Source organism: Schistocerca americana, chromosome 1 (assembly GCF_021461395.2).
Source record: "Schistocerca americana isolate TAMUIC-IGC-003095 chromosome 1, iqSchAmer2.1, whole genome shotgun sequence".
NCBI lineage: Eukaryota > Metazoa > Arthropoda > Insecta > Orthoptera > Acrididae > Schistocerca > Schistocerca americana.
In genome coordinates this window covers 77,858,026-78,146,383 of record NC_060119.1, presented here as the reverse complement: position 1 = coordinate 78,146,383, position 288,358 = coordinate 77,858,026, and the positions used below count along the sequence as shown (strand labels likewise).

The 288,358-nt window shown below is 43.0% G+C and overlaps 1 protein-coding gene across 2 annotated transcripts; it reads right to left on the bottom strand.

Annotated features, from left to right (window-relative positions):
- Positions 1 to 103,429: 103,429 nt before the first annotated feature.
- On the bottom strand, positions 103,430 to 216,035 carry LOC124620392 (probable cytochrome P450 6a13). Of its 2 annotated transcripts, none has more exons than XM_047147065.1 (7): positions 215,952 to 216,035; positions 176,769 to 177,115; positions 167,816 to 168,166; positions 140,944 to 141,169; positions 131,292 to 131,513; positions 118,218 to 118,469; positions 103,430 to 103,767 (listed from the first exon to the last, which is right to left on the bottom strand). In XM_047147065.1, exons 2-7 carry the CDS (start codon positions 177,102 to 177,104, stop codon positions 103,601 to 103,603), a joined length of 1,554 nt encoding a protein of 517 aa, XP_047003021.1. In that variant the 5' UTR covers positions 177,105 to 177,115; positions 215,952 to 216,035; the 3' UTR covers positions 103,430 to 103,600. The 2 variants fall into 2 exon arrangements, with proteins under 2 accessions (XP_047003021.1, XP_047003022.1); XM_047147066.1 differs by lacking the exon at positions 215,952 to 216,035 and adding an exon at positions 198,695 to 198,841.
- Positions 216,036 to 288,358: the final 72,323 nt, after the last annotated feature.

The following is a 288,358-nucleotide window of genomic DNA, read 5'->3' as shown; positions in this document are numbered from 1 at the left end:
TCCGTCGTCATTCTAACGCAGACGATACTGCCGGTGATAGAGAAATGAATACTTATCACTTCTTAGGATTCCTGACATAGCTCTTCCCGAATTAATTTTTTGATTTCATAACCGCGTGGTCGTGTATGTTCGGCTTGGAATGCTACTTTCAGTGTCGCTCGACAGTACGAGTGCGCCATGGGGTACAATATTGATGTATTGTACACAACTCCGTTAGCGGAACGCTGCCCGTAGCGTCCGAAAGCCGACTGCGTGGCCAGGACAAGACCCAAACTACAGTATGTCATCTACAAGCAGCACTCGTACATCCATTACGTATATTCCGGAACAGGCGATTCATTTTACTTGAAACTCGCTTGCCCCGTGTCGGCGGATAAATACGATATTGCAGTACCTGTGTTGTTCTTAATTATGATGCAATGTCCCTTACAGGCACTGCAGTGACTACAGCTGTTTTCATTGTCACCATTCCATTCTACAACTGATGGTTGTCCAGATTCACAATTGCAAATACATTTAATGTATTTCATAACAGCTGTAGTCGCCGCAGTGCCTGTTCCTCTGCACATGCATCCATGTGCAAAGGTACACGGCACTGCAAACCGGAATAACAGAGACACTCCACATCTTCGTGGGTATATGTTACCAGCTTTTCTGCTACATGTTCTCGTGGAATTTCCGCACAGAACTTTATGTTTACAGCTTTTGCAAACGAGTAGCCATTAAGTGTTGTTATTTCTTTGGCTTAAACTCTGTAAACGGTTATTCAGTTGCTAGGAGCACGATATGCAGCCCAGTGCATTTAGATACCATATAACCATCTTTGTAAACACATTCAGGTAGGAATGGAGCTTTGTTAACAGATTTTTCGTGTGTCCTTTAATGTAGTAAACGTGCACCACTCCATAATTTTCAGCCGGGACTCCTACTTATGACCACTTTCCAATGCTATCAATAGTAAATGCAGGTATTTTATATACACCAGTTGTAGGCAGATTTCGCCATGCGTAAGCCTTACCCGTACATCTGTAATTGGTTTCTATTTTTCCAGTAGCAGTTTAGATTCTTGATTTATAGCAGAGGTCTTCGCCATGTACACCAGTTTTCTTTTTTTGACTTCGATCTCCTCTATTCCCTTTTCTTTTTCGTACACACACCGTAGTAAATACACTTAAGAGCGTAATTTCTGTAATGGGGTATGGTTTAAGTCTGTGCGATACGTTTACTCTTAGGATTTGTGACATAACGTTATCTGTGGGCACCAGTCCTTGTTTGGCGATATCTACTGTATATCTGACGGTATTGTGGAAACTAGCGTCCAACATCGAGAGAAAAATATTTGCCGTTTGTTTAACATAGTACTTCTGCAGAACATAATTTATAAGCTTGTCTCTGTCTTGAGTGTCAAGAGGGCTACTCGCACACGAGTCAGTTTTCGTGTTTTCTTACTACCCCTATTGGCAAAGTGTAGAACGTTGTTAAGCAGCACACAGCAGCTTGTTTTCAAGTTACTTGCGATTGGCCCAGAATACAGTGGAACATATCGTAAATACTGAGTTTTGGTGTTCCGAACACTGCACAGGGACAAACATTCGATCCATTCTGTAGCTGTATATTGTAGAAAATGCATTACACTGTGCTGTCTGTGATAATGATATTTATTCTGCTACCGGTTTCGGTCTTAAACCATCTTCAACGGCAGCTGTGCAACGTACAAATTATGCCGTTGAAGATGGTTTAAGACCGAAACTGGTAGCAGAATAAATACTCTCACAGACATCACAGTTTAATGCATTTTGTAAAATTCGTACGTGCCGTTGACCAGCTACTAAACAAGTTGTTCTGTATATTGTAGCTTCCAGCCTGGTAATACTATGTTATTTCGCCAAGGTGGACGTAAATGTTTCTCGTAGTCGCTTGCAGTCTCGTAGTCGCTTATAGAAAGGTGGTTACCGACAACTTTTTTCACTCCTGGGCTTCTGATGTGACATATCAGTTTATCATATATCTTTTCTCTACAACTAGAGGTCATCCAAATTAAATGACAATGCCAAATATTATATTATCGTCCACAATCACACTACTGTTTCCCTGACAGTCTCCTTCCATGCAGAAGTGGTGATTTTTTATATCAGTTTGCTGACATCTCCATTTGATTAAAAATTCCAGCAACACCTTGCGTTATGTACAAAATCCAGAAAGGAAACAGATCACACAAGGCTGCTGCAATATTTCAAGCAACTAGTTCAGTAGAACATACAGTTTAACGTAGGCTAATTCCGCTTTATATGGTATAGCCATGGATTGTTTGTATTTCCTCTAAACGGTTTCCAGTGCTTCCTTCACGATTTTTTTTTCAGTATTCTTCTTGCTGTGACATTGTTGTTCGCCTTGACACTTGTAGAATCTTCTATCCATACATCTCCTTCTTTAACTTTGCAGACCACACCATTTCTGTCATTGCTCCTGACAGTCCATCTCATCACTGATTTTAACAACCATAATGTAATGGGTGTAAGCATTGATGCCACACATCATACAAAATCCGGTATCAATACTGTCCAGGTTCTCCAGCAGAACCGCAATCCAAAGCGTTCATCGGTTTGCTCTCTTCATCCTCCCTAAATGCTGAGGGATATTTAGCACATTGGAGGAAGACATGTTAATACTTTCCGTTACCACAGAAGACTGCTCGGCTGCGATTATGAAGCCTCTTTTCACACTCTAAAGATCAAAGATGGAGGTACTTCTGATCATATGATTTTCCACTCATTGCTTCTAAATTAGCTTGTACTTGCAGTCTTATTGTAAACTCCTAGTTCAATTGTACTACATTGCGAACACTATCTTGGTTTGTTATAATCACCAGGCCTGACATGTATATACTTAATTCATCTAAAGGTTTTGAGGAGTGCCACTGCGAGCATCAAAATATCTCACATATATGACCGTATCATTTGATTTCATTGACTCAGATGCGGAAAAAATTAAAACCCCTTAGGGAATGTGGATCTTAATGTTTGACGCAGATTAAGGACACATGCCAGATGATAAGTGGAGTATTTACCAGCTTACTAAAAAACGAAAAAGGTATAAATTGAGATATCGTCATAATATCCTCTCTCCAGACGGGAATGAAATGTTGGCAGCCAAGGGATAAGAGATGACTTCCAAAGGCTGTTTGGAGAACAACCATATGTTGATGCAAAAACATAACAGCTGCTACGAAGAAATAGGAATAATACAGTTCACGAAAAACACATGACACCCGGAGTATACGGTATCTCGAAAGAATTTTATAAACTTCTTGGTCATTAACACAGGCAGACTTCACACAAATTGCGAGGGAGAAACAACGATGCGGGTTTATAGTACGTACTTCGAAAAAACATAAAGTAACTCGTAAGTAAGCGCACTCGTTGCCAGGAAAAAGAAATCACAAACAAAAGTGAATTTCAGGCGGTCAATATTGTTACGCGCAGACCCTAAAATCACATCTCGTATCATAACGGCAAGAATAAACAAACCTTTCCAGACACCCTCGGGCGAGAACAGTCGTGTAGCGTAGCCAAAAATGCATCATAAATTCAGTTTGTTGCTTAAAAGGCATGTTCTTCCTCTCGTGACAACATCAGGCCACTGAACGCAGAGTTTTACAGAATTCCTTCCACAAAGTCAGTAGTCAGTAGAGGAGAACGGGGTTAGTTGGCGCTGAATTTGGTTTTCGATTTTTTTATCTTTTTGTGCTATACTTGGAGAGATTCTACTGAATGCGGCGGGTAGCTTAACGTTTTGGCTGTAAAATCGTGAAGGATCGGGTAATTAAATACGTATATATGTAACACAAAAAACACTTTCCCTGAAAGCATGCAACTATGCCAACTAACCCTAGGTGCGGGGACAGACTGGATACACGTGGCGGTTATTTGGCTTAATTTGATGAGGGTTGCTATGATTACGCAGAGCAAAGCAATTTTCGAGGAACATCAGTTCATTTTACAAAAATTTAATGTTAGTTCGTTTCAATGAATAAATTCTTCAAAAGTAAATTTCTCGGGAAAAAATAACTCTTGAAAAAATTATTTCTGCTTAAATGTACACCAAGCAACAGTCTTCTTCTTCTTCTTCTCCTTCTTCTTTATCGTCGCCTTTTCCCACGTCATGTAGGGTCGGCGTTGCTCCTCTGGATCCTTCTTCTCCGCAGTACTCTATCCATTGCCTCTTCCTTCTTCCATTCTTTCTCCCTTAGGTACCCAGATATCTTATCCTCCCACCTCATACCTCATCTTCGGTCTTCCTCCCCTTCCTGCTCCTTCAATCCTTATATCTTCACCTCTGTTTCCGATATACTCTTCCCCTTTTCTCTGTAAGTGTCCGTACCACTCTAGTCTGCTGTCTTGTATCTTTTCCACCATGGGTCCCACTTTCACAGCTTCTCTAACAAATTCATTTCTAATCCTGTCCTTCCTTGTTACCCCACACATCCACTTCAGTATCCTCATTTCCACCACTTGCATCTTTCTTCCCTGGGCTGCTGTGATTGGCCATGTCTCTGCCCCGTATATCATATGATGAAACCAGAAACATAATTAAAGATGAAACAAGGAATTCTTAAAAAAAAAAGATAAGTACCGCTTATTATTACAGGTACCTGCGCTTAATCAGATAGAATCACTTCAATTGTTTAGGTCAGCCACGGATGTTTGATTTGAGCGTTCGTTTATTTGAAAACGTGGACTGAACTTTTCAACCAATTTTACATTGGTCCGGCCAAACTCAATCGTCCTTATCTGATGATCTGCAGATTTCCCCTTTTAATCCATGGTGGACACGGAATTTTGTTGCGTCTAGGTTATAAGAGGGCTATTCGGAAGGTAAGGTCCATCGGTTGCGAAATGGAAATCACTGTGAAAATCAAAAATGTGTTATTTGCAACAGTTAGCTTACACTTTCCACCTGCTTTTCTACGTTATCGCTACTCCGACTTAGACATTTATTGTAGCGTTTAACGACTTTCCAATACCCTCGTCATAGAATCAAGCCGTCTGTGCTTCCTGCCAATTGTCTATTCTGGTCTAAAGCTCGTTTTTGTGCCAGAAAGTTGTCTTCATGGGTGCTGTAACTGCGACCGGGACGGTCGCGGGATCGAAATGACGGAAAGTGCAGCGGGACCCACTGAGAGGCCAGAGAACAACAACACAACGGGACAGAACGAACAACAACAAGATCGAACAGCGGAGTCACAAGGAAACCTAACAAACATGTCCACTCGTACACAGAACGAGAAACTAAGTAAGCTGTCTAACGTGAGGCGATGTGTCCACATACGTACGCGAGATTAGACTGGCTGGCTGAGCGAGAGGCAGGCGCTTAAGTACTCTATCGGGGGCGCCGCTATTGGCCGCTGGGACCACGTGTTCCACTGTGGCGCCCCCACACTAAAAGCGCGCCGAAACAGCTTAAGGTGCGATGGTGCAGAGACCTCTAGGGGTCTTCGGCGTCCATGACGTCTGGCGCGGATTCAAATTCTGCGGCGCTCGGTACCATAATAGGCAGCGGTTCATGTGAGCAGAGATGAAACTCAGGAGGAGACAATAACGGGCTAACGGGCTCTATTGTGGATAATCAAACACTTCCCATCGATAGCGCTGCAGCGGCAATTCATTACCCCTCCAGAGCGTGGCCGAGAACTGTCGTGGTGATGGAAAAGCACGACATTTATGCTATGTAGGCTGCACGACATCAGGCAAAATCTCTCACCAGGCCACCATATTTGGCGGCTGCTCATTGTGGGCTCAAAACTGTAAAAAGCAACGTTGCGCGATCGACGGGCATACTCGCAGAAACTGCCCAACACATCTGTGCAAAGCTTCATCGAAATTTCGCTGTGGTTTCCATTTCACTCCCGATCAGTTCTTACTTTCCAAGCAGCCCTCGTATAATTTTTCCACAGCACTGTGCATGGTATTCACCAGATCAAACTCCTTTTAATATATTCAGGTTGATCAGAGGGCCTTTGAGATTGTTAGGCATTCGTTGTTGCTCTTTTTCGAAATGATCTGTTCGTATCTTATTGGCGTTCTCCAGAGTTCGGGGGAACTGCCGAATGAGGATCATAACTATCGACTTGGCTGAAAGACCGAAAGCCCTTCGCCATGGAGAGGTGCTTCTGCCTCTGAACTACCATCAAGGAAGGCTAAAGTGTCGTTACTTTCGGCATAGCTAATGTCCAAGACTCCGACATCAGAATCCGTAGAAGAAAATTCAGATCGAACCTGTTCTCCTGGGAAGTTTTCCCTTCTTCGACTGTCAGACTTAACCGTTTCGCCCTTCTCGGTTGTACATAGCTTTTTCTTCTGATCTCTTAAGTTACGATTTCATCTTACATGGAGCTGTGTGCTGGGAGTTGCCATAGCTATGCCAAGGGACCACATAACATACTATGCCAGCATGCCCAAAGGGATATTAAAAATCTGATGGATACCACACTGACACATACATTATGTCATCAAAAGTATCCGGACACCTGGCTGAGAATAATTTAGAAGTTCGTTGCACCCTCCATCTGTAATGCTGGATTTCAATATGGTGTTGGCTCACCCTTAGTCTTGACGACAGCTTCCTCTCTCACAGGCATACATTCAATCAGGTGCTGGAATGTTCTTGGGGAATGACAGCCCATTTTTCATGGAGTGCTGCTATGAGGAAAGGTATTGATGTCAGTCAGTGATGCCCCGCATGAAGTCGAACACCTCAAAGGTGTTTTATAGGATTCATGTCAGGACTCTGTGCAGATCAGTCCATTACACGGTGTTATTGTCGTGTAACCACTTCACCACAGACCGTAGTCAATCGTGTTGAAAGATGCAATCGCCATCCCTGAATTACTCTTCACCAGTGGGAAGAAAGAAGGTGCTTAAAACATCAATGTAGGTCCGTGCCACGCAAAACAAGAAGGGGTGCAAGCGCCCCCCCTCCCCCCCCCCCCATGGACAAGCATACCATAATACCACCGCCTCCGAATTTTACAGTTGGCACTAGACACACTGCAAGATGACGTTCACTGGGCATTCACTATACCCACACCCTGCCATCTGATGGCCACATTGTGTACATGATTCGTCACACCACACAACTTTTTTTCCACTGTTCAATTGTCCAATGTTTATGTTCCTCACACCAAGTGAGGCGTTGTTGGCATTTACCGGCGTGATGTGTGGCTTATGAACAGCTGCTCGACCATGAAATACAAGTTTTCTCACTTCCCGCCTAACTAGCATAGCACTTGCAGTGGGCCCTGATGCAGTTTGGAATTCCTGTGTGATGGTGTGGATATATGTCTGCCTATTACAAGGTCGGCCTGTATCTTTTGTACTGTACGTGTCCCTTCACATTTACACTTCACTATCACATTAGAAACAGTAGACCTAAGGATGTTTAGGACTGTGTAAATCTCGCATAAAAATGTATGACACAAGTTACACCAAATGTGGCCAGGTGTGACCACATTCGAAGTCTGTGAGTTCCGCGGAGCGCCCCATTCTGCTTTCTCACGATGTTTAATGACTACTGAGGACGCTGATTTAGAGTACCGGTACCTGGCAGTAGGTGGCAGCATAATGCACCTAATATGAAAAATGTAAGTTTCTGGGGGTGTCCGGCTACTTTTGATCACATAGTGTACATCAGAAACAAAAGACTATTACACATGTACGGAACCTCAATTAACAACTCTTTCGAAAACCTCCATTAGTAATGCCCCACTTCGACCTACTGTGTTTCACGGACTATAAGATGCTACCGATTAAACGACGCCTCTTAATATTTAAGCAATGTTTTTGAAAAAAACAATATTTGTACCATTTATATAATTAGACTGCAAAGCCAAACTAAAAAAAGACCGAACTGAGCTTTCATATCCCTGAAAATCGTCATCTGAACTTCCTTCTCTTTCTCCTTCTACTTCTTCCCTTTTTCGCCATCATAGTTGCCCTCTTCGTATATAAGATGGTCTTCACAGTCATCAGGAGCGTTACGTATGCAGCACGTCTTGCAATATTTAACGATACTGTCTTCCCTCACTCTGGACCGCGACTGCTTTATCCACTGAGACACTTGTCTGACTGTAGGTCGTTTTAAAGTTCCCTTCAAAAAAATGGTTCTAATGGCTCTGAGCACTATGGGACTTAACATCAGGGGTCATCAGTCCCCTAGAACTTAGAACTACTTAAACTTAACTAACCTAAGGACATCACACACATCCATGCCCCAGGCAGGATTCGAACCTACGACCGTAGCGGTCGCGCGGTTCCAGACTGAAGCGCCTAGAACCGCTCGGCCACACTGGCCGGCAAAGCTCCCTTCGGCGTGAACTCATGTTGGGTTTCATCCATGAACCATTGGTTCCATTCCTCTCTCAACTTATTGGTAATACAGCTCCTTTATAAATTGCTCTCAGTGTCTCAGCGGACTGAACTCAGTTGAGTTTAGCTGATCTTGAGAGGACATTAATAAAAGCCGTTCATCTGTTTGTTGTGTGTTGAAGGTGTTTCTTGAATGTGTAAACTTACTGTCCATTATGACGTCCAGGTGTTTTAGATGAGGTACCTTATTCTTCGTTCTTAAGATATATGTTAATTTTTGATGATTGGCATCGTCTTCTCCATTTGATGAGCACAACTCTTGATTATTGTTCGTGGAATCGAAGATTTTTGATAACGGAACAAGTCGCAATATAATCGTGTTACATATCTGTGTTGCGGATGTACAAAGATTTCGTTTCATTTTCTCTTTTCAACTGCTTTGTTCCCTTACCCTGAATGGATCCTAAACCGAAATTTGCTGTATTTCGTAAGTGTGTTACACACCACGTAATGTATCACATTCCGGCAAACTGTATCGTCCACTAGAACGTGATCGATCATGGATGGCGTACTATCAGTCTTAACCGCTGCATTTCTTGAAGCTGCATGCAACCATGTTGCGTTCCGATTTCAAAGTCAATGACTTCACTTACACTTCCAAGTGATACAATTTTTCGTCGATCTGTCTAGGATTAATCGGCACCATTTCTTTTACTTTTGTTCTCAAACACTTCAGGGTTGTCAATGAGTTTGAAGAGAATTTGTATGAAGACTATAATACTGGGAAAAAGTCCAGAGCCCTCATGGACTAGATCATTTTGTCGACAGTTAAGGTGACAGGTAGCTCATCATTGCAAGAGAATATGAAGGGCTTATTTCAATAGTGGTACAAGTCCATTTTTGTTCATTCTGAGATACAGAGTCGTAAAGATAAATGAGCGCTGAAAAATCTGCAGTTGAGATACCATAAATATGTTTCTGGTATTTCTGGTATCTCAACTGCATATTTTTCAGCGCTCATATAAGTTTAGGAGTCTGTATCTCAGAACGAACAAAAATGGACTTGTACTACCATTGAAATAAGCCCTTCATATGATAACAAATTCAGGCCAGCTGAAACACACACGCCACAGTTAATGATGTCCAAACAGTCGCAACACTACACAGTTAATCCCCCTCTGACAACACCGCAAGCATATATCCTCGCATGTAAACTATCATGCAGGTGCCGAATGATTTCCTGCGGTACATTCTGCCAAGCATCTTACGCCTTTTGTTGCAATTCGGCAGTGGTTCTCACAGGCTCTGGAGAACGAGTAACTTCGCGCTTCATCGTATCCCACAAATTTTCAGTTGGCGACCGATCTTCCTGGCCACGGCAGTTGTTGGACACTACGAAGAACACGTTGTGCTGTAGCAGACATGTGTAAGTGCGTTATCCCGCTGAAAAAGCGCACCGGCTTACTGCAAATTGATAACAGCATGTGCAAAGTAGTGAGCACTGGTTACTTTACCATGCATAAACACAAGTGTGACCGTGATGGACCCCTCACTACGCAGACTAGAGTAGGGACCTATGTGTGGCAGGTGAATGCACTGTGGAACCAGCTGCACACCAGGCCTACGCCTTACACGTGCACATCCGTCACTCCCACACAGACAGAATGTACTCCAAGCACTGAAGACAATGGAGCGTCTTTCCACTTAAATCTTTCACGACACTAGGGTTGCCATGATTGGCGGTGTTGTTGTGTCAGTGCTAGCCTGGGCAGATTCATACATTTTCTTAGTCCTGCTGCAAGCGAACTGTTCCCATTGGTCCTCGATGACACAGCACGTTCAACGGATGCCGATATTTCTTGCCTGGACTAAGGTCAGTCGTTCAATGCTGCTCGCAAGATATGTTGATCATAACGTGCATCTATACTTCGCGGACGCCCGGAAACTGTCTACAGGTGTGGGAATATTCCACAGACAAATGTTGAAGGCACCGACGCATCATCGATACACTATGCCCACCACGGGAAGCAGTCCGTCTACACATCCATTGAGCTTCCCGTAGGTCCACAATGCCATACCGTTAAGATGGCTGAAGCTGTCCAGCAGGTGTATGAAATTCCTGGACTAGCAGACAGAGCACATGCGGTTATCTTTGTGGGAAGGGGCCAAAATAAGTTACTGTCAGTTGCACTCAACATATAAACTTTATTTCTTAAAACAAACAATCACACAAGCAAGAATCAAAACTCTCAAGGTTTTATCGAAAGACCTTTGATGTAATTTAGATCTGCTGAAGGCCACATCGAAAATCCAAGGCACAAGGCCTAAGCAAGGAACTGAGATACAGGAGTTCCTCTGGAGGTTTCGATTCTTTAGAAAAAAAATTTTTATCTTCAATATAAATGGTCTGAAAGCCTTAGCTCAAATTTTTCCCATAGAATTCGGCTGAAGACCTCACATTCATCAAGAACAGTGTTGCGGCTCAAGGCTGAGACAAAGGTTTTCAAAGTTTAATCTAAACAGTGTGAAAACTCGGCTGAAGGCCGCATATCAACAAAACAATTTAACGGTTCAAGGTCTTGGAAGAAGAGCTTACAATTTGTAAAGATTGAAGGCCTTACCTTAAAATATTTCATGTAAAACTCGGCTGAAAGACTCATGCTAAAGAATAACAATCTTATAACTTAAGGGCAAGACAAGGATTTTTAATTTTTAATTTAAGAGAGATTAAAACTCGGCTGAAGGCCACTCCATGCAGAAAACAATTTCACGCCTTAAGGCCTAAAGGGAAGAGCTTCTAAATTTCAAATAAAATAGGCTAAAGGCTTTATCCTAAAATGCTTCACATAACTCTCGGCTGCAGGCCACATACGAAACCCAAACAATCTCATGGCTTAAAGCCTAGTCAACGAAATTTCCAATTTTTAATTTAAGCTGGAAAACTCGGCTGAAGGCCACATAAAAACTAGAAAATATTTCTTATGGCTTAAGGATTAGACAAAATTTTTCTACTTTTCATTTGAAAAGCCTAAAAACTCGACTGAGGGACGTATACCAACCTGAAACCAATTTATGGCTTAAGGCCTAGGCACAAGGAATTTTCAATTTTAATTTTGAAAGGCTGAAACTCGACTGAAGGCCACATACCAAACAAGAAACAATTTTTTTTACGGCTTAAGGCCTAAGAAGAAAAGTCTTGCAATTTTAATAAGCTAAAAACTCGGCTGTAGGCCACACAGAGGACTTAAGACTAAAAAGGAAGGTTCCAAGGATCGGCCTGCGAAGGTAACAGTAACGCACGTTTAGGTGAGACAGGCAACCTCTTAATCGGAAGGCACCTCAACCGAAAGCCAGCCAATGAAGCAACCAACAAGATTAATTCTGCTCCACCCGACCAGCAAAACGACAACATGATATCAACAGCACAACGTTCTGGCTAATGGTGCCCAATCCAGCCACATCAGAATAAACGTCCAAAACTACCAACAACATCTCAGCTGTCGAACTACACGCTGTGCTGGACAGCATCAACACAAAGAGGAAAATACACTGCCGAAAACTACGTCAGTGACCAGGGCAGGTAACCGGAACGCCAACGGCCACAAGGCATTAATGAAGGAATGAATTAAATTAAGTTAAACTCCAAACATGAAGACGGCTGCAATTCTAGCTGACTTCAATCCACACACGTTGTTGCTCACGAGAATCTCCCAGAAGGATCAAACGGAAAGATGTGATAACACTCGAGGCTTGGCAGTAGGTTAGGTGAGCACTCAACTTTAGTGTCCAGGGTCGGTGGGCGACGAACTTCTTAACCCTCGCAAGAAGCGTCCCACAACTCCAATCACGGGTGCACGAAGCCAGCAGCTCCGGCCTGACTGCGCGCCAAGGAGACATCCTCGCTGCTCTGCCCCAACCGACCGACTGCCTAAGCCCGGAAACGGCCACAGCACCAAATACACGTCGGCCGATGAGACGAGCAACCGAACGACCAACCAACGGTCGTCCCGCTCCGGTCTCCTTCCGTCGGACAGTTTATGTATGTCGCCAGCGGTCGGCGAGCACTGGCTGTCCGCGCCTCACCGGCGCTCAGTCCCCGACTTCACTGTTGCTGGATCGCAACTGCACTCTTGGCCCGTTTCCAACTCACTTCCCGACTCACCACGACTTGGAAATACTATCGGTCGCTCCAGAGATGGTACGACAGTGCACTATCGGTACGCGCTGCTGCTGCCGCTCACAGGCAAATAACACAGGAAGTTAGTGACGCCAGTAAGTGGAATAAGAAAACGAGGCGACATTACTGTAGTAGAAGATGACAAACAATAAATGGCATGAACACGAGCCTTGCACGGCTCATTGTACATACTTGTCGGTGAGGCAATGTTGGGCCCTAGAATGAATCTTGCAAATACTATTCACCTCTAAACTCAGAACAGCTGCTCCCTGCACAGTCAAACTGAGGGTGCCTAGAGGCACCTCCTGAGAACTTCTGATCACCGATGAGCGTGACGAATGAACCACTAGAACTTTAAGCACCTTAGATCTTTTCTATCTTGCTGTACCCTTCTGCTTCCAAACGGCTACGATTAATGCATTTCGTTGTACTGAGGTTACCCGCCTTAACTTATTTGCACAGAAGCACATAACATATTTCCCTGTTTACTCATTTCTCTTAATTTTTTCCTCAGTTCTTCAATATTTCTCACATTTTACACCTTGTGTTATCTGTTCTGTTTGTTTAGTTAACACAGCATAATACACATTACGGGTCAACAGTTTCTATTACGCCAAGGTAAACTAACCGCCACAGCCCTTAGTTCACGGTTAGCGAGCGTAACTGGAAGAGAAAGCTGTCCCAGTCCGCTGTTCGTATTACGCTGCTGAACCGTGAATTTACTTTCAAAACCATTTCTTAAAGAATTTATTTTATTTACTAGCGATCCATCAAGAACATTAACACATTTAATTGCACTATGTGAGCGTAAAAGTAGTTGCTGGTGGGTAACTGATGAAAACAAATTTCTTTCAACAAATAGAAATTTTATTCCTAAAAACCCTTTCCTTTTTTTTAAAAAAAAAAAACAGATTTAAAAATTGTAATTAGAAAGCACCGTCTAAATATCAAGTTACAATTTATTCAGAGACAGAAATAACAATTCTTTCTTTATTTGATAGTATGAGCTTTCAGGCTGAGAACCTTACCGCTCCCTTTTAACACGGCCGTAGTCACGACCGCTCACTACAACCTCTGAAAGACTACACTGGTGGAAATCTGCAACACACTAGATAACTTTAAACTAAAAATTTTAACAACTCACACAATCACATAAACTATGCACCCCCTAGGAGGGATGGAAATGGTATAAAAACTCACATTAAAAAAAAATTACTTGCCACAGGAAATGCAAGTTATTTTTAAAAAGAAAACTCTTACGGTAGAAGGGTGGCAACTTGATATATTAAAATGACCATTTAAGTAAAAACCCATGAAATGTAGTCCTACATAAAATGTACAAACATTCTCTACATTACAGTCGGCTGGGGTAGCCGAGTGGTTCTAGGCGCTACAGTCTGGAAACGCGCAACCGCTACGGTCGCAGTTTCGAATCCTGCCTCGGGCATGGTTGTGTGTGACGTCCTTAGGTTAGTTAGGTTTAAGTAGTTCTAAGTTCTAAGCGGCTGATGACCTCAGAAGTTAAGTACCATAGTGCTCAGAGCCATTTGAACCTCTACATTACACATATACCGCCTCTCAAGATGATAGGCAAGATAAAAACATATTTCAGGAATTCGGCCTTTACACCTTAAGCAATACATTCGTTAACGCCGAATCCTAGAAACATGACAGATGCAGCTATTAACGTACGGCAGACCGACAGACAGACAGACAGACACTAACTGCCTGACCAATGCGGACGAGAGACAGACGAGCAAGCTGGGGACGACCAAGAAAACAAGTAGAATTTAACAATCAAATGAAACAACATATCACGAATCACTGAACTTCTAATAAACTGCGATGTCTGGCGAAGACCTGGCGCAGCACCCCCAAAACGCTCTTCCGAACCGTCTGCTGCCAGCCGCTTCAACGGACGCAGGAAGGCCCGCCGATCTCCCGTCTCACGGCATCGCAGCACGCGCCGGCCAGACCGATGTCGTGGGTTGGCACCTGTTGCTCTCGTGTCGGCCACGAAGCCACCGTCCCTCGCTATAGGGCGTGGGCCACTGGCCTGACGTGGCGACCTCACATGTGCCGACGCTCAAGACGGACCAGTCATCTTGTGTCCCAGTGCGCGACCGACCAACCGATCGATCGGTCCAACCGCCATTGCCTGAACAAAATCGAGCAGACTGGCGGCCTAACCCATACTAGCACTCTGGACGACAGACAGACACTGACTGCTCCACACTGACCCGGCTGACAAACTGACCAGACTCGCCCAGACTGCCCCGACCAACTGCTGAGCTCATAGGCCCCTTAAATGCACGTGAACAGGGAACCTCTTCCCTTTCCCACCAAAGGGAGATACCAAACTTGCGAATGCCACAGTGGCGCCACCGCAATAAACGGAGGGCAACTGCTTCACACAACGCGCTGCGGCGCGCTCTTCAAAACAGCAATTTTTTACCACGGCTCAGCTGCCTCAAAGCAAATATCATTGGTGGCTTAAAGTTAAACCGCTAAGTATAATATTAAGAAGAGCTGCATCAAACCAGTCTCAGCACTGAAGACCACAACAACAACAAAAACAGCATAACATTATACGACTGCAGACAAAAACGTTTCTAACTGAAAGTTGTTGTTGTTGTTGTTGTGGTCTTCAGTCCTGAGACTTTGATGCAGCTCTCCATGCTACTCTATCCTGTGCAAGCTTCTTCATCTCCCAGTACCTACTCCAACCTACATCCTTCTGAATTTGCTTAGTGTATTGATCTCTTGGTCTCCCTCTACGATTTTTACCCTCCATGGTGCCCTCCAATACTAAACTGGTGATCCCTTGACGCCTCAGAACATGTCCTACCAACCGATCCCTTCTTCTAGCCAAGTTGTGCGACAAACGTCTCTTCTCCCCAATCCTATTCAATACCTCCTCATTAGTTACGTGATCTACCCACCTTATCTTCAGCATTCTTCTGTAGCACCACATTTCGAAAGCTTCTATTCTCTTCTTGTCCATACTAGTTATCGTCCATGTTTCACTTCCATACATGGCTACACTCCATACAAATACTTTCAGAAACGACTTCCTGACACTTAAATCTATACTCGATGGTAACAAATTTCTCTTCTTCAGAAACGCTTTCCTTGCCATTCATTGCCAGTCTAGATTTTATATCCACTCTGCTTCAACCATCACCAGTTATTTTACTCCCTAAATAGCAAAACCCCTTTACTACTTTAAGTGTCTCATTTCCTAATCTAATTTCCTCAGCATCACCCGATTTAATTTGACTACATTCCATTATCCTCGTTTTACTTTGGTTGATGTTCATCTTACATCCTCCTTTCAAGACACTGTCCATTCCGTTCAACTGCTCTTCCAAGTCCTTCGGTGTCTCTGACAGAATTACAATGTCATCGGCGAACCTCAAAGTTTTTACTACTTCTCCATGAATTTTAATACCTACTCCGAATTTTTCTTTTGTTTCCTTTACTGCTTGACCAATATACAGATTGAATAGCATCGGGGAGAGGCTGCAACCCTGTCTCACTCCTTTCCCAACCACTGCTTCCCTTTCATGCCCCTCGACTCTTATAACTGCCATCTGTTTTCTGTACAAATTGTAATAGCCTTTCGCTCCCTGTATTTTACCCCTGCCACCTTCAGAATTTGAAAAAGAGTATTCAATTTAACATTGTCAAAAGCTTTCTCTATGTCTACAAATGCTAGAACCGTAGGTTAGGCTTTTCTTAATCTTCCTTCTAAGATAAGTCGTAAGGTTAGTATTGCCTCACGTGTTCCAACATTTCTACGGAATCCAAACTGATCTTCCCCGAGGTCCGCTTCTACCAGTTTTTCCATTCGTCTATAAAGAATTCGCGTTAGTATTTTGCAGCTCTGACTTATTAAACTGATAGTTCGGTAATTTTCACATCTGTCAACATCTGCTTTCTTTGGGATTGGAATTATTATATTCTTCTTGAAGTCTGAGGGTGTTTCGCCTGTCTCATACATCTTGCTCACCAGATGGTAGAGTTTTGTCATGACTGGCTCTCCCAAGGCCTTCAGTAGTTCTAATGGAATATTGTCTACTCGCGGGGCCTTGTTTCGGCTCAGGTCTTTCAGTGCTCTGTCAAACTCTTCACGCAGTACCTTATCTCCCATTTCGTGTTCATCTACATCCTCTTCCATTTCCATAATATTGTCCTCAAGTACATCGCCCTTGTATAAACCCTCTATATACTCCTTCCAACTTTCTGCCTTCCTTTCTTTGCTTAGAACTGGGTTGCCATCTGAGCTCTTGATATTCGTACAAGTGGATCTCTTCTCTCCAAAGGTCTCTTTAATTTTCCTGTAGGCAGTATCTATCTTACCCCGAGTGAGACAAGTCTCTACATCCTTACATTTGTTTTCTAGCCATCCCTGCTTAACCATCTTGCACTTCCTGTCGATCTCATTTTTGAGACGTTTGTATTCCTTTTTGCCTGCTTAAAGTTACATAGTTAAATATTCATTTTTTTATTTAGTGCTTGTTCCGCATATTGATGTACTCACTTTCGTACGTTTACTTGCAAACGGTGGTGTTAATGACATGCCAGGTGCTACTGTTACCGGTATGAGTTGCAGTGGAGCCTATTAGGGATCTGACGCACCAAACAAAGAAAACTGCATGTTTTCTCCTGTCTGTTGCTCAGCCATCTGGACCTCGAACTTTTGCCTGAACGATGTGCTTAGAGTTCCTTGCATAATTGTTAGCGTTACGAGGTGACAGCCCGTGACCTAAGCTGGAGGCACAAAATGCAATTTGTAGAATAAAAAATTTAAAAAACTCCTGGAAACTGAACGGGTGTGGAAAAGATTATTTGTCATCCTAAATGCCGGAATTGCAGTCAAACAGCGACAGAAAGGCTTAGTTAGCAAACGCATCTCCTGTGGGTGACTCAGCGACTGTTAGAGACTGATATAAGGAGAAACCGACACACGTCGTGTAGCATTTGATTTAGCACTAGTTTCGCTCATTAGTCACGAAGGTAATAGTTTAAAGGCTAAAACTCTCCAGTGTCATCATAGAATAAACTTCAAACATTTACCGTGTTCCCATCAACGCAATGAATGTTTGAAAATGCTCATGACTAAGGAGTGAAATTAGTAAAAAATCAAATTACACATGACCTTATCTGTGTATTAACAAAGACTATATTGTAGTATGTTTACATCAGCATTTCAGTTCATTACAGTAAATCACTCCGATTTTAGAGGAAATATTATTTTTACAATTGCTTTATTTCAAGAGCAAATCCTGATTCGAGTTTTATATCAATTAGTTCATAATGAGTACTGCTGCAATTAAAGATAACGAGCGCGTTTCGATATCTTACATTGTGGCTCTGGTGCATCCATGTTGACAGTTGAACTCGTTAAATAAATTACCAAAGTGTAAATTCTATACAAGTATATGGCTCTTCCACTCCTGATTATTGAATTTCAAAGAGATCGGGACGTTTAATTATGGACAGTACTGTGCTAACATCAGTGAGCTTATTAATTTTTAACACAGCTTACTTCCGCAGAAACCTATTTCAATTACGTTTTAAAAGAAATGTAGCCTCAAACAACATGTAAAACATAAAAATCAGTTTTCCCGTATGTTCTCTGAACTGGAACAACCTTCCACAAAAGCTTTGGTTCCGCCATAACATGCTAAGATGAAAAGTTTCAGTTTTTATGTTAAGCTCCATCTTTTCATCGGAGAACTGGGTGTATGTTCCATTTATGTACAATAATATTTACATGCATTGTCAACTTTAAGGACGAAGAGTTCTTCGGAGTTGTAATTAATCAACTGTGTATATCACATTCTCTGCTAATGTAGAATTCCTTGTCAGGGCAGACCATCAGAACAATTGAAGATAAATCCACTGTCACCGAGACAGCTTGAGACATAAGTGTGAAATGAGAGACATAAAGTGAATTATCGTGGTGCAATATTTTAGTTTATGGCACCGTATAATACTCGTGGAGCCTTTTGTAGACAAGAAGAGTTTTGGCAATCCTAGTAATACATACGGAGGTTGTTATGAAAGCAGTTTCGGATTCCACACTTAACTTACTAAGGTTTTGTCTGTGATCTCTTCCGTCAGAGCCGGAGCGCATTAGATGGGTATGTTTCATAAATTATAGAGTGCAGCAATAAGTCGCCCTTTTCGGATTTTATTATGCAAATCCAGATTTCGGCTAGTAGCTAGCCATTCCCAGTGCGCTATTTTCAATGCATGTAAGTCCCTGTTGTTCGGGCGTGCCACAGTTCTAGTATTCAAAGAACTGTGACACGCAAGAACAGCAGGGACATACAAGCATTGAAAACAGCGCATTGACAATGGCTAGCAACTAGCCGAAATCTGGATTTGCATACTAAAATCTGAAAAGGACGACTGATTGCTGCACTGTATAATTTATGAGTCGTGTTGTGACTGAAAATTTGCAATTTTTCACAAACACAACTTTTATTGATGTAAGTTCACAAGGTTGATGACTGAACATACAAACGAAAGGTAACTAAAAAAATGTCTCCTAATTGAGGCAAACAAAAGTTCACTTCTAATTTTTCACAAAGTTTCGTGGTAACACACGCACACACTAGTAACAGTCCAATTCCGAGATGAAGACGTAATCTTCAACGGTCGCAGTACACGAGGTCGTCATCCGGCATGAACTGAACTTCGGCCTGGTTCTAGCTCCAAAAAAACTCCTCTCCAGCCAATCAGGTTTAGGCGTAGTGATACTTCCTGCAGGCCGTGGTTCGAGCTCCCCCTGCAGGAAGTAGTGCTCGGAATGTCTGTTACCATTACCTTGTATGTAAATAGTTGGTGTTTACCACGGTGCTTGTGGATACGCCTTGGGCATAGACACCCCTATCCTCTGTGGTGTTATATGGGTTACCGACCCTCAGGGGCTACCTTGGCTCCGGTATAACAAGTCACATACAGTCGCTGAGTGCATCCATTTTCCGAATGGAAGGTAACGTGTTGTAGATGGGTATGTGTTTCTCAGATTCAAGGCAGCCTAAACTGAACAGAACGGGAAAGACTGAGCATACGGTTCGTGGTAAGTCTGACTTGGTCTCTATATACTGGACGTGCGTTGTCGGCGGTAAGAACAAACAGTTTTCCGGAGTACACTGTACATCCAAATGCCTCATATAACTACTCCAACAGCCCGTTCGGGAAATACATATTTCAGACGCGATCTTTTCAATAACAGTCAGAGCGAGATCGAGGTTAGCGACTAGGACGCTTTTACAAGAACATACTCACTAGAGGCGTACTGATAATCGAGAAATCTAGAAGAGCAGCCGTGTCTAGCCGAATTGACAGATACCCCCAGCAAACTACGTAAAAGACGGACGGGCAACATTTAGTTCATATCCGATAAACACAGAACATAAAACGTGGCATGATATGTGACAAATGAAGAAATAAAATTTACCAAATAGTGACATTGTGTTAATGGTACGATGCGGAGAATGCGCTGCGAACATTTTAACTGCAAACGGGAGTCCTGAGGAAGTGATAGAGAGCAACTTGTGCAGTCACGAAAAGTGCTGAGCATTAGTCTGCAGTAACTGACGCAGTCAGGTCGTGGTATAAGCTCCACCATAAAACAGTTGGAGATCCTGATCGTACAGGTGGGCAAGAGAAACTGCCTCAGGAAACATGTCATCCATCTTAACGCAAGAAACCTAACTTACGTCACCTGCGCCAGATGGCGATGACATAACCTTGGTTGCCCATCTCAAGGCGCATAAAATATTTTCCGGTGCAGTTTTATTTTGCCTACAGTTGGGGCGGTGTGGTTCCTTTCGTCCATTACCTTCACCTACCTGTGAACTTGTTGCAGAAGATCGCCGGTAGGAAAGCCGAGCAGAAACCTAACGTACTGCAACTTGCACCAGCCTGCATACAACGTTCGCTATTTCAAATGTCGGGAAAAAGTTTTAATTTTGAATGAAAAGAGGAAATACTGCAAAAATTCTGTATATTCTGAGCCTTGAGATTTACACATCCAATGCCAACAGCGTGATAATATTAACAAAGTCATGCACAAACCCTTTCATACACGTTTGCAAGTTTATGGTAACGTATTTCCTGAAATCTGAACAGCTACTAAACACGGATTGTTCTTAAACGAAAATGCTCGCCTTACTATCAAGTTTATCGGTGTCAAATGTACTCAAGTTTTTGTCACTGATCTGCTTAATACGCCATGCAGAATTACTGAATTACTTAAGAAATCAGTACTTTCTAAAAAACACACCAGAATAATTGTGCATTCATTATAAAACACTTCTGAAATATGTAGCGTAACGAAAACCGGCGAATTATGACTTTCTTCGGAGCTCATGGTACACAGGACAGTACCATTGAACGGCTTTTTTTTTTTTTCCCCTGATTCAGTTTCGATTCCCCCAGGGGGACGCGTTGGCAGCAGCTTAGTACCTCGCTCTTCCGCCTACAGAATTTGTAAAACATAAGAAGAAAATATTAAACAATAACAGCAGGCGATGAAACGCTGACTTAAATTGTAAAATGGCGGAAAATTGTGGAAGTTAAAACATAAAACAAAGGGTTGGCGATTCTAATAAAATATACAGGAAGCAGATTGGTAAAATAGTAGACAGACAATAAAAAAACATGGCAACAGTCTGATTTCTGTTCGCAAGAGATATAAAAAATCACACCCAGCGACAGTATGATTTCCGTTCACAACATTTCGGAAAAGACGCACAACACTTAACACTCACTTGAAATACTGCACTAAAAAGTTGGCACGAAGATGATACACCAAAGCCAAGGGCAGATGGGTGGGGGGGGGGGCATGGACACATGAGGGGAAAAGAATTGGGGAGGAGAGGGAAAACGAAGTGGGGGGAGGGAAGTGATGGTCAGAGAGGACTCAGAAGGGGGGGCAGGGCAGAGACGAGAGGGTGAAGAAAAGCAGAAGAGGGGAATGCAAAAGGACTTGGGGTAGAGAAGGGAGGCAGACATAGGGTAGACAGGAAAAAACGGGATGGAAGTGGATGAGAGGGAGCCTGGAAAAAGGACAGAGGAAGGGAGGGAGAGGTGGGGATCAGAGTTGATGGGAGGGATAAATGGAGGGGGAGAGGGCATGATCCGGGAGGGGGAGTCGATGGCAGCCATCTTGGGAAAGGAGATTAACGGTGCAGAGGTGGAAGGTAGGGGGGGGCACAACGGTGTAGGTGTGGCAGAGAGCTGGGATTAGGGAGTAGAGGAGCAACCAGGGGATTTGGGGGGGGGGGGATAACGGCGGTGGAAAGTGTAGAGTACTTGGATATGTTTGAGGAATAGGAGCAGATGGGGTAAAGGAATCAGGTAGAAGAGGATTTGCGTGGGGGACAGGAGGCGTATACAGAAAGCGTATACAGAAGGCGAGGCGGAGTGCATGGAGCTTGAGGATCTGGAGGGACTTATAGAATTTGAGGAAGGGTGGGAAGGGGAGCGGATATCCAAGCAGGCATTGAAAGGCTGGTCTCTGAATGCTTTAGACTGCTGTAATCATTCAATACCTCCAAGAGAAACGACACCAAAAGAATACTCCATAGTCACACATCATTCACAGTACTAAAAGCATGTACAAAACTGTGCAAACGTAAATAAACAAAAAGGGCTTCAAGAAATAAATATAACAATTCACGAAAACATTCTTTTGACCTGTTTCTTGAATGTCTCTGTGCACTGCTGTCCTCTAGGAGATGAAAATTAGAACTGCGTCCTCGACTGGACCCGTTTCAGACCACCTGTCACAATGCACACATGAGTTATTCTCCCGATGCACTGGCTCTAGACAGGAGCGATATAAGGCGCCACGCCTCAGAGTGAATGAACGTATGCTAACCATTTATTACACCTCCTAATAGACCAACCAATGTTCAAGCTGAATACAATATACATCAGGCCAAAATTTCAAATTCTACATTTAAAAATGAAAGAACACAGTGTGATCACATTAATGCGGCCACTGTGTATGTTCGAGGTCGATGTGCAAAGACCAGTTACACACAGCAGAAGGCAGCACCAGCAGTGGACTGAATGTAAAGCGTGTGGTAAGTGAGGGAAAGCTGTGCAATCGTTGTTGTAATGCGGAAACGGACGTCGAAAATGGGGATGATCATTCGGTTTATAAAAAATTCGTGTTCCGCCGTGGTTGAAGTACACCGACTATGGCTAAAAGACGCTAACCGAAACTGGCGCCGAGACAACTGTGGTACACCTCGGTCCATAGATTACGGGGTTAACGGTCGCTGCGGATATGTATACGGGCGAACAGATATGTAACCATTGAGTAACTGAGCGTCCAGATGAACAAAGAACTACTGGACTGAATGTAAAGCGTGTGGTAAGTGAGGGAAAGCTGTGCAATCGTTGTTGTAATGCGGAAACGGACGTCGAAAATGGGGATGATCATTCGGTTTATAAAAAATTCGTGTTCCGCCGTGGTTGAAGTACACCGACTATGGCTAAAAGACGCTAACCGAAACTGGCGCCGAGACAACTGTGGTACACCTCGGTCCATAGATTACAGGGTTAACGGTCGCTGCGGATATGTATACGGGCGAACAGATATGTAACCATTGAGTAACTGAGCGTCCAGATGAACAAAGAACTACCAACAGTGGCTCCTCATAGACCGTTCAGCAAATGTTCATGTGTACAGACCTACGCAGCAAGGACCTGGGTCACTGATCCGTGCTGACAGCTGTTCAACAGAGTAGAAGGATGAAATTTGCACGCCACTACTGTAGCTGGACAACCTCTGAGTGGTGGAAAGTGGTTTGTTAAGATGAATTACATTTCAGACTCCACCATACATATAGATTTTAGACGCGTATGGCACTGCAACAACGCAACAATCATCTGGAGTGTCCAGGCCTCAGGAGGAAGAGTTGTCACCTGGGTGGGCTTGTCATTTTGGACGACACAGTGGATCAACACAACTATGCACCTATCCTTGGGGACCACGTTCACCTCTATATGCTGTTTGTTTTTCTTCGGCAAGATTGTATCTACCAGCAGGACGATGCAATGTGTCACACACCTCTCAGTGTACATGCAGGGCTCGAAGAGCACCAGGACAACTTCACCGTAATCCCCTAGCCATCAAACACTCCGGATTTAAACCAAATCGAGAATCTGTGTAGACCGTTTCGATCGGGCTGTTCGCACCATGAATCCTCAAGTGTGAAACCTAGCGCATCTGGCTGCAGCATAGTATTCCGCATGGCTCCATATCCCTTTCGATACTTCCAGGAACGCACTGACCCTCTTTCTGCACGTGCAAGCTACAAGTGGTGGTAATAAAGACTTTCGACAGATTTGACTGACTGTCTGTCACACAGACTTACAAATGAGAGAAGCAATAAAGTGTGCTCGAAGCGAATAATGTTGTTATTCTAGTGGTCTTCAGTCCAGAGACTGGTTTGATGCAGCTCTACATGCTACTCTATCCTGTGCAAGATTCTTCATATCCAAGTAACTACTTAACACCACATCCTTCTGAATCTGCTTAGTGCATTCATCTCTTGGTCTCCCTCTACGATTCTTATCCTCAACGCTGCCCTCCAATACTAAATTAGTGATCCCTTGACGCCTCAGAACCTGTTCTACCAACCGATCCCTTCTTCTAGACAAGACTTCCTGATGCTTAAATCTGCACTGAACGTTAACAAATTTCTCTTCTTCAGAAAAGCTTTTATTGTCGTTGACAGTCTGCATGTTCTATCCTCCCTACTTCGACCATCTTCAGTTATTTTGCTCCCCAAATAGCAAAACTCCTTTACTACTTTAAGTGTCTCATTTCCTAATTTAATTCCCTCAGCAACACCTAATTCGCCTACATTCCATTACCCTCGTTTTTTTTGTTGATATTCATCTTATATCCTCCTTTCAAGTCACTGTCAATTCCGTTCAATTGCTCTTACAGGTCCTTTGCCGTCTCTGACAGAATTACAATATCATCGCGAAACCTCAAAGTTTCTATTTCTTCTCCATAGGTTTTAATTCCTACTCCAAATTGTTCTTTTGTTTTCTTTACTGGTTGCTCAATGTATAGATTGAATAACATCGGGGATAGGCTACAATCCTGTCTCACTCCCTTCCTAACCACTGCTACCCTTTGATCCCGCTCAACTCTTATTACTGCCATCTGATCCCTGCACAAGTTGTAAATTGCCTTCCGCTCCCTGTATTTTACTCCTGCCACCTTCAGAATTATAAAGAGAGTATTTCAGTCAACATTGTCAAAAGCCTACTCTAAATCTGCAAATGCTAGAAACGTAGGTTTCCCTTTCCTTAATCTGTCTTCTAAGATAAGTCGTAGGATCTGTATTGCTTCGCGTGTTCCAACATTTCTACGTAATCCAAACTGATCTTTCCCAAGGTCAGCTCCTACCAGTTTTTCCATTCGTCTGTAAGGAATTCGTGTCAGTATTTTTCAGCCATGACTTATTAAACTGATAGTTCGGTAATTTTCACACCTGTCAACTCCCGCTTTCTTTCGGATTGCAATTATACACTACCGAAATTGTATTTGATTTCTGACGGAATGCGATAAGAAATCAGCACCATCCATCGATCACAATTATGTAGAATCTGTTGTGCGGTGATAATTTTAATATGATTGGAAAAGGACGCATTCAATGCCCATCTGCAAAAATGGTATGGAAATGTGTGCTCTTAATTACAAACCAATATCGTGCCCGTTCGTCTGTTGCGATATCCTAGAGCACATTCTCACCTCAAACGTTCTGATGTTCCTGAAGGAAAACAAGTTTCTCTCAGAGATTGAATGTGCATTTGAGTTGAATTATTATACATTACTCTTGGTGGACTGAATTAAGTTGATAGTGTGAGATTAATGCAAATGGAAGTGACGACATTGTTAAAACCACTAAGTAAAAAATAGAGGCGTTCGATTATTTAATATTTAATATTTGACATAATCACACAAACTGAATTAAACATTTTATACAGACCGGACGTATGGATAAGATAAAACAAAATCGTAAACCAATACCCTAATGCAAGCACTAATACAACACACTGTGCTCTCGTATGTAGAGCTGCAGTGGAAACAGGTGAGGCAAAATAAGCCGAAGGGCATCACCTGTAATGAGCAGGACCACACGACTAATATATTCCGCTAGTGCCAGAAACAGTTGCATGGATAGTCGTTTTACGTAAAAGTGATGGTTATTCATGCATGCAAAGAGAAGTAATACAATCCATTTGGCACGTGCGTGAGCAGCACTTTGAAACTAAGCGTATGGCTACGACTAACTGGTCTGCAGTCAATTTGCGGAGTAAAGATAAAGAAAATAGCGAAACGATGCAATCTAATTTGAATCACATATGCATCTCGAAACTGTTATGTCTGAATCAACTAAGCGTAACTGAACTCAACAATTCCTCCTGCAAGGCATTGCTTACACAACGATGTGGAATCAGCGACGTGACCCATCAGAAGCTGATCTCCTCTGAAGAGAACGCCAGAAGTTGGAAGACTTCTAACACCGGAACACCGCCGTTGCTCCCCACGCAGCGTGGTGCTAGAATTAACATCTGCTTCTCTCAGAGCCTGACACTGGAATGTTTATTTATACTCCGCTTCTGAGGTTTTCTCGGGCTCTGCATAAGTAAACTTCTTTTAGCGAATGAAGTTCAAGTAACTATTGCTCCAACAGGGCGATGAGAGAGAGTCTATGACTTAAATCCGTTATACAGTAGGTTTTGGAAAGTGGCCACTGGGTGAGAGGGAGGCTGTGTAGCGCCTGCCCAAAGAAAATGCCATGACAACACTATTGCAGTCACCACTTCACGCTATGATATGTTTCAAATAAGAGCAAAAGCATTTGTTTCCTAACTGATTGAAACATGTTTTCCTCGAACTCTGAATAGGGCCTCCGTATTTTTTCTTTCTTTCCTTTGCCCTTTTTTTGCCATTCATAGTCTTACCGATGATTTCTAAAAGTCCCTCTCGCTTCTCAGCAATACATGTTACTGTGTGGACACAAATAAATTGTTTACATTACGTTTTAGGAGTCTATCTCCTCAGTCATATTACACTGAGACTGCCACGTAATTAGAATTAAGCACGATTTGCATCTTTAACATTTAAGAAGAGAAGAAGTGTCAGTGCATTCAGATATTGAATAACTACAAAAGAATTGTAGAAAGAAAGTGTTTTACCTTAGTTTTAATGTCTTCCAATATATGGTGCTCTCCATATTATGTTTCACATCAGTGTCTGTGTTCCTGATCTATCACTGTAGGATTTATGCAGATTCATGTACAATTAAAAGGCATACAGGGCAATGCCAGATATTTTGCTGTTCGTTCCAATGTCCACGTCATAAGAAAGTGAAGAAGAACACAGACAAAGCTGAACATCATCTAATACAACAGGCGATGAACGTGAGGCCTTTGAATCGATGTTGACTTCTTGCCATTCTAGTCCAACAAAATCTTAAAATATTCCAGTGGAATTCCCTATTTTGAAAGATCTGTAAAGGCATCAGGGAACAAATTCCACGATACTAGAGGGAAATGTATAGGGTAAGAACTGTAGGGGAAGGCAGAGATTTTAGTACATACAGGATGTAATTGAGGACTAGGTTGCAGTTGCTAGACTGTGATGAACAGGTTGGCACGGGAGAGGAATTCGTGGCCGACTGACTGAACGCTTCAAACCAGCCAGAAAAATAATGACTCAAAAAATAAAATGTCTTGTCCACTCCCTTCCTATCAGAGATGCGGAGATTACTGAAGAAACAGGGGTGGGGATTGATCTCAATACAACAATCCATCCATCAATTGGTGCTTCCGTTTCCTCATTCAAGTGAAGCACAGTCTTTTTTTATGGTACACCTTATACTTGCAAACACTACATACAGGTCGACAGGTAGTTTCCATATCCCCAGATTTAGGAAATACGTTCGAAATACAACCATAGGGTCGGTTTTAACAGAAACGCAAATGTATAATAGAAACAAAGTTGACATCAGTTATGCCTCTAGATATCTTAAAATAACCTTTAACATTCATCGTTCAAAGGCCATGTTATTGTGTATAGAAAAGTGTCGGAGTAGGATGGTTGTGTGAAACTTCAGAAAATCTTGAAAAAAATATCCATTTGATGTAACGAGTGACGGCTCTCTTTAAATGAGGTCTACTGCAACACAACAAAGAGAAAAAAATGGGTTAAGACAGGCTAATGCCTGCATCAAAGATACATATCATTAAACGACTGATAGTACCGCAGTACGTCACAAAGTTTTTATATTGGGGGTTACCACTGTCAGGCGATATCACTATTAGGATATTTAAAAGGATGACTAAGAAATGTCGGGGTGACTGTAGGAAAGTGCAGTGCATCTGTAAGGGAAATACACGCCACGTAAATGATACACAGTGTGGGGTATTGCTCCACCTATAGGAGTCCTTATCAAGCAGTCAAGGCAGCAGCGAGACGGGGTACTTGGATCTGACAGGTCGGTGTAATTTGTTCAATAGTGTAACACTAATGCTCAGGTGCCTTCGATGTCAGCCTTTGGATGAAACGTGACGATGTTCTCGCGAAATCACACTAGGTAACGATACAAGACGCTAGTGTCCTTCTGGAAAATATAAATAGCACGAGGGTTGCCCAGAACGTAATGCACCGCATTTTTTTTCTGAGCCGAAAACAATTTTACGAATGCCAAACGTTACGTATGTATTATCTGAAGTGAGTGCGCCAAGTTTCCGTCACTTCCGACAAATAGCATTACTGCCGGACAGTTTCAATATTGCGCCTATAGGTAATCAATGTGCCGTCATTGAATTTCTCACTGCAGAGGAAAAACTGTGGGGAATATTTATAAACGCTTGTGCAAATTCTGTGGAGCATATGCTGTCGAAAGAAGTACAGTTAGTCGCTGGCCACGGAGGGTGAGGTCATGAGAATGCGTTTCGGTGGAACACGATTTGCAGCGGTCTGGGAGACCATCTACCCTACAGCCCTGACCTAGCCCCCTCGGATTTCCACTTGTTTGATACATTAACCCATTACTGCCCAAAACTCTATCGAATCATTTTTTGCAAACTTTTGTACATAAATACGTTACATTGAGTGATTAATTGAATAAAGAGTTGTTTTGAAAACATTCAGTTCATTAGAACAAAAACTACAGTCCGTCCCATTTTTGGGACATTGGTCACATGCACTATCCAAATTCACAACCTTATTCTCCATGCATCATATTGTAAGAAACAACACAAACAATAAATAAAGACTGTTTTAATATTATTGAATCTCTATTCAGAATGAAATGAAGCAAAGCACTTGTCATGTACACCAACATTGCACCTATCAAAAAAAATTTTTTTTTTCCTTGCAGTAAGCACATCTCTTCTGTGTTTTACTTGGCACAATGAAATGATTTCCTGGATCTAGTCGTACATCTGTGCTCACCTGTCTTCCCATCAATTTGCTTCCTTGTGGTCCTCTGCATTTTGGTACTGATCCTGATTTCTTTGATAGGTAAAACATCACTATTCTCCGTCGGACATCCAAATGTGAGAGCTTCTCATTAGAGTTAGCAATTTGGTATGCATGCTATGTGTTTACTATGCAGATACCTATCATCTGTGTGAATAATGGAGACCACCATTTCTGTGACCTTATCCTAGACCTATAAAGTGATATCTGCTTGTCCAGTAGATCTACGCCACCCATATGGGCATTGTATCCTTCAATGAGATGTGGCATTGTAACAGATATTTCCTTTTTCTTTGCCCTTGACTATCTTTTAGCAGAACTCAGAGGAGTAATAGTACTGTATTTTGTCGCAACACACGCTGCTTTGTTGTCACTCCATTTCACAACCACAACTTCGTTCTCTATGTCAAAATGTAGTCATAGAATCCTCGTTCCTTCTCTTTTGCCATTCTTTTCGAGTCAATCAAAGGACATGCATTAGTTCGGATCTCTCTTATTGTTTCTGTAGCTTTCATTTTACTCATTCCGAGTGTGATCAGTGTGTCAACACTGGTGAAAAAGTTGTCAAGGAAAAGCTTGTAATATGGATACTCTGGTTCTGGAATCATGCTGGTTAGTTCATTTCTTACCCTTGCACCGAAAGGCTCCTGCTTGTTGTCAGACTTGCCACAGTATGGCGAAAAATTATAAAGAAAGCCATTGGAACTTGTAATACACCGGTCCCAGTGGAGGTTCGAGTCCTCCTTCGGGCATGGGTGTGTTTTTGTCCTGAGGATAATTTAGGTTAAGTAGTGTGTAAGCTTAGGGACTGATGACCTTAGCAGTTAAGTCCAATCAGATTTCACACACATTTGAACATTTTGTAAGACACCAAATTTTATATCCAAATTTGATAGGTTTTCCCCTCAGAAACATTTTAGCTGAATGTTTGCCATAATAACGTACCATCATTTCGTCAATTGAGTGCTCTGAATGAAATACGCCAAATTTACCAAATTCCTTTTTTAGGATTTCAAAGTACAACCTCAGTTTGCACATCATGTCGTTTCTGTCTATTTTGGATTTATCATTGAGATGAATGAGTCTCTTTATTTCCCGAAACCTATTTGTTGACATGGAGTTGAAGACTAAAGCAACACCGACATCAGGAGCCTATCCCCAGTACCGGTACATATTCTCATGGGGAACCTTATGACAACCACTCAGAAGTAGTATGCCAATAAATGATTTTGGTTAACAGAAAATTTATTTTGTTATGTTGGCAAGCATAGATTTCGCTTTATTCAATAATAGTATCCATTAGTTTCTCACCAAAATAGATCCTCAAACACCTGGGGCCCTGTCTTATTTGCTAGACATTCTGCAACATAATGTTCGTTGCTCTTCCCTGGTTCACTAGTGTCTGTGTACGTTGGTTGACATTTATGCCACTTACATTTATAGTTTCTTGTAGATAACAAACCATTTCCTGCTCCATCTCCAAACGCTTTCCTTCTTTTGGCTTATGGAGGTACATCTGTAGCATTAGCTTCATCTCGGCTGGTTATGATCCCGGAAGTGCCGGCTACATCTAGTACAACAGACTCATTGTTCAGTACATTATCGTCAATGTCTTCTTCATCTGTTATTACATCTGCATCGGGTGGAATCATCGCCAATTCTACGTCATCATTTCATCGTCACTCTCTTGATGGTTCTCTAGTTATGCTAGAATTTTTCCACGTGTAAGTCCACTTGACATGTTTTTATCCTGTTGGAATCGTAAAGTTCCAATAGAATATGAAAAAAGCAGATATAAAGAACGGAAAATGCAATTCTTCCCTGTATAATACGTGTATACAAGAATAGATCACATCAACAATAAATGATAGTGTAAAATGGCATTGTCCCATTATTGGGATGCATAAAATATATCGATATTGCACTTACTTGAAAAAATCTGAAGTATACTTAATCTTACACGGACATCCATATGTTCCCAGACAACTAAATCACAGCTCATTGTCGTCCAGGAACTACCAGCAGACATACAGTGCTGCTAATTGCGAGAACAAAAAATCGGCAAGTTTATAATTTTCCTGACGTGAAGTACTTAGAAAAAATTTATATATTTTACATTTAGAGGCATTGTAGCAGTTAGTTGAACTTACAGGTGCAACAATAAAGGCTAAAGGCTCCATTGCTTGCGTAGAAATAAGTAAAATATAAGCATCCCAAAACAGCGAAAATGAACAGTAATGGGTTAAAGGATGTCATTCGTTGAAGACATTTGAAAGACGATGAGGTAGTGATTCGCACAGTGAAGCACTGGCTCCGTGATCAAAACAAGGACTGGCACCAACAGGGCATGGAGGAAGGCCGTGGAACTGATTGTAGATTACGTGGAAAAGTAGGGTGCGTAGATAAAACACCGTTCCCATTATGTTCGATAAAGAATTGTTGAAGCGAATTACTACAGTGGGTTTTGAAGTGAACATGTAGATGTAAATAACATTTGTCTGTGAAAGATAATAGACAAGGGCCTTACGTTAAGAATAGCTCAGTGCCAGTCACTACAACAGGAGAGGAAGCCGACTTTGTTAGAGACCCGGTAGCAGGATTTCAATCAGAAGGAATACACAGAACTGCTACTCGGAGAACGAGAAGAAATTGCGCCCGTGAAGGAGTCGTCAACTCGACTGGAAAACCGATCATACTCCATCATGAGGGAAAAACATTTAATAGTACTTGCCTAATATGCTTTATACAAATTGTAGACGAGGGAATTTGATGAATCTCAAATAAAGATCGTCTTCTACTGTTATTTGTCTTCAAACACTTTCAACAATTTCCATTGATGTCAGCGTATTAGATGAGTCAGAAGGCGCCAGTAACATTTTCTGGTTAGATGGAGGAACGACACTCTCTGAACTTTGAAGATAACTGTTTTTTTCTTATCTTCACACAAAGGGAATTTAATTTTTTTAAATGATAAAAATGTTTGCTAACTATATTCAGAAATATGTAGCACAGACATATGTTTCTAATCCGTACCTACCTTCTGGACCTCAGAATAGCCTGTCTGACCTGTGTTGATACAATGTGTAGCAAAACTAAATGTTGTACCACAAGAAGGTACGCTTTTATAGGAGGTAGAGCGGGTGGGTGGGGGAGATGGTACGCTATAAAAAATTATTTCGTAGAATGAGAAGGGCGTAACGACCTACTTTTTTAGCCTATTATTCCTTGAGAGGAAAGCTCTACAGTAATTAGTTTGCTAAGAATGTAGTAAAATCGTTGTTTATGTTCACTAAGAGTGAATACTGTTTATAGTAATCACGAGTACTTAATACATTCAATGTTATCTGTGCCGTAACACAACATAGGTTGCGACATACTTACTTTAGGAGCTCAGTCTCAGATGAGAGGTGACGTGGAATTTAAAGTCAACCGTTTCTTGGCACACGAGTTGCTGTGTACAGGGTCAAGCTGAGATCTTTCAGGTCCCTGTAGATGGACGCAATACAGAAAGACTCTGATGTAACGCTAAGATGGAGGATAAGGAGATGATGGGGTAAACGAGACTCTGAGTAAGTTTACTAGACAGCGTTTTATTGCTTCTTCATGTGTTCGCAGTTAATATGTATTTATAGAAGTACAGAGACGCTAGTTTATAAATATATATCTATGGCTTACTAGATTCTCTAGGAAATTACAAGAAAGAAAGACCACCTCAGCTGCAGGTTTGTTAAGATCCGGGTATGTACAGTAATGTATGACACTAAATATCACGATCCATGAATGTGTCAGATTCTATTGCTTTAACCCTTAGGTTCAAGTTCTCGTCACACTGAATATGTCATGCAGACAGAGGTGCATGTAGACAAACGTAACATGGCAACGAACACCCCCTCAAAATTGTTCAAATGGCTCTAAGCACTATGGGACTTAACATCAGAGGTCATCAGTCCCCTAGACGTAGAACTACCAAACTAACCTAAGGACATCAGACACATCCATGCCCGAGGGAGGATACGAACCTGGGACCGTAGCAGCCACGTGGTTCCGGACTGAAGTGCCTAGAACCGCACGACTACAGCGGCCGGCCAACACCCCATAGCCCAGAGTTACCTTCGCAAGACCATGTTAGTGGACAAGATCAAGATAATGCTCTCTCATATGTATTCCCGTTGTAGGCTGTCGGGTCATCCGAGACTGGAACGCTTCTTATCGCTTGACGCTTGAACTCTACCTTTCTTGGCGTTTGAGATCACCTTTACGCGACGTCTGGGGCAATTTGCTTACAAGGGATAAGTGACTCCGTCGATTGCGGTGTACGCATCTACTTAAGTCACAAGGATTACAGCTAATTATCATACTTAGATGATTTTCTTTTTTCTGGCAACCTTTCACGATTTGGTCATGGCATATGGAACGATGCGAGGAACGAGATAGGCAGCTGCAGCGGAGGAGGTATCTGTTGGGCAATACTATGAAGTAACCAGCCACTTTACCTCCAGAGAGCAACTGACGTTAATCAGGATATTAAATAAATAATAAAAACTAACTTGTCCGCAGCTGACATATTATTAGAATGATATACCCTTTTAATAACGAAATGTATATTGTCAGGTGGTCGAAGAGTTGTTAAATTTGCACAAACTTGGAGTTGTCATAGATGCCTATCGTCTGACATCTATAGAATTATTACATCCAGTGAAGAGCTACATAGTCGTAGCATTTTGCGATAATGTATGCGAAAACTACGACACTTCGTCTACCCCAAGTCCGAGTGGATAGCGTTTAAGCTGATTAATCATACTACTGGATATCTGAAATGAGATTGTAGTAAAAATATCGCACGTCAAGTTGGATAGTAATTTTTTTAGGTAAGGGTAATGTGGCGCTTTCAATCAGAGATAATTTTTGTCATTTTATTTCGTAGGTCACCAGCGACAAGAGGGGAATATGTACAACTGGAGATATAATTAATTTATCGTTCAGACTGCTTCATCACAACTGTGAGTGAAACAAGTGGTGAATATGTTTCTCTTTTTGTTTAAAGTAGGAAAGCAATAAGAGGATAAGAACCCTAAATGTTTATATCCCTGATTTATTAAGAATTTTGGGCCAGTGATTATCTGCTCAGCTCAATCTGAACTTCTGAGCGAAATAAAAAGTATTTGTACTACGAGCCTAGGTAGAAATACGAATCAAAATACTGAATTACGTTTGCGCTCTATAAACTGTGGCAAACTGATTTCGTGCCACTTCACTCTCACCTCTAAGCTGTGTTGACTTCGGTTCGACAGCTTGGAGTTGCAGTTCATTGACATCGCTGTTGTGGGTCGGCTGTGGGGATCCAACGGACGTCCATCACGACCCACGAGTTCGTCGACTGGTCCGCGTCGGTCGCCAGTCCAGTTACTGCTGGTACTGAGCTTCATCGCTCACCTTTGGCCCAGGGGAAGGGCGCCTCGGGGTTGGCAGGCGGCAAAAGGCTTCCCAGGGGGCTGAAGGTAAAACCTGCAAGGTTAGTCTGATAAACAGGTTCCAGGTGCTGTGTTGCAGACGCTGTCCCTCAGCATGAAGCAGTCATTTGTCCTGTTTCAGAGGGAACCTGTCAGCCTGCAAGATCCAGACAGTCACAGAGTGTGGTATTATTTTTAGTTGGGAGTTCCAATGTTAGATGCATCGCGGGGATCTTTAGGAACCTGGCTGCTAAAGAGGGGAAGAAAGGCAGTGTGCACTCCTGTGCGTACCGGGTGGTGTCATTTCAGGCGTGGAACTGGTCCTTCGGGATGCCATGAAGAGCACAGGGTCCAGCAACAGCGATGGTCGCTCACATCAGTACCAAGATTTTGTCTCGCTTTGGATTGGAAGCCTCTCCCCATTAACCATGGACCTTGCCGTTGGTGGGGAGGCTTGCGTGCCTCAACGATACAGATAGCCGTACCGTAGGTGCAACCACAACGGAGGGGTATCTGTTGAGAGGCCAGACAAACGTGTGGTTCCTGAAGAGGGGCAGCAGCCTTTTCAGTAGTTGCAGGGGTAACAGTCTGGATGATTGACTGATCTCGCCTTGTAACACTAACCAAAACGGCCTTGCTGTTTTGGTACTGAGAACGGCTAAAAGCAAGGGCAAACTACAGCAGTAATTTTTCCCGAGGGCATGCAGCTTTACTGTATGGTTAAATGATGATGGCGTCCTCTTGGGTAAAATATTCCGGAGGTAAAACAGTCCCCCATTCGGATCTCCGGACGGGGACTACTCAAGACGACGTCGTTATCAGGAGAAAGAAAACTGGCATTCTACGGATCGGAGTGTGGAATGTCAGATACCTTAATGGGGCAGGTAGGTTAGAAAATTTAAAAAGGGAAATGGATAGGTTAAAGTTAGATATAGTGGGAATTAGTGAAGTTCGGTGACAGGAGGAACAAGACTTCTGGTCAGGTGAATACAGGGTTATAAATACAAAATCAAATAGGGGTAATGCAGGAGTAGGTTTAATAATGCATAAAAAATAGGAGTATGGGTAAGCTACTAAAAACAGCATAGTGAACGTATTATAGCGGCCAAGATAGACACGAAGCCCATGCCTACTACAGTAGTACAAGTTTATATGCCAACTAGCTCTGCAGATGACGAAGAAATTGAAGAAATGTTTGATGAGATAAAAGAAATTATTCAGGTAGTGAATGGAGATGAAAATTAATAGTCATGGGTGACTGGAATTCGACAGTAGGAAAAGGGAGAGAAGGAAACATAGTAGGTGAATATGGATTGGGGCTAATAAATGAAAGAACAAGCCGTCTGGTAGAATTTTGCACAGAGCATAACTTAATCATAGTTAACACTTGGTTCAAGAATCATAAAAGAAGGTAGTATACATGGAAGAATCCTGGAGATACTAAAAGGTATCAGATAGATTATATAATGGTAAGACAGAGATTTAGGAACCAGGTTTTAAATTGTAGGACATTTCCAGGGGCAGATGTGGATTCTGACCACAATCTATTGGTTATAAACTGTAGATTAAAAGTGAAGAAATTCCAAAAAGGTGGGAATTTAAGGAGATGGTACCTGGATAAACTGACTAAACCAGAGGTTGTACAGAGTTTCAGGGAGAGCATAAGAGAACAATTGACAGGAATGAGGGAAAGAAATACAGTAGAAGACGAATGGGTAGCTTTGAGGGATGTAGTAGTGAATGCAGCAGAGGATCAAGTAGGTAAAAAGACGAGGGCTAGTAGAAATCCTTGGGTAACAGAAGAAATATTGAATTTAATCGATGAAAGGAGAAAATATAAAAATGCAGTAAATGAAGCTGGCAAAAAGGAATACAAACGTCTCAAAAATGAGATCGACAGGAAGTGCAAAATGGCTAAGCAGGCATGGCTAGAGGACAAATGTAAGGATGTAGAGGCATATCTCACTAGGGGTAAGATAGATACTGCCTACAGGAAAATTAAAGAGACCTTTGGAGAAAAGAGAGCCACTTGCATGAATATCATGAGCTCAGATGGAAACCCAGTTCTAAGCAAAGAGGGGAAAGCAGAGAGGTGGAAGGAGTATATAGAGGGTCTATACAAGGGCGATGTACTTGATTACAATATTATGCAAATGGAAGAGAGTATAGATGAAGATGAAATCGGAGATAAGATACTGCGTGAAGAGTTTGATAGAGCACTGAAAGACCTAAGTCAAAACAAAACAAGGCCCTGTGAGTTAACAACATTCCATTACAACTACTGACGGCCTTGGGAGAGCCAGTCCTGACAAACCTCTACCGCCTGGTGAGCAAGATGTACGAGACAGGCGAAATACCCTCAGACTTCAAGAAGAAAATAATAATTCCAATCCCAAAGAAAGCAGGTGTTGACAGATGTGAAAATTACCGAACTATCGGTTTAATAAGCCACAGCTGCAAAATACTAACACGAATTATTTACAGACGAATGGAAAAACTGGTAGAAGCCGACCTCGGGGAAGATCAGTTTGGATTCCGTAGAAATGTTGGAACACGTGAGGCAATACTGACCTTACGACTTATCTTAGAAGAAAGAATAAGGAAAGGCAAACCTACGTTTCTAGCATTTGTAGACTTAGAGAAAGCTTTTGACAATGGTGACTGGAATACTCCCTTTCAAATTCCAAATGTGGCAGGGGTCAAATACAGGGAGCGAAAGGCTATTTACAATTTGTACAGAAACCAGATGGCAGTTATAAGAGTCGAGGGGCATGAAAGGGAAGCAGTGGTTGGGAAGGGAGTGAGACAGGGTTGTAGCCTCTCCCCGATGTTATTCAATCTGTATATTGAGCAAGCAGTAAAGGAAACTAAAGTAAAATTTGGAGTAGGTATTAAAATCCAGGGAGAAGAAATAAAAACTTTGAGGTTCGCCGATGACATTGTAATTCTGTCAGAGACAGCAAAGGACTTGGAAGAGGAGTTGAACGGAATGGACAGTGTCTTGAAAGGAGGATGTAAGATGAACACCAACAAAAGTAAAACGAGGATAATGGAATGCAGTCTAATTAAATCGGGTGATGCTGAGGGAATTAGATTAGGAAATGAGACACTTGAAGTAGTAAAGGAGTTTTGCTATTTGGGAAGCAAAATAACTGATGATGGTCGAAGTAGAGTGGATATAAAATCTAGACTGGCAATGAATGTCAAGGAAAGCGTTTCTGAAGAAGAGAAATTTGTTAACATCGAGTATAGATTTAAGTGACAGGAAGTCGTTTCTGAAAGTATTTGTATGGAGTGTATGGAAGTGAAACATGGACAATAAATAGTTTTGGCAAGAAGAGAATCGAAGCTTTCGAAATGTGGTGCTACAGAAGAATGTTGAAGATTAGGTGGGTAGATCACGTAACTAATGAGGAGGTATTGAATTGGATTGGGGAGAAGAGAAGTTTGTGGCACAACTTGACTAGAAGAAGGGATCGATTGGTAGGACATGTCCTGAGGCATCGAGGCATCACAAATTTAGCATTGGAGGGCAGCGTGGAGGGTAAAAATCGTAGCGGGAGACCAAGAGATGAATACACTAAGCAGATTCGGAAGGATGCTCGTAGGTTGCAGTAGGTACTGGGAGATGAAGGAGCTTGCACAGGATAGATTAGCATGGAGAGCTGCATCAAACCAGTCTCAGGACTGAAGAACACAACAACAACAACAACATGGATTGTAAGAGATTCTCACTAGCTTCGAGCCTCTTTTAGAAGTAGTAAAGATTGCCGCTCTTGTGAGATGAAAGCAGAGCTCACCATTTGCAGCATATTCGCCAGGTTCGATGGGTTACCACTGGTACAGAACCCAGTAGAGGGTCTAAATTAGAGGCTCGGATGGTTCTGCGACTGTGTAGGCTGCAGATTCCTCGACTTGCACCATAGGGTGGCTTCGTTTCAAGTTCCGCTAAATAGGACAGGAGGCTATTATACGCTGGAGGCGGATACATGTGTAGCAGGGGCTGTGTGCCCTGGACTGGCCGGTTTTTTAGGTTAGGGGGTCACAGGGAAACACAAAAAAGGCATCAGTCAGAAAGGATGCAGAATGAAAGCTGGAAGAATGTAGATCTAGGAACCATCCGTATAACAGTTGTAAACTGTCGTAGCTGTGTTGGGACAGTACCAGAGCTCCAAGCGACAGCAGGATGGTCAAATCGTTATAGGCACTGAAAGCTAGCTAAAGCAGTAGATGAGTTCAGCAGAAATTTTTTGAAGAACTTAACGATCTTCAGAAAGGATAGGGTAAATACAATTGGCGATTGCTGTTACAAGTAGTTTATCTAGTAGAGAAATTGAAGTAGATAGTTACTGTAAGTTTATATCGGAAGAGAACATTCTTGGCAACCGGAATAAAATAATAATTGGATACATGGGTATCTCTCAACTCACATGATACAATTACTGAAATGTTCAAAGAAAACTTGAGTCTAACTTCAAACACGTACCAGAACATCACAATTATAATAGGTGCTGACTTTACAATGTTACTTATAAACCGCCTTGATTGCAAAATTTTTGGTATTCATATGACCGGTTTCGGCTCACCTAGAGCCATCTTCAGATCTGATATTTCGGTTACGGGAGTAACCCGTCCAAATCCAGCAAGTTTCACATGCTGCGTCACATCAGCAGCATATGAAATTTGCTGGATTTGGACGGGTTACTCCTGTCTCTGAAATATCCGATCTGAAGATGGTTCTAGATGAACCGAAACCGGTCATATGAATAATAAAAATTTTGCAATCAAGACGGATTATAAGTAACATTGTAAAATCACTGATTGCTGCTGTCCTATCAGACATTATGTCTGTTTTTGCAAAGGGGCTGACTTTAATTGGCCCTCAATATGTTGGCGAAAATACATGTTTAAATCCGGAAGTACGCATGAAACATCATCCCAAATCGTGCTAAACGCGTTCTTTGATTTTATTTTGAGCAATTAGTTCATGATCCCATTCGAATAGTAAACGTTTGGGAAAACATACTTGAACTCTTAGCAGCAAATAATCTTGAGCTAAATATGAGCATTAAAACTTATAAAATATTAGTACCCACAGTGTTGTAGTAACGAGACTGAATACCGTAACTCTCAATCCTCCAAATGTAACGAACATTTTGTCTATACAAAAAAGCAGATAAAAATTCGCTTGACGTTTTCCTGTGAGACACTCTCCACTCTTTCCAAATTAAGAATGTACGTGTCGACCAGATGTGGTTTGAATGCAGTGAAATAGTATCGAAAAAAATTGTGAGATTTATTCCAAGTAAGTTAACCTACGACGGAGCTCACCCCGCTTTTATACAAAACGGGTCAGAACACTGTTGCAGAAACAACGAAAAAAGCATACCAAATTCAGACGAACGCAAAGTCTCCAAGATTGGCGACCTTTTACAAAAGCTCGTAATTTAGGACGGACATCAATGCGAGATGCTTAAAGTACTTTCCACAACGAAACTTTATTTCAAAACCTGACGAAAATCCAAAGACCTTCTGTAATGTATGGCAGCGGCAAGACGCAACCAATGCCTTCTGTGAGTGATGGCAACTGAAATACTGTTGATCACAGAGATGTTAAAGCAGAGTTACTAAATGCAGCCTTCCAAAATTCCTTCACCAAAGAAGACGAGATAAATATTGCAGAATTCGAAACAAGAAGAACTGCTAACATGAGCAACTTTTAATGTAGATATCCTCGGAGTAGTGAAGCAACTTAAATCACTTAGTAAAAGCAAGTCTTCCGGCGTATACTGTATATAAATTAGGTTCCTTTCAGAGTATGCGGATGTAATAGCTCCATACTTAACAATCATACAAGATCGCTCGCTCAATGAAACATCTGAACCTAAAGAGTGGAAAGTTGCACAGGTCCCACCAATAGGAAAGACAGGAGGAATAATCGACTTTTTTTTTTCTTCAGTCGTCAGTTTTCTGATTGGTTTGATGTGGCCCGCCACGAATTCCTCTCCTGTGCCAACCTCTTCATCTCAGAGTAGCGCTTGTGACCTGCGATTCAATTATTTGCTGGATGTATTGCAATCTGTCTACCTCTACGGTGTGACCCTCTACAGCTACCTCTAGTACCATAGAAGTTATTCCAAGATGTCTTAACAGATATCCTATCATCCTGTCCCTTCTTTTCAGTGTTTTCCTTACATTCATTTCCTCTCCCATTCTGCGCAGAACCTCCTTATTTGTTATCCTCTCAGTCCATCTCATTTTCAACATTCTTCTCTAGCACCACATCACAAACGCATCGTTTCTCTTCTTTTCTGGTTTTTGCACAGTCCATGTATCACTACCATCCAATGCTGCATTCCAGACGCACATTCTCAGAATTTCTTCCTCATATTAAGACTTATGTTTGATACTAGCAAACTTCTTTTGGGCAGGAATTCTCTTTATGTTTCTGACGTCCCCATTTCTCCGTCTGTCACTGGTTATTTTGTTCCCTAGGTAGCAGAATTCTTTAACTTCATTTACTTCATGCCCGTCATTCGTAACTTTAAGTCTTTAGCTGTTCTCATTTCTGATACTCCTCATTACTTTCATAATTCTTTGATTTAGTCTCAATCCATGTACTGTACTCATTAGACTGTTCATTATATTCAACAAATGTAGTAATTCTTCTTCATTTTCACTGAGGATAGCAATGTCATCAACGAATCTTATCACTGACATCCTTCCACCATCAATTTTAATTCCACTCTTGTACCTTTCTTTTATTTCCATAATTGATTCTTCGTTCTACAGATTTAACAATAGGGATGATAGACAACATTCCTGTCTTACACCATTTTTATTGCAAGAACCTTGTTAATGGTCTCCTACTCTTTCTACTCTCTCTGGGCTCTTATACATGTTGTATATTTCCTATTTACCCCTACACCTTACTCATATCTTCCTAAGAATTTCTTGCACCATTTTACATTATGGAACCCTTTTTCCGGGTCGACAAATTCTATGAGCGTATCTTGATTTTTGTTTACTCTTGCTTTTATTATTAACCCCAACGTCAGAACTGCGTGTCTGGTGTCTTTTACGTTCTCCTGTATATTATTCATGCCAGTAACATGAATGCATAAGTTGTTAAGCGCATTGTGCAATAATTCCCGAAGGTGTCAGTTCGCGCAGTCTTCGAAATTGTGTGGATGATGTTATTCAGAAAGTCATATGGTATATCGCCAGACATGCATTCTACACAAAAACGTGAATAGTCGTTTAGTTGCCACTTACCCCAATGATTTTAGAAATTCTGTAGGAATGTTATCCTTCCCTACTGCCTTTTTAGATCTCAATTCTTCCAAAGCTCTTTTAAATTCTGATGCTAATACTGTATTCTCTTTCTCTTCAGTATTGACTCCTGTTTCTGCTATCACGTCAGACAATATTTCTCCCTCTTAGAGGCCTTCACTATACTTTTTCCACCTATCTGCCCTCTCCCCAGCATTTACCAATGCAATTCCCATTGCACTCTTAGTGTTACCACCCTTGGTTTTAACTTCACTGAAGGTTGTTTACACTTTCCTGTATGCTAACTCAGTCCATCAGATACTTGTTTCTTTCTCGATATCTTCAAATTTTTCATGTCGCCCTTTCGTCTTGGCTTCCCAGCACATCCTATTTATTTCGTTCCCCAGCGACGTATATTTCTGTATTCGTGAATTTCCCTGAACATTTTTGTACATTCCTCTTTCTTCGACCAACTGAAGTATTTCCCCTGTTTCCCATGGCTTCTTTGCAGTTACTTTCTTTGTAACTATGTTTTTCTTTCCTACTGAGGTGTTTACTATTTTAGACATGCCCATTCTTCTCCTGCTGAAATGCCTTCTGAGCTATGCCTTATCACATTTTCTGCAGCCTTAAAGAACTTCATGCGTATCTCTTCATTCGTCAGTACTTCTCTATCCCTATTCTTTGCATATTGGTTCTTTGTGACTAATCTCTTAAACTTCAGCCTACTGTTCATCTTTACTGAATTGTGATCGGAATCTATATCTGCTCCTGAGTACGCCTTGCATTCCAGTGTCTGATTTCGGAATCTCTCTGCCTGACCATCTTATAATATAAATGAAATTATTCAGTATCTCCCGGCCTTTTAAAAGTATACCTCCTCCTCTTGTGATTCTTGAACGGAGTATTCGCTTTTACTAGATGAAATTTACTGCAGAACACCGTTAATATTTCTCCTCTCTCATTCCTACTACCCAGCTCATATTCTCCCCTAACCGTAAACTGTCGAAGTTACTTTCAGACGATTATTCGCACAAACAGAGCAGAGTTCTGGAACTCAAAGACAGTCTTCTGGCGACTAGGAGAAAGCAGCTAGAGATGCAAACTTCTTTGGCATATTCAGTTTCTGTTTGCGAGACATCTTCTTGTCTGCAGGGTGAATTCGTGAATGTTTGATCCATTTATGTAGATTTAAAATTTCAACCTTTGATTTTCCATACGCATGCGAAAGTAAACAGGTGGCTAGGAACGGCACGCAATGTGCAAGGCACTTGATATAACATTTAAATCTGAGGAATTTGCGGAAAAGCTACATCATTTATGACCAATTCGTGCGCCTTCAGCCGGAACAACATTATTAACGTTTCGAGGGTTTTTTTCTCGTTGCGATTGTAAATTTTAGTTGCATTTTCCGTTTCCACAAATATTGAAATATTCAACGCATTTCACGTTGCGTTCTGATGAATTTTGCTCTGTATTCCTAGTCCGTGTGCGGCATCAAACTGCGGGGAGTATGTCTATGAACAGAGTGGTAAATTTACTCACTCGCAGGGATAACTTTCGAAGAATTTATTCACCACTAGCACACTCATCATGGTTTGTTCAGTAACTTTCTGGGACTGTCTATGGAGCAATACGGTATGCCAATTCATCTACTGCTTGCAAAACTTATTTGCTTAAAGTTAAAAAATAATATTGTTGAATTTTGTAGTCCTGGGAGAGGACATGATGATACTCCATTTTTAATTTATGGCAGATGTCAACACTTATTAATTCTGTTAGATAAGTGGCACGTAAGTCAATCCAACAAGAGTGAAAATACATTAATCTTAAAGAGGTGGAAACGTATGTAATGTATTGAGCAAAAAGACAGGATTGCGTCGGTTGCCTAAAGAGACTCGTATGTATTAAAAACTATGTTTTAATTTTTACCTTTAGCTCAGTTACTATAAATAATGTACAAATCCTAATAAGAACAATTCTTAAAACAGTCAGTAAAAACAGAAATAATGAAAGGACACTGAATTAATTTATCTCGTGTCTATTCGTATAGTAGCAGATAACGGGTGAGTAGTTCTAGATCCCCACACTGCATTTAACTGAAAAATCCTACATTCGTAAAAAAAAAAAAAATTGATAAGCATGACTGATTCATAATATTTTTGAAGGCGTAACTGTTTATTAATGATGAATCGAAAATCGTTTGTTAATGTAGGTTTCTATCCATATAGTTCAACAGGATTTCACGCTGACGAGAGTATAATGGTAACTAAGCAATATATGTAGTGCAAAGCATTTCTTGCGGAATGCGCGTATTTCTTTAACAGTTACATCAAATATATCGTTGTTATATTGCGGTTGTCAAGTGTAAATGAAATATTCCTTATTACGTTGCTTACGGTTACTGACGGTTAGGAATTAAGTCTATGTTTCTCTAACTAATGCTGTTATGATTACTAGATGTTTTTCTTATGACCCCAGACATGAAAAAGAACATTTTCTCGGTGACTTGAGAATGTACCTGTGAAACATTTGTTCTTTATTTTCTAGATGTTGGAATATACCGATAGAGAATGCCTCGCCCTTTTCTGGATCTAACCATACGTCGTCCCACAGCCGCGCAAGAAAATTAAGGTACTTTCTGTTACTATTAGTTATTCGTCTTGAACTGAATGCAATTTAATTAAAAATATTTACAACAGATGCGTTTCGATTTTATTTGTAAATCATCTCCCGTGGTTAATGGTGTTTCCTTACGTATTCTGCCCCTTACCTCGTAGCTAGCTGTGGTTGACGTAGAAAGACTTCGATTTACTTTTGCGCTTGGCAGTTTTTGCCATTCTGCAGTATTTTTTATCGCTGCATTATTCACACTTCATTCTTGTAAACTGTTTCTTACTGCAGTTACCTTAAGACGAATAACCACTAGTAATAGATTTTAACAACTGCTGTGGAAGATGGGAACGCAAACAAACGTATCAACATACTTTCTACTGCTAATTCATATTTCGCCGTTCTGTATCTTCGGCGTCTAATGGTTTTAGGTAGAATTTTTTCGATTATCGTAATACTACCTTCAGGCATAGTATTTCAGATTTATATTTAAATGTCACATTTCTGGAAACCACAACTTCACGTTGAAAGAATACATTTACGTATTTCAGTATTAATTCTGCGTTAGTTTATCATCTTCGCTCACCTACAAAGTAGGCTGCTGATATTTAAATCAGTAAAAAGTATGCTCTTTTTCACTTAGCACTACAAACGCTACACATGTCGTATGGGCCTCAGCCTTTGAAAACGAATTACATTCATTGCGGCCAGTAGCAAGACCGAAACACACCACTCAATGCGGGTGTGTCAGGTCTTTCTTTTCAGATGAGGCTCCGTAAGGCATTGGGTGTTCAGAAAGTCATCCAAATTTACTTCATTCATCTGGAAAAAGTAACAGATCAATGCTTTACTACTTCTAGCACTCGTCCAGGAAATCATCTAAAACTAGAACATACCCAGCTACCACTCTATCATCTCATTCAAATACTGTTTTCCCGTAACCAATCGTGCTGCGAAGATATGCTTAATCTGCTCACAATACTTGTAAAACCTTTAAGAGACGTAATTTTTTGTGTGGCTTTATTTATGAGATTAAAGTTATACGATCAGGTGTTGCTTTCAGAGCAGATGCTGGCTACTCATACATGAATGTATGGTGTAGATATTCAGACATAATTGGTTCTTCATGTGGATTTTCCCGAGTTATCTGTGCCTGACGATCTCTGACGCGATCATGGCCTTAGAGGCAGAAACCACCCGATAGAGTAGTTTTGAATTAATTTCATTTGCATTTGGTGTGCACTTCCTGCAGCCGGCACAATATTATACTTGAAGTACAGCGCGCTTTCTAATACGGCAGTTGGAAGGGTAAGGGAGATCACACATGAGCATTTCCCATTTAGCTGATATTGCAGAATTTCCTGTGATATCACTAAAATATACTCAATAGGTTCTTGTGGTTTATACAATGAAGTATCAGCGATAGATCGTGGGATATATTGGTAGCCCATTATTAAATAATTACGTACGGCCTTGCTGAACGTCTCAACAGACTTTTCTGTATCATAACACATAAGAAAGCCTAACTGTACCATCAAAAAATTGGTATTTGGACTCGGATGCTCAGCAAGTCCCTTATAATGCTGTTCTGCAAGTTGACAAAAATAAAATGTGGCGGAAGTCTGAGAGCATTTATTTATCTCCTTTCTTTACATTGGATTACCTTTGCCTTATTTCAGTATTCTTACAATGTTCCACTGATAAACCAATGGATTCTGAAAATAAATTAACATATTACTTAACTCAGAAGAGGTCTCTTTAATTTACATATTCCACGATTTATTATAACTTCAAAAAATGTTTAAATGTGTGTGAAATCTTATGGGACTTAACTGCTAAGGTCATCAGTCCCTAAGCTTACACACTACTTAATCTAAATGTTCCTAAGGACAAACGCACACATCCATGCCCGATGGAGGACTCGAACCTCCGCCGGAACAAGCCGAACAGTCCATGACTGCAGCGCCTTAGACCGCTCGGCTAATCCCACGCGGCTATTATTACTGGCAGAAATTTTGATTTTAAGTGTTTCATAGTGGTCTTCTATTCTTCAGGTGCCTTGAGAGTCACATTACTGTTGCGGAAGCTATTTTTGTCGACTGATCTAAGGTATTTTTTGTCAGCCATCAGTTTTTGACTGGTTTGATGCAGCCCGCTACGAATCCCTCTCCTGCAACAATCTTTTCATGACAGAGTAGCAATTGCACTCTTCGCCCTCAATTCTTTGCTGGATGCCATCCAATCTCGGTCTTACTCTACAGTTTTCCCCTCTATAGCTCCCTGGAATTCTTAACAGATATCCTACCAGCCTGTCCGATCCTGTTCTCAGTGTTTTACTGTATGTTCCTTTTCTCACTAATTCTGTGGAGAACTCTCTCATTCCTTACCTTATCAGTCCACTTAATTTCCAACATTTTTCTCTAAGACATCTCAAAGGCTTCGAATCTCTTCTGTTCCGGTTTTCCCACAGTCCATGTCTCACTTCCATGGAATGCTGTGCTCCAAACGTACATTCTCAGAAATTTCTTTCTCACGATAAGACCTATATTTGATACTAGCAGACTTTTCTTGTCCTGGAATGAATTTTTCGCCAGTGCTAGTCTGTTTTTTATGTACTCCTTGCTCCGTCCGTCATAGTTTACTTTACTGCCAAAATAGCACAATTCTTAACTTCATCTACTTCGTGATTCCCAATTCTAATCGTAAGTTTTCCACTGATCTAGATCCTGCTCTATCTCATTAGCTCGGCCTTTCTTATATTTACTCTCATATTCTGTACTCATGAGACTGTTCATTCCATTCAACACGTCCTGTAATTCTTCTTCACTTTAACTGCCATCATTGCATATTCACAAATAACAGATACGTCGTTCACACTAAAATGTAAGTTAATAGTTTTAGATCCAGATTCTGTGAGTCACAGTAGACAGTGTTTATTTATTTCAAAATTGTACTGCGTTTCTCGCCTACAAGTTATCCTATAGCGATTACTCACACCATCATACTAGAAGATGACACTTGATGAGAGGGAAGATTAGGGGGTAGACCCTCAAGAAATATTTTCCAAATGTGGTTACAATACCTAAAATTATTACATTTCCTTTGTTCTACCGTATAGACCAGACACAAATCGTGTGTAACTGAGCCTACACCACATTAGATTCTACCGAGCGAGGTGGCCCAGTAGTTAGAAGCCTGAACTAGCTTTCAGGAGGATGATAGTTCACGTCTAGCCATCTTTATTTAGGTTTTCCATGATTTACCAAAATCGCTTTTTACTAGACGATGGAGATTACGTATCTGTGTCATAAGCTATTCTGAAGTGTAAAAACACTGCAGCTACCAGGCGTAACAGTCCTGGTTTAATTATATCGATGACTCTAGATTTGGGCATTGTCTTAGAGAACTATGTGATCGTAGCGAGAGGCAGTTCTCATGTTAATGAGAAGAAATGTTACAAGCTAACATATGTGTCAGTGAACACCCGGAGTATGGGCGCCAAAGAGTAATAATATTACGTATAAATATAAATCATACCTGACGACTGGAAGACCGCACTCATCCACCCGCTACACAAGAAAGGTGACAGGACAGACACAAACAATTATAGAGGAATTTCCCTGCTACCGGTCATCTACAAAATTATATCAACCTGCCTTCTCACCAGAACGCAAGGACAACTGGAACCCGCCATCTCGGAATACCAAGCGGGTTTCAGACCCAACAGAGCCTGCCCCGAACAAATCTTCAACCTGAAATCAATCATAAAATCCCACATGACAAGCCCCAAAAAAATCATCTGCACTTTCGTCGACTTCAAAAAGGCTTACGACTCGATCGACAGAAAGTCCCTCATCCAAATCCTCAGAGAAAAAGGCCTAGACCAAAAGACCCGAAGACTAATCGAACAGACACTAACCAATACAAAATCCAAAGTCAAATTCATGGGCGAACTCTCGGACCCCTTTGAAATCCACACTGGCCTAAGACAAGGAGATGGACTATCCCCACTATTGTTCAACATCGTCCTGGACAAAGTAATGAGCGAATGGGAAGCTGAAGTCAGGAGACAAAACACCTGGAGACCAGTCACATTAGGAAGGAAAAGACTGGAAATCCCTTACCTAGCATTCGCAGACGGCCTAGCGATACTGACCTATGACCCAACATCAGCAAAAACACAGATCGAAATCCTGAAAGAATGCGCCGAGAAAGTCGGCCTACAAATCTCTTTTGAAAAAACGCAAGTCCTAACAAGAGAAGGCGACGACATCACAACCAAGTACGGCAAAATTAAAGGGGTCACACACTTCAGATACCTAGGCGAAATCATCGAACCGACCGGAACAGAGAAACTGGCTTACGAAGACAGACAACAGAAGACACGGAAATCACTAGGCATGGTACGAAACGTCTACAACAAACAATGCATTTCCAGAAACACCAAGATCAGACACTATAACACAGTGATCAAACCCGCCGTACTGTATGCCAGCGAAACACTAGCACTCAACAGGAAAATCAAAATTGAAGAAATCAAAAAAGAAGAACGCGAAATCATGAGGAAAATTTTAGGAGGAAGACCCACACCAGATGGCTACAGACTACAGAAGAACTCGACAGTAGAAGCATATTCGAACATCGAGAACGATATGAGAAAAAGGCGCCTTAAATTCTACGGACATTTAGATAGACTCCCTGAAACAAGACTCACCAAGAAAATTCTAGAACACATCAAGACACTTAAAGTCTCGACACCCTGGATGGAAGGAGTCCGAAAAGACCTACAAGCAATTGGCACCACAAACACCACAGACAGAAGCACCTTCCTAAAACACATAGACAATTGGGAAGTAAAGTCAGAAGCGCTAAAACAGCGGACCAAACAAGAATGGTCTGAGGAGAGAAAAGAGGCCCTCTCCAAGAGAATGAAGGAGTACTGGAAGGACAAGAAGAACAAGCCTTCAAAGTCATAAGCTTAACGATTTCCTTTTAGGGAAAATTCGCCAACAATAATAATAATAATAAATAAGAATAAATCATATTTTTATAGAAGATAAAAGAGGGAATCTGTCAGTCATTGGCTCTAATTCTTGCAACATTATTATGCAATAAATTTCAGGTTTTGCTAGGTAAATGACAGGGAGAGTCACTCGATAATGTACGAAGAAGTAAAAACCGGTACAGTCCTTTGCAATACATTTTGTAGCTTGAGAAGTCAGTCAATGGGCCCTTAGGCATGGTCTAGTCGAGGTCTCTACCCAGGCCTTGACCTTCAAATTTTCCTTTTTCTACTCAATTAAATTAGTTATTATCAGTACAGTATTTCTCTAAAGCACATTGTTTTTAAGTGACTCTCGGTGATGGTACCCCCATTTTTCATTTATTGGTGCTAGCTGCCTGAACTCCTATCAGAAGCTACACTTCATCATTTCACAACACAATAACTGCGGGAACATCACCGGAAGGACTGCAGGATTTAGGAGAAGATGTAAATACTTGCTCAAGAGGTTTATTCAGGGACGAATTAATCTCACCCTGCCTCACTCAATGTCGCGGTTTTGACTGTCACATCCGTAGAGTACCAATGTTACTGATCACGGGAGAAGTGTCAGCTACAATTTCAATGACAGGGGCAAAGGGTAAGAGGTATGTCGCATAGGGATCGGCAGTTTAAATCCACCTGGATTCAGTGAACAACCAGAGTAAAATTATGTTTTGATGTTCGCTGTTCGAATTTGGTGAGACCGGGTAATGTTTTATGCATTAGGAGGGAGATGAGAAGCAAGGAGCAATGAAGTGTTGAAAGGAGACGAGAAGGTAAAAGGAGAAGAGCACAGGGAAGGAGTCACAGAAGGATTCTGACTGATTTCAGTTTCAGTTGGAGGGAGGCAGCACGTGTCAGTCGCGACACTGTAAAAATGAATGTTGGTACGCAACGTCAGTGTGTTTAAGATTCCACTGAGTGATGAAAACTAGCACATTGAAACTGAAATTATCAGGCAAATAGCTATATTCAGTGCAAAAAATCAGTCTCTTTGAGACTATCTATCCAGCAAAATAAAAAATAATGTGGGAGATGGGAATAAAAATAAAAATAAGTAAAATAATGTCCCCATAATACGCATACCACATCCAGGAAACATTTCTCAAAAAATTGTCGATATGTTAAAATTACGTATCACGAAACATTTTTCTCCACTAAAAATGGGTACTTTTCCAAGTTACGCACAATCGCGACTTTCAGTCAAGCGCTGCTGTCTACAAAATTGTTAGTTCTAAATGTCATGATTAGTATATAGGCAGAACTATGGTTAATTTCAGTGTCCATTGTGGAGAACACATGAACGCATTCCGATACAGTACGCGTGTTAGTTCGACAGTAACAATGTACATCAAAGACGCAGGATTCACATTCGAAAACAGTAACTTAAAAATGCTGCACCAGTTACAGAAAATCCATAAGATGAATGTGTATGAGGCACTTGTCATTCACAAACAAATCAGACAATAATAATGAAATGATAAAACTGAATTCAACTAAATCAATATCTTTGCAAGATTTTCATATACATTAATGTGACCCCATTAATATGCAACAACTAGTTTACTGCCAACTTCTGTTTATGTTTTTACGAAATAACAAATACTATATGGAATACTACAAATCTGCCCAGCTCAACAGACTAAAATGGTGATTCTCATTTATTTTCGTATTTTGTTCAAGTAAACTCCATGACTTTTGTATATCTCCACATATTTTAAACCATCCTTGCCATATGTCCACAATCATAGTGACAATGAATATACGCTCTAAGGCAAAGGAGGAAAAATAAAAGAAAAACAGATGACACGCCACGAAGGATTATTCGTTGGTAGGTGTAATCAATATGTAGAGACAAGCAAATGATTATCATCTCAGAAAAATTGTATGATTTATTCAAGGGAAATAGCATCATAGGTTCTGCACATCAATAACACGACGGTCTACCTCTGGCCCTTATGCAGGTAGTTATTCGGCTTTGCGTTGTTTGATACCTTTGTTGGTTGTCCTGAGTGATATCGTACCAAATTCTGTCCAGTTGACGCGTTAGATGGTCAACATCGCGAGCTGGTTGGAGGACCTTTCTCATAATGCTCCAAACATTATCAGTTGGGGAGCGAGCTGGTGACCTCACTGGTCAAGCTAGGCTTTCGCAAGCACGAAGACATGCAGTAAAAAGCCCTGCCGTGTGCAGATTGGAATGTAAGCACAGGATGGCTTGCCATGAAGGACAACAAAATTGGACGAAGAATTTCGTTGGCGTACCGTGGTGGTATAAGGGGGTGCCACGGATGACAGCATAGGGGCCGTGCCGTAAAGTAAATGATGCCCGAACTATTACTCATGGTTGTCGGGCCGTATGGCGGGTTGGTATCGCTCCCCTGCTTTGGACGTCTGCTAACACTGCTTCACTGGTCATCGGAGCTCAGTTCGAACTCATTACTGAAGACCACTCCAGTCCGTGAGATAACTGGGTGGAATACCAACCTGAATGTCGCTCACCATATGGCCCGATAACCAGGAGTGATGATCTTGGGTGCCATTTCGGTTCATAGCAAGAGCCCTTTCGTTGTCAGCCGCTGCAATCTTACAGCACAGCGGTTCGTCAACGACATGTCACCGCCCTATTTTGTTGCCCTTCAAGGCAAGCGTTTCAGCAAGATATTACCCGCCCGCACAGGGCGAGGTTTCTACTGTTTGTATTCGTGATTGTCAATTCGTTGGAACTCTTTCTAATCGATAATTTTTGGAGCACTATTAGCAGAGACTTTCAACAATCACAGATTTTGACGATCCAATTCGCCAATCGTCAGAACTTGACATGTTATCCCTCGGTAGAACATCCTACGAGCCTATCAATTAATGCAAAGCCGAAAAACTGCTTGCGTAAGGTCCACAGGTGGACCAGCGCCTGATTTACTTGCTGAACTTGTGAAGCTCTTTCTCTTGAATAAATCTTCCAATTTTTATGAAGATGTAGTTATTTGTTTGTCTGCACATTTACATCACATCTGATGAAGTTCGTCCGTATCAGACAGTCACTTCGAGATGGGTTTTTTTTTTTTTTTTGCTTTTTGTTCTTAGTGTGAATATCACTTGTAAGTATTGCAAAATATTGTAATAAAGAATTGGTGGAGTGATAAATGTGGGATTCGATACTGCAGTGTACGGCAAATACATTCGGCCATATATGTGCTATATACAGCCTCTATATACATGTAGAAAGGTCTGTAGATCCTTTCAGTGGTGCAAACAACTCACGTGTATGTCACAAGACAAAGCAACACTGTAAAAGTACCTTGACCAAACTGATGATGATGCCGTAACTATCGAAACACGTACTAGTGTTAAAATTGTATACAGGGCGGTCCATTGATAGTGACTGGGCCAAATATCTCACGAAATAAGCATGAAACGAAGAAAACAACAAAGAAAGAAACTCGTCTAGTTTGAAGGGGGAAACCAGATGGCGCTATGGTTGGCTAGCTGCATTCCTGGAAATGGAAAAAAGAACACATTGACACCGGTGTGTCAGACCCACCATACTTGCTCCGGACACTGCGAGAGGGCTGTACAAGCAATGATCACACGCACGGCACAGCGGACACACCAGGAACCGCGGTGTTGGCCGTCGAATGGCGCTAGCTGCGCAGCATTTGTGCACCGCCGCCGTCAGTGTCAGCCAGTTTGCCGTGGCATACGGAGCTCCATCGCAGTCTTTAACACTGGTAGCATGCCGCGACAGCGTGGACGTGAACCGTATGTGCAGTTGACGGACTTTGAGCGAGGGCGTATAGTGGGCATGCGGGAGGTCGGGTGGACGCACCGCCGAATTGCTCAACACGTGGGGCGTGAGGTCTCCACAGTACATCGATGTTGTCGCCAGTGGTCGGCGGAAGGTGCACGTGCCCGTCGATCTGGGACCGGACCGCAGCGACGCACGGATGCACGCCAAGACCGTAGGATCCTACGCAGTGCCGTAGGGGAGCGCACCGCCACTTCCCAGCAAATTAGGGACACTGTTGCTCCTGGGGTATCGGCGAGGACCATTCGCAGCCGTCTCCATGAAGCTGGACTACGGTCCAGCACACCGTTAGGCCGTCTTCCGCTCACGCCCCAACATCGTGCAGCCCGCCTCCAGTGGTGTCGCTACAGGCGTGAATGGAGGGACGAATGGAGACGTGTCGTCTTCAGCGATGAGAGTCGCTTCTGCCTTGGTGCCAATGATGGTCGTATGCGTGTTTGGCGCCGTGCAGGTGAGCGCCACAATCAGGACTGCATACGACCGAGGCACACAGGGCCAACACCCGGCATCATGGTGTGGGGAGCGATCTCCTACACTGGCCGTACACCACTGGTGATCGTCGAGGGGACACTGAATAGTGCACGGTACATCCAAACCGTCATCGAACCTATCGTTCTACCATTCCTAGACCGGCAAGGGAACTTGCTGTTCCAACAGGACAATGCACGTCTGCATGTATCCCGTGCCACCCAACGTGCTCTAGAAGGTGTAAGTCAACTACCCTGGCCAGCAAGATCTCCGGATCTGTCCCCCATTGAGCATGTTTGGGACTGGATGAAGCGTCGTCTCACGCGGTCTGCACGTCCAGCACGAACGCTGGTCCAACTGAGGCGCCAGGTGGAAATGGCATGGCAAGCCGTTCCACAGGACTACATCCAGCATCTCTACGATCGTCTCCATGGGAGAATAGCAGCCTGCATTGCTGCGAAAGGTGGATATGCACTGTACTAGTGCCGACATTGTGCATGCTCTGTTGCCTGTGTCTATGTGCCTGTGGTTCTGTCAGTGTGATCATGTGATGTATCTGACCCCAGGAATGTGTCAATAAAGTTTCTCCTTCCTGGGACAATGAATTCACGGTGTTCTTATTTCAATTTCCAGGAGTGTATGTGGCGCTGGCAAGGTCAAACGGATATCAACTGCGTTTTTTTTTTAAATAGGAACCCCCTGTTTTTATTACACATTCGTGTAATATGTAAAGAAATATGAACGTTTTAGTAGAACCACTTCTTTCGCTTTGTGATAGATGGCGCTGTAATGGACGCAAACGTATAAGTACGTGGTATCACGTAACATTCCGCCAGTGTGGACGGTATTCGCTTCGTGATACATTACCCGTGTTAAAATGGACCCTTTACCAATTGCGGAAAAGGTCGATATCGTGTTGATGTATGGCTATTGTGATCAAAATGCCCAATGGGCGTGTGCTATGTGTGCTCCTCGGTATCCTGGACGACATCATCCAAGTGCCGCCGGATAGTTACGTTACTTAAGGAAACAGGAAGTGTTCAGCCACATGTGTAACGTCAACCACGACCTGCAACAAATGATGATTCCCAAGTAAGTGTTTTAGCCGCTGTCGAGGCTAATCCGCACATAAGTAGAGGACAAATTGCGTGAGAATCGGGAATCTCAAAAACGTCGGTGTTGAGAATGCTACATCAACATCGATGGCGCCTGTACCGTATTTCTATGCACCAGGAATTGCATGGCGACGACTTTGATCGCCGTATACAGTTCTGCCAGTCGGCACAAGAGCAATTACTGGACGATGACAGATTTTTTGCACGAATTCTGTTTAGCGACGAAGCGTCATTCACCAACAGCGGTAACGTAAACCGGCATAATATACACTACTGGGCAACGGAAAGTCCACAATGGGGGTGAGCACATCAGCAACCTTGGCAGGTTAATGTATAGTGCGGCATTATGGAAGGAAGGATAATTGGCCCCCATTTTATTGATGCCAGTCTAAATGGTGCAATGTATGATGGTTTCCTACGTAATGTTCTACCCATGTTAGCCTACTACAAGATGTTCTACCGATGTCACTACAAGATGTTTCACTGCATGACAGAATGGCGATGTACTTCCAATATGATGGATGTCAGACACATAGCTCGCGTGCGGTTGAAGCGGTATTGAATATCATATTTCAAGCATATTTCATGACATGTGGACTGGTCGTCAGAGCGCCATACCATGGCCTCCACGTTCACCAGATCTGACGTCATCGCATTTCTTTCTGTGGGGAAAGTTGAAGGGTATTTGCTGTCGTGATCCACCGACAACGCCTGACAACATGCGTCAGCGCATTGTCAATTCATGTGCGAACATTACTGAAGGCGAACTACTCGCAGTTGAGAGGAATGTCGTTAAACGTATTGCCAAATGCAATGAGGTTGACGGACATCGTTTTGACCATTTTTGCAATAATGTGGTATTTACAGGTAATCACGCTGCAACAGCATGCATTCTCAGAAATTATAAGTTCACAAAGGTACATGTATCACATTGGACAACCGAAACAAAATGTTCAAACGTACCTACGTTCTGTATTTTAATTTAAAAAACCTACCTGTTACCAACTGTTCGTCTAAAATACTGAGCTATATGTTTGTGCCTATTACAGCGCCATCTATCACAAAGCGAAAAAAGTGGTCTAACTAAAACATACATATTTCCTTATGTGCTATACGAATATGTAATAAAAATGGGGGTTCCTATTTAAAAAAACAGTTGATATCCGTTTAACCCATGGCAGCGCCATCTAGCGGGCCAACCATAGCGCCACCTGGTTTCCCCCTTCAAGCTAGACAGGTTTCGTTCCTTGTAGATTTTTCGTTTGATGCTTATTTGGTGAGATATTTGGCCCGGTTACGATCAATGGACCACCCTATATATGAAAAATGTGACTGAAGCAATGTACCAACAATTTTTTGTATACTATCAAATGAGTGGCAGTACTTAATAAGAAGACCATTATGGACGACATTTAATCAGAATACTGCTTCAGAAGGCAAACTGCGCACAGCAAGAGGAACCTAAGACACAGAAGTCTGCTTTCGACTGTCGGCAGCGAGAGACCGTGTGTAGTGGGGCGTTAACGTTTACGGGCTGGCAGTCTGCTGGGTCTCCGGATGCAGGTGCTGTGCTCTGGCGACCACGGCGTCGTTTATGTAAACGACCTGGCGTACCTCAGGCAGGCTGAAGGGACTCTACTGTGCACAGTCCCGTCCCGACCCACTCTTCAGCGCCACCCCATCCGCAATGTCAGCTGTTCCCCACCCAGCATGTGTGGAAGGGCAGCTCCACCCCATGTCCAAATGACACACCTGTTACTGGACAAGCAACGTACTGCATCTAAGTGCTATGAAAGGTGAAGTCCACAGACGGGAGCAGTACACGAACTGAAACTTCATGAAAAGAGAGAGAATTTATTTATTTATTCTTCATAATTAGACACTGTTACCGGAAAAACTAAAATAGACAATAGACCATAAAGGCCACAACTACTAAATACTTACAATAAATCCTTAATCATTTACCCAGCTACTAATGTGCTACAAACACTACAGAATTTGTCCTCTGTTTTGTCATGTATTTTCGTGCATGTAACTCATAAATGGTCATTTCTGATAGTGGACCCACCCTCATACTAACTCGGTCAGCAACCATAACCTGCTGGTTTCCTTGGGTATCAGGCAGCACATCAGCAGCATTTCTACTATTGGAAGTAATTTTACACATCACTGTTAGTTCTTAAGGTCTGAATTTCCATGATCACTTGCTCCAACGCATTGTAGACTCTATAGACCGTATTCCACCCAGTAGTCGCTGAACTCAAATATCTGCTCTCAATCTTCAGAGTATGTTGTCTTGCCTGGATGGCAGCATGATGGCTTATATGGTTGAATGTCCTGAAAGGTCATCCTTGGCTTCCTGGGTACTGCGGCTGCAGTATCGTCGAAGATGTGCCAGCTCGATTCACTCTTTAGTGGTGCTTTGGGATCCAATATCCTTAATACCTGATGTCTATTACCCACAGCGTTTTCATAGAGTGTGCAGTCCCACTATATGTGTTGTGGTGGGTCTACCCTGCGGCAGGCGCAGTTATCATTCATCTGTCTCCTCATTTTGTATACATACATGGCATATGGGCCACGGCCAGTGAGGTAATGTATCAATCCATTTGACGGGTTAAGAAATCTCAATTTTAATCTCTCCCTGATGTTACGGAGAAATTCATCTGTTCTCCTGCCTGTGCCTGAAGTGACCCATTCAAGTATGTAAAATAATTTCTTGATTACAAAATCGAGTTCAATTACAAAGATCTTGGCAGTAAGTGTTCACTTATCAGTATGAGATTGAATGCCATCTGGCCGTGATGCATGTTGTGTTAGAGAAGGTGAATTAAAGCTGCTGATCGGTCCTTAATATCATAGACTCATAGACACTGGCACTGCGATGGAGTTGACGTTGAGAAGGTCCCACACGTTCCATGGCGGGGGGGTGGGGGGGGGGGGGTGGCTAGATCTAGGTACCTTTATACACACGGAAATACCTCGCTGTCATGCAGACAGTTCATATGAGATGCGCCAAGCATAGAAGATCATTGCCCTGTTAGTAAAATAGCACACGGAACAGTGAATGAGAGGTCTCACTTGAGGACAAAGGATGTCCAAGACGTACTGTTGCGCCATCAGTCACTAGCAGCCTTGACTTGAAACTCTTTCCCGTTGGCTTTCAACTGCACGATGGCAGGAATAACACCACCACGCCTCCCCAAAACATTGGAAAAAGGAGTTCATCGCTGAACACAGTGAGATACCATTCATTAACGATCCATGTTTCCCAGTCAGGACACAATTCTAAGTGCAGGCGTTTGCACTGTGGTGTTAACGGCAGCCTATGAATGGAACAGTAATTCCCTAGTTCAACTGATGCTAGTCTCAGACACGGGCATAGCACAGAATGTTGCATGGAGTCCATTACTTTTTCTCAGATGGCAGGTGCAGACATGAGGGGTTGCGATATGCTTGGTGCGCAATACAGCTAGCTGGCTTCTCGTGATCAGTGGTCATCGAGCAGAATCTTGAAGGTGATTATGCCTGACCTTACGTTTCCGTGCAGTCCTACTTCAGGCGATTGCCACGTCCAAATGCCCCACAGATCCCGATACTCCTCGATTCGACCCGCCTTCCAAATAAAGATCCACAATAAATATCGTCTGTAACTCTCTCAGGTGCTGATAACGTTTTCACACACGAGTACTTGCAATCTCCATGTCCTTCACAATGATCACCCAATATCTGACTGTTCAAGCCCCTTACATACCATATTAGGTCTGGTAACGACACTGACCATTAACAACACCAGTGCAGTCTGGTGGTCGTACTGCCTTTCACGGAGAACTGGGTTTACATACCCGCCAATCGTGTGTACATGCACCGAGTTATGTTAATATCCGACCACGTCTTTTGAGTGCTTCATTTACTTCGTCACTTAGTGAACTTGCAAGGGAAGCTCCCCATCACACCCGTCTCACCAGATTTGCTGGTCAAATGCCCCTGTGGACAGTCCATCAAAAACAAAACACAGACAAAGCATGAAAACAGGAAGAAGGTGTACTAAACTGTGAAAAAAGAAGAAAACTAGAAACAGTGAACGGTACAAGCAAAAGATCTGCAAAGTCGAGCAAAATCCAAAGACAGCTTAGTCGTGGTTGTATTTTCATGGTCTCACAGTGCAAAGTGGGAGATCCATGTTAATATCTTCCTCACCCCCATATTTTTCCACAACATTATGAGCTTTCTGTCCATTCATTGACGTGACTGTTCTCCTTCTGTAGTCTTGGTGATTGTCATACTGTACACTGGTTGTAGAACATGAATCATGTGGTAAGAATATATTACCATTTCAAGTAAATGTGATGAATAGTGACAGCAGGTGAGATCCCGCACAGACCTCTCACAGGAATGAAAACAACAAACAAACGGGTGTGAACTGTGTTACAACAAAGGAATTGAAGAGTCAAAACTTCCAAAACGGAGGGCAAGAATCGTAACATGTGGTACATGTGTAGAACAAATAGGAGGTACGTACGTCTGGAGGTCCCTTACTTACACCTCGCTGTTGCAAAAGACACGTCATTGTCCGGACCGCTAGTACACAAATTTGTGGGGAAAAAACGGACATTAGGGAGATTTGAGTACAGGTGTCCCACATCACGGTCAATCACCGTGGCCACATAACCACGACCCCGCACAATTGAATGAACACGATGTGGCAAACATTAATTGTGGACTGATGACCGTTTCTATATTGCTTATGTTCTGTAGACCTTCCTTTTCTCATGCTTCATTTGTGTTCAGTTTTTAACGGGCTATCTACGGGGCCATCTTACCACTGAACCTGAAGGGAGGGTGGAGGGGGGGGGGGGGAGTTTCTATTGCCAGTAAGGCACTGTGTCAGGACTGGTAGCCGCTAGCTTAGGGAACTGATCTGATGAGTGGTTGAATGTTTAGAGACTAACAATGCTCATTAAGAAAGAAACCCTTCATTTAATTTTAAAATTAATGATGTCCATTAAAATTCATTACAGAAGGAAATATAACCTAATTTTGTAATGTGTTTCTTACGGTGTTCTTTGCTTTGGGCTATCACTTGTTTGAAATATGAATGGTACCTGCTGGGTGTAATTTTTGCGAATTTTATTAAATATTCATCAGTTAGTTCAGAAAGTCATTTAGAGGTCATATAATACTTGTGGAGAGACTCAGCCAAAGTTTCGGTTGAATCGCTCAATAGCTGAACAACCGGTCCGTTTAAGCCCCTTTAGTCCATCCCCTCTTACAATTCTGGTAGCTCCAATTCTAAAGCTGAAAATAATTGATAGTGAAACAGGACAGCCATCCCCACAGTGTAATCAGCAACTGAATTTTCCAAGTACGAAAATGAAGGTTCAAGTGTCTTAATGCCATCAGACCTGCGATGTATCTCTTCAGCGAGGCCATTCGTTTTACATAAATAATGTTGCTTTCCCATCTGAACGTCTGAAAGAATTTCAGTGCTATTTTCCAGATATTTAAAATGAGTGAATGTTTCATTCTCAGCATCTTCCCGATGTTATACACTGTACTAAATCAGAAATACGTTACCCACTCCCTTGTGTTGATACGTTTAGCGTTTATAAATGCTGAACAATATTTATGCAAATAAAAACGTAACTCTTCGTTTGTTCAAAATCGTGTATCTGCGAAAGTTCTTGACCGATTGCATTGAAATTTTGACACAACGTTGAATTCTAATAAAAATGGTTCAAATGGCTCTGAGCACTATGGGACTTAACTTCTGAGGTCATCAGTCCCCTAGAACTTTGAACTACTTAAACCTAACTACCTAAGGACATCACACACATCAATGTCCGAGGCTGGATTCGAACCTGCGACCGTATCGGTCGCGAGGTTCCAGACTGTAGCACCTAGAACCGCTCGGCCACTCTGGCAGGCTGCATTCTAATACAGGAATGTTTTTAGATACTTGTTTCTATATACATATTTACATAACTTTTTGAATTTCTTTTTGTAGCAACACTCCCCTATTAATGAATTTATAATAAATTATATAATACACATGTTAAAAAGTACGCATATAATAACAACAAAGCAACGTTGAGTCAAAATTTCAAGTCATTTGGTCATGTTGAAAAGTACGCATATAATAACAACAAAGCAACGTTGAGTCAAAATTTCAAGTCATTTGGTCACATATATTAAGAGATATGTGATTAGTAACATTTTCAGTTCCTATATAAGTACAAACGTAGATGTTCGTTTCGTCGAATTCTAAAATCACCGAAAAATTCTTCACTGATTTCTTTTAAATTTTAATATAACATTGCATTCGTGTATTCACGTGTTTTTATAACACCTACTGGAAAGGCATCTGGTATGTGCATAATCTATATGTAAAAAAAATGGGACACGATTTAAAAATGTAAACGTTGGATAGTTTAAAGGCGTTAATCTCCAAATGTTCTTTAGCAACTCCTTTGAAATTTTGACACAACGTTCCATTTGTATACACTAGTGTTTTTATATACCTGTTTTTTTAAATACATGTAATACACAGATTTATATAAATTTAATTACAGTGAAACGTTGTTAGCAAAACAGAAATGTATTTTTGGCTTATTCGTGTATGAGTAGAATACTCTACAGAATCTGAATTTGCAGTAACGGTAAAAAAGGCTCAAGCCTGGAGAGAGGAGGCAAGAGGAGATAGACAGGAGAGAGGGAGGAAATGGACGTATAAAATGGGAGGGAGGAGATGGACAGCGAGAGAGGGCAGAAAGAAGCGGTGAGAGAGGGGTCGGGGGTAAAAGATGAACAGAAAAACGTGGGAGGCAGTGATGGACTGAGGGAGGGAGAGATAGGGGGGAGAAAGAGGAGATACAGAAGAGGGGAGGAAAGGTGGACAGAAAAAGGGGTGGAGGTGATGGACGGAGAGAGGGTAAGGAGAAAGATGTGGAGATGGAAACGGGGAACCGGAGATGGAGAGGGACAGGGGAGAGAACGAGATTAGGACGTATTTCCAATTCTAATACATATTAGAAAGGTGTGATTTTCTGTTTCGTCTTTCTGTTTAAACAGACCACGCCACCACGAAGCGTGACCGGATACAGCTAGTATCTAGTGATCTGCCCCACTTTTGATGACGAAACTGAAAGTATGGTTTTCCTGTTTGTTGCTCAAATAATTTGATTGTATCCAGTGACTAAGTAACGCCAACATACATCAGAAAGCTCATCAGTGTCCGTTTTATTTATGAAGAATCTGAAATGTTGTTGTGTTTTTCCGTTTAAGAGGACGTAGTTGACAGTGTTTAGAGGTACCTTCACAAAATTTGGCTACTGAAAATACCTGCCGTGTACGTCCTATAATGATGCCAAAAAGGTGAATCCTTAAGCGAAACATGTATCGCGAGCTGCGTGTTACCATCCCCCTGTCTAGCGAGAATTACATTTATACTTCCACTATAGAAGCAAAGAGCCTCTGATCGTCCGGAAAAGTATCTTGTTACACTACCTTTCATTTAAAACAGATTGGACACAGTTATGAAAGACCAAGACCGATATTCACTCTCTCATCAAAAGTATCCTGACTCCATTAGTGAACATTAAGATGGAACGAATCCACCCTTCCCGTTTATGAATGCCTGAACTCTTCTGGGGAGATGGCTCACGAGGTGCGTGTATATATGTGAATGAGTGGCAACCATACAAGAATATGTCAGCTTCTCAGACGGCTATTTCTCCAAAATGTAGAATCCATAGCTGTTGAACAGGCAAATATAATGGCTAAAGTAACAAATATGACCACCATTATGAGCAATTTAGTTGCAGAACAGGCAGAGTTAATCGAGAAAGTAAAGGGTATAATCAATGAAGTGATCGAACTGCCCACAAGGAAAGATTTTCTTAAAGTACGAGCTGATGTGAGTGCTTTGACAAATGAAGAGACAGAAATCAGGAAATAAAGAAATAGTATGAAGCAAACCCATGAACGATCTCCGATTGAAATAAACAGAGTAAACAGTGAAATTGAAACTGCGCGGGGGAGACAACAAACGGTAGAAGTAGAGGTACAAAACCTGGCCTCAACAGTAAAGGAATTGGCGTTGAACACAAGAGGAATTACCACCTGGGTCACACGGATAAATTGGTCACAGCGGAACATGTTTACCAGGAAAGTGATCATGAAATAAAATTCAGCGATAGTCATATCTAAAACCTCGCGTTATTATGCACGCATGTATAAAGGGGCTATCGAGATTGCTAAGCAGACTAATAATTTTAACAGGAAAGACGAAGGTGTTAAACTGGATGAAATTAGCATGTCAACGTTGCATTGCAAACGTGACGACCGATTACTTTCAATCGAGAATGTTGGCACCACCAGAGACAATCTCATAGCCGACGCCACGTGATCGACAGTGGTGCCCTCTGTACTGCCTATATAATCAGCGCTTCCTCGAGTTCTCATCGCAGTTCGCCGCTTTACCTCGGAGGGTGTCTCCCGCAGTCGGTGACGAAACGTCAGGGTTGAGTTTTATATATCGACCTCGGCCTATCAGCCCCGAAGCTTTAAGTGAAGACAATACCGACTTTGAAAGTCTACACTGTATGATCAAACGCCTCTACGGGGAGGATATGTCAGCATCGGTTCGACGATTTGAAGGAATGCGCCAGAAGAAAGCACAACAACTGTGTACCCTCACCTTCCTGTTACGCTGCAGGGACACTTCGACGGTTCCGAAATTTCTGAAGGTGAAGAGGATGTTTCGCTCTTCTCAGGCTCATCGTATTTACAATCGTATGGAATCTGCAGTGCTATGTGAGAGGTTCATCAGACGCGGCGAGCACTGGCGGAAACCAGGAGTAAGCTTTTTCGTATCCACTTGGTTGTCAGTAATGCTGTGCAGTGTGGCGATTGGAATAAGACTGACAATATAACACTCAAAACTATGGTATTTAGTGCAGAAATATCAGTAAATAGATAGAAGAAGAAGTTCGATAACTTACAGAAGAACATTTCGGAAGGTTCAGTTGGGGACAATTCTCGAACTGTTATTAACCTGTCTGATAAAGAATTGTCAATAGTTGAAATTTCTGTACTAGCGAAAGGAGGCAATTTTGCTGTGACGCCTCAAAACGTACCCGCAGAGAGCATTGTAGCAAATATTGAGGCTGGTATCCGTCAGCTTCCACAGCAGTCCGCTGACGTAATTACGATGGAAACGGCTAGAATTTTGAGTACACGTAAGCCACCTAACAGTAATTTGACGCAGGCACAAAGGAAAGCGCTGAAGAATATAAATGCAGATGTAAACATTATTGTTCCTAATGCAGATAAGGGTAATGCCACCGTCGTAATTAACAGTGAGGACTATCATGGAAAGATCTCTCCTATTACAAAAAACTCCAGAAGAATCCGACTACGAAGAATGACCAGTCGACTGGTGAAAGCGTCTTCATTCGCCTCCGACGATAAGAAGCTGCTTTGTAAAACAGAAGCGTACCCACCTAGACTTTATAAATTACCCAAAGTGCATAAACCTGAGGTTCCGTCGAGGCCAATTGTCAGCGCTATAGGCGGACAAACACACGAGTTAGCTAGACACCTTGCCTCATTGCTGCAACCTTATTTTGGTAGGAAGGACAGTCATTTTAAAAATTCAGCTCATTTCATTGACAAGTTAAATGAGCGTAGGCCCGTACGATATCCTCGTCAGTTCTGATATTGTGTCGTTATTTACCATGATTCTGGCTAACGAAGCTATCTTATGCATAGCGGATGTTTTTCCTACCGACATTGTCGCACTTTTCTGACACTGTCTCATCAAAACCTACCTGCAGTACAATAGTGACTTTTATGAACAGATTGACGGGTTGGCTATGGGCAGTCCTCTTAGTCCTGCTGTGGTTAACATTTTTATGGAGACTTTTGAACAACGGGCGTTGCAGAGTGGCATTGAAAGACCAACAAGATGGTATCGCTATGTCGATGACACCTTCGTAGTATGGACACACGGAGCGTGGGAGTTGGCTGCCTTCCTGACACATTTAAACAGTATTAATCCGAAAATCAAATTTAGTGTGGAGACGGAGAGTAATGGGCAATTGGATTTCCTGGATGTTTCTATGATTAAACGACCGGACGAAACATCGCGCCATAAAGTGTATAGAAAGGCCACACATACTCATCCTTACCTGCATAAAGATTAGAACCACCACCCGAGACAAAAAAAAAGAGGTTTAATGAAAACCTTGGTAGACAGGGCGTACAAAATTTGTGAAGCTGTTTATTTAAAAGATGAGACTGAACATCTACGGTCAACTATTCTGGCAAGGTTATAGATCGAGCACGCCGCTTTAGTCAGAGAACCAGGAGCAACGGCGAACAACAGTGGCCCAAAGTCAAGGTTTTTCTTCCGTTCATTAGTAAGGTCACAGATCGCATTGGGAAAGTTTTAAGCAACTACGGGGTGGTAACTCTTTTCAGACCCACCAGTAAAATAAAAGAATGTTTAAGATCGACAAAAGATGCACGACACCCTTTGGCTACAACGGGGGTATATACAATTCCTTGTAGTTATGGACAGTAGTTATCGGTACCACAAAGAGAAGTGTGAATACCCGTCTTGTTGAACATAAGAGGATTTGCCGCCTGGGTCACACCGATAACCGGCCATAGCGGGACATGTTTACCAGGAAGGTGTTCATGAAATAAAATTCAGCGAGACGATCGTCATATCTAAAACCTCGCATTATTATGCGCGCATGTGTAGAGAGGCTATCGAGACTGATAAACACTGTAGTAATTTTAACAAGAAAGACGAAGGTGTTAAACTGGATAAAAATTGGATGTCACCGTTGCACCGCAAGCATGACGATCGATTACTTTCAATCGAGAATGTTGGCATTACCAGCCGACGCCACGTGATGGACAGTGGCGCCCTCTGTACTGCGTATATAATGAGCGCTTCCTCGAGTTCTCTTCGCAGATCCCTATCAGCCAGCAAGTGTTAAGAGAAGACAATACCGGCCGTGAAAGCCTACATTGTATGAATTGGCGTCTGGCTGTGAAGGGCGAATGGATCGAAAGTTCCAAGAAAAAAAAAAAAAGTTTAAGCATCACTTAGACGACTGGGTAGTGGATAATGATCAGCAGGTGATACTGTCTGTTAATAAAGGTATCAAGGAAGCGGTACAGAATATAGAGAGTGAAGGCCTTCCATTACCTCGCCAAATAGACCAAGAGTTGAAGGAGGTTCGCGAGCGGATAGGAACCAAGTTCCAAAGATGGAAAGGAGAAGTTACACAGAATTTGCAAATATGCACTCAAAGGATATAAGAACGGCGGGGGGCGGCTACGGAAGAAAGAAAGGAAGCCAACCCAAAGTGGATATCTAAAGGCAGAAATCAGGGCTCTATGTATAATTACGGGGGTGATAAGCTGTACCGAGATACAAGCCCAAACGAACAGATGTATGAAAATATATCACCTATGAGTGATTATACCAGAACTATCAAGGAAGAGAAAATGTTAAAACATAGGCAATTACAAATATTTTTTCCGGAAAAGAAGTCAGTAAATTCTGTCGTATTTATCAGACGGTTTAGAGGAATGTTGCCACGAGCTTGATCTGATCGATGGTAATTTGTGGATGACTGACGTAGTAGAGAAGTGTCACACCTACGAAGAAGTTGAAAGGCATTCCTCAATAGATGTTGGTCAAGAGGCATTCAGCAACCCTTCTCTTACCGAAACGGGAACTTTAGGAGATACTTCGAAAAATATTTGAACAGATCAAGATATTGGGATCAACCAATAGCTCACAAAAGTGTGATAATTATAATCAAAGCTCAGCTTCCGATGGAGATCAGGGAAAAACTGCTGCTTGTTTCAGAAGATAATCGGCAAGGATTCATGTTTGCAGTAGTTTCAACCGATTTCGTACAGGAGGAATAAAGAAATAATTACAATAAATCCTGTCAAATAGAAAATGGCAGATAGGTTATGACAGTAATAACGGAATAATAAATGGAAGACAAATGGATAATTTTCATCGAACCAATATGGGCAATGGTTACAACAATGAAGCAAACTGTATGGAACAGCAGAATAACGGAAGAAATTATTTGCAGAACAGAAACAAAGAGGAGCTATTTGATAGGGGGTACAACCCTGTATATAATGAGCGTAGAAACCGAGGTCGTAGTAATCGAACCATATACGAGGCGAGGCCAAGTCCTACAAATAATCAAGCCTGCCGAGAACAACCACCGGTCATAGTCGAAGCAACCGATGACAGCAACGGACCGACTATACCGGGCAATTTAAATTGAATCCCACCGGATTACGCCCAGAGGTTCGGTCCATAAAGGTTAGATGAGGGGCAAGCAGTCACCTATAAACTGTTTTAGATACAATGATGGAATGAGGATCATTTATGAGTTAACGGAAGACGTAAATCCTAGGGAACAGGTTTTTAATAAAGTGCCAATATCAGCGATCCGTGCTGAAGTGTTAGACATCAGAGTAATCTTGGATACCGGAACTTCGATAAATGAGATCTCCAACAATTTATTTAAACGGCTATCCCTGGAGCCAGAGTTACTGAAGTTGCCGAATCGAAACTGTAAGATCACTGGAGGCTTAGGTACCCACTCGCAACCAGTCTGGACAGAAACTTTTCTAGATATAAGAACAGGAAATACAGCGATAAGATGCGTGTTCCAAGTAACTCAAAAATTAATAGATGATTGTATCATCGGATTAGAGACTATGGGGGATAAGGACTAAAAAACCTCATCTGGTATAGTCAGTTTTCGTGATAATGGGGAAATGGCACAAGTTGATCTGATCAGGAAAGAAAGGAGCATTGGAAATTACTGTCCTGGGCATGGTATTAAGCTCATTAGAAAAGAAAGGAGATGTAAGCGCACAAACGAGGTAAAGGAAAGCAAAATACTTGAGATAACATAACAAGTGGAAGAAAAGGCAAAGGAAGCTGACGGATTGGTAAATGAACAAAATGGTCAGTTGGTAGATCTTTTGGAGGAATATATGCAGGTTTTGAAGAGAGGCCATAAATTATTAAGGGATTTACGTGTCATTTGGAGGTGTTCCCTCATGAGACGTGTTGTAATACCTCATACAGAATTCTCAGTCAGTCCATATTGTAGTCCGTGATTAGTTGTACCTGCACCAGAGGAAGAAAAGAATGAGTGGGTGAACAGTCTACCAAAGGTGCCACAAGATAAGCCACTTGGGAAGAAAAGATTAAGTTGGCTTTTGTGAACATGGCTGAGAAGACCAGAAAGAGAACGGTAAACTATGACAATAGGTTAAAGAAAGTAGAAAGGTTTGCTGTAGGGGATAGTGTGTTGTTGTGCACTCATCCACAGGTCTCTTTATTGAAGAAGAGGAACAACAAATGGCAATTGTTATTTGTTAGATCGTTTGAAATAATAAGGCTCCCACATGCTGGGATATATCTATCGGCTTACGCAGTGACAGGAAACGTAAAGGGACTCTATCCTCATCATTATGTTAAAAAGTACTAAGCGAAGTGAAAATTAGAATTAGTCCAGTCCCTAGTAAAGATTGCGTATATTAAGGAGATTTAATTTCATCATGTTTTTAGGTGTGGGTAGGTTTAATTAGATCAGTAAGTGTATTGATGTTTGTTTTTAGCAGTACCACACAAGAAGAGCTGATACTGATTGTATACTGTTATGTGTATATCATTAACTTTTGTGTTTATTTCCAGAATTAATTTTAATTTCTATGTATTAATGTTCTCAATTAAGCATAAAGAGTAATGTTGTTTATGAGTGATAGTGTCAGTACTTACTGGAAGCAAATATTTTGACAGGAAATGATTGCAAGTAGCTCTGGACAGTGAACTTCACGCACTTGTCTGAGAAGTATGCTAAGGTAAAATAATATTTTTGGGGGATACAAAAAGCAGGGGTGTGCATGTCATCTTCTGGTTGGCTTTACTACAGTTAGTTGTACCTTTCGTATTTAAACACGCTTTCAGTGTCATGTAAAAGTAAACTAACAGTGGCTGAGCTGAGTTAAGTTAGAATCGGGTGCTAGCGAGAAATTGCCGTTTTATTAGTGGTTAAATGTTTGTATACTTGAGCAAAATGAACTTCCAGCGAAACATGTTAGCATGCCAATTTACTAACAATCTCAGGGCCAAGAATGTATTTACAGTAGCGGGTTAAGAAGGCTTAGACTTTTCATTCTGTTTCATGTCCACCACATCCCACTCCTGATCCTGATGCGAGCCTTTATGTACCTGGTCCACCACGAGAGACAATCGGATCCCAATCCATCGACAATACATCCCGGTAGCAGTCGTGGGGGAGAGAGTCATCATTCGAGACCAGGCCGCCCTGCAGCGCTAAGCTTCACTGCGAGATCGACTGACGTCACCCAGCTTCTCTGCAACAACTAATTGTGAAAAAAACTGAACGAGAAGATTGTGATTAAAATTTGTGAATTTGAATAACAAGTACCAAAATGCGAAATGGGATCGGGAAGTCAGGTTGGCTGGCCTCCCTGACGGTTTTCCATGGTTTCCCGTGGAGGCTTTGCCCAGATGGGGGGGTTTGATCCCTCCTGGAATAATGACGGTTTTCCATGGTTTCCCGTGGAGGCTTTGCCCAGATTGGGGCAGGGGGGGGGGGGTTGATCCCTCCTGGAATAAGGATGGTTGCATGCGGCTGGTGCTAGCTGCTGGAAGCGAGTTGATTGCTTCAACGACCTACCTATCTGATCGTTATTGGTTTAAAGTTACTACATTCCGCGAAGTGGTGCGTTTCGCCTGCGCGAGCGAAATATCAACTCTGTGACTTACTGTTGCTCCATGGCGAGCGAAGGAAAGAGAGAAAATTGGAATGTGATTGGACTTTGTTACGAGACAGGATAACGAGAGGACGTGTCTGAAGTATACGCAATGAAACAGTCATTGTTCGTCGCCATATTGTATAATTTGTGTTTTTTGAGAATAACAAGCGATATATAATGTTAATGTGGAGTTTAGTAACGGCCAGAATACAGTCTGTTGCATTTCAAGGTAATTGTCCGTATTTAATTTTGATCAAAGGATTCTGTGGTGAACTATTACGTACTACAAGCTTGTGTAAGACTTCAAACATTTGGTGGTCGATGTTTTCTGTAGAACCTGCTTCAATAACGCTGCCAAAAGCATAGAGAAAGTTGTCTCTGCTAAAAGGAACTCATTTCACTCAAAGACAATCTTCAAGTGACCAAATGCGAATGGCAGTGTTCCAATCCGAGAAGATGCTATAGACGTTTTCTTAGTCTCATATTTCAGGAATTTTACATGCAACCGTCGGAGTCGGTAGCCGCTTCAACACCACGAGAGTAACGTGTCTACGTGAACGAAATAACGTACGCTGTGGGGAAAGTCTACACCGTTCGGGATATTGTCCTTCACATAGTTGCAAACAGAGACATTACACACACTAGTCCAATAACAATGAGTTTAATATTACCAGCTTGAAAAACATTAATTCTTCTTTCGAGCTGTAATTTTATAAGCTAAAACTCGTTAGCATGACATTTTATGTGTTAAAAATGTTATTAAAATACGCAGTTTAGCATAAAAGAGTAACTATACAATAGAAAGACATTCTTTATTACCATGGACATCTTATCTCATTAAGTTTTAAAAAGGCTTGGATCAAAGACCGAATACCACTTTTGTCTCTGATGTGAAAGAATGAAGTCACTTAGCTGCTCTAAAGCAGTAAGTATTTTATGTACGTATTTTATGTTAGAATATTTGGTAAGAAGTGAATTTCTCTTGTTCTTATCCAGAACCTCTCCCTCTCTGTGGAAATATTTAAGTGAAAACAATTATTTAAAGTGAGTTGAGTAGAAGTCTGCCAATTTGGATTTCTTTAATCGTAACGGCGTAACAGGCTGCCATTAGGAGGAATCTTACGAAAATATTAAATGTTGGACTTCACCTTCAGGTTAACATAATACATACTTTGAATAATGATGATAATTTTCAAGCATTAATGTCTGTAAAGCTCATTTCATCAGAATTTTTACGGGATCGCATCGATAGATTTAACTGCAGTAGGCAACAAGTCTTAGATATGCTTCACGATATCTTTGAGTTTTCAACTTAACTTTTTTCTGTCAAAGAAACAGTTAAGCTAAAATAACGCCAGTATGATATCAATGGAATTGTTTATCGCGAGTACAAATCTTTGCGCTGCACAGGTGGTTATACCGGCTCTCTCTTCGCAACACATAATTTAACGGGCTATAACAGTAAACGTTTCACGATACTTCTCATTATCTTTGAGCTGGCCGCCAGTTTGGATATCGTAATCAAACAATTACAAGCTATCTATACCAATTTTTTCTTATTTTTGTGCCTGCGTAGCAACCTTAATTATAGTCGGCGTGTATGTGAGCCGCATTTACGTGCGTGCAGAATATAGGCGCGTCGCCAGTGCGTTAATTATCCTTTACCTTTTCCTCAGCGGCCCCGACCACACTTACATTAAAATCGAAACACTTTAATACCGAAGCAGAGAGAGGAACGATATAATCACTTAAAGTTACGAATTATGACAACAGATTTTGGCTTCTCGATAGGAACTATTAAAAGTACGGCGAGTGTTCATTAGCGACAGGGTTATCGTCAGGATTTTCCGTATTCATAAACGTTATGTCGGACAGGGTGTGAGCAATCTGTGATTGTTTGCTGATGACGCTGTAGTGTACGAGGAAGCGTCGTTGGTGAGTGAATGTAGGGGGATATACGATGACTTACACAACGTTTCTATTACGTGCGATTAACGGCAGCTTATTCTAAAAGCAGAGATATTTATTTAAGTAAATTCAAATAAGAGAGAAATAAAAACCTCTGATGTTCAGTTACAGTACTAATGGTGTGCTGCTTCAAACAGTCACGTCGATTAAATATCTAGGATTAATGTTTGAAAGCGATATGAGATGAAATAAGCAGGTAAGTTTGGTAGTGGGGTACGTGAATGGTCGACGTCGATAAATAGCACGAATTCGAGGGAAATCATCTATAAAGCATACCCTGTACAGAACCCTGTTGCGGCTCATTCTTAATTACTGGTTGAGTGTTTCGGAAACCCACCAAGTCACATGAAAGAAACATGTAGAAGTAATTCGGAGGCGAGCTGCTGGGTTGGTAACCAGTGGCTCGAACCGACATGAGAATGCTACAGACATTCTGTGTGAATACAAATTGAAGTCCCTGAAGGGATGACAACGTAATTTTCGTGAAACACTATTGAGAAAATTTAGAGACCCAGCAATTTGAAGCGGTCAGTAGAACGATTCTACTGCAGCCAACTTATATTTCGCATAAGATCCGGGAAGACAAGATAAGAGAAACTGGACCTTATACACTTGCCTACACACAGCTCTTTTTCCCGCTCTCCACTTGCGTGTCGAATAGGAAATATAGTTTCTATTAGACGTAGAAGGCACTCCTCCCCCATCCACGCACCATATGGCGCCTTGCGCAGTATGTATGTAGATGTGGATGTAGAAAGTTTCGTGAACGGTTGTTTGCCAAATTCTGTCGCGTGTGAGTCACATTTTTTGGAATTCATCTGTGGGCAAGTGCATTGCTTTCAACCGCAATGTTTGTGTTATTTTTATTGATGGCACGGCATGGAATGAAGCATAGAATAATTTAGTTTTGCGGCTGTAGCTGTACAGGAATGGAATGTGATTCATCATTTCAACTGAATACTATCAGGCACCTGGATATATCATGCAAAACTAACATAAACACAGAATAATCTAACGTAGAACATACACTGATGCGTCAAAGAAACTGGTATAGACATGCGTATTCAAATTGAAACAGGCAGAATACGACGCTGCGGTTCGAATACGACGCGGCGGTTCGCAACGCCTATATAAGACAACAAGTGTTCAAATGGCTGTGAGCACTATGGGACTCAGCGTCTGAGATCATCAGTCCCCTAGAACTTAAAACTACCTTACTAACCTAAGGACATCACACACATGCATGCCTGAGGCAGGATTCGAACCTGGGACCGTAGCAGCAGCGTGGTTCCGGACAGAAGCTCCTAGAACCGCTCGGCCACACCGAGCGGCGCAACATGTGTCTGGCGCAGTTGTCAGACCACTTACTGCTGCTGCAATGGCTAGTTGTCAACATTTAAGTGAATCTGAATGGTTCAAATGGCTCTGAGCACCATGGGACTCAACTGCTGTGGTCATAAGTCCCCTAGAACTTAGAACTACTTAAACCTAACTAACCTAAGGACAGCACACAACACCCAGCCATCACGAGGCAGAGAAGATCCCTAACCCCGCCGGGAATCGAACCCGGGAACCCGGGCGTGGGAAGCGAGAACGCTACCGCACGACCACGAGATGCGGGCAAGTGAATCTGAAGTTGGTGTTATAGTCAGCGCACGAGCGATGGAACACGACTAAGATTTCTTGTTGGAGGCGTTCAGCCGTGAAAGGTTATTAAATTACAATAAATGACAATTAGAAGCAGAAACTGACCTCAACCCTAGGTCCTTTCCACGAGCCTATTACCTGTTATGCCCAGCACGTTTAGGAGGCGTTGCTGTGTGCAACTGTGTCTGCTACGAATGAGCTAAAGGTTGTTATTACCTGTAGCGACCAATAACTGCCTTAAAAAACTTCCTTCCTAAACAGTACCGCATGTTAGTCCCGGCGAAATCTCTCCGTAAGTACTTTGTACTCGGTTGAGTTAGCTAGAAATTCTACACTCAAAATGCGTATCTTTTGCTAGACGACATAGGCAGTTACTTTGTTTCCTAGGCGTATCGCTCAAATGTGTCGGAATCCATTCAGAAGGCGAGAAAAACTGCAGCTACGAGGCGTGACACTCCTGGTTTAATTATTACGAAGACTCTAGTGTTACGGCGTTGACTTAGAGAGCCACATGACCGTAGCGAGAGGCTGGATGTAGCTAGATCAGCATGTACGTCACGACATATGGTGCTTGGCGGCAGTCGATTGTGTGACGACATGAGAAGTCTTCATGAGAAGTCCTACAAGATAACATATGCGTCGGCGAAGACCTGGGGGATCGGCGCCAAAGAGTAGTAACGTTATGTATGAGTATTGTTAAATCCATCCTCGTCGTCAATTATTACGTCTCCCCGCTAGTCGTCAAATATGGGGCGTCTAGGAAACCTGCTTATTCGTACCGCTAAACAACATTCAAACAAATCGTATTAATGGGTGTTATTACGAAATGGAAAAAGACTATTCTTAACTTTACAATCACATAAGTGAGTCGCAAGCAAAGGGCGACATACAGAATAATGAATCTTCTTTTGCTTAATCACAAGTATAATCAGTTACTGTTGCTGGCGTGATTACCTTTTCATTATTCCTTATAATGGCCCCTATATAGTCAGCTTAGGCTCTTATAACTGTTTTATTTCCCGCTAATGTTAAGCCTTTTAATCTAGCACGGATGTTATAGAAAAGGTTCCAGCGAAATGGCGAAGAGCGACATGGACAGAGGACTTCCTTGAGGAACACCTCATTTTATTTGTGTCGGCCTGTATTGTTGACAATTCACCGCTATTTTTGCATTTATCCCAGTTGCTATGTTCTTTATCAACTGTATGACCCTATCGTTCAAACCTATTTTCTTCAACGTCTGGAGAAGATATTCATGATTTACAGTATCGTAAGCTTCATAAAAATCTAAAAAACAATAAAGCGAATTTTTTTTGTTACAGAAATTATTGCAATGATATCCCTGAATTCTGTTCACTTTGAAAAATGGTTCTGCCTTGCGTGCAGTTCTGATGTTTACTAATAATTTTATCTGTAAGGAATGAAATTTTATTGTTTACTATTCTAGCTACTAATTTACAAACAGAACTGAGCAGTGAAATTGGACGAAAAGTATTTAAATATTTGTTTCCATTATTTTTTGGCACAAAAATATTTTTACTCTCCTTAAACTCAGCCGGAATGATTATTCCCTGAATAATCTCATTTACACTGTCCATTACTTTCGCTCCCACTATTGGCCAGTAGCGCATGTAATACTGTGCTGGAAGACCATCCGGTCCTGGGGATTTATTTGGTGGTGAGTCGCACAGGGTCTCATACACATCCTCTTCACTGACTACCTCGAGAAAATTTTCGTTGTCAGCTTCTGTCAAGAAATTCTTCCAAGGATGCATCACTACTTTGATTTGCAGAACATAGCTCGCGATAATAGCGATAAATCTCGTCCATGATATCCTTCTGGGTTCTGAGAATCGTACGATTTTTTGTTCGAATCTCATCAATAAAAGTCCTCCCTTCTTCCGTTTTTCGTATACTTCACTAAATGATACAGGGAAGTAGTTTCGTCTTCTGACACCAAATTTTCCTTCGATTTTATTTTCAACCCTTCCATTTCATTTCTCTTAATATTAAGTAACTTGGCTTTGACTTTTTTTGATGTCTGTTATCCGAGGTGAGGAACCTGGTGAGACCCTGATCATATAGATCTTTCAAAACGGAATAATAGTATTCTACAGTGCATTTCATTTCTCTTGCGCTCTTGGCACTCTATCGAATAAGAAACTTCCTCAGCTTTGGCTGCGCCATTTTAACCCACCAGTCGATAGCAGTGGCGTATCTAGAACGAGCATGCAGGCATATTGCCCATGCTTCTTTTATCAGGTGTTCTAAATCGTGATTTACTAACAAGGAAATGTTCAAATTCCATTGAATCTTGATTCGAGGTACTGGCTGTCTTATTAGACTGATGCACGCTAAGACACTTGAATGGTCTGAAAAGTACGTGGGAATGGTTTCTACTTTTGTCACGGATGTTTCAAGATTTTTAGAAACATATAATCTATCAATCCTGCTACGAGAGGCTGCCGTTACATAAGTGAACTCAACAATGGGGGTATTTGATTTCCCACATATCCTTTAATTCTAAACCAGTAAATACTTGTTTTGGTTCACCTGAGAAATTAAAATTAGGTAACTGATCTTTTCGATTTAAAACACAATTAAAATGACCTCCAAGTAATAACTGTCTTGGATTTTTCCTTAACAAGTACATCAGTTCATTTTTGAAGAAACGTGCCCTGTCAGCTCGGTGAGAACTTTTTGAAGGGGCATACAAGTTGATGACAGTCACATTATAGATATTTAGACCTATTCCCCTTTCGGATTACAGTCGTTTCACCTCACTTACTGGAATCGATTCCCTCACCAAAACAGCTGTTCCAACACTTGTTCCGTGAGACACATTTATGTAACTGGCATAACCGGTAATTACTAAATCCGACATTAGATCTTCTTGTAACAAGGCAGTATCAATCGCAGATTCGTACAGAAATTCCTTAAGTGCCGATAATTTCAAATCGGACGTAATTATATTTATGATTGTAGTGGTGACTGTTGCGTCATTGCGCTGTCACTATGTAGTAGTTTTGGGTTGAGTTAAACTATTAAAAGTTTTCTCAGAAGGCTGAACATGGAATAACACTTCAATTGGTTTATTAGTTGCTGTCCGTGAGGTTTTCTCTTGTTCCGCTAGCAGATTAATTTCCTTGTAAACTTTCTGATTTTTCCTCCAGTGACTCGAGTAGGACCGTTTCGTACCGATCATTCTTTGGGCTTGGGTCGCCCTTTCCGGATTTTCCCTTCCCTTGGTTACGAGCTACATTTACATTTGGTTGCGTTTTTATTTTGCTTCGCGGCTCATCTGGAGCAGCAGCAGACGCTTTCGCAATTTCTGTTGCTAGCGCCTGACCTGCGGTGTTGACAGTGATTTCATTTTGGTCACCTCTTCCTTGTTCTTAATAAATACCACTTACATTCTGATCGAGGAAAACAAATGGAGACGGAAGTTTTGCAGCCACTTCCTAAATTTGTAGGTAGCTGCTGATCTTTGCAATCAGCTACTTCACCTGTTGCTTCTTGTAAATTAATACTGACTACAATCCCTTCATTTTCTGATACAGTATGTTTATTACCTTTCTGTGCATCAGTTTCGATTCGCATTCTGCCTTCCGGTTCTTCTGCCTCCTTCAGACTGTTTGTGCTTACGAACTGAGGAAGTTGTACAGGACAGATCGTCCTCTGAATAACTATCAGTAGTCTCCAAAGGTAGTTTTTTCGGTTGCATTTCAGTTTCACGAGTATTAGCAGGATTTCCCTTTGTTGTTGACGGGGGAAATTGACTCTCATCGTGAAGGGGGACATCAGCTTGTCCCGCTGCGTTAACATCCTCAACAACTTGATCCCGGCTATTCTTTGGTAACAGATCATTTAAGATAAGTTTCTGGCCCCTAGTGACAGAGCACACACGATCAAGATAAAACGAGAACTCAGGAATCTGAGGAATAAGGCGACAGAAACTGAATACGCTCTCCCTTTCTCACTCGAAGAAATAGAAACAGCACTCAAAGAGGTCAAGCCAGGGAAAGCACCAGGACTCGACAGCATTAACCCAGAACTCCTGATACACTGCGGTAAATACACAAAACTCTGGCTGGCGAGATTCTTCACCGACATCATCCAAACCGGTAATGTGCCTAGTGACCTCAAAAGATCGAAAATAATAGCCATCTTAAAACCAGGGAAACCAACAAACTCACCGAAGAGCTACAGGCCCATAGCACTACTGTCAGTAATATATAAATTGTTAGAAAGGCTCATCTACAATAGAATCTGCCTGAAAATACTCAATGCTATACCAATCGAACAAGCAGGTTTCAGACCAAACCGCAGCTGTGTCGATCAAGTTCTCTCACTCACGACGTACATTGAAGCTGGGTTCCAAAGAAAGCTTAAAACCTCTGCAGCATTCATAGACCTGTCAGCTGCCTACGACACAGTCTGGAGAGAAGGCATGATTTATAAGTTCCTCCGCATAATCCCATGTAAACTAACAGCTCGCCTACTAAACAACATGCTGAATGACAGAACGATCCAAGTCACCATGGGTTCAGATATTAGTTCACCGAGGAAATTAAAAAATGGCCTACCTCAAGGATCGGTGCTTGCACCACTCCTCTTCAATCTCTACATTGCAGACATACCGGAAACAAGATCAAAGAAGTTTGGCTACGCCGATGACTGGGTCCTTGCAACGAGAAGTCAGTCATTTGAAGGGGCAGAGGAGACCCTAACAGCTGGCTTGGAGAAGATGGGAGAATATTTCCGAAAATGGCACCTGCAACCTAACGCCAACAAAACAGAAGTATCATGTTTTCACCTAAACAATAAAGCGGCTAAGAGGGAGCTCAGAATAAAATTCGAGACCACATGGCTTACCCACAATAAAACCCCAAAGTACCGAGGTGTGACCCTCGATAGAACACTCTCTTTCAAAGGTCACCTAATGAAAACAGCAGAGAAACTAAAAACAAGGAATAACATTATACAGAAGCTCTGTGGAACGACATGGGGAGCGGCAGCTACTACGTTACGGACATCAGCCTTAAGTCTCGTCTTCTCAGCTGCCGAATATTGTGCGCCGGTATGGCTAAACAGCCCCCACACCCATAGAATCGATGCACAGCTCAATAACACAATGAGAATGATCGCTGGTGTAATCAAGACTACACCCGTGGAATGGCTCCCAGTACTAAGCCACATACCACCCCCTAACCTACGCCGCACAAACGCTCTTATAAGAGAGTACAAAAAGATAATGAGCAATCGGAATCTACCCATCCATGAGAATTTTGAAGACGCCACCCAAAGCCGTCTCCGCTCCAGAAGGTCACCCATCAGAACCGCAATAGCCACATCTGCAACAGAGGAAGAATTCAACATAACCAGCGCCTGGCACCAAGAATGGTCTTTAAAGAACATCAACAAACTTCCATGTATCTCCCAGAAGCCTCCAGGTTTTGACTTATCACGCAAAACCTGGGCAACTTTAAACAGAATTAGAACTAAACATGGCAGATGCGCCTATTCCCTCTACCAGTGGGGCATGACAGAATCGCCGCTATGTCAATGTGGAGAAAATCAAACTATCCAGCACATAATAGAAGACTGCCCCAGGACAGCCTATGATGGGACTCCAGAAGATTTCCTGATGGCGACTCCAGAATCAATTGCATATATTAACTCATTAGATGTTTGTTTGTAATTACTTCCAAACTACTATAACTTTGTATAACTACTGTAACATGTGTATTATGTGTGATTTTGTATAATTTTGTATAATTCTGTATAACTATTGTAATAACTGTAAGAATATCTAATGCCAAATTATTACAATTTTGCATATTGATTGTAATAACAATTGTGTCTAAATGCCATACGCTAAATAAATCTGGCGTTGTATCAAATTACTTTCAAGAACAACAATTCGCCGCAGACATTCCTGTCTGAGGTGGCCTGTTTCGTTACAGATATGACATGTAGCTACCTGATCCGTATAAACAATTTGTGCCTTATATCCACAAATAGTTATGTGGTAATGGGGATGACTTGAAGCTGAAGACGAATGCTGGGGACCATATTGGCATATCTGCAGATGAGTGCCAAAAGGTTGAGAGCACTGACTGCGATTGGGAACAGTTCAGGACATGATTTCAGTACAGTCCTGAAGAGGAAATATTATATGTCTAAAAAAAGGGTCGAGTCGGTCTGGAGTAACCCCTGGAAATTTACGAAGTGAAATGTTGAGGCAAGCTCATGATCCTGTCATGTCAGGAGGCTGATGAGCTGGAGTTCGACGCATTACGGAAAATTATTGGTGGATAAGAGCTCTGGTCCGTGGCTGCAAATCTTTTAACCCCACAGCAACCTCTCTAAACCAACACTTAAGATCACTTGGAGAATGTTGTCAACCAGTTAACCTTCACGCAGCTCCTTCAAAAGATCGCCGAGATTATCACTGACGCGCGCACTGAGACCTCAGAACAGGAAGTGCTTGTCCATATTAGCCATAATCACCTGACCCTGATACTCTTACCCCACAGCAAGTTCCCTGAAGGCTTACAGGCTGTTGTCCAAGACCTACTGGCACCCCTAAAATTCTTAACAGCTGTAGTGGATGAACGACTGTATTACCATATGGGCACCGTCACTGACACTCAGAGGGGAGCCAGACTGCAGGTGGTGTAGGGACCAATGAGGTACTTTTGATAGCAGCAGACAGCATGTACAAAGCAGTGCTGCCCCGTCTGGAGCTGTTGCAAACCTGGACCGAGTGGATTATCATCGGCCCCACAAAACTAATACACACATAACAAAAATTTTTTTTGCGTCACCTCGATTACGAGAGTTCCGGAAACTGTACAGAAAAGTGGAATAGATATCGACATAAACATATTTTCTATCCTTTTTGCTGCTCATGAAAACGACACATTGCATGTTGTACTACCATACAGCGAGACCTTCAGAGGTGGTGATCCAGATCGCTGTACACACTGGTACCTCCAATACCCTGTAGGACGTCCTATTGCATTGGTGCATGTCTGTATTCGTCGTGGCATATTATCCTCAAGTTCATCAAGGTCTAGATTGTCCTACCCCTCAATGGCGATTCGGCGTAGATCCCTCGGAGTGGTTGGTAGGTCACTTTCATACACATCACTTCTCAATCCATCCCAGGCATGTTCGATAGGGTTCATGTTGGCCACTTCTAGTCGAGCGATGTCGTTGTGCTGAAGAAAGTCATTCACAAGGTGTGCACGATGGGGCGTCCATGAAGAATGCCTCAACAATATGCTGCCGACATCGTTGCACTGCCGGTTGGAGGATGGCATTCACGTATTTTACAGCCGTTACGGCGGCTTCCATGACCACCAGCGGCGTACGTCGGCCCCACATAATTCCACCCCAAAACAGCAGGGAATCTCCACCTTGATACACTCGCTGGATAGTGTGTCCAGGGCGTTCAGCCCTACGGGGTTGCCTGCAAACGCGTCTGCGACGATTGTCTGGTTGAAGGCATATGCGACACTCATCAGTGGAGAGAACGTGATGCCAATCCTGAGCGGTCCATTCGGAATGTTGTTGTGCCCATCTGTACTACGCTGCATGGTGTCGTGGTTGCAAAGATGGATCTCCGCATGGATGAAGGGAGTGAGGTTGTGCATCATGCCGCCCATTGCGCATAGTTTGAGTCGTAAAAAAGACAAAAAACATTATTCAACATGGTGGTGTTACTGTCTGGGTTCCTCAGAGCCATAATACATAGGTAGTGGTCATCCACTGCACTAGAAGCACTCGAGAGGCCTGAGCGAGGCATGTAATCGACAGCTCCTGTCCCTCTGTACCTCCTCCATGTCCGAACATCGCTTTGGTTCACTCCGAGACGCTTGGGCACTTCCTTTTTGAGAACCCTTCCTGGCACAAAGTAACATTCGGACGCGATTGAACCGCGATATTGACCGTCTAGGCTCGAGCTGTGTACTTCCTTCCTGGTGGAATGACTGGAAATGATCGGCTTTCGAACACCGTCCGTCTAATAGGCGTTGCTCATCCATGGTTGTTTACATCTTTGGCCGGGTTTAGTGACATCTGTAAACAGTCAAAGGGACTGTGTCTGTGACAGTCAACGTCAATCTTCAGGAATTCTGGGAAGTGGGGTGATGCAAAACTTTTTTTGATGTGCTTGTATATAGTACCACATTCATGCGAGTTCAACCCGTTACCCGCCGAGAAATCTGTGATGTCCTACGAAGGTATTGGCAAGTAAAACATGCGTTCTTCCCGAAAGGCGGGTCACATTGGCCCATTCCAGTAGCAGATCCATAGTCATCATCTGTACTTCTTACGCCCTCGGTAGTACACAGCGTTTAGAACTGAATCAGCAAGGGATTTAGATCAATGGCACTAATTGCGACTTTTATGGACCTACCTTCGGGTTACTGAACACCATCTGTGAAGCCACAACTCTGAAAGTCACATACTTGCCGCTACTTTGCTTGCTGACACTTCAGTTCGGATGCTATCTGAAGTTGACGTTGCGGCGAGTGGGTCTGCTCCTGTGATCTGCAAAATAGGCCGAATGAAGGAAGCGAGTACAAGTAGGTGAGGTAAAGCACTTCGGTACTGTCTGTAAAATTAAAGAGGTTTACTATAGGCAAAAACAAGTTAGTAAATAGTTAGATAACTTTGAGATGATGAGCACGTGGGTGCGAAGCCGTATTCTTCTAGGTAGTCGAAGCGATGTTTCGAGGCCGTTTGTTCTTGATGAAATGGGCGAAAGTAGAGATGCGCTCGTTGAGCTCCACAGCGTCGGCCAGGGGGCGCTGTGGTCGGCGTAGCTCGTCCGCTCTCGTTGTGCCAACCTTAGAGTGTGCACCTACTCTGTGGCATCGGAACTATCGATAACACAGACTTTTATAGCCTGCCTGAACTACATGCTGACGTTCCAGAATGAACATGTATTTTGCAGTATATGCTTGGACACGTGAAGGATAACGATACCAAAGAGCAGCACAGGATCATTGTGGTAAGAAACCACCACATCTGTCACTATCAACATTTTGATGAGAGCAGGCATAGTTTACTGCCACCACAAGTGCAGAGTTGCCCTGGTCCCATCTTACCACTCTCGAGCCTGCAGGTTCACGCTAACAGTATCAGCATGAGATAAGAAATTATCCTGTCTTTGGGAAACAAAGTGAGGCAATGCAAACCAAGAATCAAAAACACAGTGGCTGATCCTCTAGAATTTGGAATGCTCTAAAAATTTAAATATAAAGCATGCAATAAAGAGTATACACATATGGCAGCAAACTAGAATTTGTGTTCCACACTTGTGTTTTGATCAGTTGCAAAGTGGAAATTGTAAAGGTAGTAGCACTTGAGTTTCACGTATAATTTATACAGACAGGAATTCAGTGGGTCTAATTACTCCAAGAAGTGAGGAGTTCAGTCATGCAGGTATGAGTCAGTCCTCGATGGCATATTCTGGGCGCTTGTCAACACTCGCTATGTCAGCACTTATGCTGTGCCACGGTTTCAGCAACTACAGGCCGGGCACTCGGGGAATAATCAAAGTTTTGGGACGTTTCAGCAGTGTCCGCAGGATGTGTACATGACCTCAGTGTAACATGCCTTGAAACATCCCCTTAGAAAAATTAAAAAATGACTGTGCTGGGAAACCTCTTACATTATTTCATTTTCAAACAGAATCACTTATTTCACAAAAATCTTCGTTACTCGAACTACTGCAACACAGCGAGCACCAATACTGCCAACTAAATAAAAGATTTAACTACTGAAGGCACTAACTACTGATAGGCATGGTTAGCAAATGAAAGATTTTGATATAGAACAAACAATATATTTACTTAACAACGTTCAAACGTCATCATATATATCTATCAATTCATGACATCCATCTTTACAAATTTCCTTTATCTGGCGGACACACGTCCAGGTCGTCCGCTTATGGCAACCTCTCAAAACTCTGGCATCTCTCTCTCCACATCGACCACTGCTAGCGGATCACCTCCAACTACCCAACGCTATGCGCTGTTCATATCCAGCTGCCCAACACTACAACAGTGAATATTCCAACAATGCCAACCAGCCACACACTGCACACAGCACAGTCAGTGATTTTCATACAGAGCGCTACGTGGCGTTATCAACATAAAAACCTAAACAGCCTACTTACAACCTGCCTTGACGTGTATAAAACCTGACAATCTGGCCAGGCTGTGGGTGTTGCGACTGCTGAGGTTCGAAACGACATCTTCTGTTTATTGGTTGCCCCTGTAAGGCCACCAAAGTCGTTCCATCATCCAGGAACGACCAATAATCGGGAATCCAGTTGCAGCCTGGAAATGGGTCGAGCTAATGGCCTCTCAACTTGGAGCCACGGGGGTCCGGATGCACCAACCTCTACACTCCAGTCATTAGTCACACGTCCAGACTCAGGACCACCACTGCTACCACTGAGGTTCGTTCCGCTGGTTCGTTCCGACGGCCGTTACGTGAGCAAAGTCGCCGCCCTCTGACGCAGCACAAAGGCACAACAATACGCTGTTAGCAAGGCGCCACTAAGCATTGTTGACCGAGAGAACTGACACTAGTACGCCTCAGTCCGACCACCGCACAATGCATGTACCGCTACAAACTCAGAAGTCAATAAAGTAGTGGTCACCACTGGCTGCTTTCATCTTCTGCATCTACTCTCCACCTGTACCACTCGTGTGCACCCGAGAGCACCGTTTCCATTAATACAGATATTATGCCTATATCTCTCAAAGGCTGCAAATAAAGAGTTCGAAGTATACTCTGAGTTGACAAAAGTCATGGGATGCCTCCTGACATCATGTCGGAACTCCTTTTGCATAGTATAACGCAGCAACTCGACGGGGCATGGACTCAAGTAGTCGTTCGCTGCAGAAAAATTGATTTCTGCTGCCTCTGTAGCCTCCCATAATTGCGAAATTGTTGCCGGTCCAGGATTCTGCGCACTTACTGATCTCTCGGTTGCGTCACATAAATGTTCGTGCTGGGTGAACTGGGTGGCCCAAATAGTCACTCAAATTGTCCAGAATGTTTTTCACACCAACTGCGAACAATTTTGGCCTGGTGACATGGCGTATTGTTATCCATAAAAATTCCATCGTTGTTTGGGAACATGACATTTATAAATGGCTGAAAATGGTCTCCAAGTCATCAAATATCGAGACGAACGAGTCCATTTCCTGTAAACAAAGACCACACAATTACGGAAGGCACCTGCTGCTTGCACACTGCCTTATTGACAACTTGGTTCCATGGCTTCGTGAGGTCTGCCCCGAGCTCGAACCCTTAGCAACTGAAATCGGGACTCATCAGAGCAGACCACGGTTTCCCAGTCGTGTATGGTTCAGCCGACATGGTCACGAACCCAGGTGAGACGCTACAGGTGATGTCGTGCTGTTGTCAAAGGCGCTTGCGTTATTTGTCTGCTGCCATAGCCTATTAACGCCAAATTTCGCGGCACTGTCCAAACAGAAACGTTTCTTATACGTCCCACAGTGATTTCTGCGGTTTTAATTTTAAATTTAATTTTAATAATGAACAGCTTCAGTTGCACCGTTTACCTAGAATTTATCTAGGTTTCATTCGGAATAACCCATCCTTCTTCAGAAAAACAGTGACTACCGTTTGCCCATAGTGGACATCGTCAAGCTAAAACTACACATCCATAAATTAACGTCAGACTGTAAAAACTTATCTGGAACTGCCTCGGCCCCTCTTCGCGACCACGATGCGGTAGCCACGAGTGCTGTACTGGAACTGACTGTAGCGTCATGAGGACCGCCTAGGCGGACACAATACCTAGCGCCTGCGCGTAAACTGTATGATAGTTACTTCTTGGGACAAGATGTGAACTTAATTCTTGCCCTAGAATTTACTAGTAAAGGGAAATATAAGGTATAGGTGAGGAAAAGGGCATATTTGTTAACCTGTACAGAACGTACTTAGATGGACTGTCTTAACATTCATGAAGTATCACGCCTCAGTTCCTGTACAGCACTCGTGGCTGCCGCATTGCGGTCGCGAAGTGGGACCGTGGCAGTTTCAGTTACGTTTTTACAGTCTGACGGTAATTTATGGATTTGGAAAAAAAAATGGCTCTGAGCACTATGGGACTTAACTTCTATGGTCATCAGTCCCTTAGAACTACTTAAACCTAAGTACATCACACACATCCATTCCCACGGCAGGATTCGAACCTGCGACCGTAGCGGTCGCGCGGTTACAGACCGTAACGCCTAGAACCTCTCGGCTACTATGGCCGGCATGCATTTGTAGTTTTAGCTTGACGATGTCCACTACGGACAAACGATAGATACTGTTAGTTTGAAGAAGGCTGGGTTATCCCGACCTATGTTAAATCTAGGTAAACGGTGCAACTGAGGCTGTTCATTATTAAAATTAATACAGTTGCTGACAGGGCCGCGAAATGTTGAAGATATTTAATTTCTGCGGTTATTTCACGCAGTGTCGCTTGTCTGTTAGTACAGACAATTCTACGCTAACGCCTCGGCTCTCGGTCGTCAAGTGAAAGCCATCGGACACTGTGTTGTCGGTGGTGAGAGGCAATGCCTGAAATTTGACATTCTTGGCACGTTCTTGACAATGTGGATCTCGGAATATTGAATTCTCTAACGATTTCCGAAATGGGAGATCCATGCTTCTCGCTCCAACTACCATTCCGCGTTCATAGTGTGTTAATGCGGCCATAATCATGCCGGATAATGTTTCACATGATTCATCTGAATACAAATGACGGCTCCAACAATGCATTGCCCTTTTATACCTTTCTTTGCGCGATAGTGTCTTCATCTGTATACGTGCACATCGCTATTCCATGATTTTTGCCACCTCAGTATATAAATATTCCTGCATTAATTTTAAGGATTTACTGAATGATCAGCCGCCACTGAACAACAAATTGTTTTACGATTTTATAGCACATTTTTAAATGACATAAGTTAACCTGTTTTATGTCGAACTGATGTTCGGCGGGGTCAGGAATTTTTCCTGTCTCGAGATGACTGGGTGTTGTTGTGTCGTCTTCATCATCATCATTGATTCCCATTACGGTCGGAGGAAGGCAACGGCAAACCTCCTCCATTAGGACCTTGCCTAGTAAGGCGGTGCGGGTCTCCCGCATCGTTCCCCTACCCTCTGTAAAGAAGCATGGGACTTCATTTCATTTCAATGTTGTAATACATTAGTGTAGTGCCTGTATTTTACAATATCTGTAAAGTTCAGTGCAATGTTCCTTCAGACATGAATGTATGTCTGAAGGAAACATGCATCGAACTATACCTACACTGTAAAATACAGTCACTATACCAATATATTACATGCAAAGGCGAAGCCAACGTGACGAGAAATCTACTAAAGTTGTCTGAAAAGTAATGCATCGCAGTTTTGTTTTCAACAGTTCTTTATTGAACATAACGAGAACTACACACACACACGAAAGAATGGTGTTTTATCTATACACCATGTTTTTCCCTGTAATCTCTATCCCGTTCTATGGCCTTCATCTAGCGCGAAACCAACCCTTGTCCTGGTGGCGAAGCCAGTGCTTCACAGTGTGAATCATGTCCTCATCGTTCTCAAAAGGTCGTCCACTGTCCAGTCGTACTGAGTATGTCCTCGCGAATGACAACATCAGCTTGCTGTAACATGTCATGCGTGACAGCCGGGGATGGTCTCCCCGACCGCTGCAAATCGTGGAGCTCCTCCGCGTTTTTATGAAACAGATCTGATGATGGTCATTTTAGACTGAAACCGGTAACGTGTAAACAAAAAGTTTGTTATCATAGACGTAAAGTAAAGGAAACTTATTGCATATACGGGTCACTGTTTTATACGCGACAGTGTCGCAGCTTGTGAGACTAACTGCTCTTCTGTCGACAGCAGATGCTCCATCGACTTTGCACAAGCGTCTCTGAAAATTTCCTACAGTTTCTTTCCCTGCCGTTAAAAATTCAATCAGGGCACTTTGCTTGTAACCTGCATCACCTACAGACGCCATGTTGAAATTGTTCTGCAGCTACGCCATCTGTCGGAAATGACGGAAACTTGGAGCGCTCTCAGGAGACTTCAAATAACACTTACGTAACGTTTCGAATTTGTAGCATTGTTTGCGGCTGAGAAAAAAAAATGCGATGCATTCATTTCTTGGTAACCCTCATAAATAAGTCTGCCCTGTGTGGAAATCACAAATCGTGCGAGCAGCGTGGGATATGGACACTGGGACATATGGAGTTATGAGTCGTTCACGGAAGAGGCTTCGGATAGCCGAAGTGTTTAGGGTACCCACTTGCGACAGTTCGAAAATCTGGGTTCGAGTCCCACTCTGACACTAATTTGCATAGGTTCCTGGCAGACTGCGTATCTGTTGCGTAATCGTATACAAAATTTGCGAATACGTTTCATAATAAAATGTTGCAATAGATAGAAATTAGCAAGTGGCTAGTGCGCATATGCTTAGGTAACTCCTGAGAAATTTTTTATCTCTCAATTACGTATGTACTAGCGCCTTTTAATGTAGCAAGTATCTTTTATTGTAGCTGCTCTTTCAACTCATGGCTTTGGGCTACAGTTTTGTAAAGTGTGTAACTATGTTATGATTGCTTGTTAAACTGTATACATGAAGGTAATGTTTTGTCGTTGTACTAGCTTTGAAATATGTTTACAACTAGGCTTTAATCAGTATTTATAAGAGTTTTGGGTGTTGCATACCATTTCAACTTGTAAACATAAACTTCGCCCCTCAGATGCTTTTGGGTCGGCAGTCTCCCCTCCCTGGGATTTTGATTTGAGCCCAGACAACTTACCTGGCGATATGACTAACTCGAATCCGGCTGCTGGCTTCGTCTCCAGGATACTGGAAAGTCTGGTGAATTGTGGCTGATACATCGTAACGTGGCGCGCTCCATCAGCTGTTAATGGAATACAGTTCGTCACCCAGATTTACTAGCTACATTTTCGTGCGTAAATTATTTTAGTTCTGTTCTTGGTTGGTCTTCGAGTATTCAATTCAATTTTCACTTGTCTTCGTTTGTGATAAACTGTTTACTTTGTTTCATAAGATTCTGTGGATACTGGCGCTCCTGATTCATATACTTTTATTAAGGTTCTATGGGTTCTAGCGTACCTGTTTGTATATATAAGGCAACCTCCCGACTAACTGACCCCCTTACCCAATGTGGCTTCCGACCCTCCTTCTCTGCTGAAGACCAACTCCTTAACCTCGTTCACCTGCTGTCCCTCCAGCTCAACTCCCGTCGCTCCGCCATTTTTGTCTCCCTTGACCTCCAAAATGCCTATGACCGTGTATGGCATCCCGGACTTCTCTTTAAACTCCAAACCTACGCCGTGCCTATCAATTTTGTCCATCTGGTCGTCTCCTACCTCTCGCACCATCCTTATTATGTCACCCTCCACAATACGAACTCCTGTATCTTTTGTCTCACTGCTGGCGTCCCCCAGGGCTCTGTCCTCTCCCCCCTGCTTTATCTCTTGTATACAGCTGATATGCCCAAGTCACCCCCACCTGTCCACCTTCTCCAGTATGCTGATGACACTGCCTTCCTGGATATCATACCCTTCAACGGTCCCAACGTACCCTCCAAACCCACCGCTTGGTGTAACCAGTGGTTCCCCTCCAAAACCCAGGCAATCATCATAGGCCGCACCACACGCTCCTTTCATCTCCATGATATCTACCTCATCCTTTATGGTCGTCCCATCCAGCTCACCCCCAGCCTGAGATACCTTGGCCACACCCTCGAGCAACACCTCACCTGGACACCTCACCTCCAGACAATCCAGCAGAAAGCCCATTCCCGCATCTGCCTTCTAAAACTTCTGTCTGGCCGGACATGGGCATTGCATCCTTCTACCATCCTCCACACCTACAAACCCCTCATCTGTCCTATGCTCTGTTATGCCAGTGTTGCCTGGAGCTCTGCTACCACCCACATTTACAAGGCCCTCCAAATCCTCGAACGCCATGCACTCAGCCTTGCCTTCCGTATGCGCCTTTCTTCCCCCGCATGGCTCCTGTATGAAATCATCCCCTTCCCCCACCTCCTCCTGTTCCCCCAACATCTCCTCACTCTTTACATTGTCCTCAGGTTTGATCCCTCCACCCTCTGGTTTCCTCCTTCCTCTCCATCTCCTGCGTGTTGCCGCACCTCTATCGCTGTATCCCTCCCTCTCTCCACTTCCACACCCTCCATCTCCTTCATCAGTGCTATTTTCAGCACCCCACCCTCCAGGATGATGAACTTTGCCGTGACATCTACCCTGCCAACTCTAATCTGGTCTTGTTTCCCTCCTCCCCAGAGCCCCCTTTTTCGTCTCCCCTCCTTCTCCCAGAAACGATTTTCCTCCTTCCTCCCCCCCACCCTGAGACCTTGCACCTCATCCTTGCATCTTTCCTTCCCCCATCCCTCCCTACCTGGCCCTCTTCAGCGCGCCCCCCAACCATCTCTCCCCTCTCTTCCCCTCCCTCCCACCCTTCTTCCAGTCTCCCTCATCTCCTTGCACCTGGCAGATCCTCCGTTTTGATCCTCATCAGTGTGCCACATCAGTGTTGTGTTTAGTGCTGTTCCTCCTGTGCATCAAGAGGTGTGATTTTAATTATGTGCTGCCTTGAGGTTCGCTGTCAGTGTTTGTTATGTGCTACGCCATCTGTCGCTGCTTTATGCTCCAGTTATACTGTGCCTTGTGTTCTTTTAATTGTACAAGTGTGTGGTTTTTTGTATCCGCTACTTTTCTACGGTTTTTATCTCCATTTCACAGTCGCCCCTTTTTTTGTCTACTGCATTTCATGATGTTCCGCCTTTTCTTATATCTATCCTCGCCATATTCTCTCCTTTGAATATTTTTAAATGTCTTCTATTGTTTGTTCTATGTCTTTCGGCTGAAGAACAGTGACTCATCGTCAGCGATCTCAAATCACTATGGGTAGAAACTTTATATTTGTAAAAGTTGTTTGTCTTATACTGCAGGCGTCGTTTACGAAGACATTTGCCGAAATATCACCCCTAACGTCATGAAATAGGGGATGAGAAGTTTCTTGAAAAAATGTTATTAAGGTAGTTTTGAAGCTAGACTTTCGAAAACTAGCATCTTGTTTATCGGTCAGAAATAGAGAAATACATGTTTCAGCATTTTTGAAAATGAGGGTGAAATAATGGGGGGAAGTTTGTTTTGTTAAAGAATTACTGAAGTATTTTTGAAGCTACATTATGAGAACAGGTATTTCGCTTCTCTGTTCAAACGAAGGAGATGAAGTGTATTATGATAATGAAAGAGTTTTAAACCTAAATCTATGAAAATTAGAATCTGACTTCGCAGCTAGAATAAATAGAAGAGGTTTTGTAAATTCAACCCATATGGGGGTGAAAGAGTAGATGAAAGATTTTATGGAAGTACTTGAAGCTAAATCTCAGAAAATTTGTATTTGGCATCTCTGCCAGTAATAAAAAAATTATCATGCTACTGATTTTGGAAATTTAACCCCTAAGGGAGTGAATTAGGTGCTCAAATATCTTATGAAGATCTGTAATTGTGAAAGCATTTAGAAAGCTAAATTTCTGAAAATTATTTTTGGCTCCTCGGTTAGAAATTAAAAAACGGATCTTTCACTGCTGTTTTTGTTAATTCAACTCTTATAGGGGGTGAAATAGGGCCAGACAGATTCATTGACTCATAATTGCCTAGCCTAAACCGCTAGGGAGAGAAACTTGAAATTCTGGGAGATGTGGATCTCATACTGTAGGCATCGTTTAAGAAGCGTTTGTCCGAAATTCCACACCTAAGGGGATGAAATAGGAGATGAAAGGCTTTTCGAAAATATAATCTTTATTAAGGCAATTTTCGAGCTGGAACTATGAAAATTGGTATTCGATTTCTCAGTCAGAAACAAAAACAATTGTTTCAGTATTAGTAGAAAATCAACCATGAAGGGGGTAAAATAATGGGTGAAATTCTTTTGAAAACAAATCATTGTTAAGGAAACTCTTAAAACATTTTGAAAGCTACAACTGACCTCTCTGTTAGAAAGAAAGAAATTAGTGTTGGGGATGAAAGTTTCTTCGGCAATATCTCCACAAGAACACAAAGGACATGATGAATTGGACTCCAGCTACTAGAATCACTTTTTGGTCAGAAGTACATTCGGAAAACACCACGCTTCTATTAAAATTATTTAGCCTGCAAAAGTTTAGAAGGTGCTGCAATGTGCGAACAACAAAAAAAATTAAAGAAAAGGAAAAAAAAAAATCTTTGCAGGCCATACAGTCTACCCGACCAAACCAGCGGGCGTTAAGCTAGTTTTGTATATAGACCCGATCAGCTTACTTCGCATCGTCAGTCTGTTGATTACTATTTTTCGCATATATTACGTATTATTTGCGATCTGTTAATATTAATTATTTCAATAAAGGAAGTATTTTCTCCTTCCGAATGCTGAACAGCTGTACATCCATTTTAGAAAACCTGTTACACTTTTCTGATTTGTTTTAACGAACTTTTCGTATTATTTACTGACTCTTCGTAGCATATCTTTATTGTCCGATCCTTATGTGACGTTGGCTTACCTGTGATTTAAGTCTGTACAAACTTCTGAAGATGGCAGATTAATCTATGAAACAGGTAACATGAAATTCATAAAACTTTTGTACAGATTACGATTGATTTTGGGTGAAATGAATCTACACTACAGCTGCTGAGAAGTAGCTATGCACAACATCAATAACCATTAATTAGGTTTCATCTAGAAATGTTTACTTCATGTTATCTGAAAGTCGTTTCTTACCAGTTTGCGAATTCTTAACAATTTTTTCCTTATTTCACGCGATGTAAGGACTGAGCTGTTCTATCTCTGCACGCATTTGGCGTTCTGGTTTAGCTGTGCGTATGTTCTTTATTGAGTCAGATTTACCTGCAAGTACCGTTGTATTTAGCGTAGTAGGCAGTTCTAGGAATGACACCGCAGTAATAATCACATGAACGAACTTATAGCCTAGACGCTTCATAAGTGCGAAAGAAAATGGATATAAACTACGAATGAAATGTGCCATTTGTGAGGAGGTGCCTAGAAACTCCTTCCATCACTAATCTAGTTGAACCTCTTCCTCTTATTTAGGGCCCTGCTTTCCTCAGGGTGTCTCGTTCACAAGGCGTTTCTGGTTTTATTGACAAAACATCAGTTACAGTAGAACCATTACGAGTAAACCATGCATTCATTTCCTTTGAATTTTATGAACTGAATGACGTATTTTCATGAGGGCGACATATTCGAGATATTACTTCCATAGTTCTGTATTCCATATTCTCCATTCTGAGCACGACTGTTTTCCCTTTCTTATTATTAGAAGCTGGAATGAATTTCCAGTGCTCTCGTTCACTAGTTTCACAGCATTCTGAATCCGTCTTTTCGGTCATTCCGTAAGATTTCATTCCACTGATTTAATTTGACTACATTCCATTATCCTCGTTTTGCTTTTGTAGATGTTCATCTTATATCCTCCTTTCAAGACACTGCCCATTCCGTTCAACTGCTCTTCAAAGTCCTTTGCTGTCTCTGACAGATTTACAATGTGATCGGCGAACCTCAAAGTTTTTAGTTCTTCTCCATGGATTTTAATTCATACTCCGAATTTTTCTTTTGTTTCCTTTACTGGTTGCACCATATACCGATTGAATAACATCGTGAATGGGCTACAACCCTGTCTCACTCCCTTCCCAACCACAGCTCCTTTCATAGCCCTCGCCTCTTATAACTGCCATCTGGTTTCTGTACAAATTGTAAATAGCCTTTCTCTCCCTGTATTTTAAACCTACCACCTTCAGAATTTGAAAGAGGGTATTCTAGTCAGCATTGTTAAAATTTTTCTCTAAGTCTACTAATGAAAGAAAAGTAGATTTGCCTTTCCTTAATCTATCTTCTAAGATAAGTCGTACAGTCAGTATTGCCTCAAGTCTTCCAATATTTCTACGGAATCAAAACTGATCTTACCCTAGATCGGCTTCTACCAGTTTTTCCATTCGACTGTAAAGAATTCGTGTTAGAATTTTGCAGCCGTGACTTATAAAGCTGATTGTTCGGTAATTTTCACATCTGTCAACACCTGCTTTCTTTGGTATTGGAATTATTATATACTTCTTGAAATCTGAGGGTGTTTCGCCTATCTCATACATCTTGCTCACCAGATGGTAGAGTTTTGTCAGGGCTGGCTCTCCCAAGGTGGAATGTTGTCTACTCCCGGGGCCTTGTTTCGACTTGGGTCCTTCAGCGCTGTGTCAAACTCTTCACGCAGTATCATATCTCCCATTTCATCTAGATTTGCATCCTCTTCCATTTACATAATATTGTCCTCAAGTACATGGTCCTTGTATAGATCCTCTATATACTCCTTCCACCTTTCTGATTTCCCTTGTCTGCTTAGAACTGGGTTTCCATCTGAGCTCTTGATATTCATACAAGTGGATTTCCTCCCAAGGTCTCTTTAATTTTCCTGTAGGCAGTATCTATCTTACCCCTAGTGATATATACCTCTACATCCTTACATTTGTCCTCTAGCAATCCCTGCCTAACAATTTTGCACTTCCTGTCGATCTCATTTTTGAGACGTTTGTATTCCTTTTTGCCTGCTTCATTTACTGCACTTTTATATTTTCTCCTTTCATCAATTAAATTCAATATATCTTCTGTTACCCAAAGATTTCTACTAGCCCTCGTCTTTCTACGTACTTGAACCACTGCTGCCTTCACTATTCAAAGCTAGCCATTCTTCATCTAGTGTATTTCTTTTCCCCAACCTTGTCAATCGTTCCCTATGCTCTCCCTCAAACTCTCTACAACCTCTGGTTTTGTCAGTTTAGCCAGGTCCCATCTCCTTAAATTTTCACTTTTTTGCAGTCTCTTTAGTTTTAATCTACAGTTGAAAACCAATAGATTGTGGTCAGAGTCCACATCTGCCCTGGAAATGTCTTACAATTTAAAACTTGGTTCCTAAATCTCTATCTGAAACCTTCCAGTATCTCCAGGCCTCTTCCATGTATACAGTCTCCTTTCTTGATTCTTGGACCAAGTGTTAGCTATGATTAAGTTATGCTGTGTGGAAAATTCTACCAGGCAGCTTCCTCTTTCATTTCTTACCCCCATATTCACCTACTGCGTTTCCTTCTCTTAATTTTCATACTATCGAATTCCATTCACCCACGACATTTAAATTTCGTCTCCCTTCACTACCTCAATAATTTCTTTTTTCTCATCATACATTTCATCAATCTCTTCGTCATCTGCGGAGCTAGTTGGCATATAAACTTGTACTACTATGGTAGTCGTGGGCTTCGTGTCTATCTTGGCCACAATAATGCGTTCAGTATGCTGTTTCTTGTAGCTGAACTGCATTCCTATTTTTTTATTCATTATTAAACCTACTCCTGCATAACACCTACTTGATTTGTTCCTCCTGCCACCAATCGTCACTAGTTCCCACTACATCTAAGTTTAACCTATCCATTTCCCTTTTTAAATTTTCTGACCTACCCGCCCGATTAAGGGATCTGACTTTCCACGTTGCAATCCTTCGAATGCCAATTTTCTTTCTCCTGAAAACGACGTCCTCCTGATTAGTCCCCGCCCAGAGATCCGAATGGGGGACTATTTTACCTCCGGAATATTTTACACAAGAGGACGCCATCATCATTTAACCATACAGTAAAGCTGCATGCCCTCGGGAAAAATTACGGCTGTAGTTTCCCCTTGCTTTCACCCTTTCGCAGTACCAGCACAGCAAGGCCGTTTTGGTTAGTGCTACAAGGCCAGATCAGTCAATCATCCAGACTGTTGCCCCTGCAACTACTGAAAAGGCTGCTGCCCCTCTTCAGGAACCACACGCTTGTCTGGCCTCTCAACACATACCCCTCTGTTGTGGTTGCACCTACGGTACGGCTATCTGTATCGCTGAGGCACGCAAGCCTCCTCACCAACGGCAAAGTCCATGGTTCATGGGGGGAGGAGACTCATATTATGGATAGTTTATGTTTCGTTAAAGTCTGGATACAACTCTCTTGGTAACTCTAATGTCCAGGGTTTCTTTCGCATGTATTTTCCAGATCCAGATTAGCGGGAATTGAAAAGAAATTCCTTGCTGAACGATGGAATGCGTTTGTTTATCAGATCTACCAATTATCTCAGCGATTTCACAGTTTTCTGTGCATCATCAAGTTGACGCTTTCGGCTTCCAATCCTGTATCACTGTTTTAGTTATACAACTATACACTGCTTCCCTTTAAATCACTGTAACCTACATCGTGAGCAGTTTGATGTGCGTAACGTAATAGGTCACTATCACACTAATCGTACACCCTGTACAGACCATCCTTGAAACTCGCTAACATCAGTTTTTGTAACAAGTGTGCCATGTCCTCCCATGAGTATCCGTCATTCTTCTTATACACTGCACGGTCATATTGCTGCGGATTTATTCGAAATTTGTTCAAATTTTTTTTTCTTATACTGCAGATAACCTTTCATGTACGTAATTACGTTTAGTATCCGCTCTATGAACCACGTTTGTCCTTTACTACGTTGCACTAGAGACGAGAATTGTAGATTCCTGTCTGACAAGGCTGATGACTACAATGTTCGGCACTTGTTTCAACATCACTTTCACTTGTTAAGCCTGTATCGTCATCATTGTGCTCCTCATGTACATTGTCCTCACAGTCGTGCAAAATACGACACGACGCATTCCACTGACTCATCCGGCAGAAACGCTAGTATTTCATCTTCACTTTTTTCCCTCAGAATTCCTTGGTTTCCTTTCTGAAGAAATGTTATCCATATGTTTGCACTGTTTGCTTTATTTAGCGTTGCCATAAAATGGTTCAAATGGCTCTGAGCACTATAGGACTTAACAGCTATGGTCATCAGTCCCCTAGAACTTAGAACTACTTAAACCTAACTAACCTATGGACAGCACACAACACCCATCCATCACGAGGCAGAGAAAATCCCTGACCCCGCCGGGAATCGAACCCGGGAGCCCGGTAGCGTTGCCATAGCTCTGCTTTCTATCGACACCACTAGCACTGTAACACTGTTCTGAACTACTCGTCGAGTAAGCAGTTGAACTACGTTCCGTAGCCTCATGCTGTTCTTACCACTGGATACGTCCAACCCTGCCCCCGTTGCATTAGCTCAAATGGTTCAAATGGCTCTGAGCACTATGGGACTATACTGCTGAGGTCATCAGTCCCCTAGAACTTAGAACTACTTAAACCTAACTAACCTAAGGACATCACACACACCCATGCCCGAGGCAGGATTCGAACCTGTGTCCGTAGCGGTCGCGCGGTTCCAGACTGTAGCGCCTAGAACCGCTCGGCCACCCCGGCCGGCGTTGCACTAGCAGCCAATATTGTGGTTACATAGTAGGCAACATTTGGGGCTACCCTTTTTTTGGCAACCCTTTGCTTGAGGATATATTTTGCTTACGCATTAGTATCGTTTTGTGTATTTGATGTATAGGCACTTAATTCAGCAGCAGTAACGATACGGAAAATGAATTCTCTGTGGTGCTACAATGATCAACAAAAACGTAGCTCTGATCATCTGTTTCATTTACATTGCTATGAATCATAGCATGCAGTATCTCCCTACCCAAATTTGGACCTTAGCCCACTGCATGCAACTTTCGGACTACCGTGAACCACAGTGATAACTCTGAAGATGCTCTTCATTAAAACGCATTGTGTTTAGAAACTACGAATAGTTTACGCCGGAATGATCGTACTTGAAAGAGGAAAACAATATTTTGGGATGACTTCCTCGATGGCACTCATCGCATTATGCGACAAATGTTTCGACCTATGGGCCATAAATTGAAATGAGTTACTTTGAGTCTCCATTAGAGCTATTCTTTTGGCAGACAGACGAAGCATAAGTAATCTCAACCCATCAACTTCGCGCTTACAATGCTTGGTTTAACAACAATGCTACTAATATACTGACGGGAAAAAAATCAAAACATCAAGAAGGATTTGTGCGACATAAAAGAAAGTTGGTAGGCGTGTTTATGCGTCTGAAAGATGATGTCGACTCAAATTTCGCATCAGTTCTATAATAGTGGCGCTAGTTCCACCACTATGAGGATAAAAAAATAGAGTTGCTTTAAATACGCGCTGTAACTGTCGTGAGAGACAGTTGCCTCTGAGACTGGGCGTCTTGATGTTAGTCGAGAATACTTTATGGTGACAAACGCACGGTTATCAATATAACTAAACTAATCTCTGTCCAAACAGGTCTTGGAAGGCATAACGGTACTGACGGGCCGCCGTGTCATCCTCAGACCGCAGGCGTTACTGGATGCGCATATGGAGATGCATGTGGTCAGCACACCGTCTCCCGGCTGTATGTCAGTTTGAGAGACCGGAGCCGCTACTTCTGGATCAAGGGCTGAGTGCATTCCGGTTACCAGCAGCACTCGCCAGACTGGATGGTCACCCATCCCAGCCCGACAGCGCTCAACTGCGGTGATCTGACGGGAACTAGTGTTTCCACTGCTGCACCTATCTGATTTTGAACGAGGTCGTGTAATAGGGCTACGAGAAGCTAGACGTTCCTCCTGCGATACTGCAGATATATTTGGCGGTAATGTAGCCGCTGTTCTTGATTGCTGGCAGCAGTGGTCACGGGAATGTACGGTCGGAAAAAGACCGGACTCTGGTTGCGCACGTGGCGTTACCGAGAGGGAAGACTATCGTGTTCGGCGTATGGCTCTTGCACTTCGTACTGCAACTGCAGCAGCAATTTGAGCAGCTGTTGGCGCCACAGTGACTCAACGAACTGCTACAAATCGCTTACTTCAAGGACAGCTCCGATCCAGACACCGTGAAACGTGTATTCTACTGACCCCGAAGCACCACCATTTGCGCCTTCAGTGGTGTCAAGCGAGAGCTCATTGGAGGGCAGTGGACAGGTCTGTTGTGTTTTTGACATGAAAGCTATTTCTGCCTCGATGCCAATAATGGCCTTGTGTTGGTCAGAAGGAGACCAGTTGATGGCCTGCAACTAACCTCTGCATGCTAGGCACACTGGTCTAGGATGCGAGTTTGTATGACAGCATGAGCACTCCCGTGGTTTCCCACGTGCCTTGACTCCAAAATTGTACGTCAGTCCGTTGACTCGAACTGTTGATATGCCATTCATGAAAACCATTCCAGGGGGTGATTTCCAACAGGATAACGCTCAACTGTATATTGATTTTGTAACTCAACATGCTCTACAGAGTGTTGACGTGTTGCCTTGCCCTGCTCCATCACATAATTTGTCACCTGTCGAGCACATATGGGACCTCATCGGACAAAAAATTCAGTATGACCCGCAAACAACATTAACCATCCTGTATTAACTGACCAAGTGCAATGGGCAGGGAACTCCATCCCACAAACTCATATCCGGCACCTGTACCATACAATGCATGCACGTCTACATACTTTCATTCAACATTCTGGCTGATCCACCGGTTATTAATGGACCAGCATTTCACAATTCCCATGGCTTGTCTCACGATAACATTAACCTGTTAATCACTTAAATATTATACCCAAAATTTCTTTAATATGAATTACCTTTTAGTGTTTAGATTTTTTCCCGTCAGTGGGTATGCAGTACCACAGCAGCTCAAGTGGAAAACAATACTGCCAATAGAAATTTCCTCATTACACAGTGTGAGCAGTTTGTGCAAAGGGCCACAGTGACTACAAAGTCAAACCGAAAGAAAGCTTTGCTTAACCGTGGCCGCGTATGAACGGCGGTGCGGTCGAAGAAGGAAATGAATGTACTGAACAGGCTGTACTCGACCTGAGGGAGTTCGATCTCTGATCCAGCGTGGCACATTACTCGTCACGCCAATATCTCGAGCTACATGAATGTGAAATTAGGTAGTCTATTGGAATGTAAAGTTTTAGTTCGATTCATATTCCAGGCAAACAGTTTTAACTGCCACAAACACATCCACTTCACCTTTGGTAAAGCCAATTGAACAGCGTAGGGTTGCACAATGAATCCAAATCATCATCAAACTTGATACGAGTATTCATTCACTACCAACTGGAGCAGAGTCGCTTCAGAATGAGCCATGGCAGAGGAGTGAGTCGGGGAAGTAGAAACTCGGTGACTAATAAGCATTCTTGAGTTAGAAAGACTCGTATGTTTTTGGGTTTGAAATTTTGATGTTGAAAATATTACTGTTGGATTGGGATCCGGGCGCAGAATTCGACATTGACGGCATTTAACCCCTTCGGGATGATACAGTTCCACCATTCCGCTGTTTCCCAGAAATTCCAGTTTCATCAAGATCTCCACGAAATGTACACCAACACGGATTCAGAAAATGTAGTTCTTTATTCACACGAAGTGGTAAGCACTGTTGTCAGGCGATGTGTGATTGATTCTATATTTCTGATTTCCAGAAGGTGTTTGATACCGTACATCACAAGCGACTTCTAATCAAATTGCGTGCTTACAGACTATTATCTCAGTTGTGCGACCTGTCACACAGGTTACAGTTCGTAGTAACTGGCAAAAAGTAATATCTGATGCTTCCCAAGGAAATGTTATAGGCCGTCTGTTGTTCCTACCTACATCTGAGTAGCACTCTTAGATTATTTGCAGGTGATGCTGTCACATACTGTGTTATAAAGTCATCAGATGATCAAAACAAATTGGAGAACGATTTAGACGAGATGTCGATATGGTGGGAAAGTGGCAGTTCATTGTAAATAATGAAATGTGTGCAGTCATCCATATGAGTACCAAAAGGAATCCGCTAATTTACGTCACACAAATTTAAAGGCTGTAAATTCAACTAAATACTCAGGGATTACAACTGCAAGTAACTTGAGCTGGAATGGGTAACGCAAGCCAGAATCTACGATTTATTAGTAGAACGCTGAAAAAATTCAACAGATGCACTAAAGGGAGTGCCCACACTACGCTTCTACGTCCACTTCTGGAGTATTGCTGTGCGGTGTGGATCCGCATCAGATTCAATGGACAGAGGACATCGAAAACGTTCAAAGAAGAGCAGCTCGTTTTGTATTGTCGCAAAATAAGGGAAAGAGCGACTTGGAAATTAGGATAGCAACGTTTTTCGATGCTGTAGGGTCTTCTCACGAAATCTCAACTATCAACTTACTCCTCAGTTGCATCCATCTACATAAGGGAGGAATGATCATCATAGTAAAATAAAAATATAAGGACGCACAGAAAGACTGTGTTTGTTTTTCATGCGCGCTATTCGAGAGTGGAACGGTAGAGAAACAGCCAGAAGATGGTTCGATGAAGCCTCTGCCAGGTACTTAATTGCGTGTTGCAGAGTAATCACGTCGATGCAGATGTAGGTGTAGATGTAGATGTGTGTCTGGTTTCGAGTCCTCGTCTGTTACAAAAATGTTCGTCAGATCGTATGCAGCTGTAGTATAGGCACTCAAAATTACCGCTGAAAAATTATTACGATTTTTTAACATGTATTGCCAACAATATTGATAGGCGCCGGTTTCAGCTCCCAGTGAGACACGGAATTTATTGTCGTGCTTTTTATTCTACTCGTGAAACCCATATGTACCTTGTATTTGTGGCTAGAAAATAACGGCGCTAGGGCCCGGTTAGAATACCGGTAAATCAATCGTGCTCGCCTCGTCATTTTAGTTAAATCATCTGGCTACTGTTGAAAAATTTCGATATCGGATGTTTGATTGTGCTTAGTTAACAACATGATTAGGGGCTAGATTCGCATCGCCGTCTAATACAAAACTTTATGTCACGTCGTTGTAAGTTTAAACATGCACTCACTTTGTTAGTTTTCATATTTACCATTTTTCCTAGTTAGTGTACAAAAATTGTAGTAGATGGTTACGAGTCCAGGGTCTCGACCAAGAAAATATTTTCGTCATGTAGTTTGGAAGGAAGAGTGGAAGTACATATATATCCAGTTTATAAGGCGATGCGTAAAGTAAGACTTGACTGGAGAGACAGCCGATTTTCTTTTGAGTATATACAAAAAGCACAGAACTGAACTAAATATTTTTGGTGACAAGTAAGAAGCGTACGTCACAATGGCAGTAAGACAGGGTTGCCTTCTTCACATTAGTCATTTAACACGTTCATCGAGGGGCCAATAACATCAATGAAAGAAAAGACCACTGGGATTAAAATTAATCGTATTCATGTCGACGGCATCAGAACATCAGAACTGCTGATGACGCTGCAATAGTGGCAGACTCAGAGGAAGAATCTGCATAAGTACTCCGCACGTCACCTTATGGCGTTTGATGAACAGTTATTTGTGCACCACTGTCACTTACCCTTTTTCCGTTTCAGTTTTGCATGGTTAGTGGAAAGAATGGTAGGTGATACCTTTACTGGCTTTCGCGAGATGTAAGCATAGGATGCAGTATGTTGATTGACACCTCTAGGAAAACACTCTCATCGAACCTTAACAACAAACTATACTGTGTTTCATGGCGTCTCTCTTGCATCGTCTTCCCCTTTCTTGAGCACGTTAGAAAGGCACCGGTCAGAGACTTCGACACCCACTCAGCTGAGTGGTGCCTCGTGGCACAGACATTCCTTTTTGTACCCCTTAGTTGAGGTTGCATGCCCTCAGGCGCTAGAGCAGCCACGAGGCACCACTCAGCTGAGTGAGTGTCGAAATCTCTGACCGGTGCCTTTCTAACGAGCTCAAGAAAGGTTTGTGGGTCGCACTGAAGATGTTGATAAAACTGGAGATCTTAGAGAGACCCTTAGCCGCTTTATTCGCACACATTTCAATGTTGAACTCCTGCTGATCACACCGCAGGTGAGCCAGAGGGCTGCTTCGGATCACTTTCATATTTCGTCGAATGGTTTTTGAACCGTCCCTATAGGATCCACCCTGTATGCCAGAGCAAAATTTGTAGTGAGATCACGTTCAGTGGGTATGCTGACCCGTGAAGTCGTTAGCGTAGTGTTGAATCGTTTGGAGGATGTCGACATTGTGACAAAACCAAAACAAAAAATAAATATAAAGAAGAAAAAAGTCATGGTTATAGACAAAAAAGTCGGTGAAGTTAAGGACGACATGAAAATAGACAGTGAGCAACTCGAGCAAGAAACCGAATTTCAGCCTCTTTGTAGCACTGTGGATAAAACTGATAGATGTCTGAATGAAATCAAGAGTAGAATAACAGGCCTAGAGTGTCATCCAAAATAGGAAGAAACTTCAATGAAATAAACACATCAGCGTCCACACCAATAAATGATAGGTAAAGACCTTAAAGTGGAGGTCCTGGAATACAGATGTGAACTCTGGACGTTAGAAAAGCAGAAGAAAGCTGACCTCGAAGCTGTGTAAATGTGGTTCTGAAAGAATTGCTTGAACTAGCTGGACCGATAGAGAAGGGAGATGTAGTCAACGATGTGAGCTAACACAAAGTAAAACTCATTGGACACATAATTAGACATGGTATTCTTCTAGAAAGCGTTTTCGAAGACAACATCGCAGGGGAGGGAACACATAGATTATCGAGAACATCCTATTTAAAAGAAATATGATCAGTGATATGGAGTGTCCTTCATACACGGAAATGAAGAGAACTGCTGAAGAGAGGAAGCTGTGGCTACAGAGACAAGGCTTAGCTTTTGCAATAAAAAGAGGTAATTTTTTTTGTGTTTTTTTGAAATGTCACTTCCTCTAATATCTTTGAGTGGACAAACATTAAAATAAGTGCCACGTCCAATGACCTGTCGTGCGACATTTGCTCTATCGGAGTACTAATTTGTATCTGGAGTGACTAAATTACAATGCTGTATTCTCTAGTGATGTGTTGTGGTGACTATTTTATATATTCATATGACTGTATCAAAATGTGACTAAGGACTAACAAGGATGTTACGTTATGCGCGCTGCCCGAAAATCAGGCCGAACGCAGTTCATGGCGGTCGGATACTTTTGGACATGATAGAACATAGGCGAATAAAATACGTCACCGAAAAGGCAATAGAAAGGCTTTATTACTATATTTTCCATCGTTCAAGTTTATTTTGGAGGTGCATGGCTCACTGATGTTAGTAATCAAAATTTTATGTGTGTTTGCTATAGTAAGTATAGGTGAAGAATGGGTCAGATCATACACTTTCAAACCCATACGTGTCAGCTCCTTCTGTAGACAGCCCTGCTTGTGGGCGTATCAAGTTCTCGCGGTGATACGCACGTTGATGCCTCCGACAGCAGACGCCACAGTTGCCTTGGGATCCATCTGGAGCTTTGCAGGTGTTTTGCTCGTGGCGCTGAAGATAAACTTGGAGACCAATGAAGCGATGCCGAGCTTGGTCTGTATTAGGCCGAAACGCATACCTGCAAAGAGAAAGCAAGGGCTGCTCTTGTACGTGGCATTTGTTTTCCTGTAACATGTTACAATCTTAATGCAAACGTGTCTCTGTTTAGTAGGAAACCTTCAGAGGACAAGAAAAATTTATGAAACCTTTTACATACCCTACATTTTACGAATCACTGGAATATATGTGGCAAGGGGTTGTTTCTACTGCGAATATATTGGCGTTTTCACACGTTCCACATGTGTAGGACCAAAAAAATGGCAACTTTGTGTGAGCTATTAGTATACCATTTTCCTTTCTGTGTGAACAATGCGGAGCAGATATGATGAAACTTTAAGACATTCATAACAACTGCCATGAACGACTGTTCTTGAAGTAATCTAGGCCTTGCAACACTTTTTTACAAAAATGGCTCTGAGCACTATGGGACTCAACTGCTGAGGTCATTAGTCCCCTAGAACTTAGAACTAGTTAAACCTAACTAACCTAAGGACATCACAAACATCCATGCCCGAGGCAGGATTCGAACCTGCGACCGTAGCGGTCTTGCGGTTCCAGACTGCAACTTTGTTACACTCTCGCTTGCCACAGAAGCGTTGTTACCGTTCGATGGGCTCCCTTCTTTTTGTACACTTTATGTCTTCTGATACTTCGACCTGATGTGTGTCCCACACGCTTGAGCAATATTCAAGCATCTGCGACATAAAATTTTTGTAAGCAGTCACTTTTGTAGACACAAAGGAACTTTCCCATAACTTTCCGTTTGCTTTAACCACATCCGCGCCTATATGATAGTTCAACTTCATCTCACCACATGTTATTACGCAACAATAATTGATATAACGCACTGCACTAGTGACCAATACATTCAGTGGTTTGATATTAGCACATTAGACTATCAGATGCCCGTGTGGAGAAACAACCGACACAATAAGAGGAAATCTGCATCCAGTCATTCATTTCTCCCCGTTTTCCACCCACCACCTGAATACAACCTTGAACTTGGCATGAAGGTAGCAAGACAACGCTGAAATTACCTGAGCCCCGAGATGAAAACAGCAGAGGATGACGTATTCAAAAAATGGTTCAAATGGCTCTGAGCACTATGGGACTTAAATTCTGAGGTCATCAGTCCCCTAGAACTTAGAACTATTTAAACCTAACTAACCTAAGGACATCACACACATCCATGCCCGAGGCAGGATTCGAACCTGCGACCGTAGCGGTCGCGCGGTTCCAGACTGTAGCGCCTAGAACCGCTCGACGCTGACTTATTCATTTCGAATGCGAGCAACCAATCAGGCCACGATGCAAGCGATAATCAGAACTTCCCAAAACTTCTCAAACCACAGGAAACAAAACTTTTTGTTATCCTCAACGAAAGTCGACAATCAAACGAGGGAAACTTGGCGGACGACTTTTTTGACAGATGCTGAATTTTCAAGTTTCAAATTCACTACAAGAAACAAATTTTGTAGTTAAGCTCACAAACAGAAATTTACACCTATCGGACACTGCTTCCAGGTACATACTGGTTACATTGTTGTAACGTCATCTCACAGTTAAATGCATCAATAAGGCCTTCAGACAGATGAAAATGGCTCTGAGCACTATGGGACTCAACTGCTGTGCTCATCAGTCCCCTAGTACTTAGAACTACTTAAACCTAACTAACCTAAGGACATCACACACATCCATGCCCGAGGCAGGATTCGAACCTGCGACCGTAGCAGTCGCACGGTTCCGGACTGCGCACCTAGAACCGCGAGACCACCGCCGCCGGGCATCGAAATTCATCGTCATGGAGTTCCTGATGAAGTTATATGTGGTATAGATGAAATTTGTTGAAATTTAATATTCATAGAACAGTTTATCGGCTGATCCCACACTCTCGTTAAAGCTTTCTTGTGGATTACGTGTTACAGCTGCTAAGATGACAATTGCACATTTCCCGTCGGTTGCTGATTTGAGCTATCAACGTTTTTCGTTATCGACATTTCTTGTTTCCTGAAATGTTTGAACTACATCTGCAAAGGTAGATAGCGAAGGTGTTGCAAAATCAGGCCATCTCCCACCATTGCCGTCGTCATACTCGGCACCATTCACCCTATATAAAGATCATATCGTTTCTCACATCACTTGCGTAGAACATTGTGAAGATCTCATAATGACATTTTTACTCTGTAGTGGAGTGTGCACTGATATGAAACTTCCCTGCAGATTAAATCACTGAGCCGGACCGAGACTCGAACTAGGGCCTTTGCCTTTCACTGGCAAGTAATATCGGCGGGGTATGTTCCAGCGAAATACAAACGTCCCGAATTTGAGTCTCAATCCGCCAGGAAGTTTCAAGATCTAATAACGTCGTCTACTCGCTACTATAGCAAACTATATTCTAATGGTCTTCATGCAACAAATAAACCCCGGAACTTACAGTGATTGGAACGCTGTTTATATTCGATGGTCTTCATTCAGTAGTAAACACAGGAAACCTGCAGTGAGTGGAACATTGTTTACATTTGATGTAACCTGTACGCTAAAGTAACCACCGTGTGTACTTTTTCTTAGTCGTTGATACTTTATGATTCATGGACGCACGTACATAACCAAACGTAACAGCATCTAATACACTATACGTGTTTTCAAACGCGTGGCGGCGGTGTTCCACGCTCTGCCACCAGTGAGCTGTGGAAGGGAAACAAGGGGGAAACGAATGGTAGCACAAAAATTTTCTTTTAACAGTGTGGCTTTATTGGAGTGAGCAGTTACACTGATTCTCAATCTTTCAAAGTCAACTTTAGTTCTTTAAGGCAAGCAGCTGCGATTAATCAGAACAACAAACACTTTTAATACAGTAGCAAAGGGCAAGCTGGGAAGACAATGAAATTTAAATCATAACTCTCCACCAATATCTTCACAGGTAAGATTCAATTTATGATTGTTAATTTTAAAGAAAAACTTTCAACAAATATCCCTTAATGGATTTAGTGAAACAATAAGTGATTGACCTAACGAGAAAACTAGACTGCCGCCGCACAGGCCACCGGGCAGAGACGGCGCCACCGGCCGCTAGGAGGCGCCCCGCAACGGAGAAAGAAACACCAATCGGAGGCCCAACGATCGAGAATCGATCGGGAATACCGCCGCCACGGCACAGTAAACAATATAACTCGCCAATACATTTAAAAGAACAAAGTTGACTATATCTCTTCTACCCTTCGACACACGAAAAAATGACGATCAGCTCAATATGTCCCTCTTCAAGCTAAACAGCTTCTGTTAGACAGACTTTCTTGTATCAGTAGAAGTGACTGAGGTATTTACGTGACCTACGTGACGTATATTCAAATGCCTCAATACTCCGCAAACCGTTACGTAGTGTGTCACGGAGGGAACTAGTTACTAATATTAGTGATCGCCTAACCTGTTCCATTTATGTTACGAGCAACGGTAAAACGACAGTATGCGGCCCTATCTCTCCTATCTTCTCACAATTCCTAAGCGAGGTGTAGCCCGCTCTGGTGACAGCAGAAGTTGTCGCGAAGGCTTTCTTCCATTCGCATTCTCTAAATTTATTTGACGCCCTTTCAAGAGAAGAATGTCCCCTTTCTTAAAAAGATTTCCATTTAAATTCCTGGAGCGTCTGTGCTATACTTCAAATGGTTCAGATGACTCTGAGCACTATGGCACTCAACGTCTGAGGTCGTCACTCCCCTAGAACTTAGAACTACTTAAACCTAACTAACCTGAGGACATCACACACATCCATGCCCGAGGCAGGATTCGAACCTGCGAGCGTAGCGGTCTCGCGGTTCCAGACTGTAGCGCCGAGAACCGCTCAACCATTCCGGACAACTGCTATACTTCCTAATAGGTTGCAACAACCTGTTAATATTCCAGCAGCGTGTTCCTGAATTCATTCGATGCCAGCTTTCACGCTCATCTCATCTGGACTCCAAGCACTGGAAGAAGACTCTGCAATTGTTCGTAACTAGCTCCCATCTTGCAGTATCCAGCACAGAGGAACCTCACTTCCCTAGCAACATTCCAAGGAACCTCAGTTTTCCTTACACTATCCTTATTGCAGTTCTTAGTTTTCACCCATTTCATAGTTGCTAGTTAGCATTAAAATCATAATGAGTGCACTACGCTCCTCCCTCTCCCCCCACCCCCCCTTTCCCCACATGGGTGTACATACAGCACTGTCGAACGTTCTCGTTTTGGTGGTATTATGGCGCAGGGAGGCATAATGTTGCATCTACATCTACATCCATACTCCGCAAGCCACCTTACGGTGTGTGGCGGAGGGTACCTTGAGTATCTCTATCGGTTCTCCCTTCTATTCCAGTCTCGTATTGTTCGTGGAAAGAAAGATTGTCGGTATGCCTCTGTGTGGGCTCTTCGTGAGATATACGTACGAGAGAGCAATAGACTGCTTGACTCCTCGGTGAAGGTACGTTCTCGAAACTTCAACAAAAGCCCGTACCAAGCTACTGAGCGTCACTCTTGCAGAGTCTTCCACTTGAGTTTATCTATCATCTTCGTATCGCTTTCGCGATTACTGAATGGTCCTGTAACAAAGCGCACTGCTCTCCGTTGGATCTTGTCTCTTCTATCAACCCTACCTGGTACGGATCCCACACCGGTGAGCAGTATTCAAGCAGTGGGCGAACAAGTGTACTGTAACCTACTTCCTTTGTTTTCGGACTACATTTCCTTAGGATTCTTCCGATGAATCTCAGTCTGGCGTCTGCTTTGCCGACGATTAATTTTATATGGTGATTCCACTTTAAATCACTCCTAATGCCTACTCCCAGATAATTTATGGAATTAACTGCTTCCAGTTGCTGACCTGCTATATTGTATCTAAATGATAAAGGATCTTTCTTTCTATGTATTCGCAGCACCTTACACTTGTCTACATTGACATTCAATTGCCATTCCCTGCACCATGCGACAATTCGTTGCAGAAACTTCTGTATTCCAGTTCAATTAATTTTTCATTGTTACAACCTCTCGATATACTATAGCATCATCCGCAAAAAGCCTCAATGAACTTCCGATGTTATCCACAAGGTCATTTATATATATTGTGAATAGCAACGGTCCTACGACACTCCCCTGTGGCACACCTGAAATCACTCTTACTTCGAAAGACTTCTCTCCATTTGAGAATTACATGCTGCGTTCTGTTACGCACGGGCGTATTAATCAACGAATCTTTTAATACGTGCACTCCCCGGTCAGCGCCATTGTTACACTGTACTCTGTCCTAACGTGCGCCTTTTCAGTGGTACATACGACCCTGACTTCCGTTTTTGAATGAGAACGTGCGACCGCAACGAATAGAGCAAGTGGAGGAGCTCATGGAACGAGAGAGTATTGGGCCATGGACTGTCCTTCCAGTTCCCCAGACTTATATCCCTTAAAGTAATTGTGGGATGCGTTGGGGAGACGCGATTCAGTCCGTCCACAGGCACCAGCGACCATCCAGCACTTGTCAGTCGCACTGGTGGAGAAATGGAGCGCCTCACCATAATGACTCCTTACCAACCTTGTGGCCAGGTAGGCATCACATTGTAGATACACGCATTGCCATCGGTGGTCATAATATACCCTGCTACATTCCGAATAAAATTATTTTGTGACTGACGTTGCAGCGGGTCCGGTAATAGGGGCCAGAGGATGCACAACGGTAATGCTGTAACGCCTCATGCTCGCCTCTCTGTTTTGAAGTTACGCACAGAACCTTGTGGTTGTGAAGCGTGACTGGCTGCCTGGTGGCAACAGTGCCCCTCCCCTCCGCCCTCCAGCGCACTGCACGACAAAGTAATGTGTGTGGAACCGAAATAAATAGCGCTGAATTCTGTGTAATTATTGCCCTCGAATAAAAGTGTGATTTCTGTACTGTACTCAACTATACCAGCCCTTTCAGAGCATGGTCCAAGTTTCATCGAAATATGTTACTTGGCAGGGACACATCGTACAAATTTACTTTTGTCCTTATGTTTTGCACTCCAGCGTACAGAGAGAATTTGCTCAGTCAGTTGTCCTTGGGATACAGTCCACCTTGTTCTTCTTTGCATCGTACATTCACCGCACGGTACTGGATACGATTAGTGGAAAAGTCATAGAGCCAATCGCATTTCTGTGAAGATACACAGCACGATATATTCGCAACTGTCAGTGGACAGTGTGGTACAGTATCTAACGCTCTCGGAAAGTCACCATCTGCTAGATAATGTACGTAAGTAAGGAGATACGTGTTCTGTACGAGTGATTTCCCTTTAATTCTCACTGATGTTTCAAGATTTCTTTCTTCTCCATTACGAGCGTCAGAGTAGTTTACCTTATAACATGCTCCAAGGTAGTGGAACAGACGAACGTTTTCTACACTCATGCTCATAAATTAAGGATAATTGCTGAATGTGGTGCCACACAATGTGGCACTAAGCAAACTTGGCGCTAATAGCATAGGCACAGGTCTGTAAGTCCACGGTATTGGTGAAAAGTTGAGAAAACCGTCCCGAAACACATGTGCTACAAAGCGCCACTGTTTCCTGCGCATGTAACCCAACATCAATATGGGATTTGATCGCAATGCACACGTACACAGGCCGCACAACGGGTTGGCATACCCTGAATCAGGTGGTCGAGCAGCTGCTGGGGCCCAGCCTCCCATTATTGCACCAGTGCCTGTCGGAGCTCCTGAAGTGTCATAGGGATTTGAAGACGTGCAGCGATACATCGACCGAGAGCATCCCAGGCGTGCTCCATTGGGTTTAGGTCTGGAGAACAGGCAGGCCACTCCATTCACCTGATATCTTCTGTTTCAAGGTACTCTTCCACGATGGCAGCTCGGTGGGGCCGTGCGTTATCATGCATCAGGGGAAAGGTGGGACAGACTGCACCCCTGAAAAGGCGGACATACTGGTATAAAACGACGTCCCGCTACACCTGACCTGTTACAGTTCCTCTGTGAAACACATGCAGGGGTGTAGATGCACCGATCATAATCCGACCCCACACCATCAAACCACGACCTCGATACAGATCCCTTTCAAGGACATTAAGGGGTTGGTACGTGGTTCCTGGTTCACGCCAGATGAAAACCTGGAGAGAATCACTGTTCAGACTATACCTGGACTCGTCCATGATCATAACGTGCGACACTGTTCGGATGACCATGTACTGTGTTCTTGACACTAGGGTTTATGGGCTCTCCTGTGACCAGGGGTCAGTGGAATGCACCTTGCAGGTCTCTGGGCGAATAAACCATGTCAGTTCAGTCGTCTGTAGACTGTGTGTCTGGCGACAACTGCTCCAGTAGCTGTGGTAAAGTCCCGAGCAAGGCTACCTGCAGTACTCCGTGGTTGTCTGCGGGCACTGATGGTGAGATATCAGTCTTCTTGTGGTGTTGTACACTGTGGATGTTCCATACTGTAGCATCTGGACACGTTTCCGGTCTGCTGGAATCGTTGCCATTATCTTGAGCTAACACTCTGTGGTACACGGAGGGCCTGTGCTACGACCTTTTGTGTTTAACCAGCCTCTACTCGCCCTGGTATTCTACCCCTCATAACGTCATCAATATGTTTTGTTTGAGCATTTCCAACACACAGTTACCATTAGCACGTCTGAAAACATCTGCACACTTACTCGCTGCACCGTACTCTGACATGCACCAACACACCTCTGCGTATGTGGACTTTGCCAGCGCCACCATGCGACGACCGCAGGTCAAATGCTCCCCATGGTCAGACCCCGAGGTGATTGAAACCCGCAAACCGCCCACCAGAGCGTTGTTTCACCATGTATCAGCATTATCTTTAATTTAAGAGCATGAGTGTATATTGGTATATAATTCTGTGAACCACTTCTCTTTTTTGTTCTGTGGAATGAGAAGTGTCCTGCATTCTTTTTAAGATGAAAACAGTAATCGTAAATGAGATGGTGGCTTTGCGGTGGTCTGGAAGTGGAGGTAGTCTATTAACAGTAGTAATAGTAGTCTATTTGAAAACAAAATATTTGGGGCGAATGTACTACAACAGAGAGGCTAATATAAGGGCGTTCAAAAAGAAACGAGCCGCATGCATAATTGCAGAAATCAGTACCTATATGTTAGAAGTTTTAACCCTAGCTGTTGAGACGCTTGTCCCACTGTGACATAAGGTGGTGAATGGCGGTCTCATAAAATTCCCGGGGCTGCGAGGTTAACCATTTCGTCACGTATAGCTGGACGTCCGAGGTGAATCGTTTGCCCCTCAAAGAGGGGACCAAAAGTGGCATAATTACAGGAAGAGAGGTCCGGACTGTACCGAGGGTGGCCGAGAACCTCCCATTTGAATTTCTGCAGGAGTGCCGCGATTGTGTTGGCCATATGAGGCTTTGCAATGTCGTGGAGCAGAATGACCCCACAGGTGAAACTGCCAGGTCGTTTTGATTTGATCGGTTGGCGAAGGGTGGTCATGGTGTGCGAGTAACGCTGGGCATTCACTGTTGTTCCATGCTGCAGGAAGTGAATCAGAAGGGAGCCATCTTGGCCAAAGAAGAACGTCAGCATAACTTTTCCTGCACTCGTGTGGATGGCCTTGGCTTTCTTTGGTGGTGGTGACCCTGGATGCTTCCACAGGAGGCTATGTCATTTTGAGTCTGATTCAAAGTGATGACACCATGAGTCATCTCCTGCCACCACTCATGCCAGGAACGAATTCCTTCCCGAGCATAGCGTTGCAGACGAGCAAGACAATGGGCCTTCGACGTGCTTCCAGGTGTGGTTGGAGATTGTGAGGCACCCATTGGGCACACACTTTGCGCATGTGCAGTCGTTCCTTCATGATGGTGTGAACACTACCGATGCTCAATCCGACAACGGCGGCTACGGCTTTCATACTCGGCAGTCCTGGGTAATGAGTGCATCCACCATCTGGACCATGTCATCGGTAATGGAGAGTGGTGCTCCAGGCCTTGCATCATCGTGCAACGACACCAACACTTTCCTGAAGCGCTTGTGCCACGCCTTGACATGCAAGGGACATGCAGTGTTCGCCGTACACTTGTGACATTCGTCGATGAAAGTACGTTCCTCCTACTCCTTCCGCTGTCAGAACAACACCTCTTTGCTCCTCTTTTGACCCCCCTCCCCCCCTGTCATTGTTTGCAATGCGTCTGGTAGCGTTGGACGATACATCTACATTTACATCCATATCTACATGATTACTCTGCAATCCACAGGATTCATTGAACCACCCTTAAGCTACCCCTCTATCGTTCCACACTCGAACAGAAAGTGTAAAAAACAAACACTTAAATCTCTCCGTGCGAGCTCTGATTAATTATTTTATGATGATGATTTCTCCGTATGTAGGTGGGAGCAATCAAAATATTTTCACACTTTGAGGAGAGAGTTGGTGATTGAAATTTTGTGAGAAGGTCCTGCGGCAGCCAAAAACACCTTTGTTTTAATGATTGCCACCGCAATTCGTGTATCATGCCCGTGGCATAATACAAAAACGTGGCATAATACAAAACGAGCTGCTCGTCTTTGAACTTTTTCGATGTCCTCCATCAATCCTATGTGATACGGATCCCATATGGGACAGCAGCACTCAAACAGAGAACGGACAAGCGTAGTGTACTTGTAGGCAGTGTCTTCTATTAGATCTGCTGGATTTTCTAAGTATTCTTCCAATAACTCGCACTCTTTGGTTGGCTTTCTCCACAACATTATCCATGCTGGCCGGAGCGACCGAGCGGTTCTAGACGCACCGCTCTGGAACCGCGCGACCACTGCGGCCGCAGGTTCGAATCCTGCTTCGGGCATGGATGTGTGTGATGTCCTTATGTTAGTTAGGTTTAAGTAGTTCTAAGTTCTTGGGGACTGATGACCTGAGATGTTAGGTCCCATAGTGCTCAGAGCCATTTAAACAATTTTGAACGTTATCCGTGTGATCGTTCCACTTTAAGTTTTTCGTAATTGTAATGCCTAAGTATCTATATTTGCGATATAGTGTAACCGAAATTTAACGGATTCCTTTCAGCACTCATGTGGATAACTTCACACTTTCCATCACTCAGAGTCAACTGCCACTTTTTGTACCATATAGGTACTTTGTCTAAATCATATTTTCAATGAGTTTTGATGATCTGATGACTCTACAATACGGTAAATGACAACTTAATCTGCGCACAATCTAAGAGGGCTGCTCTGATTGCGTAATAAATCGTTTATGTTGATCGGGAAGGCCAAATATAACTTCCGTATTACCTTGTGACTCTCCGCCAGTTATTACGAACTATGGCGTTTCTGACGGAAAATCACGAATCCATTTACACAACTGAGACGATACTCCATAGGCCGCAATTTAATTAGACGTCGCTTGTGAGGATCGGTGTCAAAAGCTTTCTCGAAATTTAAAAATATCGATTCAATTTAGCGTCCCCTGTCAATAGCACTCATTACTTCGTGAGAACGATGTGCTATTTGTGTTTCACAGAATGAATCCGTGTTGGTTGGTTGTTAATAAATCGTTTTATCAAGATAATTTATAGTGTTTGAGCGTAGTACACGTTCTAGAACGCTAACACAAATCGACGTTTGTGAAATGGGTCTGTAATTCATTGCAGTACTCCTATTTCCTTTCTTGGGTATTCGTGTGACTTCTGCAGTTTTCCAGTGTTTGGGCAGGGCTCTTCCTACGAGCGAGCTATTGTATACGACTGCTAAGAATGGATCTACTGTATTACCAAACTCTGAAAGGAATCTCACTGGTATACAACCTGGACCAGAGGCCTTGCCTCTCTTAAGGGTTTTAAGCTGCTTCACTACACCGAGTACATCTTCTTCTAAACAACTTTTATTGGCAGTTCACAAATGTTTTCTCTGCCATTTTGCATTCGCGCCATATGTGCCAAAGAGATTTTAGCATTCCGCTAGTATTCCATTAACTGAAGATGTATGAAGTTGTGTACCAGTATGTTAGATGCTCTGCCGGTTTAGTGGGAAATCTTGTTACACCATCAGTTCTTCTTAGAAATCTCAGTCCAGATCCATGCATAACATTTTATTTTTGTGTCTCTCCAGGTTTCCTTCATATGCCAGCGTTGGAACGATTACTGTTTTGTATAATTCCTAATTGTTTCTCTGCGTACATTTGGGTTTAAGAATTTAAAGACTGTGGCACATGTGGATTGCTAACGTTCGGCGTTTTCCCTCAGCGGTACTGCTTTGGAAATATGAGCTGTCACAACCCTAGTAGCTGAAACATGTAATATGTTCCATGGTTTTATTCCTCAGTGCGATGTTCGACCGAACCAGACCCTCGGCGTAGAATGCCATTTCTTTGTTTTTGCAGTAGAGACCTTGCAGATATGTAACTTTGTAAACGAAGGAGAGCTAGTACAACAATGTTTGGAACTCGTGTTCAGGTTCACCTTGGGTAATTCTGTCATCGATGAAACAGAATGGCTTTAGTAGAACAATTGCTATTAATCCTCCTTATCTTTTCAGTTCAGAGTGCTGTTATGTACACCAAAAAAGTATTTATGATAAGCTATACCATATTCTCTTAGTGTTAATCACTATTTCTCTCGTTGTAAATTTTTCCGCCTTGCAATTTCATTCTAATACCAGCGATAAAGCTTGCAAAACCTGGAATAAGATGAGTCCATTCCTCCCTTCTACATCTACATCTACATCTACATCTACATGGATGCTCTGTAAATCACATTTAAGTGCCTGGCAGGGGGTTCATCAATCCACCTTCACAATTCTCTATTATTCCAATCTCGTATAGCGCGCGGAAAGCACACCTATATATTTCCGTAAAACCTCTGATTACCCTTATTTTATCGTGGTGATCGTTCCGCCCTATGTAGGTCGGTGTCAACAAAATACTTTCTCATTCGGAGGAGAAAGTTAGTGTTTGGAATTTCGTGAGGAGACTCCGTCGCAACGAAAAACGCCTTTCTTTTAATCATTTTTAGCCCAAATCCTGCTTTTAGATTAGACTGATTTATCGTGTAACCGAAGTTTAACGAGCTCCTTTTAGCACTCATGTTGATGATCTCACACTTTTCGTTATTTACGGTAAACTACCACTTTTCGCACCATTCAGATATTTTTCTAAATCGCTTAGCAGTTTGTTTTGATCTATTGATGACTTTATTAGTCAATAAACGACAGCGTTATCTGCAAACAACCGAAGAAGGCTGCTCAAATTGTCTCCCAAATCGTTTATATAGATAAGTAACAGCAATGGAACTCTACCTTGGGGAACGCCTGAAATCACTTCTGTTTTACTCGATGACTTTCCGTCAATTACTACGAACTGTTGCCTCTCTGACCGGAAATCGCAAATCCAGTCACATAACTGAGACGATATTCCATAAGCACGCAATTTTACTACGAGCCGCTTGTGCGGAACAGTGTCAAATGCCTTCCAGAAATCCAGAACTACGGAATCGATCTGAAACCCCTTGTCAATAGCACTCAACACTTCATGTGAATAAAGACCTTGTTTTATTTTTCACAGGATCGATGTTTTCTAAACCCATGTTGACTGTGTGTCAATAGACCGTTTCCTTCTATGTAATTCATAATGTTCGAACACAACATAAGTTCTAAAATCCTGCTACATATCGACCTTAAAGATATGGGCCTGCAATTTAGTGGATTACTTCTACTACCTTTCTTGAGTATTGGTGTGACCAGTGCAACTTTCCAGTCTTTAGGTACGGATCTTTCCTTGAGCGAACGGTTGAATATGATTGTTAAGTATGGAGCTAATGCATCAGCGTACTCCGAAAGGAACGTACTTGGTATACAGTCTGGACTAGAAGACTTGCTTTATTAAGTGATTTTAGTTGCCTCACTACTCCGAGGATATTTACATCTACGTTACTCATGCTGGCAGCTGTTCTCGATTCGAATTCTGGAATATTTACTTCGTCTTCTTTTGTGAAGGCATTTCGGAAGGCTGTGTTTAGTAAATATGCTTTGGCAGATTTACATTTTGTTGCAAAGTATGACTCTTTTCATAACAGAAGGCTCTTCAGGGACTTGAAATATTACTTGATTGTTTGTTTTTTTCTATATTCTTTTCAATCAATTCCTGATGCATCACCATATTTTTATACAGGGTTATTACAAATGATTGAAGCGATTTGACAGCTCTACAATAACTTTATTATTTGAGATATTTTCACAATGCTTTGCACACACATACAAAAACTCAAAAAGTTTTTTTAGGCATTCACAAATGTTCGATATGTGCCCATTTAGTGATTCGGCAGACATCAAGCCGATAATCAAGTTCCTCCAACACTCGGCGCAGCATGTCCCCATCAATGAGTTCGAAAGCATCGTTGATGCGAGCTCGCAGTTCTGGCACGTTTCTTGGTAGAGGAGGTTTAAACACTGAATATTTCACATAACCCCACAGAAAGAAATCGCATGGAGTTATGTCGGGAGAGCGTGGAGGCCATGACATGAATTGCTGATCATGATCTCCACCACGACCGATCCATCGGTTTTCCAATCTCCTGTTTAAGAAATACCGAACATCATGATGGAAGTGCGGTGGAGCACCATCCTGTTGAAAGATGAAGTCAGCGCTGTCGGTCTCCAGTTGTGGCATGAGCCAATTTTCCAGCATGTCCAGATACACGTGTGCTGTAGCGTTTTTTTCGGAGAGGAAAAAGGGGCCGTAAACTTTAAACCGCGAGATTGCACAAAACACGTTAACTTTTGGTGAATTGCGAATTTGCTGCACGAATCCGTGAGGATTCTCTACCGCCCAGATTCGCACATTGTGTCTGTTCACTTCACCATTAAGAAAAAATGCTGCTTCATCACTGAAAACAAGTTTCGCACTGAACGCATCCTCTTCCGTGAGCTGTTGCAACCGCGCCGAAAATTCAAAGCGTTTGACTTTGTCATCGGGTGTCAGGGCTTGTAGCAATTGTAAACGGTAAGGCTTCTGCTTTAGCCTTTTCCGTAAGATTTTCCAAACCGTCGGCTGTGGTACGTTTAGCTCCCTGCTTGCTTTATCCGTCGACTTCCGCGGGCTACGCGTGAAACTTGCCCGCACGCGTACAACCGTTTCTTCGCTCACTGCAGGCTGACCCTTTGGTTTCCCCTTACAGAGGGATCCAGAAGCTTTAAACTGCGCATACCATGGCCGAATGGAGTTAGCAGTTGGTGGATCTTTGTTGAACTTCGTCCTGAAGTGTTGTTGCACTGTTATGACTGACTGATGTGAGTGCATTTCAAGCACGACATACGCTTTCTCGGCTCCTGTCGCCATTTTGGCGGCTTCAGCCGAACAAAACTTTATGAGTTTTTCTACGTATCTGTAGTGTGTCGTGACCATATGTCAATGAATGGAGCTACAGTGAATTTATGAAATCGCTTCAATCATTTGTAATAGCCCTGCATTTAAAATTAGGTGCACAACGCGAAGCCCTTACCTATGCAGATACGAGGTCCCTCACCGAAAGGCAGGTAAACAAAATGATGGCGTGACGCCTTTTGCTCTTCCGTAAAGCGTTCCGGGTCAAACTTTTCCGGATCCGGGTAGTACTTGGGGTCGTGGTGGATGGCGTAGACCGGTATGATAAGCTTGGTCCCCTCCTCTATCTTGACATTGCTGCCTGGAATGGTGTACGCCACTGTGCAGATTCTGTCCAACTCCGTCAGAGGAGGGTACTTCCGGAGTGTCTCTGTAAATGAAACAAGAAAATCATACAATTTTAAATCTTATTACTACCACCCATATGCGAAAAATTGAGAAAAAATTAATAATAAGCGATTTTGTTGTGTCAGCATAAATTCGGAAGTCACGACGTCATCCTCACAGTTCAGGTTTTTATGCAATGCGTAACCGAAAATGCTGATTTGTCTTGTATATGACACCACTATAAAACAGCTCCTAAATGTTAAACATACAAAGCTTCAAAGAATGTGACATATTGCCAATAACAGCCATTTTGGCTACCGTTAAAATATATTTTGTGTTACCTTTCTCAGACTCAAGACTTTGAATAGATCGGTTTTATTAAGATACTTAAGTAAAGGCTTAATCAGAAAGTTACTCACGCCATTCATTCATTCGTTCAGTTCCTCACGTTCTATTAAGATTGTGAAACCTTAAGGATGCAAAACGAGTCAAATAGCAGAAACAAACACGGCAAAGTACTTATGAATTGCAGATAAGCAGTCAGTAATGACTAGCGCTGATCCACGTAATTTAATGCTCCTGAAAATTATTTACGGATCTCTTCGTCAGCAGAAATTCAGATACATAAAAAAAAGCTAATGTTTCACCTTTCAAATTACTGATCTGCTGCATTTATGTAATACTTCAAATTAAGCATTGATGTAATTTTACACAGAGAAATATTGTCTGTATATACGCTGGTGAAGCTAAAGGCCTGTATAGTGTGACCTTTAGTGACAACTGGAATTCACATCTTGGAGTCAAAATATTATGATAAATAGCAATTATAGAAAGAGTGTGTAATAAATCTTCCACTTGAGTTCCGAACAGTGATGGATTTTCATCCCTCTGCTTGATGTCTCACGGGAAGCAACAGACTCTTGCACCAGGATTTGAAACTCCTTTCCGAGTATTAGCCCTGGAGTCATAGTCTACAGTGAGAGTTTTTGAATGGCTCCAGGACCGCCTGCAACTGTCAACATCTTGCTCTGCTGGTAAGATCGTTCAGTATCAGCTTCAAAAGGTTTTGAAGTAAATCAGATGCAATAATTCATCAAATTTGCGATGCTGAATATTACGATAGCAGAGTCTTGATTGGTCTGCTATATAAATAACCATACTGTTACTAGTGGTTCCGAGATAGACATAGATTATACTGATGAAAGTATCAAGTAGCAACATTAATTATAGAAACACTACACTAGCTTATATTCGCATTCACTTATAATTAAAAATGTATTCCCTTCATAATTATCAGTTGGGGTCCGTCTAATTACGGATGAATGCACCGAATTTTCTCGTGTCACACTTGACGGGTTGTTATTCAAAAGACATCTCTATTGACCTGAAATATGACCATATTCGTAATTTACATTATTTCATCTTAGATATTGTACTTTCTACATTAGGGATATAAAGAGTTCTGTTACTAATAAACAGTATCTCGGTGATTTCTCTCTCTCTCTCTCTCTCTCTCTCTCTCTCTCTCTCTCTCTGTGTGTGTGTGTGTGTGTGTTTGTGTGTGTGTGTGTGTGTGTGTGAGCACGTGGCTGTGTAAGCTTGTATTTCGGCCTAAAATAAATACAAATTCTGTCTCATACGCGTTCGTAAAATAATTTTTAAAAAGTGAATAATATTAGTAATAATAAAAGCAGTAAGCTTGCACACACGTAATTATAGTAAAGCAAATATAATTCAAATAAATTTAAGCACACACAGACATTCACAGAATGCTGATGTCATAAACACGTGTTCTATTCCTGGCAATAACATTCAACAGTTGGCTACATTAATCAAAACGTAACATGAAGAAAACGGCTTTATTCCCTCTTACTGCGTTAGTGATATTTTGTATGAACACAAACAGAAGAAGAGTAATAAAACCTAAACAATAAAGCGTGTAGGGAAAAACCTATGAAATCTGCAAGTAGAAATTGAAACTATTATGTCGTCATAAAAAATTTCAAAATGTCTGAAGTGTTTATTTATAATCTCAATGTAAAAACTGGGATATTTTGGAAATCAACCTTATGCAAACACAATTACTTTAAATTCTGGAAACAATTACTTTATTTTTATATTTCCCCAGACATGTTTCGACTCCAGTGTGTCATCTTTTGGGGATTAAATTTTTATTTTCCTAAAGTACAACATCACATTTGTAATAATTTAATTACTGTAGGCCTAAGAAATACAATATTTGCAATTTGCTTCATTTTGTTTGGGCACTCACTTTAAAATTACATCGATAATTGAACTGTATTATTAAACATCTATTTTAGTGCTTGTTTTTGTCGTTTCTTTGGCAGCATGAAATCTGCAAACTAGCCATGAACTGAAATTACTGCGTATTTGTGGAGAGCTGTTTTGAGATTAGAGGTTATGTACGTTTCTGTACTTCCATTTTCCGTCCTGCTTGGTGTACCTAGTTGGTGTCTCAATCAGCTACTATTTAGTGCATTGCTTTCACCCAGTTCTTCATAAATTCCCGCTCACTACTTCACCTCACATGCACTTGCACAAAATGTGGCGAAATGTGATCTGAGCAGACAGTTCTGCCGATACACTCAGTGAGATGTGTCATGTATCGTCGTTGCTCACTTGTTCATCGTTGGTCTTGTGTGTGTTATGGCGCTGATTTTGAATGTGTGTGTGTGTGTGTGTGTGTGTGTGTGTGTGTGTGTGTGTGTGTGAGAGAGAAAGAGAGAGAGAGAGAGAGAGAGAGAGAGAGGGGGGGGGGAGGGATGGAAAGAGAGGTGGGGAGAGAACCAAGAAAACAGAAGTTCTATTTTTTCTGTTGTGTTTCTTGTAGCGAGTCACCTTTGTATAGTTCGCTGAGTGTTCCAAACAGTGTTCTGTTGCACAGCGTTGTATTATCAGCCAGGACTCTCTTTCCCTGTATTATTGCTTTTTGTATTTGATAGTTCTCCTCTATTGTGAGTTTTTGATAGAGACTGTTGCTTTCTCTGAGGATCTTAAGATAGGTCTCCATGTTTTTTGGGTGGTGGTTTTCTTGTAATTTTGTTGTTCAGTTTGCTAATCATTTGTATGTTATACCCATTCTCTCTGGGTATTTGGTGTATTGTATTTAGTTCCTGTGTGTAGTTGAGTTTGTCCAGTGGAGTACTGTTGAGTCTGTGTATCATGTGTCTGGAACTTCAAAGTTTATGTGCTTGTGGGTGGTTGGAGTTGATGTGAATGGTTGTACTTGTGGCTGTAGGTTTCCTGAATATTCCAAAATTATGTTTTTTGTTGATACTGTGTATGATAATGTCTAAGAAATTAAGCTTAATTTCCTCCTCTGTATCAATGGTGAATTTCATTTTTGGGTGAACTGTATTTATGTCACTGTGTAATTGTTTTATTCGGATTTGTGTTTCATCAATCAAGAAAATGATGTCATCTACATATCGGTACCATTATGTAAACTTGTAATGTTCTGGATGTATGATTTCATTGAATATTTTGATTTCAAAAAATACCACACAAACTATCAAGTTTCAGACACATGCTATACAGTCTCAACAGAACTCCACTGGACAAACTCGACTACACACAGGAACTAAATACAGTACACCAAATAGCCAGAGAGAATGCGTACAACACACAAATGACAAACAAACTGAACAACAAAACTAAAAAAACTAATTAAAAGAGGACAAACCATTAACAAATCACCAGCCACAACAGAGAACCAAGAACACAATCTCCTGCAAAACACAGGATACCAGGAACACTCTACAAAGAGTACAGCATGACGTACACTAACACACAGCAACAAAAACGTACACAGGATTTGAAACAGACTGAAGAAACAAGGGCTAAAAATAGCACTCCGCACAAATAACACAATACACAAGAATCTAAGAACTAAGAACACCTTTGCAGACAAATTCTCCAAAGCTGGAATATATTAGTTAACCTGCAGTGCATCCCAGTCGGTCTACATAGGCCAAACATGAAGAAACTTCAAAATGAGGTGCTCCAAACACCTCACAGCCCTAAGCAGTCACAGTATACGCTCCACTTTTGTAGACCACGTAATACAAGGAAACTACCACCCAGAAATCATGGAGACCGATCTTAAGATCCCCAGGGAAAGGAACAGCCTCTATCAAAAACTCACAATAGAGGAGAACTACCAAATACAAAAAGCAATAATACAGGGAATTGAATCCTGAATGAAAATACAACACTGTGCAACAGATCACTGTTTGGAACACTCAATGAACTGTACAAAGGTGACTCCCTACAAGAAACATAGCAGAAAAAAAGAACTTCTGTTTTCTCCCCACCTCTCTTTCCATCTCTCTCTCTCTCTCTCTCTCTCTCTCTCTCTTCCATCCCTATTTCTCCCTCCCTCTTCCCTCTCTCTCTATCTCTCTCTCTGTCTGTTTGTCTCTCTCTCTCTCTCTCTCTCTCTCTGTATCTCTCTCTCTCTCACACACACACACACACTCACACACACACATATTCAAAATCAGCGCCATAACACACACAAGACCAACGATGAACAAGTGAGCAACGACAATACATGACACATCTCACTGAGTGTATTGCCAGAAGCGTCTGCTCAGATCACATTTCGCTACATTTTGTGTAAGTGCATTTGAGGTGAAGTAGTGAGCGGAAATTTATGAAGAACTGATAAAAGCAATGCACTAGATAGCAGCTGATTGAGACACCAACCAGGGACACGAAACAGGACGGGAAATGTAAGTACAGAAACGTACATAACCTCTAACCTCTAACCTCAAAACAGCTCTCCTCAAATAAGCAGTAATTTCTGTTCATGGCTAGTTTGCAGATGACATTCTGTCAAAACAGGACGAAAACGAACACACACACCCATGCCCGAGGGAGGACTCGAGCCTCTGCCGGGACCAGCCGCACAATCTATGACTGCATCGCCTGAGACCGCTCGGCTAATCCTGCGCGGCTTAATAATATAGTTCAATTAGCGATGTAATTTTAAGGTGAGTGCCCAAACAAAACGAAACAAATTGTAAATATTGTATTTCTTAGGCTTCAAGTAATGAAATTATTACAAATGTGATGTTGTACTTTACAGAAAATAAAAATTTAACCCACAGAAGATGACACATTGGTGTCGAAACATGTCTGGTGAAATATAAAAATAAACTAATTGTGTTTGTCAATGGCTGATTTCCAAAATAGCCCAGTTTTTAAATCGCAAACACTGAAGAACGAGAAGAGGATCTTCAAACCTTTGTAAAATGAGTATTTCAATGTACAATGCACAACTTGTAAAACAAAATAGTGTTAACGCATATATGTACATTTTTCAGGCCACTAAATGGTTCAAATGGCTCTGAGCACCATGCGACTTAACTTATGAGGTCATCAGTCGCCTAGAACTTAGAACTAATTAAACCTAACTAACCTAAGGACATCACACGCATCCATGCCCGAGGCAGGATTCGAACCTGCGACCATAGCGGTCGCTCGGCTCCAGACTGTAGCGCCTAGAACCGCACGGCCACTCAGGCCGGCAGGCCACTAAACATACCTTAGAAATAACGGAAGCACAACATGTATGGCAAGATAAATTTCATTTCATTTGAAGTGAAATATTAGTTACGCTCCATTTAGTACATTCATACAATCCTAATTTGATACCCTTAAATGATATCTAAAATATCCGTCTCTTCTTTTATTAATATACTATGCTTAATGGACAGAAAGATGAACCAATATATCACATTCCTTCTCCTTGTATTCACTTCCATTCTTGTGAGGTTATGTTTGAGTACATGAGCACAAGATGAAATAAATACAGGAAAGCTTAGAGCTAACAACAGATAGTGGGAAGAAACTGAGGCAGCACTAACCTAGGTGGGCAGATTGCTCACAGCCTATAAGAACGTACCTGCTCCATGGAGTTTGGACGAGAAACTGTCGGTACTACGGTTCACCCATATTGCAGTAAATGGACTGGGTGGCGAAGTGTGTGGACGTACCACAGGGGCTCCTCTGGTAAAGGTACGCAAAAAGGTAGCAGAATTTGCTGGTTAGTGACAGATTACCACTGTAGTAACGGAAACTGTAAGAGATGTGTTAACTGTGTTATTTTGAGAAAATAAATGATAAAGAGGAGACTCCAGGTCGATTGCGAGCCGTCAGTCTGCGCTCTAATTTCACGTGCAGTGCTGTTGTTCAGTGTGAAATTTTATAATGTTGTTCTTTATATGTGGAACTTGGCAATGTGTTCTCACCATTTGTGATATGTCGGTTTCACTATGTCCATATTATACTTACAGGTGTGTTTTCTTCTGGTAAAAGTTTGTTGAATTGCGTATAAATAAGACTACAAAATTTTTGTCTAGGTGTTTCAGGGATTTACCGCTGATTCCTCTGTGAGTGGTGTTCAACCACATGTTTCCGCCGTTAGCTGCTGCGAATTTTAATGATTTTTGTTGATTTCTTTGCAGTCAGAGTCCTCTCTCCTGTAACTATCATTTTGCTGTGCTGTAGACTAACAGACTCTTAATGAGCTACCGGTGCGAATTATTTACACTAAGAATTAGATCGAAAGAAAATGAGTGAGGCTTCCTACATTTGACGTAAGTATTTTACCCGTTCTGCTGTGATTCCTGCAACTGAAGTGAAACCGTATTTTCCCACCACTGGTGCGCAGGCAGTTATCTGCTTGGTGCTAATGGTGTGATCACTGTAAACATTTGCTGGACGAAGAGTTCGTCGTAAACAAATTTCGAGTCTAGTGAAAATAATTCATCAAAATAATTTGCTGTAGTTTTGACAGCGTTCAATTAGCTGCCCCCCCCCCCCCCCCCCCCCCAAAGCCCGCATGGCAGTGTCAGGCATGTGTTATTTTGAAACCCCTTTTCTGTGCGTTGCTAATTGATGAATGACTTAACAACAACTGACAATTTAAATTCATTCAGTTACATGTCGCCCAACGGCTTGTGGGTTTTCAGCAGCTGTGACCAGAGAAATAGTTTGTTGATGTTTGCTTCGTTAACCTCAGACAGGTGGCCAGACATAATAACTTTGCTTACGTTGCTCATGATATCACGTAGTTCTGGGAGGACGCCCAGTGTTGCACTAATTGTATGCGAGTGGTTGTGAGGTTCCATTTCCATTAGGATGAAGAATTTGGTAACCAGATCCAAACCTGATCTGTCAGTTGAATGTAAATTCCTTCTTTTTTCCCATTTCGATAATAAATATGTATTTTTAAAAAAATAACTCCTCTTTGATTGCCAGTATCCCTAACCAGTACTGACACATAGAGAGAATACTTGCCCCCAAACTAACTGTCGTTTTAACAAGACAGTCAAAGCGACTAGCAAAGCAAATATTAAATTCACCTTAATAACAGAAAGAGCAACCAGTACGATCGAATGTATGTGCTGTACCGTTGGTAGATTGCCATTCTTGTGTTATCTGTTGCGAACGCAACAACGCGTTCGTGAATAACACTTCCTCTGACCACATGTCTTGTGTTCCTTGTGTGTTACAGGTTGTGTCATTGACACAGCATACCATAATCAGCAGAAGGGTCACGTATTTGTGTCGGGAACAAACCGAGGTGGTGTTTGTGTAGTGTCAAGCAGATGGAAACGGCCGTGAGGCAGCACGGCTGTACCGAAACAAGCACACTCACCAACACCGACCACATCGCACATTTCAAGCTGTAATAATCATCTTGGGGTTGAAGCTCTTTTCTTCTGTGTTTGCTTTAAGAATACTATGTTTTTGGATAGGGTGCGCCTTTATCAAAACACAGTTTTGTTTTTTAACCCAAACATGTTTCACTACAGTTGCAGCATTTTCAATGGGCTTTAATTTTCCATCTGTTAAAATAAAAAGTGTTCTTTGTTGTTTGTATACATGTGGATATTAGTTTTTAAATCGTAATTACAGATACTTGAAAAGACACATAGATTACGAATTCATATCTTTTTACCACATGGTGTGGTTTTTCTGACGTGTTGTGTTTCTACAGTGACCATTTTGTTGCACAGTTTGTCATCTGCAACCACTTATACCTTAAAGTAGACAAATTGTTTAAGCCAAAATTACGATTTGAAAAACTGTTATTTCTATGCTTGGTCTTGTCTAATAATTCCTCGAGGGCATAGAACAGAGTGCCATTGCAAAGGGCTGTGTATTCATTTATCACTTTTTTGCCTTCCACTGTGGGTTTTTGTATCTGATAATTTTCTTCAATTATTAGCTTTGCGGGGGGGCTGTTGCTGCATTTCAGAATTTTCTAATCCGTATTGATGTTTGTTGGGTTATGTTTATTGTCCATGAGATGTTCAGCAAATGTGGGACGACAGGTGTTGCTTTTTAATGCTCTTCTGAGTACTGTGTATCTGGTATTAAGGTTTCTGCTTGTCTACCCTATATAAACTGCTTTGCAGTCCTGGTATGTTAGTTGGTAAATACCAGAACAGGAAACACCCACCATTAGAAACAGGTGGTTCACTCCCACCTACAACAACAAAGCAGTTAACAAAATAGGCAAAATACTCAGAAAACAGGGGGTAAAAATAGCCTACAGGACAGACAACTCAACACAGAGAAAACTAAGGACACCCAACACAAGCACAGACAAACACAAAAAGCCATAGTGGAGGGCAACCAAGTGATAAGTGAATATCCAGCTCTCTGCAGTGGTACTCTGATCTCTGCCCTCAAGGAATTATTAGACAAAACCAACCAGTAGAGCTCTCCCCCCCAACACCATGTCAGCCCCTCCCACACGCAAACACACACACACACACAAAATAAAGTAAAATAAAACCAAATAAAATAAATCCTTAAACCTACTGTCACCCTCACTCTCTACCTCTCTCCCTCTCTCTCTGTTCCTTTTGACACACACACATTCACAAACACACACACACACACACACACACACACACACACACACACACAAGAAAAAAATCACAGACGCCTCTGAAAGATTCAGAACAACTGCCAGGAACTCTTTCAACTGTTCCAGTGTCAGCCATCTTGCTTTTACGCCTTTAATTGTTCCACTGCCCGTCATGTTTGTTTTTACAGCTGGTAATGCAATGAAACAGTTACAGTGATAGTGACAGTGGCAACTCAATACATAGTGAAGATGATTAAATGGAAAATGTAATTGAAACATTATGTAAATAGTCACTCGCAAATAGAATTAAATAATTTCACGTATAGAAATAGCAAGTTTTCAAATGGTAATTTTGGCTTCAACAATTTGTCTACTTTGAAGTATAAATGGTTGCAGATGACAAATTGTGCAACAAAACGGTCACTGTAGAAAAACAACACATCAGAAAAACCACACCATGTGGTAAAAAGGTATGAACTCGTAAATTATGTGTCTTTTCAAATATCTGTAATTACGATTTGAAAACTGATATCTAAATGTATACAAACAACAAAGAACACTCTTTATCTTTATCAGATGGAAAACAAAAGATCACTGAAGACGCTGCAACTCCAGTGAAACATGTTTGAGTTAAAGAACAAAATTGTGTTTTGCTAAAGGCAGACCCTATCCAAAAACATACGTATTTCAAGCTCTTTTTTCGCACTTCTGTGCTCGTGGCTCCTCAGACAGACGAAGCTGCATGAAGGCGGCGGACTACAAGATATCGAGACGAACCCAAGTACAAGCCCCAGGCAAGTGGGCCACTGACATGGTGTAAGACAAAGTTGCACGACAACTGCTACTATCCCTATCACCTGCAGAGAGTGCAAGGGTTATCAGCAGCGAGTCTCCCTCCACAGAAAGGATTTTGTCGATAGCTTTTCCACCAGACCATCATAATTATGTGATTTCTATCATCAGTCCTCTTTACCGACAAAGCCACCTTTACCGTTCCTGCAGTTTGTCGGTTTTGTTAATTCAAATGGCTCTGAGCACTATGGGACTTAACATCTGAGGTCATCAGTCCCCTAGAACTTAGAATTACTTAAACCTAACTAACCTAAGGACATCACACACATCCGTGCCCTGGGCAAGATTCGAACCTGCGTACGTAGAGGTGGCGCGGTTCCAGACTGAAGCGCCCAGAGCCGCTTGGGTTTTATTAATGATCACTCTGTTTAACGCAGGGTGGAGTGGATCACCGTGGTTGTTCAATATGCAAGTCTGTGAATCGATGGAACAATTGAAAGGGAATTTAGGAAAAGTATTAAAAGTACACCACGGAGGACACACTCGAATACTAAGGTTTGCAGGCGACACAGCACTCCCAGTAGATTCTAAGATAGACTTCGAAGACTCTTTGAATGCGACGGAATGCATACTTAACATGGTACGTAACTGAAAGATAAGCAGCGCAAATACGAATGTGATGTAGGGCGATGGTACGATAATAACGGATTGCTTACGCGTTGGGGACGATACATTTGCGGAAATTGGGAAGAATTCTCTCATTTAGTGAGCAAAGCTACGATGACTGAAGCAAAGAAGAAAACAGAAACAGATTATTTTCTTCAATAAGGTTTTTCTGGTATCTGATGCCTATGATGTAAAGCATCAAATATGAAGGCTCAAATCACATGAGATCGGAGAAAATAAGGACTCTCGGCCTGAAACTGATGAACAGTGGTCTACAATGATAATCTCGAAGATCTGTAGCAAGGCAACCAAAGCAAACCAAGCAAATAACGATTCCCCAAGAAGTCCAGACCGGTCTCACTTATGTACCTTTTGTTTAAAATTATTCAGAGAATGGTTTTCAATCGAAATTTTGACTCTGTCGGCTGGTAGATTATTAAATGACAGACAGGTTTCATATAATTTCAGTCAAATAATGGTTACATCATTTAACCCAGCACATCGAGGAAGGGTGTGAAAGAAAGCAGGTAAGAGGATTTGCTTCTATCGATCTTAGAGCTGCTTATGATACCATAAATAACAAGAAACCAGGAAGCTGTTTACAACTAAGAACTGATACAGTTTAATCAGTCTCTGCTGCAGAACAGACGATTTATTGTCAAACTGAGGGGCAAAAAGAGCCGATGGAGAACGCAGGAGAATGGCGTTCCATAAGGAAATGTGCTGGATCTGATATTTGCAAAACATATGTAGGAGCTATCAGCCATTCAACACTGGAACCCAGTTCTTCATCTACGCAGACGCCACAGCTATCGGTCATAACGAACCGACAGTTAAAATAGTAGAGTCCAAGCCAACGCGTGCTCTCAAAGGACTTGGTATCCACTATGACGACAACCGCACCAAACCCAACCCGTATTGAACTCATATGCGGCTTCGATCTACGCGTCAAGGAGGCAAGAAGAGAGCTGATGCAGTTTAAGTCACTGCATTCACCTCCGATAGCTGGGGCTGAAAGTATACCGTGCCCTAACTTATAAGCGACACCCGATAGAAGGTATGCACCAGAAACCGGTATCCTACTCAAACTGATAAACACGACGCGGGAGGAGCAGCCCAGCCTCTGCTGCCCACCCGCGCTCGGTCTGTGTTTCTCTACTGTAGAGTACGCCGAGGAACTCAGCTTACGCTAACCACGTGGGCGTGTCTCTCCACGGGACAGGTTACGTAGTCACAGCATGCCTGAGCCGTACTCCAGTCAACATGATATTTTTGCTAAGGGGAACAACGACTCCAGTTGTAACAAGACATGTAACATGAGAGACTGAAAAGAAGAGACAAGAAACGAATGCGAGTAATCGATTGTTTGGAACTGTTGCTTATCCACAACGATGGAAATCGAGAAAACGTTTCCTCTTTCAACTTCCGCAATAGCCCGTCAATATGAGATGTGGAGAGCAAAGTCCCCTGGTGGATTGTGGACAGCAAAAGAGAAATTGCCATGAGGCTGCGGTCTCCGATACGGGACTTGGGTGGCTGTCAACAGTTTGAGAACAGGAGTGACGAGCGGAAAGGTTAATCTGAAGGTGTGGGTCGCCAGTGGCGATAAATTTTGTGTATGTGGTTCAAGACACGACTCCGAACTTTTGTTGGTTTACGGTAATCTGAGCAAGCCCTCTGACATAGTAGATTTGTTTACAGCAAATGCCCTTGCTGCGGAACCTTGGATTCGCGAAGTATGAAATTCTCTGGCGTAACATTAGACTGTAGTCTTGGTATTATGTTGTGTTTGGTCCTTTTTGGACTTGGATTTAAGTAAATAAAGGTAACATCATATAGAAGAGGAAGTCGTACTATCAGTTGCCAGGAGAAGAACAAAATTGGAGCATTTCAAATGTGACACTAAAAGATGTAATCAAATAAGAAGCAATGGAGTTTTCCGGGATCGGTGAGGAAATAAATGTATGGGAGACTGTTACCATAGCGTGGGACACATTAGTGGGCTTTATATTCCGGCACAAGGTTAACCCTGTCGCTGTGAAGACAGGAATATACAAAACAGCCTAAAGAAAACGTTTCTTGTGGCACCTAGACAGAAATGAAAGATAAAAATAGCTCAAAGTAGTAAAACATGGAGGACAGGTTCAAACTTGTGATGAGCCTGACTGATAAATGATCTCGTATACGTTTATGGCACAGAGCTATGGGTCATGAACTTAACTGCCGTCTATCAGTTCCGCTGCAAATGTTGTGTTCCCAAGTATGAAGGAAAAGCTCTCGTGTTTCCAGTCGGTCCGCCGAGTTTAGAAACCGCAACATTTCGACAACAGCCATCTTCACCATTTCCTGCGGAAGGGCGGGATGAGAACACTATCAACCATCTAGAAGTTCGCGAGCTTTTAATCACTGTTCTCACTTGTCTCGTGTTTACAGGTGTAAACTGTAAGCTTTTCATATTTCCATGAGTCTATTTAATGTCGGTGGTTGAATTCCCCTTACCTGCGACCACCATGTCGAGGTAGGACATCTCGTGCACGGCTTCGTACGTCACCTGCCCTCCATGTTTGCTGAGCACGCTGTCGACTTCATCCCTGAGGCGGTCCTGGATATGCGGGTTGACTGCCAGTTCGTGGATGCAGAAGCTCATTGTGGTCGACGATGTCTCGAAGCCCGCTACGAAGAAGACGAGGCACTGTGCAGCGAGTAGCTCGTCTGTGAGCGCTGCAACACGATACACCAACGTTAGTCTGTACTCTCAGTTGTTTACCTTCATAAAATAGATAACACTCCATGGAACTGGCTAAGTCTTTCTGAATACTCCTCATAGAATACTGTGATTACCAAGACAGCTAACCTTAAATGTAACAGGTCAGCAATATAGCAGGTGAGCAACTGGAAGCAGTAAATTCAATAAATTATCTGGGAGTAGCCATTAGGAGTTATTTATAATGGGATGACCATATAAAATTAATCGTCGGTAAAGCAGATGCCAGGCTGAGATTCATTGGAAGAATCCTAAGGAAATACAGTCCGAAAACAAAGGAAGTAGGTTACAGTACACTTGCCGGCCGCGGTGGTATAGCGGTTCTAGGCGCTCAGTCAGGAACCGCGCGACTGCTACGGTCGCAGGTTCGAATCTTGCCTCGGGCATGGATGTGTGTGATGTCCATAGGTTAGTTAGGTTTAAGTAGTTCTAAGTTCTAGGGAACTTATGACCACAGATGTTGAGTCCCATAGTGCTCAGAGCCATTTGAACCATTTTTGTTACAGTGCACTTGTTCGCCCACTGCTTGAATACTGCTGACCGGTGTGGGATCCGTACCAGATAGGGTTCATAGAAGAGATAGAAAAGATCCAACGGAGAGCAGCGCGCTTCGATACAGGACCATTTAGTAATCGCGAAAGCGTTACGGATATAGTAGATAACTCAAGTGGAATACTCTGAAAAAGAGACGCTCAGTAACTCGCTACGGGCTTTTTGTTGAAGTTTCGAGAACATACCTTCACTGAAGAGTCACGCAGTAAGTTGGTCCCTCCTACGTATGTCTCGCGAAGAGACCATGAGGATAAAATCAGAGAGATTAGAGCCCACACAGAGGCATACCGACAATCTTTCTTTCCACGAACAATACGAGACTGGAACAGAGGGGAGAACCGACAGAGGTACTCAAGGTACCCTCCGCCATACACCGTCAGGTGGCTTGCGGAGTATGGATGTAGATGTAGATCATTTTAATGTATCGTAAAATGGGCGGTCAGTGAGTGATGCAACATTTCTTTTTATAATTCAGGTTGGTTTTATTCAGGATTTCAACACACTATACTATTCCCCACTCTGCAAAACCCTGTTTTTCAGCTTAATCTGCGTGCACAAGATGCTCCTACGCCGCCTTACTGGGAAGGCTTCTATGCCTGCACGGTATACCACTCTGCTGGTCGACGTCGGAGCCAAGGTTTTGCTGCATCAATGACCTCTTCATAATTCACGTACTGATTTACACGGAGTGGATCCTTCATTGAGCCAAACAGATGGAAGTCGAGGGCACGAGATTAAGGTCGTAGGGTGGAAAACCGTCCAATGGTTTCGTGAACTCCTCTCGGGTGCGCAGAATTGCGTTAAGCTTCGCGTTGTCATAGAAAAGGAGAAGTTTGTTTGCAAGTTTATGGCGACGAACACGCTAAACTCGTTTCTTCAGTTTACTGAGGATTTACTAAACACAGCCTTCCGAAATGCCTTCACAAAATAAGACGAAGTGAATATTCCAGAATTCGAATGGAGAACAGCTGCCGACATGAGTAACGTAGAAGTAAATATCCCCAGAGTAGTGAGGCAACTCTAATCACTTAATAAAATCAAGTGTCCTGGTCGAGACTGTATACCAATTAGGCTCCTTTCGGAGTATGCTGATACATTAGCTCCATACATAACAATCGTATACAACCGTTCGCTCGACGAAAGATCCGTATCCAAAGACTGGAAAGTTGAACTGGTTACACCAATATTCAAGAAAGGTAGTAGGAGTAATCCACTAAATCACAGGCCCATATCGTTAACGTCGATATGCAGCAGGATTTTAGAAAATATATTGTGTTCGAACATTATGAATTACCTCGAAGGAAGCGGTCTATTGACACACAGTCAACATGGGTTTAGAAAACATCGTTCCTGTGAAACACAACTAGCTCTTTATTCACATGAAGTGCTGAGTGCTATTGACAAGGCATTTCAAACCGATTCTGTATTCCTGGATTTCCGGAAGGCTTTTGACACTGCATCACACAAGCGGCTAGTAGTAAAATTGCGTGCTTATAGAAATCGTCTCAGTTATGTGACTGGATTTGCGATTTCCTGTCAGAGAGGTCACAGTTCGTAGTAATTGGCGGAAATTCATCGAGTAAAACAGAAGTGATTTCAGGCGTTCCCCAAGAGTGTTATAGTCAAATTGCTGTTCCTTATCTATATAGACGACAATCTGAGCAGCCTTCTTCGGTTGTTTGCAGATGACGCTGTCGTTTATCGACTAATAAAGTCATCAGAAGATGAAAACAAACTGCAAAACGATTAAGAAAAGATTTCTGAATGGTGCAAAAAGTTGCAGTTGACCCTCAATAACGAAAAGTGTGAGGTCATCCACATGTGTGCCAAAAGGAACTCGTTAGACTTCGGTTAAACGAAAAATCAGTCTAATCTAAAAGCCGCGAATTCAACTAAATACCTAGGTATTACAATTACGAACAACTTAAATTGGAAAGAACACATAGAAAATGTTGTGGGGAAGGCTAACCAAAGGCTGCGTTTTATTGGCAGAACACTTAGAAAATGTAACAGACCTACTAAGGAGACTGCCTACACTACGCTTGTCCGTTCTCTTTTAGAATACTGCTGCTCGGTGTGGGATCCTTACCAGGTAGGACTGACGGAGTACATCGAAAAAGCCGTGCGGTTAAAGGCACTGCAGTCTGGAACCGCAAGACCGCTACGGTCGCAGGTTCGAATCCTGCCTCGGGCATGGATGTTTGTGATGTCCTTAGGTTAGTTAGGTTTAACTAGTTCTAAGTTCTAGGGGACTAATGACCTCAGCAGTTGAGTCCCATAGTGCTCAGAGCCATTTTGAACATCGAAAAAGTTCAAAGAAAGGCAGCACGTTTTGCATTATCGCGAAATATGGGAGAGAGTGTCACAGAAATGATACAGAATTTGGGCTGGAAATCGTTAAAAGAAAGGCGTTTTTCGTTGCGACGGAATCTTCTCACGAAATTACAATCATCACTTTCATCTCGGAATGGGCAAATATTTTGTTGACACCGACCTACATAGGGCGGAACGATCATCACGATAAAATAAGGGAAATCAGAGCTTGTACGGAAAGATATAGGAGTTCATTCGTTTCGCGTGCTGTACGAGATTGGAATAATAGAGAATTGTGAAGGTGGTTCGATGAACCCTCTGCCAGGCACTTAAATGTGATGTGCAGAATATCCACGTAGATGTAGATAACACAATATCCTTCCCAGGTGACGGTGGACATAAAACAGAATGACCCCTTCAGAGTCCGAGAAGACCGTCGCTGTGACTTTCCCAGCGGAGAGTGTGGCTTTGAACATTTTCTCCGACGGAGAAGTAGTGTCGCGCCACTCAGTGGATTGCAGTTTTGGCGATCAGAATCGTAGCACAGAAGGTCCGTCGTCTCACTTTATGGTCTTCCGTTAGGCGTGAGGAATCCAACTGGCACACACCTTCGACTACACCAAATGGTGGACGAGTGTGTCGGCACTACCAACACAGTCGTCTAGCTATACAGCGACATGTTTGATTCTGATCCGTATATCACCTCAAATGAGAGGGTCCGCGCGTTCCGTCATTGCAGAAGCTACAGCTGTGTGCGGCCAGCCGACACGCGATGGAAGGGACAGGTTTGGGCGACCTTGTTGCAGTAATGACAGGCACCGCGTCCAACGACTAACCGCGCTTTTGATCAATTGCAGGTCTCCGCGGACATTCTGCTGGCGCTAAGAATATCTTTGATGGTCATGTTTTCGGCTGAAAGAAACACAATGACAGCTCTCAGGCTTGGAACGCAACTCCCTTACAGATGGCATTTTGAAGGCTACATATAGTGCCACCACACATCGGAACTTAATGAAACTATACTACTGGCCATTAAAAGTGCTACACCACGAGGATGACGTGCTACAGACGCGAAATTTAACCGACAGGAAGAAGATGCTGTGATATACAAATGATTAGTTTTTCAAAGCATTCACACAACGTTGGCGCCGCTGGCGATCCCTACAACGTTGCTGACATGAGGAAAATTTCCAAACGATTTCTCATACACAAACAGCGGTTGACCGGCGTTGCCTGGTGAAACGTTGTTGTGATGCCTCGTGGAAGGAGGAGAAATGCGTACTATCACGTTTCCGACTTTGATAAAGGTCGGATTGTAGCCTATCGCGATTGCGGTTTGTCGTATCGCGACATTGCTGCTCGCGTTGATCGAGATCCAATGACTGTTAGCAGAATATGGAATCGGTGGGTTCAGGAGGGTAATACGGACCGCCGTGCTGGATCCCAACGGCCTCGTATCACTAGCAGTCGAGATAACAGGGCTCTTATCCGCATGGCTGTAACGGACCGTGCAGCCACGTCTCGATCCCTGAGTCAACGGATGGGGACGTTTGCAAGACAACAACCATCTTCACGAACAGTTCGACGACGTTTGCAGCAGCATGGACTATCAACTCGGAGACCATGGTTGCGGTTACCCTTGACGCTGCATCACAGACAGGAGCACCTGCGATGGTGTACTCAACGACGAACCTCGGCGTACGAATGGCAAAACGTCATTTTTTCGGATGAATCCAGGTTCTGTTTACAGCATCATGATGGTCGCATCCGTGTTTGGCAACATCGCGGTGAACCCACATTGGAAGAGTGTATTCGTCATCGCCATACTGGCTTGTCATCCGGCGTGATGGTATGGGGTGCCATTGTTTACACGTCTCGGTCACCTCTTTTTCGCATCGACGGCACTTTGAACAGTGGACGTTACATTTCAGATGTGTTACGATTCGTGGCTCATCTCGTGGTCGTGCGGTAGCGTTCTCGCTTCCCACGCCCGGGTTCCCGGGTTCGATTCCCGGCGGGGTCAGGGATTTTCTCTGCCTCGTGATGGCTGGGTGTTGTGTGCTGTTCTTAGGTTAGTTAGGTTTAAGTAGTTCTAAGTTCTAGGGGACTGATGACCATAGATGTTAAGTCCTATAGTGTTCAGAGCCATTTGAACCATTTTTGATTCGTGGCTCTACCCTTCATTCGATCCCTGCGAAACCCTACATTTCAGCAGCGTAATGCACGACCGCATGTTGCAGGTCCTGTACGGGCCTTTCTGGATACAGAAAATGTTCTACTGGTGCCCTGGCCAGCACATTCTCCAGATCTCTCACCAACTGAAGACGTCTGCTCAATGGTGGTCGAGCAACTGGCTCGTCACAATACGCCAGTCAATACTCCTGATGAACTGTGGTATCGTGTTGAAGCTGCGTGGGCAGATGTACCTGTACACGCCATCGAAGCTCAGTTTTACTCAATGCCCAGGCGATTCAGGGCCGTTATTACGGCCAGAGGTGGTTGTTCTGGGAACTGATTTCTCAGGATCTATGCACCTAAATTGCGTGAAAATGAAATCACATGTCAGTTCTAGTATAATGTATCGGTCCAATGAATACCCGTTTATCATCTGCATTTCTTCTTGATGTAGCAATTTTAATGGCCAGTAGTGTACATACACTCAAGCGGAAATATTCCACTCCGCCCACAACGAATTCCCTATTTTTTGATCTGAAAATGGTCAAGAGTGCATTAGAGACTTCTTCTCACCATATATTTTAACCCTTCACACCTACCACATTTAAGAAATTTAATGTTCCTCGATGCCATAGGTGTATGGTGGTGACCTATCCCTTCACGTTTTGAAGTTGTGCCATGAAACTCTTTCCTTCGAGGTTTAAATCAGTAGATCCTCTTTAACTACATGCTTGTCGATCTAATCTCAAGAATGTTCCTGTGGCGTCGTAGTTGAGTTGAGTATACTCTTAATCTTCCGTACTTCTGTGTACTTAAACTGCAGAAAAATACCTTCAGGAAACGCTTCGTAAACCGGATTTGTAGTCGACATCAACAGTTTCCCTTCGTTAAGATAACCGTTCCTTTCTACTCCCAGGCTGTATGGTTATATTTTGTAGCCGTCAGTTGTTTTACGGTCCAAATAGCAAGTCTCATATACTACTTTCAGAGCCTCATTTCCGAATCAAATTCGCCCAGCGTCGCCTGATATATTTTGCTTACACTCCATTACCTACAATGTACTTTTACTGACATGTGTCTTATGGCTTTTCTTCTGGATAACTACTCATTCCTGTCACCTGAACTCCATTGTCCTTGAGAGTCTCTGCAGGAATTGTAATGTTATAAGCAATACTTAAAATATTTGTCTCTTCCTCGGTATCTCTCATCCGCTCTCCCAAATTTCTCCTTCGTTATCTTTGCTGTTGGTTTGATGTACTGATTCAATAACAATGGTATAAGCGACTGGTCTGTCGCACTGCCTTTCTTGCCTTTCGAATGTTATCACTACAATCTGTTTTCTAAATCTATGTCTGCATCTACATCTATACTACCCAAGCCACTTTATGGTGTGTTTAAGAAAGTACTTCGTGTATCAGTATCATTCCGCTATTTTCCAGTCTGAACTGTTCGCGGAAAGAGCGACTAATAGTAGGCCTCCATATAAGCTAAAGTCTCTCCAATCTAACGTCCACGATCTTTCTTTGAAATATCCATACGAGGACCGTCAGTTTTGGACGTTTTACAGCAAACCACATCGTGATTCAGAGCGTCTTTCTTGAAGTATCTCCCAGTGGAGTTGGCTGAGCATTCCGTGACGCTTTCGCGTATACTAAACGAACCTGTAACGAAACGTGCTGCTATTCCTTGGGTCTCCTCTATTTTCTGTTTCAGCCCTTTCTGGTACGGACCCAGAATGACGAGCAATATTTAAATACTGGTAGAACGAAGGTTTTATAAGCTACCGCTTTTATGAGTGGGACACATTTTCTCTCTATTCTCCCAATGAATCTCAGTATGGCATCTGTCTTACCTGCAATTAGTTTTATGTCATACGCATACTCACAGATATTTTATGGATGTGACTACGTGTAGTAGTGCTGTTGATATAATAACGATTTATCGATATATCGAGACCCCATGTGAAAATATCGCTTTTGTACAAGCGATATTGAACACTGATATATCGATATCAAAATGGCAACGTCGAGTACCGATATTTTTATTTTATATTATATTTTTTTCACAATTTCTGGTAAATATCTGAAATTGTTCTTTTGAAACTGTAGTAGAACATAATTTACTTTCAATGTGTGAAGGGGTCTTACTACTTCTTGAGGTTTCACCAAGTGCACTCTGTCTCTCTGATTGTGTGAAGGAAGTATATGTCCACTGGAGGGGGGAGGGGGGGGGGAAGTGAGGATGTTAAAGGAATAGCACACCTGCTATTTCTTCACATAGGAATTCTTCAAAAACAGTTGTTGCTCTAAATGAGAAATTTGTCTGTATGGTAGACAGAGACGTGTGAGAGGAAATTCTGACGTAATCGACACTCGGCGTTACCAACAGAAACTGCAACGTTTAGCTTCGCCAAGCAAGTTTGACTCTGCAGCTGCTAGGTCTCTGGCGTTGGCGGAAATGGAAAAACAGGACAGTCGACACGAAGTGTTCCAGACAAATCAGATATGTCACGATACCGAAAGAAGGACCCATCGGATGCCTTCTATTACGCCACTTAACGCCACTTACTCGTATATGCGATTACAATTGCTATCAAAGTGATTATTGCCAAGAGTGAACGCGTGTAGTTTTCTTTTCATTTATTGCTCTTAGGAAGATAGGTAGGGTGCTAGCTTGTTGATGTAAAGAATATCTAATAATAAATCAGTGCTTAAATACAGAGTTCTAAACCCGGCAGTATATTTACAATTAGCAGCCGATATTTTTATAGGCAAGCACGTGGGTAGCTTTACCGTCGATATATCGATACATCTAGGGACGGTAATGAATTTTTTAAAATATCGATACACCGGAATATCTATATTTTTAAAAATGTGAACAGACCTAGCTTCTATTCAATGTTCTGCAATCTTATATCCATGCAATAATTAATCAGCCTTACTGCCTATTTAAGCACAATATTCTACATATGTTTACTTTGAGAGGCAGCTGCCAGTCCCTCGACATCAATATCTGAACTCAGAAAGCCACCTTATGGTGTGAGGTACATCGTGCATCATTGTTGCTTCTCCGTTTTCTTGTTTCAGTCGTTAATGGTTCGCGGGAAGAACTGTGAGCTTCGATGCCTCTACTTTTACCTTCAAAGCCTTTTCGCGAGATACAGGTAGAAGAAAAGAATTGACTGGTTGACTCTCACAGAAACGCACTCTCTCGGAACTTTGACAGTAAAGCACAGGGTGATCCAAAGCATCTCTCTTACAGCGTCTGTCTCTGGACCTATAACGAAGCAAGCAGCTCTCCGTTGGATCTTCTCTATCTCTTCTATCAGCCTTATCTGGTACGGATCTCACACCGGTGAGCAGCACTCAAGGAGTGGGCGAACAAGTGTACTGTAACTACTTCCTTGATTTTTGGATTGCATTTCCTCAGGATTCTTCCAATGACTCTCACTCTGGCATCTGCTTTACCGACGGTTAATTTTATATGTCATTCCATTTTAAATCACTCCTAATGCCTACTCCCAGATAATTTATGGAAATAACTGCTTCCAGTTGATGACCTGCTATTTTGTAGCTAAATGATAAAGGATCTTTCTTTCTGTGTATTCGCAGCACATTACACTTGTCTACATTGAGATTCAATTGCCATTCCGTGCACCATGCGTCAATTCGTTGCAGATCCTCCTGCATTTCAGTACAATTTTCCATTGTTACAACCTCTCGATAAACCACAGCATCATCCGCAAAAAGCCTCAGTGAACTTCCGATGTTATCCACAAGGTCATTTATATATATTGTGAACAGCAACGGTCCCACGACACTCCCCTGCTGCACACCCGAAATCACTCTTACTCTCCATTGAGAATGACATGCTGCGTTCTGTTATCTAGGAACTCTTCAATCCAACCACACAATTGGTCTGATAGTCCATATGCTCTTACTTTGTTCATCAAACGACTGTGGGGAACTGTATCAAACGCCTTGCGGAAGTCAAGAAACACGGTATCTACCTGGGAACCCGTGTCTATGGCCCTCTGAGTCTTGTGGACGAATAGTGCGATGTGGGTTTCACACGATCGTCTTTTTCGAAACCCATGCTGATTCCTACAGAGTAGATTTCTAGTCTCCAGAAAAGTCATTATACTCGAACATAATACGTGTTACAAAATTCTACAACTGATCGCCGTTAGAGATATAGGTCTATAGTTCTGCACATCTGTTCGACGTCCCTTCATGAAAACGGGGATGACCTGAGCCCATTTCCAATCTGATTAACCATTTTCATAGGAAGAAACGTCATCTTCCTGCAGACCGTGCTGCACGTTCTTAGTGGCATGCGTGTACTTACTGAAGTCGGTGTCCGGTGAGTGAGAAACCTCCTTGCCCTTGTCAGGACTGTCCTGGTCAGGGTCTACCTGCCCCTTCTGCTGCAGCTGCAGCAGCAGGTTGACGAAATCGTTCCTGACCACGCCATTCTTCTTCCTGTAGTCCACGGTCTCACGCACAGCGCCCATGAAGAAGCGCTCGTGTTCGGGACTCAGAAATTTTATGCGCAGCAGGTAACCAATACGCACCTGCAACACAGAGTTGAGTATAATTACGTCAGACATGTAAGGTACGTGCACTTCTTTCCTTTTCGGAGAACGTAAATGAAATCCACAGAGAAGCATCAAGAAACAGTGAGACGTCTATAATTTATTATTTTATCCACGATGGCGTGTGAAAACTGCTGGTGTTTTCAGAAATCAGTGAAGCAGTAATCTGAAATGAGTTATGCTAGTTGCACATGTGTCCAAGACGTCGTACGTAGACTGGCTCATTGTTAATCCTTGATAATGGCAACGAAGGTGGTCTCTGTTAATGTAATAAATAAAGAATATCTCTTTCTCAGGATAAATACATATGTAAATGTATATATATTTGTACAAGAAATGCTCGGGACAACGCTTCAGACTAAATATTATTCTTTAAAATGGCGAACATAAACGACTAATAACATCTAACGGAAACAACAGCGTGTTGAGGTTTATATCTTATGTAGAGTCTGTATTTCCCATAAAATACGTTTACTATTCTCAACTGCGACTACCATTAGTGCCACAGGGAAAGAAATCCACACGAGGAACAGCACGAACAATTAAATCGAGGGGTCTGCAACCATCGATTTCAATCAAGTTCCCCCAACAGAGTGGGGGACCCTCGGGAAAAGAATGAAAGAAGGAAAGCAAGGGAGGTGAAACGTTACGATGCGTCATCCGTTTCGAACCAGTATAAATAGTTGGAACACTAGATAATAACGATATGTTATTTATACACAGTTGGCAGTTATTGAACTCCACGAAATAAAATAGTCGTTAACTTCTGAACAGTTTGCGTTAGGACGTCCAAACTGCACGGTTGGCCGCGGTGCATGATGGGAGTCAGTATGCGCATGCGCACTCGCAGGACATTAATATGAATGTGGTCTGGTTTAGCGACGAAGGCCACTTTCATGTGGTTAGGTTCATCAATAAGCTAAATTGGCGCATTTGGGGAACTGAGAATCCGCATTCAACGGCAAACGAATTGCAAAATGATTTAGATAAGATATCTCTATGGCGCGAGAAGTGGCAATTGACCTTGAATAAAGAAAAGTATGAAGTTATCCACATGGGTACTAAAAGAAATCTGCTAAATTTCGATTACGCGATAAGTCACACATACCTGAAGGCTGTAAATTCAACTGAATACTTAGGGATTACAATTACAAATAACCTAAATTGTAACTATCACACAGATAATGCTGTGCGTAGAGCAAACCAAAGACTGCGATTCGTTGGCAGAACATTTGAAAGGTGCAACAGGTCTACAAACGATACTGCTTACGCCACGCTGGTTCGTCCTATTCTGGAGTATTGCTGTGCGGTGTGGGATCCGCATCGCGTGGGACTGACGGATGACATCGAAAAAGTTTAAACAAGGGCGGCTCGTTTTGTATTATCGCGAAATAGGGGAGATAGTGCCACAGACATGATACGTGAAGTGGAGATGAAGTCATTAAAACAAAGGCGTTTTCCGTTACTACGGGATCTTCTCATGAAATTTCAAACACTGTTTTTCTCCTCCGAATGCCAAAACATTTTGTTGGCACCTACGTAGATACGGAGAAATGATTATCACGATAAAATAGGAGAATCAGAGCTCGCACAGAAAAATTTAAGTGCTCGTATTCCCAGAGCGCCGATAGATAGTGGAACGGTAGAGAGACAGATTCAAGATGGTCCATTGAACCCTCTGTGAGGCACTTTATTGTGAATATCATAGTAATCACGTAGACGTAGACATCTCTGTGTGTTGTACAACGTCCAGTCACGGAATAATGGTAGCGATATTCCTTCATGGCACTGTGACTACCAACCGGTACGTGAAGGTTTTGGAAGATGATTTCATCCACATTATCCAAAGTGATCATGATTTCGACAAGATGCGGTTCATGCTAGACGGAGCTCTTCCCCATCGAAACAGCAGAGTGATGTCACGGGGGAGCACTTTGGGGACAGCATTCTGGCTCTGGGGTACCCAGTGGCAATTGGCATAGGTTCAGATGGATCAGAGCACAATGGGACTTAACATCTGAGGTCATCAGTCCCCTAGAACTTAGAACTACTTAAACCTAAATGACCTAACGACATCACACACAACCATGTCCAAGGCAGGATTCGAACCTGCGACCGTAGCGGTCGCGCGGTTACAGGCAGAAGCGCCTAGAACCGCTCGGCCACACTAACCGGCAATTGGCATAGGCCGCCATATTTTCCGGATCTGAAGATATGCGACTCCTTTTTGTGGGGCTATATTAAAGACAAGGTGTACAGCAATAGCCCCAACACCATTGCTGAGCTGAAAACAGGCATTCAGGAGGTCATCCGCGGCATCGATGTTCAGATACTTCCATGGGTCATGCAGATTTGCGCTATTCGTCTGCGCCACGTCATAGTCAGTGACGGCAGGCGTATCGAACATGTCATAACTTAAATCCGAATATGTGTAATTTCGTTTACATTTTGAATAAACTGTGTACACGTTGTCGTCTGTAACTAACTTACATTTTTTTCGCATATTTCTACAATTTTGACCCTGTACATTGATGTGTTGGCAGAAGAGCCAACACCGTGTTGCTAGAGGAGGCCGAATTGCACGCGTTTAAGCTCACGCAGACTGGCGTGAGGTCTGGAACAGTTAAAGGAGTTGAGTCTAATAAATAAAGTACGAAGCTCTTGGAATACTTAACTTTAATCCATAATTGCAGAACGTCGCTCTTGATGATACATAATTACAATCTCCATATAAACTGGTAATGGCGCCTTCCTAGGTCGTAGCAAATGACGTAGCTGAAGGCTATGCTAACTATCGTCTCGGCAAATGAGAGCGTAGTTGTCAGTGATCCATCTCTGGCAAAGTCTGCTGTACAACTGGGCGAGTGCTAGGACGTCTCTCTAGACCTGCCGTGTGGCGGCGCACGGTCTGCAATCACTGACAGTGGCGACACGCGGGTCCGACGTATACTACCGGACCGCGGCCGATTTAAAGGCTACCACCTAGCAAGTGTGGTGTCTGGCGGTGACACCCCATTCCTCCCCCGCAAATCAGCGTACGGTTGTGTTATAAGGCTTCCGCCCGCCGTGGGGAGGACCCCATGTTGACGTATGCGACGAGGTGGGGAGCCTAACAACAGGCGAGGCTGTGCCTCCCGCACCCTGCCATTCGGCCCGAGGGGAGCTAGGGAACGCCTGAAAACATAGTCCAGGGTGCACGCCAACATGCGGTGTATGCGCCCGTAGAGAGAGAGGAGGGGCCGAAGATTCGACCTCCATCGGGCGGGGCAGCCGACGGCCGAAGACGACATATGGTCCGGAGCGGGCACGAGGTCCATGTCGGAGGACAGCTGGTCACGGGAAGCGATCGGCGGCGAGTGACCCAGGGAGGCGCCTGGCGGTTGCAGCGAAGCGTCCACTGCGGGCGTCGCCGGCGGGAGAAGAGGCGGCGGCGCGTCGCCATGGGGCAAAATGGAAAGTAGCGTCGGTAACACCTGGGGATGAGGCGAGCCAGTAGATGGCTCCCCAGGGCGGTGACCGGACGTCACCGTCGCTGAATGCAGACGGGGAGCGGCAGAACCCGTGTGACGAGAGAGGCACAGCTGATTGAGATGCCGACGCACCTCACCAGAGGCCCCCAAAAGCAGATACATAGCGCGGCCGAGGCAGCGAAGAATGCCCCCTGCGAACCAACGCCGTGAACCTCAATAGTTGCGATAGTATACAACGTCGCCTGGAGCAAAAGCAGGCGTCTGCCGCTGCACAGGAGCCTGATGCGGCGGATGTAACAAAGACATCAAGTCATTCCATGTAGGCTTTCACGGCCGGCGTCTTTATCAGTAAACTCTTCCGGGCTAAGTTGCCGTGGTCGATTTGTAGAACTTCTTCTCCCTGACGTTTCGTTCTCAACTACGGAGAACATCTTCCGAGGTGAGTCGACGACTGGCTGCTAGGAGCTGGGACCACCGCTTCTATAGAGATCGTAGGGGGCGCCACCACACGTCACGTGGCGTCGATGTGCAGCTATCTCTGGCTATCGTCTGTTCTGTCGATTACAGGCAATCGATTGTCGCGTGATTGATGCAACGTCGACCGCCATATCTTATCCAATTTTAATCCTTCTCCTTTACGATTAAAATTGTATTGATGTTTGTGGATTTCAATTGCCTCTCTATACATACGTGTATAATAGTGCGACGTCTTCGCTAGCACGCTTGTTTCACCAAATTTTATGTCGTGATCTCCATCCTTAAAAACATGTTCCGCTACTGCCGATTTGTCGATATGTCCCAAGCGACAGTTTCTTTTGTGCTCCGTCAACCGTGTATTGATGCTTCTTTTTGTAGTTCCTATGTAAACCCTGCCGCAACCACACGGAATTTTATATACCCCTGGGGTGGCTAGGGGGTGACGAGCATCTTTTGTTGATCTTAGGCATTCACTAATTTTCTTAGTAGGTCTAAAAGTGGTCTCTACCTGAAACTTGGCTAGTACTTTTCCAATGCGATCCGTGATATTATGGATGAACGGAAGAAATACTTTTCCAGCTGATGGTTGTTGCTGTCTCCTATTTTTAGGCATTTTTCTATTTGGGTGAAGTGCTCGATTAATCTCGTTTTTCATATAACCATTTTTCGCAAAGGCCATTCGTAAATGATTTAGTTCTTCTTGTAAGTAGCCTGGTTCACAAATATAATTGGCCCTATCCACTAGTGTTTTTATGACCCCCCTCTTTTGCCGAGGGTGGTGGTTTGAGTTCTTATGGAGGTAGCGATCAGCATGTGTACCTTTCCTGTAGACCTTATGGCCTAAGGTCCCATCCGCCCGTTTGATAACTGATACATCCAAGAAGTTAAGTTGTCCATTCTTCTCCTTCTCCATAGTAATTTTAATCTTTGGGTTGATGCTATTTAAGTGTACCAGAAAATCATTCAAGTCTTCTTCCTCATGATTCCATATTACAAAGGGATCATCCACATACCGATACCACTTCGAGGGGCTTTCTTTGGCCGACTGCAGTGCTTGATGTTCAAAATATTCCATGAATAAATTCGCAATTGCGGGACTTAGGGGGCTTCCCATGGCTACCCCATCGATCTGTTCATAAAATTCACCATTGCACTGAAAATATGTTGAGGATAGACAGTGTTGGAACAAGGCTACTATATCAGTAGGGGACATATTGGCTATATGGGAGAGAGCTTCATCAACTGGAACCATCGTGAACAAAGACACTATATCAAAACTGACAAGTATGTCATTAGGACCGACAGTAATTTCCCTCAAATTCTCAATGAAGTGTAGAGAATTTTTAATATGACTTTCAGTTTTGCCTATGTGAGGTTGTAACAAAGAGGCAAGGTGTCTGGCTAGTTCTTGGGTAGGAGCTCCAATTGCGCTGACTATTGGTCTCAAAGGAACATCAGGTTTATGTATCTTTGGTAATCCATATAATCTCGGAGGATAAGCCTCCGTTTTACAAAGATACTTTTTAACTTCTGTAGGAATTGAAGACTGCTTTATCAGACGATTGGTGGCATTCAGCACATTCGTTGTGGGATCCTTTTTCAACTTCTTCTATGTGCTGGGTTCCAGGAGATCACTGGTCTTCTTGTGATAATCCTCAGTATTCATTAAAACAGTAACATTTCCCTTGTCAGCGGCAACTATAATAACATTCTTGTCTGCATTGATCTCCCGCAATGCCTTCCTTTCCCCTTGAGACAGATTGCTGCTGGGTGGCTTAGCTTTGCGTAATATCCTGGAGGTTTCCATTCTAATTTCATCAGCAGAATATGATGGTAACTGACGAATTCCTGCCTCTATATTAGCAATAATGTCCTGCACAGGAATCTTTGATGGAGTTATTGCAAAATTCCCTCCTTTAGACAGAACAGAAAGTTCTTCCTTAGACAGTTCTTTTTCCGATAAATTAATAACCGTTTGGGAATTGTTTGGAATCGGTGTTTCCTGTCGACCCTCTTGTAGACGATCAAACTTCTCCTTCTGCCTATTGGAAGACACTTCTGCACTAATCTCCATAGATCTAAATGTTAAACTGTCCACCTTGTTCCAATGACAAAACTACATAGTATTGCTAATAAGTAAATGAAGATTTAGCAGTTGGCCATCACATACGGTCAGTCCTCGTCGTGTCTGATGAATCGGCACACGTAGTGATGCCAGTTCCATACGAGAATAAATACGGTTAGCTTGCGCCGAATGAAACATTCTTCTCACTTTTAAAAACTCGGGAACTATACCGGTATCACGACAGCGTAGCAGAAAAATGAGTGAGCAAAGTTGTTGACCTTTCTTCTTGCGTAGGTTCTCCAGTCGTCGTACCCTAGTTGACATTTCCTCCCCGTAGAGGCGTCGAATCATTCCATGTAGGCTTTCACGGCCGGCGTCTTTATCAGTAAACTCTTCCGGGCTAAGTTACCGTGGTCGATCTGTAGAACTTCTTCTCCCTGACGTTTCGTTCTCAACTACGGACAACATTTTCCGAGGTGAGTCGACGACTGGCTGCTAGGAGCTGGGGCCGCCGCTTATATAGAAATCGTAGGGGGCGCCACCACACGTCACGTGGCGTCGATATGCAGCTATCTCTGGCTATCGTCTGTTCTGTCGATTACAGGCAATCGATTGTCACGTGATTGATGCAACGTCGACCGCCATATCTTATCCAATTTTAATCCTCACATACGCCAAACTGAGAGTCATATTAAAAACTCTCTACACTCCATTGAGAAATTGAGGGAAATTACTGTCGGTCCTAATGACATACTTGTCAGTTTTGATATAGTGTCTTTGTTCACGATGGTTCCAGTTGATGAAGCTCTCTCCCATATAGCCAATATGTCCCCTACTGATATAGTAGCCTTGTTCCAACACTGTCCATCCTCAACCTATTTTCGGTACAATGGTGAATTTTATGAACAGATCGATGGGGTAGCCATGGGAAGCCCCGTAAGTCCCGCAATTGCGAATTAATTCATGGAATATTTTGAACATCAAGCACTGCAGTCGGCCAATTACAGAACCTCGAAGTGGTATCGGTATGTGGATGATCCCTTTGTAATATGGAATCATGAGGAAGAAGACTTGAATGATTTCCTGGTACACTTAAATAGCATCAACCCAAAGATTAAATTTACTATGGAGAAGGAGAAGAATGGACAACTTAATTTCTTGGATGTATCAGTTATCAAACGGGCGGATGGGACCTTAGGCCATAAGGTCTACAGGAAAGGTACACATACTGATCGCTACCTCCATAAGAACTCAAACTACCACCCTCGGCAAAAGAGGGGGGTCATAAAAACACTAGTGGATAGGGCCAATTATATTTGTGAACCAGGCTACTTACAAGAAGAACTAAATCATTTACGAATGGCCTTTGCGAAAAATGGTTATACGAAAAACGAGATTAATCGAGCACTTCACCCAAATAGAAAAATGCCTAAAAATAAGAGACAGCAACAATCATCAGCTGGAAAAGTATTTCTTCCGTTCATCCATAATATCACGGATCGCATTGGAAAAGTACTAGCCAAGTTTCAGGTAGAGACCATTTTTAGACCTACTAAGAAAATTAGTGAATGCCTAAGATCAACAAAAGATGCTCGTCACCCCCTAGCCACCCCAGGGGTATATAAAATTCCGTGTGGTTGCGGCAGGGTTTACATAGGAACTACAAAAAGAAGCATCAATACACGGTTGACGGAGCACAAAAGAAACTGTCGCTTGGGACATATCGACAAATCGGCAGTAGCGGAACATGTTTTTAAGGATGGAGATCACGACATAAAATTTGGTGAAACAAGCGTGCTAGCGAGGACGTCGCACTATTATACACGTATGTATAGAGAGGCAATTGAAATCCACAAACATCAATACAATTTTAATCGTAAAGGAGAAGGATTAAAATTGGATAAGATATGGCGGTCGACGTTGCATCAATCACGCGACAATCGATTGCCTGCAATCGAGAGAACAGACGATAGCCAGAGATAGCTGCACATTGACGCCACGTGACGTGTGGTGGCGCCCCCTACGATCGCAATAGAAGCGGCGGCCCCAGCACCTAGCAGCCAGTCGTCGACTCACCTCGGAAGATGTTTCCGCAGTTGAGAACGAAACGTCAGGGAGAAGAAGTTCTACAGATCGACCACGGCAACTTAGCCCGGAAGAGTTTACTGATAAAGACATCAAGGTTCGATGAGGACGACCGTGGAGCTACTCAGCCGGCGAGCGACCATCTCGGGGCTGAGAGCGATACGAGGACAAGAAGAGCAATAACGCGTCCTCCCGAGAATGCAACTCTTTCAACTTCAACATCCGTGACTTGAAATTCCGGACCAAACGTTCAGCGGCACCGTTTGACGGAGGCGAAAACGGCGAGGATGTCAGATGTTGAATACCATTGGCCTTGCAGAATGACTGAAATTCTGCGGATATGAATTGTGGGCCATTGTCGGAAACAATAGCCTGTGGAAGACCTTCTATGCAAAAGATAGCATATAACGCTTGGATGGTGGCAGATGACGTCGTGGAAGACATCCGGACAACAAAAGGAAAATTACTGAAGGAATCGACCACAACCAACCATCGAGCATTCCAGAATGGACCAGCAAAATCTATGTGTATGCGTTGCCAAGGGGAAGCGGCTTTCGGCCATGCAAAGAATTTCCGCAGCGGTGCGGATTGTTGTTCGGCACACGCCAAGCAAGAAGAGAACATATCCGTAATCGCAGCATCGATTCCGAACCAAGTACAGTGCTGACGAGCAAGTTATTTCGTTCGCACTATACCCCAATGTCCTTGGTGGAGAAGGCGTAAGACAGAGGACTGTAACGAACGTGGGACCACGACCCTGGACTGATCATTATCAGAACGCAACAGCAAAACACCACGTCGTTCAAAAAGTCTCGACTTGTGAGCAAAAAATCGGTGAACCAACGGATCCTCGATCCGTGACTTTGACAAGGGCCACTGCGTAGCAACAAAACGCAAAACGGTAGCAAGGACAGGGTCAGCAGCTGTGGCTGTAGCTACACGACGAAAATCAATCGGAAATGATTCGACCACAACATCGGTTTCCGCATCATTGAACATGCAAGCAAGTTCGGAAAAATCGAATGCCCTATCCTCAGCAACAGGCAAACGGGACAACGCATCGGCGTTTCCGTGCTTAGCAGTGGACCGATACAAGATATCGTAGCGGTACTGCGAAAGGAAAATTGACCAGCAAATGAATTTCTGCGCTGTACGTGGAGGTACAGGCTTGTGTGGATGGAAAAGCGATGTCAAAGGTTTGCGGTCTGTGATGATGGTAAAGTGACGACCATACAAGAAATCATGAAACTTAGTAACACCAAATACGAGAGCTAAAGATTCTTTCTCGATCTGAGAATAATTTCTTTGCGCAGACGAGAGCAATGTGGACGCAAAGGCAATAGGGCGATCATGCGATCCATCTTTGTGCGCAAGCACAGCACCGATCCCGAAATCCGAGGCATCCACCATCAACAAAAGGGGTTTCTGGGGATCGAATGGCGTCAGGCAAGAATTGGAAAGCAACGCTGATTTCAAATGGCGAAAGGCGCGTTCGCATTCCGTCGTCCAGACGAACGGAACACCTTTACGGCGTAAGCGATGAAGCGGAGCTGAAATGGAAGAGGCGTGGCGCACATATCTGTTATAGTAATTGATTTTTCCCAGCACACTCTGTAGCTGCTTCAAATTCTGCGGCGAAGGCAAGTCTTGTATGGCACGGAGGTGCTCGGGACTGGGATGTATGCCCTGGGCATTGATTACATGTCCCAGGTAGGGTAAGTCACGAGAAAGAACACACATTTGTACTTCCGCAAGTGAAGGCGATTTTGTCGCAAGACCTGAAATAATGTTCTGAGATTGGCGAAATGTTCTTCTTCCGTCTTTCTGGAGATCACAATATCGTCCAGATAGTTTGCTGCAGTAGGGACCGAGGCACAAACAGTTGCAGATATTGCTGAAACAATGCAGGGGCGGGTGCACACCCGAATGGTAGTCGTTTGAAGCGATACTAACCAAGATACGTGTTAACCACCAAAACGCGCTGGGATTCTTCGTCCACCGGTATTTGCAAGTACGCATCTGCTAGGTCCAGCTTCGAAAATTATTTACCCGGGCACAGTTTCTCAAAAAGATCTTCCGGGTGGGGTAAAGGAAAAGTTGCAATCAGTAGTTGTGAATTCACTGTAGCTTTGAAGTCGACACAAAGTCTCAATTTTCCGGAAGGTTTTGGCAAAATTACTATGGGTGAGGCCTAGAGAGAAGCCTGCACACGTTCAATTACACCTTGCGATTCCAAATCGTTTAATGTTCTTGCGACCTCATCACTCAATGCGTGGGGAACATTGCGCGCTCTGAAAAATTTCGGTTGCGCGTTGATTTTCAGTTCCATATGTGCTTTATAGTTCTTAGCGCAACCAAGACCCCGTGCAAAAATGTCTGCAAACTCTTCACAGAGACGAGAAACACTGGCTGAAGGCACAGTCTGGTTCACTGATAGGGCCTGATTTATTATAGACAAGTTAAACAATTGAAATAAATCTAAACCAAACAAGTTCACTGCAGAAGAAGAACAAAGGACGTAAAATGACACAAGTTTTGTTTGTCCCTTGTATGTTGCAAGAAGGCTGCACTGTCCTAACACAGGGATAGCTTGTCCTGAATAACTATTTAACTTAACATTTGCAGCACGAAATGGAGGCGTGCCCAGTTGTTTGTACATGTCTTTATTGATCAATGAAACTGCAGCTCCAGTATCGAGCTGGAATGGGATCACGTTGCCATTAATGACCAAATCTACAAAAAGTTTATGTCCTGCTGACGACAAGAGCGACTGTCTCGTGCAACGTGAACTGACACTGGTACAGAATCACTTGCGACATGACCGGATTTGCGTCGATGTCGACGCACACTTTTTGTGGGACGAACACAGTCACCGTTAGAGAGAGCGACACTGGGCGGAGTGGAATGAACTACATGAATGTCCATGGGCGAAGTTCACGAGCCTGAGTATTTGTGGTTCGATTCCGATTCCGGCGTGAAGCAAAGGGCCTGAAATGGTTGGGAGTGTCCCATCTGAGCTTTTTCTGGCAAACACTCTGAACATGTCCTTTTTTATTACAGAAAAAGCAAATAGCGTGTCGTGACAGGCAATTCTCACGCGAATGTCTAGTAGCACACCGCGGGCATGATTTTAGCACTGCATTTGCTTGCTTGCGCGGCACACGTAACGGAGAGCTTGGCGGCAGCTGCGCAGATGGGCGCGAGGGCTGTTTACTGTTCTGTGCAGGTCGCCCGGCGGGCCGGTTAGTGTGACACACGGCTGGCGAAGTTTCAAATGATTCCTGAGCTAAGTCAAGTGTGTCCTGCCAATCCAATATGTCCATCACTTGTTGAAGGGAGCTTCATACCTAATTTATTAGTCTCAACTCCTTTAATTGTTCCAGACCTCACACCAGTCTGCGTGAGCTTAAACGCGTGCATTTCGGCCTCCTCTAGCAACACGGTGTTGGCTCTTCTGCCAACACATCATATGGCGCCGAGGATTTTGCGTTCCTAACTATATTACCGTAATTTACTTGTGTCATGGCTTCGCCACAATCTCCAGATGTACTGTCCGAATTTTATCGCTTGCAGAATCAGCAGACGCAGGCCTGATTGGATGCCCTTGGACAGCTCGTCCAGGGTCAACATGCAATGCAAAGCGATGCGGCAGCCGCCGCTCCACCTCTACCACAGCCACAACACACTGTTGCACCACCTTTTGGTCCTTTTGATGCTGCACTGGAAAGCTGGACGGAGTGGTCACGCCAATTTGGATTCCATCTCGCCGCCTACAGAATTCAAGGTAATGTGTGGCAGCCTTTTTTGCTTTCTTGTGTCGGAGTGGCCACGTACCGCGTGATAGTGAAATTGTTTCCCCGACGCGACGTAGCAACTCTGTCCTGGAAAGAAATTTTGTCAGCATTATATGCATATTTCAAAGAATCAGTCAATGTCATTTGCAAAAAGGTATACGTCCTTTCTTACAAAACGTACGGCCGGTCAAACTAATCGGAGTGGGTTGCAACTTTGCAAGGCCTTACTAGGGACTGTACTTTTGAGTGTGAATGTGGACTCCCTTATTCAGATACTACGGTGCGTGATGCAATTGCGCAGAACGTTTCTGATGTTCGTATAATGTAACAGATTTGATAATTGGAGAACATCGCTCTTGATGATACATAATGACAATCCCAATAGAAACTGGTAATGGTGCCTTGCTAGGTCGTAGCAAATGACGTAAGTGAAGGCTATGCTAACTATCGTCTCGGCAAATGAGAGCGTATTTGTCAGTGATCCATCTCTGGCAAAGTCTGCTGTACAACTGGGCGTGTGCTAGGACGTCTCTCTAGACCTGTCGTGTGGCGGCGCTCGGTCTGCAATCACTGACAGTGGCGACACGCGGGTCCGACGTATACTACCGGATCGCGGCCGATTTAAAGGCTACCACCTAGACAGTGTGGTGTCTGGCGGTGACAACCACATACATATCATGTAAGAAACCTCATATACAGTCCAGTGGAGGGAGTGGAAGGTACCTAAAGCTTTTTGGCGGCGGGGGGGGGGGGGGGAGGGGGGAGGGATCCTGGCTGGCAACGGTGCAGTGGTTGTCGTAATGCGGAAACAGAGCAGCGAGGAGTGGCCACGCGCTCAAGGCTTCATGTCACCGATTGCTCGGCCCCTCTCGCCGGTGGTTTGAGTCCTCCCTCGGGCATGGGTGTGTGTGTGTGTGTTGCTCTTAGCGTAAGTTAGTTTAAGTTACTTTAAATAGTGTGTCAGTCTAGGGACCGATGACAACAGCAGTTTGGTCTCTTAGGGATTCATACACATTTGAACATTTATCTGACATGCAATAGCGCGTTATCACTGGCTTTTGGGTCAAGGTTGGAAGCATTTCCGAAGTTTGTAAACTGTTGGCGTGCTACCATGATTAAAATATACCATAACATGTCAAATGGCGCTCTTCAAAACCGACGCCGAGGCAACTGTGGTGCACCACGGGGCACAGATGAGAGGGCTGAACAACGGCAGCGGTGATGTGTGCGGGCGAATGAACGTGCAACTGACCACCAAGATAAACGAAGGAGATGGCAGCAGTATCTTCTCATCGATCGTTCATGTTACTGCATATGGGTATCGGCAGCAGGCGCCTGATCGATGCACCCATGCCGACTGACGTTCTTGGGTAACGAAGGCTGGAATTTGCACACCAGTACCGCAGTTGGATGACACGCGACCTCTCGAGATGACTCACGTTTTATACTCTATCGGAAAAACGGCCATTTGCGTGTGCGATGTGTACGGCGTGAAATGTCTGAAAGCCAACAGCCTTCGGAAGGGACTAGGGTGGAGGAGAGAGCCTTATGATCTGGGTAATGTTTTCGTGACATTCTGTGCGTGACCTCGAAATTATGGAATGCAAAAGGGGTTAACATAAGTATGCATCTATCCTTGGGGACCATGTCAAACCTTATACGCAGTGTGTTCTTGTTTGGCCCGTTGGAATCTCCCAGTAGGGCAATGGAACGCGTCACACAGCTTGCAGTGCAAGTGTGTGGTTCAAAGAGCACCAGCCTGAGCTTACCGTACTCCCTTGACCGCCAAACTCTCCGGTTTTAAACCTAATCGAGAATCTGTGGGACCACCTGGATCAAGCTGCTCACGTCATGGATTCTCAGCCGTGAAACCTAGCGCATCTGGCCACGGGGCTCGGACCGACATGGCTCCACATCTTTGGCAGTACCTTCCAGAAACTCACTGGTGCTCTTCTTGCATGCGTGACAACAGTCCGCTCTGCAAAAGGTGATTATTCAGGCTTTGGACAGAGGAGTTTCCGAGTTTCCGAGAAACCATTAAGTAATGGTTTTGGACTGTAGGCAATACACTATACGAGAAGAACCTTGGTACCTAGGGAGTTGTAAAAGGACTGCTTTCACATCGCTCTTATCTTACGTGTGAGAGGGTTCAAAGCACTTGTGCAAGTAGTACTTACTGCTTCAAGCTAAAGAAATAAATATTGTTCAGGTACAGTTGTTGCGTTGTAAAACTGTGAAGGATTGCAGTGGGTTTGGAAGACTATTTAGTCGCAATGGATGGAATACATAGTGTCTTGGAAAGTATATTTTGCTGTATGTAATGAAAAAATCTAAATAAGCAGAACAGTAGGAAAGTCTGGTGTAATCAAATGAAATCAGATAACGCTGATGGAATCAGGTTAGAAAATGAGACAATGAAAGAAGTAGGTCGGTTTGTTTTTGGGCAGGAGAAGAACTGCCACTGGCTGTGGTAAGCTAAATTTAAACTGTAAACTTAATCAAGCGGAACGTTTCTGAAAAGGAGAAAAGTGCGAACATCGAATGTAATTGTAAGTGTTTTTGAAGCTTTGCTCAAAGTATTTGACTGAAATATAGAAAAATAAATGAAGGCCAAGATATCGACCTCAGCTGGCATGTGGTGCCCTGGAGACTGTTATGGAACCGACAGGTGCAAGTACGCAGGTATAAAGTCCGGAGTGATGAACACTATATAATACCTCTGTCTCGATATCAAATGGGACGAACCCACCGTGTGCAGAATTAGTCTGCAATTTCCTTGTTATTGCTACAAGCTCATTCTGGAAAAAGGGCTGTAAAAGGACTGTATAAAATCACCTCCACCAGAAAGTCGGAAAAGGAACGTATACTCAACAGAGACCCAAAATGTATGTATCAGTCCTCATCCATGCACAGCGGAGGAGAACTGTGCTGACGACAGTCGAAGAGATTCATCCACTTCACGACACACACTCCATTGTTGCCTTGCCTGAAAGGAGAACACAGCTATAGGGCCACACGCTCTTGCGGCTTGTACTGCTCAAATTTAAAGACGCTGCACTGCGCTCTTGTTCTTTACAGTTCATGCTCTCCAAACACCGTACGAGATGTAATAAGTTTTATTAGGACCACGGTGGCGTGAAGAGTTCTTTTAACAATCTTCGTACCGTTAATTGACAGCATACAGGTCTTCCATCAGGTACCATTCTTAAAAACTGAAATAAAAAGTTTCTAACAACTGAGGGACGAATAGTCAAATAAATGAGTATTTTGATGGAATACTAACTTCCGTTATTCACATAAATACGAGGTGCCTGTTCATCTGGACATTGTGCGCTATTTACGAGGGTCATTCAATAATTAAAGGGACAAATTGGTCTGGAAAAAAGCTGTTATTAGGGCAAGTTTTGTGCTTCTATGAGATTAAGCTGGCATCAGTGGGATGAGCCCTGATCGTCTCATGTATCAACATCACGCGGAATCTGCAGCCATGATACATGTTATGTAAAATGAAGGTGGAGGGGGGAAGAGAAAGGAAATGAAAAGGAAGGAACTCATGATTTCAGCTGCATCGCGGTTTTATGCGGAATCAGTTGCGGAGACTGAAAATGTGTGTCGCTCTGGTACCGAGCGCCGCGGGTTTTGAATCCGCGCCAGACAGCATGGCCTCGATTACCACTAGAGGTCTCCGCAGCCGTCGCTTCATAAGCCGTGGCTGCGCGCGCGCTCCTGGCCCGCGTATAATGTGAGGACGCCACGGTGGAGCACGTGGTCCCAGCGGCCAATAGCGACATGCTCCATCAGGTATTTAAGCGCCTGCCTCTTGCTCAGTAGACAGTTAGTCTATTCGACATCTTGCCTACAGACAGCGTGTTTACCTGGTTTCTGTGTACGAGTGGACATTGTGGATTCGTGAGGTTTTGCTTGCGACCCGTTGCTATTTGGGTGTTATTGTTCGTTAGATCTTGCTCGGTCGTCCGCCGTTGTTCGTGTCCGTCCTTCCCCGTTCGTTTTGTTTGTTCGTTGGCCTCTCCCGTTTGGTTCCGCCGCGCTTTCGTTCTCGGCAACCCCGCGACAGGAACGGTCGCGGTTACAACAGTCGCACCTGGTCTCGAATCCGGCATTTCCTGCTGATTACGCAGGAGATCACCACAGTTGCGATTACTATCTCGGTACGCCTCTCGATCAGCCCACACTCTAACCCAGCGCCACCGTCCACAGTGCCCGACCATATCCTCCATGCTCGCTACTTTGAGATTCCTGCAGACGGCACGCATTCGTGTAACTGAGTCGTCTCGATGGGAAATGAATCCACCACCTTCAGTGCGAATCCTCAATCGCGTTTGAGCTCCTGTGAGTATGCTCAATCTCTTTTGAGCTCCTATGAGGATCTCAAAGTAGCGAGGATGGAGGGCATCGGCGGAGACTGCAGAGAGGTAGCACTAGGGGGGAATGTGGATCGGTCGAGGGACGTACCGAGGTAGCAAGCGCAGGTGCATCAACATTTTACCCGGCAGCACAGTGGTTGCTGCAACTGGCTAGCAGGCAGGAGATCCCGGTTTCGAATCCCAGCCTGACACACATTTTCACTCGCCTTAACTTACCTCGCATAAAATGACGATGCTGTTTAAATCATCAGTTCTTTCCTTTTCTTTCCTTCATCTCCCCATCTAACTTCAATTTGCGAGGGTGAGTCAAATGAAAACCTTAAATTTGTAATAACAAATCGAAATTCTGCGCCGTTATCCTGTAAGTTGGTAAGCGTGCTACAAACAGCGTGCAGAATGGACTGTAGGTGGCGGTGGCAGCATAGTGGAAATGCACACATACCGTCGCAGTATCAGTATAAATATAGCCGCCCCACTTGCGACTTGCACCGGGGAAGAACAGCGTTCTGTTATACGGTTTTTGCGTAGTGAAGGTGTGAAATTCATCGACGAATGAAGGTTAATTACGGTGATGCACGTTTGTCACAGCAGCAAGTCTACGAATGGAGTAGGAAGTTCGCAAATGGTGTGACTTCAGTGGAAGATGCTCCTTGTCCAGGTCAGCCACAACGAGTTGTGACTCCACAGAACATTGCAGCAGTTGAAGCCATAGTGAAGGAAAATCGCCAAGTGACACTGAATGACATTGCAGCATGTTTACATATTAGTCACAGGTCAGCACACCACATTGTGCATGACGTGCTCCAGTTTCACAAAGTGTCTGCAAGATGGCTGCCACGGCAGCTGACTCTTGAAATGAGAGAACGACGTGTTCATGCTTGTGAAGGACTTCTTCGGAGCTTTGAACGAGAAGGTGATGGTTTCCCTGCAAGAATCGTTAATGGGTACGAAACCTGGGTTCACTTCCACCAACCGGAAACGATGAGAGCGAGCAAAGAATGGTGCCATTCCTCATCACCAAAACCAAAGAAGTTTCGAGTAGAACCATCAGCAGGGAAGGTTATGCTGACTCTCTTTTGGGACGAAAAAAGGCGTCATTTTGGAGCATTACATGCCTAGAGGACCACTGTCACCAGTGCACCATACACAGATCTAACAAATCATCTGCGGCCTGCAATCAAATCAAAGAGACTTTGATTGCTGTCAGCAGGTGTCCTTTTGCAACATGACAATGCAAGGCGCCACACTGCCCGTACAACAGTTGCAACAATCACAGACCTGCATTTTAAGTGTCTTCCTCATCCACCGTACTCACCAGACCTTGCTCCTAGTGATTTCCATGCGTTTGGACCACTCAAAGACGCAATCGGAGGAAAGAAGTTCTGTTCTGATCAAGAGGTACGACACGCGGTGCGTGAGTGGTTGCGCGGACTACCAAAAGAATTTTTTTCTAAAGGAATTTATGCACTTTGTTAGCGCTGGAGGACTTGCATTAAGCGTGGGGGAGATTATGTTGAAAAGTGATATAGATTTGTACCACTTCTGCACAATAAATGCCGGCCGGTGTGGCCAAGCGGTTAAAGGCGCTACAGTCTGGAACCGCGCGACCGCTACGGTCGCAGGTTCGAATCCTGCCTCGGGCATGTATGTATGTGATGTCGTTAGTTTAGTTAGGTTTAAGTAGTTCTAAGCTTTAGGGGACTGATGACCTGAGAAGTTAAGTCCCATAGAGCTCAGAGCCATTTTGCACAAAAAATAATATTTGAAAAAATATTTAAGGTTTTCATTTGACTCACCCTCGTACATGATAATGGCCACTATTACTTCATCTTGCTGTTATACAGGATGACGCAAGGACAAAAATTGGATGAAGTGCTCGAAAAGGTTGTCTATATAATTTATACTAATGGTACACACATATAGTTTGCGTTCAGGTAAAAGTTAACGTGGTCAATGATGTTCCAAGGAAATTAAATTCTTCTGAAAATCAGATGATTTTGGAAGAGCATGGCCTATTTCGTTCCTGATCCTTCCCCTATGCCAGGTTGTGCTACATGCTCACGAATTCTTTACGTATCATTTTGAATAACCATTATGTCTATCTTTAATTTTTTTTTGTCACGCAACCGCGCACGTCTAATTTGCATTCCAAACAACTTCAGGAGTGCAACTTATGCCAACTCAGCATCTTTAGGTATTAAAAATACGTATATCAATGCACCTACTCACCAAGCCCAGACTGTTACTGCTGAAAATTTTCGCACTCGTTGCAGTCGTCCACTTGACGAAATTAATGAAACGCTGAAGTTGTTAGGAATTGTTTTAATTATAACTATTTCAATTTTGGTAATTGTTTTTTTCATTAAAAGTAAGGACTAGCAATCGGTTCACCATTGTCTTAATACCTTGCTAGCATTTTTCGTCTAAGTTCGGACACGATTTTGTGCAACAACACCGATCTTACGGTATAGAAATCCTTGGTTGGTTTCGTTATGTTTATTACGTTATCTTATTATATAAGGGCCACAAGGAGTTTTGCGGCGCCCTTCTGGACCATTTGAACTCGCAGCAGTCTGGCATTCAAGCTGCAATCGAACTCAGCGTTAATGGCACACTCCCTTACCCTGACGTCTAAATCACATTAAGAAACAGTACTTTTGTTTTTGATATTTACCGGAAACTGTCAACCACTGACACCTTACTTCATCGTTCTTCGTATCATCCCATGAAATGGCTGTCACACGATCGATTCTCCACCGCCTCCACCACTTCCCCCTAACCTCCAGGAAAGAACACACAGTTTTATTCAATTTAATGTAATGTCCGTTCACAAATGGGAAACTTGTAGAGGTTTCTAAATGTGCTTTAAGAACATCTCCAAGTGAGCAGATCGAAATCCTCACTAACTTCTCACTTACGTGATAATCAACATCATATTTCAGATCTCCAAAATAACTTGGAGATACGACATAAAGAGAGATGTGACTGTTTTTTAAAGATCCTTAAGGGGATACATACGAGGGTTGCCAGAAAGTAACGCACCACTTTCTGTTTTCTCAGCCGAAAACAATGCTACGAAAACGAAACGTTACGTATGTATTATTAGAAGTCTCCTGAGTGAGTTTGCTTCACTTGCAACAGATAGCGTAGCTGCAGGACAGTTTCAAAATGGCGTCTGTAGGTGATGTACGTTACAAGCACCGTGCCGTCATTGAATTTCTCACTGCAGAGAAAGAAACTATGGTCCATATTCACAGACGCTTCTGCAATGTCTATGGAGCATCTGATGTTGACAGAAGTACAGTTAGTCGCTGTGCACGGATGGTGAGGTCATCTGAAGGCTCCACGATTTGCTCTTGGATATTCAAAATTGTGTGCAAGATGGGTTCCGCCGTGTCTAACGGTGGATCACAAATCGCACAGTTAAAACATTTCTCTTGATTTGTTACGTTTTGAAGCTGAGGGGGAGGCCTTCTTGTCCCGGATTGTGACGGGTGATGAAACCTGGGTTCACCATTTTGAGTCCGAAACTAAACGACGGTCGATGGAATGGCGCCATTCCCACTCCCCACAGAAGAGAAAATTCAAAGCAACTGCTCCCGCCGGTAAGACAATAATCACCGTGTTCTGGGACTGTCGAGGTGTGATTCTCATTGATGTGCTACCAAAAGGCTGTACCATTAACTCAAAAGCCTATGTCAACACATTAATAAAAGACAAGACGCGCTTCTGGCGACTTCGGCGCCACAGCAAACCAGGAGATGCTTTGCTGCAACACGATAGAGCCCGGCCCCACTCAAATCTGAGGACTGGTGAACACATCGCAAAACACGGTTAGGCACGATGACAAGGAAATGTCGGGGTGACTGTTGTAAAGGGCAGTGATTCTGTAAAGGAAATACACAGTTTGGTGTACTGCTCCAGCTATAGGAGTCCTTATCAAACAGGCATGGTGGCAGAGAGACTGAGTACTTCGATCTTACAGGTCGGTGTAATTTGTACAATAGGGTAACAATAATGTTCAGGTATCTTCGATGTCACCCTCTGGATGAAACGTGACGATGTTCTCGCGAAATCACGCTAGGTAACGATGTGTTAGTGTCCGTCTGGAAAATCTGTAGTACGAGGTTTGCCCAGAAAGTAATGCACTGCATTTTTTTTCTCAGCCAAAAACAATGATACGAATGCGAAACGCTACGTGTGTATTACTTGAAGTGAGGGCGTCAAGTTTCCGCCACTTGCGACGCGTAGCGTAGCTGCAGGACAGTTTAAAAATGGCGTCTGTAGGTAATTGACGTTACAAGCAACGTGCCGTCATTGAATTTCCTTCTGCAGAGAAGAAACTGTGGAAACTATTCACAAACGCTTGTGCAAAGTCTATGGAGCATCTGATGTCGACAGAAGTACAGTTAGTCACTGGGCAATGCGGTTCGGCGGAGCTCAACGATTTGCAGCGGTCGGGGAGAACACCCACCATACAGCCCTGACCTAGTCCCATCGGACTTCCATTTGTTTGCCATTGAAGGATGCAATTCGTGAAAGACATTTGGAGGACGATGAGTAGCTGATCCACATAGGGAAGCACTGATTCCGCCACCAGGACAAAGATCGGTACCGACAGGGCATACACGCCCTCATTTCGCGTTGGAGGAAGGCCATAGAACGCGATGTAGACAAAACATAATTCTTTCGTATGTGTAATTCTCATTATGTTCAATAAAGAATTGTTGAAGGAAAGAAAATACGGTGCATTACTTTCTGGGCAACCCTCGTATAATAAAGATCATAAGACAGACCTCTGGTAATAATCTCAACTACCAAACGGAATTAAGACACCGAGCTTTGTTGGCCAACTTCCACTATTTGAATTTTTTAAGTAAGGTGACTCAGCGGCTAACTAGTTGGTTAACTTATTACAGTCTTTTATGTTAATATCCAAGTCTACTGCCACTGCCGGTCCACATCTATGTCATCTGATTGAATGTTTACACTGCTCTACTGAAGCAGAAACAGCCATCAATTTTTACAATGTACACCTTAGTAACATTATTAGATCAGTATCACCCAGGTTTAGTTTTAAAGGTAATACAGAGAGCAGAGTGTAATCGTTTTCGAAGTGACCGCAGTTCCTCAACAGAACATCAGCAGCGCGCTTCTCGTATCTTTCATTTGCCCGTGTTAATTGATTTCCTTAACCGCCTTAGTATAAGGACGTCGGTCACCACACACGCTCCGACAACACGCAGAACGCCTCGTAGCTTGTGTTATGAGCTCCTACTATTATTATTATCCTGGTAAAGACACATAAGAATGCCGGCTTTCGGTAACTCCGACCGTCACCATAACCTTCCTTTCGATCATTGGTGCCCCCCACAACATTGTAGAAATGGCTTTTTATTGTATTCCAACACATTAATTTTATTTGTTTTCATCATTATCTTTTATTTTATTCTTAAATCACTTCACGACCCATTACTTTTCTGCATAGCATCTACCAGGGACATCGTCTGTTGCTTGATCGGTAGTGATGACAGGTCGTGATTTTAACATAGGCAAGTCCTGTTTTTGGCAGTTGTTCCACGTTATATGGGGACTGTAGCCATCTCTTTTTCATTTTACTTACTACTTCGCTGTTTTTGAATCCAACATCAGTTTCTTATTTCTAATTCTATTACTTCGTATTTTAGACTGGACTGGGCAGTTGAGGAAGGCTGAAACTTTACCTAGCCACGGCAATTATTACTGTGCTAAATTCTCTAACGACTCCCTATGTCATATTGTGTAGGATTGTAAGTAACTTTTTTTTTCGTATGAAATTATAAATCTCATTTATTAAATACGTATAGGCCCGTTTGTGGGGTGTATGTGATTCACACTTAGTTTCGTAACTAGACGCATCATATTTTCTTCCTTCTTTAAGTCTGTTCGCCGCGCGGGATTAGCCGAGAGGTTTACGGCGCTGCAGTCGTGGACTGTGCGGCTGGTCCCAGCGGAAGTTCGAGTCCTCCCTCGGGCATGGGTGCGCGTGTTTGTCTTTAGGATAATTTAGATCAAGTAGTGTGTAAGCTTAGGGACTGATCACCTTAGCAGTTAAGTCCCATAAGATTTCACACACATTTGAACATTTTTTTGAAGTCTGTTCACTCGGTACTTTACTATATTTCACATAACTTCGGTTCCCCATTGTCAAAACTTTAGTAATTTATAAAATTTTCTGTAGAGGTACACAACAGAAGATGCAACTTAGAAGCTGCGAAATCGGTGAAGTGGATCTCTAATCTACTTGAGTTGATACAGCTACAGAACACTACTGGAAGTTCCATTCAGTGTTATACTTTAATACTTTTAGGACCTTATTTAAATGAATTGTCATCAATTACGTAAAACCTGAGTCACTGTCAACGGGACGTTATACTCTAGTGAGCCTTCCTTCTTGAAAATCCGAAACATCTACTACGTTACTTCCACATGCCTGTTCCTCTGATGCATTATGTAACTGGACAACCTCTAGCATTGCTTTTAGTCAACAGTAAGTGTCGATACTAGTGTCATTTTTCGTATTTTGGACAGGTCAGTATTATCTCAGCTGCTTTTCTGAAAAGTTTGATACAATTTCATACACAGTACGTTGGATTTCAAGCTGATGTTTATGAAAAGGAATTACTTTATTTCTGTTGTTGCAATCGGTAAGTACTAATTCTGAATGTACAGTTAAAATTATTAGTTTTAGAAACTTCTGAAATTACGAACTATTGGCACGCTTAAAATTTCTGTTATTAATTGAGCAATACTGTGCTGGTTAGTATGTTTATTTCTGGATTCATTTATAAAATAATCATCAAAAATAATAATGTAACAGAAACTATTAGAAATTCATTTGTTAAGAAAAATTGTAAACCCTTTGGAATATTTTTATCTCTGCTGAGTGAGACTGTCGTAAGCAGACTTCTGATGTTATCGGACGTATTTTTGTATTTTGTGCGAACAATGTAATTTCGGCTTCGTTAATGTGAAAAATCAAAAGAACGTAAGATATACAAAAACGTGACAAAATATATTAACGTAACAACAAAAATTCTCCAGCAACAATCTTGATACTTATTTAATCAGTCCAGCAGTGAGAACCTAAAGCGTGACCTTTTCAGCTTCAAAAATCAGTCCCCTAGACAAGAAGAAATGGAGCCAAATGTACACGAGAAGCTAAGTAAACAAGAAAGTTAGTTGTAATCTTTGCTCCTCTCAAAGTTTTCATAGAAGATATTTCTTATTGTGGACAATAGCTGCAACCAGAAAGGATGGGGCAGATTACACTAGTCTTCTGTGTTTTCATTTGTTTCCTTAGGTTTACGTCATACGGTACTGGAGAGGAAGTGTTACGTTCTGAAATACAATTCAAATGGTCATTCACAATCGAGGACTTGTAAAAAATGTTAGACTGGTACTGAATAAGTCTTCATTTGCATTGAATTGCCACTCACTTTTCTAGAGACTGTTCGCCCTTTTTCTTCTATCTTTCAGGACATGTGTAGAAATAGAGTCAATCAAGTTGATATCTTACAAGTAAGGATGTATTTGTATCAGTTACTCTTTTTGTTTCACATTGCTGGTGGTTTGTTATGTACTCTACTTTCAGAAGAAAATGATGGCGATAGGGCTAACACCAGCCATTTGAAACAAGAATAGTAAGTGGTACAAAAATACTATGACGGGAAAAATGTTACGCTGACTGCCTGTGTCAACTACCAGGGAGAGACAAACATTTACAAATATTTAATAAGAAACCACAACACTCCTCTAAACAAAATGTTGACCCCCGTTACAATCAGGGCAACTGTCGTGTACTTCTTAAGGCAACGTAACTTTGTTATAGGTACCAGATTTTAATCTGCTACGTTGCTGTTCGCACTGTGAAAAGTGGTTCGGTAAACTGCAATACATTCAGGAGAACATTGTAACGGCTACCCATAGCACTTATGAGGACTCGACATACCGGTTTAAAGGTTAACTCAAGAAGTGGCTACCTTTATCGTGCCTCCCTCAGTGAAATGGTATAGACCTGTGTATCCCTAATGTACTGAGATTACCGATCACTGGTCAAACGTCCGCTTTTAAATAGCAGTTAGAGACTGGGCATCAGAAGGACGTAGCAAGCATACCAATAAAAGACGGTTTAATTCTTATCCCTGGTATTATAACATACATTTTTGTTGTTGAATACAAGTCTAAAGATGGCTACACCCGGTTATTCAGCTGACCCTGCCCATGGGTTTTATGCAACCCGTAACACCCACCACGCAGCATTTTCATATTCTCTCTCTTAGGGTGACCAGATGCAGACGTAAAAAGAAGACGACAAACAGTTTAAAAAAGGTGGACGAAGTTAGAAAAAATTCAATAAATGAATTAATTATTAGAAATAAGATACGTCCCTTGAGTTTTAAGGTACTTCACTGAAGACCCAATTCTCTGTAGATGTGTTGGCTAGCTTAGCAGACAGTTGTAAAATGATACATAGGTAAAATCTTTTAAATTGTTATACTCGACCATTAAAAATCTTTAACAGATTCAAGGTTCAACCTAGTCCTGTCATCAGTTCACTGTGTTGTAATGAGCGAAAATACATCTTCTACACCTGCGCTGTGTCCCCATACACTGAAAAAGTATTCGGCAAGTTTTAACAAATCTGAATGACAATCAACAGACTTTCTTTGACAAAAATACTTGGCCCATGTTTAACTAGAAGATAACCGGCTTCACTTCAGTATCATTACTATTCTGTTTCACAAACTGTCCAAAACCACACAATTGGTCAAAACGTTTTACATCTTCAATTTAAAAAGCTTTACATTTATCTTGTAATCACAAAAGGGTATTTTCAACATCATTGTAAATAACTTCTTTCTTTAGAGACATCCATTTGAAACAGGAAAAGCCGTCAGACTTATAGAGCCATCGTTTTAAATATTCATGGCGCGATTGATACAGCAACATATGCTTCCTCCATAAAAAATTTAACTTCATTATCAAAGCCTTCTTCCGTTGCCATATCCAGCTTATGTTTATCGTTTAGGCAAACGAATGTTTCATTGAATTGGTTCTCAAACGCCTTACATACTGAATCTAAGATTTCAGTCACCTCAAGCACAGGACTGCCCACCTTTTAGATCTGCAGAATATTTAAACTAAACACAGACGTCAATTAATACAAGTGCCATACGTAGATTTCTCTTAACCTGTTCTCAAAAAACGGAAACGAAACTTTTGGTCGCTGGGTTTCAGACAGAAAGTAAGATTTCAGAGCAGGATACATTTCCAGTACATTTTTAATGGCCAGGAGAAAGAGGTAACGACCTACTTTTCACATGCCGTTCCTTTCTAACAGCGTAAATAGAAAAGTAATTACGAACTGTCACAACGCCAGATAATTTACGAAACTCACTCGGTTACAATAAACAGCAAATCACACTCACAAATGAATACTGAGTACATGACATGAAATCTAAGATGCCAAGTCAAGGGAATATGAATACGGAATTGAAAATACGGAACGGAAATTTTAAACCGTCGATATCGGCACTTGCTTATGGATCGATCCATGAGTGGAACATCGATAAAGTCAAAGATCCTGCTGCCATCAAGAGGTAAGGTATTTAAGAAAAGAGCAGTAGAACAATAACAATCGCAAATATAATTTTTATTACGGTCAACTTTGCGATAATGGAAGACAGTGCAAACAAAATGAACGTGGAGCATGGGGAAAGAGATAAAAAGGAAGACATTTCCGGATTCATACGGACGTTTGGTCACCCTACTCTGGCTCACTATGTGCAAGCTATTAGACCCACATAAAATAATAAACAGGATCTTTTTGTAGGAAATTTAATGGAATATTTTTTTTATGGGAAGCGTTTTCGCTAGAGGCTGTAGCTTTCGAATTATCAAACGAAAACCCACAAAAGTGACCATAAAACGTGTTGTTCTTGAATAACTCGAAAACCGTGGCTTCCAGCGAAAACGTATCCCAGTACGAAACTTAACTACAATGAATTTCTTGCAAAAAGATCTTGTTCAGTTTTTCTGTAGGAATATCGGTATGAAATTCTCGCTCATGGTTTCTGAAGGCATTGCGGATTGCATAAAACCTTTCGGTAGGGGCAGCTGAGTCACTCTGTACATGGGAGAAAAGATGGCTATACAGTTTGATCCAGCTGCCCCTACGGATGGGTTTCATGCAACCCACAACACCCACCACGGAGAATTTTCATATTCACTCGCTCACTATGTGCAAAGTATTAGTCCCACAGAAGAATCGATTTTAGTCTCGAATAAACAGAGCGTGTGTACGTTACCAGCACTAAATTGAACAGGTTCCGGATGGGCGAGGTGAAGAGGCCGCGGCCCATCCTGCGGAACTCGGAATCGGGGTCCCGCAGCGAGTTGCACTGGATGCCGAAGGCGCAGGTGCCTATGACGTCGGTGGTGAACCTGGCATTCCACTCCTTCATCTCGACGACCTCGCCGCGGTCGGCGAGCGGCTGCAGGGCGGCGACCATCTCGCGCGCGCACGCCTCCATCAGCGGGAACATGAGCTTCATCTTGCCCGACGTGAACGTCGGCGTCAGCTTGGTGCGCAGCGCGCGCCACCGCGGCCCGCCCAGGTTGAACAGGTGCGCGCTCAGCGGGTCGTGCTCCTCGTCCACCTGCAGAAACAGGAAGACGGCCGACACCGGCCAAAGTGGACCAGGTGCTCCAGAAGACTCACCAACACTATAAGGCACCTCATATTCAACCAAACCTCTTAGAGGAATCATCTACATCTTATTGACCGGGTCGCGACCCCATTGCGCAAACTCTGTTGAAGAAGAAGGTGACAGACACATCTGTCTTGGCTGTACAAACACATACATCGCCACAGGCCTCCTCCTACAGCCTTTGGATAACCTCTGGTTGTTGTTTGCCGACTTGTGTCACCGTACTGTCCGGCTTCAATATATGGCCTTTTACTCGAACGGAAAAAATCCCAGCACCAAGAGAGTTTTGCGACATAAATGAAAGTTGGTAGGTGTTTTTCTACATGTGAAAGATGATGCCTGTTCAAATTTCGCGCCAGTCGCGTAAGGGTGGGGCTAGTAGTGGCACTTCGCCGATGCAAATCAGCTTTGCTTTAAATAGACGCTCTATCGTTCGTGAGCCCTACTTAGCTTTGAAACTAAACATGGTGAACTGATGTTAGTCAAGGACTTTATTGCGACAAAGACGCCATAACGCCTCAGTTTGTTTGAAGATGGTCGTCTAATAGGGCTACGAGAACCCGGATGTTCCTTCTGTGATACTGCAGAATTCCTTGGCAGGAATGTAGCCACTGTATATGATTCCTGGCAGCGGTGGTCACAAGGAAATATTGGATACAGGCTCCCAGGTAGATGCCATTTTCCTTGACTTCCGGAAGCCGTTCGATACAGTTCCGAACTATCGCCTGATAAACGAAGCAAGAGCCTACGGAATGTCAAACCAACTGTGTGACTGGATTGACGAGAGTTTAGCAAACAGAACTCAATGGGGAGACGTCTATAGACGTGAAAGTAACCTCTGGCGTGCCACAGAGGAGTGTTATGGGACCATTGCTTTTCACAATATATATAAATCACCTAGTTGATAATATCGGAAGTTCCATGCGGCTTTTCACGGATGATGCTGTAGTATACAAAAAAGTGGCAGCATTAGAAAACTGCAGCGAAGTGCAGGAAGATCTGCAGCGGATAGGCAGTAGGTGTAGGAAGTGGCAACTGGCCCTTAACATAGACAAATATAATGTATTGCGAATACGCAGAAAGAAGGATCCTTTATTGTATGATCATGTGATAGTGGAACAAACACTGGTAGCAGTTAGTTCTGTAAAATATCTGGGAGTGTCCGTGCGGAACGATTTGAACTGGAATGACCATATAAAATTAATTGTTGGTAAGGCGGGTTCCAGATTGAGATTCACCGGGAGAGTCCTTAGAAAATGTAGTCCATCAACAAAGGTGGTTCCTTACAAAACACTCGTTCGGCCCATACTTGAGTATTGCTCATCATTGTGGGATCCGAACCAGGTCGGGTTGACAGAGGAAATAGAGAAGATCCAAAGAAGAGCGGCGCGTTTCGTCACAGGGTTATTTGGTAAGCGTGACAGCGTTACGGAGATGTTTAACAAACTCAAGTGGCAGACTCTGCAAGAGTGGTGTTCTGTATCGCGGTGTAGCATGCTGTCCAGATTTCGAGAGGGTGCCTTTCTGGATGAGACATCGAATATATCGCTTCCCCCTACTTATACCTCCGGAGAAGATCATGAATGTAAAATCAGAGAGATTCGAGTTTGCGCGGAGGGTTTCCGAAAATAGTTCTCCCCGCGAACCATACGCGACTGGAACAGGAAAGGGAGTTAATGACAGTGGCACGTAAAGTGCCCTCCGCCACACACCGTTGGGTGGCTTGCGGAGTATAAATGTAGATGTAGATGTAGGAGAATGTAAGGTCGCAAGAAGACCGGGCTCCGATCGGTCAGATGTCGCTACCGAGTGGGAAGATCATCGTGTTCGGCATACGCCTCTGGCGCATCGTACTGCATACGCAGCGGCAATATGAGCAGCAGCTGGAAACATACCGACACAACGAACTGTTAAAAATAAGTCTCACAGCCTACAGCGTACGTTCCACTAACCACCAACCATCGCCATTTGCGACCACAGTGGTCTCAAGTGAGAGCTCATTCGAGGGCAGGATGGTGGTCATTTGTGTTTCCTGATGAAAGCTGTTTCTGCGTGGATGCCAGTGATCGCGAAGCTTGGTTAGGAGGAGGCCAACTTAGGGCCTGCAACCAATATGTCTGCGTGACAGACACATAGGACTTACATTTCGTATGGTGGCAGGAACACGCGTGGTTATCCCATGCACCCTGACTCCAAATTTGTACGTCAGTCCGGTGATTCGATGTTCTGTACTGCCATTCGTGAACAGCTTTCCAGGGGGTGGGGAGTGGGAGGGGGGGATGGAGGGAACGGGGGAGCCGGCCGCGGTGACCGAGCGGTTCTGGGCGCTACGGTATGGAACCGCGTGACCGCAGCGGTCACAGGTTCGAGTCTTGCCTCGGGCATGAATGTGTGGATGTCCTTAGGCTACTTTCAGTGGTTCTGTTCTAGGGGACTGATGACCCGATGTTGAGTCCCATAGCGCTCAGAGCCATTTGGAAGGGGGGAAGGGTATGGTGTGACTTTGCGGCAGCATAACGCTCGTTCATATAGCGCTCATGTTGTTGTAAACCAACGTGCTCTACAGAGTGTCAACAAGTTTTCTTGGCCTGCTCGATCGCCAGCACTGTCTCTGATCGAGCACATGTGGGACATCATCGGCCAACAACTCGAACGTCATCCATAAACAGCATTAACCGTCCGTGTTTTGGCCGACCAATAGAAACAGGCACAGAACTCTATCCTACAATTTGAGAACCGGCACCTATAAAGCACAGCGCATACACGTTTGCACATTTGCATTCAACTTCCTGGTGGTAACACCAGATCTTAATATACCAAACTAAACTCCCTCCCAACACGTCTCGGAAGACTCAATGGTACTGACAGACGGCCATGTTATCCTCAGCCTATAGGCGTCACTAAATGCGGAATCTGGGGGAGGGGGGAGCATGAGGTCAGCACACTGCTCTGCCGCCATTGTCAATTTTGCGGGCCGAAGTCGCTACTTCTCAGTCAAGAAGCTCCTCAATTTTCCTCACAAGGGCTGAGTGCACCGAAGTTCTTGCAAAGTCAGACAGCGCATTCGCTGATCCGATGGAAACCGGTGCTACCATTGCGGCAAGGCCATTGGCTGTCAGTAATGTATTAACATTTCAAATTTGCAATGGCTAATTTTGCACTTATATTAACCTGTAACTTGCAATTTTAATCGCTTAAAGGTTTTACCTAGGCAAATGTATTATTGGACTTTCATTCAAAAAAGTGTTTCAGATGTCTCTGAGCACTATGGGATTTAACTTCTGAGGTCATCAGTCCCCTAGAACCCAGAACTACTTAAACACAACTAACCTAAGAACATCACACACATCCATGCCCAAGGCAGGATTCGAACCTGCGACCGTTGTGCTCGCGCGGTTCAAGACTGTAGCGCCTAGAATCGCTCGGCCACCCCGGCCGGCGAAATTTTAGTACTCTACAGTAATTACTTTTTGATGTTGTGATTTTTTTCTGTCTGTGTATATGAGTTTCTGTTGTAAGAGCATGCCAGTTTCTAATATGACTGCACTGCAATTGTTTGTTTACGACTATGTGCAGTGTATTAAATCCAACGCGTATGTTGCTCTCGTACTCGCGAACCCTTTTCCGTATGATGATATCTGTATGAGTTCTGCCTAGATGTCGAAATAAAGGGAAGAAAATTAAATTGTACCATAGTTCCTCCCTGAATAACAGCAGAATCCCAGAGATTTCTGGACTCAGCAATGGTGGTTATCATCTGCTATATTCCTCAAACTCTAAACACAATGTTTCCCCTAGGAAATATAGGAATCCATATACAAGGCGATACAGCTGCACCTACTGCTCTCGTTTTGTGCAGCGCACAGTGTTATTTCTGACCTTAACAACCACGTGCCAAGTTTTCATTTTCTCAATGGGACCTTTTCTGTAGGAAATGTAATCTAGTGGATTTTGTACCAGGATATGTTTCTAGAGGCCGTAGTTTTCGAGTTATTCAAGAAAAGAGCACACAAAAGGCCTTCAAAGGCGCCCCCAGTCCCACACTCAACCGCCACTGGTCAGGATTTCAAGTTCGTGCTCATGGCACTTCCCCCTACCATTGCACAAAAATTTGCGCCTGCACGAACTATTTGCCGCAGTCCAACTTTTTTGGTCTTCATTGGCTGTCCTTATTATGCCACCGGCATAGTTGCGCACTCAGAAATTGTAAAAATTGATGTTTATGTATATTTCACCTAACAGTCTTGTGAGTGTTAGCAGCATAAAATAAATAATTTATCGGTTTACTCGTCAGCCTTCTGACTACGAAACTACCGTGCTTGTAAGTGTCAAGTTTGGAAACAAGTGCCAATGTAGTTTTAGTGCAACGATTGCGGAAGTCATTCATGGGGACGTTTATATTAATAATAATAACGACATAGCCGACCATGCTGGTGCTATAATAGTCCAATCAATGGAGACCAAAAAGGTCGAGTATCGGGAACACCTCGTATAGTCGAAAATTTTCGTACACTGATGGGAGAAAGTGCCACGACCACCATACCAGAAATTCTGACTGGTGCCGGATGGGTTTGGTGGTGGAAGTGCATCTGAGGTGCACTTCTGTTTTGTGACAATCTCGTGTGTGGTTATTGAAGGCCAGATACAACACTGCTTGTTGCGTAAAACGACAGCAGTAGGGGCAGCGGAGCCACTACCATTCTAGTTGCCCCAGTATTTCTATTACGCTTTTGTACAAGCTACACCGACGTATTATGATACTACCAGTGCGTGTCTAACTTCTGTTTATGTCTGTTGTCATGACTACTTGATAACAATTCCAAACACTGCAGCAGTGCTCTCCAAATGGTCGCAGTAGCGTCCTGTGTCCCATTTCCTTTACAGATGAACTGCCGTTTGCCTGCACTCTTACAACAAAGAAGCGTAAGTCAAAACTTCTCTGCTTTCTCTTGACGTATACGCGAGCTTCTCGCCAGACTGGGAATATACGAAGGATGTCTAAGCACCACCGTGTCGTCCTCTGCGTTGCAGCGTCATGCAGAAGAAGTATGTAAGGGTATGTGGTGAGCACACAGTTCTCCTGGCCGTTTTGCCGACTTTCCAGACCTTGGAGCAGATACTACTTGATCAAGTATCTCCTCAATTGGCATCAAGAAGCTGACAGCACCCCGTACCAGCCCTCCCACAAAGGAAAATACCTTGGCATTTACTGGAATCGAACCCGGGTCATTCGCATCACAGTCTACCGCACTGAGCACTCAGCTACGAATGCTGACTGATGCGTATACAGTTAATAATAAAAATATAGCGATCTTTATTGCTGTGAGAAACTTGAAATTAAAAATAAAAAATTAGAAAAAATTGTGAAATGTTTTGTGAAATACTTTGTCTAAAATTAAGAAATAAAGTATGAGTAGTAGTAAAATGGAAACTGAACACCTGTGACAACAAGACGATGCAACGGTTCCATTCAAAAGGAATCAACAAACGTGCTAAGGCATTTATCACACTGTGGGATGAGACGATCAAGTCTTGTTTTGTAGAACACAGTCGACCTCTGACGGATCGAAAACCGCACCCACTCTTGCACTTCCTCGTTCGGCTGAATCCGTCGTCCACGCATCTATTTCTGCAAGTCGCCAAAGATGAGAAAATCACACGGTGAATGATCTGGGCTCAACAGAAGATGTTGCAGTGTTTCCCAAGCAAATCGCTCAAGTGTAGAGTCCGTGAGACTGGCAGTGTGGGGGCGGGCGTGACAGTGCAGCAGGATATTTCAGTCCGACAGCATTCCTGGAAGTGTTGACTTTGCGGCACTTCGCAGTTTCTGTAAGTGTCTCGATAGCTCTGCGCACTAATTGTAGATCTCGACGGGCACATGGCGACTGCATTGGAAGACGAAGGTCGTCGTGGCTGTACCGAAACTTGTGTGGACAACTTAGGATTTCTTTCTCGGGGTACATGTGGAAACTTAGGATTTCTTTCTTGGGGTACATGTGGAATGTTCCATTGTTGGCTTTGCCTTTTCCCTCGGGCTGTCGGAATGCTGTTGGACAGATTCATCGCGTTTCACGGCAGCTCCTACGCCCTCACTGCCAATCGGACGAAGGCTGCACTTCAGCGATCTGGTTGGGAAAGACGCAACACCTTCCGTACGGCCCGTATCTTCCATCATGTGGTTGTTACATCCTTGCGAACCTGCAGAAAGACATGCGTGGACGTCGGTTTCATTCGCCGACCGCTTTCTGCGAAACAGTATTGAATTGTCTTGTCTCCCAGTTGGATAAAAGTTTTAACGCGTCTCGTGATTTCATCTGGAAAGAACCGTCCCATGGTCACGTTGTGGCGGGTGTTCGGTTTTCATTTGATAGCTCCTTTCGAGAAACGCTGGACGCGCCTTTGAACGTTGCTCGAAGTCATGTGCAGCAAATAAAGTGCTGACTGACAATTTGAAGTTACTTCGCACCGTAAAGAATACTGGAGGTTGTTCATCTGGTGGACTTCCACTCGATGGTTTCCTTACGCCACTGAAGCGTGAACTGAGCCGTCGTAAAAATTGCTGTTTTGAAGAGCGCGCCGCAGCGTGTAGTGTGAAGCAGTCGCCCTCCGTTTCTGGCGTGGGCATCCTTGTGGCAATCGTAGCTTTGGTGTCTCCCTCTGGTGGGAAAGGGGAGAGGCTGCTGTTCACGTGCATTTAAGGGGAGCTACGAGCTCGCCAGTGAGTCAGTCTGGGTCAGTCTCTCGTCCGCAGCTTGCTAGTCTATCTCTGGTCCGCATTTGTTAGGAAGTTCGTGTCTGTCTGTCGTTCGGATCAACCTTTAAAGCCGGCAAAATGAGAGTCTTTCCACTCCGCCAGTAAGAGAACTCGCCCGGTCGGGGCTTCGTTCCTGCATCTGAGTCTGTGCGTGAGGCCGCCAGTCTGCTCGAGTTTGCTCAGGCAATGATCATTGGCGGTTGGATCGATCGGTTGGTCGGTCGCGCACTGGCACACAAGATGACTTGCCCGTCTTGAGCGTCGACGCCTGTGAGGTCACCACGTGAATCCAGTGGGGTCCCGGCGTATAGCGAGGGGTAGAGACTTCGCGGTCGACACGAGAGTAACAGGAGTCAACCCACGACATCAGTCTGGCCGGTGCGAGCTGCGACGCCGTGAGACGGGAGACAGGCGCGTCTTCCTGCATCCGTTGAAGCGGCTGGCAGCAGACGGTTCGGGAGAGCTATTTGGGGGTGCTACGCCAGGTCTTCTCGAAAAATCGCAGTTTATTGGAAATTAAGTGATTAGTGATATGTTGTTTCATTTACTGTTGTTAAATTCTACTTGTTTTCTTGGTGAGGTCACCAATCGTTTTGATTTGGGGTCGTACCACCATTCTTCTCCGTTTGCCCACCCGCGGGAAGGTGGTTGTTTATAAATTGGGTGGTCCTTTTTTCCCTTGTGGAGTAGGGCGGGTTAGAGCAACCTGCGGTTCTCATTGTTCGGTAATCTCCCTATCAATCTACTGTACGTTAGTAGCTGCCTCTGTCATGTTTGTCGAATTTGGTGTGTTAACGAATTTATTGCTTGGAGTCTAATCGCCTAATACCTGAAATATGTTTTGATCTTTGGAAACTTTGATATTATTGCCTATGATCTTGAGAGGCGGTATCTGTGTGCTGTAGAGCATCTTAACTATTGTTTTGGCCAACCTTGTAGAATTTTATATAAGATTGCATTTCATGGGCTTTTATTTAAATGATCACTTTAGTATATAAAGTTGCCACCTTTTCACCGTAAGACTTTTCTCAGAAGTTAAAATAAAGTTGCACCTTCGGTGGCCAGGTTAATATTTTAATTGTTAGTGTTTTGTACCTTTTCATTTCCATCCCTCCTGCGGGGGGGTGCATAGTTTGTGTGCTTGTGTATATTGTTAAAGCTCTTAGTTTAAAGTAATCTGGTGTGTTGCAGATTTGCACCAGTGTAGTCTTTCAGAGGCTGTTGTGAGTGGTCGTAACTACGGCCGTGTCAAAAGGTAGCGGCAAGTTTCTCTGCACGAAAGCTCATACAGTCAAAACTTGTTTCTTTCTGCCTCTGAATAAATTGTAACTTTGATATTTAGAGGGTGCTTTCTGATTATAATTTTAAATCTGTTTCATTTAAATAATGCTTTTATGCACTATTAAAGTGAATAAAAATCCCACTTATTAAAAGGAATTTGGTTATGATTTCATCAGTTACTCCCTGGAAACTACTTCCATGCTTACATAGTGCGATTAAATGTGTTAATGTTCTTGATGAATCGGTAGTAAATAAAATAAATTCTTAAGAATATTCTTTGAAAATAAATCACGGTTCATGAACATTTCAGGTTATGCACATAATGTCAAGCATATTTCAAAGGTTCGTCAAAGTTTCTCTAATCAGTTTTATTTCCAAGTAGTAATAACTATTGTATACACCTTTAATTGCATACAAAAAAGCGTTTTTTTGGTCTGTTTTAACTCCGCTGACAAGGTATGAATAAGCAAAATATTAAAAAATCACTTGCAATGTAGGCGCTTTACCGCTACCCACCTTGAGTCCCCTGTGCTGGAAGTGGCCGAAGTCTTTGAGGAGGCAGCTCTTGATGAGCTCTGGGTCTCTGACGACCAGCATTGGTCTCAGGGATATGAAGATCCCGCCGTAAGGGTGAGGGTCCAGGCGCCGGTACAGCTCCAGTAGGCCTTCACCGAAATGTTTGCGGTTCAGAAGTATGTCCTTGCAGTTGCCGAAGATCGACTGCGTCTCGAGAGACGGCACTCCACGGCGTTCCCAGTAGCCATAGAACCACCTGCAGGCGAGGACGACCAGCGTGACCACGAGGGCCGCAGCAGCCACCACGTCTCCCAGGCAGGACCCGGTGAGGGACATCGTTCCGAACTCTGCGAAAGCAAGACGTGCGAGGTTAGTACCGTGTCTGTTCATCCAACTGGATTAGGCGGTCGTGCGGTGCGTGAGGTATGCTTGATTGTGTGTTTGTGAAGGTTATAAACATATGTGTGTGTGTGTATGTTTGTGTGGTGTCTTTTAGTGACAAAAGCTGTGGCCGAAAGTTTTATGTGAATGTTTTTTAATTGTGCCTGTCTGCAACTTGATGTGTCTTCCTTAAGGTAAATAGCAATTTCCTTTTCCTTGAGTTTTGACAATATTTCTGTTCCATTTGATTTCACTATCCTAGCCAGCCGGTGTGGCCGAGCGGTTCTAGGCCCTTCAGTCGGGAACCACGTGGCTGCTACGGTCGAAGTTTCGAATCCTGCCTCGGGCATGGATGTGTGTGATGTCTTTAGGTTAGTTACGTTTAAGTACACTACTGGTCATTAAAATTGCTACACAAAGAAGAAATGCAGATGATAAACGGGTATTGATTGAACATATATATTATATTAGAACTAACATGTGATTACATTTTCACGAAATTTGGCTGCATAGATCCTGAGAAATCAGTACCCAGAACAACCACCTCTGGCCGTAATGATACGCCTGGGCACTGAGTCAAACAGAGTGTGGATGGAGTGTACAGGTACAGTTGCCTATGCAGCTTCAACACGATACCACACTTCATCAAGAGCGGTGATTGGCGCATTGTGAGGAGCCAGTTGCTCGGCCACCATTGACCTGATGTTTTCAATTGGTGAGAGATCTGGAGAATTTGCTGGCCAGTGCAGCAGTCGAACATTTTCTGTATCCAGAAAGACCCATACAGGACCTGCAACTTGCGGTCGTGCAGTATCCTGCTGAAATGTAGGGTTTCGCAGGGATCGAATGAAGGGTAGAGCCACGGGTCGTAACACACCTGAAACGTAACGTCCAGTGTGAACAAGAGGGGACCGAGACGTGTAACGAATGGCACCCCATACCATCACGCCGGGTGATACGCCAGTATGGCGATGACGATTACACGCTTCCAATGTGCGTTCACCGCGATGTCGCCAAACAGGAATGCGACCATCATGGTGCTGTAAAAAGAACCTGGATTCATCCGAAGAAATGACGTTTTGCCATTCGTGCACCCAGGTTTGTCGTTGAGTACACCAACGCAGGCGCTCCTGTCTGTGATGCAGCGTCAAAGGTAACAGCAGCCATGGTCTCCGAGCTGACAGTCCATTCTGTTGCAAACTTCGTCGACCTGTTCGTGCAGAGGGTTGTTGTCTTGCAAACGTCCCCATCTGTTACTCAGGGATCGAGAGGTGGCTGCATGATCCGTTACAGCCATGCGGATGAGATGCCTGTCATCTCGACTGCTAGTGATACGAGGCCGTTGGTATCCAGCACGGCGTTCCGTATTACCCTCCTGAAGCCACCGATTCCATATTTTGCTAACAGTCATTGGATCTCGACCAACGCGAGCAGCAATGTCGCGGTACGATAAAACGCAATCGCGATAGGCTACAATCAGACCTTTATCAAAGTCGGAAGCGTGATGGTACGAATTTCGTCACCTTACACGAGGCACCACGACAACGTTTCACCAGGCAACGCCGGTCAACTGCTGTTTGTGTACGAGAAATCGGTTGGGAAATTTACTCGTGTCAGCACGTTGTATGTGTCGTCATGTGCGCCAGCCTTGTGTGAATGCTCTTAAAAGCTAATCATTTGCATATCACAGCATCTTCTTCCTGTCGGCTAAATTTCGCGTCTGAAGCTCGTCCTCTTTGTGGTGTAGCAATTTTAATGGCCAGTAGTGTAGTTCTATGTCCAGGGACTGATGGCCTCAGATGTTAAGTCACATAGTGCTTAGAGCAATTTGAACCATTTTCACTTTCCTATTTGTGATGCGTAGTAGAGTAACAAGATTTTATCGACTGCAACGCTTTTAAATTTAAGTCATATTATACCTTAGAACATGTTATCTCTTTTGGACAAATATTAATTTTTCCGGACTATTATTTGTGATGTATGAGAAAGACTGAAGAACACGATAAGAAAATGCCACCATTTAAAAATGGAATAAGAAAAGATATCTAATTTCTGTTACTGGGCGCCCTATCTGCGAATGTCTGAAAAACGTACCGAGGTACAACACCGCCATGTCTTTCTGGGACCGAGTTTTGATACAGATACCATGTGGATGACTGCCCTACAACTTGGCGGTTTTTCGAAGTCCACGTGCCACATGATATGCCTCCTGTTAAGCACTATTTTGACGATGGACTAGTACCAATAGAAGCTCACATTTATACGATACATAGTACGACGTTTACCGCTTGCGAGCCGTTATTAACTTTCTCAGCAATTAACATTGTTGACTATCGATAAGCTACGACTTCCAGGCTAGGTAATACGCCACCATCTACCACTGTCGCTCCTCATTGGCCACATTGTTCTCTCGCTCGTTTCATCCCTATAATTCCTTTCCACACTTCAAAACACTTGACTAGCATTCCGAAGGGCGACGGTTCAATCCCGCGTCCGGCCATCATGATTTAGGTTTTCCGTGATTTCCCTAAGTCGCTCCAGGCAAATGCCGGGATGGTTCCTTTGAAAGGGCACGGCCGACTTCCTTCCCCGTCCTTCTCTAATCTGATGAGACCAAAGATCTTCCCCCAAACAACCCAACCCAACCCCACTCTTCAAAACATATTCATTTTATAATTTGTCTTTCATCGTACTTTTGTTAACCAGCGTAATGAAATGACCAAACTAGTGCACTGTTTTTCTCTGATAATTAATTCTTTCTTAAAATACACTGCCTGAACGAGAAAGTGAACCACCCAGAAAACATCGTCAGATCTCAATGAAACATTGTACACTTACACACAATCGGGATGTGTGCCAATGATTAGAGTTTGAACTCTCTGGGACGGATGTTATATATATAGCCGGCCGCGGTGGTCTCGCGGTTAAGGCGCTCAGTTCGGAACCGCGCGACTGCTACGGTCGCAGGTTCGAATCCTGCCTCGGCCATGGATGTGTGTGATGTCCTTAGGTTAGTTAGGTTTAAGTAGTTCTAAGTTCTAGGGGACTGATGACCACAGAAGTTAAGTCCCATAGTGCTCAGAGCCATTTGAACCATTTTTTGAACGGATGTTATAAACACCAGAGTACATTAGTGTTTTTTCTGTTTAATGTTGTTACCAGGCCTGGTAGCGTTTAAGGGGCGTGACAGCATCTGATCTTTAGCGATCACTGTGAAGATGCCGCGTACTCGTATGAGACAGCGTTATCAGTACCTAAAAGTGTCATCCTTAATAGTGTGTGTCTTCACCACGGACGGCAATACATGCTCTACAATGACCTCCTATGCTGACCGCTTGGTTACTAAGGAGTTATTGTGGCACGGATTTCCTTGCCTCCATGAAAGCCGTTGACAAATGCTAAATGGTCGTTTGTACATTTTGAACCGTTGCAATACGTCTCGCCAACGCATCCCACACTTGCTCAGTGGGATTTAAGTCGAGGGAATTAGTAGGCAAGTCGATTAACTGAATATCCTCTGGTTCCAAGTGTTCGTCCTCCTCCTGCATTGTTCCATACCGATCAGTGTTCCGGAAACACTATAACAAGGCGATACTTGGGAGCACATAATGTACCGAGGAAAGTTGTCATTTCGCTCGTCCAAGTATTATGGTGTGAGGAGGCATAATGTTTCATGGATGTGCTGACTTCGAAATCTTTGAATAAAGTGCGCTCACCGTTCTAAATGATTATGACACAGTATTTCTTCCCCATGCGCGACTTTTCAGATGTGCATTCGCGCTGACTCCAGTTTTATGGATGACAATGAGTAATTACATCGAGTATCACAGGAGGAAGAGCTCTTGGAATCAGGGGATATTTAAAGAATGGACAGAGCTACTGCCCCCTCCCCCTCCCCCCGACTTAACATCATCGAGTACATATGGGCTGTTTTGGGGAGACGTATCCACATGTCCCAAACCCACCATCGAGGTCAAGTCACCCGTGCTCGTCGAGGATTGGAACGTCATACCATCAGATTGAAATGTTGTGGTCTGCTCCGTATATTTTGTATAGTGCGGTGTGCCCGTCGACTGGGGTTTAGCAATCGTTCAGGAACGCTGCCTGCCACACTTGCAAACAAACAACCAAGCAAGCAGTTCTATGGTTTGATAGAATACGACACAATCGCACAACTGTTATAATGATAATTATTCATGCTGCTAAGTGCTTATTCATTTGAAGTTTCATTGTCGACAAAACTATATTCAATTAGAATTAGTAGAATGGAATATTTAATAGCACAGGAAAGGACACAGCTAACTTGCTAGATAAAAACAAAAGACTATCTTTCTCGTAATGGCTGCTGTATTAAATTGGAACACTGTCACAGTGAGTCTGCGATTCAGTGAGCTACAGTCCTACGACCATACTTATTATAGTGAAAAATGTCGCCTCATCAGAATGCTGTAGGAGGAAATTACGGAGTGAGGAAAAGTTATGTTCAAAATAGTAACTTATTTGTGCTCAATCAATATTGCTCAAGTTTTGGTGGCTCTAATTTATAATAACTTTCATCAAAAAGGTAAATATCAATAGAGATACAATTTCAAGGTCTTTTTTCAATATTGCTCAAGTTGAGGATGTATTAATTCACCATTAGTCTCGTGAAAAAGTGACTAAGGCAGACATTGACAGAAGCCATCGGGTGGGACGGAAACTAACAGGTGCTACCAAATCTCGTCCAATAATAGTTAAATTTGTCTCATACCGAAAAACGGCAGAGATCTTTACCCAGAAGAAGAAGTTAGCAAGGACAGGGCTTACAATAAGGGAAGATCTGACATACTAACGGCTAAAGATTTTAAACAGTGCCATATCCAGTTTCGGTCTTCAGAATGTGTGGACTCAGGATGGCAGAGTAACGATCAAGACAGCAGCTGGAAAGGAGACAGTCACAAACATGACAGAACTGAATAGTATTGTGAAGCTGTTCGAGACAAAAGTGCAAACTTAACACCGTTTGCAAATTGTAACATCCCCTATACTCAGATATACTGTCTTGCACCTGTATTAACTTTTTAATTTTTCCCGTATTTGTACCTTCAACTAACTGCTTTTGTAATTGTATTAACATTGTATTATTTTTTGTACCTGTAGCTCTAACGTTTACTTGATTTTAGTTACTGCTAATACTATTTTTATTTGCTCAGTTTATTCTCATCCATTCTGTAATAGTAACATTGCAATTATTAGTCTCACCTTTAGTTCATTAATTACCCATCTTGTCGGTTTAAATTGTTCATAACAAAAATTACTATGAGTACCACTTTAGTAAATTTCAATTTAATTTTAGCTTCCTGTGATAATCACTATCAGTATCACTTTAGTAAGTTTCAATTTAATTGTAGCTTCCTACGACAGCTCACTTCTCTCTGCTGGGAGCATCGGCCTTTTAAATCACTCCCCTTTTCCTTATATCCACTCTAAGCTGTTTCAAATACACTAATTACATTTCAGCTCTTACTACAAAAGATACACAGTGACACACAGCCGTCACTGTTTTGGTGATATTCTCCTTGCACCGAATACCACTACTCCATTTTCTATACCCCTGCAACCTCAGGAAATCTCTTTCGATCGCCTTTCTTTCTGTTTTCGCGGAGTCACAAACAGGGCGCGCCAAATCTCGGACACCCCCGTGGAATGTCACTTGGCGGAAGCGTGCCTAACAAAGGGACAAACCAGTCTACGACCCTACACCAGGCTGCTCAACGGAACGCGTCAAAGCTTTTGATAGCGCACTGCAACATCCAGTCTCTATCCGCAAAATAATGGCTCAAATTGCTCTGAGCACTGTGGGACTCAACTGCTGTGGTCATCAGTCCCCTAGAACTTAGAACTACTTAAACCTAACTAACCTAAGGACGCCACACACATCCATGCCCGAGGCAGGATTCGAGCCTGCGACCGTAGTGGCCGCGCGATTGCAGACTGTAGCGCCTAGAACTGCTTGGCCACTCCGGCCGGCCTCTATCTGCACATTACGAACTTAGCCTCCTCTTCACCCAACTAAACTACCACGTAATTCTCTTATCCCATACGTGATTAAAACTAAAATATCCTCTGCATCTATTCATCTACCAGGGTAGACATTTCTTAGGGCAGACACATCAAAAAAGCGAGGTTGCGGGGTCGGCGCGTATATACGAACAAATCTCAAAGCGAAAATCTTATGTACGTCAAACCCTGCTGAAGAAAAAGGGGTTGAATTCATGTTCATTGAATATACAAAGTCGGAAGTGTTGACTGGTGTCGTGTACAAGCCGCCAAAAAAAAAGCTCAATGAGTTCCTTTCAAGTGTAATTACATTCACTTCAGTGTCAATACGAACATAGTGGGTGACTTGAACATAGACCTGCTCAGAGACACTCCCTCCGCAATAAACCTAAGAAGATTGTTTAGTTGCAATAATATGAATATTCTTCCATTACATCATACACACTATACGGTGCACAGTCATACTGTTATAGACGTAATCGCAACGAAACAGACAAAGTAAGAGAAGTTAGTCAAACCTCTGGCCTCAGGCCTCTCAGCACATGATGTAATGTTCCTGGCCTACTCTGTGCAGCCTCCAAAGGTCAAATCGCGTTACATAACTTGTAGGAACATGAAAGTTATTGATCTTGACGCTCTAACAGCCGATTGCTCAAAAATCTCATGGCATCAAATAATCAGAGAACCTACAATCGATAGCAAAATTAATGAACTTGGTGATAAACTCAGTGCCCTCTATGACAAATATGCACCTGTAAGCACAATCCGTGTAAGAAAATCTCCTGCTCCATGGCTAACAGCTGATTTACGTCAAATGATGAATAATAGGAATGCTGACTACAGGCGTTTCAAGGCAGATTTGAAACCAGAGCGTTTGAAGAATGTAGAAAGCTACACTGTTAGCTTTGCAATGCATTCGCAATGCTAAAATCAGGCACGCTCGCTCCCATGTACGCAGCGATCTGACGTCCACGACTCTATGGAATAATCTCCGTAGCTTGGGGGTCAGAAAGGCAAAATCGGAAACTGCTTTTCGTGTCTCAGCTAACGAATTAAATTAATTTTTCTCTGCACCTCTGAATACCCATACAGCTGATAATTACCGTCCACAAGAATTCCCTAACTGGATAACTAACAACGATACCTCCAATCTAAAACTCGTAACAATAAATACGGCAAGAAAAGCAATAATGAGAATCACTTCTGATGCGGTAGGCAATGACAGTATCAGTATAACCATGATTAAGAATGTTGCCGATATCTTAGTACCTGTCTTAACTGACATATTTAATTTTTCCCTCATGAACGGAATATATCCCACTGCATGGAAAAGAAGCATAATTAGACCCATCCCTAAGATCGATAACCCACAAGTGTCTAATGATTACCAACCATTTAGCATACTGCCTGCCATTTCCAAAGTGCTTGAATATATTGTTCATGATCAAATCACTGAACACCTCCATGAATTCAGCTTAAATTTCAATCCGGTTCCTGTAAACACCACAGCACAAACTCTGCTATAATTAAAGTAACTGATGACCTGAAATATGCCATCGACAGCCCAAAGGCAGCAATATTGACGCTACTAGACTTCAGCAAAGCTTTTGACACTGTTAGCTTTGACACATTGCTCAGAAAAATGCAGCAGCTTGATTTCTCAGATAGTGCAATGAGTTGGTTTGAAAGCTACCTAAAAGACAGACAGCAATGTGTTGTCTGTGCAAATGAAAAATCTTCCTGGAAACACGTCTCCTTGGGAGTGCCACAAGGATCAGTCTTAGGACTACTTTTGTATTCTTTATATGTCAACGATATTTCGTCTGTTCAGTCCTTCTGTAAATATCATTTCTTTGCCGTCGACGTCCAGCTCTACGTAAGCGCCAGACCTGAAGATATAAACACTGCAATCGCTCAGATGAATGATGATCTGTCTTCAGTAGTGACATGGGCGAAAAACCTGGGGCTCAAACTAAATGCAAAAACGACAGAAGTAATCTTAATAGCCCATCAGAAATTAATAAGTTCTTATTTCCGCAAACAGTTGCCTCCTATTCTGCCCGACGGTATTCCAATACCATATCAGGAAACAATTAAGAACTTGGGTGTAACTTTGGATGAGCATCTCAACTAGGCAGAGAATATAGTCACAGAGTGCCGGAAGACGTCAGCTTGTCTCTATGCTCTCAAAAAGTTTCGGAACGTATTTCCACCGGATGCGAAACGCCAGCTTGTGCAAGCACTCGTTCTATCGAACCTCCACTATTGTGATCTAATTCAACAAGGCATGAGTAGTAAAAACCAAAGACGGTTAGAACTAACCATGAATGCCTGTGTGCATTACACCTGTAACATTCGCCGATATGATCATGTTAGTGCTTCATACTCCCAGCTAGGGTGGCTGCGGCCGGACAAGTTGCGTGGCTACCACACCCTGTGTCTACTTCACCGACTCCTCGTCGCGCAAGCACCCCAGTACCTTGCTTCAGAGATTAAACACCTTTCATGCCATCATAATCGAAACACGAGGTCACTGTTATTTGGTATCCTAACTGCCCACTAACAAAACCAAAAAGGTTGCAAACTCCTTCTCAATTGCTGCTGTCCGCCTCTGGAACAAACTGCCCCTTACCTTGGTCAAAATTAAATCTCCTGCCGCTTTTAAGAAGAAGCTGAAGCATTTCCTACTATCATCCTCATAACGTTCTCCACAAAATTAATGTACAATGCCAATCCTCCCCTCTGTCAAATAGCAAAACTAAAGTCTCCTATATTGCTCCTTTCTCTCCTTCCTCTTGATGTATCTCTATTAGCCACCCACTCTTCTTTTCCTTTATATTTCCTTAATTATGTTTCATGATATCTCTATTCTTCACCTCCCTTCACCATCAGTCTCCCTCATACTCCCTGCTGTTAGCACTCCTACCTAAAACCTATTTCTTTCATGATGTCTAATTATAACAGTACTTTAAAATCTACGAATATAAACTGTATATGTATGTATTTTTTTCAAGTGTGCCTTTGTATTTGTTTATTTTACTTTTGTACTAGATGTAGTTTAACATGACTACTAAAGCATATGAACGTAAAATAAGTAGAATGCCTGGTTAGATGTAAGAGATGGCCTGATGGCCCTAATCTTGCTAGGTGAAGTAAATAAATAAATACATAAATAAATAAGAAGTAAATAAATAAATATCAGTGGACGTAGGATGTCAAGTTCTTTTTCATCATCAGCGTGATAATATTCAAATTTACAGTCACTTTATCAGCGCAGAAGACACCTGAATGCTCTCTGGAAAACTGTAAATCGAGATGCAATTACTTTCCAAAAATTAGGCAACTCACAGAAGGCGCACGTACTGGATAGTATCTACCCTTGATCCCAGTATAATAAATAAATATCGATAGAAGCAATCACAAGTTGCGAACAGACTCCCAAAGTATTAGTTCGCAGTGCAAAGACAAAGCAAACGCTGAATGCGACACTTACCTCAAAACAGCTAAATAAGCAGCAAGCTGAAGCTGGGCACTGAACAGCAACACTCCGACGAGACACGAACAGCCACCATGTACACACCCCAAAGACACCGTAGGGGGGAACTGGCCCTCTCTCATGTTGCACGCAGGGAAAGCCTACAGAATTTACTCCTCCAGCGCTTGTTGTGATTTCTGTTCACGAACTGAAGGTTGCCGGTGTACTAGCCCTTGCTTTACGGTTGGCGGAAAGATGGCAGGACTTAAAAATACAGCTCGTTTCCCTCGCTGGTTAGTAAAACATAGCGTTCGCTCTTTCCCTGTATCTGCTTCTAAGGAAACATGTGGGCCTTTGTACAACTCTCACGGGAACTCGCGTGGCTCGCGCAGCCTCGAAGGGCGCTTCTGAAGTACCCTGGCTTAGGAGACATCCAAAATGGCTTACTCGAGTACCCACTACCTCTGGGAGTTCCAGGACGGAAACCTCCCGGATTTCTGCTATTGTTTACCCAGCGTCTAAGGCTTGCGGTAGGACCTCCTCGCCACATTCGAAATATGGGGAAAAACACGAGCTAAAACGTCAGAATTCGCTGACCGTTATCTTCCACTCAGAAAGTTCACGAGAACACAGTAAGTAATGATTTTATACAGTGTGGCCCATTGACCGCGACTGGGCCAAATATCCCACGAAATAAGCGTCAAATGAAAATACTACAAAGAACGAAACTTGTCTAGCTTGAAGAGGGAAACCAGATGGCGCTATGGTTGGCCTGCTAGATGGGGCTGCCATAGGTCAAACGGATATCAACAGTGTTTTTTCAAAAATAGGAACCCCCATTTTTTATTACATATTCGTGTAGTACATGATATATGAAGGTTTTAGTTGGACCACTTTTTGCTTTTTGATAGATGCCTCACAATTTTAGACGAACAGTTGGTAACAGGTAGGTTTTTTTAAATTACAATACAGAACGTAGGTACGTTTGACATTTTATTTCGGTTGTTCCAATGTGACACATATACCTTCGTGAACTTATCATTTCTGAGAACGCATGCTGTTAGAGCGTAATTGCCTGCAAATACCACGTTAATGCAATAAATCTCAAAATGATGTCCGTCAACCTCAATGCATTTGGCAATACGTGTAACGACATTCCTCTCAACAGCGAGTAGTTCGTCTTCCGTAATGTTCGCACATGCGTTGACAATGCGCTGACGCATGTTGTCAGGCGTTGTCGGTGGATTACGACAGCAAATATCCTTCAACTTTCCCCACAGAAAGAAATCCGGGGACGTCAGATTCGGTGAACGTGCGGGCCATGGTATGGTGCTTGGACGACCAATCCACCTGTCATGAAATATGCTATTCAATACCGCTTTAACTGCACGCGAGGTATGTGCCGGACATCCATCATGTTGGAAGTACATCGCCATTCTGTCATGCAATGAAATATTTTGTAGTAACATCGGTAGAACATTACGTAGGTAATAAGAATACATTGCACCATTTAAACTGCCATCGATAAAATGGGGACCAATTATCCTTCCTCCCATAATGCTGCACCATACATTAATCCACCAAGGTCACTGAAGTTCCATTTGTGGCAGCCATCGTGGATTTTCCGTTGCCCAATAGTGCATATTATGCCGGTTTAAGTTTCCGCTGTTGGTGAATGACGCTTCGTCGCTAAATAGAACGCGTTCAAAAAATCTTTTATCGTCCGTTAATGTCTCTTGTGCCCAGTGGAAGAACTGTACACGACGTTAAAAGTCGTCGCCATATAATTCCTGGATCATAGAAATATGGTACAGATGCAATCGATGTTGATGTAGTATTCTCAACACCGACGTTTTTGAGATTCCCGATTCTCGCGCAATTTGTCTGCTACTGATGTGCGGATTAGCCGCGACAGCAGCTAAAACACCTACTTGGGCATCAACATTTGTTGCAGGTCGTGGTTGACGTTTCACATGTGGCTGAACACTTCCTGTTTCCTTTAATAAGGTAACTATCTGGCGAACCGTCCGGACACTTGGATGATGTCGTCCAGGATACCGAGTTGTATACATAGCACGCGCCCGTTAGGGATTTTGATCACAATAGCCATACATCAACACGATATCGACCTTTTCTACAATTGGTAAAGGGTCAATTTTAACACGGGTAATGTATCACGAAGCAAATACCGTCCGCACTGGCGGAATGTTATGCGATACCACGTAGTTATACGTTTGTGACTATTACAGCGATATCTATCAGAAAGCGATAAAAGTGGTCCAACTAAAAAATTCAGATTTCTTTCGGTACTACACGGATATGTAATAAAAAGGGGGTTTCCTATTTTAAAGAAATGAAGTTGATATCCGTTTGAACTATGGCAGCGCCATTTAGCAGGCCAACCAATCATAGCGCCATCTTGTTTCCCCCTTCAAGCTAGACGCGTTTCGTTCTTTGTAGTATTTTCATTTGATGCTTATTTCGGGATATATTTGGCCCGGTCACTATCAATGGACCACCCTGTATATTTTCGCTTAACGATGTGTCATAAACCAGTGTCGTCACACGATCTGCTTACCAATTTCGTGGCGAGCAAAGGAGGACCTTCCACCGCATTCCAGTGCATACATCGTGGTCAATCACCATCCCAAGAAGCATGTCTTGCAGTTTGTAATCGTCACGTTGACATAAGTCTGATATTGTTTTTGAGTAAAAGCGTCTTTGCTTTACATGTCGTGTATTTCTGTCGGCTACCTTCTGTACCACACATTGGCAGTAGAGGTGGTCGAGCGGTCACAATTAGGAGTACGCGTCCAGGACTAATATTAAATGAGAATGGGCATTCAATCCAAATAAGGAGCATATGTTTCAGTATACGTAACACATTGGGCATGCCTAGGGTAGGAAGTTATCATGTGTAGACCAACCTAGGATACTGAACAAACTTAAGATGCGGGCAACAGGAGAGGATGCGGTTCATGTAAAATTCTGTTGGTGACTGATCACGAAACGCGAAGCTAGAGGCTCTGCATCCCAAAACAGACGTCTCTACTTGTCAAGGTCTGGATCACAAGAGACAGAAACGACTGTGTTTTGCTCTTCACAATTCCCCAGCATCCACACGTGACCTGCATCATATGCTCTATATTGGATAAATTGATGGCGTGAATGCGTCAGCAACATCAGCAGATAGCTGAAATCATCTATCGCCAACAGCTTTAAGCAGAAAGAGCCCACTTGGTTCTGGAAGATAGGAAGCTTGGGTCACAGAAGAGCAGCCAAAGCTACACTGGAAGAAAACTGAAATGGAGCCACTGAAATGAAGCTTTTTAAACCAATTCCCTAAAATATTCCTTGCATCACTACCAATCTGTACAGTAAGGTCCAAGTTTCATTGAGTTATAAGTGTGTTACTTAGCAGTGATGCATCATATGGGAGTATTGGAACAACATTCGTACCACCGCAAAGTACTGTTATCCAAGATGGCGGCGATGACGTCGTCCACTATGGCGGCGATGACGTCAATCAAGATGGCGGATTTTGGTGGGAAGTGTGAATTTTGGCAAGAAAGTGCCACTTCCCCCTCCCCCCAGAAAAATGGCGCAAAGTTCAAAGTTCAAATTCCAGCAGGATGATACACCAAACCCCAGTTGTCTCTACTAAGAAAAGAAAATGATGGGAAAAAAGGACCTATTATTTAACCAATTTCAAGCAGGTGTGTTCTCCACTGGGTCTGGACTCCTACTGGCTTAGTTCATATTGACGGCACCAGAGGACGCCACCGTAACTTCAGGTGATGACACAAGTAGCGTTACTCAAGATGGCCACACCCAGTGTGTTCACAACATGCTCCAGAGCCCAACTGGCTTAGTTCATATCCTCACCACCAGAGGATGTAGCCATGACGTCAGATCATGACGCAAATGCAGTTACTCAAGATGGCAGCACCCAGTGTACCCACCACAAGCTCCAGAGCCCAACTGAATTAGTTTATATTGTCGCTGCCAGAGCACGCTACTGTGACATCGAGTTATGCCAGAAGATCGTCTGCTCTCCCTGTTGGCAGTAGCTCCGGAAATAGAAAAATCTGCACCTTCCATACGACTGGACATACTCTTTCCTTTGCTATCACTGTACTCCAAGTCAAATCCATACCATCCTTATGAGTTGACATGGTCATTTCCTTTCCACAAACACATACTTTATAAACCACTGCCAACAGCAGGGTGTATTTCTGATACTTTGCTCATTGTTGAGTGCCGTTGAATTGAGAGTGCGATCGTAACATTCACTTGTAAATATAATGATAAAATATTTATGTGACTGGTTTTCTGGAATAATTCCATGTGTGCATGGGCTGTGGTGGGAATGATTCACGTTCCCCATTAAGGGCAGCAGCCATCTGAATGCTAAGGCCTGTTGGAGTGTGGGAATGTATATGAGTTACTTTGACGTCTCTAGATGATCAAATAGAGAATTAATACTTAGTATGTGTTGGGCGACGTTTGTGATCAAGTCGAAATTTGAGAAGATTGTGTACGGAAGTGCGTTTGCGCTGGACTGTTATTCTCTACAACGTAAATTGTTCAATTGACTGGTTCTGCACATTTCTGGCCTTTATTTAGTTGAGAGAAGATCGACTGTGATGTGTGGATGTGGCATATGGAAGGCACGCTTGGCTGTTCTCTAGAGATGGGAAAGACCTTAGTTCGCTTGTAAATTAGAGAGATGAGATGGAATACGTTAAATTAGTGAGATTGGTATTTGCAGGTGGAGATATTATTTTACATATGTCAGTTTCGAGTTTACTGAATGGTCTAGAGGATGCTCCGCATAGCTGAAGTTTCGAGTTTGTAGAGAAATAATTTCGAGTCTCGATATCGAGAAGTACCATGATCATCATATAATATTATGACTGACGATGTGGAAATACTTGTATTAGTATAACCCCAGAGTCCGGAGATGGGTGTACAAAGGCAACCAAGCAGACAGGTCTGGACTAGAAACAGTAGCAAATTTGTATCTGTGGGGAAAGGAGGATGTCTCTGCACATTAGAGTGATTTCGATTCAGTGAGGGCTTTCTGATGTGAAATGTGTGGTTTTGTATGGTGTAAGATATTTATTGTATGTTTACTACATCGATAGGATACATGTCGATATATTGCTGAGTTGGAGATCGGTTTCACGCACTAATATTCAAGCTCCTGTCCCCAGTGGGAGGAGAGTGTAAATGAGTAGGTGTGTTTCGGTATTTGACGATATTTATGGCACATTGCGAGGTTTAGCTGTTGGTGCAATATAGCATTGAGTGTAAAATACTTTATTGACTGTGAATGTCATGTCTGTAGAAAGAAAGAAAAGGTGGACGGTGCTTCCCTAGGACTAAGGAGTATAGTGAGATAAAGTGGGTGTGAGTGTAGAAATACAATAATTTTTTTCGGGTGCTGTATAGACATAAAAGGTTACTGTACTGTTTGTCTAAAATTTTTGTATATTTTATTATAAGTTAGTGTGGCTTACATTGATAAAATGTATATATATATATATATATATATATATATTGCATTGTAAAGCTATTATCGATTATGTTATGGCATGACTAGAGAGGATGACTGTGTTTCCCATGGTGAGGGATGTATAGATTGAGCAGATTGATAATGATGAGGGTATGAGTGAGAGTTTTTAAGTGGAAAATTATATGCGCTACGGATACTGAAGCACAGTTGTCAAGAGGAAAGATTTACTCCACAATGATGGGTGTCATATTGTAGCAGCAATGGTAATATTTAATTGTAGTTACACTGGTAGATATGTTTGTGGCTTCCAGTATCGTTGTCAGTGTATTATGTACTTGATGATCTATAGACAAGTTTAAGGGCTTAATTGTAATGCACTTTAGCGATCTGTGCAAAATAATTTTACCGCTGAAAGTTCAGGAAAGAAGAGGTGGATGGTGCTTGGATACCAGCGGCATCAGTAATTCGGCTGTAAATTCGATATGAGCGAATGATTATGTTGGATTCATTTGCATGCTTTTTGCTGGGATATGGGAGCCTCTACATAGCTGTGCGAACATTTGCATATATTGAGAACAGGATGGGTATCATGTGATGGAGTGGGTATCACGTTACGTCCGCAAGGAAGACTTCATTGGACGTTATTGTGCGTTATTTTCGTAAAGAGGTTCTGTTAGGGCAAGAATCCCATGCATACAGGCTGAGAGAAGACGAAAACCACTAGAAAAACACACATTAAGTATTTCTGGGTGACTATGGAATTTACTAGAATTCATCTTCGTTATTATTTTAGATAGCAAGATGGCTTGAGTATAAGATTGAGAACGTTGCTAGATGTGTTCGTGATAAAAAGTAGCTATGCATGGTGAAGCGTCAGTCAAACATCACGTATGGTCCACTAGAATGGGTAAGTGGAAAGCAGGTTCTGCTATTCTGGAATGGATTTCTACAGCGTCTTCACTGGACCGCAGTTAGAGTGAGGTTAGCAAGGAACTCCCCACGCGCACAACCCTGCTTGGATTGCACGCTTTGTAAATAAGCCTTCAACCCTGTCTGGTTGAATCACCAAAGGCGCCTACATACAACTTTCAAATGAGTTCGGGGGCAGCTTGCGGCTGCGCTCCCACCTGATCACATCAGCACGTTTGTCTAGGTGAACACATACTTGGATAGGAATTTCTCAAAAATGAAGTATGAATGAGATGTTGCCACCTCATGCTTGCGGGACCCGGTTGGGGGCCTGTGGGTGATTTGACAGTTGATGACTGGGTTGGCTCTACTCAACAGGGTTGGCGGTGGGTGCTTGCACACATTGATTGAATAATTTTGCGAGCAGGTCTGTAGGCTGTGCTATGAGTTACTGGGACAGTTTACTAGTGCTCGGCGTGTCTATGCATAACTGTTCTGAATTTTTTAGGAGGAGTCTGAATGTCTGTACTTAAATTATTTGCATAAATTAGGGGTTGTTTGCTTGTCTGAAGACTGTGTATTGTGACCCAAAGCACAAGATGGCGAGTGTTTTGCGTCAGTGTGATAAATATATTCAGTCGCTAAATAAAGTGCTTGAAACTAAGTAGGGTGCACTCCTTCCTTACTCTTCCCAGCAGTCCAGCGGAGTCTGATCCATTTTCACGTCATTTTCCTCCTACAGACCATCATCTGGTATTAGGTCACAGGAGGAATGACAGTACATTGTGGTGGCAGTAATGTGTACTAGATCAGTTGGAGGCTAGATCTCGTGGTCGAGACACTGATCACAAAATAAAAACTTATGTCCATAATAAAGAGAGTGGTTTTCCCGCCATTTCGACCCTCCATCTAGGATTACGTCATGACTATGGACATTAGTGCATGTTAGTACACGTTAGCACACCAACAAAGATCGGTAAGGAGATGTGGTGCCAGGTTGAGGATAGTGGTGGAGACTTTATCTATTTGATTCCAAGTCCAGGTGAGTATGACATTGGTGAAATTTGATTCCAAGTCCTAGGTTCTATGAAGTCGAATCACATGACTAGTGCAGTAGCCAATAGGAGTGAAGCATTTTAGGGGTGGTGGGGGGTGCTAGGCCATGAATGAACACGGCACTCATAGTGGGCAAATGTGGAACTTCTCATTTGATGATTGAATATTGAAATTGTAAATGCACTTATTGAATATGATTAAAATTAAAATGGAATTAAGTACTTAGGTAATTGATAGGTGAGATGAGTGATGTTGGTGTCACATGTATTCAGTTAAATCTGTTAGCATATTTACAGAAGACAATGTTCAGCACGTGTATAAAGGTATAGGCTGGAGGCTGTGAGGTGAGCAGCCACCAGTTCGCGTGCTATTGGCGTGGCGTGTGTCCGGTTATAACGCCCAGGAGAGGGAGAGCAGGCGATCTTGTGTCATCACCCGACGACATGGTAGCGTCCTGTGGCGGCGATGAAATGAACTAAGCCAGTTGGGCTCTGGAGATCGTTGTAAATACACTGGGTGCTGCCATCTTGAATAACGCTACTTGCGTCATCACCTGACATCATGGTGGCGTCCTCTGGTGGCGACGATATGAACTAAGACAGTTTGAGTCCAGAGCCAGTGGAGAACACATCTGCTAGAACTTGGTTAAATTATAAAGACAAGTCCTTCTTTCCCGCCATTTACTTTGCTTCGTAGAGACAACCAGGATGTGGTGAATTATCCTGCTGGAATTTGAAGTCTTCATCATTTTTCTGTTTGTAGGGGGGCGTGGCACTTTCCTGCCGCTTTTCAAACTTCCTGCCAATATCCGCCATCTTGATTGACGCCATCGCCACCATCCCGGATGATGTCATCGCCGCCATCTTTGATAATGGTACTTTGGGGTGGTAAGAACGTTGTTCCAATACTTACGGGGGTTACTTTCCTTCTTAAGTGAAAGACAGTAGAGTTTTTTAAAGTTTCTATTAGCAAATTGTTGCAAATTTTCGCTAGTAAAATTTCCCATCATTTATATATATATATATATATATCCTATGTACCCTATTGTACCCTTTAAAGAGGGTATATGGCAGCTGCGTGCAAGAAAGCCACCTTGTAAGATCAATTACTTTTGGTGGTAGGGGGTTCTCATCCTGAATTGATATGTTTGCCACCAAGCGTATCTGGTGAACACAGCATTAAGCACTCAGCAAGTGACACTAGCGGAAACTATTTTGTACCAATACAGTCCATCCTAACCTATGATACGATAACTGGACGACAAGTGTCTTGTGTGCAATTTCATATTCAGGTATATCGCCTATTCGCAGAGCGGTAGCACCAAATCTTAATCTTCCATTCACATTCTCTAATAGTGATCTTACGTTTCCGCCCTATTTAATATAACTTCTAAATATTAACATTAAAGAACTAGACAAAGTCACACGCTGCAGGTAATGACCACTAACCTCGTAATTGGATTGTGGCTGGTCGTTGCTCATTGTTATAGGCATTACAATGCATTTTCGAAACTTACACACAGATATTGTTCATTATGCAGAGTGGAAGGTTTGTAACAGTCATTGTACGTTTCTCATCGATCGTCAAACAACTTTAATTTCCTTTCCACAACAGTACCACCACTGAATAATGTCGTGGAGGTGTTGAACCTATCTGATAATTTTTCCTACGTACATTGAGAATTTAGGAGGTTCTATGAGGGTGCCAAGCGGTGCTTTCTTCCCGTTGAAATGTGCGTGTGACTAGCGGCTGCCGTCGGGTAGAATGGTAGCCTGGTGCAAGCCTTTTAGCTGACAGCATTTCGACGATTTTAGTGTCTAAGGCGACGAAATGATGATGAAGAAGACGGGACAACCAGTCTCAGAGTGGAGAAAATCTCCGATCTGGCTGTGAATCGAACCACTGCTCTTCGCACAGTATCCTGCCATACTGACCACTCAGCTATGGAGGCTGACTGTTTGTCTTGAATAGCCTTTCTACAATGTGCCTACTGGATTCCGAAAGTAAAAACGAGGAAAAATTGCGAGTAGGACACGCTCTGCCAGGGTTCTGTACAAACTTCACCATGTATATGTATAATTAACCCACAGGATCTGAAGAATGAGTTTGCAAGTATCAAAATATTTGACATAAACGGTCGTCTCTTTTGACTTCATTGTTTTAGACGCTTAAATTATTTTACATCGCAAATGGACCGCTGAACTTAGTTTCGACATAAATTTCAGAAATTCTGACGGACAGAGGGTCAATTACTGTCCAATAAGGATTCCGTTTTTATCGACTGAGCTACGCAACCCTAAAAATCGTCGAACCTGTCGCATAGCTAGCGAAAATACTGCATACGAATGGATATGGTATAGCGTCGATTGCCATTTGGAAACCTCTAAGGGCTCTTTTATACGAGCTACCTTCTTGTCTCAACAGTCTGCTCGTTGTAAGCAAGTCTACTTCAGCATCCCCTAGCTTTTTATTTCTTTACTGAGTCGCAGCTGTCACAAGCGTGTTTTTTCCGTCTACACGGCCGCACCAAAATTGCCTGTGTTGACAGAAATGTCTGCTGGACAGTTTGGCACCAAAACGGTGAAAGTGAGACTTTCAGAGATCATTGTCATACACAAAATTCTATCGTTGTTTGGAAAAATTGAGTACATGAGTGACTGCTAATGGCCTCCAAATAGGCGGACGCAATCAGTGATCGGTCCAGTCGTACCACAAGACCTAGTCCATTCCATATATACACAGCTCACACCATTGTGGAGCCACCACCAGCTTACACAGTGCCTTGTTGACAACTTGGGTCAGTGGCTTCGTGGACTCTGCATCACACTGAAAGCCTACCATCAACACTTACTGAGTGGAATCAGGACGCAACTGACCACGTCACGGTTTTCTAACTGTCCAGGCAAAGGGAATCGGTCAGTCGTGTGCCACCATTAACACCAGACGGCCTCACTGTCCTAACTGATATGTTGGTCGTACGTCCCACGTAGCTTTTTGCGGCTATTTCACGCAATATTGCTTTGTTTCTTAGCACCGACAGCCACGCAAACGACGCTGCTGTCGGTTGTTAACTAAAGGCCGTCGATCAATGTTACACACTACTGGCCATTAAAATTGCTGCACCACGAAGATGACGTGCTACAGACGCGAAATTTAACTGACAGGAAGATGCTGTGATATGCAAATGATCAGCTTATCAGAGCATTCACACAAGGTTGGTGCCGGGACGACACCTACAAATTGCTCACATGACGAAAGTTTCCAACCGATTTCTCACACACAAACCGCCGTTGACGTCCTTGCCTGGTGAAACGTTGTTGTGGTGCCTCGTGTAAGGAGGAGAAATGCGTACGATCACGCTTCCGACTTTGATAAGGTTCGGATTGTAGCCTATTGCGATTGCGGTTACTCGTATCGCGACATTGCTGCTCGCGTTGCTCCAGATCCAATGACTGTTAGCAGAATGTGGAGTCGATGGGTTCAGGACGGTAATACGGAACGCTGTGCTAGATCCCAATGGCCTCGTATCACTAGCAGTCGAGATGACAGGCATCTTATCCGCATGGCTGTAACGGAACGTGCAGCCGCGTCTCCATCCCTGAGTCAACAGATGGGGTCATCTGCAAGACAACAACCATCTGCACGAACAGTTCGCTGACGTTTGCAGCAGCATGGACTCAACTCGGAGACCACGTCTGCGATTACCCTTGACGCTTCATCACAAACAGGAGCACCTGCGATGGTGTACTCAACGACGAATCTGGATCCACGAATTGCAAAACGTCATTTTTTCGGATGAATCCAGGTTCTGTTTACAGCATCATGATGGCCGCATCCGTGTTTGGCGACATCGCGGTGTACGCACATTAGAAGCATGTATTCGTCATCGCCGTACTGGCGTATCACCGGGCGTGATGGTATTGGGGTGTCATTGGTTACGCGTCTCAGTCACCTCTCGTTCGCATTGACGGCACTTTGAACAGTGGACGTTACATTTCAGATATGTTACGACCCGTGGCTCTACCCTTCATTCGATCCCTGAGAAACCCTACATTTCAGCAGGATAATGCACGACCGCATGTTGCAGGTCCTGTACGGGCGTTTCTGGATACAGAAAATGTTAGACTTCTGCCCTGGCCAGCACATTCTTCAGATCTTTAACCAACTGAACACGTCCGGTCAATGGCGGCCGAGCAACTGGCTCGTCACAAGACGCCAGTCACTACTCATGATGAACTGTGGTATCGTGTTGAAGCTGCATGGGCAGCTGCACCTGTACAAGCCATCCAAGATCTGTTTGACTCAATGCCCAGGCGTATCAAGGCCGTTATTAGGGGCAGAGGTGGTGATTCTGGGTACTGATTTCTCAGGATCCATGCACCCAAATTCCGTAAAAATGTAATCACGTATCAGTTCTAGTATAATATATTTGTCCAATGAATACCCGTTTATCATCTGCATTTCTTCTTGGTGTAGAAATTTTAATGGCCAGGAGTGTACTAGCGCTATCTGTATGTGTTCGTATCGCTATTCCATGACGTTACTCACCTCAGTGTAAAATACTCCACAACCACGACGCGGCTCGATCAGTAACGTCAATAACTCTGCCGAGTGGGAAGTTCTGGAATCCGTAGTGTGCTGCAGACAGCGCATTCACAGAAGCAGGAGAGTCTCGTTTCCCCTGCTAACATACGGAGTTAATTATTACGGCATATTGATAATTTTTACTTTATGGACCGTCTGACTACAACTGAGTGAAACACAATTTTCATGCCATACGCGTTTAGCCTTTGTTCTCTGTAAGGAATCTTCAGTGGCAAGTTGCGTGGACGATTTTCTACTTATTACGCTCCTGCTCCATTTTTGGTGTCGTTCCTCTTCTTATAAATGACACTTGCGCTTTTTTCCACATTTCATAGCACTAGGAACTGAACACTTGTAGTATGTAGAAAATCGTCCACGCTACCTGCCACTGAAGATGCCTTGCAGAGAATAAAGGCGAGACGCGTATGACACGAAAATTGTGTTTCATTCAGCTGTAGTCAGACTTTCCATCAAGCAGAAATTATCAGTATACCGTAATATTACAAGCAACTCACTACAAAAATATACGGGGTTAATCTGCTGTCGCCGTATACACTTCTCCTTATAGTAATGGATTTTGTGCCTTTTTAATCTTAACTTTCTTTTCGTCTTTGCTTTTGTGACACTTTGTGAACGTTTTTTGATGTCCTGGGATTTTTCCTACTAGTGTCCTCACACAAGAAAGACGAAAGCTCTGAAACCAAAAAGATTATTCACGTATTACAATATCTCAACGAAGGAAAAGGGTACTCTGTAGGAAAAAAAAAGATGATAAAGTGAAAAACATTCCAATGAAAACTGTTTCGGCAGACGTACTTAATCAGAAAAACTATTTTTTCCATGATATTCAACACTCGGAAAGTAAACGAGATATAAAGCAAAAGGGTGTTATTATCTGTCTTTTAAGTAGTGTTTGATGTGTTTCTAAATATATATTTCGTCGAGCATGTTCAAAAATTGCATTGTGCTACAGACATCTACACTACTTCATTGTTACTGAAGGCAATCGACTTTGGTGCTGAATCAGACCATCTTCAAGTTCTGTATCAAAAGGAGAAAAGGAAAACCAAACGTATGTTGTTATAAGACATAAATCACTATTTACCATGTCTACAAATATTATACGCACTGTTTCACGCGGTATTACCACACAGTACTTACAAGAAGCTCTGCAGCTATTTATTGGCAAACTGCAATGTGAAATGCAACTAATAGAATGCTGCGTTATTATTAATAGCTGTCTGCGGGTGACAGTTATGTACTGAGTACATCTGTACATTGTGTCCACCCTATTCTCTCACTATGAACTGAATAACACACAGATCTTATGATGACGTTGCAGACTATCGATTTACTCAGTCTGTCATCGAGTAAAACAGAAGTGTTTTTAGCCGTTCCCCAAGGCAGTGCTATAGGCCCTTTGCTGTTATCTATATAAACGATTTGGGAGACATCCTGAGCAGCCCTCTTCAGTTGTTTCCAGATGACGCTGTCGTTTATCGACTAATAAAGTCATCAGAAAATCAAAACAAACAGCAAAACGATTTAGAAAAAATATCTGAATGGGGCGAAAAGTGGCAGGTGAACCTCAATAACGAAAACTGTGAGGTCATCCACATGAGTGCTAAAAGGAACTCGTTAAACTTCGGTTACACGATAAGTCAGTCTAATCTGAAAGCCGTAAATTCTACTAAATACCTAGGTATTACAATTACGAACAACTTAAATTAGAAATAACACACAGAAAATGTTGTGTGGAAGGCTATCCAAAGGCTGCGTTTTATTGGCAGGAATTAGAAAATGTAACAGACCTATTAGGGAGACTGCCTACACTACGCTTGTCCGTCCTCTTTTAGAATACTGCTGCGCGGTGTGGGATCCTTACCAGGTAGGACTGACGGAGTACATCGAAAAAGTTCAAAGAAAGGAAGCACGTTTTGTATTACCGCGAAATATGGGAGAGAGTGTTACAGAGATGATACAGGATCTGGGCTGGAAATTAAAAGAAGGGCGTTTTTCGTTCCGACGGAATCATTTCACGAAATTCCGATCACCAACTTTCTCCTCCGAATGCGAAAATATTTTGTTGACACCGACCTACATAGGGCGGAACGATCACCACGATGAAATAAGGGAAATTGGAGCTCGTAAGGAAAGATATAGGTGTTCATTCTTTCCTCGCGCTATACGAGATTGGAAAAACAGAGAATTGTGAAGGTTGTTCGATAAATCCTCTGCCAGGCACTTAAATGTGATTTGCAGAGTATCCATGTAGATGTAGATGTAAAAGCCAATGGTCCGTAATTTGACTGGTGTCTATATGACCGGGTCTTACATTGCATATTTTTTCACTATGAGCAATGATTATGTTATTGTATTGCCATAGTGCCATCAATAAATCGTTTAAGGGGGCTTAGAACCAATAATAAAACAGCACATACAATTTTAGTAAAAAATATAGAAAGGTAATGTGTCAATGTATACAATTATGTTGAACAACGGTCCTCAACGAAAAAAAAAAAACAGTTGCTGTATTATAGTTCATTAGATACCTGTGCAAATAGTATGCCCTTTATCGTACAGCTTTCACATGTAAAAAGTTATAATGATGTATGGAAACAAATGTCATACAGTTATATGATACTAACACAGTGTGTAATTGTCTACATACATTATGAGTTAGAATAAACTGAATGTACCTACAATGCTCTTAGGTCAATGACATGTCCGAAAGAACAGGCACCGCGCATTCATGTCACTGATTTGCCTAGATGGGCAATGGATCCACCTTCTTCAATGAGAATGCACAAGTACGTCGGATCTCCTGTGGGAATTTCAGAGTAGCGACCGTGGATGAAATGGAGACAGACTGCGGATAAGTGACACTCGGTGAGAATGTGGGTCGGTCGTGAGGGGTGGAGAAGTATTTAACGCATAGGTCTAGTAAGCAGGAGAGCCTGGGTTCCAATCCAGGTACAGCGCACATTATCACTAGTCGCCGCTATTTTCGGATAATGTCCTAATGTAGCTGATATCATTAATCCCTTTCCTTTCTTTTTTCGCCTTGCCTCCCCCCCCCCCCTTTCCATCTTCACAGCTTGCTCTGTGCAACCTGGTGGTGGATCCATAATGGTGTGAGCTGTGTACACATGGAATGTGCTAGGTCCTCTGGTCCAAATGAACCGATCAGTGACTGTGTACGGCTACTTGGTGGTCATTAGCATTCATTCATGTACTTAATATTCCCAAACAACGATAGAATTTTGTGAATGACAATGGGCCGTGTCACAGGGTCACAACTGTTCGCGAATGGTTTGACGAATATTCTGGAAAGTTCGAGCCAAAGATTTGGCTACCGACTGAACATTTATGGCACATTATCGAGACGTCAGTCCGTGCATAAAATCCTACAACGGCAACACTTTCAGAACTATAGACGGCTATAGAGGCGGCATGGCTCAGTCTTTCTGCAATCGAGTTGGTGCACTGTGCCAGGGGAAAGGACGTCCGACACGAAATTACGGGATATCACATGACTTTTGCCACCTCTGTGAAAGGTGCAATTCTGATCACGGACACAGCAACCGACCAAACAGATGCAGACGGCAATGATGCCGCCTCCAGTAAGTGAGAATATACAAGCAAATCGATCGTTCGTAAGAACTACATGAGGCGAGATGTGTGGTAACCCCACGCGGTTATTGTTCTGTCGGTGGAAAAAATGGTTCAAATGCCTCTGAGCACTATGGAACTTAACTTCTGACGTCATCTGTCCCATAGAACTTACAACTTCTTAAACCTAACTAACCTAAGGACATCACACGCATCCATGCCCGAGGCAGGATTCGAACCTGCGACCGTAGCAGTCGCGCGGTTCCAGACTGTAGCGCCTAGAACGGCACGGCCTTCTGTCGGTGGAAGAGGATGATTGTTACATACCAGAAAAGCACTAAAGTTGGCAGGGCCTTTACATAAAAGTAGGGCAGCGGAAGGAAGTGAAACAGCGTTAATATAAAAAAAAATTGTTAGTATGGAACCATATTCAAAACCGGTTTTCGTTTAAATAATGTTGTGGACTGACAAGACAGCCAGTCCACAGTGAAGGGTAACCGAAAGGCACGCGCTTAAACTCACGCAGGATGGCGTGAGGTCTGAAACAGGATACGTAATGAATGCTATAAAGGAAAGTACGTAGCTGCTGGAATACTTAACTTTAATCCATCATTTGTATACATCGTTCTTGATGAGAAATGCTTCATACGATAACTATCAATTGCTATGGCGCCTTGCTAGGTCGTAGCCATTGACTTAGCTGAAGGCTATTCTAACTATCTTCTCTGCAAATAAACGAGGCTTCGTCAGTGTTGCATCGCTAGCTAAGTCGTCCGTACAACTGGGGCGAGTGCTAGTAAGTCTCTCGAGACCTGCCGTGTGGCGGCGCTCGGTCTGCGATGACTGACAGTGGCGACACGCGGGTCCGACATGTACTAATGGACCGCGGCCGATTTAAAGCTACCACCTAGCAAGTGTGGTGTCTGGCGGTGACATCACAAATAATAGACAGTTTAATTCTGTGCTTAGTTTGGCTGAAGATGAAGCAAAACCTAACTACCATAAAATGCAACAAGCACAGAAGGGAAGTTATTTTTGACGGTGAGCTAAGTGTTCAAAATTTCGTACATTACTACCTTGTGCTACACCTCCATGACTTGGCGAGTCGGTGTTACTTTCTAACACTGAATGATGTGTCAGAGATTTGAAGACTGAAGGACTGTTCGTGTTACCTGACTAGTGATGCGTGTTTCACTATGCAGCCATTAATTCAATCAGAAAATGTATTACTTTTTTCTGCCCTATAAACTGGCGGCATCTCCTTACGACGTCGCCGATATGACGACTGAATAAGTCAGTATCATCATCTGTGTTTCCCATAACTGTATCCAATAAATTTTGCCTACTTTAGTCCCTCTCTTCCCACATGTTTAATACCATATCATTAATACCAGTTTCACTGCGTGTATTTTCTGTACTGGTACACGACGTTCAGCGTTTGTTAACTCAGATGTTTCACCCCTATTTCCTGATCTATTTGTCTGATCTCTGGTAACCGTCTATTAAAAACTAGCACTTCGTCTTACAATTATCACCTTTAAATTGAAACTACATCAGTTACATAATTCACTCCTTTCAGGAATTTGGCTATAGGCGATATCTTATAGTTTATCACCATCATATTTATCAAGAATAGTGAAACATTTACTAAACATTTTGAGAGTAAGACTGTTGCCAACACTGATGCCTCCCACTTAATCAGATTTCAGATTATTGAACAAGAATGTTGCTATGAATGGAATATACATATTAGCGTTGGCGGTAGGCTGGGAAACGTATTCGCACAATACCACAAGAGAAAAGTGGATTGATGTTTTTATTTGCAAAAATTTCTATTAAGTTCTTTATTGACTACTGAGGACGCCAACTATAAATGTACTGTGGTTGATCTCGGCGCTAGCGGAAAGAATCTGACAGCGGGATATTTCAAAAGTGAGGAATAGGCAAGGTTATTTGAGAAAGGCTGCTACATCACAACGAGATAAACAAATCTATAACTATATATAACGTCGTGCTCGTCGAATGACAGGAAACTCCTTTGCGATTATAAGCTAAGTGTTCAGAGCCATTTATAGGCGTGTTGGTGTGGCGGCTGATGTGACTGACGACCAGTCATAATCGGCGTGTTCTTTACACAAATTGCTATGTGACGTTTACCTTGAAGAGAACGATACTCCATTTTACAGTTAATTGTTAATGAAGCAACCAGCCGAAACAACATGCTTAGATTTTCTCTGTTTGGAAGATTCTTTAACAGTGGTTGACTCCAACTTAGCGGCAAACTTTAAACTAACAAATGAAAAGCACTATATCGCTTGTATTACATAGGGTTAATTTCTTGCGTTAGTCGGTTTTCGTCTTACGACAGCTTCAGACTTTCACTGAGTGCTATAACCAAAGAAGCTACATTGTATTTAAACATCATTAGGAAGAATGGTAAACGTTATAGTGGTTATGCCTTATCCTTGCCCATGTTTATTTCACTTTTCGTTGTTACGTTTTAATGCACAGTACAGCGAGATTTCACTATGTGAGACTGGCGAGTAGGCAGGATCACAAGGCAGACTCTAACGACGCTCCAGGTGGTTAGACAGCGTGAGAACGGCCGGGCGAGCGAGAGCTCCGCTGCAGAGTGAAAATCTCATTCTGGGAACATCCCCCAGGCTGTGGCTAAGCCATGTCTCCGAAATATCCTTTCTTTCGGGAGTGCTAGTTCTGCATGGTTTGCAGGAGAGCTTCTGTAAAGTTTGGAAGGTAGGAGACGAGGTACTGGCAGAAGTAAAGCTGTGAGGACGGGGCGTGAGTCGTGCTTGGGTAACTCAGGTGGTAGAGCACTTGCCCGCGGAAGGCAAAGGTCCCGAGTTCGAGTCTCGGTCGGGCACACAGTTTCATATCAGCGCACACTCCGCTGCAGAGTGAAAATCTCATTCTGGGAACATCCCACAGGCAGTGGCTGCAGTCCTGTCTCCGCAATATCCATTATTTCAGGAGTGCTAGTTCTGCAAGGTTCGCAGGACAGCTCCCGTAAAGTCTGGAAGGTAGGAGACGAGATACTGGCAGAAGTAAAGCTGTGAGGACTGTGTGTGAATCGTGCTTGGGTAGCTCAGATGGTAGAGCACTTGCCCGCGAAATGCAAAGGTTCCGATTTCGAGTCTCGGTCCGCCACACAGTTTTAATGCGCCAGGAAGTTTCAAACTTTTTGTTCTTTATATTTACTGTTAAAATATTAACACACAATGAGTGCCATCTTTTACAACCGTGCTGACAACGTTGCCTGCACGGACAACGTGTTATAATAATTTCAGTAGCACTCAGCTCATCAGTAAATGCTAATTACGAAGATTAGTTGCCGTCTGTGCTTATTGATGGAATGGACCGAGCGAGATGGTGCAGTAGTTGGCATAGTGGGCTTTCGCGAGTACGACGGTTCAACGCCGCGTCCGACCATCCTGGTGCAGGTTTTCTGTAATTTCGCTGAATCGCCGCAGGTAAATGCCGGGATGGTTCCTTTAAAAGGGCACAGACAGTTTCCTTCCCCATCCTTGCGTAATCAGAGCTTGTGCACGACCTCAAATGACCTCGTTGTCGACGTGACGTGAAACGCTAATCTCGTCCTCTTCGTCCTCTTTTGATGGAAAGGATGGACAAATCACAAGTACCCAATCGTCACATTATTGTGCAGTGCTTATGGCACAAGCGATAGAGCTCGGGACCCCCAGAGAAGAAACTAACTGGGGAAACGTCTACGAGACGTGAGGTAAGCAAGTTGGCTGCAATTCGTTTACGAGGAATAGGAGGCGGACGCACTAGACTTTCAACAGCATATCACACGTACTACATTCATTTCCCTGACAGCTGTGATAGCATTACACTTGGCATCCCTGTGCGTGGATGTGTGCCTTAAAGTGGCAGAGAGCAGTTTTTTTTTTTTTTTTTTTTTTTTTTTTTTAACCACTTTCTTAGCCCTCATGTGACAATCTTACACTTGGCATTCCTTGTGTAGGTGCAAACGCGTTCAAATATTGGTTAATTTTGATAGGAAGCACTAAACCCGCATTATAGTGTTACACATCTAGACTGAAGTACAAACACACAGTAAATGTCATGTACGACAGTGTTCTGATAGTGAAATCGAAAGGTAGAACAGCCATTACCAGTACACATACTAATCTGTACAGTAACGGATAATAGTGATCAAACAGTCAGTATAAATTTGAAAACTGAATATATCACGAAATAATGTAGATAGAGAGGTACAAATTGACAAACATGCTTGGAATGACATGAGGTATTATTAGAACCAAAAAATACAAACTTTCAAAAAATGTCCGACAGATGGAGCTTCATCTGATCAGAATAGCTATAATTAGCGTAACGAAATAAGACAAAGCAAAGATGATATTCTTTACAGGAAATGCTCAATATGTCCACCATCATTCCTCAACAATAGGTGTAGTGGAGGAATAATGTTGTGAACAGCACTGTAAAGCATGTCCGGAGTTACGGTGAGGCATTGGCGTCGGATGTTGTCCTTCAGCATCCCTAGAGATGTCGGTCGATCACGATACACTTGCGACTTCAGGTAACCCCAAAGCCAATAATCGCACGGACTGAGGTCCGGGGACCTGGCAGGCCAAGCTTGACGAAAGTGCCGGCTGAGCGCACACGATCATCACCAAACGACGCGCGCAAGAGATCTTTCACGCGTCTGGCAATATAGGGTGTTTATTTTTGTTCCAATAAAACCCCATGTCATTGCAAGCATGTGTGTCAATTTTTACCTCTCTATCTACATTATTCCGTTGTTTACTAAGTTTTAAAATTTTTATTGACTTTTTGATCACCCAGTACTTTCTAATTTTATTTGACTCCTTTACCTTGTATATTCAGATGCAATCATTCACGAAGACATTTCTGAATTCCCCATGTCCTGTGACATAAATTACGGAAAATTTATCAACACTATTTATTAACTTCCTTCCTCGGAATCTGAAAAACCGATTTCCACTAATGAATTCGCTATGTTAGGCCAGTAAAATCAGTTTCCGGTCGCTATGTAACTCTGCGGCAGCACTAATGGTTTCAGAGCAGAGAGCGGAGGTGCTGTCTGTCGCCGAAGCAGGTAAACGGCGGCACTTTTGGACGTTGTTCCCGCGTTCGGCACACCTCGCATTAGAAGCGTCAGTGGCCCTCACACCCACACGCGACTTAGGTTCCGCGTACAAGAAAGTCCGTCACTCCGTTTACGTGGGGCTCACAAAACCGGATGTCGCAACCGATTTACCAATACCGCTTCTGGGTGGTTATGTAAAGATGTAAAAATCGATTTTGGTAATCCGCTTCTAGTTGCCGGTTTTCCAGTCTTTCTATCGATTTTCACTCCCACGTAAACGCAACATATTTAAAAAAATTCGGCTAATATGAACGGAGCGGCTATTTGTATAGTGAAGGATAAGTAGAAATATAAGACTGAACCTGTTTACACGTCGTCTAATTGAATTACCGATTGTGCTGACTAAATCAGAAAGTGTAACAGCTATTTTCCTGGCGGCATACACTACTGACCACTAAATTGCTACACAAAGAAGAAATGCAGATGATAAACGGGTATTCATTGGACAAATATATTATACTACAACTGACATGTGATTACATTTCGTCGCGGTTTGGGTGCATAGATCCTGAGAAATCAGTACCCAGAACAACCACCTCTGACCGCAATAACGGTCTTGATACGCCTGGGCATTGAATGAAACAGAGCTTGGATGGGGTGTACAGTTACTGTTGCCTATGCAGCTTCAACACGATACCACAGTTCATGAAGAGTAGAGACTGGCGTATTGTGACGAGCCAGTTGCTAAGCCACCATTGACCAGACGTGTTGAGTTGGTGAGAGATCTGGAGAATGTGCTGGCCAGGGCAGCAGTCGAACATCTTCTGTATCCAGAAAGGCCCGTACAGGACCTACAACATGCGGTCACGCATTATTCTGCTGAAATGTAGGGTATCGCAGGGATCGAATGAAAGGGTAGAGCCACGGGTCGTAACACATCTGAAATGTAACGTCCACTGTTCAAAGTGCCATCAATGCGAACAAGAGTTGACCGAGACGTGTAACCAATGGCACCCCGTACCATCACGCCGGGTGATACGCCAGTATGGCGATGACGAATACACAGTTCCAATGTGCGCTCACCGCGATGTACCCAAATACGGATGCGACCATCACGATGTTGTAAACAGAACCTGGATTCATCGGAAAAAATGACGTTATGCCTGGGGTGCATCTATGTTCGTCGTTAAGTGCACCATCGCAGGTGCTCCAGTCTGTGATGTCCAGGGTAACCGCAGCCATGGTCTCCGAGCTGATAGTCCATGCTGCTGCAAACGTCGTCGAACTGTTCGTGCAGATGGTTGTTGTCTTGCAAACGTCCCCATCTGTTGACTCAGGGATCGAGACGTGGCTGCACGATCCGTTACAGCCATGCGGATAAGATGCCTGTCATCTCGACTGCTAGTGATACGAGGCCGTTGGGATCCAGCACGGCGTTCCGTATTGGATCTCGTCCAACGGTAGCAGCAATGTCGCGATACGATAAACCGCAATCGCGATAGGCTACAGTCCGACCTTTATTCAAGTCGAAAAGGTTTAGTGTGGCGTCAAACAAACACAGAGTGGGAGCTCAAAAACATGCAAGCAACAATCAAACATGGAGGCAGTAGTTCGATGGTGTGGGGATACATGTCTTCTAGAGGTGTTTCGAGCACGTCTTTATTGACGGCACCATGAACAAATTTGTCTATCTTGATATACTCAAACAAAATCTGACAAAAAATGCTGCGACGTTGGCTCTTGGAGGTGACTTTTACATCCTAAAAGACAATGATCCCAAGCATGCGGCGTAAAATGTGAAACAGTGGATCGTATACAACACGCCCCATCGCCGCACTACCGCACCGCAGTCTCTAGTACTCAATCCCATCGAGACCATCTGAAATGAACTGAAAAGGAGACTACACAAACGACATATGAGCGGTTTGACACATTTGAGTGCATTGATAGGAGAAGAATGGGTGATATTGGTTCGGATATATCGAAAAAGGTGTTTACTCGATGCCATAAAGACTGAGGGCTGTAATACAGAGTAAGGGACGCATTACCAAATACCGACTGCTGTCTTTTACCCACTGTATATTTCGATTTTCTTTCTTTTATTTTGCATAAGGTGTGTTTTGTTACTTGTTCTCCATATGTTCAGACTAACATATGTACTTGACATGTGTAAATCACAAAATATAGGTTTTATGTCGAAAATACATTTGAAATTTACTCCCAGTGTATGAATACTTTTGCCCGCCTCAGTACATTCTCCTGCCTGTTCCCAACAGTAGGCGACGGGGCTGTCTGATGCGTACTCTTTCTCAGGCTCTTGTCAGTAACCTACATACGTGACACGATCATGGCAGATTCCCGTTGCTGGGCAAATGACTTTTTTACGGAATATATAAACATGCACGAAGAGCAACGGCGCTTTTGAAAAATGGAATTCAAATGCCATAAAAATACGAACTGAAAGACTGAAGCTTATGATACTGGTGGCGTTTATCCGAAGCGAACCGCGACTCCGTTGCAAAAAAGAATACAGATCTTAAGGGACTTATTAAGAAAGGAACGGGAGAAAGTTTACGACGGTAAGCGAAGGGCAGGTCTCTCGATTACATTCATATACCACCACCTTTGTGGTATGATGCAGATAGTATATCGTGGCAATCGCCCGCGAACGTAAACAAACAAGAACTTAGATTGCCCGAGGGGAGAGGAGCGGTGTGGAGGGAATAAGCCTCACCTCCCACTGGAGGGGCTGCCGTCCTACGACCGCGTTCTGTGTTTCCACGTAAACAGAACTGACATAATGGTCAGCGGAATTGCTGATACCCTCTGATGGGGCGACAGTCCCATTCGAATTCCTTTATGGACTAGGATTAGCTTCTTCGCACATTTCAAGATCAGGAAGAAAATGTAATCTACAACACAATGCAGACTGGTAGTGGCTACAGCGCAATTGTTGACTGGTAATTCAGGCCCGACATCTACCCGTATCGTACGCAACCATAGTTCAAAGCACTTCCCACCTAAAACTGTACGGTAAAGTGCCTTTTGTATCCCGCCTGGAAGGCGGCGCGTGCGTCTGCTCCTGAAATCTGGAAGCGAGTAGGAGCAGGTGTGGCAAAGCACATCGGTACTGTAAGTAAAGTAAAAGAGGTTTTACTATGGTACAAACATATGCAAACATATTACATAACTTTAGGCTATGAGCACGTAGGTGTGCAGCCAAAGTCCAGATAAGAAAGTCTCAATAGCAAGCTAAGCTAAAGCGATGGTTCCCAGCTGTCTGCTCTTCATGAACTGGGCCGAAAGTGGAGCGGCGCTCGTAGAGCTGCACAGCGCCGGCTAGAGGGCGCTGTCTTCGGCGAAGATCTTAAAAAAAAAATGGTTCAAATGGCTCTGAGCACTATGGGACTTAACATCTGTGGTCATCAGTCCCCTAGAACTTAGAACTACTTAAACCTAACTAACCTAAGGACATCACACACATCCATGCCCGAGGCAGGATTCGAACCTGCTACCGTAGCAGTCGCGCGGCTCCGGACTGAGCGCCTAGAACCGCTAGACCACCAAACCCGGCGGCGAAGATCTTCCGCTCCCGTAGTGCGAACTTACGCTGTGGCATTGGAACTATGGATACCACAGTGACAGCGTAATACTTCGGCTTCGTTTTGTTTACTGCTCCTCAAAAGTTGTCAAGCTGCCTGAAACTTTGACTACACATATCTGTGTGATAACAACATGTGTAGTAGGCTGTTACAAGCACCATCCCATGCTTCGACAGATTTTTCTCCTTCGTCTCATTCTGCATCTAACAGATTTATGTCCCAGATCAAAGCATTACATCCCTTAACATATTTTACACCAACATAGTAATTACATGACCACATCGTAACAAAAGTTCCTAGTCTTTTTTCTCGTTTTTCAGCAGTGATGCCACTAAAAATTTTACTTGGAATTCTGTGCGACTTTTCCTCCGCCTAAGTTTCAATTATTTCTTAATTAAAATATTGATACAATAGCTAGCACTTTTAATTGTTTACCTTCGTGTCTTCTCGGCGTTGTGCATCATAAAGTACTTCTCTGTCTCAGGAATTACATTAGACAACGACTATCTGGAAATTCTTGTGGTAAATTTTAAACCTGCGAGGGAGTGAGCGTATTCTAAAAATCTGAGAATAGCTGTAAGACGTTTCTCTGTAGAACCGCTGTTCTTCTTAACTGTGTCGTTCCAGCTGATTATATTCTTGACAGTGTCCAACAGTGTATCATTCTTAAATAGATTCGATAATTCGGTAATCGTGTCACAGCTCTTTAATCAAAGAAGTATCTACATGTTTACTCTGCAGTCTACATTAAGTGGGTGGCGAGGGTTCATCCAACCACCTTCAAACTACTTCTCCACGGCTTCCACTCTCTAACAGAGCGCGATAAAAACGAGCACAAATCTTTCTGTGCGAGCTCTGATTTCTCTTATTTTATCATTTTCATCATTGATCGCTATATATGTGACAGCCAACAGAATATTTCCGCATTCGTAGGAGAATGTAGCAGACTGAAATTTCATGAGAAGATTCTGCCACAACGAAAAAACCTTTGTTTTACTGACAGCCACTCTAAATCACGCATCATGTCCGTTGCACACTCTTCCTTATTTTACGATAATACAAAAACGAGCTATCCTTCTTCGAACTTTCTCGATGTCCTCCTTCAGTCCCATGTGACGCCGATCTCACAGCGCACAGCAATAGATCAGAAAAGCATGGTGTACGTAGTCTCTTTAGTCGACCTGTAGCATTTTCTAAGTGTTTTACCAATAAATCACAGGCTTTGGTTTGCTCTACCCACGGCATTATCTATGTGATCGTTCCAACTGAAGTTATTCATAATTGTAATCCCTAAGTATTTAGTTGAACATACAGCCTTTAGGTTTGTGTGCTTCATCGTGTAACCGAAATTTCTTTTGTTCTCATGTGGATAGCTAATACTTTTCATTATTTAGAATCAATTGCCACTTTTTGCACCGTACAGATATCTTGATTAAATCATTTTGCAGATGGTTTTAATCATCTGATGACTTTACAAGACGGTAAATGACAGCATCAACTGCAAACAACCTAAGAGGACTGTTCGGCTTGTCTCCTATATCGTTTACGTAGATCGGAAACAGCAGAGGGCCTATAACACATCACTGGGGAACGCCAGCTACACTATTGGCCATTAAAATTGCTGCACCAAGAAGAAATGCAGGTGATAAACGGGTATTCATTGGACAAATATATTACATTTTCACGCAATTTGGGTGCATAGATCCCGAGAAATCAGTACCCAGAACAACCAACTCTGCCTATAATAACGGCCTTGATACGCCTGGGCATTGAGTCAAAAAGAGCTTGGATGGAGTGTACAGATAAAATTGCCCATGCAGCTTCAAAACGATACCACAGTTCATCAAGATTAGTGACTGGCGTATTGCGACGAGCCAGTGGCTCGGCCACCATTGAACAGACTTTTCAATTGGTGAGAGATCTGGACAATGTGCTGGCCAGGGCAGCAGTCGAACACTTTCTGTATCCAGAAAGGCCTGTACAGAGCCTGCAACATGCGGTCGTGCATTATCCTGCTGAAATGTAGGGTTTCGTAGGGATCGAATCAAGGGTAGAGCCACGGGTCGAAACACATCTGAAGTGTAACGTCCACTGTTGAAAGTGCCGTCAATGCGAACAAGAGGTGACCGAGACGTGTAACCAATGGCACCTCATACCATGACGCCGGGTGATACGCCAGTATGGCGATGACGAATACACGCTTCCAATGTACGTTCACCGCGATTTCGCCAAACACGGATGCGACCATCGTGATGCTGTAAACAGAACCTGGATTCATCCGAAAAAATTACGTGTTGCCATTCGTGCACCCAGGTTCGTCGTTGAGTAGAACATCGCAGACGAAGCTGTCTGTGATGTAGCGTGAAGGGTAACCCTAGCCATGGTCTCCGAGCTGATAGTCCATGCTGCTGCAAACGTCGTCGAACTGTTCATGCAGATGGTTGTTGTCTTACAAACGTCCCCATCTGCTGACTCAGGGATCGAGACGTGGCTGCACGATCCGTTACAGCCATGCGGATAAGATGCCTGTGATCTCGACTGCAAGTGATACGAGGCCGTTGGGATCCAGCACGGCGTTCCGTATTACCCCCCTGAAACCACAGATTCCATATTCTGCTAACAGTCATTGGATCTTGACCAACTCGAGCAGCAATGTCGCGATACGATAAACCGCAATCGCGATAGGCTACAATCCGACCTTTATCGAAGTCGGAAACGTGATGGTACGCATGTCTCCTCCTTACACGAGGCATCGCAATAACGTTTCACCAGGCAACGCCGGTCATCTGCTGTTCGTGTATGAGAAATCAGTTGGAAACTTTCCTCATGTCGGCACGTTGTGGGTGTCGCCTTCGGCGCCACCCTCTTGTGAACGCTCTGAAAAGCTAATCATTTGCATATCACAGCATCTTCTTCCTGTCGGTTAAATTTCACGTCTGTAGCATGTCATCTTCGTGGTGTAGTAATTTTAATGGCCAGCGGTTTATATTGTGACGGAAACTGTGCTCCTTGGGACGTTTGCTTGGTTCATGTTCGCAGTTGCGATACCTATTGCTGTCGTGCCAATAACAATATGTTTTTGAAGCGTTTACGTACGGAACATGGTTGCAACTAACGTTCTCGCCAAGCACACGCCACGCAGCATTTTAGAACTGAGGAAACTCCAAACGCCACACTTGGGCCGATATAGACGCGCATGTTTCAGCACACGCAGACGCTTGCCCATGCGACTCCTGAACGCCGACTACCTTTCACACCATGCATCTGTGCGCCACGGTTCTGCGCACGTACAGGCTCGCTGGCAGATTCACAGCCTGAAGTCGCACCGCTATGACTGTACATGTGAGGACCAATACTGTGAGCGAGTGGTTTCGCTTGTGGCGGGTCAGAGCGGTTTGCCATCTGCGGTCGTATTCGTAATTGTGGCTTTACACTCTAGTACATGACGCGTAACTACAATAAGTGGTCGATTTTGGCCACAAAGCCACTCGTCTAAAACGGACTTCAGATGAGTATCTGTTAACCTGGATCAGTGGTTTGTTATATACTGTGTTTGAATCGCTTATGCAATGTCTGCACGAATGTATCTGCCTTGTCACGCCGGTATTACGGTATTTCGTTGATAAAGAAATGTGATCAAATATTCGTCAAATTTCTTTGACAAAGATATTTGACGTGGCGCTAAAAAGGGGTATTACGCTGTCGTTATATTTTTCCTCAAATTTCAAGATGGTGGAAGACAACTTGTTGCTATGCGATGCAGTTGTTAGTACCACAATTACATTGTGTATGTATTTGGAAGAAAAGCGGCTGAAAAAAAGGTAGCGTACTTGGACGAAGCCCTAGGTATTACGTCGAAATAGTAAAAGCATTCAACAAAATTTGTTACGAGAGCTACTAGTGGAGGAAGTCAAGCATTAATATATAAATCACTTTCGAACGGATGATTATGTATTTCAGTATTTGCTCAGTGCAGTGGTTTCTTGTATCACAAAACAGAATACTCTGTTGAGAAATGCTGTGCGTGCAGAGGATAGGCAAACTGTGACACTGCGATTACTTGGTACATGATAGAGCTATTCCAGTTTACAATATGGCACTCGAATATCATTTTGCACATTAACCAAAATAATTCCAGAAACGTGTGAAGCGATTTATAAAACACTGAAGGGGGAATATGTAAAGGCAAATAAACATTTAGTTCACTATATGGGCAATAAAAAGTATTTTTAATCTGGAATAATTTAACTAACGGAATTAGTGTTCCAACTACAAAATAAATAAAAGGTACGAAACCGATGTAGCACTTTTTAACATGTGGCGTCCAGTGTTCAAAAATAGACAAAGGAGGATGAAAAGTTAAGAAAGAACTTTTTTATTTTACAGTGCGACCACATCCTCTATTCCGGCTTGCTGAATAACTGCCTGGAGATTTAGAGGTGGATGGCTGTAGCGGTGATTGTGAAAATGGTCTGCAGCATGTTTCACATGCCCATCAACGCACAATTAATAGCATGCACTGTGTCCCTTTGTTCACCCCCCGCCCTAGTCGAAGCAAGTTTGTTTAAGAAAATAAAAGAATCGAAGGAAAAAACCAACTGTGCAGCCATGTTTACGAACAGACTACAGAGACGTAAAATAGCTTTAGCGACGCCAGCGCTCGAAGCGGTTACATTTCACATTGCAGTAATTTGAAGACGAACGACTTTTATGATCAAATCTACGGCGAGGCCATAGATTTGATCATATTTATTTGACGACAGGTGAGATTTGACAAAGTTCCCTATTACACCATCAAATTTCTTTGACATAAAAATTTGACAAATAAATATGATAGCGTAATTACCGGGCCCGCGCGTCGCTGACCTTGAGCCTATGTCTAGAAGGTACTCACCAGTATATGCCTGTGACGCAGCAGTCGAGCACTGTGCAGCGAGCAGCTATTCGACGACGCGCTTCTGTTGCAATGACGGCCGGCTTCTCTCCCGTGGGGGCGTGGCACAAAAAGGCACGCGGTCAGGGTCGGGCTAGCCGCAGGAAGGAGAAACCGGTTATCCTGCTCTGGGAAGCGGACGATTGCAGCAACGCGCGCTTTGCCTGCGCAGGTTCACACTCACAGTCGGTCACGAAACCGAAGTGCTATGTAGCGATGTGGCACAGACACAAGAAGAGGTCGACAGGTCTCACCACCTGGGAGTACGCACCTTGGCTCAGGGTCTAGAGCCATTTTATTCCACATCTCCGTCCACTGATTATTCCAGGAATATAGGTCCGTTTCCACGAGACGATAAAAATGGTCATCGTTAACTGTATTTTTCTTCAGTAATATGAATACACAGGATTAACGTTGCGCAATAATATCTATATAATAGTTCGTTATGAACCGGCTTTCGGCTTCTTAAGCCATGGTCAGAGAACTTAATACTAAAAAGATAGCCTACACAACTTCAGCGACAATTCATACCTGCACAAAGTTTGTTGCACAAAGATGTGTGACATTTTATGGCTATATCTACACAAAAGACTGGCATAATGTAATACCTAACGAGATTCTGGACAAATAAATCTTACGTTACAGTACATTCAAATATTAAAAATACATCAGTATATACCCAAATACGCTGTGCAAGTGAGTAATAGTACACGCCACTAAATCATATGTACACACTTATAAATGTCAAGAATAAGAGGAAAAAAGGGGGAGGGAAAGGGGGCAGAAAGAAGTCTATGGAATTTGGGTGTGGATTGGCTACAACAACCAATTATCCAGTGCTCAGAGAAATAATAATGAAAGTATCTGGAGACTGAAAAAGAAAGATCCCACCTTTGCTGAACATGCTCTGAAAGAATGTCATTCACATTCTGTGAAATGTAATGTTCTCCATAGAAAAAGTAAAGGTAGAAAACTAATATTACTCTAAGTTCTGGCCATTAATAAACACCAATCAATGGATCCTGACGTGGTGCTTAGCAACCAACAGAGTTCCATTACTTACCCTTACTAAAGTATCAGTAACCAGTTATTATTTCTTTCACCAATAGTTAACAAGCTTGTTATAACTGTTTCACACCCATATTCGATAGACATTTTCACTCCACGCCGCCCCCCCCCCTCCCCACCACTTTTTTTCGGCCTCATCATATCATTCACCAGTTTTTCCAAGTGGCATATTAGCCTGTGCCAGTACTCACTTGTACTTCATATTTGGCTAATATAGTCATACAGTTTTAATATTTGATGTACAGTTATATAAGATTAATTTGTTCAGGATTCTTCAGGTATTGCATTTTGCTTGTGATTTTATCTATTGGTCATGAAATGTCACATAACTGTGCAAAACGATGTTTGTACAGCTAGGAATTCTTCCTGAATTTGTGTGGACTGCCTGTTTAGTATTACCTGAAAAATTCGAAAGCCGGTTCATAACGGCCGGCCGCGGTGGCCATGCGGATCTGGCGCTGCAGTCCGGAACCGCGGGACTGCTACGGTCGCAGGTTCGAATCCTGCCTCGGGCATGGGTGTGTGTGATGTCCTTAGGTTAGTTAGGTTTAAGTAGTTCTAAGTTCTAGGGGACTTATGACCTGAGATGTTGAGTCCCATAGTGCTCAGAGCCATTTGAACCATTTTGAACCGGTTCATAACGAACTATTAAATAAATATTATTGTGGAGTGTCAATACTGTGATGCAGGTTTTCAGTATGTCTACGTTCCTCCAAGACCTGAGGGAATGTTCCATAAGTATTTTTCTTATCTTGAACTGAGAAATCTAACGAAATTTACCACAACTTTGTGATCCCCACAGAAAAAGCAAGCATAAATGAGATAACTGCAAATGTAAACGTTGGCGGCCGGAAATGTTACACTTATCAAAACAATCCAGGCTACTGTTCAATGGTGGAATGAATCTCCATATGCAACCATGAGATAAACCGTTATTCTGGTTTTGTTAGTTTTGATTAGTGCACACCTTCACTCTTGGATGCCATGAAATAATGCACACAATTCGTGTGAAGTTACCTGCTCATAGGCACAAAAAATTAATAAATAAAAGAAAAATTTAAAAAATAAAAAAAAATCAAATGGCTCTAAGCACTATTGGACTTAACATCTGAGGTCATCAGTCCCCTAGACTTAGAACTACTTAAACCTAACTAACTTAAGGACATCACACACATCAATGACCGAGGCAGGATTCGAGCCTGTGACCGTAGCAGCCACGTGGTTCCGGACTGAAGCGCCTAGAACCGCTCGGCCACAGTGGCCGGCTCGTAGGCGCAAACCAGGGAATTGTTTCTAGAACTAATTTTCACTATGCAGCTGGGTGTGCGCTGCTTTCATACTTCCTGCCTGGTTAAAACTGCGCCACACCGATACCCGGACACAGGACCCCAGATTTGTGGACACAATCCTCTCCGCAATATGGTTCAAATGGCTCTGAGCACTATGGGACTTAGCTTCTGTGGTCATCAGTCCCCTAGAACTTAGAACTACTTAAACCTAACTATCCTAAGGACATCACACACATCCATGCCCGAGGCAGGATTCGAACCTGCGACCGTAGCAGTCACGCGGTTCCGGACTGAGCGCCTTAACCGCGAGACCACCGCGGCCGGCTCTCCGCAATATACTTCCCTCCAGGAGTACTAGACCCGTAAGGCATCCAGGATAACTTCGGTGACGTGTGAAAAGTAGGAGATGAGGAAGTAAAGCTGTCAGCGCGGGTCGGGAATCATATTTGGCTAGCTCAGAAGGTAACAACCCTGGCAAACGACGGCAAAGACGTATCAGACCTTTATGAAATCTGTCCTCAACCAGAATGTTGATTTGATCGCTAGATTGCTTCAGTAGGCAGTAGAGTGATCAACCTCCTGAAGATGAGTCCCTAGGGCTAAGACTGCATGGTCTATTGAAATAAAAGCATACGTTTGTCTTTGTCCTCTATGCCACCATTTGAAAAACTAAGCACTGTAGTAAGTTTTCGAACGATACGGAAAAATGTCCTGGTTTCATTTCGAGCGGAATTATTTTGCCCGTCTACATTTCCGTTGTAGCTATTCTTTTTGTCGGCTCAACCACTGCTTTTCATTTGGCGGTCTAGTTTGCCATATTTTCGCCTAGCATCTTGTATCATTTCCTAATATTTAGATTGTTCACTTTTATTCGTGTACTCTGTATGGTGTCACAGAAGTTACTGCAGAGAAATAAATTTAACCTTCATTTTAAACGCTTCTACTGTCAGGCAAATATTTTATTTCTATGGGAATATTGTCAAAAAGTCCGTATTTCCCTGTTGTACTCTACTGAGTGCTAAGGTCACATTCAATAGAAGGTAGTGCTACTAATGTTCTGCTTTATTTGGGTTACTGGGGAGAGGATTTCCAGTTCCGGCGTTCGCCTTAGGACGAAAAGAAGCACCCCGGAAACCTTCTTCACAACTCGTGAATTGGTTCCTTCATTAATTTTTTAAAGAGAGAATGAACAGCGTTCACGCAGGCAACAATAAAATGTATGTGTACGTTCATTTGTGTCTGCGTATGTATTTCTGCAAGATCACATCATTTAACCTCACAGTTTAAATTACATTCTTTTGCGCAACGAATACTGCTTGTCTAGAAGCTACGATGTGCACTGAAGAAATTACATCTTTCAGTTCTGCTTACTATTTTTGTTGGAACGTTAAGTTAATAGCAAGGGGGATATTTTTGGCAGTTTAAATCTGGGTGGCCAATTTTCTGTAAATAAAAGATAGCCCAGCAGTGTAAGACCAGATAATTTTAACAAAAACTTTATGAACTGTTTATCTGAGTGTTTTCATAATAACTCGTGAATCACACGTAAGAAGTTCTAAGTTCAACTGGCTCTGAGCACTATGGTACTTAACATCTTAGGTCATCAGTCCCCTAGAACTTAGAACTACTTAAACCTAACTAACCTAAGGGCATCACACACATCGATGCCCGGGGCAGGATTCGAACCTGCGACCGTAGCAGTCCCGCGGTTCCGGACTGCAGCGCCCAGAACCACGCGGCCACCACGGCCCGCCCAAGTTCTAAGTTTGGTGACCTATGGCCACCTGAATAGTAGGTCATGAGCGTAGAGCAAGAATAGGAACGAGCACATGGTCGGATACAGATCAACGGCCATTGTGATTTTTCTTTATGCAAATCATGTAGTTGCACTCTTTTCGCTGACGAAACATTTTAGTGTAGCTTCTTCCTACATCCTGCTTCGTAAACAAGAGCTAAACCATGTGTGTGGTGAAGCACGGATTTTATAAAAGCTTAACTTCTTTGTCAGATTGTTACGATGGAACGAATCAAATGATTTTGATAAGACGCTGAAAGATCTATGCTCGTCATATTTATTTTTTTCACTTCTAAATATTATTATATGCTATGTCAAAGTACAGAAGACAGCTTCAGTTTGTAATACAGTGGCTTTTGGAGATGTTTAGAGCCCGTAATGAAGCCTGAACAGCAGCAGTCCAGTCCAACCTCATAACACTGATGATGTGACGAACGTCATTGGATAGTGGTATGCACATATGCAGATGGCGGTAGTATCGCGTACACAAGGTATGAAAGGGCAGTGCATTGGCGGAGCTGTTGCTTGCCCTCAGGTGATTCACGTGTTTCCGGCGTCGTGTTGGCCGCCCGACGGAAACTAACACACTCTGAATCTGGAATAGTAGTTGGAGCTAGTCACATGGGACTTTCCATTTCGGTAATCGTTAGGGGATTCAATATTCTGAGATCCAAACTATTGAGAGAGTGCCGAGAGTACCACAATTCAGGCATTACCTCTCACCTCAGACAACTCAGTGACCGACGGCCTTCATTTAACGACCGAGATCAGTGGTGTTTCCGTAGAGCTGTCAGTGCTAACAGACAAGCAGCACTGCGTGAAATAACCCCAGAAATAAATGTGCGACGTACAGAGCGCGTTCCATAACTAATGAGACCAATTTCTTTCTGACGCAATGGTACACCACACAGTGTTGTAACCGGCTGGGCTACTTGGAGAGGGGGGGGGGGGGGGGGGGGGAGGGTGTTAGCTTCAAAACGCTCTTTGTCTCATTCAGCTGCGAGTTGCCAGAGAGTCAGGACGTGCGTTTTCGTCAACCCCGTTTTGAGTTTATTTAACACGGCACAATGGATCATTCTGTAGAGCAACGGAACGCTATCAAAATTTGCTTTAAACTTGGGAAGTCCGTCACCGAGACGTTTCCATTACTTCAGCGTGCCTTTGGGACTGATTGCTTGTCCAAACCACAAGTTTTTCGGTTGCACAAGTCGTTCATGGAGGACCGAGAGGAGATCACGGACGAACCTCGCAGTGGATGGCCATCAACCGCACGAGTCGACGAAAATGTGACGCGTGTGCGCGATTGTTTGAACTCTCACAGACGGCTGAGCCTTCAATTGATAGCACAAACTCTAAAGATGTCAAAAACAACCATTTCCCGCATTGTGACCGAAGATTTGAACATGAGAAAGGTGTGTGCCAAAAACGTGCCAAAAGTGTTTAACGACGAACAAAAGCACATGCGACTGCTTCGGTGCTGAGAAATGTTGGAAATACGTGAAAATGATCCTCATATTTTAAACTCAGTTATCACTGGTGGTGAGTCGTGGATTTTTGAGTGCGATCCTAAGACAAAAAGGCAGATTTCAGAGTGGCACACCCCATCGTCGCCCCATCATAAGAAGGCACGCCTGAGCAAGTCCAGGATCAAATCCATGCTCATTGTCTTCTTTTGCGTCAGAGGCATTTTGCACCACGAATTCGTACCTACTGGGACTACAGCGAACACTCAGCTTTCTACTTTTGAAGTGCTCAAAAGACTGAAAAGGAGGGTCTCGCGCTGCCGAAGCGACATCAAGGACACGTGGAAAGTTCACCACGACAACGCGCCGAGTCACAGCGCCTTCATTGTCAACGACTCTCTCGCCGGGACCATACCCCATAGGTTCCCCGGCCTCCCTACAGTTCTGACCTGGCTCCCGCTGACTTTTTTTTTTTGTTTCCCTGGTAAAAAGGAGTAATGAAAGAAAACACGATTGAAAGCATCCAGGCGCATGTTACATCAGCTCTAAAGGACATTTCGGAAAAGGCATTCCAAGATGCCTTCCAGCTATGGAAACACAGCCTCCAGAAGTGTATCGACACAAGAGGGTGCTATTTTGAAAATTTTTGATTATTTGTACGAATATATTCAATAAACGATTTTTTATGAATTTGGTCACATTACTTATGGAACGCACATTATATGACGAACGTATGCGTTAGGGCAGAGCAGTGAAATTTGACATTAATGAGCTATGACAGCAGACGACCGACGCGAGTGCCTTTGCTAAGAGCATGACGTCGCCGCCAGCGCCTCTTCTGGGTGCGTGACCATCTCGGTTGGACCCTAGACGACTGGAAAATCACAGCCTGGTCAGATGAGTCGAGTGTGACGCAGACCCCACCAAGCCATGGACCCAAGTTGCCAGCAGTGCACTGTGCCAGCTTGTGGTGGCTCCATAATAGTGTGGGCAGTGATTACATTGAACGGCCCACTGGATGTAGTCAGTTGTGTTTGCGTAATTGGAGACCATCTGCAGCCATTCATAGACTCCTTGTTCCCAGACAATTACGGAATTTTTATGGATGACAATGCGCCATGTCATCGGTTTGAAGAACATTCTAGACAACTGAGCGTACGGTTGGCCACGTAGATCGCCTGATATGAATCCCATAGAGCATTTATGGGACGTAGTCGACAGGTCAGTTCGTACACAGGGTCCTGCACCAGCAACACTTTGGCGATCATGGACAGCACCAAAGAGGCACCATAACTCAATACTGTATTTCTGCAGGTGAGTTCCAACGACATGTTGGCTTTATTACACTTCGAGTTGCTGTACTACGCAACAATATTAGAAAGTATCCCATGACTTTTGTCACCTCTGTGACATCTTTAAGTTAGGAAATCGACGAATTTAATCTAAGAGCTCAGATGGAAACCCAGTTCTAAACAAAGAAGGGAAAGCAGAAAGGTGGAAGGAGTATATAGAGGTCTATACAAGGGCGATGTACTTGAGGACAATATTATGGAAATGGAAGAGGATGTAGGTGAAGATGAAATAGGAGGTGTGATACTGCGTGAAGAGTTTGATAGAACACTGAAAGACCTGAGTCGAAACAAGACCCCGGGAGTAGACAACATTCCATTAGAACTACTGACAGACTTGAAAGAGACAGTCCTGACAAAACTCTACCATCTGGTGAGCAAGATGTATGAGACAGGCGAAATACCCTTAGATTTCGAGAAGAATATAATAATTCCAATCCCAAAGAAAGCTGGTGTTGACAGATGTGAAAATTACCGAACTAGCAGTTTAATAAGTCAGAGCTGCAAAATACTAACGAGAATTCTTTACAGACGAATGGAGAAACTGGTAGAAGCCGACCTCGGAGAAGATCAGTTTGGATTCCGTGGAAATATTGGAACACGTGAGGCAGTACTAACCATACGACTTACCTTAGAAGATAGAATAAGGAAAGGCAAACATAAGTTTCTAGCATTTGTATACTTAGAGAAAGCTTTTGACAATGTTGCCTGGAATACTTTCAAATTCTGAAGGTGGCAAGGGTAAAATACAGGGAGCGAAAAGCTATTTACACTTTGCACAGAAACCAGATGGCAGTTATAAGAGTTGATGCATATGAAAAGGAAGCAGTGGTTAGGAAGGGAGTGAGACAGGGTTGTAGCCTCTCTCGACTGTTATTCAATCTCTATATTGAGCAAGCAGTAAAGGAAACTAAAGATATATTGACAGTAGCTCTTAAAATCCATGGAGAAGAAATAAAAACTTTGAGACTTGCCGATGACATTGTAATTCTGTAAGAGACAGCAAAGGATTTGGAAGAGCAGTTGAACAGAATGGACAGTGCCTTGAAAGGAGGATATAAGAGGAACATCAACAAAACCAAAACAAGGATAATGGAATGTAGTCTAATTAAATCGGGTGATGCTGCGGGAAATAGATTAGGAAAGGAGACACTTAAAGTAGTAAAGGAGTTTTGCTATTTGGGGAGCAAAATAACTGATGGTGGTCGAAGTAGATGGGATATAAAATGGCAATGCCAAGGAAAGAGTTTCTGAAGAAGAGAAATTTGTTAACATCGAGTATAGATTTAGGTGTCAGGAAGTCGTTTCTGAAAGTATTTGTACGGAGTGCAGCCATGGATGGAAAGGAAAAGTGGACGATAAATAGTTTAGATGAGAAGAGAAAAGAAGCTTTCGAAATGTGGTGCTACAGAAGAGTGCTGAAGATTAGATGGGTAGATCACATAACTAATGAGGAGGTATTGAAGAGAACTGGGGAGAAGAGAAATTTGTGGCGCAACTTGACTAGAAGAAGGGATCGGTTGGTAGGACATGTTCTGAGTCATCAAGAGATCACCCATTTAGAATTAGTGGGCATCGTGGAGGGTAAAAATCGTAGAGGGAGACTAAGAGATGAATACACTAAGCAGATTCAGAAGGATGTAGGTTACAGTTGTAAGTAGGCTGTTTAAGTTTTCTTATTGGCAACGTTACATAGCGCTCTGTGTGAGAATCACTGGCTGTGCTGTGTGCAGTCTGTGTCTAGTTTGCATTGTTGTCTGCCATTGTAGTGTTGGGCAGCGGCAGCTAGATGTGAACAGCGCATAGCGTTGCGCAGTTGGAGGTGAGCCGCCAGCAGTGGTGGATGTGGGGAGAGAGTTGGCGGAGTTTTGTAATTTGTCATGAACTGCTATATATATTATGACTATTAAGGTAAATACATTGTTTGTTCTCTATTTAAATATTTCATTTGCTAACTATGCCTATCAGTAGTTAGTGCCTTCCGTAGTTTGAATCTTTTATTTAGTTGGCAGTAGTGGCGCTCGCTGTATTGCAGTAGTTCGAGTAATGAAGATTTTTGTGAGGTAAGTGATTTCTGAAAGGTATAGTTTAATGTTAGTCAGGGCCATTCTTTTGTAGGGATTTTTGAAAGTCAGATTGCGTTGCGCTAAAAATATTGTATGTCAGTTTAAGCACAGTCTTATGTATAATTGTTCAAAGGGGACGTTTCACAGTAGGTACTGGGAGATGAAGAAGCTTGCACAGCATAGAGTAGCATGGAGATGTGCATCAAACCAGTCTCAGGACTGAAGGCCATAACAACAACAACAACATTTATACATTATTAGAAGTAACTGTCCGAAACTGACTGAAGCCACCGATAGCTTGCATAGTATAGGACTACAGATTTGGGGGGAGGGGGGGAGTGGGGCCTAACGATTTTAGTGATCACCAATCGTTTAATTTAAAAAAATACACAAGACCGCATAAATCGATAGAAGATGCAGTGTAGTCTCACACTGTTCCATTCATGATCAATTAATTTTAATAGGCAATCGAAATCCCTTCTAGACGTGAAGGAGCCTGACGTCACCACGGTCCTGTTAGCAGGAGACTAGCGGGAGAAGTAATTCAGATCTGATCACAGAGAAGAGGGCAACAGGCCGAACACATCACTTTAACAATCACTACAAAGCTAACCAGTTCACAAGAGACGAGAACCCTTTCTATTCGAATCTTGCCTCCTTTTAGAATGCTCAGCCAGAAACAAGTCTCGCGACTGCCGTTCCCTCTTTCGTAGCTAGCCGAGTCTAAATCTTCAGAAAAAAAAGAGCGACACGAAAATGATCGTCGGAGATATTATTGTGTTTGTCTTAAGTATATACTGTTTTATGCGAAAAGCAAAGTTAAGTGCGACTTATATCCATTATAAAAGAACAGACGTGTTTTAACCTATTCCGGGCCATATAATCGTTTGTCCCGTAGTCCTACACACGCTGCCAGCTGCATGGCATGTGACGCTTACTCTTCACTGAGCAAGTGTCTGCGGAGAACTAACGCGCAGATCGTGTTGCAACAGCTGCAATCAGCCAGAGGCGCGCCTTGGGAAGTTCACGACCGGAAAATGACCTCACTGTAACATCGCTGCCGCTTCTCAGGCGCGCTTGTATAACAGCGACTGCAACCGCGGCCAACGATAAATAAAGGCCTGAGTGCTTGTCTTTGCGACGTCAGCAATGTAGTATTGGTGGCCAATGATAAATACTCGTCAAAGCCCTTCGGTCATATCTTTGAAATTGTTGCAGGGAAGATTCCCGCCAAGATCTTTGAAATAAAGTTCGAGCGAGGGCGATTGCTTACATGTAGCCTCGCTTGCTTTAGTGCCTTTAACCTTCGAAAGACGAAGTACTATTGGTGCATAGCTATCACCACAGCGATCTTTGCAAAGTACAAATAATTAGAAATTCTTCATAATACAAATTACGATGACTACAAAAACGGTAATAAGCGGATGGCATCTTACAAAGAAATTGCTGCAGCGTCAGGAAAGGATGTGGAAGGAGATGGAGATATAGAAAGCCAAGTGTGTTCAAAGTGTACATAAGCAAAATAAATGTATTTATTCGCTCTCTAATTAACCTACTTACGCTTCGTAAATTCCTCATTGGGTGATTTATAGATTCGTTTACATCTCTCGGGAATAATACGTAAAATGCTACACTGAAGAATTCGAGTAATACATTACCTCTTGAGAGGACCTTTAGCGGAAATGGCATTCATGATAAAAATAATGAAATGGTGCATCATTTAAGTAATTTTTCACGATGTGTACAATTCTTTGCGAGAATTTGTTCTCATGATCAAGTGCAAATATTTACGTAGGTAAATTATATGATTCTTCGAGAAATCGGGCAAAAGAAGTCAATCCCATTGCAATAAACCACGAAAATACAACTACATGGCGACAGAGTAGAACAACACACATACAAACACCACGTAAAATGTGTGTGTAAATCTTTTCTCTTGATAATGAGAACAAATTCTCAAAAGGCGTCATTTTAAGCGTGAAAAAAAAAAACGTAACTAGTACAGTGTTTCATTATTTAAATCCTTAATGAAAGCTGCATCGTAGCTATCCAAAAACATTGGTTCTGATGATGAAATTGAGAAATGGCATTTCTTAAGTGAGTACCATATATGAGGGACCACGCTCATGAGGGCAAATTGAAAATGTTTTCGCCAATTTCAAATTTTGTTGTTGTTTCTTATGGCCTCGCACTGTAGCTTAAGAAGTAAATTCTGGTGGACGAGTATCACGTATAAGCGTTTCCATTTCTCTTTCTTTTCAAGCAATTCGCTTGGCAGTAGCCACCAACAAACGGTATGGTAAGAGAAAACTGTGCTGTTCATATTCCCAGATAACTACAGCGAAAACTTTCGTCTCTTGTAAGAAGTTCCAGTGAAGTAGTTTGCTCTAAGAAGTTCGACGAAATCTTATACAAAGATATTTTACAGTTCAATACGTGTCTCCAATGGTTGTGTCGGCTGGGAGTAACACTACATTGCTGACGTCATGCAGTCGTGCACACAGACATGTATATTTCGTAGGCCACGACTGAAACAGGTCTACGTCACCATCACTGGAGGAGGCACAACCGCCCAAAAACACTTCTTCTTAGGGACAACTAACCACCTGTGGTAGTCTTAAATTAAGCAAGAAAATGTGACATCGTTTTGACTAGCAACGGAATACACCGATTTCTACATCATCATTTCGCCAGTAATTTCTCTTCGTCGACATCAATTTTTTTTGCGGCCAATATAGCACGTTGGCTCTACCAAACATGATTTTTGCAGTTTTCGGCAATGTTTGGGAACACCTCTCGGACGAGACGAGTTCGGTCCTTGATTCAGTTGTTTTGAAAGTGTCCGAAGACTGGTCGTACTCCATTTCGACACTCATGTTCATACTTAATTAGAGTGTTTTAACGTGATCGCACAAAACGGACAGTTTCAAACAAGCATTAAGTTCATCGGCTGGCGTTGAGCGTGCAATCTCTAGAAATGATTGGCGAAAATCAGCTGCCAGATGAATCATCGCACCTCTTTCGATCTGGTGTCTCAAAAAACTCTTTATGGGTCATCGTACATTTATAAAAAACGATCAACTCGCATTGCTCCAAATTGGACAGTTCTTTGAAAGGTTGCACGTTGGAGTTTCATTGATTTCCATATTCAACGGTAACCTGAACGCTGAATGAGCTCTTCGATCGTCTTCGACGACATGAGTCCATTGCCTGGTAGGGAAAGTGATAGTGTAATGACATTCTGCGCGCAAATCGTTGCCAAAATCAGTGTGACCACAAATTGTTTTCCACTCCCACGAGGAGTGTCCGAGAAGAAAATCCCTCAATTTTAGTAGTTCGCAGCTTTCATGAGAACGTCGCACGCATATTCTCGTTGCCGATTCAACAGCGGAACTTTAGTTCGAATTGAACTTTCTCACTGCATTGCAGTCGTATTGTTTTTCTCGCTTCAAGTCTTGATTAAATGCCTCGTGCATTGGAAAACTATGAGTTGTCATGCCTATTGTATTGTATTGTATGTTAACGGGGGACCTAGAAACGACGGAGAGGCTCCGTCCCCGCCGCAGCCGTAGTTGTCCACAACCCCACGACGACTACCGCAGTCCACTTCACCCCTCCGCCGCTCCACACCAAACCCAGGGTTATTGTGCGGTTCGGCCCCAAGTGGACCCCTCCAGGAAACGTCTCACACCTGACGAGTGTACCCCCTACGTTTGCGTGGCAGAGTAATGGTGGTGTACGCGTACGTGGAGAACTTGTTTGTGCAGCAATCGCCGACATAGTGTAACTGAGGCGGAATAAGGGGAACCAGCCCGCATTCACCGAGGCAGATGGAAAACCGCCTAAAAACCATCCACAGACTAGCCAGCTGACCGGACCTCGATACAAATCCGCTGGGCGGATTCGTGCCGGGGACCAGGCGCTCCTTCCCGCCTGGAAAGGCGCGCGTTAGACCGCACGGCCAACTGGGCGGTCTGTCATGCCTAAGTGAAGTAATACATTGTTCGAATGGTTCAATGGTTCAAATGGCTCTGAGCACTATGGGACTTAACATCTATGGTCATCAGTCCCCTAGAACTTAGAACTACTTAAACCTAACTAACCTAAGGACAGCACACAACACCCAGCCATCACGAGGCAGAGAAAATCCCTGACCCCGCGGGGAATCGAACCCGGGAACCCGGGCGTGGGAAGCGAGAACGCTACCGCACGACCACGAGATGCGGGCAATACATTGTTCGATATCATCATGCAACAGTCCTCATTTAATTTCAGTTCCTCGTTGTGGATTACCTTGCTTTGATTTTCTAATAAGCATCTGACGCAAAATATCATCAGATATGTCACCTTCGAATATGGTCGACAACTCAGACGATTTAGAAGTGAGGCATGTCCAGAAATAGCCTCGACGAGGATATAATTCAAATGGGTGTCATTTTCTAGCAGTTGCAAACAGTGACAGCCTCGTATGTATTTGCCACACCATTCACCATTAACAATTCGTAGATTTTAGAATGATGTTGGGCCACGAACGCTGACTAACAGCAAACCCAAACAGAAACACTGGTCGTTACTTGGATGGATTGTCTCAGTGCGATCTAATGCAAGGATGGGAAGTGGATGTGGTAACCTGTAACTTGAATTCCTTGTTTCCGTCATTGAAATTTCTTTGGAGATGATTCCAGTTATAATATATCGGACTATTGCAGCTTTCAGGCAAAATCAACATTCTGGCGCACTTCCCAAAAACTGTCATTGTTGTAGATGGCGGTCAATGGGCTCGTTGTAAAGCGATCTCTACAGTGAAGTATAGTCTTTGGCCATTCTCCAGATTTACGGCCAACTGAACAAAAGTGGATTGTCTTTCATGAATGAGCAATGAAAAAAATGTGCCAAACCGCTTCCTTATTGCTAATATAGAGGCCCATTTGATGCTGAGTGACTTCACCGTTGGAATTCTCCGCACAGGCTCCATTCACGTTCATGACACCTCCTTAGGTGACACCGGGCCAGGTGGAGCACAGGTCAGCGCACTGGATTCGCATTCGGGAGGACGACTGTTCAAACGTGTGTCCAGCCATCCAAATTTATGTTTTGCGGGATTTTCCTACATCAGTCCAGGCAAATGGAGGGATAGTCACTTTGGAAGCGCACAGCCGATTTCCTTCCCCATTCCGAGCTTGTTCTCCCTCTCTAATGACCTCGATGTCGACGGGACGTCAAACCAAATCTTCCTTTCGTCCTTCCTTCCTGTGGTCATATTGTTACAGACATATCTGATCGTTTCCAAGGAATGACAAGATTCTACATTGATGTACGCATTAAATCTCTTTGAGGATAATGGCGAATACGGAATATTCCAACGATTATTAACATCCATTTCATATAGACTCACTTTGACAACTGTTGATCCAGCGTTGTCCAGAGTCGATAGATGACGATACATTGATGAAAGCCACTTCCAGTAATTATTTCTGCTACTGTGCCCGTCGATAAGGCTTCGAATATTTTCCGTCGACCATACACGGCGAGCAAGTATGTAACGCACTGCTGCGGCCATGAATCATGGTGCCAGTAACGACATGCAAGCCTATATCTTCTTCTTCATACGGAATTTCGACTGCTATCACATCATCGATTTCTTTCGGTCTTATCTTCCCACTCAGCCAAACGAGAATATGTGCGTGGTGCAAGCCGCGGTTCTGCCACTTCGCTGAATACATCCACTAGAGCAACTCGCCAAACACATGATGCTTCGCAATGAAATCTATCGGTGATTTCAGCTTTATCTGAAGACTCTCGCAGTGATGTCATGGCGATCGATGCGTGATTGGCCAAGAAATCTCTATCCACGGGGGACACAACGTGTACGTGATGAACAAACCTGGTGTGCCGCAATCCCAAACATGCGATATGGCATCTTCAGCCTATTCATGCGTGTGTTGCACGTGCGACGTGCGTACATTGCTGGAGCAAGTAAGCTGTTTAGGTTTTTATGTAGCGCTCTGCATGAAAATCACTGACTGTGATGTGTGCAATATGTGGCTGGTTGGACTCATTTTGGAATATTCGCTTGTGTAGTGTTGGGCAGTTGGATGCGAACTGCGCGTAGCGTTGCGCAGTTGGAGGTGAGCCGCCAGCAGTGGTGGATGTGGAGAGAGAGGAGCCAGAGTTTTGAGGGGTTACTATAAGCGGACGACCTGGACGTGTGTCCGCCATAAAAAGGAAATTTGTAAAGATGGATATTATGAATTGATAGATATGCATATGATGACTTTTGAACATTATTAAGGTAAATACATTGTTTGTTCTCTATCAAAATATTTCATTTGCTGACTATACCTATCAGTAGTTAGTGCCTTCAGTAGTTAGAATCTTTTATTTAGCTGCCAGTATTGGCGCTAGCCCTATTGCCGTAGTTCGAGTAACGATGATTTTTGTGAGGTAAGTGATTCATAAAAGGTACAGGTTATTGTTAGTCAGTTCCAGTTTATTTGGGGGGGGGGGGATTATTGGGAGTCAGATTGCGTTGCGCTACAAATATTGTGTGTCAGTTTAGTGATGAGCAAATGGTTCAAATGGCTTTGAGCACTATGGGACTTACCATCTGAGGTCATCAGTCCCCTAGAACTATTTAAACCTAACTAACCTAAGGACACCACACACATCCATGCCCGAAGCAGGATCGGAACCTGCGAGCGTAGTGGTCGATCGGTTCCAGACTGAAGCGCCTAGAACCGCTCGGCCACACCGGCCGGCATTGATGAGCAGAATAAATAAAGACGGAAATGTCTGAGTACCTTCAGTTTTGCTCAGCTGTGTGAAAGTCAAATACCGCAAGAGGTTTTCCAGCACAGTCATTCATAACTTTTCCAAAGGGACGTTTCACTGGGAGAATCGTCGGTCGGACGACATTCTGTGCGTTAATGTCAGCATGATGGCATATCGGAGGTGAATACACTCTTTGGAACGAAGTTCTGTTTGGTTCAATCTGATAACACGGAAAAACCATGCCACATTTATAAAAACGCAAGATCCCCAAGGTTGGAGAAGTTTTACAGAAGCTCGAAATTTAGCACGAGCTTCATTGCGAGACGCTTTTAACAGTTTCCTCAACGAAACACTGTCTCGTAATCTGGCAAAAAACTCAAAGGAGTTCCAGTCGTATGTAAAGCTCACCAACGTCAAGACGCATCAGTACCCTCACTGCGCGATATCAGTGGTGGCATTATTAACGACAGTGCCACTAAAGCAGAGTTACTGAATACGTTTCTCCGAAATTACTTCGCAGAAAATGGTGAAGCAAATACTCCGGAATTCGAACCAAGAACAACTGTCAACATGAATAACTGAGAAGCAGGTATCTTCCTTCTAGCGAGCAACTTAAAACATTTTAGGACGTCTATGATTCCGTTCCAGACTGTATACCAGTCAGGTTCATTTCACAGTATGCTTATAGAATAGCTTCAAACTTAGCAGTCACATACAACCACTTGCTCGTAGAAATATCAGTATCCAAAGACTGGAAAGTTGCAAAAGTCACATCGAACACAAGAAAATTAATAGGAGTAATCCGTTGCGTTACGGACCACTATCACTACCTGTCGATTTGCAGGACGATTTTAGAATATAATACAGTGCTCGAACATTATCAGTCACCTCGAAAAAAAAAAGAAAAAGAAACCGATATATTGACAAATAGCCAACACGGATTGAGAAAATAAAGTTCCTGTGGAGCACAACTACCTTATTATCCTCACGAAGTAATGAGTGCTATCGACAAGGGACGTCGTATTGATTCCATATTTTTAGGTCCCCGGAAGTCTTTTGGCACAAGCGACTTCTAATGAAATTGCATGCCTATGGAGTATAGTCTCAGTTGTGTGACTGGATTCGTCATTTCCTGTCAGAAGGTCACAGTTCGTAGTAACTGAAGAAAAGTCATCGATTAAAACAAAAGTAATATTTGGTGTTCGCCAAGGACGTGTAATACGCCCCTTTTTGTGCCTGATCTACAGGAACGATTTTTTACGCCACTTTGTGAGGTGCGCTCTTAGATTGTTTGCAGGATAATGCTGTCATTTACCATCATGTAACGTCATGAGGTGATCAAAGCGAATTGCAAAATGGTTTATACGAGGTATTCGTGTTGTGCAGGAAGTGGCAATTAACTCAAAATCATAAAGAGTGTGAGGCCATCCACATGAGCACTAAAAATAATATGCTAAATTTCAGTTACACGAAAAATCAAATTTAAAAGCTGTAAACTGAACTAAGTACTTAGGGATTACAATTACGAACAACTTAAATTGAAACGGTCACATAGATAATGTTGTGGGGAAAGCAAACCAAAGACTGCGATTTATTACTTACAAAATGTATCAGGTGTAGTAAGGAGACTAGAAGCTCGCCATGATGCAGCTTCATACACGTAAGGTGGGGAATGGCACAAAAATGAATTGAGGTACAAGCGGCAGATGGTACAGTATGTACCAGTCCAGTGGGAGAGTCCACCAATTGTGCTGAACTCTCTTCTGATTGGTCGCCACATTCCGTTGCTGCGGACCAAAACGCCTAACTTCTCTTTTTATTTATTTATATACTTTTCATTGTATTTCTCACGGTTACCCTACCAGTCTACTGTTTTTGTTTATTAAATTTCGCCGACCGAAGTGGCCGTGCGGTTCTAGGCGCTGCAGTCTGGAACCGCGAGACCGCTACGGTCGCAAGTTCGAATGCTGCCCCGGGCATGGATGTGTGTGATGTCCTTAGGTTAGTTAGGTTTAACTAGTTCTAAGTTCTAGGGACTAATGACCTCAGAAGTTGAGTCCCATAGTGCTCAGAGCCATTTTAACCATTTTTATTAAATTTCACTGGTTTAGAGAAACATAAGAGTAACGATATTGCATCCGAAGTGCTTCACACATCTTTGGGTTGCTTTGGCACGCCTCGGAGAAGAAGTACTTCTGCTGTGATAGTCACTCTGTTTTGGGAGTTTTGGAGGGACGGACATGTCGTATTCTGTAGTAAAACACAGTGTAAAATGTGTGAATATTTGAATAACAACCAAACAGGCTACATTAATGAGAGGTGTCGCCTACCATCATTGCCAGTACTACGGATCTTTCCCTCCGAAGATACAGACTAACCAGGGCAAGTGGCATCCCAAAAAAAGGCGCAATCACAGGTTCGAGATGACAGCATAGCAGCCTCTGCCGAAGAAGGTCCCACCACCGACGAGCCGTCTTCTGCGATGGGGACACAACTTTAGAAGACGACCGGTTTGTCGAGAGAACGCTTAGAGACTCTTATTCAATCTCTCCAGATCTCTCTACCTGTCAGATCTGACTTCCAAAGCAGGCGTAATTTATAACTGACCAAAACGGATAGATCAAAAACTCATTTTTACATTTCGATAATTACTTTACATCCTTTTGTTGTTTGGGGTTATGAAAATAAACAACTTCGAGTGCTTACTTGTGGATAAGAAGAAGGGGAAGAAATGGTATACCTCAAATTACAGACGAAAAATCATTAAAAAGAAGTAATTAGGAACATAGGATTTCTAAATTTTGGATGTCTGTTTTCATGTGGGAGGACGGCAGGATAGTGGCTTTGCCACCAATTACTATTGGAATGGAAAAGCTAATGTTACCAGAAATCAAAATTGATGGTACAACGGTAAATATTCCTTGGCGCACATTAGTCATAAGCTGTAACACTCAAATGGAAAGAGTTTATTATGCAGATCTAGTCAGGTCATTGTACAATGTTGATCATAAGTCTGCAGAATGGTGGCACAGAATATTCTGGGGCTTACTTACTGTAGTATTTATCAGCACATTTCTCATTTATTGTAGTTAGTACGAAAAAATACCTGTCTTAAAACTTATAAGACAGATGAAACAAAGGCTGATGGCCAAAAAAGATACTGTACGTGGCAGAAAAGGAAAGGTAAAAGCAGACCAACTTGTCACACAGGAAAAGTTCTAGGCTTATAGCAAAAACAAAGAGGAGGCAAGGAAAGAATTTCTCTATGTACTTGTATTTTGTACTTAAATTAAAGAAGAAGTATAACATTGTCCTAGTTGGTCGGTTGCTTTGGTAGTATTCTTCCCATGTATTAAATTTTTTGAAGCAGCATTTGCTAGTGTGGGCAGGAAAGGGTTATGTCTTTCTTGAATTTTTATTCCCTATTTCAATTTCGCATCATTTAATTACGTGACCAAAATCTGTTACTAGTGGAGGTGATATTTTACAGCTCAGGAAATATTTCGTTTGGCAGGACGTCCGTGTCACAATCAAAAGAATTAGGCAGCACTATTACAGTACAAAAAAGACGTCGTCCGTTCTACGTTTCATTTTCGCAGAGTAACAGCATATTTTCTCCATCTCCTGACTGTACCTCTCAGCCTGGATGCTTGCAAGAACCTTCCACTTTACTAAACATCAAGAAATGTCTTACTAAATCCAGTGGATCCTTAGGGAATAATGTAAGAGACCTACAGTACAGTCGTTCTCCTCCATCCTAGTTTTGCGTAGATTAAGTCCTTTATTCGTGAGTCGTCGTGTAGGATTGATTCGACTTGTTTGTTGGGAAGTTCTCGAATTTATGTCCGTGCAGAAACAGTATCAGCTCGACGAGGTTCTCTGTAGAGTGCAATTCTACATCCTGTGATTCTAAGTGATGAAGCATGAAGCTATATTATTCGGAATAGCTTTAAAAAAGGATGCCTATAAACTGATAGTACCGACACAACTGGTAATCATTAACTGAAAACTAACAATTTCCTGGGAGAGTGGTCTCATGACGAACTAGATGGGAAGGCATCCAAACGGTGATTGGCGACCATAACGCGCAGCCAGCACTGGTATATACGCTCATATTTCCTAGCTATTTTCGTTAGATGAAACATCATCATTTATGAAGATGATCGATTCATGGCACTGTAATATTGTTGTCAGAAAGTGCTTACAACCTGTAGGCTTCCCCTAATATCTGCACTGGAAAATGCGGCTTTTAGTTGCTGATATTTATTAGGCAAGATTAGTTGCTTCTCGCCAGAATAGCTGTGTTTTCCCTATGTACCTCGCTGCTGACACAACGGGTGTTCTCTTGTCAAGCCACGGCGCCCCACGCTACCGTCCACTGGCGACGACATATGGTCCAACGCAGGAACAAAAATCTAACTGCCGACTGTCTGCTTTCTGCAGTACCGCTGTATTCACTGAATGCTACATGACATCGCAGGATGAGGATGCAAAGTTGTGAAACTGGAAAGTAAAGAAAAAAAATGTGGCCCGAACAGAAAGAGTACCTTACCTGCTCCAGAAAAGGTTTTAGGCCGTTAAATTCGCATTGATTAAGGTGGCCAACCGTCCTGGATTCTCGGGGACCGTCCCGCATTGGAAGACTTAATAAAAGCGTCCCGCAATGTGCTTAATTTTTCCCTCATGTCCTGCGTTCCTGTAATTTACACACTTCACCAACTGCAGATTATTCCCGCGTATCGTAACCACTATGACTCAAGATATGAACTTCGAATTTATGAGTGTGATTATGTACAGTACCTTTCGTTGTCTAGTATATATATATATATATATATATATATATATATATATATATATATATATATATATATATATATATAGTACGACTGCGTAAAGCACCACTTGCTGTTAGCCCAGGGTGACCACTCTTAGTTCTCTGAGGTTGGCAGCGACCTGAAAAACGATAGTTTCCAGACGAAGCATTCCGGGTGATGCCGAAGTTCAACGGGAGATTGTTTAGTTCGTAAATTAGTCCGCGCGGAGACTCGACATTACTGATTTTTGTTTGCGTGCCTCACCGAGATCCGTGAACTAATTTGCTTGTTTTACTTAGCAGTGCCGCCGACTGTTAAAAAGTTGTCAATTCACGAAGGACTTGCAAAAGGAGTCCCTTTCTTACAGAAGTGTACAACACCTTCAGAAGTGCGGGGCAAAAACTGTAATGGGTGTTCTCCGTTGTTAACGGCGGTAAACACGATATAGAACGTCATTTAACACTTGTCAAACATAGAAGGGCGCAGACTGCTCCAGGTACGTCATCGCTCTCCACTCATCTCCGCCAGGAAAACTTCGCTGACTACAAAGAACTTGCAAGAACCGAAGGTTTGTGGGCTTTCCACACGGTAAGTCAAGTCAGAGTTTCAGATCGATGGAATGCACTTCTAAGTTGATTCAAAAAGTGTTTCAAAAGATTTTCCACTGCGGGAAAACTAAGTGCGAAGCAGTTATAAAACATGTGATTGCGCCTTTTTCTTTAGATAACCTACAGACAGAACGTAAAGACGTTCCATTTATCTGTAACTGTGCAAACGTTTCAAACGACAGACCTTAAAATATTTCCAATACTAGTGCGGTGCTTTCATCCAAAGACTGGAATTAACGTAAAAATACTACCTAGTGAAAATGCAGTTATTATACAGTATATGATTCTTTAACGGACATTCTGGAAAAATATGAGCTCAAGGAGAATGTCATGGGAATGTGTGCAGATAATTCCAATACAAATTTTAGCGGAGTTCAAAATGAAGGACAATGTAATGTGTTACTGAAACTTTAAGAGGGCTTAGGGAAAAAACTAGTTGGAGTGTGGTGCGAAGCACATATTGCACACAACGCTGTACAAACATCTGCAGATTTGTTACCAGTGGACGTCGAATATATTGTTAGGAAGATTTATTCGTACTTTTACACATACACAGTGCGTGTAGAAGCTCTCAAACATTTTTGCGAAGAAGCAGAAATGCAATACAAAACGATCCTGGGATAGAGTAAAACACGATGGCTTGCACTTTTGCCTGAAGTAACAGAGCCCTGCAAATGTATGTACCATTGAAACCTTACTTTTTATTGCAGGAAAAATACCCAGCAGTGCTACACGCATTGAATGTTGGGAGTTTTGGTTATAATTTGTACATGTATAAGCCGCTTTATTTAATGACTCTGTGAATATGAGAGAAGGAGATAAAATTTATTTTACGGAAGTTTCACACTTGTTTATGGATCTCAGAAACAAGTTCACAAAGCGCTCAGAATTATCATATTCCTCTAAGAACACGAAATGAGTTAAGAGGTCTTGTGGAGAGTGGGCAAATGGACAAAAATTATTTTATGGCATATATAGGTAACTACTATGATAGCGGCATCAAGTACTTACAGAAGTATGTGCTTCAGTATAATGAATTTTCAAATCATATGACTGAATTGAGTTAAAAAATAGTCTGAAATGGGATGATGTGAAGCAGATGTACCAACAAGTAATTGTGCAGATGCCAACGACGGCAACTACAATAGCTGAAGATAGATTGTTTGATGAGGTAAATGACATATCAGATTAAGTCAGTCACAATGTTCTGAAGAGATGGAAAGATATGAAGAGCAGCGCGGTGGAATGATAGTTAGAGGTGTTCAACAAACTTAATGAACAGCACATACCACATACAAACTGCCTGGCCACCGTTCAATATGTAGTCGGCTTACCAGGGACGAACACACTTTCAGAACGAATACTTTTGTTGATGAATACTAAGTGGACATCGGAAAAACTTCTTATATAAAGTTCAAACACTACGTGCAATGCTGATTGTAAAATTCTATATGGGCACTTGTGAAAATTTTAATGAAATTCTAATTCAAAACAAGGATTTAGTGAAAAAATATCACTCATGTCAGGAATATGATTTGAAAAATTAATGAAAAATTAATAAATTATGTTTCATTGCTAATTTTAGCACAGTAAGGATACACTGTCACTTACCCCCAATTCTCATCCACATGCAAAAACCGTTCTACACTGACCATGGCCGTGTTAAGTAAAACCCATTCAAAAATTGCCGGACTCAATAATTTAATATAGGCACTTCCGAAAATATTTATGAAAATGAAATAAAGATCTAGAATTAAAACTAGAATGTCACTTATGTTAGATATATTATTTTAAAAGTACATAACTTCTTTTGTCGCCTACGTTTCTTTCCTAATTTCAGTATAACCGACATACGAAGTCACGTTCTTATAGTCCCGATCCACATCCTCGATACGTCCCGCATTTGGATTTGAAAAAGTTGGCCGCATTAGCATTGATTTCACCCTGTAGGCTGTTTGTTCACGTGCTGTCTAGTTGCCCAATAACATGCTTTACTTCGGGAGGATATAAGGTAAATTTTACGAACTTGTATCATTATATTACACTATTTGGACAAAAGTATTCAGGATTGACCACTAGGTGTCACGAGAAGCAGATCTGCCAGTACAAAGGGACGCGGAGAGTACTGTGTTGTCAGTACAGAATAAGAAACTTAAGAATGGGTGAGTCAGAAGAGCTCAGAGACCTCAACCGTGGAACAGAATTTGCATGTCATCGTTACAAATCCATCATGGACATTTCAGATCTGCTACAGCTGCCTGACCGTTGGTGATATGAGATGGAATGCCAGTCCAGCGCCAATATTTTCTCCATCTAAAGTTCAAATACAATTATGTACAGTACTATAACCTTAAATGACAGTTTATTAATAAAATAAAATAAAATTTCTAGTTAAGAAAGATTATTGGTGACTAAATGTCTACTTTCTGCGAATTCTGCTTCCTTCATGGCCCAACCGAAAGTGACTCACCTCCAGTCAGTAGTGAACGTAAATCCTGTTTAATGTGGAACTGGAACGACGATGCGACCCTATACTGTCCAGAGCCAACGAGATATACGGGCCCTACAACGAACTTCTGACGTCACACTCGTCGGCTTGTCCAATACACATCGCGGAACCTCGGCTCCGTGCAGGGCCCAAAGAAAATCAATATTTAGTCGAAAAGGTACCTCTCTAAAGGTCTTAATTTTGTTGTGTGGTATGGAGAGCTTGCATACATTGAAACATGCAGACAAGAATTATTAAACTCCTCTGAAAGAGTTAGTCGCTCCCCGCCACAAACTGCTGTTGGCATTGTCAAGACCTGCAGTGTCACGTGTATGAGCACGACCCCTCTAGCTCGTGGTACTCAACATTGTTCAGTTGACATCAGCAGTAGTAGGGAGATGACGGTGCCGGTGCAGTTTTGATATCAAATTCATATCAAACAGATATGCAAATTAATTAAATTGATCAATTCATTCTCTCCCTCTCCCCCTCCCCGCGACCGAACCCAGCCCCACCCCTAGATGACGGGATGTGTTTTACTGCTGCTAAACCGATAATAACACGTTTCGATTCTTTGGCGCTTACAGAAAGCTGAGCACCGCAGAGTACTATGCTGTTCCCGTAACACACAGGTTGGTAGCAATAAAACATAGAGGCGATGTTTCTCATTGACAAATATGTGGGAGACAAGGCAACATATCGAAAACGGAAGAGTTTGCGGTATTGTAGAGCATTTCCAACAGCTATCCGATGGTAATGACTCGTACAGTTTATCTCTCTCAACTTCCACAACGATAAGGTAGCGGATGTCTTGGTGTTCCGTTTTGAAGAGCATTGTTTTCTCATTTTGAAGTCATGTATATGATTACTTTTCCGGTGTTGACCATCGACAGAGGGTGCTGTTCACAACACGAGCAAGGTAGTACAAATAAAACAGGTACCGTTACCTTAATGGTGCAAAATATATAACACCCTATATATATATATATATATATATATATATATATATATATATATATACTGTACTTCCTCGCCGGCCGCGGTGGTCTAGCAGTTCTAGGCGCTCAGTCCGCAGCCGCGCGACTGCTACGGTCGCAGGTTCGAATCCTGCCTCGGGCATGGATGTGTGTGATGTCCTTAGGTTAGTTAGGTTTAAGTAGTTCTAAGTTCTAGGGGACTGATGACCGCAGATGTTAAGTCCCATAGTGCTCAGAGCCATTTGAACCATTTTTTGTACTTCCTCGATTCACCGCCAGTTGGCCCAATTGAAGGGAGGTAATGTTGACTTCGGCGCTTGTGGACATGCGACTCATTGCTCTACAGTACTAGCATCAAGCACATCAGTACGTAGCATCAACAGGTAGTACAAATAAAACAGGTACCGTTACCTTAATGGTGCATATATATATATATATATATATATATATATATATATATATATATTTGCACCATTATATATATTTGCACCGTTAAGGTAACGGTACCTGTTTTATTTGTACTACCTTGCTCGTGTTGTGAACAGCACCCTCTGTCGATGGTCAACACCGGAACAGTAATCATATACATGACTTCAAAATGAGAAAATATATATATATATATATATATATAGTTTTCTCATATATATATATATATATATATATATATATATATATATATATATATATATATATATATGGCCCAATTGAAGGAAGGTAATGTTGACTTCGGCGCTTGTGGACATGCGACTCATTGCTCTACAGTACTAGCATCAAACACATCAGTACGTAGCATCAACAGGTTAGTGTTCATCACGAACGTGGTTTTGCAGTCAGTGCAATGTTTACAAATGCGGAGTTGGCAGATGCCCGTTTGATGTGTGGACTAGCACGCGGCAATAGCCGTGGCGCGGTACGTTTGTATCGAGACAGATTTCCAGAACGAAGGTGTCCCGACAGGAAGACGTTCGAAGCAATTGATCGGCGTCTTAGGGAGCACGGAACATTCCAGCCTATGACTCGCGACTGGGGAAGACCGACGAGGACACCTGCAATGCACGAGGCAATTCTTCGTGCAGTTGACGATAATCCTAATGTCGGGGTCAGAAGTTGCTGTTGTACAAGGTAACGTTGACCACGTCACTGTATGGAGAGTGCTACGGGAGAACCAGTTGTTTCTGTGCCATGTACAGCGTGTGCAGGCACTATCAGCAGCTGATTGGCCTCCACGGGTACACTTCTGCGAATGGTTCATCCAACAATGTGTCAATCCTCATTTCAGTGCAAATGTTCTCTTTACGGATGAGGCTTCATTCCAACGTGATCAAATTGTAAATTTTCACAATCAACATGTGTGGGCTGACGAGAATCCGCACGCAATTGTGCAATCACGCCATCAACACAGATTTTCTGTGAACGTTTGGGCAGGCATTGTTGGTGATGTCTTGATTGGGCCCCATGTTCTTCCACCTACGCTCAATGGAACACGTTATCATGATTTCATACGGGATACTCTACCTGTGCTGCTAGAACATGTGCCTTTACAAGTACGACACAACATGTGGTTCATGCACGATGGAGTTCCTGCACATGTCAGTCGACTGCTGTTTGTGTATGAGAAATCGGTTGGAGACTTCCCTCATGTCAGCACGTTGTAGGTGTCTCCACCGGCGCCAATCTTGTGTGAATGCTCTGAAAAGCTAATAATTTGCACATCACAGCATTTTCTTCCTGTCTTCTGAATTTCGCGTCTGAAGCACGTCTTCTTCGTGGTGTAGCAGTTTTAACGGCCAGTAGTGTATCATTACGACTGGCCATCTTTGTCTGTGTGGATGGGCTCCACACTGTATTGTTGCATTTGCAGGATAAAGTCGGAGATTGACAGATCACTCCCACATTGTCCTTGACCAATCCTCCCTGTAACACGAATATTACGCATGGGACTCATCCAGAAGCACAAGATCTCGCTAAATGCATGCGTATTGAGGAGTATAACACCTCATATCGGTGTATAGTAGACACGAGAGTGTTGCGTTGGTATAACAGACAGTTAAGAATAAACGTGGTTTATACATGACGGAGTTCCAGACAGATGACGTTGAAACATTTCAAATAAATCAACACTGCAATCAATTCCGAAGCATTATTCCATTGTTCAGAGTCAGTATCAGAAAAGTCAACCATGAGAGAAATGATCGTAGAGCATAAACACACACTCCGACGACTACACGATTCTTCACTTAAATGTGCTAATTGTTAAAGCCATGTGGTTTCCGACGCGTCAGTCGTGCAGAATGCAACACTCTTAATACTCGAACGGAGAGTTTGTGCAGATCTGTGCAAACGGCTTCGAGCACTGTCCTCCAGATCCAGTGGAGCGACGCATGCATATGTAATATGCTCAATGACAACACACGGACGTTAATTGTTTTTATATTGGAAGAGAGAGCCGCGGTAAAATCTGATAGAAGGTTCAGTTACGAAGAGTGTTGGGTTGGGTTGTTTTGGGAAGGAGACCAGACAGCGAGGTCATCGGTCTCATCGGATTAGGAAAGGACGGGAATGGAAGTCGGCCGTACCCTTTCAAAGGAACTATCCCAGTATTTACTTGGAGTGATTTATGGAAATCACGGAAAACCTAAATCAGGATGGCCGGACGCGGGATTGAACCGTCGTCCTCCCGAATGCGAGTCCAGTGTCTAACGACTGCGCCACCTCGCTCGGTTACGAAGAGTGCTATAACTGACTGAAGTTTCGATGCAAGTAACTCAAAACTACACCGATTTTGCTCATACAACTAGAATCGGCTATTTATTCTCACGGAATCATGACATGTTTTTATTATTATCGTCACGGTTGCCTGTTTATAAAATAGGTGTTACCTCATGTCCTGCATTATGTCATATTTCATTACCTCTAATTCTAATGTAGACACGACCTGAATTGTAGCTCTTTGTGGAACCTAGAAATGATAGCGTTTTCTTTCCCACCATGTGGGTGGATTGCGTGAAACAGGCTGTGATGATCAAATTGCTTGCAAAACTAGGAAGCGAGAATCTATTGCAGTTTGATAGAAACTTTACAGACATGTCGGTAGAGGTCGGTTATGCAAAAAGATGTCAAATGTATACACACTGACGGTAACTGGTTTCGATGTAATGGAAGAGATAGTCATGTGGTAAAATCTTACAGGAGATTCTATTACAATACAGGCTCTCACGATTTATTTTGTAAACTCAAGTATGACATAGTATCACATTGGCAAAACGAGACATGCCATAGTGTACAAAAAAACTATGTCCTCTTGTGTTACAGCTTCTTATTGTTAACCATAAAATGACTGCATGTTTTTTTTCTGCCATTTTAGCTAATGGCGTGAAAAATTGTTTTCTGTAATCTCATTTAACGTGTCTGAAACGTTTGTAATACACATGTGCATTATGGTTTTACTTACAGACACTGATCTGAATTTGAGAGACACTCTTAGGTCGTGTAATTTGGCCGTCAAAGCGAAAGGAATTGCTTAACATAGATGTTTCTTCTTTGGAGTTCAAATTTTTGCTTTTTCTTTATTCCGATCATTTTTTCCAAATAGCGAGGACGTTCTGCGGTGATCGGTAATTTTCGCATCAAAACAGTAGAAGTCTTTTCCCAATTTTAGGCAAGGTGGACGTGACTCTGCTGATCATCTTTAATCGGTGGCGGTGTACTTAGTTGGATGTCGTAAAATTATGAGTTGCTAACGGTATCCTGCAGTTTAGTGTAAAAGCTTTACCTATTTTGACAATAAAATCAAAAGAAAATGGACTGCGCCTTTTTCGTGGAAAGAGGACATTTACTATCGTCGTGATTGTGTTTTCCTTTTTTAATAGATGCTTGATTATAGGAGATGCATTGATGTTAAATGCAAATGTTACAATCCAGTGCTCTGAACGGCGATGTGGCGGAGTTCTGTAGGAGGTCGCAGTCAGGATAGCCTTCATAAATCACGGTTTTGTTTTGGGGGCTGCCAGTGTCTCGCTCTATTGTGTGAGTAGCTTTTGTCGACATTGATAATGGTGTTTTATCTGCACACCCTATTTTTCCACACAATCTCCATCCTGTTCTATGGCATTCCTCCAGTGCGAAACAAGAGTGTGTATGCCCTGTTGGTACCAATCGTTGTCTTGGTGGTGCTGCCAGTGTGTCACTGTATGAACTTCCTTTGCTGACTGACAGATGCAGCGCCGACTGCCGAGTTATAATGTGCTTCTCCTAGTGAATGACAGTATCAGCTCATTGCAACATGTCAGCTGTGACAACCGTGGATGGTTTCCCCAACTCCTGCAAATCCTGGAGCACTGTCGAACTGCCTTTTGATGACTCCACTCTCGGTTCCTAATGACTAACTGTACTTCTGTCGACAGCAGATGCTCCATAGACTTTGCACATGCGTTTTGAATATTCCCTACAATTCCTTTCTCTGCAGCGAGATATCAATGACAGCACATTGCTAGTAACGTGTTTCACATACAGGCGACATTTTGAAACTGTCTTGCAGCTACACAATCTGTCAGAAGTGACAGAAAATGGCACGCTCACTCAGCAGACTTCAGATAGTACATACGTACTGGTTCACATTCGTAGCATTGTTTTCGGCTGAGAAAAAAAATGCGGTACGTTACTTTCTGGGCAACTCAGGTACTTTAGATGAACGACCAGCCTATTGTTTAGTTGACTATACGTGTTATTATGTTTACAAAGGAGCGACAGCAGCCAGCTAGTGCCGCAAGGCGCGTTTGGCGGAGCAGCTGGCCGTTGGAAATAGCCTGTCTCCCCCCCCCCCCCCCCCCCCGCTTCGTAGGTGGGTGGCAGGAGGGAAGGAGGGGGGAGGCGATGAGGGGAGGTAAGAGGGCCTTGAATTTCGGCAGTTTGTGAGCGCTTCTCGAGGAGAGCGCACGTTCAGCTACTGCCTCCTCTGCAGTCTTTTTGGGACGGTGATTTTCCCCACTACATGTGCTGCCTTATGAGCCATACATTATGACCTGGTTTTTTCACGATAATTTCTAAGTGTTATTAGAACAGTGATGCATTGTTTCTATCAGTTGTGGCAGAATGTATTGACATCGGTAGTGCCGGCCGGTGTGGCCGTGTGGTTCTAGGCGCTTCAGTCTGGAACCGCGTGACCACTACGGTCGCAGGTTCGAATCCTGCCTCCGGCATGGATGTGTGTGATGTCCTTAGGCTAGTTAGGTTTAAGTAGTTCTAAGTTCTAGGGGACTGATGACCACAGATGTGAAGTCCCATAGTGCTCAGAGCCATTTGAGCCATTTTTTTGGCTTCGGTTACCTGAGCTGCATGGTGGTTTTTGATCATACGTCTGTAGCAAACTCTGGCGTCAAACAATGATACACAATGTCCTAGACTGTATGCCTACTGGTAATACATTTGTTAAACTCCTCTCTGTCCAACACCAGCATCTCATTAGAAGAAAATATTTCCTTCCAAAAAGAATTAAGAAAGTACCTTAGACCCCTGCCTTTTTCCCGCAAGCTCGTAGGTGAAGGATAGAGTTTGAGTGTGTCACTAATTTCGAGTGGTATTGTGAAATTTTTTCGCATGAGGAGAACACCAGTTGTATGGTATTGTCATGTTTTGAGCTGTATGCGATTTTAGGCACTCCTTGTGGAGCGCTATGTATATAGTTGTGTAACGGGCCCTATCTTTATGATTAATCGGGTAATTAGTACTGATCTTTATGTCAGTTTCCCAACCAAAATAATTAAAGTGCACTAACCTAACCTTCCTCTCCTGCCTCTGGACAGTGTGTTGGTGATGTGGAGAGGGGGGGGGGGGGGGAGTGGTGAACTTGAGCTTTCCAAACCAAGGACCATGATGACACCCGGAACGGAAAGGGCCCTACCATTTTTATTTTCCCGCCAAGTGCCTTTGGTAGCGTAATTGTGTTACGAGGTGCACTTGGGCTTTCCTTCCAGGAAGACCGATGTTTGAGATCCGTATAGGGCACCGTGGTTGATTTCCCGCCAGTTCCTGGGTGGGGGGGTGGGGGGTGGGGTGGGAAGTCAGCACAGCTCTCGTGCAAAGAAATTCTCACCAATATTCGAAATTGCCGCCATCTCCCTACCGCTACAATCGGAGGCGAAAAGTGTCTCTTGTGACTGCTAAAAATCATTGTCTCGAATATGAATCGAGCCCAGATGTTAAACTTTCTTCCAAGAGACGTTAATTGTGACTTCCTATACGTCGGTTACACACTGTTCAATTCATTGATCCCCTTGTGCTAACTCATCGCCGTTCACATATCGACTACGCAATGCTTATTACCGCCGCAATTTGTTAGCAATTAAAATGAAATCACATTATAGAATTCACATGAAGAACAAGAAAATTCCTGTAAGGAAGTGTTGCTTTCCTCTTGATCTCTTGCAGCGCTGTGTATGGTACTGACCATGTGGTTAACGTAATGCAGAGTAAACGTGAAGTCGATGTTTTGAGACTGTCATTCGTTTACTTTTTAAGCGGCCTGTGTGATAGAAGTGTCACTCTAACTGGAGGTCAAAATAATTTACATGATTTTCTAAACCGAATACTTCCATCAAGACTTCCGTGAAAGAGCTCGAGTATATCTGTAGGAGATACACCGACCGCCGTAAGCCATGGAGATCGAGACGTATGAACTACAGCGCACGTGAAGGCAAGAGGAGGCAGCTCGAAACATTTATGCCGTATATAAAACGAGTACTGTCGAAGGAATCACCGTGCACATTGGTTTAATCGTTTCAAACAGGATCGTTCTGACAAGCATGATTCGCAATTCAGTAACACAACCGTGTTCAATGAAGAACGTCTTAACGTTTACTGCTATGGCGTACGTCAGGGTATCCTATAGCTGCCCAATGGGGTGACTGCGACCACTTAACCTTAGTGTAAAATTTCTATTCAGTGGACAATGTTCGAAAGCTGGGTGTAGGGGTAATAGGTGCTCCAAATCAAAGCAACAGAAATGAAAGTGCTGGCCAGATCTGCATTTTTGCTGCGACGGGAATCAGATGGAAGACCGATGTAGCACATCTCTTGTATTCGCTTACACGATAATCCGACTGTACTTGGTCAAGAACTGCATCAGTAAAATGTTGCACCTGTATACCTGGTTTCACAGTAAACCTACTCCATCAACCAAAACATCAGTTGCTGCCGTAGTCTGCAAAATTTGATCTGCTTTCAATTCCACAGGAACGTTGTAAATGAGATTCTTCACGTGGCCCCACACAACCAATCCGACTTCATTTGAATCATCCGACCCTGCGATAGTAGACTTGAAGACAATGTGGTGCACCATTACACTGACTTTGCGAGTCTTGTCGAAAGCTGAATTTCTATCGAATCCTGATACACATCCTGCCGCAAGAACACAATCACGCTGCACGCGAGATGATGGAGTGCTTACACACTTTAGAGCAGGAGCATCACCCAGAAACAGCTAAATCCCTAGTAACCTAAGCCGAAACTTGCGCTTCGTTAGTTCGAGCATGATATTTGCGCGAGATGTTCAAAGAGAGTCCCTGTTGTGTTCCGCAGAATAAAGGGAAACAATGGGGTTTGGATATAATTTTGTATTCAGAATTTTATCTACTTACCCTGTTTGGAGAAAGAAATCGAAATTTAGTAACACAGTGTAGACAATTATTACTGTTACCAGTTTCGATGTATTACACAGCAATGACAATGGTATGTTATCATAGAATACGTGATTGCACCGATAGTCCTGATGCGTTTAAGAAGATAGCTATCGCGTAGAACTGAATATTTCAGTAAGACGGGAATTCACAAGTTGGGCAACAAAAATGCAGACAGTGAAAGCCGAGCCGAGCAGCTGTCTATCCTATTACTCAACAAACACGCACTACAGGTCATTGAAACGGCCTGCTGGTGACATCTCCGTTAATTGCACGCCTCGTACAGAGGCTGGGCACCCACACGGTACACGTGTTACGGCGGTCACTGCACTCAGCGAACATGGCATTTTTGCAAGGTCGCCGCGTATTTTCTTGTTCTTTACTGCTTAGTCGTATTTCTTTGCACCTGCTAGTTGTACAGATATCGTGTCCGTCCCACAGTTGCGTGTGCGCTGAGGTTCAAAATTAATTTTATCCATCCTCCAGAAGTCTCTGCCATCTCTACCACTCCACTTCATGCAGTTCACTTACTGATGCATTCATTTCCTCCCCAAATAAGGCAGATGCAGTACTTATACTACGAATGAACCGCTGCTTCCACTCCCATGATTTATACGTCACCATATACTGTCATCTTATACGACTAAGTAAAAGTCTACGATACCTCGAACTAACTCTCTACGGTAAACTAAAGTGCAAACCTCACGCAGCAACTAGCCAACAAAAAGTTCAGGACACACAAATACTGCTACAATTGCTAACTGGTCGAAAATGAGGATTGCATCTATCCACCAAACGCCCCATACCTACAAAGATTTAATACAACAGATTCTGTAAACTGGTTATCCTTTACACCAAAATTGTACCACTCCTTCCAAATTCGATAGCACACTTCGCGTCCGTCAGGGTTTCTCACTATGACGATGTGTCAATTTATTAATTTCCCGTCTCTTCTCTCTCACACTGAACACCTAGTTCTATCCTACACATTCTGTAAAGTGAGAGCCTCTGCATTATAATAAGTGTCTTCGAGGGACTATTTTTTTTTAAAAAAAAAGACAACAGTATTTTACTTTAGCTACCTGTCTCAACGAATTTAAAATCGGTGTCCGGGAAGGAAGGACGAATTTGAATTTTGCGCCATTTTCTTATATGACGGTTGGCAGCCGTGATTTTTTCATGTTTGTTATCTGTGATCCTTACCATTAGTACCCTGAGAGATTTTGTGTGGTGAGCATTGTTGTTTCACGTTTATTTTCGTAATGGAGCAGATGACAACTGAGCAACGTATCCAAGTGATAAAAAATTATTGTTCACCTTTCGCGAATTGCGTATCACACTCGGACGTAATGCTGATCCAACCGAATCATCAGTTCGGAATTCGATTGGGAAGTTTGAGACCACAGGTGAAGAAAGCAGCACGTCCGCGTTCTGTTCGAACACAAGAAAACATTGCTGTCGTGCTCGATAATGTGACTGTAACCCCCAGAAAATCGGTTCGCCGACGAGCTCAACAGTTGAATCACCAAGTTCACTGCTAATATCCTCTCAAAAGGTCTTAAAATACATGCGTACAAGATTCAACTTACATAAGAGTTGAAGCCTGCAAATCATGGAAAGAGACGTCGATTTGCTCAAGGACTTCACAGAAAGAATAATTGTTTCAGATGAGGCTCACTTCCACCTCGGTGCGGACGTCAATAAGCAGAACTGCAGAATTTGGGATAACGAAAATCTGCGACTGACTGTGGAACATCTACATCTACATCTACATCCATACACTGCAAGCCACCTAACGGTGTGTGGCGGAGGGTACCTTGAGTACATCTATCGGTTCTCCCTTCTATTCCAGTCTCGTATTGTTCGTGGAAAGAAGGATTGTCGGTATACCTCTGTGTGGGCTCTAATCTCTCTGATTTTATCCTCGTGGTCTCTTCGCGAGATATACGTAGGAGGGGGCAATATGCTGCTTGACTCCTCGGTGAAGGTATGTTCTCGAAACTTCAACAAAAGCCCGTACCGACCTATTGAGCGCCTCTCTTGCAGAGTCTTCCACTGGAGTCTGTCTATCAACTCCGTAACGCTTTCGCGATTACTAAATGATCCTGTAACGAAGCGCGCTGCTCTCCGTTGGATCTTCTCTATCTCTTCTATCAACCCTATCTGGTACGGATCCCACACAAGTGAACAGTATTCAAGCAGTGGGCAAACAAGTGTACTATGACCTACTTCCTTTGTTTTCGAACTACATTTCCTTAGGATTCTTCCAATGAATCTCAGTCTGGCATCTGCTTTACCGACGACTAATTTTATATGATCATTCCATGTTACATCACTCCTAATGCCTACTCCCAGATAATTTATGGAGTTAACTGCTACTAAGTGCTGACCTGCTATATTGTAGCTAAATGATATTCTTTCTATGTATTCACAGCACATTACACTTGTCTATATTGAGATTCAATTGTCATTCCTTGCGCCATGAGTCAATTCGTTGCAGATCCTCCTGTATTTCAGTACAATTTACATATATTGTGAATAGCAACGGTCCTACGACACTCCCCTGCGGCACACCTGAAATCGCTCTTACTTCGGAAGACTTCTCTCCATTGAGAATGACATGCTGCGCCCTGCCATCCAGGAACTCTTCAATCCAATCACATAATTGGTCTTATAGTCCATATGCTGTTACGTTGTTCATTAAACGACTGTGGGGAACTGTATCAAACACCTTGCGGAAATCAGGAAACACGACATCTACCTGGGGACCCGTGCCTGTGGCCCACTGAATTTCGTGGACGAATAACGCGAGCTGGGTTTCGCACTATCGTCTATTTCGAAATCCATGATGATTCATACAGAGCAGATTTCTAGTCTCCATAAAAGTCATTATGCTCGAACATAATACGTGCATCCGCAACGCACGACTGTGTGGTATGGATTCTGAGCATGAGGAGCAATCGGCCGGTACTGTTATCAAAATGACGATGAAGCTGGCGTCACTGCCAACGGCGACCTCTAGCGAAACATGCTTCCTGATTTGTTTTTCCCTCTAATTGATGAAAATGACGATATTTGGTTTCAAAAAATGCTACGACATGTCATACATCTCGTGAAACGATTGCTCTGCCGAATGAAAACTCTCCTTAAAAAAATTGTCTCTTTGGTTGGCAACCGATAATGGCCTGAGAGATCATGCGATCTTACGCCTTGTAACTTTTTTGCGGGGATTTGTCAAATCAAGAGCATACGTGAAGAAACTACAAATAACATACCAACTGAAGGATGAAATTAAAAGGATTATTAACGTCATTCCACCAGATGTCTGTGAACGCGACATCGAGAACTTCAATGAACGCATTGCTCGTTGCCATGCGGCCTTGTATGGTGATATGGAGGAACCCATTTTTCATACATAAATGGGGAAAGTTCTGTAATGTGTTCGTAAAAAAAATACATTTTCAACAAATTTTGTATTTTCTATAGCACTTCAATATTCGTCCCTACTTCCCGGACTACCCTCTTATTACACTGATTGGAAAAAAAAAGTGAAGCACCTAGAAGACATAGCCAGATGTTAATATGACTTCATACAATCTGTATATTGAGCAAGCAGTAAAAGAAACGTAAGAAAAATTTGGAGTAAGAATTAAAATCCACGAAGGAGAAATGAAAACTTTGAAGTTCGCCAATGACACTGTAATTCTGTCAGAGGCGGCAAAGGACCTGGAAGAGAGGTTGAACGGAATAGACAGTATCTTGAAAGCAGGATATAAGATGAACGTCAACAAAAGCAAAACGAGGATAATGGGATGTAGTCGAAATAAATCGGGTGATGCTGCGGAAATTAGGTTAGGAAATGAGACGCTTGAAGTAGTAAAGGAGTTTCGCTATTTGGGGAGCAAAATGACTGATGATGGTCGAAGTAGAGAGAATATAAAATGTAGACTGGCAATGGAGTTGAGACTAGTAAAATATGTACGTAGGTTCTCTAATACTTGACTTTAATCCATAATTAGTGAACATCTGTCTGACGGTACATGCATCACAAGATAAATAGAAAATGATAATGGCGCATTGCTAGGTCGTAGCAAATGACGTAGCTGAAGGCTGTGCTAACTATCGTCTCGGCAAATGAGAGCGTAATTTGTCAGTGAACCATCGCTAGCAAAGTCGGCTGTACAACTGGGACGAGTGCTAGGAAGTCTCTCTAGACCTGCCGTGTGGCGGCGCTCGGTCTGCAAACACTGATAGTGGCGACACGCGGGTCCGACGTATACTATCGGATCGCGGCCGATTTAAAGGCTACCACCTAGCAAGTGTGGTGTCTGGCGGTGACACCACATTCCTCCGCCGCAAATCGGCGAACGGTTGTGTTATAAGGCTTCCGCCCGCCGTGGGGAGGACCCCATGTTGACGTATGCGGTGAGGTGGGGAGCCTAACAACAGGCGAGGCTGTGCCACCCGCACCCGGCCATTCGGTCCGTGGGGAGCTAGGAAACGCCTGAAAACCTAGTCCAGGGTACACGCCAACATGCGATGTATGCGCCCGTATAGAGACAGGAGGGGACGAAGGGTCGACCTCCATCGGGTCGGGGCACCCGACGGGCGAAGACGCCATGTGGTCCGGAGCGGGCAAGAGTTCGATGGAATAGGACAACTGGTCACGGGAAGCGATCAGCGGCGCGTGACCCAGGGAGGCGCCCGGTGGTTGCAGCGTCGCGTCCACTTCGGGCGTCGCCGGCGGTAGAACAGGCGGCGGCGGCGGCGGCGCGTCGCCATGGGGCAAAATGGAAGGCAGCGTCGGTAACACCTGGGGCTGAGGCGAGCCGGTAGATGGGTCCCCAGGGCGCTGACCGGACAGCACCATCGCTGAAAGCAGACGGGGAGCGGCAGAACCCGAGCGACGACAGAGGCGCAGCTGATTGAGATGCCGGCGCACCTCACCAGAGGCCCCCAAAACCAGATACATAGCGCAGCCGAGGCAGCAAAGAATGCGCCCTTTGAGCCAACGCCGTCAACCGCGATAGTTACGATAGGAGACTACGTCGCCTGGAGTAAAAGCAGGTGGCTGCTGTTGCACAGGAACCTGATGCGGCGGATGTAGCAAAGACATCAAGGTTCGATGAGAACGACCGTGGAGCAACTCAGCCGGCGAGCGACCATTTCGGGGCTGAGAGGCATACGAGGACAAAAAGAGCAATAACGCGTCCTCCCGAGAATGCGAGTCTTTCAACTTCAACATCTGGGACTTGAAAGTCCTGACCAATCGTTCAGCGGCACCGTTTGACTGTTACGAAAACGGCGCGGACGTCAGATGTTGAATACCATTGGCCTTGCAGAATGACTGAAATTCTGCGGACATGAATTGTGGGCCATTGTCGGAAAAAATAGTCTGTGGAAGACCTTCAATGCAAAAGATAGCAGATAACGCTTGGATGGTGGCAGATGACGTCGTGGAAGACATCCAGACAACAAAAGGAAAATTACTGAATGAATCGACCACAACCAACCATCGAGCATTCCAGAATGGACCAGCAAAATCGATGTGTAAGCGTTGCCAAGGGGTAGTGGCTTTCGGACATGCAAAGAATTTCCGCGGTGGTGCGGATTGTTGTTCGGCACACGCCATACAAGAAGAGCACATATTCGTAATCGCAGCATCAATTCCGAACCAAGTACAGTGCTGACGAGCAAGTTGTTTCGTTTGCACTATACCCCAATGTCCTTGGTGGAGAAGCCGTAAGACAGAGGACTGTAACGAACGTGGGACCACGACCCTGGACTGATCATTATCAGAACGCAACAGCAAAACACCACGTCGAACAAAAAGTCTCTCCTTGTGAGCAAATAATCGGCGAACCAACGGATCCTCGATCCGTGACTTTGACAAGGGCCATTGCGTAACAACAAAACGCAAAACGGCGGCAAGGACAGGGCCAGCAGCTGTGGCTGCAGCTACACGACGAAAATCAATCGGAAACGATTCGACCACGTCATCGGTTTCCGCATCAAAGAACATGCAAGCAAGTTCGGAAGAATCGAATGCTCTATTCTCAGCAACAGGCAAATGGGACAACGCATCGACGTTTCCGTGCTTAGCAGTGGACCGATACAAGATATCGTAGCGGTACTGCGAGAGGAAAAGAGACCAGCGAATGAATTTCTGCGCTGCACGTGGAGGTACAGGCTTGGTCGGATGAAAAGCGATGTCAGAGGTTTGTGGTCTGTGATGATTGTAAAGTGACGACCATACAAGAAATCATGAAACTTTGTAACACCAAAGACGAGAGCCAATGCTTCTTTCTCGATCTGTGAATAATTTCTTTGCGCAGACGAGAGCAATTTGGACGCAAAGGCAATAGGGCGATCGTGCGAACCATCTTTGTGCGCAAGCACAGCACCGATACCTAAATCCGATGCATCTACCATCAACAAAAGGGGTTTCTGGGGATCGAATGGCGTAAGGCAAGTATTGGAAAGCAACGCCGATTTCAACTGGCGAAAGGCGCGTTCGCATTCCGTCGTCCAGACGAACGGAACACCTTTACGGCGTAAGCGATGAAGCGGAGCTGAAATGGAAGAGGCGTGGCGCACATAGCGATGAAAATAATTGATCTTCTAATAATTTCCGGGTATGCAGCCGGATCCCGTCGACATTCTGCCACGATATTTCGGCCCAGAGACGTCCGGCCATCATCAGGTGAGTACACAACTACTGAAGAGCCCAGGTGCAGTCGCGGTATTTATGCCGAATCTCGCGCATGTGAAATGTACTGGCATCCTACAGCGCATGCGTCAGGTGTTGACATGCGCAGCACAGCCGAGTTGTACGTGCTGCCCTCGGTGGTGGAAATAAAGGTTCATCTAGTCATTGAGTATCGAATGACACTGTCGATTCCGCTGTGATTGTATAATTTTAATAACAGGATTCCAATTTTTATCCAGCTGAAAGCCGTTGTCACGATTTATAAGATTATTGGCAAGACGTATTTCCACTGATTCCTTGATTACGGAATCCCAAAAACCGGAAACCGGGGATAAAATTTTTGTTACATTGTATTCCATTGAATGTCCCAAAGAAATACAGTGCTCTGCTACTGCCGATTTCTTTTTTTTTTTTTTTTTTGGGACATTCAATGGAATACAATGTAACAAAAATTTTATCCCCGGTTTCCGGTTTTTGGGATTCCGTAATCAGGGAATCAGTGGAAATACGTCTTGCCAATAATCTTATAAATCGTGACAACGGCTTTCAGCTGGATAAAAATTGGAATCCTGTTATTAAAATTATACAATCACAGCGGAATCGACAGTGTCATTCGATACTCAATGACTAGATGAACCTTTATTTCCACCACCGAGGGCAGCACGTACAACTCGGCTATGCTGCGCATGTCAACACCTGACGCATGCGCTGTAGGATGCCAGTACATTTCACATGCGCGAGATTCGGCATAAATACCGCGACTGCACCTGGGCTCTTCAGTAGTTGTGTACTCACCTGATGATGGCCGGACGTCTCTGGGCCGAAATATCGTGGCAGAATGTCGACGGGATCCGGCTGCATACCCGGAAATTATTAGAAGAAGAAATACGCCGGGAAAATTTCAGAAGTCACATAAAATAATTGATTTTTCCCAGCACACTCTGCAGCTGCTTCAAATTCTGCGGCGAAGGCAAGTCTTGAATGGCACGGAGGTGCTCGGGGCTGGGATGTATGCCTTGGGCATTGAGGACATGTCCCAGATAGGGTAAGTCACGAGCAAAAAACACACATTTGTCCTTCCGCAAGCGAAGACCATTTTGTCGTAAGACCTGAAATAACGTTCTGAGATTGGTTAAATGTTCTTCTTCCGTCTTTCCGGAGATCACAATATCGTCCAGATAGTTTGCTGCAGTAGGGACCGATGCACAAACAATTTGTAAATATTGCTGAAACAATGCAGGGGCGGATGCACACCCGAATGGCAGTCGTTTGAATCGGTACGAACCAAGATGTGTGTTAACCACCAAAACGCGTTGGGATTCTTCGTCCACCGGTATCAGCAAGTACGCATCTGCTAGGTCCAACTTCGAAAAATATGTACCCGGGCACAGTCTGTCAAAAAGATCTTCCGGATGGGGTAAAGGAAAAGTTGCAATCACTAGTTGGGGATTCACTGTTGCCTTGAAGTCCACACAAAGTATCAATTTTCCAGAAGGTTTTGGCAAAATTACTAAGGGTGACGCCCAGAGAGAAGCCTGCACATGTTCAATCACACCTTGTGATTCCAAATCGTGTAATGTTTTTGCGACCTCATCACGCAATGCGTGGGGAACATTGCGCACTCCGAAAAATTTCGGTTGTGCGTTTACTTTCAGTTCCAAATGTGCTTTATAGTTCTTAGCGCAACCAAGGCCTGGTGCTAAAATGTCTGCAAATTCCCCACAGAGACGAGAAACACTGTCTGAAGGCACAGTCTGGTTCACTGAGGGAACCTGATTTACAATAGACAAGTTAAACAACTGAAATAGATCCAAACCAACCAAGTTCACAGCAGAAGAAGAACGAAGGACGTAAAATGACACAAGTTTTGTTTGTCTCTTGTATGTTGCAAGAAGGCTGCACTGTCCTAACACAGGGATATGCTGACCAGAATAGCTACTGAGCTTAACATTTGCGGCACGCAACGGAGGTGTGCCCAGCTGTTTGTACGTGTCTTGATTGATTAGTGATACTGGTGCTCCGGTATCGAGCTGGAATGGTATCACTTTGCCATTAATGTCCAAGTCTACAAAAAGTTTATTGTCCTGCTGACGACAAGAGTGACTGTCTCGTGCAATGTGAACTGACACTGGTACAGAATCACTTGCGACATGACGGGATTTCCGTCGAAGTCGACGCACACTATTTGTGGAACGAACACAGTCACTGTTAGAGTAGCACTGGGCGGAGTGGAATGAACTACATGAGTTTCCATGGGCAAAGGTTCACGAGCCTGAGTATTCTTGGTTCGAGTCCGATTCCGGCGCAAAGCAAAGGGCCTGGAATGGTTGTGAGTGTCCATTCTGAGCTTTTTCCAGAAAACACTCTGAACATGTCCTTTTTTATTACTGAAAAAGCAAATAGCTTGGCGTGACGGGCAATTCCCACATGAATGTCTAGTAGCAGACCTCGGGCATGATTTTAGCACCGCATTTGCTTGCTTGCGTGGCACACGTGGCGGAGAGCCAGGCGGCTGCTGTGCGGCTGGGCGCGAGGACTGTTTACTGTTCCGTGCAGCTCGCCCGGCGGGCTGGGTAACATGACACACGGCTGGCGAAATTTCAAATGATGCCTGAGCAAGGTCAAATGTGTCCTGCCGATCCAATATGTCCATCACTTGTTGAAGGGAGGAATTGACTAGTTTCAAAATCTGTTCCCGTATATGAACATCAGAAACTTTCTGTGCAATTGCATCACGTACCATAGTGTCTGAATAAGGGGTCCACATTGACACTCAAAAAGACAATCCCTAGCAAGGCCTTGCAAAGTTGCAACCCACTTGCGATTAGTTTGACCTGCCGTACGTTTAGTACGAAAGAAGGTATACCTTTTTGCAACTACATTGAATGATTCTTTGAAATATGCATCTAATGCAGACAAAATTTCGTCGTAGGACAGAGTTGCTACGTCGCGTCGGGGAAACAATTTCACTATCACTCGGTACGTCTGGATGCCTACGGATGCTAACAAAAGAGGCTGCCGCTCATTACCTTGAAATCTGTAGGCGGCGAGATGGAATCCAAATTGGCGTGACCACTCCGTCCAGCTTTCCAGTGCAGCATCAAAAGGACGAAAAGGTGGTTCAACTGCATGTTGTGGCTGCGGTAGCGGTGGAGCGGCGGCTGCCGCATCGTTTTGCATCGCACGTTGACCCTGGACGAGCTGTCCAAGGGCATCCAATAAGGCCAGCGTCTGCTGATTCTGCAAGCGATAGAATTCGGACAGTACATCTGGAGATTGTGGCGAAGCCATGACACAAGCAATTTAGAAAGTATAGTTACGAACGCGAATTGGCCTCGTCGCCAACTGTTGTTACTTGGCAAGACAGCCAAGCCACTATGAGGTGAAGCCGAAAGTCACGCATTTAAGCTCACGCAAACTGGCGTGAGGTCTGGAACAGTTAAAGGAGGACTAGTAAAATAAGTACGTAGCTGGTGGAATACTTAACTTTAATCCATTAATGGTGAACATCTGTCTGACAGTACATGCATCACAAGATAAATAGCAAATGATAATGGCGCCTTGCTAGGTCGTAGCAAATGACGTAGCTGAAGGCTATGCTAACTGTCGTCTCGGCAAATGAGAGCGTAATTTGTCAGTGAACCATCGCTAGCAAAGTCGGCTGTACAACTGGGACGAGTGCTAGGAAGTCTCTCTAGACCTGCCGTGTGGCGGCGCTCGGTCTGCAATCACTGATAGTGGTGACACGCGGGTCCGACGTATACTAGCGGACCGCGGCCGATTAAAATTCTACCACCTAGCAAGTGTGGTGTCTGGGGTTGACACCACAGAAAGAGTTCCTGAAGAAGAGAAATTTGTTAATATCGAGTATAGTTTAAGCGTCAGGAAGTCGTTTCTGAAAGTGTTTGTATGGGGTGTAGCCATTTACGGAAGTGAAACGTGGACGATAAATAGTTTAGACAAGAAGAGAATAGAAACTTCCGAAATGTGGTTCTACATAAGAATGCTGAAGATTAGATGTGTAGATCACGTAACTAAAAAGGAGGTATTGATTAGCATTGAAGAGACGAGAGATTTGTGGCGCAACTTGACTAGAAGAAGGGATCAGTTGGTAGGGCATATTCTGAGGCATCAAGGGATTAACAATTTAGTATTGGAGGGCAGCGTGGAGAGTAAAAATCGTAGAGGGAGACGAAGATGTGAATACACTAAACAGATTCAGAAGGATGTAGGTTGCAGTAGGTACCGGGAGATGAAGAAGCTTGCACAGGATAGAGTAGCATGGAGAGCCGCATCAAACCAGTCTCTGGACTGAAGAGCACAACAACAATGTGTACACAACATTAACGGGTTAGAAATTATTAGCGTTGCAGAGCTGCAGTTCTCTGTGACATCTGGAGCACCTACCAGAGTGCATCGGTGTTGTTCGTGTTCAGTGTTGCAACCAGAGGTGATAGGGTACATAGAGGCTTGAACAGCGTCACGTACTGAGTGGTCGCCGTGAAGGACGCGAAAATGCCGCGAAATCGTGTGAGAAAGCGTTTGTCAGCGACTGACAAGAGTTTGCAAGGGCCCCATTGTGGATGTCCTTTCCGGCTGGTCGAATCGTGCATTCTCGGTATCCAGATTTGCGGGGCATTCGGGTGTGCCAGCAGCTCAAAATTGAACTGTTACGGAACGTTACGTCGTCAAGAATCTGGCCATCACGTCTAACCCCCACCAGGAAGGATAACTGTAATGTGCACCAAACACGTCATAATTCATTCACATCTGCACCGTCATCCGAGAACAAGCCGAATTTTCTTAAACATGGCTGCGAAACAGCAACTGTGTAATTCAGAATAGATTGAATCAGCCAGCCAGTTGCATATAAAGGTTTGTTATCTCTAGACCATGTTTTCGATATTTGTGAAAATATGTTCTTCAGAAGTATTGGCCCTAAAAATGTATACACCAGTTACCAAATAATTTTTATAAACATAATAAAATATTAACAGAAAAATATTTGTGAAGTAAACGTACTCACTTATTACATCACATGATGCAATAGGCGTCTCAAGACAAAATCTTTGCGTAAGTTTCATGTACCTTATGTCAGAGGCTTAGGCCAACTGCTACAAATGTACAGACTCAGGTGACCAAGAAAAATTTGGCTACTATGGTACTAAATACGAGATGTGCCTTGGTTGTGTTCAATAACAGTATTTTATAATAAAGTAAATATGAAAATTTCTCTAAAAGGCTATTAAAAATACAGAAATTATCAGGTGCACATTCTGCATAACATTTTTAATACATTTACTCACAGAGTAATAGCGCACATAAATCAGCGTGCAGAAGGTTCTGTTTACAAAAGATCACTGTTACAAATTCACTGGGGAAAGAAGAGCAAATATAAGTTAAAACAACATCGCTATAGGAAAAACCTTCCGCTTAACACTAAGGAAGCTTAAGCGACAAGAAAAATGGGAAAACAGTCGGCGCTATACACATTCGCGTAAGCACTGCGTTTTGCTGAGGTTAAGTAGCATTAATTTTTATATTAAAGCTATATGACAATTTTTCATAGAAGGCCACTAACAAATGTTACAAATTTAGAGTTACAAGTACATTAAATACACAATCTCAAATACATTTATGCTTCACAGTGACACTGCGCGTGTGCGGCTGGTCCCGGCGGAGGTCCGAGGCCTCCCTCGGGCATGGTTGCGTGTGTTTGTCCTTAGGATAATTTAGGTTGAGTAGTGTGTAAGCTTGAGGTCTGATGTCCTTAGCAGTTAAGTCTCATAGGATTTCACACACATTTGAACATTTGATACTGCGCGTAGCTTTAGTGTGCAGAAGGTAGCAGTTACAAAGCTTACTTCTGCAACCAAAAAGGGAAAAGACGTAATGAATGGATAAAGTTACTTTACAGCATACAAAATTTCATTACAACAAAAAGTTCATCACGACAGAAAAACAGAATCTTCTGTTACACTGTACCAATACCGTTTTTTGGTATATGATAAGGCCACGCAAAATGAAACTCAGTGATATGAAATGTCAGGAGTTCAACAGTAGAAAAATACATTTTGAGGAAAACGGCATGTTCATCGATATTGGCGGAAATCTTATATACGTATTACGTGACGCGAGCAGCGGTTTAAATCCATCAAGGAAGTGCTTACTAGCGAGATGCAACTGATCGCTCAAATTGGTACCGTCTCCCTTAGCAAGATGTTTATAAATTTCAAGTTCTTCTAATAAATCTAATTTCCAGCCTTTTTTCCTTACGTAAAACTGCTTCCCTCGAAGAATGGTCTGGAATAAGTAAGATTTCTGCTAATGAAGAATTACGGACATTTCCCCCTTTCTTAACCAACAGGTGCTCCTTATATCTGGCTTTAATAGCTCTACCATTCTGCTCTATATTATAGCTAGGGCAATCTTTACAGACGATTTTATAGACCCTGAATAACTGAAAGGATCTTGTTTAGATTTTAATGTATGTACTAAATTTTTCTTCAGACTATTTTTCATAGATGAAGTAACTTTACAACCAAATTTTCTAGTCAGAAGACGGCTAATCGTGTAGGACACATTACCTGCTACTGGTATCGAAATAAACTTCCCTTTTCCCTCCTCATCATTTTTCAGCTTGTCGCCTAGTATTGAAAATTTTTTATTTGCCCTTTTATTGCTACGTATATGGTTGAATAGGTCTTGTTTGTAACCATTATTGCTAGAAATAGCCTTAATCAAATTAATGTCTTTCCGAAAATCGTATGGGGAAAGTGGTGTTGTTAAACTACGATTTTTTCTGAGTGGAAAAGCACAACTTTATGAGCCTGAGGGCGGGAAGAATCTGACGGAATAATATTATCAGAGTACGTTGTCTTACGATGATCCACTCTAAGCCGATTTATGGAATTATGGCCCTATGCACAGGCCGTCGTAAACATCACAACGCGAACGGCCGCGTCTGGAGTGGTGCCGTGACAGGGAAGCATGCAGTGACGATTAATTGTGTCGTCCTGCGTTCACTGATGAATCGGCGGTTCTGGACTACGCCGTACGAGCATCGTCAGAGAACATGGACGCAACCTAGTAAGATGTCCGATCCTTCCTATGTTTGAAGTGGCATAGCGTTATAAGTCCTATCTGCTTAGTGTTGGCAGTCATAGGCTATGCTTTCATCTCACTGTTGTGTCACCGCCAGACACCACACTTGCTTGGTGGTAGCCTTTAAATCGGCCGCGGTCAGTTATTATACGTCGGACCCGCGTGTCACCACTATCAGTGATTGCAGACCGAGCGCCGCCACATGGCAGGTCCAGAGACACTTCCTAGCACTCGCCCCAGTTGTACAGCCGACTTGGCTAGCGATGGTTCACTGCCTACTTACGTTCTCATTTGCCGAGACGATAGTTTAGCACAGCCTTCAGCTACGTCATTTGCTACGACCTAGCAAGGCGCCATTTTCAGTTACTATTGATACTGTGAATCATGTACCGTCCAGAGCGACGTTCATCATTAACGGATTAAAGTTAAGTATTCCACCAGCTACGTCCGTTTTTCTAAATTCTAATTTCCTTGTCCTGTTCCAGACCTCACGCCAGCCTGCGTGAGCTAAAACGCGTGCCTTTCGGCCTCCTCTAGTAACTCGGTGTTGGCTCTCCTGCCAACCACAACACTCACGGTTAGCAGTGACTGATGGAATTCTGATGGCACAACGGTACGTCATGGATATCTTGCTTCCTCATGTGCTACTTCTAATGCGACAGTGTCTTGTGCCCTCTTCCATCAGATTAATATATTCTATAAATCTTAAAGTTTCCTACAGACATTTCCATTTCAGTCTCATCTTTGTCTACGATAGTGATGGAACAGGAAGAAATGGATTAAAATTTGCACCACAGTCAGGACTTCAACATGGGTCTTCTTGTTTACTAGTCAGGAATGCGAGCCATTACACCACGACGGCATTCCCGTGTAGTAAGCAAGGAGACTTGGTTTCAGTTCTTGGCTGCGCAAAACATTTATCCATTACGGATGAGGAACAGAGCAACTGTGATGAATAAACGTTACTTGAAATGACTGCAACCAGTTGCCTTTCGTTTTGTTCTTCAGTGTTTTATTATTCCATTACCGGTTTCGAACCGCCTAGTGATCTATCATCAGATGATACATATTTATTAATTGTCTGCAGCAGTGTGGAAGTCGTGTAGTGCACACGACTCCCATACTACTGTAGACAGTTAATAAATATGTACCACCTTATGATGAATCACTAGGCGGTTCGAAGCGGCTAATGGAACAATAAAAAACTGAAGAACGAAACGAAAGGCGACTGACTGCAGCTATTTCCAGAAATCTTTTAATTCATTTCATCGGATTGCATCATTTACGTAGAACAATGTTCGTCTACAAATAACACATGACTCAGTCAACTGTCTGTACGACGTTGAGGTACTCCCATGGCCAACAAGATACCCAGATCAGCCTTGAATTTGTGTGGGGCCAGCTCCGATGATAAGTCCGTTGCAATGTCAAGATGAAGGATATCAAGGACCAGTTTCAGAGGCCCACAGGCCAGCTTTCCTCTGGAGACGAAACATCGACCATATGACACTCTTTCCGAACGAAACACTGCATGCGTCCAAGACAGAGGACGTGCAGCTGCTTACTGAGAAAACGGCTCATACTGCCAAGCTATTTGTAAACTGGGCTTGATTTTGCAAGCACTGAAATACGATCACACATACTCTCAACCCGTGAAGTTTCATTTCGTTGACCCCCCCCCCCCCCCCCCCCGCCCTTTCTCCCTTCTGAGTGCTTAACACTTTCGTTAGGCACTGTATGTTATTTTCCTTGAAGTATTGTTGCGGTGTTAGGCCTCTTTTAGGATTCCGTGCGTAAATCTGTAAAATCGGAATGCTTAGACGACACCTTTATTACCCGTTTGTCTGTCTAAATGTCTGTCCGACGGCTAAAAACCATTTTTCTCTGGAACGTTAGACGCATCAAGCCGAAATTAATGTCACACACATTAACGTCTATGGTGTCTCACCACTGCAAAAATCTGCAGCATTTAAGTCAATACGATCGAAAGCTACGTCCCCGTAACTCATATATTTTGATACTCGTAAACTCACTCATCCGAACGTATAAGGTGCTTCCCGTTGACCTAGAATCATGACATTTCGCAACAACGGTCCTTTGGCAGTGTAAAAACTTTAAACGTCTAAGACAATGTAATCAAAAGTTACGGCCATTTATTTCACATATTTTTACACTCGCAAACTCACTCATCATAATCTTTAGAGTACTTCCCTTTCATCTATAATCGTGATAGTTGATAAAAAGCAACAATTCTCAGTAGAAATGAAGGAAAAATCCGAAAGCGTTAAAATGTTATTACATCTACCCTGTTGAGAACCCTTTTCCTCAGGAATGCGGAACTGGCCACTTCATATCAAGTGAGGTGGATCGGCAGTATGGAATCAGTGGGTAGTATTTTGTTGTCAGTGGAGAAGCAATAAGAGAAGAACGGATGGGTCAGCACAGCTCAGTGACTTCGAATGTGGCCCACTCACTGGAAGTCACTAGAGTAACAAATCAGTAAGCGACATTTCTGTTCTGCTAAAGCAGCCCAAGACGACTACTAGTAATGCAAGTGGAACCCAGGCAGGAGTCATGTACTGACAGTGGAGTATCGTGGAGGGTGGTTGTTAAAAATCGAATGAAATCAGCAGAAGGAATCACTGGTGAATTACTAAGATGCGCCAGCAGTCCAGGCGGCGTAATGACTATGCATGTGGAGATCAAAAGAATTGGGTATAATGGTAGAGCATTTGGTCATAGTCTACACATTTCTATAGTCAACGCTAAACGACGCTTGAGGAGGTGTAAACAGGGTGGCTACTGGACAGTGAATGGATGGAAACGACATGGAGTGACGAATCACGATTTATTCTCTGTGTCAGTCCTGTACAATGGTTTGAGTTACACAAATGCCTGGAGAGCGTTACATACTATGAATTGTAATGGGTATGGAGAAGATGGTGTTACGATATAGGGATGTTCTCCGTGATTAGGCTATGGTCGCCACACTGCGCTTAAGAAAACGCTGAATGCGGGACGACAAAAAACAGATTTTACAGAATTGGGTACTGTGCACAGCAGAGGAACAGCTCTGTGTTGATGATAGTATCATCGCGACAAAGCAACCTGTCTTAACGCAACCTCTGTGAGGAAGCGGTGTGTGGGCAGTGTCATTACTTGCCTGTCCTTCGGGATGAATTAGAACATCAACTTCACTACAAAAACGAACGTCTAACATCTCTGCCTAATCTGGTTTCGACTGTTCAGCAAGAATGGGCTCCCAATCCTTCATAGACATTCAGACACGTAGTTGTAAATGTCCACAGCAGAGTTCAAACCGCCATAGAGGCGAAGGCAGATTAACGATATACTATTGTTCACTAATAGGTTACCTTTGATCAGATACTGTAAACAGTATGTAAGTGACGGTACTTTTTCATACAGTGCTCGGTTGCGTATACAGGGTGTTTATTTTAATGGAAAACACTGTAATATCTCGAAAACTACTCAACGGATCAAAAAATGTTATATTTCCCATTTTTTTATCTTGGAGGGGGACATCCAAAGATGACACAGACGACCCACAGCCCACCCGATGAGTGAGTGTAGTTACGATTCTACGGCAAAATGTACACACGTATATAAACCCATAATAATAGAAAAACTCCACAACAAAATGGAGACAAAAACCACAGATCCACTTCATAGCAGTCACTTCAAGCCAAACCAATGTGCCACAGAAGCCAAACCTAAATATGCTACTCTCCCATACATAGGCCCACTATCATACCAAATAGCAAACTTCCTTAAAAAGAAAAATATCACGTTCAGATTTTCCACAAATAATAAATTACAACAAAAATTAATCCGTGATGTAAATACCTGCAAGAGTCCCTACCGTAAAACAGGAATATACAAACTCAAATGAGATACATGCCCAAAATTCGACATTGGAAAGACAGGCAGAAGTTTTGAAATTAGATACAATCTGCATTTGCAGCCCATATTGCTGAAGAAAACCATTCAGACAGAAACACAGAGAACAACTTAAAAGCTTTACATCTAGCAGAAAACAGAGCCGCTATGAATATATTAGAAGAAATATGAATACACACACAGAAAAACAGCACCCCAGACTATATACTTAATGAACAAACAAAGTTAGCTAACACCCCTTTCCTGAAAAATTTCCAAAATTTGTTTTCCAGCCTCCAAAGCAAATAATATTAGTACGTCTATCTGGAGATCAAGTAGCAAATTTATATTTTGCTATAATTTTCATGATGCTAAATGTAAAATAAAAAAGGAACAACTTTATAACTAATGTAACAGTATCAGCTCAAAAAATCAATGTCACTGTACTATTGTAAAAGGCATTTCAGTTGCGTAAGTGATGCGCATGATTTTTTCCAAACATAGGCCATCTTCAAATGTGACGATATATCACAGCATCTTTGATATATGTTTGTAAGCTCTTTGTATGTATCAAAACATGTGGTGGATGGTAGAAATCTTCTCAGTGACAAATCTAATGTGTTCAGTGAGAAAAATTTACGTGTGCAACAATAAGAATGCAGTGGGAATATATCCACATCTGTTGGACGAATGTTATGAAAACAAACACTCCAAACCGAGATTTCACGTAAGTCACATGCAACAAAAATCCGTAACACAACCATCTGTGTGTGGCGTGCTTATAAATATGTTTTATATATATTTTTAGGACAATTAATTTGTAAAAAAACACACCACATGTTATAAACAAAGCGTGTAAACCGTCTGAAGATGAATCACAACGATTCGAAACCGGTAACGGTACTCTTTCAATAAAGGAACTAAAAGTAAATTTGTGGCTGATTGTTGTCCCAACACCATCAACATGTACATACGTTTTGTCTGACGCATTTCCTTCATTGGCGCCGGAATATGAAGAATAGAAATGGGTAGACAATCGTAACTTAACAACATCCTTCTCAATGGCCCTTCAATAGCCAATGGCAGGTGGTTGCCATGCTGCGTGGGTGAAGAGGACAGTACTTCGTTAGTTCTTATTGGAAAACCCATTCGCAGCGTTGTATTCCGACATATCAAACAGATGTCTGATCGACGCGCCACGGCGGCCATGTAACAGGCACATAACAGGTAGTACGGTGTGCCTGGAGCTCACATATGGTGCAGACGCAGAGCAGATAGCGTTCTAACATAACAGTACTTGAGCAGTGTTTATTGCCTGCATACGTACCTATCACTTGGAGAACAGGCGTGCAAGTGGACGATGAATGTGCAACCACAGAAGAAAAAGCTGAAATGATCCTGATATCCTGATTTACGGAGAATGCAGGAGAAATGTTGAGGCTGCTGTTGCCTTGTATACCGAGCACATTCCATAGAAAGCACGCTCTCTATCGTTCTTTTACAGTGGTGTGAACGCTTTTTTGTAGAATGGCAACGTACAGAACGGCAAAAGGAAACGAGGAAACGAAAGGAACGTGTTACAGGAAAAGCAATGAAATAGGTGTTCTAGCGGAAGTGCACCATAGGCCACGTATAAGCGCCCGGCAATGACACAGCGATTGCGGTATGTCCGTCGGTAGTATAGCAGTATTTATCAACCCTATTACCTGTCACTGCATCAAGAATTTCATGGCTCAGATTTCCATAACCCGGTAGTGTTTTGTGAGTGGACACATCAACAAATGCAAACGACCAAAAATGGTTCAAATGGCTCTGAGCGCTATGGGACTTAACAGCTGTGGTCATCAGTCCCCTAGAACTTAGAACTAATTAAACCTAACTAACCTTAGGACATCACACACATCCATGCCCGAGGCAGGATTCGAACCTGCGACCGTAGCAGTCGCGCGGTTCCGGACTGTGCGCCTAGAACCGCGAGTCCACCGTGGCCGGCTGCAAACGACCCCCACGTTCTGTGCCAACGTACTATTTTTCGACGTTCTACATTCACAAACCATGGTAGCGTTAACCACCATAACATACATTACTGGAGTGTAGACGATCCCAGCTGGTTACGGCAAGTTGACCATCAACGTCCAACATTGATGCCACGGTGTGTCATCATGGAGAACTAATTCATTGGTCCGTATGTTAAGGACGGCACGTTGATCGACACTACTGCAGGATGTTGTCATGGACATTCGATAATGTATGCGGTTTCAACATGACGATTGCCCAGAGCATTAGGCAGTCGTAGCACGGCACATGTTAGACTGTGTATACTCTGGTCGGTGGATCGGCAGACGCGGCACTATTAACTGGTCCGCTAGGTCACCGGATTTGACTTCACCGGATTTCTTCCTGTGGGGATATTTAAAAGATAAGGTGTACCAGCAAGTCCCAGAAGGCCGTGAAGACATGGTCGACCGCATCAGAAACGCCTCTGCTGACTTTCCACAGGTGTGCTTCTGTCCTGTGTGCGGTCGTTTGAAACGTGGATCACTAAGTGTAATGGAATTGGCGGTACTACGTTTGACCACTTACCCTAATACGAAAAGTAAAGAAGCATTCGCTTCGAGCCACGGTCACAGTGGCGCGTCGGGTAGTCCCAGGTTCGATACTTCGGAGGAATACAACGTTGCGAATGGGTTTTCCAATTAGCAGTTCTGAAATACTGGCCTGTCCTCAGCTCGCAGCGTGGAGGTAGGGTCCTAAGTGCCATTGGATATTCAAGGGCCATTGTGAATTACGATTGTGTAGCCATTTATACTCCTCCGATTACAGCACCATCTGTTGCAAAATGAAGAAAATACTTCAGACATGAAGTATGTATCCAGAATGAGATTTTTCACCCTGCAGCGGAGTGAGCGCTGATATGAAACTTCCTGGCAGATTGAAACTGTGTGCAGGACCGAGACTCGAACTCGGGACCCGTGTTCGAGTGTCGGACCTGCAAACAGTTTTAATCTGCCAAGAAGTTTCAGGACGTATGTTGATTTTGCCGTAAAATCGTAATCTTCAATAAAAAACGAGTTTTCCCATTGAAAATTTCAAAGTTATCCTCCGCTACCCACGCACAGGATGGTTTCGGGGGTCGAGTGTGGTATCATTGTTCGTCCCCTTCTGAGGCAAACAGATTAGAATTATAACTTTTTTTGATCTGGTGTGTAGTTTTCAAGACATTTCAATGTCTTCAGCGAAAATGAAAGCAATGTATACAAGCATGTAGCACAGTTTATGTCAATTACACTTTTCTTGAATGCCACCTCAACAATGTTACCATTTTAATGCCCAGCAGTATAAATAAAGGGGTCTGGTGAGTGACAAGTTTACACCTAACAAGACTACATCTAACAGTCTACATGAGAAAGTAATAAATTAATTAAATATTTTATTGGAAACTTGTATCGAATATTCTGTCGCTACCTGAGGGAAGAGCACATATTAAACACTGACATACACAATATTGTTCTTCCGTAATATTATTTATTTTCATTTTGATGAGAATCGGCTTTCGACTTTTTAGGCCGTAGTGAGACCACTGACACAGCAGAGAGCCTACACGGTATCAGGAACGGCTTCCAGCAGAACAAAGACGGTTAGTTCAGAAAATAAATAAATAAATAAATAAAATAAAACACACTATATGCACTTATACGAAAAACACAAATTTTGAATGTCTCAGTTTGACCTGGGTACAAGACAAGATATAGTATGTAACGATGTACTGAAAATTTTAGACTTTGAAGATATGAATATATACCCATAAACCAATTACACAGAAGTCAGTTGAAATCTGTAGACTGTACTAACACACAAAGAAGGTACGTACTGTGGCTCTGGCATATAATGATAGTCGTAAGTTGCTGGAGGGTGTGTTGATGTAACTTCATAAGCAGGTGTCCTTACTAACAGGCATCAACATACCAGAGCGTATATAGCATAAGCAACAACCAAGGAACTCAGCCCTGAGAAAGAAAAATCACTTTAACTTGCCGCAGTAGAATCAGATGTTATGCTAAGGGGCACAGATTAATACACATTTTCATAATACACTAATGCCTAATGCAGGAGACAGACAGACACTATATCAGGCACTGTGAGCTCATTCAGGCTACAACACAAGGGCATGAGTTCAGGTTCACAATTAGTAAAATACAGGGAAAGTATACAACAGAATATTAGGCTTGCCCAAACCCAGATTCCTAAAATACCCAACGAAAGCCAATGCTCTGCTTTATACAGGACAAACGAAATAGAACAGATAAAATTTTCAATTGAGCCAATGATCTATACTTTCTCCAGCACATATTAGAACGCTAAAGCAATGAAATCCAAGACCAAAGACAGTTTAATTTTCACTGGGAGCACTTCCTTCAGCTAGCAATATTCCAGTCGAGTACTAGGCCCAGGAGCAGCCTCCTTGTGTTTCACGACGTAATCAGTAGGTAACTTGAGTAGAGCTGCCCTGCCTCCACGGGTACTATAAATACGTGGTAGGCGTCACGAGCCGGCAAGCCGTAGAACTGTAACGTCACCGTGAACGCTCTCGCCACACCCACTGCTCTGCAGAAGCCTACAACATACAGCGCACACATGTTTCACTCATACGCAGGTATCTGTTAGTATTGGTTATCCGTCTTGAGGTGACTGCATTTCAATTAAAAAAAATTACACCAGACATGTTTCATTTTTATTTACAAAGCATCTTCCGTGGTTATTCTGCAAAGTGGTTATATGCCTTCGTACATTTTATGTTGTTTTAGGTTAAAAACAGCGTTTAGTTTCTAAAGTTGGTTCGCAGGGTTACTTACAGCGTTTCTTTACATATTCTCCTCCCTACCTCCTTGCTAGCAGTAGTTGACTTTGAAAGACTTCCATCCGCATTTGCACTTGGCAGTTTTTGCCATTCTGCAGTATTTCTTACGCCGCCGCATTATTTACACTTTACTTTTACAAACTGTTTCTCATTCCGCATCGTAACAGATTTTATGGCTGTTTTCGTTCACGTTGTGAGCGTCGCCAACCTGTGAAAATACTTTGTGCGTGCGACATTTTGTGGACTTATCCTGCATGTTAGGCAGAGACGGAAGAAAAGTGGTGAGGCGTTGCCAAAAAAAAGAAAAAAAAAATTCAGATGTGTGTGAAATCTTATGGGACTTAACTGCTAAGGTCGTCAGTCCCTATGCTTACACACTACTTTACCTAAATTACCCTAAGGACAAACACACACACCCATGCCCGAGGGAGTACTCGAACCTCCGCCGGGACCAGCCGCACAGTCCATGACTGCAGCGCTTTAGACCGCTCAAATCCCGCGCCGCGAAGCACTGACAATTTTCTCTTATTTTAGGGGGGGGGGGGAGATGGGCCTGGATGGTGATTATAGGACAGAATCTGGGAGGAGATGGTAGTGGTCAATGGAGCCTGTGGTTATACGTGTATAATTAATGTCATATTAAGGGGTCAATCCGTTTAAAGATTGTGTGTTCTGGCAAGCCTGTCTGATCATTTATGAGTTGTTCTTTTCTGTTATGATGTTTAGGATGTGGTAGTCCTCTTGTAAGGTGAGGAGGTGCTCTTTTTTGTTGTTTATCCTTATGATTTCCCTGTCCATGTCAAATGGTTCAAATGGCTCTGAGCACTATGCGACTTAACTTCTGAAGTCATCAGTCGCCTATAACTTAGAACTAATTAAAGCTAACCAACCTAACGACATCATACACATCCATGCCCGAGGCAGGATTCGAACCTGCGACCGTAGCGGTCGCTCGGGTCCAGACTGTAGCGCCTAGAACTGCACGACCACTCCGGCCGGCCGTGTCCATGTCTCTGGCTCGAATTTAATATTGGTGTTGGTGTGACTATTCTGCAAAAGTTGAATGATTTGTCCTATACTGCCGTGATCTTACATGTTCTTTGCATCTGGTGTCAAATGTCCTCCTGGTCTGACCTACGTATCTTCCGTCATAGGTATTACATTTCTGTTGGTATATTCCTGATTTGTGGTATAGATCAGTTTTTCCTATTGTTTTTGGGAACTATTTTTGAGCTGAGTTCTTGATCTGGTAGGCTATTTTTATGCCTTGTTTTTTTGAAAATATTGGATATTCTGTGTATGTATTTGTGGTTGCATGCCGATGTGTACCATCTTTTACTTTCTGTTTCTTCACACTCTGAGTTGTTCCTATTCTTGTATTTTATGTGTGTGTGATTTTCTCCTGTTGTTGATAGTAGGTGAGTGTTTGTTCTTTTCTGTATCTTGATTTTCTTGTTCACTTTGTTTCTAAGTTCCCTTTGTATTCATTGTTTGTGGGACGGCACTTTTTATTACTTAAAGTGAGAACGTTTGTGTGTGATATGGGGCCATCAAACAGAAAATTTATAGTGAATCAGAAGGCTACACTTGATAAATTCGGATTCGAAAGTCAGTCAAATCGAAAAAGGAAAGTATGCGTTTTTGTGATGTGCCTCATGCATTAAAATAGTTACAGAAACATCTGCTTGACGATGGTTATCGACTAAAAGCTGGTAGTCTGCTCACAAAAGGACCGTAAATTAAGTTACTTGAACCTAAATACAAGGGTGAAAAATTACAATATGCAAAGAAAGTAACCATGAGAAAAAGGATTAATAATAATAACAGTAATAATATCTATCTATCTATGCATATGCTTCTAAATCCTTACATTTGTCCTCTAACCACTCATGTTTGGCCATTTTGCACTTCCTGTCAGTCGCATGTTTTAGATGTTTGCATTCCCTGCCGTCTTCTTCATTTGCTACAATTTTATACTTTCTCCTTTCATCATGTAAATACAATTATGCATAGAGGATTGATTCGTTTACAATTTTTTTTATTTAGTTTTATTTCACATTAATTCGCACGTATTTTGATACATTTAACGTCTTTTCGGTAGCAGTCAGGTAACACCCATAAAAAATTCGAGTAAACTGAGACCACTTTCAAGGAGCTACTCAAGTACTAGATAGAGATAACGTAGCGAAAACTTGCAGTAGCGATAACTGGGCGGTGATTTTAAGCACAGTGTTACATAACAGCCCAATCTTGCATTACGTAAATGTCCTACTGACGTATCTCCAGCAAGCAAACTTTCCGCTCACATTCCTCTATTTCAAGAACAATATTTCTGTTCGTAATTATCTTTCTGTGTCACAAAAATGGTCAGTCATTGCGTAAGCAGTGGATAAGTTGGTAATGAAAATGAAATACAGCAAATTGATCTATCCCGATCGCAGATATATTTCAAGACGAAACTGCAAAGTTTCGCTTGAGAAAATCGCTCGTAAAATGCGACTCACTAAAGTAAAACTACGGAAGATAGTTTGAGCATGTCTCACCATTGTCCCCTGCTCGAAAATAACCACCTCTCAATAGGCAGTCCACTATTTTCAGCTAACCATAAAAACGCAAAGGCACTTCGACATCGGTAAAATTTTATTTAGGTGTTGGCAGAAATGCTGTAAGTACGCGCAGCGTTCGATTTCACTCGTCAAACATGAATCACCGAGCGTAAAATACTGGCCGTCTGAGTAGAGCTACAGGCAGCGTGTTGAAATACTCACATCCTCCGAGCGCACGTCCGATCGGGAGATCCGATAATGTGTTTGCGATCTGCTGGAAAGGTGGCAGGACGTGCGGAGGGAAATTGAGGCTTCATTAACAGGAGTGATGTGGAGAGGAACCACTCAGAATATTAGCCGAGGTGGTAGCGGATGGCAGTGGGTGGTTGCAAAATGGCATTTACAGTGGTACGATCAGAGTCTGAACTTTAGTGAGACCTGAAGAAGGGTGGTTAAGTTTCAGCTCGTGACACCAGTTTACGGTGGCACTCTTTGGTTTATTCAAACAGTCTCTTGCTGCCTGCGTGCTGAGCCACGGGACTTGAAAAGTAAAATATAGCTTCTTCGTCCGTATGAAAGACGAAATACTTCGAAAAAACGAAGCCGTTTATCATTATCGTAATTATGTTGCTCAACAAATATTATTTATGGTTCAAATGGCTCTGAGCACTATGGGACTCAACAGCTGAGGTCATCAGTCCTCTAGAACTTAGAACTACTTAAACCTACCTAACCTAAGGACATTACACACACCAATGCCCGAGGCAGGATTCGAACCTGCGACCGTAGCGGTCGCGCGGTTCCAGACTGAAGCGCCTAGAACCACTCGGCCACCCCGGCCGGCTATTATTTCTGGATTAATATCTGACACGACAAGCGTAAATTGGGAAAACGTATCGTATCCCGGTACCATCGAATGTATATCTACATCTACATCTACATCCATACTCTGCAAGCCACCTGACGGTGTGTGGCGGAGGGTACCTTGAGTACCTCTATCGGTTCTCCCTTCTGCTCCAGTCTCGTATTGTTCGTGGAAAGAAAGATTGTCGGTATGCCTCTGTTGGGTCTCTAACCTCTCTGATTTCATCCTCATGGTCTCTTCGCGAGATATACGTAGGAGAGAGCAATATACTGCTTGACTCTTCGGTGAAGGTATGTTCTCGAAACTTCAATAAAAGGCTGTACCGAGCTACTGAGCGTCTCTCTTGCAGAGTCTTCCACTGGTGATTATTTATCATCTCCCTGACGCTTTCGTGATTACTAAATGATTCTGTAACGAAGCGCGCTGCTCTCAGTTGGATCTTCCCTATCTCTTCTATCAACCCTATCTGGTACGGATCCCACAGCAGTGAGCAGTATGAGCAGTATTTAAGCAGTTGGTGAACAAGTGTGCTGTAACCTACTTCCTTTGTTTTCGGACTGCATTTCCTTAGGATTCTTCCAATGGATCTCAGTCTGGCATCTGCATTACCGACGATTAATTTTATATGGTCTTTCCATTTTAAATCACTCCTAATGCCTACTCCCACATAATTTATGGAATTAACCGCTTCCAGTTGCTGACCTGCTTTATTGTACCTAAATGGCAAAGTATCTTTCTTTCTATGTATTCGCAGCAAATAACACTTGTCTACATTGAGATTCAATTGCCATTCCCTGCACCATGCGTCAATTCGTTGCAGATCCTCTTGCATTTCAGTACAATTTTCCATTGTTACAACCTCTCTACATACTACAGCAACATCCGCAAAAAGCCTCAGTGAACTTCCGATTTTATCCACAAGGTCATTTATATATATTGTGAATACCAACGGTCCTACGACATTCCCCTGCGGCACACCTAAAATCACTCTTACTTCGGACGACTTCTCACCATTGAGAATGACATGATGCGTTCTGTTATCTAGGAACTCTTCAATCCAATCACACAATTGGTCTGATAGTCCATATGCTCTTACTTTGTTCATTAAACGACTGTTGGGAACTGTATCAAACGCCTTGCGGAAGTCAAGAAACACGGCATCTACCTGGGAACCCGTGTCTGTGGCTCTCTGAGTCTCGTGGACGAATAGCGCGAGCTGGGTTTCACACGATCGCCTTTTTCGAAACCCAAGCTGATTCCTACAGAGTAGATTTCTAGTCCGTAGGAAAGTCATTACACTCGAACATAATACGTGTTCGAAATTTCTACAACTGATCGACGTTAGAGGTATATGTGTCCTCTAGAGTTATCATGCGCTGTCGGAATATTAAATACACTGTTAAGGCAAAACATTATGATCATGCGTTTATCAGCTTGTTGTCCCACCTTGAGAACGCAATATAGCAGTGATTGTCCTTGGCATTGAATCGACAAGTCCTTGTTAGGTTCCCGGACGTATGATGAGCAGTCAGATGAAAACCGAACACTCGCCACAATGGAACCACGGACTGATTCCATTAAAAGCAATCACCACACGTGTTAAGGCATTTATCCCTGTGGGAAACGAGACGAACAATTCGTGTTTCGCAGAATGCGGCCAGCCGATGACGCATAAACAACGGCACCCACTCTCGCACTTTCTCGGCTGACTGAAACCGACATCCTCACGTATCTTTCCTCAGTTTTCCAAATATCTGAAAATCCCACGTCAAAAGATTCGGGTTGTACAGGAGATGTTGCAATGTTTCTCAACCAAGTTGCTGAGGCGCAACCTGCGTCCGGTTGGCAGTTACGCGGAAGGCGTTATCGTGGAACAGGATGATTCCGCCCGCTAGCTTTGCGACAGCCAGACGACAAACGGCAAGGCCAATAGTGGAAACAATCCTCATTTCCGCTGGCAAAGGAAACCATAGCTGTTCACACAAGTTCTGGTAAGGTCTTAATAACCTTCTTCTTCCAATGAAAGGGGCCCTCTGCTCCTCGAGTTCGTCGAGAGTAGAACTACAGTCAATGCGCAGCGCTATGAAGAAACTTTGCGAATATTGTGACGCGCCATAAAGTCAATACGCCCAGGAATGTTATCGAACGGGATCATCCTGTAACACGATAACGCCCGCCCTCACGTTGCCAGTCGGACGACGTCACACTGCAGCTATTTGGTTGGGAAACATGGCTGCATCCACCGTACAGTCCGGATCTTCCACCGTTTGATTTCCACATCTTTGGAGACTTCAAGAAAGACTTGCGTGAACGTCGGTTTCAGTTGGACGAGGAAGTGCAACAGTGGGTGCGGTTGTGGATCCGCCAGCGGCCGACCACGTTCTGCGAAACAGGTATTGACTGTCTCGTCTTTCATTGAGATAAATTTCGTAACGCTCGTAGTGATTACTTTTGAAAGGAACCATTCCATGGTCGCTTTGCGCGAGGCGTTCGGTTTTGATTTGACTGTCCCTCACATGTGGCACGAATGCCAGTTTCTAGTAGCCCTGTTACGCGACCTCGTTCAAACCCAGTGAGGTGTTGATAAAGTTGAATTCGTCGCCTAAAGGCATTCTTCCCTAACACCAGCTCAAAGTGTCCAGCCTCAAATGTAACAAACGCTCACGACCGTTACAGCGTGCATTTAAAGCGAACCTCATTTGCCTCCTCATACTGGAGCTACAAGCGCCACTCTTGTGCGACTGCTGCGAAATCTGAATCGACGTCATCTTAAAAATGTAGAAACACGCCTACGAACTTTCGTGTGTGCCGCACAAATTGTCCTTAGTGTTGTCCTTTTTTCCACTAGTGTATTAAAATAAACTAAGAAAAAGGGAGGGGTTGTGTTTGAAACAGCAGTTTTTACATGAAAACAATATGGAACAATTCGCAAGAATAATATAACCATAATTTGCCGTTGCCTGTTAATTTATTTCTTAGTTTACTTACTAAGAGTAGGCGCTGTGCCACATTGTGCAGATAATTCAAGTCAGAATTCTGAGTAACGGAAGAGATAGCTTCACACAAGAACACACGATCTACACACACGAGTAACAGAGATTATAAGAATTCTGCCGTCACTGTGAAATAAAGATTGTGTTGCCATAAATAAGAATACTACAGAATGCTTTCCCACAAAGAAGTTTATCTGGAACTCACCCAAAATGGAGCTAAGATACCATAGACTGAAACACCTCGCAAAGTGCGTGAATACTTTACAATAATTAGTAAACACAAAGATAAACCTTTGCAGTTGACTATAAGGTGAAAATAAACGCAAGTAATGCAAAGAGCTGATAGCTCTACTGGTGAATGACAGGACGCCTCCTCACGAACAAAAGGGAGGTATCACGTAAACTAGGAAAATACTCAAATTGCCATCGTATAGGCAGATAGAAAAACAAATAGCAAGTGGAATCTAAAACAAAATTTATATAAGACAGCACTGAAAGTACTCTCTTTGAAATTATCCACCACGTAATACGAACAAACCTAGGTTATAATGATACGAATGAAACGAGTTGAATAACTACTGTCAAACGACTGCCGAAAGAGCATAAACTCCTCTGTCTTGACTGAATAAACAACTTTGACTACACTGTTACCGCCACCACGGACAGCCAGGTGCTGTGCTGCTACCATATAAACTACAATTCAAATCAACACATTCACTCACTTGTTCATTCAGAGGTCAAAAGCTGAAATTTTGAAGCACGTAATGTATGTAATATATGAGTACATAGGGTTTGGTGTTTCTTGGGAATATGGATACATAACATTGAATTGGTAAAGGAACGAATTGCAAACTAGATCACTCGTGACTGAATGAGGAAATTACGAAATATAAGTTAAATATTTGGAAACGATCCTGAGACAGACGTTTCAGCAGCATGACAATACTCACCTCGTGTCAAAAAATCCCGTCAAAATATTCTTGGAAACATTGAAATGCTAAATACTACCCGAACCGTCGTATTCTCCAGACATTGTTGCCTCTCACTACCATCTTTTTCGATTAATTGCACACGACATGGCTCTCGAACAGTTCTGGTCACACTAACGCGTACAAAATTGGATCTATTCGTGGGTATCCTGAAACGACGCCCAGTTGTGGGATGCGTATGCTGCCCGATAGATGGGCGAAAGTAGTGGCCAGCGATAGCCAATACTTTCAATAGTAAATTTTTTGTTAGTTTTTAACAATAAACCTCGAACTTCGAGAAGAAACGGTGGATGAAAAGATGTCGACCTAATACAAAACTTCCTTTGCTTTTTATGTCGACTGGCATAACTTAAACTCAAGAAAATGAATTTTGGAAACAATATACATATATAGTTAACGCTTACCGGTCTTTTGACCGTCTTTTTCTGTGCGGATGCACAAACAGTGCCCGAACGCTTACGGTAATCGGCAAAAACCCGCGAGTAATGAGTACAATGGGCAGGGGTACTATGAATATAGTGCGGGACAATAAGTTGAGAATGTGGGTCTCACGGGAGGCGTGCCAGAGTTAAGTCCCTGCTGTCGCACTATCCTCTGTGTCCTCGGTGGCTCAGATGGACTGGCGTCGGCACAGTAGGTCAGCGTGTTCGGTCATAGAGCTGGTTGGCCTCTGTAATAAAAAACTGAGTTCAAGAATCAACAACGAACTTGATCGGATGTTATGTGATGTCCGCAACGACCAAACACAGCGAACAAAATAAAAAAAAATTGAAAATAAAGATCGATAGAGCGTCTGCCATGTAAGCAGGAGATCCCAGGTTGGAGTCCCGATCGGGGCACACCTTTTCAACTGTCCCCGTTGACATATCAATGCCTGTATGCAGCTAGGGGTTTTCATTTCATTGTAATCTGAAAACAATATAGTTTGGCCTTATTACGTAACGTATGGTCTACGACCTGTAACCAACAGATGAACGTGAGAAATCTTCCAAATCCATCCTTAGATTCCTCCGTAGAACGAACCTTTAACAGTGTAGGATTGAACCAAGACAATCCTCTGTTCCCCTGTTGGTCACTTTACAGTAAAGCCGTACCACCTCGACCGGTGAATTCGTAGCTCTGGAACCGCATGTGGCGTTGTGCCGCTTCTCATTGAGTTGTCGTTCAAGTTTCACAGGCCTTCTTCTTCTCTTCTCTGGCCTAGAAACGAATTTTATGTTTCGACTAAAGCATCTAAGCTCATACAAAGCTGAGTTCTTCAGACTCTACTGCGAAATACGTGTTGTGTAAAACTGGATGTAGAATTTACAAGCTATCAAGGGTCTTCTTTGTCCATAGACAAACGGTAAACTACAGTTGAGATTCCGTTGTGCATCGAGGCGGGAGGGACGGATGAAGGGGGCGTTCTTGAACAAGTTGGAGAAGCACTGGAAGTTTTATTTATTTGTTGATTATCACTGGGCACAACGATCACGAAATTACTGTATGCCAGCATTTAAACACAGCTCTCCATCCAAAAATAACGCAGATGATATCTGTATATGGATATCAAAGTCGTTTATGTATTTTATCACATCACTCGCCGCTGTGAAAAAAATCTCCGGAAGGACCGTTGTAGGCTCGTGAGGGACATGTTGATCAGCATGGGTTACTGTCTGTCGTTCCCCGCCACAGTCACACGATGGTGTTGAAGATTTGCCTAGCTCGTAGAGAGTTTCGGCGGATATACCATTGCCGGTTCGGATGCGTTCAGGGCAGTCCTAATTGCAGGACTGGTCGAATCCAGGGGGTTTCTTCTGGACGCAAGGCAATTTCAGGCATTGTGGGTGCCAGTTTTGTTTCCGGCAGCGATTAAATTCATCGACGGTATTGAATTCAGTTTCCGTGAGAGCCCTAGTCGTGACGAAAGTGGACTGTCTTGATTTTAGTCTTTTCCGCTCTGCAGGGTACATATCGTTCAGTATGCAAGGTCCGTGTTACGAGCAATCTCCTGGTATTCACACAGTAGTACTGTCTTCCGTATGATATCAGGAGGTGGAATGTCGCTCAAGATAAGAGGTAGAGGCAGCCAAGGATTTCCTGGCTATAATGAATTTATCACAAGACATGGATGAGAGATAGGCCCGATACACTGCTGCTATTCCTATGTTGTTTATGACAATTCTGTTTTGAATGTAATGACTCTACTCTGATTCCTGGGGGAAAAGGTGCGGCAGGGGGGGGGGGGGGAGTTGTCCCTTTTCAAACCCTCAAACCCCTCCCCCTGCAGACGACTTTATGGATACACACTGTTGCCATCCATGATGATGTTGTCTACCAATCCCCCTCTCACTCAGTAGCAAGTCTGATTCGTTAATATCATTATCTTTTGTATGGAGTAAAGTAATTTATGTCTAGTGCGTTCAGCTGGAATTCATTATAGAGGTTCACTGTAGGTCCGCATATTGTGTAAAATAAGGAATTTCTAACACAAAAAGTTGTCAACATATCTCGTGTTGATGTACTCATTTTTTCCAATTTTCCACATTACTGTTGCTAATACGTGGTTATACAGGGTGAGGAAAAAAAAAACAGACCTGGGAAATATTCGGGCGCCTTAAGGCTGGCAACCCGACTTACACCATCTGTACCTGAGCACCACCTGAAGAAGATGATGTAAGATGGGTTGCCTATGTTAAGGTGCATGGAATATTTTCTGGGCTAGTTACTTTGCCCAGACTGTAGAAGCTCATGTTCATCAACATGCCATACAATGACTGCGCCCTCTATTTCATTGCCCGAGCATATATAAATACCTGTTTCATTTCACTGTGCCAGTATTCGCGTTCAGAGCAAAGTTTAGGCCGACTGAAGTAAGATTCAGAACTGTTTCAGGCTATACAGAATGCATAAACATGTGCACTGTATGGAATATCGTCTAGGAGACGCATTTCATTACAGAAAGAATTTCATAATCTTTGCACCCTCTTTATCACCATTTATACCCCTCACAGTACTGGCTATTATTTCTTTCTGAGACATATGAGTTTGTCATCCGTTGCGATGGGTTGAATGTTAGCGACATATAAGCCCCAATTTTTAGTCACATGGGTTTTCTCTCGGGATTGCCCAGAATCGGTTGTAGTCATTTACATATGACATAACTTTTGTTTGGGTAGTTAATTTAAAAGACAACAGTTAGTTTTCGTTGTGTAATATATGGTATTCCTTACGACGTTGCGAGTGTTGTTCACACGCGCGTCCTCACTTCTGTGTGTACTTTTCGCCGCATACCACTTTACCGCGAACGATAACATCCTGGCCGCACAATCTTACGGAAGTAACGATGTCGTTGGCAGGTCCTTTACGTAAACTGGAAATAGCCGTGGTCCAAACACGTCACCCTCAGGCGCTTCGCGACACCATCCCTGGCGTTATGCTCGCGAACGACAAGGGTTGAAAATATCCAGGCGTAAAAGCTACGACCAATTTTCGCAGATGGTGTCGTTTCCAAAGAACGTCGAAACAGCGGCATAAGGCTGCATCGGTAAATATCGCATCCGCACGTGTGCCACACAACCCGTTCCCTTCCGACTGCAGGGTTAGGAGTACAGTTTGAACGTTCTCAAAACTGTTCGCACAGATATACGTCCTCCATCTTAAAAACTTATGTTTAGATGGAAACTATAAAAGTTTATAATCAAAATATTTCTGCAATTATATGCTCTTATTATCATAAGTTAAAGAAATCTGCGAGCACTTACCACTTGATTTAGATATGCAATGTAAAATAATAATGCAATGTAACGTAACGTAATAAAAAGTATATGTTTCAAACAGTGGATGCGTACTATTCCACACCCTACTCGTTGCTAATTGTAACAAATTTACAAAGAATATTGCGTGATTGGTAACACATTGCAACATCTGTATCTTGTGTGTTCCGTTGCCGTTCTGAATAATTCGCGGACGTCGATATTCTTCAGCGATTTTCCTCTACGCTTTTCAGTTGTTTGCCGCTCCTTTCCACCACCGGACTCCCATAATGGTGAGGTGCACTATTACGTCGCCAGTCCATCTTCTTCTAGGTCTCCCTTTTCGCTTAGCTGACTGGATCACACCTTTCATCATTGTCTTTGGAATTCCATCCTCAGCAAATCTCTCCACGTATCCTGGCCTTCGTATTCGCTGTAATTTCACATATTTTACTGTGTCCCTTGTACACACATCAAAAACGTTTTGGATCACCTCGGTTCCGAGAATTACCGAACCTGTACAGAAAATTAGACTAGAAATCAACATGAACATCATTTCTGCCATTTTTATTGCTCATGGAATCCACACTGCATGTTGCACCACTGTACAGCGAGACCTTGAGAGGTGGTGGTCCAGATTAATGTACATACCTCTCATACCCAGTAACACGTCCTCTTGCGTTGATTCATGCCTGTATTCGTCGTGGCGTACTATCCCCAAGTTTAAGGCAGCTGGTCCAGGTTGTCCCACTCCTCAACCACGATTCGGCGTGGATCCCTCAGAGTAGCTGGTGGGTCACGTCGTCCATAAACAGGCATGTTCTGTGGGGTTCATGTCTAAAAAACGTGCTGCCCACTCTAGTTGAGCGATGTCGTTCTCCTGAAGGAAGTCATTCACAAGATGTGCACGATGGGGGCGTGAATTGTCGTCCATGAAGACGTAAGTCTCGCCATCATGCTGCCGATATGGTTGCACTGTCGGTCGGACGATGGCATTCACGTTTCGTACAGCCGTTAAGGCACCTTCCCTGACCACTCGCCGGCCTATGTCGGCCCCACATAATACCACCCGAAAACGTCAAGGGACCTCCACGTTGCTGTATTCGCTGGACAATGTGTCTAAGACGTTCAGCCAGAAAGGGTTACCTCCGAATACGTCTCCGACGATTGTCTGATTGAAGGCATATGCGACTCTCATCGGTGAAGAGAACGTGATGCCAATCCTGAGAGGTCCACTCGCATGTTGTTGGGCCCATCTGTACCCCGTTGCATCATGTCTTGGTTGCAAAGATGGACCTCGCCATGGACGTCGGGAGTGAAGTTGCGTATCATGCAGCATATTGCGCTTAGTTTGAGTCGTAACACGACGTCCTGTGGCTGCACGAAAACCATTATTCAACCTGGTGGCGGTGCTGTCAGGGTTCCTCCGCGGTCATCCACTGCAGTAGTAGCCCTTGGGCGGCCTGAGCGAGGCATGACATCGACAGTTCCTGTCTGTGTCTCCTCCATACACGAACAACATCGCTTTGCTTCATTCCGAGACATCTGGACACTTCGCTTGTTGACAGCCCTTCCTGGTACAAGGTAACAATGAGGGCGCGACAGAACCGCGGTATTGACCATCTAGGCATGGTTGAACTACAGACAACACGAGCCGTGTTCCTCCCTCCTGGCGGAATGAGTGGAACTGATCGGCTGTCGGCACCCTTCCGTCTAATAGTCGCTGCTCATGCATGGTTGTTTACATCTTTGGGCGGGTTTAGCGAGATCTCTAAACAGTCAAAGGGACTGTGTCTATGATACAATATTCACAGTCAACGTCTATATCAGGAGTTCTGGGAACCGGGATGATGGAAAACTTTTTCGATGTGTGTATTTTTAGTTGAAATTAGGCGTTGTAACGTATTCTTCAGCCTTCTTCCTCTCTTATTGGACCATAGATTTTGCATAGTATTTTCCGCTCAGAGATTGTTAGAGCATTTTTGTCATGTTCTGTGGACGTCCATACCTCTGATCCGTACGTGATTACTGGGCGGACTAGGGAATTACATATGAGTGGTTTTGCTTTTCTTGTAACAAGGCTGTTTCTGATAAGCTGCATATTTACAAAGCAATCTCTGTTCCCTACTTTCGTTCCACCCCTTACAGCCTCTCCAATGCAGCTATAATTGGTTATTGGGCCCCAAAGCAGTTAAAAGAGGACACGCCTTTGAAGCCTTTCTCATAGATGTTTAGGTCTTTAGTGGTTCTTCTGATCTCAGATTTATTTATTCATTTCTTTTGATCCAACATCAACTGATTACAAAAAAAGTTTTTTTGTTCCAGTCTTCTGGATAAGTCAGAGCCTTACTTACTAGGGTTACATATTGTTGGCTGGCACTTTTATCGACACAACTTTTTCTAAATTTAGTTGAGAGAACAGAGTTACATATATGGACTATACATAAAAAAATTTGTTATTGTCATACTTAGATTAAGGAATATACAGTTTGTGACACGGTATTCATATCTGACATTCAAATATTTACAGTTTGTAACACAGTCTAAGATCTGAGATTACATATATTTTTAGATGGATTGTCTTCCATCACAGGAGTGTACTAAATCTAGAAACTCATCTATTGAATATACAGGATTGTTTAGGAGCCATAATTTTAATGTAATTTTTAGTTTTGTAATGGGCAATTTGGCGATATTAGAATGGAAGCAGTTCAGTAGTTTTATGCTTGCATAGTGAGGGCTTTTCTCATAAAGTGTTGTTCTACGAGAGATGATGTGCAGTCTCTCTCCACCTCTAGTGTTGTGATTGTGTATTTCTTTATTAAGTGTTTTGTTACTGTTTAGTGCCATAATCATTATCTGCAGCACATACAGGTTATGAACAGTTAGTATTTTAAATTCTTTAGACAAATTTCTGCAGGACTCCCTGGCACATTTCTTTCGTATAATTCTAAGTGCCTTCTTTTGTAAGATAAGTACACTATTCATATTACCTTTACTACTGTATCCCCATACCCTTATCCCATAACTTAGATGGGATTCAAATAGTGCAAAATATATTTCCCTCAGAGTGGTGATGTTACAAAAAGGTGTCAGTTTTTTTAGGAAATATATGGTAGTACACAGCTTTTTGCAAATATCATTCACATGATCAGACCAGTTTAACTCTGCATCAAGAGTCAGGCCAAGAAATTTCGTCGACTATTGTTTTTTAATGTATTCATTACCCATTAAGATTTGGTTTTCATATGTTTTTTGCCCCCCAAGACAAATTCAATATAGACAGATTGTGGTCCTAATATTGACCCCTGTGGAATACCAAAATTTATGTCAGTTGTGTTTGACTTGTATGCTCCCTCTGTAGTGCTAATAGACACAAACTGCTTCCTATTTGTCAAGTAGGACCTCATCAGTTTATGGGCTGTGCCTCGAATGCCATAGTTCTACAGTTTGTCCAGCAATACCGTCGTATCAGCACAGTCAAATGCTTTTTGTAAGTCCAGAAAGATGCCACATACATGTTCTTCATTATCTACTGCTTGAGTGACACCTTCAATTAAGTTGGATGCTGCTGTAATGGTGGACAACCCCTTGACAAACCCATACTGCCCCTTAGAAATCACTTTTTTGCATACCAGGAAGTTCCAGATTCTTATGTATATTACTTTCTCAAAGATTTTGGATATTATTGGAAGAACAGAAATGGGTCGAAAGTTTTCTACTAGATTCCTGTTTCCTTTTTTAAAAATGGGCACATCTCGGGCAATTTTCAACTCATCTGGAAATAGACCTTCTTCCATTTGAGAGTTGATAACTGGTGATAAAGGTGATGCAATTGTCTGTATACATTTCTTAGAGTGTTCAGACTAAGACCATCATATCCTACTACATGGGAATTCTTTAAGCTACTCACTATTTTAATTATTTCTTCTTTACTTTTTGGCATCAAAAATATACTTCCTGACACTGGTGTTCCTCTGAATTTGTATTTATGATTTTTAAGCTGGAGCCAACAGAAGCAAAGTAATTTGTTAAATAGATCTGCTATCTTATTCTGATCAGTTTGTATTGTGCCGTTTGATGTGTTGGCAGAAGAGCCAACACCGTGTTGCTAGAGGAGGCCGAAATGCACGCGTTTAAACTCACGCAGGCTGGCGTGAGGTCTGGAACAAGGTAAAGTAATTATCCTATGAAGAAAAGAACGTAGTTGACTGAATACTTAACTTTAATCCATAATTGGAGAACATTGCTCTTGTTGATACATTAATAACAATATCAATACAAATTGGTAATGGCGCCTTGCTAGGTCGTAGCAAATGACGTAGCTGAAGGCTATGCTAACTATCGTCTCGGCAAATGAGAGCGTATTTGTCAGTGTAGCATCGCTAGCAAAGTCGGCTGTACAACTGGGGCGAGTGCTAGGACGTCTCTCTAGACCTGCCGTGTGGCGGCGCCCGGTCTGCAATCACTGACAGTGGCGACACGCGGGTCCGACATATACTACCGGACCGCGGCCGATTTAAATGCTACCACCTAGCAAGTGTGGTGTCTGGCGGTGACACCACGCCGTTTATCAGCAAGTGATTTTCAGTAGTATGTTTCTCAGATTTACTAGTGACCATGATGTTTTGGAGATATTATTTGAGTTCTGAATGACACTTTCCTAATGTTTCTGTTTTTCCGAAATTAGGGGGTCTACATAGTATTTCTGATACTTCTTGAACTCTTCTTTTAATTTTGTATTGTTCAAGTCATTTAACATTGCATACTCATACCATCTTAGTTTTTCACTAGCCTCAGTGACTGAGCTTGATATCCAGTTTCGGGTAACAGCATGTGACTGAATTCTCTTTTGTATTAATGGGCAGGCTTGGTTAAGAATGTAGAATAGTTCACTTGAGAATTTTTCATAACTGTGAAGTGTCGTTAGAACACTTTTCCAATCCACATTCCTTATCAAATTATTCAAATGAGTTATATTTTGGTCCGTATTCTAATATATCTATAGCAACTGTGTGTAGGAACCTTTTTTATGTGCACACTTAGTTCTACTGCATGGTGGTCTGACAAAGCACTTATAATAACAGAAGATGTAAGATTGTAAAGACGAATACCAGTGATTATGTTTTCTATTGCAGACTGGCATGTTTCAGTCTCCCTGGTTGTAGTGTTTATCAGGTATCTTACATTATATTCAAGCAGAGTATTCTTGAATAGTCTAGTGTGTAACTTATCTGCTAATACATTTATGTTGAAATCTCCTATAATTACTAACTTGTTCAGGTGTGATATATAAACATTCTCTAACACGTCACAAAACTTTGCTAAGAAAACTTCGAAGTTTCAACCTGATGCTCTATATAAACATATAACATAAATTTCATCATTTGGTATCTTTATACGTGATGCACATAATTCAATTGTTCCTTCTAATGAATATTTACTTACATTTACGGAATTAAAATCAAATGTACTTTTTACATACATTGACACACCCCCTCCTCTGATAGTAGATCTACAAAACTTATAGCTAGTACCATGTTTAGAGGATTAAAAAGTTCTAATTTGGCATCAGATAGCCAGTGTTCACTAATACCGAGCACATCAGGCATAGTTTCATTTACAAACACGTCTAAATGTTCATATGTCTTGCTCAAGCCCTGTACATTCTGGTGGATTATTTTAAAGTTGTAAATACCTTGTTGTAGATTTCTCTGCTTTACCGACTTAAATAAGGTCATAGCTCTGTTTCTCTTGTGGGCTTCCTCCTCTTTCTGGTTTCCACTAAAAATCATTTAGATGGGATGGAGGCACTGGCTTCTGTCTGCTGTCTGAAGTTTTTTTAGTTGATAGTACTGGTTCTGCTAATGTTGCAGTTGATTCTGCTGCTATTGTGGATGGTTCTGCTGTTGCTAATGACGGTTCTGTTGCTTTTGCTGTTGATTTTCCCGCCGGTATTAGGGCTGGCTCTGCAGTTGATGGAGCAATTACTGCATTTGGTGTTGTTAGTGTAACTGTTCTTGATGTTTTTACTACTTGTAGCGTAGTTGGTCCTGCTACCATTGATTCTGTTGCCGGTGTTGGTAGCAGAGTTGGCTCTGCTGTTGATGTAGCTGCTGTTGTTACTTTTGTTGCTGTTGTTGCTGTGATTGTTTCTGATGCTTTTAGCATTTTTTGTGGAAATACTTCTGCTGGTGCTTGCTTTAAAACTGTTGGAGCTAATGGTAATGACATGCTGTCACTATGTTTCTTCAGTCTCTCTAACATTTCACTGATTTTCCCACAGTAAAGTTTCTTGGTCTTTTTGTTCAG

Coding starts and splice junctions, on each gene's coding strand:
- LOC124620392 (XM_047147065.1), bottom strand. CDS start 177,104: ATGTCCCTCACCGGGTCCTGCCTGGGAGACGTGGTGGCTGCTGCGGCC. Junction 118,470..131,291: donor CCTCGACATGGTGGTCGCAG/GTAAGGGGAATT, acceptor TTTCATTTACAG/AGACACTCCGGAAGTACCCT. Junction 103,768..118,217: donor GGGACCTCGTATCTGCATAG/GTAAGGGCTTCG, acceptor TTCTCTTTGCAG/GTATGCGTTTCGGCCTAATA.